This window comes from Tachysurus vachellii, chromosome 15 (genome assembly GCF_030014155.1).
Source record: "Tachysurus vachellii isolate PV-2020 chromosome 15, HZAU_Pvac_v1, whole genome shotgun sequence".
Classification (NCBI taxonomy): domain Eukaryota; kingdom Metazoa; phylum Chordata; class Actinopteri; order Siluriformes; family Bagridae; genus Tachysurus; species Tachysurus vachellii.
This window is the reverse complement of record NC_083474.1, coordinates 5,860,967-6,149,324: the sequence shown is the minus strand read 5'-3', so window position 1 is coordinate 6,149,324 and position 288,358 is coordinate 5,860,967. Positions and strand designations below refer to the sequence as shown.

The window sequence follows — 288,358 nt, the reverse complement described above, 5'->3', positions numbered from 1 at the left end:
TTGATGTTTGCACCAAGGGAAATCAAATCAGCAACTATCAGGGGGTGATTCTTCTGCACAGCTAAATGGAGAGAAGTCTACAAAGAGAGATATAATATAAGTTATATGATGAGGATAATGGCATATATCTATAATATGTAACTCTATCAGCTATAATATGAAAACCACTGGTCAGAGTGCCCATGTTGACTCATGTTCACTTCCAGAAGTAAGTACCATGGCTACCATGAGCATCAGTCAGGATATCAAGAACCAGGTTAAATGGAGACTGAGACAGTATTGAGACATCTGGCAGTCACAGACACAATGGTGAACTTGACTTTATGCCAGAATTTAGGCCAAAATCGTGTCATGCAACAGGACAGCGATACCAAGAACACCAGCAAATTAACATCTGAATGACTGAGGAAGGTGAAATTCAAGGTGTTGGAATGGAAAAATCCAGGCTTCAAACCCACTGTGGATCTTAAGTGAGCTGCACATAAACAAATGCCCTCAAACGTCAATAAACTGAAGCAAAAAAAGAAATCCTTCAGAAAACATTTACTGTACTTCAAGTTGGTATTAAAGGCACTTCTATGACTATAGGATATAGACACCTGTTTTCTGAAAGTTGGAAAAAAATTACTGATCTGTTATCAACTACTGTACGATTATTTGTTTGTTTATCGAAACTGCCGATAATAATTGGCCCTGATGAATAAAAACACAAGTGAAGGAGGGTGTGATTTCTTTTTCCAAGACTGTTTCAACCATGTTTCACAGCTCTGCATAGTATTAACTCTAAAGCAAAATTTACAGTTTATAATGTTTTTTCAGATTTCTATTTTATAGATAAATACATTAAGTGGCAGTATACATAGGCATCCTTATTCCCTCACTAGCTAACATACTGTAAACTAGCAAAGTAGTTAGCAAGCAGGAGATCGCTTGTTTCTTGCTGATGGGTATTTGCACACAAGAATAGACATCTGCATTTTATTCAGAAACATTTTCCTTTTGCCTGAACAGATAATTCTGTTTCCGTTTTTATTGTAACTCTATTTTTGAGGACAGACAAAAAGCATTTCATTGCATGTGGTAATAGTGTTGGTGAACTGTATATAACAAATAAAATTTGAATGTTATAGTTTTGGTCTATTTTAAGTTACATAAGCTATTTTAAAGTACTATTTAAGCTATTTTAAGTACATAGTTAATGAATTGAAACCATGATGGGACTGCCAAATGATCAAATGCTGAACGAAGGCTAAAAGTTTCAATATACAGTATCTCAGAGAAGTGAGTACACCCCTCACATTTTTGTAAATATTTTATAATACCTTTTTATGTAATAACACTGAAGAAATGACACTGTTCTACAATGTAAAATAGTGAGATTACAGCTTGTATAACAGTTTAAATTTGCTGTCCCCTCAAAATAGCTCAACACACAGCCACAAACCGCTTCCCCACAAAAGTGAGTACAGCCCTAAGTGTAAATGTCCAAATTGGGCCCAATTAGCCATTTTCTCCCCCCGGTGTCAAGGTCTCAGGTGTGAATGGGGAGCAGGGGTGTTAAATTTGGTGTTATCGCTCTCACTCTCTCATACTGGTCACTGGAAGAACAACATGGCACCTAATGGCAAAGAACTCACTGAGGATCTGAATAAAAGAATTGTTGCTCTTTGTTGCCCAAAGTGTCAATATTTTGTGTGGCCTTTATTATTTTCCAGCACTGCTTTAACCCTCTTGGGCATGGAGTTCACCAGAGCATCACAGGTTGGCACTGGAGTCCTTTTTCACATGACATGTGAATCATGACATGGAGTCATGAAATCACGGAGCTGGTGGATGTTAGAGACCCTGCACTCCACCTTCCGTTTGAGGATGCCCCACAGATACTTAATAGGGTTTAGGTCTGGAGACATGCTTATCGTTCCAACGTTATCATGTTGGAATACTGCCCTGCGGCCCAGTCTCTCAAACGGAGGGGATCATGCTCTGCTTCAGTATGTCACAGTACATGTTGGCATTCATAGTTCCCTCAGTGAACTGTAGCTCCGCAGTGTCAGCAGCACTTATACAGCCCCAGACCATGACACACTCACCCCCATTCTTGAATGTTTCAAGACACACTTGTCATTGTACTCCTCACCTTGACACCATCCAAACCAAATACGTTTATCTTGGTCTCATCAGACCTCAGGACAAGTTTCAGTAATCCATGTCCTTAGTCTGCTTGTCTTCAGCAAACTGTTTGCAGGCTTTCTTGTATCATCTTTAGAAGAGGCTTCCTTCTGGTACAACAGCCATGCAGAGCAATTTGATGCAGCGTGCGGTGTATGGTCTGAGCACTGACAGGCTGACCCCCCATCCCTTCAACCTCTGCAGCAATGCTGGCAGCATTCATATGTCTATTTCCCAAACACAACCTCTGGATATGACACTGACCACGTGCACTGAACTTGACACTGAACACGTGCATGGCAAGGCCAGTTCTTAGTGGAACCAGTCCTGTTAAACCGCTGTATGGTATTGACCACCGTGCTTATAGCCTACTTAGAGCAACAATTCTTTTATTCAGATCCTCAGTGAGTTCTTTGCCATTAGGTGCCATGTTGTTCTTCCAGTGACCAGTATGAGAGAGTGAGAGCGATAACACAAAATTTAACACCCCTGCTCCCCATTCACACCTGAGACCTTGACACCGGGGAGAGAAAATGGCTAATTGGGCCCAATTTGGACATTTACACTTAATAGTGTACTCCCTTTTGTGGCCAGTGGATAAGAAATTAATGGTTGTGTATTGAGTTATTTTGAGGGGACATCAAATTTACACTGTTATACAAGCTGTACACTCACTATTTTACATTGCAGCAAAATGTCATTTCTTCAGTGTTGTCACATGACACGATATAATAAAATATTTGCAAAAATGTGAGGAGTGTACTCACTTCTGTGAGATACTGTACCCCTAGTCCAAGGGGTGAAGTGAAAGACACTGGAATACAGAAGATATCAGACCATCAGTTATTGAATGTGGATTGTAGACCAAAATTACTATGAGAACTGTGAAAATGTGAAGAAGTTTGGACTTTTATAAGGAATGGTTGTTTGGAGACAATGTAAATAATTAATAATTGCAGCAACAATATGTTAGGAGAAAGGAATCCTATCATTTGTACACTTCAGTACAGCAGGACAGAGGAAGTTCTTAGAGGAAGAAGGGGCAAGATCAACATTTAGTATGGATTAATGTAATTGTGACTTAGGACATTATTGTCTAGTTAGGAAACAGTTGAGAAAAAGTGGGATAACAAAAGATCAAATATTGCCAAGTGTTTTAGATTAAGTGTTTGAGAGGAATAGGAAAAGAAATGTATCTCCATTTTAAACAAAAATTGAAATTGAAAATGGGTATGTCACTGGGACATTATGTAATCGGAGCAGTTGATATGAACTGGAATACAGAGATCCTAGTGTCTAGAGATATAACTGTCAAGGACAGGCTGCAATGCTCTGGCAGACAGCTGTCAGATATTTGTGGGGCACTCGTGCATCCAGACGAATACAAAATGTCAACTAAACTGGGTGCAGAATGCAGAGCGATCAAAGTAGCATAGAAGTACCATTCACTGATAATTATTGAAAAAATACAGTATGTGCATAAATGAAAGCCTTTAGAAATGAATGAACTGCACCAATGTTGTATAAATACAAAGTCGGTCAGTATTTCTCCATAACAACTTGAGAGACAGATAAACTCTTACTGAAAAGGTATACTTTAAGTTATTAAAGGTCTTCCTAAATGTTACTGGAATATAGAGTATAGTATACTATTTTCCTTCCACCTGGTTTCTGAATGTTGGCATAAAAATATATATATAAGATGAATCATTTGATCATCATTAGCAACCACTTAATCCTGGTCAGGGCTATGTGGGGAACAATGGGAACGATGTAGAACGCACCCTGGAAAGGACATCCATCTATGCCAGAGAACCGTGTACACACATTCACAACAATTTGCATGTACTGTACAGTAGGGTTAGCATGTTTTAGTCAGTTCACATACTTGCTTGTTTTTGGGGGCTGGGAAGTGGTAGCTCATAGGTGAAAATGTTGCCCTACTGATCCCATGAGCACCGGTTTACCACTACTGAGGCCTTGATCATGGCTATTAACCTTCAAATGCTCAGTTGTATAAACGAGATAAATGAAAGCTCTGGCTAGGGGTGTCTTCCAAATGCTGTAAATATAAATAGGAATAAAACCCCAGAGAAAACCAACAGAGACACTGAGAGATCACACAAAACTTTACACAGAGAGTAACCCAAGCTCAGTGTCAGCAGTGCTACCGATTGCATCACTGTGCTGCCTGCTAACATATAATCTAGCTACATTTTTGTTCCAAAAAACAGACAAGCTGATTAGCTTTCTAGCTGTTCTACATGTGGCAAGAATGTACTAACTAGTAAAAATAAACTGTGTTGTGCAGTTATATTTATGACTGCATTTAGTTTGGGATAGGGTACTATTTAAAACTACCATAATCATCAAAACCGTCTTTGCCCTTGTCCAAATTTGGTTGTTTAAAATGAATAAATGCATCTAATTAATAAATACAGTTGCAAAAGCCATATAAGTTTGTGTGTCGGTATATATGAGAGTCCTTACAGAGTGTGTATGAGTTTGTTGTGTGTCATAACATTACCCTTCCCTCTGCATCTTTGCTGTCCAGTTTGTTTAAAGCTGCCATCCGTCTGGCAACAACATACACAAGAGATTGTTTTCCCTCATCAACAGCTCGGTGGAGGAGTCTGTGTAGAAAAAGTATACACAACATTGAAAATATTATTCTGGTATTGCGTGATTCACTGAATGGCAATAATAGTCCATGAAAAATCAGTCATTCTGAATGAAATAAATGTTTGGCACTTTTTAAGTAGATGTGGAAATGTGATCTTTGTGCCGTGACTTGAGCTTTAGTCATTAGAACTCACTCTTTATATGTGCATGTGTACAGTGTACAACCAAGCATACTGTCACTGCAAATTTATGTAACGAAAGCTTAATATAAAGGAAGGATCAGTATGTATGGCTTGTTGTTATGCTTTAGGAGTGAGATTGTTCAGGGAACATAAACTGAAGTAAGTATGTGTTATCTTCTTGTTGTTACTCATCAGGATCTGGAAGTTGGTTACACATTAAAGAACAAGCAATAATATCTCTGTCGTTACTTTATATTTGCCGATGCGCCATTCAAAATCATTCTGAATTAAATGAAACAGACAAAGTACAAATCTGTCAAGTCAATTTTATATCAGTCTTGTAAGATTTCCTAGAATAAAAGCTGATAGCTGGCGAGCAGTTGTGTAAAATCCGATTCTGTAGCCCTTTTTTCTCTTTTAAATCCAATTGGAAAACACAATATTACTATTAAGGGTGGCAAACTTACATTCTTCCCTTCTCGTCATAAGTAAGAAGCTCGTGGCTGGAGATATTGCTTAATACATGTGCCTCTCTTTCCAATTCTGTCCAAAAGTGCATCTTGCTGTTCCACTGCTCCTGCTCTGAGTATGAATATGACAGACTTCCTCTTTTGTGTGGTGAACCCCACCAATCCATCTTGGTGCTGAAATAGATTTCTTGTGGGGACGGGACATGCACTTTCCTGTCACTTGGAAAGCAGGTCATTTCATGCTGCCTTCCGTGTATATAGTTATCTGACTCATCACCGCTAGTTTTGACCTTAGTGTCTGCAAAGAGAGCTGCAGCCTGGTTATATGCAGAGCCATAGATTTCCTCAGACTGCATAGAGGACTTTTTAGTGGCTGCATAACAAATGGTTGGAGTTGAAGGTGGTTCATCTAGATGTTTTTGCTGAGGTACGTTCTCAGACCAGAACTTGTTTCCCAGCTCTGGGGTGAAAGTAACCAGGTGGTTACTTGACTGTCTGGAAGTACTAGCCTTAAGGTCTTCTTCCAACACCTCCACAATAATGGCAAGCTCTTCCAAACTCTTTGTTTGCCAGTTTTTCTATAATACAGATATAAATCAAGCACTGTCTAGAGTAGGAGAACACCAATATTGTAAACAACACAATAATCACAGTTTGTGAAGAATTTACTTACCGGCCCATTTCTCCGACAACTACTTATATTTACTCGCTTTTTATCCCCTAAAAAAGAATTTTGACAATTAGAAACAAATTCTTCAGATGGAAAAATGTGTTAACTTATTATATAACTCTGAATTTATTCTGACCTTTTGATCCTTTGTTTTTCTTCTAGAGAGAAAATTGCAAAACAAGTACAGTAAAGTGAGCTGAATGTCATTCACGTTTATATGATGATGTAATAATTAAAGAGGTTATTAATACCTGCATTTCTTTGGGGTCCATTCCCTTGGCTATGCGAATATTTTTGAGCATATCTTTTACTGGCATTCTTACTCTGACACCCAGGTATGTCCGATCAGTTTTTGTTTTCGGAGCCTTTGTACCTGAAAGGATACACCTTAATAAGTAACAGTCTTATGAAGTCAATGGAAAACAGCAAGACCTTTTGTGAAGTTATATGACAGACCTTTTGTGATTAGAAGTTGGCTAATCAAATACAGAACATTTGTTCCGTTGTTAGAGTTAGATAGATATGTGAAAAATACGTACCTTGAACTAACACGTCATTCCATTCCCATTTTATAAACCCGGCAGTGACTGATGTATCCATAACCAAGCAAGCAAAAGTAAAGGCACTGTAGTAATTTATTCTAGACGACCCTGGCACACTGAGGAAAGCGTAAATTTCTACCCACCTTTTTGAGAAGACGAAGTTTGCTCTGTAATTTTAGTGGTGCTACACAGTTCCACATTTAGTGCTGTAAGTGCTGATATTGGTGAATTTGTTCTGTTCATGTTCAATGCAACTTCCCCGGGAAGTGGTGAATGGTTGAATACGCAGGCTCCATATTCTTTCTCCTTCTCCTCACAACCTAATGGTATCATTTTATATCCCGTCTTCTCCTCTCCACTTCTTACCATGTTTAGCTTTACAGTGTTCATAAAAGTTTTGTGTTCTTTGAGGCAGTGAAAATGTAAGAATATCCTTCATTAAGTAGTTGTTTAAATGTTTAAAGGCTTGCAAAAAAAAATCAGATGCAAAATATCGCAAAGGCCTCCTTACTCCATTGTTTGGAGTACTCCACTCTCTGCGTGTGTGTGTGTGTGTGTGTGTGTGTGTGTGTGAGAGAGAGAGAGAGAGAGAGAGAGAGAGAGTAAAACCACATTTTTATGAGAGGTTGGTACCTGCCTGAAATGGCTTGTGAAGGTGTGACTGAAATATAAAGCTAAAAGAATGTTGAACAGCCTGCAGGGTACAAAACCTGTCTTGTCATGACAATATACTAATAGAGAAAAAACATTTCAGAACAAACAGCTAAAAATAAAATTAAAAGTGTTTAATCAGTTCAGATTTTACGTGTCATCAAATTTAAAACTCACATTGTCTTGCTGCTAATTCACTTGGGCGGTTTGTGACATTTATTGGGGCAAACATTTTAAATAAATAAAAACAATACCAAAATTATGAACAATTGAAAATAACGAAGTAAAAGTATTTAATTTAAAGCCTGTAGAAAGAAGGAAACCTAATTCAAACTCAGAATCAAGAAACAGTATATTCATATGTGTATAAGTAAATCCAACAAAGTAGTGTTGTTTTTATTATTATTATTATTATTATTATTATTATTATTATTATTATTATTATTATTGAACAAAGCAGGCAGATCTTTTAAAGCTGGTAGAATACTAAATCATATGAATAGATGCATAATATGATTGTACTTTCTAATATCCAATTAAACATTTTATTATTATTTACTAATTAATATCAAGCAATTATTTATTTTTTGAATAAATTAGAATTAGTGCTGCCACCTCTCACAAAACAGTTAGTCAATAAAGTACGTTATCATAATATGTTAGTACTGTAACGTTAACCGTAGTACATGTATATGTTCTTGGCATAAAATATGCCATTGTCTTATTTTTATCATTTTTTTTAAAATTATTATTATTTCATGTCAGAGAAAAGCTAGGTGCCTGAAATGGTTAAAACAAGTCATATCATGACACCTGGTGGTGGATATGATTTACATGAAATGAAATACTTTTATGACCATTCCAGTAAAAAATGTAACACATATCACACATATTTATCACGCATATACGTATACATGTGATTGACTCCTTTTACAAAATAATAATTTTATTTTTTATTGAACTGTGCTCAAATAATTTTTGACTTTTTTCAATAAATCCTGTTATCCTTCTTCTGGAGATTTAAAAAAAATAAATAAATTATATATATATATATATATATATATATATATATATATATATATATATATATATATATATATATATATATATATGGACGTTTCATAGTTCTTTTTTACTGTGATCTAATTTCACATTAATTATAATAATTGTAGATGTCTAGAATAAATTAACACTTGATTATGATAATGAAATGTCTGATTATGATTTTTTTTTTAAACTATTTGTTTTTTTTATTGCTGTAAGAACTAAAATATATGTTAAGGTTATTTAGGCAAACATCCTAACGTATTCTATTGTGCTTAGTCTACACTAGTTATACAATATAATGATGTTTTATTGCTTAAGGCTTATTGATCCTGTGAATTCTATGAAGTAACATTTTAAACATGCAATTGGGTACAGCAGTATAAGCAGCATGTGTCCCAGCTTTGTGTAGAATGTAACTGCTTGTGTAACTGCTTTATCCTAATCAGGGTCAAGGACGATCCAGAGCATTAATGTTACACTACAAGCAAGGCAGTGAATTCATGCCCACTGGGATCCCAGTCCATACAAGGGTATCATTCACGCACCTATTCATGCAATTTTATTGTCTGTTTTTTTCCTGGGGTGATGGAACCAGAGATCCTTGGAGGGAAACCAACATGAAGAATAGGAAAAACATTTCAAATTCCATGTTCCAAATGCTAGCCACTGCCCATCATCCCAAATGTCTTTAAAGACCATGGTATAAAGTAAGCCATAGATCTTAAAAATATGACAGAAATAATTATATAATACATGTAAACACCCAACACCTATCATGTATAATGAATGTTGTTTTAATTATGGCAGAAAAAGTTTGGAAAAATTAAATCCTAATGGAGCAGAATTGACACTCTTTGAATTAACCTAATGTAACAGAATTGAATCCCTTATTGCAATTTGTTAGGGTTCACAACAGCATCATTCATCTCATAACTGATTGTTATTTTTTCATGATTAGTTACTGCTTTCAATAATACAATTTTCAGTAATTTTGTTTTGCAAAGCAACTTTCTGGCAGCAAACTAAACAAATGGGATCGTGGTAGTGATGTCAACATTAAGTCACCACTGAAGCTGCAAACCACATGTTTGCATGAATTCCTGGACATTTATTTGAGAGAAACATGTTCAGTAAATAAGGTTATCTATGCGTATAAACTGTAATAATTTCAATAGAAAAATCTACAAGCCCACTTCGATCAAATCCTCACAAGTTTTACAGTCCAGATAAATCTGCATGAAATTGCCTAATAGCAGATGGACTAAAAAAAAAGTCAAAGGCTCCCAGAGCAAGTCCTGGAATACCCCTCTATTTCAAAAATAGTTTAATGTTTTCTCTACAGTAGTCAAATCAGGTTTGTTAAATCAAGAGGAAAAACACTAAAATATGACAGGGGGTAATCTGAAGAGGTCAGAAATCTGTGAAATAATTTCATAATTAAATTTAATAATTTGTAACATGTTTCAAGTTACAAAATCTATCTAAAAATATGCAGAATACATTCATATGTATGTATGTAGGTAAAGTACAGAACATAACAGTAAATATTATAATATATTCAGTCACCGTATGTGAACAAGAGTGCAAAAGGTAGATAAATAACTGTTAAATAAATAAATAAGCTGTGTGTAGTTGTAGTGTCAGTCCTTTATAATCATATAAAATTTTGAATTAAAATGTATTGATTAAATGTAGTGATTTGAGTCGTGTGTAATAGGTACAGAATGATTAATACAGTATACTGTAAATACATATAGCACAGAGCCAGAACTTGTCCTTAGCAGCAGTGAAGTGGTAATGGTGCCCATAGAAATATTACAACATGACACAAGTGACAGAAACATGTGAAGAAATTGTCCATGAGTGTCAATGAGCTGTCAGTGAGGTGACCAGTGTGTGGGAGTAAGGGTGTGGGTGGTAGTGGAGGCATGAGTATACAAGCGTTAGAAGGAGTAATGACTGGATTGCAGTGTATTCAGGATCCTGATGGCCTACAGGAAGAAACTATTATTCAACCTGCTGGCTCTAGATTGAATGCTGTGGTAATGTTTACCTGATGGCCGTCTGGGAATCAGTCTGTTTGCTGGGTGATTTTGCAAGGATGGGCGTGTGAGGTCTGCAAATATTTTGTAAACCATGCTCAGATGTTGTGTTTGGAAGATATTAGTGAATAGATTTGCTTTAACTAATTTAGGAACTAAATTTGATAAACAGTATGGGCTATGGGCATTGCTTTTAATTATACGGTGTTGTTTAGTGTTAGCGGCGGCCTCCAGTGTTTAAAAATATATTTCAAGGCTTTGGAATCCAAGCGCAGAAAGCCTTTCTGTGTCACATAGATGTTACATTACAGTGGAGTTCTTCTCCTTGCATATCCCAGCTTCAAAAGAAGTTGTTGTCAGAGAAAAGAAGCTTGAAATGAAGTTTTGTTGCCCATGCTGACGTCTATCTTCTACCAAAAGCACCTACAGCAGGCGGATGGATATATGAACTAAACCATGGAGCAATGAGAAGGTGGCCAGGTGCATTTGTGGACCATTCTTTAACATCATATGGATGGCCAGGTGCCATGTCTGATGCTTTCCTGGAGAATAGGTGGCACCAGGATGCACATCAGGTCAGTGGAAACAGTGGAAAGCTCTAGGCAAAATTCTGCTGGGAAAGCTTGGGTCCCCGTATTTAAGTGAATGTTACTCTGACACATTATACCTACTTAAATATTGGTCCATCCCTTCATGACAACTGTTGAGGAATTGTTTGAGGAACATGACTAGGAGTTTTTTTTTACTTGGTTTTGACTTGACCTTTAAATTCCCCAAATCTCAACCTGATCGTGCATCTGCGGGATGTGCTGGACAAAAAAGTCTGATCCATGGAGGCCCCACATCCATCCCCACATCCAACTTACAGGACAACTGCTAGTGTCTTGGTGCAAGATTCCACCTGCACACCTTTAAAGTTCTTGTGAAGTCCATGCCTTGACAGGTCAGAGCTGTTTTTGAGGCACAAAGTGACCTACACAATATTAGGCAGGTGGATTTATGGCTGATAAATGTGTCTATGTATATGCCAGACATTCCACATCTATGACTAAGAATAAAGACAAGCAATCATTTTTTTGTAAATTTTACTGCCCTTTCATACCAAAAAAAAAGTGCTAGCTGAAGAATGATATCAGTTAGCTACATAGACTTCTAAACAACATATTTTGGAAATTAACACAATTAACAGTTGTTAACAGAATCTTCCTTTTGAACTCTTCCAATCATTATACAGAGAAGTCATGCATCCATGAATGACAAATAAAGATTGCACTGTACAATAAATGTTGATTATTAATTTTTTTTTAACCTCACCTGCCCATATTTCCTTTCACATCCAGAAATGCATCTCAGGGGAAAAAAAAGGGAGCTCAAAAATAAAGTGTTTAAAACCCATGGCCCACCAAGGGTTAATTTTATATCCTATTAAAACACACTAGAACTGAATCTTCCAGAGGGCCCCAGAGATGCTTCTCAGAGTGTATGAGTGCTGAATGGTGTGTTGGAGGCTTCAAAGGAGAATTTTATGCAGGCTGCACTGTCTGCCAAAAACAGTGGGAGCTGAACAAACAGCATGATATTACACTGCGATATTTCATCACTTGCTTCATTAAAATATTGAATTTCACTGAGAGCGATAAATAATATATACACTAATATTTAAATGCTGCATTTAAATAACATATTAGGGGAAGCCGGGATTTCCATGTAGTTGTAAAGCCACTGTCTGTGATTCCTGTAAAACAATCTACATTAGCATCAAAGGAAAGACTGATGTCAACAAGCTCCAAAGTCTTTCTTGATGATCTAACTGAAAGACCATCCAAAGTTACTGCAAATACAGAAAGCTTACTTCTAGCTGCCTGCGGTCGAAGTCAAAGTACTTTGGTATTGTCAGAAGCAAGTGGGATGAAGTTACATAATATGAAGTGTCTAAGGTCTTTAACACATTCCTCATGATTTAAGCTGGTGTTTGGCGTTTGGCTTTGAGGTGAGTGTGCTGTGTATAACACTATGTCATCGGCATTGTGCAGAAGGGAATGCCATGTTTAGAAATAATTGTACCCAGAGGTAGCATATATTGTGAAAAGAGCTGTGAGCCTGGAACAGAGACTTGTGGAATTCTTCTATTAATTTTAAAAATTAAAATTAAAATTAATTCCATCAAATTTTATTTATTTTTTTCAATAAACATTTGAATAAAAATTTCTTCTTCAACTTGCATTGGACCAGGCTAGCTCACACAATCTGTCTATAAATGAACCAATGACAAAACTTAAAAGAAATGACTAGATTCAGATGAGGATTGGTTTATTGATGGTCAAGCGAGACAGCAAAAAAAAACAGCCGGTACCAGCGGTACAAGTGGCATAATCAACCAAATTGCACCAAAGTCATACTGGACTTCAGTGTCCTTATATACATTTTATGCATGTTCCTTTTTTCAGCCTTTGTCAGATCAATTCTACAGCATGTCCCCTCATCTAGCCTATGCCCAATCACATTTCAGCACACATCGCACTCTTTGTGTCCGCTAATGTCCAAAAAGGGACATGTTTTCTCCCCTGGCTTTTGCCTTATATCATAGTTTCTCCACTTTGTGAAGCCCACAGCTTGTCTATAACTTTTACTTCATTTCAATCTAAAGCTTTATTTCACTCTGAAGCTAATTAAGCTTCATGAGTAGGCCTGATATATGTTTCTTGTATAAAATCTATTTTCTGGTCCTCTTCTTTAATATTCTTTGATGATAATGATATTCATGCATTTTCTTTATATTGTGTGCTTATCATACTATATCCAACTCTACCTCAGTGCACTGTGAGGCCTTACTTGTAAAAGAGGTGATGACGTCTTACATGCATCTTACCATAATAAATGTTTATTCCCATTTTTATTATTTTGTCTCGTGTATGCGCTCTATTTCTTTTGGCCAAATAATGACCCCATTAGTTCATGTCTGGTTTTGGGCATTTTCCACTGTCTGTGCACTGTCTGGGGTAGCTGCTTGTACTCCCTCAATATAATTCACTTTTCTGTTTCAGTCAGTCTGAAAGTAACATAGCTTTTGCTTTATAATGATTTTCTACTTCTTTAGTTTCTATTAATGTTTGTCTTTATTTATTTAAAATTTCCTAAATATTTCCTGGGCCAGAAAAAAGCAAGTGCCTAAAAGGTGGGAATTATTTAGACATGATTTATTTTGCAAATCCTGCAAAGGGTTTTAATATTGGTGTACAGGATGCTCTGTTAGTGTGGTTATTGGGTTCTTTGAGTAGGGGCAAGTCGTGGCCTAATGGTTAGAGAGTCTGACTCGTAATCCTAAGGTTGTGGGTTCGAGTCTCGGCCTAGCCATGACTGAGGTGCCCTTGAGCAAGGCACCGAACCCCCCAACTGCTCCCCGGGCTGCCCACTGCTCTGGGTGTGTGTTCACGGTGTGTGTGTTCACTGCTGTGTGTGTGCACTTTGGATGGGTTAAATGCAGAGAACAAATTCTGAGTATGGGTCACCGTACTTAGCCGTACGTTGCTTCACTTTCACTTCACTTTGGTCACCTTCTTAACCACGGCCTTGCTAACCCTGCTAGCTTACTGAGTTTGGCTGGATGGCTAACTCTATTAAGAATACTGGCACTTCAAGAATTTCATTTCACAATAATGGGGTTCACTGTGCTCCTGGGAATATTAGAGGTTTTTATTGAAGATTACTATGTTGCAGCACTATTTGATCTCTGAAGTCTAGGGAGAGTTCCGTGGTTACTTTTTTTTTTTAGCCTGACATCTACTGTGAATTGGATCAAAACTGAAGCAAAACATACCCCTAACATGAAATCTGGCTGTTGCTCTGTGACATTCCTCTATACTCTCAAATGACATCTTTCACCTTTCCTCAGTAGTAAAAGATATGTTTTCACCATAGATAACTACAAGAACTGGTCCTAATACTGTTAGAACCCCCTTCTACAACATTAAATTGAAATATCTAGAGTTAATAGATGTCAGGGTTGACAGATTCGGACTCAAATTCAGGATGCAGACGAGAGTTTAAATTAAATTGAATTTTTAATGAAAACAGGGAAGGATGCAGGGTGAATAGTAATGAGAGAGCAGTAAGCAGGCTTGGACACGGTTTGAGTCTGGAGACATGAAAGGTTGGGTGAATCCATAGGACTTTGGGGAGCTTATGTCAAACTGCTTGAGAATTTTAGATATGTAGAATTAAAAAACAAAGTGTTCTGAAGGTCACTTTCTGAAGGTGATCTTTAGGAGCAGGTCCCTTGTGGATAGCCATACTCTCTGCGTGACATGGTAAGGATGTGCTGGACAGCATTTACAGTTGGCCCAGTGGGTGTAACTTGATATATATATGAGTAGCACCAAGCGGGCTTTTCTTCAGACATGTCAACATTGCTTGACCAGGGCTAAGGTAAATGGGACCGAAGTCTCCAGCTTCTGAGTGGAGTAGCAGTGGCTGGTAACCATAGGAATCTTGGAAAAGGGTAGGGAATTGTGGGTGGACTCTAAACCGGGGTGGGCAAACTTTTTGACTCGCGGGCCACAATGGTTTCTAAAATTTGACAGAGGGGCCGGGCCAGAATAGGAGATTGGTGTGTTTGTGTGAACTAATATAAATTAAATGTAAAAACCTCAACCACTTACTCACTCATTTTCTACCGCTTATCCGAACTACCTCGGGTCACGGGGAGCCTGTGCCTATCTCAGGCATTATTGGGCATCAAGGCAGGATACACCCTCGACGGAGTGCCAACCCATCGCAGGGCACACGCACACACACACACACATACTCTCATTCACTCACGCAATCACACACTACGGACAATTTTCCAGAGATGCCAATCAACCTACCATGCATGTCTTTGGACCGGGGGAGGAAACCGGAGTACCCGGAGGAAACCCCTGAGGCACAGGGAGAACATGCAAACTCCACACACACAAGGCGGAGAGCGGGAATCGAACCCCCAACCCTGGAGGTGTGAGGCGAACGTGCTAACCACTAAGCCACCGTGCCCCCCTAACCTCAACCATGCATTCTTTTAAAAATTCACCTTTGGAGAAAGGCTTACTGGCCTTTGCTAATTTGAATGCCAGCAAAAAACTTGCCTTAGTACTTGACTCTTGAATCACAGTTTGTCTGTGAAAAAGGTTTTGCAGAGTCTGTAAATTAGCCGTCAATCTCTGAGCTGTAGCCCGTTCTTGTGGAGACTGTTTACTAGCGTAGTTAGCATGTTTTGTGGCAAAATGACAGCTGATGTTGTATTCTTTAAAAACTGCTACAGTTTCTTGGCATATCAGACATACAGCTGTTGATCGGACTTCAGTGAAAAAATATTTTGTTGTCCACTCTTTATTGAACACTCGGCACTCACTGTCTACTTTTCTTTTCTTCGGTCTGCTCATTTTTTACTGAGGGGCTGAAAGTGCAAGGCGACAAAATGAAGTAGAGAGTAACCATAATGCATCACAATCAAGGGTCAATGTCTTCGGGGTGTGCCATCTGCTGGGGAAAGATGGGAATTACAGCTAGGTAAAATGATTGTGGTGTCTTTATAATAAAATTTAATTTAATAATAACGTGGACGAGTTCGGCGGGCCGGATTAAAAAGCCCAACGGGCCATATATGACCCGTGGGCCGTAGTTCGCCCATGTCTGCTCTAAACACACCAAGTTGGATGACCAGGATGTTGGATCTTTGGTACACAGGATGTGGAGCCCTGTCTCCAGTTATGGGTTGAACTACTTGGTTCACCATTGGACTGTGTAGTGGAAACCAGACGGTAGGCTGATGGTTACCTCCAGGAGCTGGCAGAACTCCCTCTAAAAATGAGAGGTAAACTTGGGACCTTCGTCTGAGACAATGTTGTGAGGTAAGCCATGCAGGTGGAAAATGTGCCGAAGCATGAGCTGAGCTGTTTCCTTTATGGACGGTAGCTTGGGCAGGGGAATGATGTGGGCTACCTTAGAAAACCAGTTGACAATCAAGAGGATGGTGGTGGTGAAGATGATATCTGGCAAAATATTGAACCACAGTTGTGTAGGGACCAGAGGAGGGTGAAAGAGCCTGGCCAGAGGAGTCTTGTGGATTTTCTGCTAGACATAGGTGGGACAGGCTGCCACAAATTCTTGGATGTCCTTCCTGATGGAGGGCCACCAGAAGCACTGCTGGAGGACCAAAAATGTGCGGAGGTCACTGGGGTGACAGAAAAAGTGGGAGCTGTGTCACCATTGGAGGACTTGAGATCATAGATGGTTGGTTTTCTCTCTGGACATCTGTCAGGGACAGGTAGCCTGAAATTAGCTTGCTTTACATTCCTCTTGATCCAGGTGAAGTGCTCGGACCATCACAGAGTCTGGGAGGATGTGTTCAAATATGGGTTCCTCCTCTACTGGAGCATACTGCCAGAAGAGGTTTACTGTTTTTGGACCCAGGGCGATAGGACAAGGTAAAGTCTGTCCATACAAGGGAAGGTTGCTCAGCACCCTCAACCAGTGGCACCATTCCTCAAAAGCAAGCTTGATGGCCAGGAGTTCCGACTTCCCTATGGCATACTCCTGCTTGGCCAGGCTGAGACATTGGAAAAAGAATGCCCAGGGGTGTCGGTCAGTTTTCCTTGGGGGTTCTTTGGGACAGAAAGGCCCCCACACCGAGGTCAGAGGCATCCACCACCACCACAAGCTGGCAAAAAGGTTCTGCGCATGTCCAGCTTGGTGAGGACTTGAGTGTCAGGGAGTAACTGTTCTTGACGGTTATGGCATTCAGGCCTTAAAAGTTGATGCAAAGGAAGAGAGTTTGACTTTCTTATCCACAAAGAAGATTCTTGCCACAGCAAGAGAAAAGATGGGCAAATGATTCCAGTGGCCAGAGACTCTTGAATGTACAGTATGTGACCGTTCAGGACCCTTTCAGGTCTACTGAATAAAATGATGTCCGTACACCAATAGCAGCTAATATTTTCATGCACAAATTAGGAAACTAATCTGTAAATCTGTAATTTTTTTTGCTGATTTCACCTCATAGAGCACCAACCTTTGTCTGTATGTTTGTGTTTGGTTTTGGAAGGTTTCGTTCAAATTCTTCAGGGATGATGGAGCAGCATGGCTCTACATTCAGGGAAAAAAGACTCTTTGGTACTAATTAGTAGAGTTAAGATTTGTTTTGTGCGACTCAGCCTACCTTTTTTTTACCTAGCCCTACATACAGTTGACACAGATGGTCATTGTGTCCTGGCTGAATTTCCCCAGTTCTGTTGCATCAGCTCTGTAACAATAGCATTTATAAGAGACCAGCTTTGAGATGTGGATCAGATGATATAATTGCATGTATAACTGTTAGACATACAGACTACTAGAGCACACTACACGTCACATGCTCGACAACTCCAAAACATTACAAAAACAAAAGCTAGAAAGAGGCATACAGAAACAAAAACTTAAATAAATAAACCCTTGTGGGGGATAAGTGGGTCATGTGATATACTGGGGCTGATTTCAGCATAGTCATGATCATAGATCTCATATACTTTTAGATAGACTACAAAATGTTTTAGAGTTAATGTGATATAGCGATGAACAAAATTCAATTTGAAAATTTCTAATTTGAAAAACAAATAGAAATATTTTAGGAAAAATATTAAGGATCACAGAATTGCTGCTTCTGTAGGATTTCCTAGTTGTTGTTTTTTTGTTTTTTTTTACGAATGCTGAAGTCATGGTTCACAAAAAAGCTACAAAGCATATAGGAGATGGGTACAGATGAGTTTACAAAACATTAGATTCTCCGTAGAACACGATGAAGGCTTTGAAGTTCAAGATTGAGGATTCAAGACCAGCAAAGCTATGAACTTTTTATAAGAGCTGTTAAATCCAGTCTACAAACTAAAAAGAAGATGGCACTATCCAGACACTGCAAGTATGAATGCAAACTAAGTGGTCAGCCATGAAGAACAATAATCAGATAATTGTCTACTGTAAGTGCTCAGCTACAACGCAGAATGGGTTACGGATCTCACTGGCTGAAATAGGAGAACCTGTGCAGGCATCAACCATATCATCAGCTCTTCACAGATATGGTCTCTGTGGGACAGAGTCATCATAATGAAGTCAATTCTAAGAAAGGTGTGTCATGTTCGAAAATCTGGGAGCCTCTGAAGGAAGAATTTGTGGTTTGGTTAAACTAAAGCTGAGCCTCTTGGTCTACAGACAATGCATAAAATTTGGTGCAAACCCTATACAACCCAACACCCAAGTAACAAAATTCTCCTGAATATCTGGAAGGAGCATTGTGTTCTAAAGAAAAGAAAAGAATCCTATTGAAAAACCTAGGAATTTAAAGATTCTATAAGATTCAATGCTGTTATAAATCTGAAAATATTTGTATATGAAGTTTTTAGATCATAAATAAAATAATGCAAGTGATTTGACAGGTTTTATGGAGGATTCAGAAAACTCACCCACACTTGGGATCTGGCACATGCTCTAGATAGCTGACATAAGTAATGTCCATATGACTTGCTGTTTATACTCTTCATCTATGACTCTTTTAATTTTTAACCTGTTTCATATTACATTTTCAATGTATAGCAGGTTACTTTGAGTCTGTTAACAGCCGCTGACTTCAGGTGACTACCATATTTAAACAACTGATTCCTGCATTCTCTCATAAATGAGTTCATGAGCACATCCACCCTCAAATTTTAAAGATCTCTAACACACACATCATTTGCATGAAGTTAGATTCAATGAGAACGCTAGCCACTCCATTACCCCCACTAGTGGCAGATATTACATCTGCCAATCATATTCAGCCAGCTACCCCATGTTGTGTTGACATCTGTAGAGAATGCTCAGACTAATGAGCCACATAAGAGGCTTGCTAGTACTGCAGATTATCCTGAAGATAATTGGTCTGCAGCAGTGCTGAGGTTTGAACCCCAATCCTCCAAGCAACTTAACCACTTGAGCCACCACTGCCATTAAATTTGAAACATTTAGTTTACTATTATTTTAGTATTTATTTTATTATCTACATCAAAAAATCTTTCTATTTTAGTTATTTCTAAACTTTTATAACAAAATCCAGCCCCTAGTAGGTTGGGGTAAATACACATTCTTAACTTGCTGAGTGTTTAAATTCATATGAGCAATTTAGCACCATTGTGGCACAATTTAGCACAATAGTGACAATATTGTGAATTCAGAATCTTTTTTTCCTACCTACACAAAAATGCATTGCAGACAGAATCAAGCAAATGCATTGCGGTAAAAACTTTTTGATGCTCAGTGTATGCAGTATATTTATTTGTAGTTCTAACTTACATGATTCATAGAATGAGTCATACACAGAAAACAAAAATACTTACTGCCAAGTGTATAGGTCAGTATTGTCATACACACTAAACAATTCTTCTTGAAATTTCAAAATGTTTTATTATGGTCCTCATTTTACTCAATAGTTTTGTGTAAACACAGCTTTATAATTCATTAACAAACCTTTTACGGATTAAATAATAATTAATACTGCATGTCCAACTCTCTGCATCTCCCAACCAGACTCTACAATGCACTGATTCCATCTAATGCTAATGTTCACTTATAAGGGGTGTAAACAATGATTTCTCAAAATACGTTATTTGTAGGCTATCAAGCCATGAATCTTTAAAGTGTCCTACTCACACAAGTGTATTCTTGCCTGCTTAAACTGACAGACCTCTGAAAGGAAGCCTATGATAACACCCACAAAAGACAAGAGTTAAATATGCACTATTTACACAACATAAGCTTTGCATAGTTGATTGTGGACTTTAAGTGTGCTTCAAGCAACCCTGGACCTCAGTAATTAGTATTGGTTAACTAAGCATTAAAGTTTACGACTGAAGCCACTAGATGGCAGTAATATACTGTACGGTTCATGCAGTATCCTAATCTTCCATGTTGAAATGATTTTACATTAACAATTAATTAAGCCTTTTCCTTTTATAGTTGCATATAATTGAACTATTTTGTCGACTATGTACAAGGTTGAATCCCATTCTACCCTGATTGTTTGAGATGGTTATGATCCTTAACATCTGGATCTATGGTGACCTGCACTATAATACATTTCATCAGCTAAGCTGTTCACAAAATTTACTTTAGGATTCAAGACCCAAACAAAAGGTTCAGACTAAGAGCACGGATGCTTTCCAAGCCAAGTGTGCCACATCTGTGAAAATCCATAGCACTGGAGTAAAGTGTGGAGAAATCAAATAGAATGTAAAACAGTACTCTCCCCAATTACATTTGATTTCTTTTACAATCTCATCCAAATTTCCCCAAATTTAAGCAGACACAGAGACGGTTGAACAGGTTTGATGAACTCTGGTGGTGGTGACGGTGTGTGGGGGTGAGATTGGGTTGTTAAGGCATGGGCTGGGAAGAAGACATAAAGCAATTCTCATAAAGTAATTCTACAGTAGGGACACACCCTGTGTCGCTGCAAGTTTAAGATTATCCGTGACTTTCAAATGATTCGATCTCTGTTGTCGTACATTGATTGATACCTGGCTATTGTGAAAACAAACACAACCTGCATTGTGAACATACTCATGTACTTTTAAGAGGCCTGTGATTCATGTTTATAGGTGAGACATGTCTATGCTTGCAGCTTCCACACGGGTTACAACCTAGTCACAGTCCGAATATGGCTTTAAAGTTTTGTGAAGCATGAAGAGATTTCCAAAAAATTATGTACTGTAGTACACTTCTGTTGAAAAGAAAAGGTTTGCTTTTCTATGTATTTTTGCATGAATGAGTGCATGGAAACCTGAAAAACAATAATGATCGCTGTAAATCGGTGTCATAGGAGACAGGTGAAAACAGCTCTTGTGTAAGTTTGACCTGATCTACAAAATAGTTCACGAATCTTAGCACTAAGGACCAGTTGTACCTTGTAACTCATAATTTAAGAAGCATTAGAGGTACAAGGCCATGACCTGGGCCACTTGTTGTAGTAAAATACTTTTCTTACCCTTTCACCTACATTTGACCTACATAATCACGTGATACATTAGTTTCCTTACTGCTCTTCCCCTATGCATGACCTCATCAATCAGAGTCTATATGTGAGAGAAGGATTGGGAGGCTGTTAACTTGTGTACAGACCACAGTTACCATTCTTTTGACTGATGGTGTTAATGATATGTAGCCCGAACTGATCACAATCATCCAAAGTGGCTGCCTTTTCAAGCCCATCATGTAGAACAGAAGCTTACATCTGGAAGTTACCTATAGTGCAAAAGCGTGACAAGACAAGACAACATGTTAAGACAACATGGACAACAATAATGGAAAGCAACACTCTTAGAAAGAGAGTGAGAGCTCGGTTTTAGATATTATAGACATTAGAAATGGACTCGATTCTTTAGTATCCTTCACCAGATTAGAAACATCCTGGAGCTTACTACATAGTGACAGAACTCTCTAGAAAGCCCTTCATCTTTTAGCATGCCAGCAATAAAAATGAATTGCCCTGACATGGAGCATTCCTGACTGATTAAATGACGGCAGATTTAAAACCCAAAATCGCACGCAGGTTTGCCTGCTAAAGCAAAGCGTGTCTACACAGGCATAAGCGAGCACTGTCAGGTAAATACGTCAAAGCACACGAGGACATTACAGTACTTTAAGAGCAATGTATCATACTCACTGGTACTCAGATGGATATAAGTGATAGATTTTGTTACATATGTTTTACATAAATTACATATATTTTGGTAACATGTTTTGTACATTCAGATCGGTCCATAAGTATTTGAACAAAGACACCAGTTTTCTTATTTTGCCTCTGTAACACCAACACAATACATTTGAATTAAAGCAATCTCATTGTGGTTGCAGTGCAGACTTTCAGGTTTTCTTCACAATATTTATCAACAGTTTAGGAATTACAGCTTTTTTTTTTTACCTATTCTCTCTGTTTTCACAGACTCAAACGTAATTAGACAAAGTATCAATTAGAAATATAAGGATTATTTTTTAATACTTGTATCCAAATCCAATTTTGGATCCAATTGGCATCACCATATACAGAGTTTCCTTCCTTGAGGTGCATTTACTGCAGTCACTTCAGTTTTGTCTACAGAAAGTGAAAAATATGCTCACTTTAATGTTGAGGTCAAATGATTGTCTTGGACATTTAAAAACATTCCATTTCTTTTCTTTAAAGCTCTTGGGTTGCTTCGGGTCATGTGAAGTCCTATTATTTTTAATCCTATCTACTTTGTAGCCTTTGATTGAATCTGAGCAGAAGGTTTAGCTCTTTACACGTCAGAATTCACCCTGCTACATCTATCAGCAGTCAATGAAAATAATACTCCTCCCTCCTCCAGAGTTTTCTTGACTTGGTTAGATGCTGTGACCTTCACCTTCTTAGATCAATTCTGTTCTTATCCACTTTAGTTGTCTTCTCTGGTCTTCTAGACCTTTTGTTTTTGCTGAGCTCAGCAGTGCGTTTTTTTCTTAATAAAGAAAATGTTTTTTTGTTTTTTGTTTTTTGTTTTTTTTTTTAGATTAATGATGACTTCATTGACTCGCATAAACACCGATTTGAAGAGCAACAATCGAGTGCAAATTCAAAACTTGGACTCAACTTCAGATGTTTTATGTGTTTAATTTGTCAAGAAATAATAACAGGCTCATGAAACTGCATGTCAGTCAATTGTCCAATTTCTTTTGAGCTTGCGAAGATGAGAAACTATGTAAAAATGTCTGTAATTTCCAAACAGTTACAGCAATATTTTTTGCTAACTAACCCCTTGAATTAAAGCAACAGTTCAATCACATCTTGATTACTTCATTTCAAATCCATGGTGGTGGTGTACAGGGTCAAAATTACAAAATGTGTCCAAATATTAATGGATCTGTCTTTATATCTTAGCTTAAATGTAATTATTTTATGAATTCTTTATGAAAACAGTGCTTTTGCATACCAGAATGTTTTTGCAAAAACTCACACATTTCACTACAGTCTGACCCAGTTACATACACACAGTGCTTTATCTACCAAAAAAATCAGTAAAATGACACTCAAATTAAAGCAAATTGACATTTCTAAACACATTATAATGCTGACATGTATAAAACAGTTCAGCTGCATATTACTGATGCAATTTCTTGTTAGCGTATTTTATTAAATAAATAAACCTAGCATTGATTAATGCCTGTTAGCAAGTTTAGTGCTTTAATGCAGAAAAACTACAAAAGAATTGATGGTATGAAATGGCCAGCCAAAGCGTTAAGAGCTTCTAAACATAAATACTGGCTTTAAACACACACTTATAAACAAGTAAGTAATAAAAAGCCTGGATAAAGGATAGAGGAAGAAAAGAGTCTGCTCTTGTTGATGTATACAACAATGACAACATCATACTCAGTTTACATTCTGTCAGCTTTGTCAGCTTTGTTAAGTGCTCAGTGTTCAGTTCAGTGTGAAAAAAAAACAAGTTTTTTTTTGTTGAAATTCATATGAGAAGTGGGCATACTGTTTTGATGTGTTGTGTGTGTGTTGTTTTTTTGTGGTGAATGTTTATGGTTGTGGAGCTAATGTTACACTTCTCTTAATGTGTGCGTGTGTGTGTGTGCGTGTGTGTGTGTGTGTGTGTGTTGGGGGTGCTCATTTTAACAGCTGTTCTCTTTTGATGTGATTGATCTATTGTTGCTATTATATATCACCATTGTGTATAAAAGTGTTAGCCTTTTTAAAATTATAGGCTTGTATCGTTAAAAAAAAGTTGACCAGCTTCTTTTGTTTGGGACAAAGGTTCACAAGACACCTGAGTAGTAGAAGTACTGTACCTAGTCCAAACATTTGTGAAACATCACAAATCCAGTATTTGTGGATTTGTGTTGTAAGGCACATTTTTATGCAAGTTCTACAGTAGTGACAAAAGCTCCCATAAAAGTAGTTACTGTATGCATAAGAATGTGTGGCCTCATAAAACAAAAAATGTAAACCAAAAAATTGAAAAGTTAAAAGAGCAAAATTTAAATGTAGGTTTCAGTTGAGTTAGTCTAGTTTACTTAAAGCTATCTCTTTTTTACCAGTGATATCACATAGAAACTATACTTCAAAATACAGATACAAAACATTCTAAACATTTTCAGTGCCTGCTAAGTCACAAGAGGCTCTCTGTCTGCCAGGAAGACATAAATTGTCATGTTAAACAGTTCCATGGAAGAAAGCTGGTCCAAGCAGTGTGCCATTACAGAGTACACTGGAAGGGGCACATGCTTTAGTTCAAAGCTGTTGTTTAACCAAGATAAGCTTTAAAAAAATCCCTGGCACTGTGCCAACCGTTGTTGAGCTGCAGAAAGAGGAAGTCTGTCCAAAGAAATGTCCCCTCAGAATGCTGATCAAGTCGAGACAGATTAAGCAGTTCATTAATTTAACACTAAATCGGGGGATAGAATTATCACATACTGTTAAAATGTGTTGCTCAATAAGTTCATAAGTGTGCAGTGTACAGTACAGCTGTATAGCTATAGTGTATGCCAGCGCAAACTGTAGTTTAAACAGTGTAAAATGCAATTTCAGCAGTCTATTAGACAAACTAAGATACCAGTTGAAGGAGTGGTTTACTTTGAAAGGAAAGACCAAAAAGCTCTGCTGAGGTATACATTGAAATCTCTCAGGATGGCATTCATTTGCAGTCATCCATAATATGCGAATGCCACACCTTTGTCATGTTCATTTATTTTCTTTACAACATGTGCCTGAACTCTCTATTGATAAAAGAAAATCAGCAAACAAATCAAATATCCAGCAAGTATTAAATGAACATAAATACAACGATCACGTTTCTCTGTGGACAGAATATGTACAATGATTATCTTATCCTGGCTGGAAAAGATAATATAACTTTTTACTTTGGCCACATGGAGGACTCATGTCAGGACGGGGCATTTACTTTAGCATGCACAGGAAACTATATTGGAAAAATTAGAAATGTGGGTTTGGAGATTAAATAAAACATGTCCATGTTTCTAAAATATCAGTATGGTTCGAGGTGGTGTGTTAGATGTGTTAGTTTTGTAGTTTTGTAGTTATAAATATATAATGCTGGCTTTTTCTTTATTATCGTTGTTTTAAACTGTATGGTTCTTGTGCTTAGTCCAGCAGTATAGTAGAGGTCATATTATTTTGTCAGGTGTACTTCCATGCTCTGGGCTATTTTGCAGAATAATTTCAAGTGGATTGACATGAGTGAATAGATTGGTTTACAGCTCTAGGGCAATAGGTGTTAGTTTTCATCAAGTTAGAGAGGTAGGGCCAGAAATGGTGTTATTCCTTTCCTTTATATCCTTTGGTAAACTGATTGATACTGTATTGTGCTTATAATGCCAGAGCAATTACTTGAGAGGTTTGTTTGCCAAGCAGGTCAGGGCCTGTGCTATTGCTCAGAGATGTGGCAATACACACAATTTTTGCAGTTGCAGTTTAGCTGAACAGATACATTGCACGCACAATGCTTCTTTGTTAGACATGTAGTGAAATCTTTGTTAGCCATATCATAAATGAAATTCATATTTCTAAAAATGTATAATAAAATGAAATAAAACAGCAATATGCAGGCAAAAGCTATAAGCAGTAAACTTGTCACAGGCTCTCATCTGTATATGGACACTCAGCAGAGCCAAGTTTCGTATAAGGGAACTTGCCGCTGCTTGTAACAGTGCTGACTGCATGTTGATATGGGAAGTCCCAGTGCTTGTTTGTTCAAACGTAAATTTGTGTATGGGTGTGCCCTAGTGACAAGGACATGTACTCAGATATCTTGAATGGCAGACATTTTTTTTTTTTTTTTTTTTTATGAACTCTATAGATTACTGAAATCTCAATTCATGTATATTACAGTAGGTTTATTCAGAGGCTTGACTTTAAACAATATATACAGTACATTCTATTAAATGATTGTACACACATGCACATCTCTCTCTCTCTCTCTCTCTCTCTCTCTCTCTCTCTCTATCTATCTATCTATCTATCTCTATCTCTCTCTTTCACTCTTACTGTCTATATCTCCAATCACCCATATGTGAGCCTTCCCCAAACTGTTGTTACCACAGTTTCACAAGCATGCAATAGCTTGACATTTTTATGTGTGGTAGCTTCACTTTCCCTTCACTGTAACTAAGATCCCTGACCTCAACCCCAATGAAAGTCTTTAGGATGATCTGGAACACTGACTGCACACCTGACATCAGTGCCTGACCTCACAAATGCTTTTGAGTGATCACAAATCTCTACAGATAAGCTTCAAAATCTTGTGGAAAGTCTTCCTAGAAAAGTGGAGGTTATTATAACAAGAACATAGGGAATACATGTATCATAGATAGAGTTATTATTTCACATTGTGGTCTAAATGGGAACTGTAACATATGCTAATAGCAGCCCAGAGTTGTGCCTTGTGCTTGCTCTAAGAGAAAAGCCATGGACAGATAGTTAATGAAACAGATGTCCGATTGGACTAGACTAAAAATATGCCACCAAATCTTATTTTATAGCGAATTATTTTAATTAAAGCTAATGAATTTTCAAAGCACAGGGGCCACGGTGGTTTAGTGGTTAGCATGCTTGCATTACACAATTTGTGCCTCAGTCCAGTGTGCACAGAGTTTGCATATTCTACACATGCTTCATAGTTACTCTGGTTACTCCGGCTTCCTCCCCCACTCCAAAGACAGGCAATGTAGGCTGATTGGCACTTCTAAATTGTCTGTAGAGTGTGATTGTTCCCTGCGATGGGGTGGCACCCTGATCAGGATGCTCCAGGCTCTCCACAACCCTGTGTAGGATAAACGGTGAAGAAAATGATTGAATGAATTTCCACAAACCGTCAAAGTTGTAAGTGTATATTGCAAACATTGAGAGAGGAAAGCGGGATTATAGAATGGTGCATATCCATGTTTAATGAACTAGTTTAAAGTCTTTTCTGTGTTTTTTGTGATGTAATTGCAATTTTGCTAAAACCTGTAAACCCGTTTAAAGATATTATCCCAAAGACGGTTGAACACAGTGCATGGGAAAGCATGTCATTCATGCTGGATGAGATTGTTTGCTGTCAGATCACAACTGCCTGTTACCTAAAGCTGTCTAGGTAGCAGACTATAGCATGAGTCTAGTGTGATAACCTCTACACGCCAAGTGTAATCTTATTTGCGGGTATTTGAGGTAATGAATCTTGCCCTGGCCCTTAGATTGATGCTCACAATCCCCTGTTGCTATATTTTGAAACAGATCAATTTAATTATTACACAAGAAATCTATTGTAAAAATTGCACACATTAAACATATTTCCACCTGAACACATACATCTGTCATAAGAACTTCCATAATGTTTTAATAATATACTGTAGACGGAGGAAATCATTACTTCATATTCAAGCCCGGTTCAGAATTATACTTACCCAAAATATACCTTAAATAAAGTGCCAGCATCTTAATTTCTTTGTACTCACCTCGCATTTTCTAATGGCTTTCCTTCCACTGTTTCAACTGTTGGTCACTTACATGCGAGTGCTTGCGATGAGGTCCTCTCAGCTCTGCCCCCATGAGTTGTGCTTCAGATGAAGACGATCACAGAAGATAAGATGCTTTTATTTTCCTCTCCCGTCTGCTGATTGGTGGCCTGATAGACCATTTGACTATGTTAAATCAATTGAGCCTGCAAGCAAGAAACTTTATTGAGCTTGTAGTAAAAGAGACACTTGCCTGTGCATCATTTCTCCTTAGGGAGTATCATCAATCATAAAGAAAGAAATCATTTAAAAATGTCTTATAGTATCACAGAGGGTCAGAAGGCTAAATTTGATCTATCAGTGTTTGACCTGGGGGGCACGGTGGCTTAGTGGTTAGCACATTCGCCTCACACCTCCACCTCCGCCTTGTGTGTGTGGAGTTTGCATGTTCTCCCTGTGCCTCGGGGGTTTCCTCCCCCAGTCCAAAGACATGCATGGTAGGTTGATTGGCATCTCTGGAAAATTGTCCGTAGTGTGTGATTGCATGAGTGAATGAGAGTGTGTGTGTGCCCTGCGATGGGTTGGCACTCCGTCCAGGGTGTATCCTGCCTTGATGCCCAATGACGCCTGAGATAGGCACAGGCTCCCCGTGACCCGAGGTAGTTCGGATAAGCGGTAGAAAATGAGTGAGTGAGTGAGTTTGACCTCTGTACACACAATGTGTCCGTTAACTGATATTACAACAAAACATCACAGAAAAGTCTATAAAACTGCAGCCCTTTTCTGCAGTTTCTTTATGCAGGCGAATTAAAAATCGACATATCTGACATTTTCAATCAGATAAATAAATTCATTATTTTATCACTACAAGTCTGAAACAAAATGAGTCATGATACTGTTGGCTTTCAGTGGTGAGATGTTTTTTTTTTCTCTGTTGTGATAAACTTACACAGAATTTTATCTGTTGGGAGAAACTTACAGCTTCAAATTTCAGAATCTTTTGAACAAGCACTTCGGCAATTTCAGAGCAGAAATGGTTTTGATATCAACATTGATATCAACATGCTTATGATACAAACAATTAAAGCCCTGAGTGTCTACATTCATATGAGCAACTAACTGCCACTGTGGAGTGTGACATGACAGATATTCAGTCCTGAACACTAATCACCACAAAACAGACATGTTCTTTAAAGCAAAGTGTTTTTTTTGTTGTTGTTGTTGTTTTTTGTTCAAAACCCCTTTTAGTACAGTATTGTTTTGTGTCATATCCACTGAAGCCTATGGAAATTGCCTTTTTGCATTGGGCCACCACTGCACTTTGCATTATGCATCAACTGTTTAGTGCTGTGGTGTGTTTCATTTGAGTGCTGGGAGTAAAGTAAAGGACATTAACACCCTGATTAAACTACAGTAAGTGTTGGATTTCTTCTACATTTTCCATTGCATAGGATCACAGTTGGTGTCAATCAGACATAGTTTCTAGCCTATTGAAATGCTAATGGGGTTAAGAGTTAGGGTTAGGGTTAGGGTTGACTTTTTAAATAGAAGAAATGTGAGAAATCTGAAGTCTGCTACAAGTATAATTTATCCATTGCATTGCTAAAGCCATTCGCTTTTATTTTGTCCACGTATAGACTGTTGTTTGCTTGTTGCTGAATTAACAAGAGTAGAGCTTAGATAGGATGTGTTGAACATTCAAGAGTTCGGATGGTCAATGAAGCTCAAAATCGAGGCAGGTGCTTCCTTTTCAACACTGATACATTGACTTGCACAGAGGTTTCAGCTGGGTGCGAAACTTTCATAAACATCATTTAGGCACCAGATTTAAACAGCTTTATCTCCTTTAAATAAACAACATCTTGCACATAAAGTAATACAGTTTACCAGACTAAATTCAATTTCTGTGCAAAAAATTAAATATCCAGATTTTTTTTTTACAGCTTAGAGAAGTGGTGTGTAAATATACAGTATACAACATATTACATAACCAAATGTATGTGATTGTGAGCTGCTTTAAATCATATCCTAAATTCAAAATGATATAAAAAAAGATAATTATATAGGGTTCCCAATGTGCTCTGAATATTAAAACACTTTATTATAGCTTTAGCCCTTTTCCAAAGCAAGAAGTAGCATTTAAATTAAATGGGAACTCGTGATCTGCATTGTGGTGACATCACTGTCATCATTGAAACCTCGTTGCTGTTGCTTTTATAAAGCAGCTCTCTCAGGCGATCAGTTTGCATCCTGATGTGAATTAGTGTGTTAGTGGTCATCTAAATGATTGAAACCATATTAAATTAACGCATAGCAGATTAAGCACATGGGAAAATGTAAGTATGAATTTTTAAGTATACATTTAGATGTTTTTCCTTTAGAGAAACACTACATTTCATAGAGTATATTTCCAAAAAGTCTCGTTACACGTCATTATGTTTTGAATACATATAATTTAATTGAATGAAATAATGTTAATGAATTTTATACACATGTTCATTTTGCTACAACATTAAGACACGGACAGAAATCTTCCAGTTATAAAGCTGTTTCTGTGAATATTAATATCATGTGAAAACACTGTATAATCTCATGTTATTCTATAGACAAGCTACACTAATATAACACGGCCTTGCTTCTTTTATGGTCAGCGTTTTAGGGTTCATGTGAAAAATGTAAAATAATGTTCATGTGAAAGTTATACAATGATGCAAGCCAGGGCAAAAGAAAGATCATAGCAGAAGTCGTCTACTGTTAAAATGAGAATATGAATTTCTTGTGCTGTTGAATGTCATCTTACTGTTAAAAGGCTGTTTCTGCAGGCTATGTGATAGTCAGGACAGCTGATTATGGATATTAGCAAGTTTAAATTATTCCTTTCATTTTGAAGATAATTATGAAATCATAGTAACAAAATGAACATGCTAAGTATTAAATGTACAAAATAAATTAGCGAGGTAGAAGTCACTCTTTATTAGAAGTAGAAGTCAGTTTGGTAGAAGACAGTTTATTATTTGAAAAAAATCTCATACTAACAGGAAATGTAAAAATTATATATTAATAATTATGAAGGCCTGTCTTCATGTTGTGGGTTGAGGGTTGGTGGCTTAATCTTGATATGCAAAACATGATAATTACCGCCCTTCTGCCAAAAAAAGAAGGGTGCACAGCTGCAATGCTTCCTCTTTTTTTTTTGTCCCCGAAATCCTGTCACGTCTGTCATTTGCAGAATGACTCCTTGCTTTTATAAGGGTAATAAAGTGCAACTGTTAGTTCATGTTCAGTCTAATTAAAACAACATTTCCATAAATCTGAAATAGATAAAATACTAAGATACTCAGATTGTCCAGTATATTACAGAAGTCTGAATAGCAATAGCACAAGATGCAATGACATTTAATTCTAAACAGTTCCTTTTTTTTTTTTCTCCTGTCGTTTTATATGTATTAGTGTGTGGTGCAAGCTTACTCATATCCAGCTGCTAATAATTTGATGCTATATCATTTATTTCATAAATAAGGTACCATTTAAAACACTCCCTTTATGCTGCAGATAATGAGAAATGAATGGTTAGGTAACACGTTTATAAAGATTATACAATACAAACAAAACAATATGAGAAAAAGAATTATACTATGCACATGTTATTAGTTCCTGTAATAGTCATATCAATTAATAAAATAGAAAAACCTCTGTAAGTAGAAGTTGTCAGGTTTTTCAGGTTTTCAGGTCCTTGGAAACCTATTTCCTTAGCATATTAATTGATGTGTTGGGTTATAAAGTGTGAGATGACTCCATATACCAGGCTAGAGTGAAAAATAATTATTGACTGTGTGAAAGTTACTGAACTTGCGTATTTATAGGTTACACAATCGGAGAGAAGAAATACAGTAAATGTCTTTACATTTGCACTTTATTTGGAGTAATCCTGCACTTGCACATCGCTCTCTAGCTATACATCAGGACAGTGTTTCAGATCAGTTTAATAATGCACACGCTGGAATTGAAGGGTTTTAGCTGTTATTCCAGGCCTTCTACTGTATGTAAATCTTTTAGTACTGTAATTTAATTGAAAATGTTAATGATGATACAAACCAGAAGGATACAGTTCAGTACCTTAAACAATTTTTTCCGCTCCTCAATATTTCTACAAATGTCAGAACATATTTTCAGCTTAACAGCAAAATAAATAATTATATAAAACCGGGAAGTCCAAGAGACTGTTAAGAGGCCCATTATTCTTTCCACTCTGTTACTTTAACCACTGGATATTAGGAGCAAAGTTCACTTAATTATATGACACATTAGCTAAGTTAGCCTTAGTGTGTCTGTGTTGCCTTGCACACTCTGCATGTAGAAAAGGGGAAAAACATTTCTTTTATCTGTGGGTTAATATGAGGTTAGAAAATCAATTCCTTTATTTGATCAAATAAAAAGGATTGCTCAAGAAAGTAAATGTTGACCAATCGAGATTCTTTTAAAGGGCGGGTGAGTCCTTAGAGGATATAGTGTTGCACAAACAATGACTCATGAAGTGATTGCAGTTTAAGTCACTACCTGAGATGCATTTTGATTAAGAAACAATATTGATTATAAGATGATGTCTGTCAGTTAATGTGGTTGATAAGGTTTAGTGCTGTGCAGCCAGTCCTCCTGAAATACCAAGAGAAAACTTCTGCCCACTTACTTTACAATCCCTTTATATTCAATTCATGCTAGTATATCTGGACAAATGCACATTTTGGTTTCTAACATGTATGTATGTTGTGTGTTTGTTTATAGCACTGTCAGAGCAGGCTGCATCGAAACCATACCAGGGTGTGAGAGTCAAAGACCCTGTGAAAGAGCTGCTGCGCAGAAAGAGAGGAAATACAGCCAGAACAGTGCCCCCAACTGCAGTGAGAAAATAACCACACATACACACATACACACTCACACACACTCACACTCACACACACACACACAGATGACAACTCCCTATCACTAAAAATGCATACAAAAAGATATGTAAAATGACCTGTTCCAGATAATCTTCCAGATAAACTTTCTTCTTGCTAATATGAACAGGATATAATCTCTATATCCTGTTCATATTAGCAAGAAGAAAGTTTACTGTAGTGTCTGATTTCCTTTAAAGCTTAGAGAAGTAACATGGACAAAGGTTTCTTTTTATCCTAATTCAAGTCGTGCCCTGCTGAGAATGAGCTGGACATTAGCTTCGTTTGTTAATAGAAGGCACTCTCTAAAGGAGCCAAACTCCAGGGGGATTTTGTTCTTATATAATCCAGGTGTTTTTCCATGACAGTTTAACAATTCCCCCATCTTGCCAGAGGGCAGTAGACCTATGCAAATCAGCACACAACCTTGCCAAGGATCTTGTCTGCCAACTTCATTATTATACCTGGCAACTCATAAAAACATAAATATACACGAGCGTATCAGATACGTATAAAAAGAGTGTCGCTCATTGCCATTTCACACTAAATTTCTCCAACCCGCTCATCTATTCTTCTGCATGTTTTCTTTTTAACATTTTTTCCACATACTCCATCCTGTTTGCACACAATCCAGCTGTATTTCTTTGTACTTTAAATAATATTTCACTATAGACTTTTTATACCGTATATTAGATCATTTTATTTCACATACTTTAAGTCACATACATGCCACATTTTTTTTTATAAAATCTTGAACAGGTGGTGATTCCCAACAATACTTTGCCATCATATACACATGTTGGTGAGTAATATTAAAACAAGATAGTTTTGTTTACCACAGGGCTACAGATTTCTCACACCATATTTATTGTCTGAAGGGTCTTCTGGTTTCCTGGGAAGCAGCCAAAGTGCTCTGAATGACACGTCTGTAGATGTCGGAGCGCTGTGTCCTGGATGGGTTGCTCAGCCCAGCAGCACAGCTGCTTTTCAGCCCCTGGGTCACTGGGCTCCTTCTGAATATTTCCAACATGAGCAGAGCCTCTCCACCCTCCCCCCCCTTACAAGTGACATGTATGTCCAGCCTGTTTGTCCCAGTTATGCAGTGGTGGGTCCGTCCTCTGTTCTTACATTTGCCCACGCCCCTCTTTTCACCAACCTCGGGGTAAGCACTAACCTGACGATGAACTCTCCACTTGAAATGCTTGGCAAGTGTTAACTCAGTTCTTACCTCTACGTTCTCTGTCTCTTATCCTTATATCTGCTCCAGACCATAAGCTCCTCCAGTTCAGGCCTGCCCCAGATAGATGTCCAAGATGGCTCACTGGCATACATTCCATGGGCCCCACCCATGTCCCCCTGCCCACAAAATGTTGCTCCCCAGCCCCTGGCCATGCCTGTGCCTGTGTCTGAACCAGAACCTCAGCAAAAAGAGCCTGCTCCAACCTCAGATGGAACCCTTGCTCTGGAGAAACTTCTGGAAGAGGATGAAGATCAGAAAGAGCCCTATGCTTGCAGTCCTTCACTGTTTACACAAGACATTTAGAATCCCTTAAACCACTTTTATACCTTTGCACTTCTAGGTGCAAAGAATTGTTATCTGTGAGCTATGGAGTCTGCATTTAACCCATAAATAATATATTCATCTATATGATTCATACTGTATGTCTTTTTAATTGTTAAGAAAAATGCCTTTTCATTTACAGAAATGATTTTCTTTTTTACCTCGAGGTACAGGTTTTATCTTAAGTTTTGTTTTAGGCTGTTGGGGCTAAATAAAGACACAAACTTGTTTTGTAAATACAAAAAGCACTTAAAAGTTCAAGTCAGTTATATTTCTATGTTTCTATGTGTTTGAGTTCAAACAAATTTCATCTGAGAATCATTTTACTCTTCTTTTCTGCTTTGTTTTTCCTAAAGCTAAAGAAAAAGACTTTTGTTTGTTTTCCTACAAATATATCCTATCCTTTCATATCCTGTAAGAAGAGATATATTTTCTCCATAGGTTACATAAATTTTATAAATGCCCTGGGAGACCCTCAAGCTCTCTCGCTAGATGAGATGTTTGGGTCGGAAACAAACAATTTGCTGAAGAGACTTTTATCTCATCATCTTGACACAACCATTGTCCTTTACCTAGGGGTGCCAGTTTTACAGTGTGTTCCCACAACATTTTCTCTGGCCCTAGCTGTCATACCTGCACCTGCTCTTCAGCTGTCAGCTTAACCAAGCTTTCATTATAGATAGGATAAACATATACCCAAAGACAATAAAGAAATGTTTATTTCTGTCTTGAGTCTTGGAAAAGGAATTTCCTTTACAAAAATTTGTTTAAAAACACAAGAGATTAGGATTAAATGTACATCCCATGGGATAATGAATGTCAATTTCCAGGTCTGAATTTCCGAGATAATAGGACCTGATTACAAGTTGTCCTCTTTACAACAGAACATAATAACAACATGTCCTTTGAGGACAAACCAAACTATCAAATTGCTCTTGTATTTGGATCGTTTCTCCTGTATTACAGGATAACAGCATCATCATATTGAACCCCTACAACTTAAAACTACCATGTAATACTGCTAGAGCAATGGTGCGACTAACTTTGCTTTCTAACCTTTAGCTAATAAATATGATAACTTTTTAACTGCAGTAAGATTACTTCATGTTCAAAGTCTATGTTTATCAGCAACGCCATCAAAGCTCTTCTAAGTAAGTTGCAACTTATTAATCCACGTGTGTGTTGCACCAACATTCACAAAGTAACCAACAAAGACTTGTGGCGATTGTTTCATAAAACCTTTCATGTCTGTTATTGAAATCTTTATTCCTTTTGGGGGGAATTTCTTTAAGAACAATTCAAGCTTGTTAACCAGCATGACTTCCTTTCGTAGAATTGTTGACATTGGAAACGGGTGGTTGTAGGGATTTTTGAAAGTTAACCATAACTCTTTACTTCCTCCTCTACCTTCAAGACCTTCTTTGCTCTTTTTATTTCTATGAAACATGAGTAATTGCAATAGGTATTGTCACGCCAATAACATGTTGAAACTCCTGCTTTTGGTTCAGTGTAGATGAGAAAAAGTATTTCTTATGCATGATACTGCCAAGACCAAGATCTACACATGTAGCCAACAGGATCCAGGCAAGTCTGAGTCTGAAAGAGAGGAATTTAATTTGTCTGCCAAGGAAAGGTAATGCTGGAGGCATCCAGGATCTGAAGCTCTCACACAAGGGATGAGCCAAGGATTTCAAGCATTGTGTGAAATTCTTTAGAATTAAATGTTAGTTTACATGCACTGAAAGACCACGTTGTTTAAACCAACAGTTGAAAGGTTGTAATATCTAATCACCTTAAGATCAGAAACAATTTGGTCTAAGCCACTGTCCCTCAACAAAACTGGTACTGTTTTTTTGTGAAATAGTACTCACTAATCTTACTGATGTATCACTCGTGAAAGCCATAGGCTCATGTCAAATAAACTGTGTTCACAACTGAGTTCACAATCTGACAGTTTAATGAACAATGTCATATTCCATTATTTATTCTGTATCAACAGCACAAATTATTCCTGAGTAAGTGTGTATTGAGTGATTCACCATGCTTATGACTCTGAACTGAAAAGTGGGTGTGGTCGTGGTGGTGGGCTATAAGTATGACAATTTGGTTATGACTTAAGAGATCATGTATTTGATCCTCTGTGCATTACATCTTTGAGTGTGGTGCTCAACCCCAAGTCTGCCTGATTGTTCAATGTACATGCCTTTGGCCAAGTGTGTCAGATACATGCAAAACATTAACACCTCTCCCAGTGTAACCAGATCTTTTGGATTATCTGTGTTGAACAAGCTGCCTGTAGGTTTAAGTGTTAAATACCACAAATGACATGGCCACACTCTGTGTTTTATACGTCAGTGAATCAGCAAAAAAGAGGTTTGAGGAACTCAATTTGTCATCCACAACATTTAGGTTTCACAGGTAAAATCTTCCATCAGAAAACAGTTTAATATCTACTGTAAATCATGTGTGGAATGATAGAGCTTTTAAGGTGCTCGTTTACACCTAGAAGTGTGTCATAATAACATGTGCAAAGTGCTTTATAATCTGCAGTCCAAACCTTGCATGTTGCACATTGCACTTGTTGCAGGAGTGTCCATGATCTTTCTAAAAGTGTCACCAAGTCATCAAGGTTTATATGAGCAGGATGTTCTTCTCATTGACTCCAAGGAAAGCTTCAATGAATATTAATTGTGGGGTTGCAGCCCATATTTTTAAATATAACCTATTGCACATTTTAAGCGAGTCTGGCTATCTATCAGAACTGCCAGGGTTGTTTGCAGTTACATATACCTTATTAAGATAAAGTCTGGGATTGCTGTACCTGACTATAAGGAAATACAGTAGATCCAGCCAGTCTGGTTTAAAGAGACATAGGGGAAAACCCCCAAACTCTGAGCTAAAACCGACAGGACCTTACAACCTGTCAAATTGCCAGAGAATCTGATTTAAATATGAGTTTAAGGTCAACAGAAGTTCCTCTGTGTTCTGTGAAAAAAAACCCTGCAAACTGATATATTCAACATGTGTTTGCTGAGATAACTTGAGAATGATCTGTAACACATGAACTCAATTTTCTAGAGCTTTGCGAGTCGTCTTGTCAACCCTTTAAACATTGCTGAGGTCATAATCCATGAGATTTATATCTAAAAACTTGAATGATGCAGTAGCATCTTATTTTATCTTTATGTCTTAGTGTCTTCCTTTACTAACTTACTGCTTTGTCTCTTTTTTATAAAATGAATAAAAAGTTTATAGCAGAAATGTATTATATTGTGTTGTCATTGTTTTTGTAAGAAAAAAAATGTCTTAAAAGGAAAATCTCTCATTAAGGGCACAAATTTGCTGCTGGCTGATGAAGCATTATTTCAGGGCTGTTACTGAGATTTTTTGAGCATCCTAAATAACTAATGGAACTAGAATAATGATTTCCAGCTCTTTGTGGAGTAGAACTGTGTTTTGTTCTCAAGCATCACTATTGAATTTTTTTTTATCATTTTTCGCAATGAACTAATCAGCACAAGTCAACAAACAGTGGCTTTCAGGTAAGGGGGGAAAGTCCTTTCCCAAAGCACTGAAACAGGTTCAGGCCAATCCATACTGGATGAGAATGCAATAGCTGCAAGCAAAGAACAGCGTGCAGTGGCTTGCCCTGTCTTTGAACATGCAGGTTAACCTCTACCACATTTAGTGTGACATTCTGGGCAAATGTTGTTAAAAGATTCCTGCAAAAAAAAAAAATACACTAATTCCATTTTTGTTGAAAAATATTATCGTGCCTACTGTATCTAAAGCTTTTTATTTGTGTGCATTTTAATTTAATTTAATATAACTAATGTCTAAAAACCTGTGCAAGATAAATGTTTCCCTGCATTACTTCAGTAAGTTCTTTTTCGGTGTTATATAATGCTGATGGGATGTAAGTGCACCTGCTAGCTGTGACACATGGGAAGAGCTTAAAAAACTTTATTCACTCATACATTTTTTTTTTACATTGAAACTCAGTGTACAGTAGTTTGCTGAAACTCATGACAAATTGTTGTTGTTTATCATACTCACAGACATTAAATATGTCTCTAAATATGTTTACATCATATACTGTATTAGAATATATATTTACTATATTATAGAATGGATATGATGCCATGAATATGTATTTGAACTGAGTCAGTTTAATGAAGTAGACACTTTATTTAGGGCTTAATACCATGTTGGAGATTTTTGTGATAGAGAAACATTTCTGTAAGTTACTTTGAATAAAGGCCTATGCTGCAAACCCTACACAATTTCACGTGTAAACAAGTTGTTTTGAACCAGCAGATGACACTTAGAAATCTGGCCTGTTTATTTATAGCACATCAGGGTGTATTTGTGACCCTCATTGCTGAGACTTGCTTTTTCAAGTCAGACCACTAATTGTCTATGGAATTTAGGACTTTGTAAAGGTCACTTGTATACTTTGTCTTCAAGCTTAAATTAGCTTTGTTATTGACTCTTTGTTATTGACTCTGTTATTGATGGCTGAGCATAGTGTGGTACCTGTTGCCTTCATCTCCTTTACATGTTCTTCTGTTGTTGTTTTGGAGTTCAGTTGAATCTTTTAATATTTGTGCCTTTTTCCTGAACAATGCATTGTCTGTGTGGTCATAAAATGTTTAGATTTGCATACAGTTGTTTGTACAGATGCTCACGATGATTGCAAGTTGCTTCTACGGATTCATGGGATTGAGTAATAGGCCTTTGCTCTAAAGGTACAGTAAGTCCTTTTACAGCCACAAGTGTGTGCTCATTAATTCCTAATTACAGCAACTGACCAGATAGAAGCAACTAAAAGACAAAGCAATTACTGGAACCTTCCATAGTTTTTAATGAGACAGTATGTAAACCTTTGACCTACTATAATTATTATATAGTGAATTAAATTCTCATATCATTTATTAGTAAGATATTATAAAAAAATTCCTTTGATGTACAAACTAGATTGACTCTAATTGACTTGACTGTACCAAGTTAGAGTTCTTTGTGAACACACTTTAGTTCAGGTGAGTTTCAATATCATTAAGATAAAGTGCTTACAGTAGCATTATGAACCATTCAGGAAATATTCACCAACTACATGAGACAAAAGAGTTTGGCTCACTGCCTTTAATTTGATATAGCTGTGTAGTTATGGATGCAGGATGTAGTGAAAAGCCTAAGGGCTCTGTTTGTTGTTTCATTTCAGTTCTGCTGTTTCATTCCACCAGTAATATTTATAAGAGTATAACATTATCCTGGACACTTCTCCAGGTAAAGCATTTAAAGCTTCTTTATTCTTTTAGGTCTGTACATGTGGGCTGTCTACACTGAGCTGAAACTGGGAAAATTGTTGCTGAAACACTGCTTTTGTTCTGAATGCATGAATTGGGGAATCATCTTGTTGATTCGTTTTCTGGCAGATGCAATCGGGTTGTAGGCAAAAATATTTTGCCTAAATCATAACTTAATCAAAACTTAAGATTTATAATATAAATCTTTAAATGCATTAATAAAATGTTTGCATAAGACATTTTCAGATATTTTCAGATAAAACACCTAATTCAACATTTTGTTTGTTACTAAGTGAAATTGTTGAAACAATAGGCAAGTGCACACAATCTGTCATGTATCTGTTACAGCAGTATTAGCCTCTATTACCATAATTCATATAGGCAATTAACTTTGGCCATCTAAATCTACACAAATCACTGATGGTCGTGGTCATTTTGGGCAAGTGTGTGGTGTGTGTTAGCCCTCATCATCACCAATAAATAAATAAATACATAAATCGCACATAAATAAATAAATTGGCACAATGTTTTGCAAAATCATTCATGCAAAAATTTTACTTTGTATAAGTGAATTTTCATTCTCGTTGTTGAGTGTGGGACATTTTCTAGTGTTTCTTTCCCATTTCTTTCCCAAGGAACACTTCAGTATTGGTCTAGTATCCATATCTGCTGGTTTCTGTCTCAACAATAGCATACCATACACTTTTTGATTTCGGATTGGGATTCAAAGTTTTTTGTTTTTTTTAATTCACTTCTAACAATTGATTCTGATTGTTAATTTTGAACTGTGTCAGTAAAAAAATGATAAACAAATTATATAAAAATGTATAAATAAGAATATTAAGCAATGTGATTTTATATATATATATAGGCTGTCTGTTAATTAGTAAACATGATCCTTTCACTCTGGCACATCTTACTATAGATGCTATCTAACGGCAATGGCCCTAAGATAACGGCAAAGTCCCTAGAGGCTCCTGATCTTCTCTGCTGATGATGGGAGTATACAATAGAGGGTTTCTCCGTCACGTCTGCTCCTCATTTTTTCTTCATTGTTTCTTCACGTGATAAATCTTTGTAGCGTCACTTGTAAATAAAATCATTAAAAAGGGAACTGTGTGATTTCACGTGGCTATCTGCATAGAATTGCATATTTATTTAGGTTGTGTCCTGCTCTCCCCTATCTGTATATCATTTGTGATGGCAGAACACAACCTTAAATCATGTTACAGCTATGTTAACAGCTGGTCCACATTTCAAGATGCATGTGCCAAAAATGATTGTGGTCCAGATATCTCAATTTAGCATAACAAGGCATTTTTAGGTGCAACTGTGAGCTGCTATCAGCTATCAGATCTGTTTTTTAGACATATGGGGCCTCTATGTGATTGACAGAAACAGCAGAAGTGTGGATGGATGAGGATTTCAACCACTGATCCTTAAAAAGGGAATTTCCACTAAGGTGCAGCAGAATCGTGGCACGTGAAACACACCTACTTGTTTGTGAAACATTGGCTTTCACTGGAGTTAATATGTACACACTGTTCAGTGACCCATTCAGAGATTATGCTGAAACATACTGCATCACCAGGACGTGTGTACAGAGACAACTTCATATCAAACGAGAGAATAAATATTTTCTATTAAATCATGTCTTAAATAACAGTATTTTGAGAAGTAGGTTATTGCTGTTGATTATTGAAGTTGATTATTGCTGTGTGCAAAAGCTTACATGAAATCATAATCGAAATACAGAGTTTGTTTTCATTTGTTTTCATTTCACACTGACACTCTACACATTACAAATATTCTGGATATACTGACGTTTCAAGCAGTTTTTAGATCATATTCATTGATTCAGTCAGTTACTTCTATGTGATATATGGTCAATTTAGGAAGTACAGTATTACATTATTAGTCATATCAGTTCTTTCAAGTTGCACATTAAGCCAATTTTTTAAATGGCTGTTTATAGACGTAGAAAGTTTATAGAAAATAGCTTTCTTTTGGCTTCTTTGAAAGTTTCCGGCTTTCAAAGATTTTGGACTTCAACTAACATTAAAAAAAATTTATTAGAAATAATAATTATCCATGACCAAGTACATCTCTTGTTGGTTTCCAGCCTATTCTGTGTGAGATCGGTGAGAAAAAACATCATTACAAAATTACGAAAAATAGTATTTTATTGTAAAATAAAATGGAAAATAATAAAAATAATAATAATAAATGAACAATTTGTTCGTCCTTGATACTGACCAGCCTTTCAACAAAGGCTCCATGAAACTGATTTGAAAATAGCCTTTGAACCTCTACGTTACGGCAATACCAAGCATGACCAATTTTATGTTTTTTAGACGGTTTTTTAAAGATTTTTCATAAAAACAAAAAATAAAATATTGAAATGCTTTCTGGTGCTGTACAAACAATGCTTAAACAAAGTGCTCTTATAAGTAACACAGCTCTGAGCTTGAAGAATCTCTTCTACAGTATGCTTCTTCTCCCAGAGATTGGTAAAAACAGTCTGAGGCGGTGTAGTGAGGAGGCGTGTAGTCTGGGGCCACGGTGCCATCCTGCAGACTGGGCCAGTGTGACAGGCAAAAGCAGTGCTGCACGGTACAATGCTGATAGTGGTAGTTTTCAGAAGTAAAGCTGGAGCTCATGTCCATGCGTGTCGGGGAGTTGTAGCATGAGGAGGACGATGAGTGAGACTCAGGTGGAGTGTAGCTGTTATAATCGACCGGACTGGGAAGGCTGAATGAGTGTGTTGGTGAACTGGATTCCTGGAACAAAAAGAATTGTTTCAACGTTAGACGTTATCTAAACACACAGCAAGAAAAAAATTCCATAATGCTTTATGAACACATTGAATTTAGAGTGCTAAAATAACACCTGCAATATGGGATTAACAGTTCAGCCTACAGGTCTGAATTATCACCTGCCACGAGGGATTATCTAATTATTACACTATTCATTTTGTGCTCAGTGGTGCTGACTAAACACCCTTAGTATTGAATTAACCCTTACACTGTTTAAGTTAACTCTTTTTTTATACTGACATTTTAACGAAGTGCCTACACTATTTATTTATTCTGAATGAACTGTTCATGATGTATATACAACTTCAGTGTTTATTTACACCAGACAGTCACATGCAGAGTACTGGTTTAATTCCTACAGAATTCGTTTGACCTTTACAGTATTCACTGTGTGCAACTGGATTTACTGGCTATTTTCTATCAACACTAATCTTTTTTTATTATTATTTTTTTAGGTAGAGACAATTCTTAATGGCTCCAGTAAAGAAATTTGCCTGTGCTTTTTGTTGACTGTTGCACTTTTAAGTGGAGTTATTCCCATTTCCTGGTTTAAAAAGCACAGTAACTGAAATCAATTAGATTATCAAGTAAAGGCCCTAAAATATATATATATATATATATATATATATATATATATATATATATATATATATATATTAGTTTGTATTGATCTTTTTCTTATATATATTTTATATTTTATATTATTTTTTTTTTTATTTTTTTATTTTTTTATTTTTTATTTTTTTTTTAATCGAATCCATGCTGCCTTAAAAGAAACTTAAATCAAACATGACTTTGGTTAGCAGGTGTAGAAATAATACATACTAAGCTGTTAGTGTAATATTCCGTGCATGAAGGGAAGTATCCGTGTGGCCATTGCGCAGGACCAGTCGCACACCCCGCAGCGCTGGAGCTGAAGTTCTCTGCAGGAATCATGTTCATCAGCAGCTGATCATCAAACATGTCCTCCATGGCCATATGCACATTTTCTGCAAACTGTCGATGCTGGAAATAAGCATCCTGTGCTGAGTTCCCACAGAGAATATCGAGATGACCCGCTGGAAAAGATGGAGAGAAAAATACTACATAAGCACAACAGGGTATTTAAATTGGGCATGTAAAGACTTGAGATGATGTCACGAGAGGAACAGCCAACAGCTAAATCACATTTGAATGGAAGTTTATAAAAGGAGTCCTTACACATTTTAAGGAATCTTGCATACTGTATGGTGTCTTTTTCCACTTTTCTGCATGACGGTCGAATGGTTTCGTTTTGGAGTTAGTAAGTGGGAATAAGGTTTTGCTATTGATTTGTGGTCAACATCAATCTAAATAGATTTAGAAGGTTTGCTTTGAGTGATGTTGTACCATACTGCAGGCTGGTTCCTTAATGTCGCTTGTTTTTTAATCTATTCTGTGCAGCAGAAGACTTTCATCATTTCAAAAGACAAAAATTAAATTTTGTAAATTAATGCAAAGACATTAGTTAGAGACATTATATCTATTCGTTTCATTAATGATAAGTGGAACTGGCTTAATGGTTTCTATTTTGCCATCGGAATCTGGTGATTTTAATGATTAATGGACGCATTTGGCCAATTTTCCATTAAAGTTAATGGAAAGCAGCTAAAGTTTTTGTTGATGTTGTTGGTTTGTTTTCCCAACAGGGATGTTAGTTTGGAGGTACATAGGGTGCTTTATTGTTCTAATCAAAAAACTGCACTCAGGTTAGTCTGTGTTGTAGCAGAGGATATAATGATGAACATACCAGTCACTGGTGTAGAACAGACGTCGTGAGTCGTGACAGCTTGTGTTTTCTTTGGTTGTAGGTAGGTGGGACAGGGTGGAGAGAGAGAGAGAGAGAGAGAGAGAGAGAGATATTAGTACTCAGCATTTAATCTCTGTGGTTTTAACATGCTTTATGCCTATTCCAGTGTAAATATATACTAGCAATGTTTGCTCATTCATTGGACATTCACATAATGTACAAGAGCAGGTGTGGCCATGTCGAGCATTGTAACAGTTAGTTTCTGATTCATCCTGGCTACTGATTAAACACCAATCCCCTGACTCTGATTCGCATGACAAATCTTGTATGCGTCTACATGATTTGTGCTGTAAAGGAAATAAAAAAAAAAAAACACGTCTTACTCTCGATTCTGCTGCCTGAAGTGCCCTGCGCTTCTGCAGCAACTCCTTGACTGTGGTTTTCACCCGCACACCCTGGTACACTTTAGGTTTGTCTGGGGATAAAGAGAAAAACACAAAAGTAAAATCACTCCGTGTCCCGCATTCCATGAACACATATAACACATCTATTTATTTATTTATTTATTTATTTAATACTTTTATTAATTTATTTATTCATTAGTGTATTTATTAATTAATTACTTTTTTTTAAATGTTACATTTTTTTTCCAGTTACATTTTTTTTTATTTTTTGATACTATCCATTTTAAACTTTTTTTTTTTTTTTTTTTTTTTTTTTGTTAAAGTATCGACCTAACATTTGATTTACAGAGTTTATTTACCTAGTGCAGCAGTCATTCAGTAGTTCTTTGTAGCAGAGGCGCCAGGTAATTGTTTAAACGCTGCGCATTACAATAAGCGAACGTGCAAACATGCGGATATTTTGCCACAAATGTGATTTTGAGCTGATGTATTTTTTATGCATTTGATAAGACCTTTGATAAAAGTCTAAACTATAGTTTTGGGCAAAAAAAATAAAAGAAATGAAATAAAATAAAATCAGCATTTCTGAAACCAGCCAGCACCCTGCATGCGGTGACTAGTGGTGCAAAGGTGATACGGAGACATGTTAAGTGCAGGGAACAGCACCGCACCCCACCCAGGAAACACAACTAAATCCCGCATGTAATATGGAGTGGGAGAGAAATCTCAAGCGCCGTGCGTTAGAATCTTATCAAAACACTACGGTAAGTTGCCTACTCCATTTATGTGATTGATAAAAAATCTGGTGCAATCACCAGGTAGTGCGCAAACCTTAGTAAAGTCTGTGCGCCTTCTCTGTAAAACGAAGCTCTTTGTGCTCCGTCGCTACTTTGTGGCTAAACGGTGCGAGTTGTTGTAGACTGCATGCTATAGAAATGTAACATAACCCAAGAAACTCGTTTCATTCGCGTCTCGGTTGAATAGAATAAATGTGATAAATGTTTAATAAATGTGATAAATGGTTCCGACATGTAGGCTATATAGGAAAGAAAAAGAATTACGCGAACCGAGGATTAGGAAGAATAATATAAAAATAAAAAATAATAAAAAATAAAATAACTTTTATAACCACACAGCCGAGCTAAAAAAAAAAAAGAATTAATTCATGTTTTTTTAATTGGTCATGTAGCTGATATTCGGTCAGTGGGCGTCTTCTTAAAATCTTTAAAAATATGTCTAAATGTTACATGTACAAGTTGGAAAAAAGAGAGGCTAAGATTAAAAACAACGCCACGCCATGGCGGAGCTGATAGAGGCAGCAGAGGTGAAACTGGCACTGATGCTGATAAGATTGCGACAGGTTCGGCGCAAACTCACACTGACTCTCATATAACTATTCATATGACTTATACCGACACCTCAAATCGTTTTAGGAGTTGGAAAAATATTCAGATTAGTCTGTGCTGAGATAGCAGATGAAAAAAAAAACTGGCCGTAATTCAAAGAAAGGAAAAAAAAAACCCTTGGGCAAGATGCATATTTAACACACTAAATCAAATATCAAATTAAACGAGTAGCTTGTTACATCCAGTGGAAATCCAAAAAATGTGCCCATAATTCGAAATCCAGAAATATGAGATGTGCATAAAACGTCTAATAAAACATCCACATGAGCACGTGGTCTGCTTACTGTAAATGTAAAATAATAATAAATAAAAAAATAAGTGCATTAAAGTCATTCCTAACACAGCAACAAAATGCTTTTTTTTAACTTTAGGTTTATTTCTTTTTTTATTATTATTTATTTATTTTAAATTGCCATACTGCAGGTCAGAGAATGAATGAACTTGTTGCTCAGAGGCATGCTGTACCTTTGAATTAAATGATTTACTGTAAGCTCGATTTTTAATCCATCTTCTTTTTGCATGTTTTTTTTTTTTCCAGGTCCCAAAGGAAAAAGAATAAAATGAGAAGAAAGAAAGAAAGAAAGAAGAAGAAGATTGACTCACCAGACATTTTTGGCGTGAAGAGCAGCAGGACCCAGTGAAACACCCCAAAGCGCCTGTTCTTGGCTCTATTATATGGGCAAGAACGAAATATTGATAAAATTGCCACAAAGTCTCAATCTATCACCTTCACAACACTCTCACTATATACAATTATGCAGTAATATAGCCAGGGAAGCATTAGTTTGAGTTTTTCTCCCCTCATCCCTACTATTTAAAGTCCCAAGAACTCAATGATTTGACAATGATTTGATTGCGCGATACTTTCAATTTGAATATTCAAAGACTTCGCAAAAATACTTATATCTTAGCTATATTCGCCATCAGAGCGCATGTAAGAGTGTCCACTTTAATAGAATATTACATCATTTCACAATTTGACACAAAAATAAAAATATATTTTTGACATTTTATCACCCTTTTGATATTGATGCCAAGAGGCTGGCTGTGAAGCTCTCTTTGCACTTTACAGTGTCATTTAACGAGCAAATGTCACTTCAAACATCATACAACACTATACATATATCATACAGTGCAAAAGTATATTAAAAAAAAATAAGAAATTACATATTCTGTGGCTTGACTGTAGACCATTTTTACAGAAATGTAGACATGGTGGGCGTGGCATATAGTGGCAGCCATTTTGACCATCAGAGCATGGAGAGCTTGTGCTCTGGCATGAACTTAACACTTGTTAACACTTCTAGAATGAATATTATTGTAGTAGTGATCATATGTAACTTGAATTTTAGATGAATTCTGCCAAATCTGCAAGTATTTTGTAGAAGTTTTAGGATAGTAGGATATTTGTTGTAATGTTTATTCCATATAACAAATATTAAAAAAAAATTTAAATAAAATAAAAAATCAAATGCTGTTGCAATACAGATAATATTATATGATATTTTGTTACACTATTTACTATTTTTTATTACTATAGGATTTTGAAATTAAAGCAAAAGAACGTAAAAAATAACAATAATAATAAATGTCCATAGTTCATCCTAGTATTTTAGAATGATTTTTTTTTATTGTTCTGCAATGAAAAGTCTACTAGAGTCTAAAGCTTTCCATATGAACCCTAATATCATATATTAATATTATCCAATTAATGAACTTTTAATTAAGATTTTCAATATAGGACCAAACATTTCAAACTTAAATGTCTACAGAAATGTAAATAATTTAAACATGAACATTTACTATGTGTGTTTTTTTTTTCGTTTGTCGTTTTATTGTTTTATTTGATTCATATTTTGTAATTATTTGTCTTGGACCGTGATTTATCTTTAAGCAGCGCGGATGCCAGACATTTGCGTATCACACGTTTTATGTTTTGTGCACATGAACTGCACCTATATATATGTATGTATATCATTATTATTTTATATATGTATTTTATATATTAATTTTTTCTTGTGACATTTCACAGTAAACTTGTGTTTAAAAGTTGTCAGGCATTATGGGTGTTCACAGGTTACTACTACCTACCTAAATGTCTAATAATGCATTTGAGCATAAATAAATATCATTACAAAAACATTCAACCTTATATTTATTATTTAGTTTAGATGAAAGTGTTTTTTTGTCTGTGTATGAAAGCTTTTTCTGGTCGGAATGGGTTCTTCACTCCTGTCGCCACCACGTGGTTTGAAAAATGATGAGCAGGTCACGAACAGGACAAAGAACTCATTAAAGCATGAACGTGATTACAGAGTAGAGGCCTTTACTACTGAGCTAGTTATTATGTTTGTTATATTATTATTATTATTATTATTATTATTATTATTATTATTATTATTATTATTGAAAGATATTTAGAAGTTTCTTCATGAACTTATCCAAACTTATCCAATATATCAACATTATAGATTTAACCATTAGATCTAAAAAATATATTTAATTTTATGTGTGTGTGTGTGTGTGTGTGTGTGTGTGTGTAAGACGTGAGATCTGAGAGGTCTATCACTTATGCCAAATTCATGTCTACAAAGCCTAATGGCTCTTATCCAGCCACTTAAATGGAAAGAATTGTGTTGATATTTTGTGCAAATCCCTTAAGTGTCAGGATTTCTGAAAAATGTATTAACCACTGAGTCAATACAAAAAATTTGGCCATTCATTTTGTACAGAACAAATCAGGTATTCTATAAATTCAAATTTGCCGTATACGTAATTGCCAAATCTTAGTGTTTCTTGTTCCCTGTTGTCTCAAAACTTGGACACTCTACTGATTTGTTTATGTGCTTTGTTTAAAGCAAACTATTCCAGTCTTTTAATATAATCTATTAAACTAGCAAAGCAGCCTATAATGAGCCCTGCGTAAGAATTATAACAATGAGAATAACCAAAATGCCAAGAAAAGGTAATTAAGATAATAAAGGAAAGAGGTAACAAAAAAATGAAAGGCTTAATGAAAAAATACAATTTCAGTTTCACTTTATTCAACACATAGACATTCTTGTAATGGCATTACCACAAACTCCTGGATTAATCTCTTTTGGATGTAGACTGATATAAAATTACTTATATTTTTTAAGCATTACAAGTAACCAATATAATAAAACATAAAACATACAATAAACAGCACTTAATTTATTAGTGAATATATCAATATCATATTTATCCATATATCAGTGAATATACCTATATCATATTATATTAAATGCAATTTAAATAAGAAAAAAGAAAAGTGAATGCCCTGTGTCTCTCTCTATTCAGCGTAATCTTAGTCCTCTTAGACAACTTGTCCTCTTGCTTTCCATGTTTTTGTTTTGTTTTGTTTTAATACATATACTTTAATATCCAGTCGTGTATTAATGTGTGTTCACGTGTGAGCAATTTTATTTGTATTTGTTCCACTGAAAATTAGTTTTAGCTCCAGATGTTTTAAAAGTTTAAATGGACTGTCCTTTGTTCCTCCTATGTACTGTACACCAAGCATTGCCATGTTTGCAATTCAAATGCTCTGCATCAGAAAGTTCTCCTAATTTCACAGTGTGACCAGGCTCCAGTGGCATCTTCTTTGACCCATGGCAGCATATCATTCAGGGCAGATGGGGCATTGTCTGTGTCCTCCGTGGACAGGGCTGGGAGTTTGGCTACATGTTCACTGTATGTTGGGCATGGGAAGCTTGAAGGCAGCTGGAAGGATGAGTGATATGGCATATCATCCAACGTGTGGAGGGAGTAAAATTGTGACGAGCCCATGCTGGAGCTCCTGGAGGACGAGCGGTACTGGCTGGGGCTGGACGGCTCCACGGTTGCCGGAGCCAAAACGTTCCCACACAACCCCTCTGCAGGCTCTATCCCGGCCTGCTCCCAGGAATCCCTCTGCACACACAAACACAAACATGACTCAGATTCCTGGCTCTGTGTTAAGCTACAGACTGGAGGATGATGTTGATCTTATCAGAGATGAACACTGACAGTTTTGCCTGTGGTACAAGGCAAGATAACATATCTTTGTTTTAAGGAGGTTTACACAGGAAGTTGTTTTACACAGAATTAAAAGAGTGTGCATAAATAAGAAAATGGACTAGAAATTAGAAATATATCAACAGCATCATGATTTCTGGTCTTGGATAAACCAAATTTTGTTCCAAAGTATAGAAGATATATAGAGGAATGATAATTAAAAACAAACTTGACTTGACTTTACTAATGTTTAGTAAATGATCATTATATTTTTCTACTACAAAGTTGACACAAAATTAGTTTGTTATACAAATCTCTACCATGATCATTATTTTAAGATACATCGCTACAGCTTAGAGCAATACCAAAATCCACACCTCACTAATCACCTTACCAGCATAAAGTGAGAGGTGTCTCCAGGAAAAGGGGGAAGCCGTGCGGCCAAGGCGGAGGACGAGAAGAGAGAACTTCCTCCCCCAGTGTGAGCAGCACTGCGGTAGTCACTGAAAGTCTCTGGGTAGTAACTATCTATCAGGGATGAGTAAGTAGACATGGGTGTAGTGTCACAGGAGAAGGACTTTGCTGTCAGTGCTGAAGAATAGATGTCTGCTGAGAACTGCTTGCTCGAAGAGCAAAACTCAGCATCAGAAAAGATTGGTCTTCTCATGCTATAATATCCCGGCAGAGAATGGGAACCTAAACACAATGGGAATAAACTTGAGTCTTGCAGCTGTTTATTAGACTGTGATTTATTGTAATAACAGTTAGATCCAATCTAGATGAAATGTCTGTCGCAAGTTTGCAAAAACAGGGTGAAGAAGAAGAAGAAGAAGAAGAAGAAGAAGAAGAAGAAGAAGAAGAAGAAGATTTGAAAAATGATGGCGTCTATTTTATATTAAAAACCGAGAGAACAACTCGCTTGGTTCTGCTTTGCAAATGTTGTGGGTAGTGAGTGACTGTCCAAATTGTGCAGCCCTTATACAGTACTTGAGTATCACATACAGTATATCTCACATAGGACACAATCTGGGGGCAGTTTTGTTGTAATAATCGTTATTTTTTTTTTGAATAAAACAACCTTCACATTAGCCAAATGACAAATAGGCAGTATTTGTTTGGATGATGTAAAAAAAAAATTTGATTTAAGGTAAATGAACAGTTATGTTGCTTCCTTTATTAGTATGACAAACGAAAAGAGATTTATATTCAAATTATACAGTAAGCAGGTGTTTTTGTAAACTCACTTTATGCTTGAACTTGTAAACATTATAAACATTATCTGTGTAAGGAATCGCATGGACGACTGCTAGTGGCTTTCAGAAAAACATGGAAATATTTCTTTAATGATGAAAAAAGAACATTTTATTCTCACCTGCCATTTGGACGAGCGGGCTCTGAGAGGACACCCCCTAAAAACAGAGAAAGAGCTAAATCTTTTAGCTGGATAAGCATGGGTGGTTATGTATCTTTATGTAACATAAGGACCTATTTTTACAATTTATTTATATTTAGAATGAAATATTCCTGTAAATCTATATCACTAGAAAAATCCATGTAATCTTGAGGACTGGGGACTAAACGTAAATGCTGTAGTTATGAATACTCATCCGCTAATTATTTTCTGAGACATAGTCTTGTCTTATGGTTTAGGATAATGTTTGTGTGGTGCGTGATTTGTTTGGTTTTACACAATTTTCAATGCCTAGTCACTTCAGTTTAGAATAGAAGCCTTTTCTTTTTACCCAGTTATTGTTGTTGGTGTGCTTTGGGTGGAGCAGTCTGCTACATTTGAATAAGACTAAGTTTGAATGGTGGTTTTGATCGCTATTATCATTTTACATGTTGGTAAAGTGAAATAATTGAACTTGTCCATTAGTTGTTCTTCTCCTCGCTTGGCACACTTTCCTACAACATTGATCATTTTAGTCTGTAAATAACATAGTTTGTAATATTTGGATGCAATTTTAAAAATGAATTAGTTATTTCACTTTTGCTGGAATAACTCTATGAACAGGCAGACGTCTGATTGTGTAGGATATTTGTATATATATTGTCATATGACCATAAAGCATGTGATAAGAAAAAGAATAATAAAATAACAGAAAACATTTCCATTGAACGATGCTTAAAATCAACCTACTATACATCAGAATATGGGAAGCTCACTATTAAAGAGTTATATACTAAATGTCATACTGTATCTCTCAGCTTTCATTTATTCACACACTCTCTCTCTCTCTCTCTCTCTCTCTCTCACACACACACACACACACAGAGAGAGAGAGAGAGTTATATTAAATCTAAGTTATAAAATATACCTGTAAAAGTGGGTTGGGGTTAGGGCTTCAAACATATGAAGTCCAATTGGAAACCATGTCAAAATCTGGTGAAGTATCATGCAGACAAAACTGATACACTGGAGGTTCTCAATCATTTGCATATAACAAACATAAAAAAATCTATATGAACATAACCCTGGCTGGAGGGCAAGCAAATTTTGAGGCCTGGATTTGAATGTCATTTGCCCATCACAAGACTTCTCTGTGTTGCCTACTAGGCAGGGTATGAAAAAAGGGTTGTTTGTGAAGAGCCAAACCCTGTACCTAAAAGGAGCTTGAGGAATAAGTGATGAGCTGGAAGCAGAGAGTACGCTGGATATATAGACGTTAGGTGTAGTAATAATACATATCATCTTTCGGTGGTTTCATGATCTGTATTTTTTGTATGTTAGCATCTACAGTATACTGTACCTTCATAAAAGATTACAGTTTGGAGCTCATACCGAGACGAAAACAGTTTGTTGTAGGATTTTACATAGATTCCCACAGAAGAACAATTAAATGATAAGGAACCTATACATGTTCTAGGTCTGATCTTAATAACCACCAGTCTTTCTTGTAACTGGACTTTTACAAATGTTTAAAAATAGACCACTTTGCCCTGATGCACCTTCATTGTGTTAAATCTGAATATCTAGATAATAGCTTAACATAATGAACCTTAAATAATTAGTCTATAAAATAAGAGGAATGTTTGTCATCTTATGTTTTTTTCTCATATGTTCAGTTTTTTTTCTTTTGCACAAACCCTTTGTGTTTGGGCAAAAATCTTTGCACAAACACATACAAAAAAAACTTTAATGAGGTCCAACTGAGTAAAAAAAAAAATCCTGTGACCGTAAACCGCCCTGTGTTTATTTAGCTGAGGTTGTACCTCCCCCACATATCCGCCTCTGCCTTTACAATACAGTTCATACAATCTACTTTGATTGACAGGTGCTTGAGTTGTAAAGCAATAAAGCTTTATACAAAAACAGAAATTTTTGCGGACTATTGGACTATTGGACATATGCTGATATAATAGACACTGCAGTGTGTCAGTGAAGCTCAGATCAGTGTGACATTGTTCTAATCATGAACTGACTGCTGGTGAAAACCCCCCTACAACTATCAGTAAAGTAAAGTACAGATTTCACATGCAGAGAGAAGATACACTGTATGCATGAAATACAGTGTACTGTCGGTTTCATGGTTAGTTGCATGTCATACACACAACTTTTATACAAAGCATCGTATGCAGTATAACAGCTTTACGACTGAGCTGTTAGTATAATTGGATTCAGGTGCAAAGCTAAAGTAAAAATATGCATTTCACACCTAAGTCGGCCAAGCACCACTGAGAGCTCATTAGGTAATTTGAACCCAGTTAAACCTTTTAAAAGATCTCTGCACCTGCACATGCTGTGTCAGTCAACACCTGAGGCCATTCTGAGTTAAACAGATGTACAGAAAGTAGCTGTGTGTATCTACAGCTCAAAGTGCCAGCAATATTACAGGATTTGTGTGTTCTGTGTGTGAGGCAAGGGATCATACTGATGACATACTGTAGTCCTGCCATGGAGACCACAACATGCAGCAGTCTTAAGAAAACAACACTTGTAAAACGTTCATTCTCAATATACAATATGCACGCGTTCCAGTACACTGCCTTATACTAAAATATGTCATTATTACTAAAATATGTCATTTTGATTTACTGAACATACACTATATATATATGTATGGACCACAAAACATTGTAGCTCAAAGATCATACCCTATACATACACACACACACAAACACATATGCACACACATTTTGCAGCACAAACGTGCTAACAGCCAGTATGACATACTAGTGTGGTAAGAGACAAAATAATAGGGGAAAAAAAACATGACATGCAAATTCACCCTCCTAACAGAGCAGTGCTAACACACCAGAGAGCTAATGTGAGCTGACAAAGTAACCATTTAATTTGTATTATCATCATTTTATTATTATTATTATTATTAACCGGATCAGTATTCCCTGAGTTTTCTGTACTTGTGGCTCAGCTTCTGCTTTCATCTCTCATGGATATGCCAAAGATTTGCATTTCCCCAAAATATGTTATGTCCATGTTCTGCCTGAATCTTGTTAAGCAGAAACTCGTTAACTTATACCTCCTACATCCTGCTACTGTAATCACAAACCTACCATGTGATTATCTTAGGGCTCCTACTTAAAATACTCACACTCAATAACCTTTAACACACTTAGTATTGTTTGCCTTTATTCCTCTACAACTGTAAAGTGTAATGATTATTAATTCCTGTATATATTTTTTGGGTGTCACAAGGAAAGATGCCCTGTTGATACAAAGTTTTTTTTCTCTCAGTGAGTCACCTCTGGTTTGCACAGCAGTGATGTATATCTATATTTAGGTTGTTTGTAAAGCTGCTTTATGACAATACAGATTAAAATAAAAGCCCTATAAATATTTGCTGATGTTCTACTTCGAATATCCCAAAGACTGCAATTGTTTACACTCAAGTCTCCATCAGTGAACAGTTTATAACTTCATACTCAAGTCCCTGTTAAAACGCATGAAGTCATTAAAAAAGTCGTTAAAGTCATTATAGAAAAGAAATTATTTATATTCCCACTATCCAAGTGTCATATAGGGAGTTCTCATATGTTCTCAAGGGAGTTTATATATGTATATATATATATATATATATATATATATATATATATATATATATATATATATATATATACATATATAAACTCCCTTGAGAACACAAGAGGTCTCGATCCTATTCTATATGACACTTGGATAGTAGGAATATAAATAATATATATTTATATATATATATATATTTATATATATATATATATATATATATATATATATATATATATATATATATATATATATATATATATATATATATAGAGAGAGAGAGAGAGAGAGAGAGAGAGAGAGAGAGAGAGAAACACTTTGCTTTTCCAATCCTACATTTCAAACCAAAAAGAAACATTACATTTGCAAGTCAGTAAAGTAATATATTACATCATAGTCCACTGTTCAGACAAGAAAAACACTGCTGGCTTCAAGGATTTATCTGAAAAAACAAGCATGACAGTCAAAAGCCTCCACATGATCTGCAGCAGATTCTCCTAGATTTACAATAAAGCTTTACAAAGTGTACCTGAGACTACTGATGTGTTTTAAAAGGTAAGATTATCCTGTTCAGTTTAGTGCGGTTTAAAGAAGCTTTGTAATTAAGATATTTATATATACTAGAAATATTTATATATAATAGAAAAATAAATGAAAACATTTCATTTCATTATTTTTGAAGGCATCCTTACCGACTTTTGCATTGTACAGTTTATTTCAAAAGGTTCATAATAAAGTAATCTTTTTATTATACCACCAAAAAAAGTAATTACTCAATATAAAACCCATTACCCAAATGCCCAAATTTGTAGTTCGTAGTTATGAAAGGCTAAGGCTCATGCTCAGCATGGATTATACAATAAGAGATCCAGCTATTTAACTCTTCTTCTGTTGCTATTATACTCAAAGAGCAAGTGTGGCAAGTGCCTCCCTTTGCTGTGTGTCAAGTTTAGACCTGAAACATTGTTTACACCTGTAGACAGTCTGTCTCTTCTTTTTAATAAAAAGGCCACAAACTTCACAAAAGCCAGCTGAAACTCAAACAACTTTTATGTTGACTTGGATTTGCTCAAATTAATATTGTATATTTTCCCCCTTTTTTTTTTGGATGCATGATTTTATTTCTATGACCACATTGACACTTGGATATTTCCAGATATTTGCAGCTACATTTTTAATTATTAAATAACATAAAAAGACAAACATTTAAATTTAAGTGATATCTTAAATAAACAAATAAATAAACAAATAAATAAATAAATAAATAAATAAATAAATAAATAAATAAATAAATAAATAAATATATAAAAATTCTCTCTAGTATATTTTACAGTTGTTAAGTCATGATCCTCACCACAACCACAACTTACAGAAATGTACTAAAATACTTTGCATTAAGCGTTGCTGTTTATTTGTAAGGAAGAAATTTAAAGTATCGCATTTGTAAATAAAGAGAATTTTGCTGACATCTTTTTTTACAGGTCACATTTTGTGGCTTTAAACATTTAAAAAAAAAAAAAGAAAATCAGTGGAGAGATGTTTATTCATGCCTATGCATGATGCGTGTGCTGCCGTGCCATGCGTTGCTGTGTGCAAAGTAACCTGTTTTTTGTGTGCTTGTATTTCAGCTTTCTTTTCTTATACTGCGTGAATGAATCCAAAGTTAAGATGGCAATGCAAACAGAAGCGGCTCCACTGAGAAACAATAGTGAGGACTTATCCATGAAAAGCTGGCGTTGCTGCAGCAGCAAGAAGTCAAAAAGCCTTATTCTAGTCTGTCTGGGGCAACAATGGCAGACTTGTCTGTGGTCTGCAGGAAGAACAATATTACTGGGCAGGTGTGCGAGACTTTGACTTTGCATAGGCAGACCACAGACCAAAACGGCAGCTTAACTTGCTGTGGCATGGTGTTCGTGACCATTTTCATTGTTGGTTATTGTTGCTGCCTTCATTGTGAAAGCACATGTGATTGCCCTGTTCCTTTTAGGTACTTATTGCTTATGTTTTGGTATTTGCTGATGGGCTTTACATTACCACACGGGATGGAGAAAGGAGCCAGATTGAAAAAGGCATATACCTAGGACCAAAGACTCAAGAATCATTAAAATACAACGATAATCCCGTGGGCAAATAAAAGTGCAAAGCCATGCATAATGTTACCAGATAGCCATACCAACTGTTTTAACTGTCTGTTTGCATGCAATAAATAAAAAAGTGCATGGAAACGCTGTCACAGACTGAATTTCAGCTTTAGGCTAAATGGCCCAACATATTAGATGTTGAACTTACAGCAAAACGTGGGCCACTGGTTTGTCGTGATCTCTTTTCAGCCAGCAAATCCTTGACAGTATGCTTGACACGGACTCCCTGATACACTCGCTTGGAGTACTCTGTGAAAAGAAAATACATCACAATATCACAACACTAAATGCCTTGACACTGTAAAATAAATAAATTAACAATAAATTATGTGAAAAGATTCATTCTAAGAAACAAAATTCTAAATTAAGTATCAAAAAGAAATTAGGCATTTCATTTGATACCTTATCAGAAAATCAATACATAAATATTATTATTTGAATAAACTAGAAATGTTGCTCTTTAAAAAGTCGCAAATTAAAAATATGCCATTTTGTATTCTGTATATTTGAATAAAGAATGTTCAAAAAAAGAAAATTATATAAAATAATAATAATAATAATAATAATAATAATAATAATAATAATAATAATAATAATAATAATAGAATAAAATTATGCTCTGCTTCTTAAATGTATTTTCGGCAAAAAATGCTGACAAAGCACAAACTCATCTATCAGCAGTTCATGATATTCTGCCCAGAAAATAGTTTCTTTAGGTGATTCATGTTTGAACTATACACATACTTTTGCCTGAGATTTCACAGGTAACATTCCGATAATAAAATCTACTGTGTACTGTGCCTGTGGGAGTTTATCTGTCAGTCAGGAACTTTAGGCAAGTTTTGATCAGTGAGAAAACCAGGCCTATAGTAAATCTAGCACTACATAAGATCTGACTCACAGAAGAATCTGCTTTATGAGTCACAGATACTTGAAATGATGCATCTGAGTAACATTTAACGGTAAAAGACAAGTAGATCATCTGGTGGGATGAGTTATATATTCTCTTAGTTTGTATTATATGTCACTTGGAATAACATTCCTGGGTAGCAAATATCTGTCAACAGATGCCATATTTGCAATTTAAAATTGCTCTGAGATAGGAAATTGCATGCAAAAAGCATAGTAGTATTATGTAAAAGACCACAGATTTATGAATGAACTGCAGAGTCTATGATGTGTTTCAGTGGCTCCCCTGCCCCAAAGTGACAAACTGATTAATGTTAAGTTCTCTAGTAAGCTGAGCACTGTTTTCTGAGCTCTATTCTAGCTTTATATATACTGTATATCTTTATCAAATTTAAAAGACAAGGAGGTACAATTGACAGAATAATACTATACAGTACAAGAGATACACTTTTAGTACTATATATGGACCAAATGACAAAAATCCCTATAGACTGCATAGACTCAGCCATAGACTGCATTAACACACAATATCTTGACCTCCCAAGCTGAATTATTTCCTTTAGCTCATCGTCAAGTGATATTGTAAGTTAGCTTACCTGCTTCCATGTTGCAGATCAGGTTTGCTTGAGTTGAGACTAATTTTAAGGCCAAGTCACTATTCCAGCAAAATGGCAGTGTCTACTTCAAAACTTGAACAGAATTTGATCATTGTACCCAAGACATCAGATCTTAAGTCTAAATGTGACTTTTCCATCAAAGCTGAATGAGTAAGCAGCTTTTGAAATGACCATCAGCAATTTGTTTAAATGCAAATAAATGGTAGGACGTTTTTCCAATATTTGCATCCATGTTCTAGATTAAAGAGGAGAGGACACTGAAAGCATAGCAACATCACGGACGAATCCTACGTGGCTCCTTTTAGCCATACGTTGAGTATTTTGGGATTGTTTTAAGAATTGTACTGATTGAGACAGTGGATAGTAAGCAAACATATTCTATATTAGTCTGATTATACTAGAACAGAAAGTTTTGATCATTAAACAAATTATAAATACAAAAAAATGTACAAAACAAAATAGAACTTACATTTTTTTTTTTTTTTTGGGGGGTATTTGTAATGGCTAGTTTGGGTTGTTTAGATTAACCCAGTATGTTATAGGTTGGATTTGAAAGTCTATTTGTTCTCTTTGTAAATTAAAAAAAAAAAGTTTTTTTCTGGCTGTGAATTTGTTCAGCTTGTTTTTTTTAATGTAAGATAAAGTTTGAGTAAAATGAATAAAAACATTTTAAAAAGCCTTGGGAAGTTTTTTCAATAATATTCTACTGCATGTTGAGTGCAACAGAATGTTGGCTCGGATTTAATTGGTACATACTGTACGTCAGTTTAATGTACACATTAAACTTGGCATAATGAGAACCATTACATGACTTCATTCTTCATTCTAAAACTAATGAGGAAACAACATCAACTGTCTTGTTGCATTCATAAATCTGACCTGAAGTTGCCTTGAGCCAAAAAGGTAAGTTGAGTTTCCAAAAATGTTCAAAGTTGTTCCTGTTTTAACTTGTTATAGCTTTAGGTTAAATGTCAGTTAGCACCTTTCCTCCTCTCAGAGTAGCATCAACATATGATGGATTATTGCCAAATTTTTATGTATTTATTTAATCAGGTCTGTTCAGTAAGAGAATGAGAGCCTATAGGTTTTAGTTCACATGGCTGTGCTGCCCTCTTGCGGAGGACTGTAGAGTAACACTTTAAACGTCACTCTTTCTAAAGAGTTTCTTGTTTTAAAAAAAAATGTTAAACCATGATGACTCGGAAATCTGTTCTTTGAAGGTTTTGAAAGTATATAAAATACAACATTAACCGCATTGTAAACTTATTTGAGTAAATCTAGCACTTTGTATAATCATCTTAGTCTAATAAAGTGTATGTTGTGTGGATTTGGACATATAGAGGTTAAGTGACCACAGGGAAAGTAGCTAGTCTAGTCTCACTGGGGTTTGGAGATGGTTCTGTAAAAGACAAATGATGAATTACAGTATGATCTCCTCCCCTTGTCTCACTCGTCTTGTTATCAATAGAGAACAGCCAGTACACATTCCACTCCTCCTTTTAGAGTGGAAATATTCCTCTAGCTAAGTACTTGGAATCGTGTTACTGTACACTCTCACTCCCTTACTTTGCCTTGTACTCCTGACTACATCCAAAAAAGGGGCTCTTTCTGTAAAAATGTCACCAACTTGAAGACTGACGTCAATTCGAGACTCTCAGTGCTCCAAGAAAATCTAAGAGTGTACAGTATCTGAAAATCTGAGAAATACATTTGTAAATGTATAAAAGTAGTATTTAATAAACCTCTACTGATATTTCATACAGATGTTCTTTAATGTGTGTTACTGAGTCAGTTCACTTATATTACTCAGTTATAAATGTGTGAATTGGTCATTCATTCATTCATTTATTCATTCATTTTCTTCTTCGGTGACGCATTTTAACCAGGTCAGGGTCCCTGTGAAAGTTTACTCATGGAACACTGGGCACACAGCCTATTCACACTTACTCACTGCATTCTTACGCATCTACTAATCATGACTGTCATTACATCACTGAACTTGCTTGAGGGAATGTGGGATAAAGCGGATGTTAAATATGAAAGAGACTGATCCCTGCCTCTACTGAGTCAGACTGTTATATAGAACTTTACTCAGGGTTTTACAGTTAGAATATTTTCTGTACTCAGGTCAAAGTTGACCTTTTCCGCAAATCTACAGAAGGATCATGTTATACATGATTGTCATGACTGGTGTGAAGGTCTGTGGGGAAATTGTGGTGACAGAGAGAGAGAGAGAGAGAGAGAGAGAGAGAGAGAGAGAGAGAGAGAGAGAGAGAGAGAGAGAGAGAGAGAGAGAGAGAGAGAGAGAGAGAGGGATTTTTAAAATATATAAATAACAAAAACATTGTAATCATCTAAAATTCTATAAGATAAGCATATACACACACTATACACTAACTTAATTCCTGCTTACCTAGTGAGTTCTCCAGTGCCCTCAGATGCAATAAATTACTGCCACTGCAATTTCCCAGGCTTCAGCAGGGGAAAAGGTAAATGTCACTGTTCCTCACAGTAAATGTCATTATTTTCATTTTTCACTAAAGTACCTCAAACCACAGAATGTATTGAAAGAAATAATGGAACATTCAGTGCGTAAAGCGGAACTTTATAAATGTCAGGCCTAAGCATTTAAGTACAGTATAATTCAGGAGGCTCCAGGTTTAGCTGATAATTAACAGTGGCCCTGCTGTTTTAATAAGGCATGTTTCTCATTACTGCACCGTTCACAGGACACCAAGCAAAACATGTATCTCTGTAGTGGAGAATGGAACAGGAACAAAGATTATGTAACTAAGCCCAGCAGCACTAAATGAGAGATTTATACTGTATTCACACCAATAGAGAAAGCCTTTGTGTGTGAATTGAAGACAGAGATAGAATATTTCCTAGAAAATCGTTGCTGTCATGAATACTGATTCTTTAATGTGAACCATAAAAGAAGGTTATGTCTGTTGATTTGAAAGCATTTCTGTGTTGAAAACTAATTGCTGAAAATGTTAGATTTGAAGATTATATAAGTAATGTTGCAGATGCACCTCAATCAGGGCCAAATGTTTAGCCCACTGCAGGATGAACCACAGCTGTTCTCAGCTATGTGTCTCCTCAGAGGCATTCTGGTAAAGTTTCACATAGCCATATATATCGGTGTTACTTCGTTTTACAAAGTTCGGGGAGATGAATTGTGACAAAGCATAGAAAAAAAAAAACACAAGCATTTAGAAAGCAGGGCAATCTGTGGCAATAAAAATTCCACTGTCTCTATCAAGCATGTCTCATCCTTCTATTTTAACTAGCACTTTAATCCACGCCAGCTTTTACAGCTATCTAAGCTAGTGCTTTGGAATTATATTGTAAAAAATAGAATTCTTATGGATTTTCATTGGAGGTACATTAAAAGAAAAAAACGAAGCAGAGAATGCAACTTTTATTATTTAACTGTCATTATAATGACATACATGATGTAATATCTTGGGTGTCATTGTTGTGAAAAATAAATCCATGACACAATGATGCGATTATACACCAATGACAAACAGGAAACATAGAAGATAAACTCAATATAGACTCATGTGCAATAATTTATATCAAGAGATTTTAAACTACATTGATAATGGTGAGGAGTCACATCATAGTACACTACATTTTAACATATACTATATGGCCAAATGTTTGTGAATATGTGACCATCACATCCAAATGTGTTTGCTGAACATCCTACTTCAGCTGTTGCCCCTCTTTGCTGTTACAATAACCTCCACCCTCCACAATTCTGGGAAGGCTTTTCACTAGATATTGGAGTGTGATCTTTCAGCCAATAAAGCATTAGGCACTGATGTCAGGCACTGGGTTCAGTCTGCATTTCAGTTCATCGCAAAGGTGTTCAGTGGGATTCGAGGTCAGGGCTCTGTGAAGGACACTCAAGTTCTTCCACACCATTATTAACACACCATGTCTTCATGAAGCTCACTTTGTGAACAGGGGCTACAACATATAAAAGTCTTCTGAGACAATTGTCTGCTTTCAGCTTTGTGGCATCAGTTTAGGGAAAACCCGGATGTGGGGGTGATAGTCAGGTGTCCACATACCTTCGACCATTTAGTTTATGTCCACCCATATGTCATATATTAAAGCCAGAAAAACCCCAGACAGCACCAGAAGAAATAACCTTTTTATTTTGTTTCCATTTAAAACATATACACTAAAAATAATAATAACTCTATGGAGATTTTATGACATAATAAAATAGCATGGACCTTCACTGAAGGGATAATATATATTACTGTTTTTCGATATGTTTAATACATGTAATATACACAACTAGAATGCTCATATGAAGTTAACAACTTGTGACAATGCAGAAATGGTTGAACACTCCTTGGGTAATACAGCTTTTCAGAAAATGCATCATCACATACACAACTAAACAATTCTTAGTTTAAATTACTACAGAAAAAGATGGAAAAGCCATATAGACTCTGTCATATCAAAATACACTTCATCATCATTTCACTATTCTTAGAACAAATCACAATATTCCTACTAGCTCTGAACAAAAACTGTATTGCGAACACATTGTAAAACGTAATAAGAAATGAATTCAACTGTCATTAATTTGACAGATTGTTGGCGAGTTTGTTATATGACCTAAATGACAGTCAGACCTTAAACTTTTTTTTAAAAATTATGAATCCCAAGGAAAGAATGACCGAGTACTGATTTATTTGATCTGTAATGATTTGTAGCTGCATGGGAAACAACCAGTAAAGAGGACGCTGATTAAATATATTGAGGTAGATTTCTACTCGAAATAAAGCAATAGTGGTTTTAAATAAATGTTGGAAACAACACTTTGTTCCAACAGGCCAAAGCCGTGTCATTTGGACTGGTTTAGTTTTTCATCCTACAACTAAGCTTTTCCTGCTTTGCTTCAAAGCCTCGTTAAGGAGGTTAGTAGTTTTTTTTTTTTATTCTTCTGTCATTCTACTAGATCCCAGATGGCTGGAGTCCAGCACAGTTTGGTGCTTTACCAGCTTGTACAAACCTTCTAAACTTGGTATTAAACTAATGAGCTAGATTAATGAATTAATGTTGATATGAATCACCAAACCATGCTGGAATTGTGCCCTTCAGGACAGGTCTAAAGTTAAAGTTTGCTTAGGTGTTATTTAGCACTCCTGGTACATGCATTCTCCGTACACTGGGTTGGGTTGCTTGGAAGAATCACACTTTGCTTTGTCAACAACCTTCCCAGTGAAATCAATGCAGTCCACACTGCGATGGCGTTCCCCATGACCACATGTTTGAGAACATGATGACCATGGACCTATTTGCCACATTGGACATGGAAGATCTGCACAGGGCCTGATGTCAGCAGGTCTGAGGTCTTTGTCACAGTGATTAAAGTAAAAGCCAGCATTATCCTTGCACTCCACCGTTCTCCGAGACCATCCTGAACCACAGCTTTTGGAACACTCTGACCACTCTCCTACTACCCACTGTGGAACACCGAAAGGATGGACAGATGTCTTTCCCTCTTTTGGTTTACCAAAAGAGATGCCTTTTGGGATAAAGAATGTATATTTGACTTTTGCTGGGGTGGTCTCTCCAGAGGTGGACAGGAGCTGGATGGTGACGGCTTCCTTGAGTTGGCGAAAGCTCTGGATCCGTTCTAAGATGGACGCTGAGCCACTGTACTTGAGCACAGCCCCATTAGCAGGAATGTCTTGTTCGACAGTGGACACAGAGAAGTTGCCATTCAATATATACTCACCATTTTCTCTTTTAATAGCTAGATAGATTCCATCATGCTTTTTGCCCTTGAGGCTCCGCTGCTTGATGTCAATATTGGTGGCCCCTACTGGTATTGTTACAATATCACTGTACCCATGGCTGAAAATAGAAGAGCTTAAATTATTGATTTGCAATTGTTTATTATCACAGCACTGACTTTAAGGTTAAACATAAATGTTAGTGGTCTTACAGGATTTTATTATATGAGCCTGATATCTTCCTGCAGCTAAGGCCGTTCCCACCACACACACCACACTTGTCAAGCTTCTTATTGGAGCCAATCTGGAGGTCACAGCCAGCTTTAATGCACTGGCCTTGGACACAGATTGATGTGGAATCTGGACTGCATGCTGTTCCATCAATGACCTACAGTTAAGAAGTTAAGGCTTTGACCTTAAAACAATGATACTAGTAACTAATTTAAAAATAAGCATGAATCTCGGATATCTTTATCATCAAAATAAAGTAAAGGGCTGGGTTCGTACCTTGGCTTGAAACACTCTGAATTCACTGCTGCCTCTTGCTCTACAAAAGAGTTTGCATCGGTCCCGTGGTGATACACCAGCATATTTTGGTATCCATTGCTTGACATTTCCATGAATATCAAAGTGATTGGGATTGTTATATTTCCCACACTGTTCTTCACGGAAGCTCTTTCCTGTAATTAAAAACGAGAATCTATTTATACAAAACAGAACTATACAAGGCAGTGCTAGCTCACTCCATCAGCGTTTCCAAGTTTCCTACCAAAGTGAATTACATTATTCTCTTTAAAACAGCATTGTTACCTTATGAATAGTTTGCAAATTTGCTGAGCTTGACAGCATTACCAGCACTGGCACCATGTCAATGCAGAACATTTAACATTCATAGTGAACTACAGCTTAACATATTAAGTGCAGCATGTAACATACCATGGCTGCTTTCACAGGCCTGTGTATTGCAGGAGCGATACTGAACTCTTTGTCCCTCACAGTATTTCCCTTGATTTTGTGGAGCTGGCTGATCACACTCTCTATACGAGAACATTACTCCTCCATCACAGGAGCGAGAGCAAGATTTCCACTCTCCCCACTGTCCCCAGCCTCCATCCACCACCTCCTGCAGCCACACAAAGCCAATAACAACAACTCACAAAAACAATATCACATTGTGCGCAGCTATTTCAAATGTGGACATTATGCACCTCATGTTCTACAAAGTTCTTGTGATTAAACAAAGAATATTATTATGGTATTAGAATATTATTATTATTATTATTATTATTATTATTATTATTATTATTATTATTATTATTAATATTATTATTATTATTACTTACCTTTGGTTCTATTACCTCCTCAGACATAGTGCAAACACCATCCAAGCACTTCCGGTTGGAGGCGCAATCTGTGCCATCTGCCCAGGGCAAACTCCCATTTGTGGTGGTACACAGAGACTGACCTTCCTCCTGGCACCAAAGCTGACTGCACACATCCCCAGCAGAGGCATTTTGACAATGTGAGAAATTTTCTCCAAAGATCTGCTGGCATTGGTGGTCCAGGCTATAAATCAGACCGGGCAACTCCGTGGGCAAGGGCAAAATCTTCTCAGGGGCATCCAGTAAGCAGTCTCCTGTTAATAAGCAGTGAGTGAGGAAAAAGAGCACTGTAAATCTAGAGAGACGTGTATTGTGTAATAGTAGGAACGTCTGGCTCCCTTTGCTGACGTTTAGGGAGACCTGCAGGAATGCACATCTGGACGAGTGAGCTAAGAAGAGAAATCCAAATGAGAGCAAGAGCCACATGGGAGATGACTGCCAACCTCAAACGCTACAGTAAAGTAGGAGGGAAGCAAACAATTCATGAAATAAATGACATCAGTACTACAGAGACAGTTACTCAGTGGAAGAACTAATATGATTTCTTATTAGAGCTTAAATATTAGGGATTAGCTTTTAAATATAAATAGAATTCTCCAAGAGTGGTATGGTTTTGTCTAGGCTTCTATTCCATGTAACTGTATTATATATAGAGCAAAATATTTTTGTTGGAGATTCAACTTCCTGTTTCCATTATGTTCCCTCAGAGAAAAAGTGCAGTATTAGCTCCTGCAAAGTTCACATTCAGGCCTCTTATTGCTCTCCTTTTTCTAAGACAAAATAATGTTAATGTTAGATTTTGCTTCTATGCTAGACTAATAAATAAATAAATGATAACCAAATATATAATAGTTCAGCAGTACAGTTGATGATGGAAAAAAAGTTTGCTTTAATAGTTTTTAATATTCACTGCTTTTAAATTATTTGGTATATTGATGTTATTCCTGGTCCACAAACAGTTTACAAAGCATGCGTGGTATCTCAAACATATCAATCAAGAGATTGGTATAAAAGAATTTTGATAACATTAGATGTATCATGAAACATCGTAAAAGCCATCATTAACACTCTCACTCATTCATTTTCTACCGCTTATCCGAACTACCTCGGGTCACGGGGAGCCTGTGCCTATCTCAGGCGTCATCGGGCATCAAGGTAGGATACACCCTGGACGGAGTGCCAACCCATCACAGGGCACACACACACTCTCATTCACTCACACACTCACACACTACGGACAATTTTCCAGAGATGCCAATCAACCTACGATGCATGTCTTTGGACCGGGGGAGGAAACCGGAGTACCCGGAGGAAACCCCCGAGGCACGGGGAGAACATGCAAACTTCACACACACAAGGCGGAGGCGGGAATCGAACCCCCAACCCTGGAGGTGTGAGGCGAACGTGCTAACCACTAAGCCACCATGCCCCCGCCATCATTAACAAATAGTGAAAATTGAGCACCACTATGAAATCACCAAAAGGTATACTTTAGCTACAAGTACCGGCTGATTTCAGTGCACAACCTTCAGGTGTCTGCTATTGAGCTGAAGAGAAGAAGGAATTTTACTGTATCTTTATGCACAATTTTGACCCAAAGCATATATCCAAATCAACGAATAAATGGCTAAACCAAAAGATCATCATTTTTAAATGACAAAGCCAGAGGCCAGACCTGACTCCAACAAAAAACAAAAAATCTTTAGGGTGACTTAAAGGAGGTTCTTTACAATTTGATGGATCTAAAATGTTTTTGCAAAAAAAAAAAATAAAAAAAAAAAATAAAAAAAAAAAAGGCAAGATGTTCCCCAGTGATTTAGACTCTTACCCAAAAAGACTAATGTCAAGAAATCTAAAGGTTCTTTAAAAACAAATGAATTTAGGTGTATGCATACTTATGCAAGCAGGATATTGTCATTTTGAACTAAAAAGATTTTTGATGTTTTTCAAGTTGGATTTTAACACTGTAAATACACAGGATGGAAATAGTTTTGGTAATTTTTTTACATCACAAACACAAACCTGTAATTCTACCAGGGATTGTAGACATTTTATCATTGTATATACACACCGTGGCCATTGTCAAAGAACTCTGTGATGTAGAATGCACTGCAAGGGGACCAGGGAGACTTCTTTTTGAAGCTGGTATAAACTGGAGCCATAACATGGTGCTTGGGCAGATTTCCAAAATACCTCTCACAGTTCTTGGAATCATCATGAGGCATGCTCATCACATGGCCTACAAAGAAAAATGGATAATTAATGGATGCCATGACATGAAATGATTGATTAATGAACGCAATAACATTCAGTAGGGTTTTGCAGACGTATTTTTTTGAAAAGAGAAAAAAAAGTAGGTCTCTGTTAGAATGTTAGAAGACTTTAATATATACACACCTAATTCGTGAGCTATCGTGAAGGCCGCCTGTAGTCCATTGTCTTCAATAACAAAACAGCTCCTTTTAGGGTCACACATGGTCCCCACATCAGCTATGCCGAGTGTGTCACAACTCTGGTGGCCACAAATGTCCTTGAAGGAACAAAATGAACAGATTTATGTTTTGACTCTTCATAATGATGGGAAATAAACATGTTTTATTTTCCTAATATTGTGAAAAAACTAAATATTTCTGAGAGACAGCAACCTAATCAAGTGACAAAGTTTAACAGTGTGGTAACTAAACAGAGTCCTAATATCATGCCTGGAATCTTTTCCACCCCTTTTCCACCATAAGACCAAGCCACACATAAATTAAATCACAGCTGGACAGGACACAGCTTGTTAATCAAATTCACATGTCTACACCTTACAGAGGCCCAGCACAGTAGCAAGCATGCATCACTACTTAAAAAGCATAGTCTGGATTTAAAAGAGTTAGATCTAGATTTTTTTTCACCTCTCTGGTGATTAGCAGAGCAGTGTCATAATGCTCGGGATGTCTCTGGCTGGATGGGTTGAACTGCTGCTGCCAAGAACAGAAATTACGCAGTGCCAAGCCTCCGTTACTAGAGACAGACGGTCCAACCTCCTTGTTTTCCACTATCAGCAACTTCACTACCACCATGCTCAGAGAGTTTTTAATGCTGGGATGCTTGTAAATCTGAGCAGCCATGGACACCAAGTTTAAGACATAGTGCTGTTAAAAGAAAGAAAATAGACTTTGTATTAATCACGACTGCCAAGTTTGCTTAAAAAAAATTGCTTTTGATTCATGTGTCATATCATATGTATTTACAAGCATTTTACTTTTTGGGATTAAATACACATTTAATCAGATGAAGTAGTCTACAGTTTTAAATGCCAAAATAATCTTCCAGCCACATCATCTTTCAGCATGGAAAACACAGAAAAAAGCTTCTTTAAATTAAAAAACAAGGAAAAAAGGATCAATGCAAGAAACAGTAGGCTAATTTCAACAGACCTCTCAGATAGCTGGAAACTGCACAATACAAAGTTGGTTAGTGCCAGTGAATATTTTCTTTAAAAAACAAAGCCAATTGACCAATTCAGTGAGACTAACCCTGAATCTATGTTATGCTTTCCCTCTGTCCAGATGGCACATGCATTTACACTTTTGCATATAATCTGCAAAACTCACTTAGGACGATTTCTGCCCTTCTGGGATTATCATAATATTTTCTGGTGGAAAAAAAAGTCTGCATCTTAATAATTTCTCAACACGTACAGAACAAATACAAATCCTGACTTAGGTTTCATTACACACTTCACTTAGATCATATCAATAATATGTCAGTCATTAAAGTTTCTTTAAGCAGGAACATGTAAATGAAGAGCCTGTTTGTGGAGATAGTGGTGATTTTAGTGTTGGATTAGTTTGAACAGTTAGATCTCAGACTTTTACTGGTGTTGGTCTGGATTTCCATAAACACTATGAAGATTCTTATACATTCAGATAAATGCATACAAATGTGTTCAACATTTGTATGCATTTATCTGAATGTATAAGAAATTTCCTCTATCTCTGACCCCATCATTTTATTTGATCCACTGATGTCAGATGAAACCCAAGATAAGACATGCAATAGCGTAGCACGTGTGTAAAATGAGTTATGAAATGATCTCTGAAATGATGTATTCATGTCTCAGTCAACTCGCCTTTGTGTCTCCACCGTAGAAGTTCGACACTGAAGCGTCCGCCACCACCAGAGTCTCAATAAATCTCGGCACAGAGACAAAGCGTCTGCGTCTGGAAGACCCTGGGCTGATCCTGCTGGGTTTCCCTGAAACCGGGGAACTTCCAGCATCTATCTGAGCAAGTGCTTTGGTAATTTGTTGTCTTGTGATGACATGTGGCTGGTCGGTGGTGCTCTCGTTCATCCCAGTGACAAAGCGCTTGGGTTTGATCTGGTACTCATCTCCATCCCAAACCCACGATCCCACAATGCCGTGACAGAGACTTACAGACACCACTGAATCATCATCAAAGTTCACAGTTCCTGTAAAGAAACAGCGTCGCAGATCTGATCCAGCTGTTGCAGTTTTACTCTTGTTCACATCTGTTAGGTCGGAAACTGACACCTGTCTTTCTGGTACGGCTGCAGATATATCCTTCGCTCTGACATGATACACTGTCATTGAGGGGGATATAAAGCTGGTGTCTGGGTATAGATTCAGTGTAAAACTGCGTCCGAAAGCTGTGAATATAAAACTCTGATGATCTTCAGTACTTTTCGCTGCGCGTCTCCCGGTGCGTCCCGTTAAACGGACAGGCAGGATCTCCTCTGCTTCAAGCCCTTTGGAAGCAGTTCCACTGAACGCATAAGCAGCTAAAAATACAACAGAATACCACGGACACATTTTATCCAGTAGTCAAGAGATTTAGACGCACTTTGTGCTGCGCGTAATGGCTCGGTTTATCCTGCGGTTTATCCGCTGCGACTTGCCGCTGATTAAAAAAATTGCGCTTAGCCTTTGTCTAAAATGAACGAACTAATTATCCAGCTTGTGCTTTCATCGGCGAAGACTTATGGTATATTCCTGTTTTGTCCACATACCTTGACTATAGAGGACACAAGCCTATATAGAGTTAGTAAGGCTATGAGCGCTCTCTTTAGTCTGCGCCTTAGTGCACTCTGTGTCCACTAAACAGGCGCTCTTTATACTGTCCTACTCTGCTGAAGAAAAAAAGAAGAGGTATTAGGGGCTATTTTTAATCTCTGAAACTGTCTCTCCTCCCACTCACATTGCTGGTCCAGTATAAAATCTAAGGCTGTTCCTCTCGTCCCCCAGAAGAGCTGTTATGAGCTTGTTAGTTCTTCTTAAGTCAAGTCATTCTTAAACACCACAGCTTATATTATATTATATTCTATTCTATATAAATTTAAATCCTATTTAAATCTCTTTATCTTAACTTCTTATTGTGTCACCTGAAATAAAATGTATGCAGTTAATTTTCTACAAATAGCCGAATGAGACACCTACAGGTGTGGGTCACCAGTAGACTAGAAGACTGTGAAGCTGAAATGAGACAAATTTTGTAGAACAAACTTCCTTCAATCTTAGAAATGACTAAGTGATTTAGGAGCTGGAGACGTGTGTGGATGTAATGAGAGCTCACATGCACAAGGAGGCGGTATAGAGTTTTACAGCAATCAGTCCTTAGAGCTCAATGATGCGCTTTGGATGACTGTAAATTTGAGTCTAATTTACGCATATTATATATTTATGAATTAATTGATTAATTAATAAGGCTATTAGGCTGGTTAAAAGGATATTCAACTATTAAAGTACCATTAGAGTCCTAAAACGTCTTCAGAAAAACAACCAGTTTATTACAGTTGCTAATAAGGTTAAAGAGCCAGGCTACTGTTTGCTTATATTCAGTGAAGGAAACTTTGTGGGTTTTCGACTTCATGGTATGAAATCTTTAAATGATTATTATTTGTAGCTATAAACTTATAAGCTAGAAACAGTGTTGAGTTGTTAAGCTGTGTTCACACTATTAAAAAAAAGGTTAACAAATAATTCAAGGGTATTGGTTTTCTGTTGGCTTTGGTGTTAGATAAAGCTTTCTGTTTCTGTTGGGTTTCAGTGTCATTGTGGGACACAGCTTAAATGTATATTATTAAAATATATTTATAAGGCTAATCATTTTTTCAGGGGGGCACGGTGGCTTAGTGGTTAGCACGTTCGCCTCACACCTCCAGGGTTGGGGGTTCGATTCCCGCCTCCGCCTTGTGTGTGTGGAGTTTGCATGTTCTCCCCGTGCCTCGGGGGTTTCCTCCGGGTACTCCGGTTTCCTCCCCCGGTCCAAAGACATGCATGGTAGGCTCCCCGTGACCCGAGGTAGTTTGGATAAGCGGTAGAGAATGAATGAATAATTTTTTTCAACATTAAACCACATATAACAATCTGACTATACAAAAAGAAAAGTAATTTTATTATTATTATTATTATTATTATTATTATCATTATTATTACATAAGGGACCAGAGAAAACACCCTGTATATATAGAAAATGTTTAAATACATCAATTTTGAAGGCATATTTATTTAGAAATGTTTTCTTTGAGTTTGCAGGTTGTGTGACTGTGTAAGACCAGTATTATTATTGTATTGTATTGTATTATTATTGTTGTTGTTGTTGTTTGTTTGTTTGTTTACTTTTATTTTAATCATGTATTCTTATCAAGATAAACGATCAGACCTGGAACTAAGCATAAATCATATATTTTCCAAAGAAATGGTGACAAAAGGCCAACACCAGAGGGCGAAAATTAGCTTGTATGTGAATCCATGAGGTGGCATTTGGCGCACATTGGGGCATTTATCACTATATAAAAATATTAAAGCCTTCATTAATCAAAATACAAAATAAATAAAATAAAATTATCAATGTGTATTAGAACTGTAAAATTGGAAAATAAAAATAATTATTATTAATTAACGTTATGCCATGTTCAGTTGCTATACAGCAGCTAGTGTTACATAATTATAATATAGTCTACATAATCTCTGAAGAAATGCGCACTTTTTAATAGATTATATATATTTACACCTAGGATTTTGCACCATCAGTTAAGGCCACGCCCAAATGTCGCTCCAGCTTTAGAGTTATTCAAGCGCACTGAGCAAACAGCCAATCAGCTCTCAGCTCCTGAACCACTCTTACTTTAGCATGAATTGTTTACATATGACGCAAGAGATTAAACCTGACAGAGGACAGACTGTCTTCACAGCCATGGATTACAGGGGTCACTTAGTCACCAGCGCGCTGATATACTGTAGGAGAATTAAGACATGCAATTAAGTGCAAAACTAATTCGTGCATGGTATTTTGGAGGGCATCTCTGCACTAATTAACAATGTTTGTACAGTTGTTTTTTTATTGTTTAAACCTCCTGCTTATTAGCAATTTATACACGTGCATAGAAATCGATTATTTCGAACTTGTGCAACTTGGCAATGCACCCAAAACGGACAGCGACATAGTTTTTAAAATAAACGCTTTTAAACAGGACTTCCACCTAAACGTCGTGCCCGACTTTAGTTTTTTTGCACCTGACGGTGTATATGACAAACACACAGCACAAGTATCTTCTCTGCGCAGCTGCTTCTATTCTGGGGATGTGAACTCGGACCCTTCTTCCTCTGCGGCTCTCAGTGTGTGCGGAGGAGCGCGCGGTGCGTTTTATTATAACGGCATGGAATACTATTTCCAGGTTAGAGGGAATGAAACAGTTGATGGATTCCCCTCCACCGCTGGAAAGACGCACATCATACGACGCCGGACTCCTTATAACGTCACTGCGAGATGCGGAGTGACATCTGGAATGAACCGAGGCACAGCAGAATCCCTGCAAATGCGCCATCGCGTTAAGGCGCACACAGAAATAGCCACCAAGACTGCTGTGAAAAGCACAAACCGGGCCAAACGGTTCGTTTCTCTGCCCAGGTACGTGGAAGTGTTGATTGTAGCTGACGAGTCCATGGCCAAATTCCACGGGGATGACCTGAAACATTACCTTTTGACTCTCATGGCTGTTGCCGCCAAGCTGTACCGGCATCCGAGCATCATGAATCTCATCAACATTGTAGTGGTGGATATAATAGTGATTTATGAGGATGGGGATGGACCCAAGATCTCCAGCAATGCTGCTCTCACACTGCGCAACTTCTGCACCTGGCAGAGAAGGTTGAACAAGGCGAATGACAAACACCCTGAATACTGGGACACTGCTATTCTTTTCACAAAGCAGGTAAGGAAGAGGCTTGTGTCACTTAACATTATCTTAGTTTTTAATTGCACTTTAATATCATTACTGGTTATGCTTGTCAAAAATGCACACATGCGCACAATTAATTGGGCTGCAACCAAATATATGAAGACATTATAAATATACTATATGCCTAAAAGTTTGTGGGCAATTTGTTGACAATCACACATGAGAAGGCTTTAAACTAGATTTTGGAGTGTGTCTGTAGGAAATTGTGTTCATTCAGTCATGACATCATTAGTGAGATCCGAGAGTAAGGTTGAGGTCACAGCTTTTTGCAGGACACTCAAGTTCTTCCATACTAAATTGAACACATTATAATCTTTATTGAGCTTTGTGACATTGTGCACAGGGGTATTGTCATGCTGGAAAACATTTGGGCCTCTTCGTTCCAGTGAAAGACACTCTTGACAATTGTGTACCATGTGGAAACAGCTTGGGGAAGAACCTCATATGAAATGGATGGTCAGGTGTGCGCATATGTTCATCCGTACAGTGTATAACAAGTTAGTGTAGTAAGCTTGTCATACAAACATTTAGGGTCATGGTATACAAAAACAAATTGTCATTCATCCAATTCTGTTTATAGTAAGTCCATACAAAATGAGATGTCAGAGAATACATATGAATGCAGAAAATGTAGGCTGCATTGTGTGAGTTGTAGGCAGTACACATACAGTAAGGCATGTTATGTACAATAATCATGGGCTATAAGTAGGTTTACAAGACAAGCAGGGAATATGCAAATTGCTATAACATAGAGATAAATGTTGAACATTATAGAGGTTGAAATAAAGGATAAAATAAAATTTAAAGAACAAATTAAAAAAAACAAGGGGGCACGGTGGCTTAGTGGTTAGCATGTTCGCCTCACACCTCCAGGGTTGGGGGTTCGATTCCCGCCTCCGCCTTGTGTGTGTGGAGTTTGCATGTTCTCCCCGTGCCTCGGGGGTTTCCTCCGGGTACACCGGTTTCCTCCCCCGGTCCAAAGACATGCATGGTAGGTTGATTGGCATCTCTGAAAAATTGTCCGTAGTGTGTGATTGCGTGAGTGAATGAGAGTGTGTGTGTGCCCTGCGATGGGTTGGCACTCCGTCCAGGGTGTATCCTGCCTTGATGCCCGATGACGCCTGAGATAGGCACAGGCTCCCCGTGACCCGTGGTAGTTCGGATAAGAGGTAGAAAATGAGTGAGTGAGAGTAAAAAAAAACAGGACAATGCAGTGAAAAGAAAGAAAGAAAGAAAGAAAGAAAGAAAAAGAAAAAAAGAGGAATTCCCCTGCATTCCCCTACAGCGGTAGTAAAGTGGTTGAAGTACTTGAACAGTACTCATGTGCCACTTGTTACTGTTGAATAGTAAAAAGTAAGGCATTTAAGCTTAAGCTCTTGTGGAAGATTAAGCCTTTTATCCTAAAGAAAAAGCACCATAGTATTGCAGTGCACTGATTTGTGTGGTGTATGTAATATTCCCAACTGACTGGAAAAAATACTCTTGAACTTTTCATTACACGAATAAGAGTAAACCTATTTCAACTTCCTGCCAAGTGAGTGGTGTGTAAACTTTTAACAGTTGCTGGACAAAGGCCAAAGCTGTGAACATGTAAATCTCAATATGAAAACAGTAACATTATGAGAAAAAACATTTCTCAAAGTATGTTTTCCATTCAATTCTGTCAGACTGCCCATGATGCTTTTCACTACATAATGAAAAAAGCTTTCTCAGTAAAATCCTTAGTTAAGTTCCAATTCATTCACCATAACAATTCTTTATTCATGGAGGCAACAGCTGGCCATGCCATGATCATTCCTCTCTCAGTTATCATCTGTGTTTTGACTACTTATTTTCATAGACATTCTTGACCACCCCTGTTGGTCATTTAGAACTGCACTTCTCATTATTTGGCCAGACAGTAAAATTCACAGCCTAGTTTGCTGATCAGGACCAAGCAGACACCCCATGATGCACATTACATCGGTATTTCAGCTACAATGAAGATCTTACTTTCATCTGTACATTCGGCGGGACTACTAATCCTGCTTAAAATAACACTGACTTTGCAGTCTGTCTCGCATCAAATCTCTACTTCCTGATCATGGGCTTTTTAAAATTCCACCAGGACTTGTGTGGGGCGACCACCTGTGACACTCTGGGCATGGCTGATGTTGGAACCATGTGTGATCCCAAAAGAAGTTGTTCAGTTATTGAGGATGATGGTCTACCCTCAGCCTTTACCACAGCACATGAGTTAGGTAAGCTCAATGAGTTCTCTTCGATGTTTACCTGTTAAATACATGGTATCAAATTTTGTCTGCATACTTATTCAACATTAATTGTTGGACCTAGCTGTAGACTTTGACCTGAACTGTATGACAACAGTGATGAGAGCTGCTCAAAGATAAACATTCATTTCTGTACAGCTTCTAATGCATATGAAATGAATGCAAAAAATTCATCTAAGTGACTCTTTCTATGTCCAGGTCATGTCCTCAATATGCCACATGACAATGTGAAGGCCTGTGAGATGTTTGGGAAACAAAAGGACAACCACATGATGTCCCCGACCCTCATCCAGATTGATCGCAACAGTCCCTGGTCCAGCTGCAGTGCAGCCATTGTGACAAGCTTCCTGGATGCTGGCCATGGTAAGGCCACATAGGCTGCATGCATAGAATGTGTCTTTTTATCACAAGTTATCTGTGATACACACCACACTCTCTCTCATTAATGCAATGCCCTTAACTTATTTTAATTTGTACAAATAGCTCCCATGTATTTAATAGGGCAAGTGCTATATTCAACATAGTCCTGGTCTGGTTTCAAAAGGTGACTGTCTACTGGACAAGCCCCAGAAGCTGCTTGCGTTACCAGATGATCCTCCAGGAACTGCCTACAGCCTCGTCCGCCAATGTGAGTTGGCATTTGGTTCGGGGTCCAGACCCTGTCCATACATGCAAGCCTGCTCAAAGCTATGGTGCACAGGCAAAACCAGGGGGCAGCTGGTGTGCCAGACTCGCCACTTCCCCTGGGCTGATGGCACAAGCTGTGGCAACAACAGGATCTGCTACAGCGGTGCTTGTACTAATAAGAGTACCACCATGAAACCCACGGTGAGAGCATGGAAAAGTGCTAAAATTGCTCCATTTCATGCCTCTGTAAAAGCAAATTTGATTTGTTTGATAGTTTGTTGTTTTGCTCAAATCCCATGATATTTAGAAGGCAATTTAAGGGGAAATCAGATCCTAGACAATGAGATAATAAATTCCTACAGAAATACTAATATTCAGATGCGAGTTGCTTCTTTTTTTAGAAACCCTTCAGACCTCCAACTCTTTGCAGTGTCTAAACCCAGACTGACCTCCCTTTTTGTTTAAATTATTGTTTATTTGATGTTTGACTTTTTACTTTCTATTAATCTTAATTGGAGAGGAAATGTTTTGGATTATTTTTTCTTTTTCTTGGTTTTCTGGTCATATTAGGAATACTTGCAGCATTGTTATTCTTGTTCTGGTACTTTTTAAATTGTCAATGACACATTGTATTAAACATAAATGCTTTCTTTTAGTAAAAACAACATAAATTTGAAACGAAATACATCAGCTCATGTTTTGTTTCTCTGGACTGCATTCTGTACATGAAGGTTCTTTATGTTTTCTATCACAGGTAGACGGACAGTGGGCTAAATGGGAAGCATACGGATCTTGTTCTCGAACATGTGGAGGAGGAGTTCAGCTGGCAAAAAGGGAGTGCAGCAGCCCTGTTCCACAAAACGGGGGCAAATACTGCCAAGGCCTTCGTGTAAAATATCGCTCCTGCAATCTGGTGCCATGCAAATATTCAGGTAAGCAAGATGGATTGTTCTTTAGACCTCCTCCACAAGGATGTCTGTTTCATCTCTTCTGACATGCACAAGGATACTTGTAAGTTTAGATTTCTTTGTGGCAATGTAACCCTGGTTGTGTTTATAAAATATACTGATGTTGTACTGCACTTGGCAGGCAAAAGTTTTCGAGAGGAGCAATGCGAGTCCTTCAATAACTTCAGCCTCAACACCAGCAGACTTGGACCCTCTGTAATGTGGGTCCCTAAATACTCTGGAATTTCTCCAAAAGACAGATGCAAACTTATCTGCAGAGCCAGTGGCACAGGATACTTTTACGTACTGGCTCCAAAGGTGTGGACATTACTATCTCTGCATGCTCTGTCAAGAATTACACAATCTCAAGTATCAGAGGAAGTGGGCAACTCTTACAGTATGTTGATTGTAGAAGTTTATTTGTGTCAGATATGGATGTGTAAAGTGAGAGGCACCAGAGTCATTTATGTCAATGGCAAGCTGGGAAAGGAAAGAGTAGCTGTGCACAGAATTATATGCAGCTGTAGTGTTTCGGTCAGAACCAGCAGAAAATAAACAAATTACAGAGTGAACCTCTCAGACAGCGATACTCCCGTTGTGCTTCCCTGAGGCTGAGTAGCTTGTATGGTACTGTATGTTCAGCTATCTCCCTTCAGAAAGACCAGTTTTGTATAACTTATCACTGTTTAGTTCTGAGTGTTCTGTATTAGGCAGTCACTGTTAGTGTAAATACATTAGACATTAGGGTTGTTAAGCAGAGTGCAATGACGGAGTGTTTTTTCTGTGTGAGCAGGTCGTGGATGGAACGCTCTGCTCCCCAGATTCTTCAGCAGTCTGTGTTCAAGGGAAGTGCATCAAAGCCGGCTGTGATGGAAAGCTGAGCTCCAACGTAAAGTATGACAAGTGTGGAGTGTGTGGAGGGAATAACCAGAACTGCCAGAAATTCTCCGGAGTGTTTACCAAACCTTTGTACGTTGCATTTTAAGTGTTTCCATGTTCTAAACTATGTTTGTGTGTGACATTAGATGTCAAATATAACAGCTATTCTTGTTTTTAGACATGGATATAACATTGTGATCACGCTACCAGCCGGAGCTTCAAATATAGACATCAGGCAACGTGGCTACCGCGGTTTGGTCAACGACGACAACTACTTAGCAGTCAAGAACATTCACGGTCAGTATCTTCTCAACGGCAATTATGTGGTGTCTACTGTTGGGCGACACATCATTGTAAACGGCACTACACTACGCTACAGTGGAACCTCCACTGCTGTAGAGAAGCTGCAGGCAATGAGACCCCTCCGGCAGCCCTTGACAATAGAGGTGCTGTCTGTGGGGAAAATGACACCTCCACGTGTGCGCTATTCATATTACCTGAAAAAGATGATGGATAGGAAGATTCTAAAAAAGGGGGAGACGAAGCATGTACAGAACAGCATTCTGGTAGACACCAACAAGGTGCAGATAAAAAAGCTAGCCTACCAGAAACCATCCAGCAACTGGGTTACCAGTGACTGGGAAGAATGTTCTGTAAGCTGTGGAAATGGATTTCAGAAAAGACTTGTCCAGTGTCTAGACTCAAATGGGAAAGCAACTGAATATTGTGACAGCAGTCAAAGGCCTAGTTCTCAGAAGGTGTGTGGTGAACCTTGCCCCATGTGGAGTATCGGCGAGTGGTCTGCTTGCTCCAAAAGCTGTGGGAAAGGTTTCAAGAAAAGGGCTCTACAATGTGTCACTCAAACCGGGCTCCTCCTACCAAGAGACCACTGCTCAAGCAAAAGGAAGCCCCAAGAACTGGATTTCTGCAGAGTTCAAACTTGCTAGAGACTTGTAAAGACTTGCTAGAACTCTTTTAAGCATTGTGGACATGGTCCATAGCACTGGTTGGTTTTTTTTTTCAGTCTAAACAAACCTCTTGATTTATATTTGCTGTCACTTGGGTCTCTCATGGTTCCTCACCTGTGTACCATGCTTCAACAGGAGATAGTTACTGGTGAGACTACAGACATACATGTTTGATAAGGCTGAGGTAAAAAAAACAAAACGCTTGCATTTTTGTGATGATTTGAAGTCACGCATAACCTACCTCATAAAGACACTGACCCATAGTACAAGATTATTTGTTATATTATTATAACATTCATCTTTATAAGTAAAAAAAAATATGACAAATACTAAAATTCAGCAGACAATATTTAGAGAAACATACATTAATCAAATTTATACAACTGAGCAATCGAGGGCCTTACTCAAGGGCCCAGCAGCGGCAGCTTGGTGACCCTGAGATTTGAACTCACAACCTTTCACTTAGTAGGCCAAGAGCTTAATCACTGAGCTACAACTTCCTCACATTAACATAGTTCAACATTAATTGAAAGTATCTGTGTACTGGTTTTATTTTCTGCTGTATTTAAGGAGATCTATTGTGTCTAATTAGACAAGACTTAAACATCTATTGCTTGATATAATTGTAGTTAGGAAGAGTTTTTTCGAAAAATTCACATGAAGATTGGTTTTGTATTTTGTATCGTTTGCTGTAGTAAGAAGCACTTATATTTTGTTACCAGTTTCCTTTGTATACTGTGTATACATTATTTTAACTGTGCATAAATAAACACAAATTACTGTACATACTTCAACTTTTTTTAAACAATGCTTATCAAATATAAAATGGAGTTGCCAAGCAACAGAGAGCAGAAGGTTAGATCATTTTGACAAGCTGCAGTCACTAAGCTCTGTGATAGAGTTGGAAATGACTGGTGCTGCTTCTGCACACTGTAATTCTGCTGATACAACTGTTCTGTCTCTCGCAGGAAAAACAGTCGCAACCCACAACATGCCGAATAATCTTTTTGTGCTGTCAAGGAGAATAAGACCCACTCACGCATATCATATGTCTAACTGCACATGCAGCTAGATATATGTTTTAAACATGCTTACTTTGCAGATTTATACTTTTTAAAAAGAAATACCTCTGAATATTAGTTAAATATTAAAAGATTTTTTTTATATCAGGCAAGATCTATTATATAGGAATACCATATTAGTTGCAGCTGATATGGAAACAGATTTTTTATGTTGAAGTATGTATTTGTTTAAGGTAAGGTAGGAACAGCGAGCTGTTAAAGGACAAAAAAGATTAGGCTCTGTGCAAAGGGTTAATGTTACCACCCAAAGTTGATTATTTAACAGCATGAGTTTTAATCCGGGGGCACGGTGGCTTAGTGGTTAGCACGTTCGCCTCACACCTCCAGGGTTGGGGGTTCGATTCCCGCCTCCACCTTGTGTGTGGAGTTTGCATGTTCTCCCCGTGCCTCGGGGGTTTCCTCCAGGTCCTCCGGGTACTCTGGTTTCCTCCCCGGTCCAAAAACATGCATGGTAGGTTGATTGGCATCTCTGGAAAATTGTCCATAGTGTGTGATTGCGTGAGTGAATGAGAGTGTGTGTGCCCTGCGATGGGCTGGCACTCCGTCCAGGGTGTATCCTGCCTTGATGCCCGATGACGAGTGAGTGAGTGTTATTCCTGTCATACCAAAGCAATGTTAATTAATTTAAGAACAACACTATACTATTTGGCCAAAATTATGTGTAAACCTGACCATCACTCCTATATGAGGGTCTTCCCCAAACTGTTGCCACAAAGTTAGAAGCACATGATTGTGTAGAAGACGTCTGTCTATGCTGAGCAGTAAAATTTTCTTTCACTGGAATTAAGATGACCAAACCTGGTCCAGCGTGATAATGCTACTGTGCTATGAGGTTAGGATGAGGTTTTTCTTTTTCAGAGCTGGTGTGGAAGATCTCGAGTGTCCTCCACAGAGCCCTAACTTCAACCCCACTGAACATCTTTGTGTTGGAACTCTGAGTGCACCCCAGGCCTCCACACCCAACATCAGTGTCTGATCACACTACTTCTCCTGTAGATGAATGAATATAATATACCCACAGTCACAATACAATATCATCAACAATCACATCTGGGTGTGATAGTCAGGTGTCTACAAACATTTGGCTATTATATATATTTAATGTTTTTCACACTTTAATGTTTCAGAACATCACCAAATTTAAATATTAGTCAAAGATAACACAAGTAAACACAACATGAGGTTTTTAAATGGTTTTCATTATTAAGAGAAAACAAAATTCCAACCCACATGGCCCTGTGTGAAAAAGTGTTTGCCCCTAAACCTAATAACTGGTTGGCCCACCCTTAGCAGCAAGAACTGCAATTAAGCTTTTGCAATAACTTGCAATGAGTCTTTTACAGCGCTGTGGAGGAATTTTGGTCCACTCATCTTTGCAGAATTGTTGTAATTTAACCAATAGAGGGTTTTCGAGCATGAATCGCCTGTTTAAACTCATGCCACAGCATCTCAAAAGGATTCAGGTTAGGTCTTTGACTAGGCCACTCCAAAGTCTCTATTTCGTTTTTTCTTCAGCCATTCAACGGTGGACTTGCTGGAGTGTTTTGGAGACCCCAAGTTCGCGTCAGCTTGAGGTCACGAACAGATGGCCTCACATTGTCCTTCAGGATTTTTTGGACAGCAGAATTCATGGTTCCATTTATCACAGCAAGTCTTCCAGGTCCTGAAGCAGCAAAACAGCCTTAGGCCATCACACTACCACCACATTTTCTGGCAAATCTGAGGCAAGCCTTTATGTTCTTTTTGCTCAGCATCGATTTTCATCTTGGAACTCTGCCATGCAGGCCATTTTCCCCCAGGCTCTTTCTTATGGTGGAGGTCATGAACGCTGACCTTAACTGAGGCAAGTGAGGCCTGCAGTTCTTTGGATGTTGTTGTGGGGTTTTTTGTGACATCACGGACGAGTCGTTGCTGCACTCTTGGGGTAATTTTGGTCGGCTGGCCACTCCTGGAAAGGTTCGCCACTGTCACATGCTGTCGCCATTTATGGATAATGGCTCTCGCTGTGATTCGACTGGAGTCCCAAAGCTTTATAAATGACTTTATAACCCTTTCCAGACTGATAGATCTCAATTACTTTCTTTCTCATTTGTTCCTAAATTTCTTTAGACCTCTGCATGATGTGTAGCTATTGAGGATCTTTTGGTCTACTTCATTTTGTCAGTCAGGTCTTAATGAAGTGATTTCTTGATTGTGAACAGATGTGGCAATAATCAGGCCTGGGTGTAACTAGAGAAATTGAACTCAGGTGTGATAAACCACAGTTAAGTTATGTTTTAACAGGGGGGCAAACACTTTTTCACATATTGCCATGTGGGTTTGGATTTTGTTTTCCCTTAATAATAAAAACCTTCATTTAAAAACTGCATGTTGTGTTTACTTGTGTTATCTTTGACTAATATTTAAATTTGTTTAATGATCTGAAACATTAAAGTGTGACAAACGTGCAAAAAAATAAAACAAATCAGGAAGGGGGGCCAACACTTTTTCACACCACTGTATAATATCATTCCCTCACTTTCATTATTCAGTTATCCATTTTGAAGAGGGATAACGGTATAATTAACTGGACAGCTTATTTCTTTACGCTGGGGAATAAAAGAGAAAATGCACACCCTCAAAGCTTATAACCTGTGATGCCTTTTCATTTGATACAAAAGCCTGTGGAGGGCCAGCCACAATACATAAGAAGAAGCTTCCCCAGATTCAGTCTTTGTAAAGAAGATTTTTACATTTACATTTACATTTACAGCATTTGGCAGACGCCCTTATCCAGAGCGACGTACATAAGTGCTTAAATCTCATTGAACATTGAATACATTAATGCTGGATCACTAAGTTACATACTTAAGATACCATGAGTTTAAAACATTTGTTCAAAGTTACAATGAAAGTGTCAAAGGTTTTTTTTTTTTTTTTTTTTTTTTTTTTTTTTTTATAAATGCAAAAGATAATGAAAGAAGTGCTAGTTGAAGTGTTTCCTGAATAAGTAGGTCTTCAACCGCCGCTTGAAAATAGCCAGTGACTCAGCTGTCCGGACCTCTAGGGGAAGTTCGTTCCACCACCTTGGTGCCAGTACAGAGAAGCTTCTACAGAGAAGAAGATGACAACTCTCCTTTTCAAACAGCCTTCACATGACCTTTAACCCTGCTGGCTAAATATTTTCCGCGGCTTTGGGTCTTTTGTGCCCTTAAACTAGCAAATCCCACCATTTGGCATTGCAAACATCCATGAAAATCTTTATGATAAGCGTTTCAGAGAATAATGTCACCTGAAGGCCATAAAGTGACTTCAAGAGCAGACTGAAATTTGGTAATAAAAAGTTTTACCAAAGGAAAACTCTGTGAATTTCGCTGTTGGGGAAAATTCCATTGTCAAAAAACATATGAGATACATATATGTGTGGAGGTGTGAAAAACGATTAGTAGTATATTATAAAGAATGATCATTTTAGAAGGCTTCGTGTGATTTGTGTGTCTAGTTCAGTCTGAGAGAGAACGGTCAATTTTCAGCTTCTTCTTCTCCCGTTAATTCTTTGTTTGGACCACCCGTGAATTCAGAAGTCAAGCATGACAGAGACCTACTATTGTTTTAGTGATGAACAGAAGAAAGATTCCCTTTATCTTGTGTGGTGGCACCATGTGAGGTGCAGCTTTCTGAAAGGTCTTTCAAGAGCTCAGGTTTAAGTAATAGACAAGCTTGGTTAGAATGGGTTAGCTCTGTTAGAAGTATCTCACATAAGAACAAGGGCTAAAAACTCTTCAAGATTCATGGTCAAGGACGAGCAGGAGAACTTGTGTCGTGTTCAGAGACAGAAAATGTAGGCAACAATGTCACAGCCTGAAACACAGAACTGAAAGTCTTTCCACAAATATTCCAGAGGAAATCCTGTAAGTCTGGGGGATTTCAATAAAATTTGTGAAGTCTACATGAAGCAACTAGAATGAATGATTAGTAGTAAGTTATTTTTAATGCAGAAACATTAATAACTGGATAAGAATAATCTCATTTGAAGTGGTTATGGATTGGTTTGTTCCTTCATATATTTTACTAGCACTATAGACTATTTTGGGTGGAGAAACCGGAGTGTAAAGTAAATACAGTGACTCCAGAAAGTCTTATCCCTGTGCCTCAGTGATTATTTCTCTTTTAGCTGTTTAATAACAGCAAATTAAGTATATCAGCATGGGATCTCCTTTCTGCCCCATTTGAATTTACTTACTACAAAAAGAGGGTGTCCTCAGAATTATATGAAAATAAATAAATAAATAAATAAATAAAGTGCAGATGGACAATGACCCAAAGCATACTGCAAACGCAACCAAAGAGTTTTTTAAGGGAAAAAAGTGGAATGTTATGCAATGGCCATGTCAATCACCTGACCTGAATCTGTTTGAGCATGCATTTCACTTGCTGAAGACAAAACTGAAGGGAAAATGCCCCAAGAACAAGCAGGAACTGAAGACAGCTGCAGAAGAGGCCTGGCAGAGCATCACCAGGGATGAAACTCAGCGTCTGGTGATGTCTATGCGTTCCAGACTTCAGGCTGTAATTGACTGTAAAGGATTTGCAACCAAGTATTAAAAAAGTGAAAGTTTGATTTTGATTGTGGTGGTGTATAGTATAGAGCCAAAAATGCTAGAATTGTGTCGGTGTCCCAATATTTATGGACCTGACTATTTTCTCCCTTAATGCAGAGGTCTACCCGAGTGGAGCATGTTCTCCTCAACAACTTCCCTATATTTGGCTCCATCCATGTTGCCTTTGATACCACGAAATGTTCCAAAAAACTACAACACTACCCCTTTACCCTACCTGACATTCCTGCCAAGAACTTTTTATTTCAGAGACTTCATTTTGCTTATTTATTTACATCCAAATTGTGTAGTATGAAATTTCATGAAAATGTATATGAGAACCTAAAATTAATATATTGTTTAAATTCTTAATCAACAATGTTTTTAATTTAAACAAACACATATAGCAAATAAATCAACTTCTTATATCTGATATCTGATACTGACTTTCATTACTCTCTTTTTGTGTGAGAAGTTTCATAATGCTTTGCGATCAATAATACACAGTGTTATGGATTTATATACATGTGTCATATTATATCATGTCATATATATTCCTCTAAATTTCAGGACTCAGACACAGTCTCAGTGTTGAAGTCCAGGCTGAAAACATATTTGTTTAGTCTAGCTGTTAATGAATAGCTTTTCTTAGGTAAAGGAGCAGATCTGGAGGATTAATGGCCATAGAGTGTTTGGTGAACTGGGATGTCTGGATGCTGTTGCCTTATCACCCACGCAAGTCGTCCCTTACATCCCAGGAAGCCCTGATATCTGTGTCACCTTCTGGCTCTCCCTTTTATTTATGCTGTCATAGCTAGTCTTGCCGGATTCTCTGTCTGCACATTGCACATAATTTACATCACATGATTACAATCATAACCAACACATCCCCCCACCCCGTCCCAATCTCTCTTTCTCTGTCAAGCTACACATGCCTCTCCTGAGCTCCCAGTGTTCCGAGTTACTAGACTGATCGCCTCTTCTTCTGGACCTACTTTGTGAATCCTGACATTCTACTCCTAGTTGGAGTATCATCACCCAGTGGTCACCCTGCAGGGGATTGATCTGTATGGTCAGCCAGTGTCTCATGGGATTGTTGTGGATGAATCCGCCCAGAGACTGTCATGCCTTCTTTAAACCAGTGTTGTGTCAGTCAGCTGTATGGTCTGGTCTTTATCAAGCAATCATTTGAAGTCTTCAGCAGGAAGGAATTAGTACTGGGTCTATGGTGTCCTCAGGAGCTCTCAGATGCACTATTATAAACTGTTGTAGAAAGGACATTTATATTATTTACTGTCCAGTGTCACCCAAATGAGGATGGGGTTCCCTTCTGAGCCTGGAAACATTTTATTATGCATACTGTATAATTGCTTTATTTTACTTTACTTTTATTTAACTTTATTTCTGTAGAGCACTACATCAATTTAATACATTCTAATATGCTTAAATTTGATACTCAAAATACTAAAAGGTGCAATGCAGCAAAATGAAAATTAATCCCTTTTAGCTTCTAGGCTTTTGCTCATTTGTCCATGTAGAAAAGGACAACATGAGTTTAATCTTAATTTGCCACAGTTTTCACACTAGACTGATTAGTCTTTCCACCCCACTAAGCCTCTGCAAAGTAATGAAAGCAACACTGGTTTTCATTCTTCAACTGATAATGGAAATACTGTCCAGTAGAGCCTCACTGTGAAGTGCTGGAATACCCAGTCACTGAAGGGTCAATGCACAGTAACAGACATAGTGACCGACATGCATTCATTGCTTCTCGAAAGCTTGTGAAAATTAATATCAAATTAGCAACACATAGGGTAAAATAAAACTAGCAGCCCATTGAGTAAATATAATGGATAGCAAAAGCTGATGTTATTGTTCAAGCATCATCTGAGAGAGAAATACAGTATAACATCCACATCAAAATGAGGATCTTGGAGACTTTGTCCTGTCTGGAACCAACAACCACACAACAATCAGTCTGAATATCTTAAAAACATTCCTGGGATTTTGATGCACATAAACCAATCTGCTTTTTCATTCACATGCAGTCTTGTAATATACTCGGTTGAATGATTCTGTAATTAATCTTGTTAATCTTAATAATCATTTATCTATTGTTATTTTCACGGTGCATTTAAAACTATCACTCCTTTTCCTTCGTACTGGAATGAAACAGCTGCTCACAACTGATATGCAGGCAAAACCTTTTGCAGCTCATAATTCTGCTGGAGAGAGGAAGAGAGGCTCCTGTGCAGAAATTCCTTCTTATACATTCATGTCTGTGAAGTCAAACGTCACATAAATAGATTACAATCTGTCAGGTGTCTCCTGAAAGTACAGTATGCCCTGTGTCTACATTATGAATGTCATCATCACACTGTTTGAAAGAGTATGAGGTAATGCCTCTTAAAGGCCCCAGGCACTTCCTCTCACTCACTTCCTTCTATCTCTTTCATAACAGTTTAACTAATTCAGTGCAACGTTAACTCCGCTGATTTTATGTATTGCTTATATGGCAGGTCCTAAGAGAAGGGCCATAAGTGTATTGCTTGACTCCAAGGGTGCACTAAAAGCTGAGAGGCTTGAATAGTCCACACAAAAAGGACCTGTGTGGCATCTGTTCAAGATGGTCTCCAGTATAGAAACCTCAATCACGCCAGTGTATTTCACTATGTCTCACTGAGCTCATTCAACCCCCATTAAGAGCTGGATTGCAGACACAAGCCAGAAACGGTTAGACGGCGCAGTTTTGTTAGGATTTATTGTTCTGACGCTGGTCATAACTCTCAACTAATGTTCTGGCCTTTCCAGCTGTGTGGTTGTTTTAGTGAGCTGTGCTGGAAGTGTCAAATTTACAATAAACTATTATGCAAAACTTGATGGGCCGTGTCATGAGGAACATTATTACAAAAATCATTCATGTTTTCAGATGATGTGCATAGTGGAGGACTATACAGTACTTTGTTGAGCTGATTACTTTCAGCTATTGGACAATAAATCAAGCCCTGATCATGGTGTATTAATCAGGTCCCTTTACACTAAGCACACTGCCCCAGCCATGTACATTTGAGCTTGTGTTGCCCTATTATATTTTTTACGTTTAGCTTTAAATGGCTTTTGGCACCATTTCTTTTTGTCTCTGAAGCCCACTGGACTGTTGGATGTCGGGACAATGGATACTTATTTCATGAGAATTGACACAAATGCCATAGAGCAAGTCAGTGATTAGGAAGGAAAATACATCAGCCGTCAAAATACTATGTCTGTGTCATTGAAATATTACTCATACTGACAATGCAATACATAAAAACCTCAGAGAGATCCCCATTCAATCTTTTTTTTTTCTCTTTTTTTTCTCCCCTTATTTGTGTTATTAACATATTCTCCTACTTTAAACCATAATGGTTGTATTAATAGAGTGATCACACATTCTGTCTAGCAGTAGAATACTTCATAATAAAATGTGCAAAATTTATAAAGTGTCATGCAGTAATGTAACCTCTAAAATAAAATTAGTAATTACAGTCCTATTAGATTCAGCTGCTCAGATTTAAATATTCAGTCCATATGTTTTGGCTCAAAAACAAAATATTAGCCACTACAAGTAATTAAATTAAACAGGAAATAGGCAAACCGTGACATAACCTCATTGAAATTTCTTAATTAAATGAGAATTAAAACATGAAACGATGCTGAATTAAACATAAGTAGTCTTACAAGACTATTGGAAAAAAAATATTGGCATGTGCTCAGACCTCCATTGCTCACTCTCATAGAGATGTAGAAAACAGTCCAGCTCTAGAATTCTCTTGACTGCACTCCCCTGATATTCTTTCTCAAAAGCAGATGTAGTCTTTGGGAAAGACATCAACAGATTAAAGCAGCTGCTGCCAACAGCTACAAACTTGTTAGCAGAGGTCTTTTTGAAATGGAGCGGAAAACAGATATAAATGTAATTTACTGAACAGAATTCAAGTTCATTTTAAACACCAAAACATTTGTTCTAGTTCTTTAAAATATATGATTCATTTACATTCAGATATACAAAACTTATACTAGGAATTCTAAAATATAAATATAAATAAATGCTTATTTATTTAGGAAAAATCCCAAAAAATATTACTTAAATTGAGTTCTTTCCAGAATGTGTAGATAGCTGATTGAAAATGTTAGCTACTTTTGTCTCAAACCCTCTGGCAGTCTTAGCATTGAGCTTGCATGTGTACACATGGTTTAATTCCATTAAACTGGCCTTTGTATTTAGTTGGATATGACACTGTACACTGTGCCCTTCAGTACTAAAAAGGTTCCTTTGGTAACTTCTCTCCAAATTTGGCCTAAAATCCAAGTTTTGGTGGCCAACTGTGGTGTTTCACTACTAGTATAAGCTTTACACACACATTTTAAAACAATCAACTAGGAAATAAAAATGCAAATGGTGTCAAACTAAATTGGTAGTATTTCAATGAGCATGGAAGGAAAGCCTACTGAGCTACAGAAAATCTCTTAGTGCTGCTAGATCAGATCTCTCCACCCAAATTGAAGATAACAAAAATAATCCTAATTTTTTATTTTTATTTTTATTTAATACTGAATTAAAATTAACTAGGAGTAAAACCACTGTAGAAAAGCACACACCATCAATATGCAGCAGCAAAGAGCTCAGCAATTATTTCAACGGAAATATTGAGAATATCAGAAAATTCAGACTATTAATTTAAAAGCAAACAATTTGATATATAATCCTGTGAATAATAATATTACTGTTTCTTATTGATTGACATTTCGATTTGTTGGATGCTTAACTACACTTTATATTGGCTCTGTGTCTAAATCTTTTAAACTAGCGGTTATCAAACCCCTGATTAAAAAAACAACACCTGATCCCTATCTGCTGTCTAACTACAGTATAGGCCAATATCAAACCTCTACTTTATTGTTGTAGCACAGCAGTTATACCTACAAAGGAATAACATTCATGGAATGTATCAGTCAGGATTTAGGCCTCTGATCAGTGCTGGGATTAGAACAGCTTTTGACATGCTATATAACTTGATAGGCTATAAAATACTGTTGAAAACTTGAATTGAATTGAATTGAATTGGATATGGCCACACCGTACCTCACCATTGTCTGGCCACCATCATGAGTGCTGAATAAATTCCTCTCTAGCACTGCCATGTGCAGCAATGGTCATTAAATAAGCTTTAAACATAGCTAGGGATCTAACATTTGTTTAAATGTTCCTGCAGTAAAAAGCTCTGGCATGGGACACCACACTGGGTCTTGTACAAACAATTCTTGTGAACTAGGGGCTTGTATACTAGGGGTGCTTGCATTTTCTAGCATTTCCTGCACTGCTGGATCTATAGAATGTGTCTGAGCCTGAGTGGCCATGGAGGCTCCCTTTCAAGGGAGCCAGAACATTCCATTGCACTGGGACATTAAGTCCATTTGAACTCCGAGCTGAGGGACAGCAGAGGGTCCAGGGTGTTGCTGGCCATTTCAGAGCGACAAGCAGAACTCTGTGGCCTGAACTCTTCTGCAGTGTTTACAAAATGAATAGAACAGGAAAAAATGCATATAGCAGGCATTGACGTCAGATGTGGGCCAATGCATCCTGACCTAGGGCTATCCCATTCCCTCAGGGAAGAGCTTAGATGACAATGACAATATTGTGCATCTCCAGCAAATGATCTGCTTTCAGTGAGGATAGGATGTGACATCTTTGTGCAACAATTGACAACTCTGGAAGCTTCACAAAGAGATGCAGAGGGGAGTCCTTGCCTAACAAAGCACAATCATTCCTTGCCATATGTGTGAGTTGGTGGAGACTATTAATCTCATGACTTGCTATTTGAAGCACTGACTTATCTTTTCAACCACAATTTTGTGGCCTACCTCTATGCTGTGACACCCCAGAGGGCACATGATTGTCAAATGCATGAGAAATAAATGCCACGTATCTGAAGGCAATGACCCAAAAACAAAACTAACATGTAGCTAACTTGAGGCTAATACAAAGTTATCAGAAAGCTAAATAAGTGCAAATCTATGCATTTACCACAGCTCTAGCATGAAACTAGCACAAAATATAAATATAAAGATCTTTGTGCTCTATCCGATCTTTTTTTAATAGCAAAAGTGACCAAAAATGCTGGGTTGTGTTAACTCTCTAGTCATTATAGAATATCTTAGCAAAATGTTTATTACCTGCTCAACCAAACATATTTATTTAAATGTACCCTGTTTTATATATGTTTTAAATAAGCCTTTTACACTATGCTAGTTTATAAAGGTAAAGCCTTTGATGTCAACAGATTTTTCTTTAGCATTTAGATTTTTTCTTTTCTTTCAGCTTGAAAAATATCTAATCAGAGATTATTAAGTAAAGGTTTAAGTTCTCACTTAGTCTTCATGTTGAAGCCTGTGGCATTTATTAGGTCATTTGTAGTGATCAGAGCACTGCTTGGGATAAGTAAATTAGAGGAAAAAGCATAGCTTCAGGCTCAGGTAATCCTTAAAATGTCAAAAAGCACTGACAATCAGGATGAAAGATGGAGTCCAATGGCATTATTGAATTCCTCTGCACTCAGTAAACAGAAAGGCCCCTGAACTAAAGAGAAGAGAGGCCCAGCATTTTGGGAAAGAGGAAAAAGCTCGTTGACTTTGATTTTAAAAAGTCAGCATGAACACAGAGGAGTGAGCACACTTCAGTAAGTCTGAGTAAAGGAACTCAGTCAAGTTCAGATATTTGACTGAGGGAGAGACTGTGAACACAGCTGACATTTTGATGAATCTGTCAAGTCCATAATCCCCAATGTCTTGAGCAATATTTGCTAAAGTCCTGCCTTTTACTTTGTTGCTATGGAAATACATGATAATACACTCAAAACTGAATACTACAAATACATTTACAAAATCTTATGTTTGTTGGGATTCAGGTTTAAAATGTATTAGTGTTATTAGTATAACTGATTTGTAAGTTAAAATTAAGCAAGTTATTTTATAATCAACTAATTTTATCATCATATGACAAAAACAATATATATAGACAGCAACTTGAATCTTTGCAGATGCAGATGCAGTTCAATCAAACTGATGGTGGTCTCTTTTGTTACAAAAAACCTTTAATGCTATTTTCCATCAAAGCTTCTTTAATTGCAGACTTGTACACTTTTTACTGCCGCTCTCCAGTTTAATTCTGATGAAAAAGTTTCATTTGCATCATTTGACTGTCAGCACAAAAGGTTTATCTGATTAAATAGCGGTTGTTAAGTTTTATTGGAACTCTTCATCTTAAGCATCATTAAGAACCACCTTCTATGTGTTCTGTTAAGGGCGTTCACACTTTTTTCCTTTAACAGCAAGCACTCATTTGTCATTTTATGTATGTAATCCCTTTTAGAAACACTGCCAGTGCATTTGGGGTGATGGAGAAGCTTTCAAAACCTTGTAGAAAAGTCATAAATAGATTAATGAAAAAAACAAACAAAAATAAAACTGAAAAATAAAATAAAAAAAAAACAATTCACTGCCAATGTTCCAGTGTTTCATGATTTTCCAAAATTTGCGATGTAATTAAAAATACCAACTTATCTATTTACTGAATAAAATTAGATGTTGCCACTTTTTCAGATCAGCAATAGAACAATTTGAGGGGAAACTATGAAAGCATTCCCATTTACAATGCATCAGTAATATACAAGCCTCACAACCTCTGGCACTCATTTGAGCATACCAATCCAAACTAATCAAAATTACAGGCCAAATAATGGCTGTGCTCTTGACAACAAAATTGCACTAAAAAACAATATTATGATTTTGTAATAAAAAAATTATAATTTCTGCAAAAATCAACACCAGTGCAATGAATCAATCAAACATCCATTACATAAAATGTCATCGAAAGTGAATAGAAATATGAAAGTGTATGAGGTCTATTTTCATTTTGAGGTTTAGTGTATGTATCATTAATCCTTTATTTTAGAAAATAATGATGCATTTTATTTAAGACTAAGGTCCATTGAACTCCTACTTGACTTCTCCAAGGAGTGATTCTGCAGGATCCCTAAATGTTCTCTCAGAGCGCTGTCTTTAGAATTCGCTGCTCATAACTCACGATTTAATTTCAAGCTCAACATAATACTGTACTATCTATACAAGTTACTTTACGGATCCTCTAATGAAATTTAACCTTATAAAATATGAAACATTTAGACAAGCTGAAGCTGCAGTGTTTCTAAATGACATTTTCTGCTCTAATTAAAGGTCTGCTCGCTTACTGTTAGAAGCTAAACCTTCAAAGGTACCTGGCCATAAGCACTAATTTTCTAGTGTATTGTTGGGACAAACTACAATAATTTGGGCATCTGTAAAGTCATTTTCCCTCATGTTTACTTCATTCCAATTACAAGCAATATAAACAGCATATATGGTTAATATTTCCCCTTTACCTTTATTACATCACATTTTTTAATTAAAGTTCTACCCGTTTTTTGTTGTTTTTTAATAAAATGTAATAAAAAAAGAAAATCAAATTTAATCAAGTTATGAGTGGGAAATTTACAAGGACGCAAAGTTTTTCAAAACACTTGATGTTTATGAATATGGGTCCCACAGACCCGAACAACATACAAGGGTTAAATACACAAAAACTTATATTGGTCATTAGATATTATTAGATATTATAGTGAACCTATTATAAGGGTAGACTTCCTTGCAGAGTTATGGGTGCATAATGTGTATGATGTTGGGTGCATTACATCATACACAGAGTATGCAATGCCACCACAAGTCCATTAAAGAGAACAGTATAAATCCTGCCAGTTAGAACAGACCCATAATGAACATGTTTCACAAAATTGAAACAGACTGTATAGGTTATATAAGATAAATGTCATTTCCAAACTGGAGAAACAGCGCCAGGTGTCTGAAATTTGACTTATACAGACTAAGCACCAAAGCACTAAATAATAAGTGTGTGTGTCATGCTACCTCATTTGATAGATAAATGATTGCATGAACGAATGTAAGCGTTAGGTTTTAGTAAAAGGTAAACACACCTTTTTTTTTTTGATACTGAAACCGACCAAAGGCTTTCTCCGTATAGATAGAAACATAACATGAAGACAAGATGGTAATTCAGTAATTCCTTTCTCTGTACCAGATTAAAAAAAACGTAGAAACTGTAGAGAAAAAAATCCAATCACTATGTAGTGTTTTTATGTGGAAATAAATTCATAGAACTGCTGTGATAGACTCATCTTTAATCATAGTGCTTCAAGGCACAAAAATGTTATTAGAATTGTAGAACTGAAATCAAAGCTTGATATTAATATCAGCAATTTCCTGCTCTTAAGTTGAACTGATGACTGAAAAAATTCTCTCATATGCACATGAATTTATTGGTTTTATGCAGAAAGGATTTACCTAGTGCCGGCTGAACGTGGGTGGACAAATGCATGGGGAAAATGTCTTTCACATACTGTATGTGCAGAAATTTAGGCATGAAGATCCTGAAAATGTTTTGATTGTATCAGATGACAAGACTAAAGAAAAGCAGGAGGTCATCTATTTTATTTGGAACTGAAAATAAGGAAAATTGTCAGAGCCACATCCAAGTGGTCTGTGAAGGTTTTAGCATCATATACACTGTTGGTTTCACAACACTGGTGTTACTGCTCAGTATAGGAAAAGACCAAATTTACTTGATAACAATTACACAAAATTCACCATGTACTGCTTCAAAATCTCTTGAGCTGTGTATATATATATACCGTTAGAAACACAATGTCAGCAGTCACCATCCTTTAACTAATATATTGTGAGAATCACAGAAAGCAAGTGTTCAAGGAATGCAAAGTGAAAGGGGCAGTAATCTCTGCTTTAGAGGTAGGGACCCGTGCCTGAACAGGAATGAACTGTTTTCTTTAACTGGGCATGAAAGTCATGGTACCGTACTGTTTCTGACTCTAACTGAGAGATAGGGAAGCAGGAGTGAACCTTCTACTGGTTAAAGCTCCAAATATGTTGCTGTTACAGGTAATGATTAAGCTTTGTAAACATTTGTCTTAATGTTTAGCAACAGATTCACCCTGGTCAGGGCAATAATTGTGTGTACATTATGAGTGGACAGCATGGAGCCATTTACTCCCACTGTGGTTTTTTGAAGCCTTTTTTGATCATAATTGCAGTTGCCATCTTGAGAAAATTGGAGCCAGAGACTGTGCAGTAAATATGGCCGGGGGGACAGTGGGTCTGTTTCTCTCCCGCACATTTTGATGATGAGCATGAGCGTGCAAAGTGTAATGCTACATTGACACATGCAATGATTTTATGGCTGCAAGTTGCCAATTGCTATATTATGAAGTTAGCAGTAAATGTTTCTATTACTGGTTAGTAGTTGGTGGTGCAACTAGCATTCTTTACAACAACAAATCTGTTTTCTTGCTGCTAAAATGATAGCCTGGACTGAGAAGTGTGTGCTCTTTGCCACGGATCACTTACGCTCTACTGTCTTTACTCGCTCTGCTATTAACAATATAAAGCTGCTCCATATTTGCAAAAAAATTTAAAAAAAAACTTTTCTCACCTTTGTGTCCACATGTCCACATCAAGTTTCCAAATGTTGCTCATGTTCTGTTATCGAAAATAAATGATATCCACTTAACTTTTTGCTACAGTCTCTGTAATTGTGAATGTAGCACCTAAAGACAGAGTACAACTTAAGATGGCACAGAATTATGTATAAGTAGTTCATGTAAAGTACCAACTGACTATATAATAACTGCATAGATAAGATCCGATAAGATAATCCATTATTCTTTCCGGAACAGGGAAATTTCCTTTGTTACAGCAGCATCAGGAAAGCAGTGAAATGAACAGATAATATCAAAGCAAGGTGAATTGAAATGATAAATTACTGTAGTAAACAGCAGTAACTATTCACTCTTAGCACCTATTATGTAAACAGAAATCACTGTTCTTCGTTACTTTGCATCGGTTCCTCTTACACCAGCAGTAAATAACATATCAGAATGGAGACGTGCTCTGGTTCCACTTGTTCTGGTGAACTTTCCAAGACACTTTGAGTAGTATTTAATGTTGCTATAATGAGAAGTGTTGTCTCATACAAGCAACCTTAGAGTATTATGGAATTTAAGTAATCATTAGATGCCTTGGTTTATGCCATCACTGCATTCGCTTATGTTGGTTTGACATTTATAATTTAAGTGCAACAAGCTAGTTTAAATATCAAACCTAGCAACATGCCAGCTGAGGGTCTGTCTGAACAGTTTACAGCAAAACAAGACAGGTCTTTGCTACAGAAATGTTAAGAGCTTCAGGTGGGTTGGAAAGAGTGTGTGCACTCATGAATCTCGACTGTCATGTCCAAACCTCATCATCAATCACCTCCGTGACCACACCCTAGTATTTAGCACCGGATGACTCTTATAAAACATTTATTGTGAGGAAAAATAGTTTTCACAATTCCCAAAAATAATTTGTTGAAATTTATACTGCTGTTCAGAAGTTTGGAAACACTCAAACTATACAACAACCCAAGCAAACAAAAAAAATAAACATATACTTTTACTCATAAGTTGCAAATGGAATTGAAAATGTAGTTAAGATATGAATAAGACATGGTTAGAAATAATGATTTGACAAAATGAAATAACAATTTAAGGGGGGCACGGTGGCTTAGTGGTTAGCACGTTCGCCTCACACCTCCAAGGTTGGGGGTTCGATTCCTGCATCCGCCTTGTGTGTGTGGAGTTTGCATGTTCTCCCCGTGCCTCGGGGGTTTCCTCCGGGTACTCCGGTTTCCTCCCCCGGTCCAAAGACATGCATGGTAGGTTGATTGGCATCTCTGGAAAATTGTCCGTAGTGTGTGATTGTGTGAGTGAATGAGAGTGTGTGTGTGTGCCCTGTGATGGGTTGGCACTCCGTCCAGGGTGTATCCTGCCTTGATGCCCGATGATTCCTGAGATAGGCACAGGCTCCCCATGACCCGAGGTAGTTCGGATAAGCGGTAGAAAATGAATGAAATAACAATTTAGTGATTCAAACCTTGCTTTCATCAAACATTTTTCCAGTTGCAGCAATTACAGGCTTGCAGACCTTTGACATTTTTATTTTAGGATGCTACTGTTCCTAAAGCTCCTCCCACAATGTGGAGTTACATGATGGACACTTTTTTAACCATTTGGTCCACCTGCTCCAACAACTCAAAAGGGATGAGATCCATTTTATTGCAGAAAGAATTCCAGATGACTAATTGTTCCTTAAATAAGTTTAAATTGTAGCAGTGCTTTGTGTCACGTTGTAGGAGGAAACTGGCACCAGTGAAACTCGAAGTTTGGTCCATTTGCATCACACCAGGTACACTCACACTCACCCACACCGATGGGCAAATTAGTGCAGTCAATTGGCCTATCTGCATGTTTTAGGCCAGAGGTGTCCAAGCTTATCCACAAAGGGCCAGTGTGAGTGCAGGATTTCTTTCCAATCTAGCAGGAGCCACACCTGATTCCAGCTGTTTGATCTTGGTTTTCAACAGATTAAAGTGTGATTTCTTGAAATAAAATCCAGCACCCACACGGTTTTAGATGGTGGAAGGAAACCAGAGAACCCTAGAAAACCCACTCACATGCATAGAAAACATTTAAAACTGGTGAGGCAGTACCACAAGCTCAGGAGTAAACTTGGGACCCTGGAGATGGGTGTCCAGGCGGGTCTATAATGTAAGAAATAAAAAATGCGTAGTGTAAAAATAAGACGATGATGTTGAAGATCTTAATGAAGAACAAGAAGTTTATTCCAGCATAGCAGTGACAAAATACATGACGTACTTTGGGTTCATCGGAGTCAATAAGAACGCTGAGCAAATCCTGCTCAAACATTATATACAGTTTTCCCTTTTGGTAATTTAAATGAAGTTCCGCTTCGAATGTGTGTTGAGTGTAAGAATTAAATGTCTCCCAAATGGCTGGGCTACACCTTGTTGTCTAGCTGATTGTCTTTAAATGTTAATCATGGTCACGTACACCTTGTCTTGGTATTGTTACAATTGTTATCAACCAAGTGGTCACTTTAAATGGTAATTGCGGCCACGTAGACCTTTGGCTTGGTATTGTTATCAACCAAGTGGTCACTTTAAATGGTAATCGCAGTGTTCTGCTGCCGTTCCCTGCTGTCCTGCTGCCGTTCCCATATTTATAATTGAATCAAGTTTATACGTTTAGCGTCCTAAACGTATTACCTTATGATACTTATACCTTTTTAGGAATGAGCTCTTTTAGATGTGTACCTTTGAGTGGAATTTGGGTGCAATTTCTGTAATTTCTTACAATAAGAATCAGTCATGTGGATTAAGCTGACATGAGTTAAACTTGAATTTGCCTAAAAAGATGGGCTATGTGTATTAAAACAAGTGCTCCAAATTTTGATGGGATCAAATCTAACCCTGTCTAATTACTTTGTTTATGTCATTGTTGTCCTTCAGCTGCTACCTGTTCAGGGTCACCACAGCAAATAATTGATCTGCATATTTCGATTTGGCACAGGTGTTATGCCAGATGCCCTTTCTGATGCACCTACCATTTTATCCTGGCTTGGGACCAGCACTGATATTTAACCCCTCAGTGGTTGGGTTGGTTCCCAGCCCAGGACCCAAACCTGGGCCAAGTAAGCGAGAGCATGGGATCCTGCTTTTGGACCACCGGGGAATTATTTTGTCTATAAGTAAGCTTTTTAAAAAGAAAGAGATATTTGATAGAATATTTCAGTGATTAATTAACCAAAAAGGCGGCACGGTGGCTTAGTGGTTAGCACGTTCGCCTCACACCTCCAGTTTTGGGGGTTCAATTCCCTCCTCCGTCTTGTGTGTGTGGAGTTTGCATGTTCTCCCCGTGCCTCGGGGGTTTCCTCTGGGTACTCCAGTTTCCTCCCCCGGTCCAAAGACATGCATGGTAGGTTGATTGGCATCTCTGGAAAATTGTCCGTAGTGTGTGATTGCGTGAGTGAATGAGAGTGTGTGTGTGTGCCCTGTGATGGGTTGGCACTCTGTCCAGGGTGTATCCTGCCTTGATGCCCGATGACGCCTGAGATAGGCACAGGCTCCCTGTGACCCGAGGTAGTTCGGATAATCGGTAGAAAATGAGTGAGTGAGAGAGTGAGTGAGAATTAACAAAAAGAAAAGCTGAAACATTTGATGAAAGAATGATATTGTAGTCATCTATTTTAGTCAGCACCTAAATGACTATACATGACCCTTGCCTGGTCAGAACACTAAAATAAAGTCTTAGGCCAACTTCATAATATTTAAATCATACTGTTTATCTATCAATTTACAGATGCTCAAGAATATACAAACATACTCAGATGTTCACCAAGGCAGATTTACACAGCACATTCAATCCAGCCCAGGTTTAGGGAAGTCTGTTAGTAGTTCCATTGCTAATTTTGATTATCTGTTGAGGCTAAATGGCTTTTGAAATGTTTCTTTTTCACACCACTTATTTGTTAATGCGGTGCATTATGAGTTAATCCAGCTAATCACTTATGCGTACCCTAACAGCATCTCTTTCCATGGAAGAATGCATCAGTCATGTGAATGCTATTTAACTAATTCTGCTGTGAGTCACTTTGGCAACCATGTAATAATTGTTCACAGCCAGCACTTGGAATATATACACCAGATTAAATATCCCAGATGTCATCATGTCTCAACGTTATTCAAAAAAAGCAGTAAAAACAAAAGAGAGAGAGAGAGAGAGAGAGAGATACAGATTTTTGTGCGATAGAGCTTTTTCATTTTGACCATGATACATGGGTTTTTCTTTTTTATTTAGCGTGAAATTGAAATAACTGAATGATAGGAGAATTTGGACCATTGTCCAGGTATAAAATTATTTAACAAAAGATAACGATAGCTAAGTAATACATTATTGCAAATGGTTTGTTATCCTACCATCACCCTGCCATTCAGTGCAGAGCAGTGCTCTCTGAAATGACAACATACTAAAGAACCTATACTTTAGCTATCTGGCTAGTGTTATGTACAGTAAGTAGTTCATTTTATTATCTGTTATGAATTAGGCTAGTGACCACTACTGCAGCTGTCTGAGTGCAAGGGTTCGATCTGTTTAATATGTACCCCATGTTCCCATGTGGTCTTAATGTAATTCCCTATAACCCATGAAACCAAGAATGTACCACAACAAAACCCTTCGCTTCTTGCCAAGCCATTTGAGCAAATGTTGTGTGAAATCATACAGACTACAGTGATCAAACTTAACCATCACTGTAATTGAATTTGCCATGTTGAGCAAAGAAGACAAAAGGAAAAAAGACTTATACTCACGGTCAACGCTGATGCTTTGGAACACCTAATGACTACAGGATTTTTTGAGGATCATATTTTGAAATCATGAATTATCATGATACTTTATACTTTATACAGTACTTCATGGCTGGCTATTCCAGTTGGTTACAGCTTGGCCACAGATGGGTCTTTTCACAAGACAATGACCCCATACATCACACACTTATCCATGTAAATGGATTGTACTTGGATTGCAAATACATTGGAATGACTATCTGCGATTGCACTACTGAAGAAAACTAAGTTTTTCTTGCATTACTTTTGACTTTGCAGTTATTGGGTTTGTTCTTTGTTTGGATCGTCATGTCCTGATCACAAGAATCCAAATCTTCAGTAATGTCATCAACCAAGTTTGAAACTTTCCCATGTCACTGCCAGGTGTTATTATACCTTTATCCATACTACATACTGAAAATAGATAGATAGATAGATAGATAGATAGATAGATAGATAGATAGATAGATAGATAGATAGATAGATAGATAGATAGATAGAGACAGACAGACAGACAGACAGACAGACAGACAGACAGACAGACAGACAGACAGACACATTTTATCGAAGACCTGCACATTCAAATACATTTAAACCACACCTATAGGGATGCCAAACATTTATAGCTTGCCCTTTCTCTCTGAAAATGTTCATAATGGTTACTTTATATTTGAAGTGACTACAAATCTACTAGTTTCACACACCAAGCAAAACATGTCTGGCTCAAGTATGTTTTTGACAATCAGCTACTTTGTGTGCGGCAGCTCCTGTGTGTTGCAGCAGCTGTGCAAACCAGACACCCATCTACACCCAGCCAGCTCTGGTCTCTCCCATGATGTCATTAATGGGTGAAGTCAGTTCTGTCAGTGCACATCCAGTGTGAGCTGGGGTCTAGGAGTCCAGCATGTCCATCAGATCACAGGTGCAGCGAGCTGGTGATGGTAAAAGGAGCAGCTGCGCAAGCTTCCTCTTCAAGACCCAGGGCCCCTTGATAACATGTCCAAAAGTCTGCCTTAATCTCAACTAAGCTGACGTCAGACGGGGTAGCGCACGTTAGTTGCATATTTTCCCTTCGTGTGAGGAAGGCTTGTCCAAACTTTTTAGAAAGGACACCAGATTACACCACATCATAATATCCAATGGTCAGTCACCCAAATTTCTATATTATATGCTTCAATATAGTGAATTTAATATCGGTGGGATGACTGCAGTAGGGTATAACCTGATATAACCTAACAGCTGTGGTGACACAAGATGATATTCATAAATCTCTGCTTCTATTCATTCAGGACAAATGACATCGGCCAATTTAGTTAAGGACACTTTCATGAATTCACAAAAGGCTTTCAATGCTTAGTGGTTTAAGTATTGACACTTGGCTAATGCTTTAGGAATGTTCTGTGCCAGGTTTATGCTGATTTACACTGACTTTTTTTCAGTAGCCATGATTATAAAACAAATCTCTTATTATATTAAATTCCTATTCCAGTTACAAAAAACACACATTTGCTCTCAGTGAGAAATTATTCTAGTTTCCAACTTTTGAAATCACTTCATCTCACTGTTAATTTGCCACTTTTTGTCTGTAGTCATGTTTACTTACCTGTCAAAAGAAAAAAGTCTCAATTTAACCGTGTTCAAGTCTGCTGCCAAAATCAGATAACCCTGATGTAATTGAAAAAAAGAAAAGAAAAAAAAAAAGAAAATTTAATTAATTACAAGCTATGATTGATTTGTTTAATATTACAAGAAATATCACTTAGAAAATGTAAACTTCTCTGACAAGGTTCCAGGTTAAGCTAACACAGAATGACATTCTCATGTGCGGCTTCCTGCTGAGTGAGGCAACGAGGCTTCTTTCCCAGAGCGTTCCTAACTTTTTATTAATGATGCACATTATTCAGTCACGTTTTCCTTTGGTGCATTTTTGCATAGATGAGGTCAGAGGCAAAGCTCTCTGAGCGGATTTCTAACAGAACATTGCATAATCCAATCTGTGAGCCTGAAACTTAAGAAGACTTGAGGGAAGGAAAGCACCTCTGAGTCACTGTAACACCCAAACCTATAAGTCAGAGGGCGGTATTATTTTCAAGTTAACATTACTGACCATATGACGTTAGAACAGATTTTGTGGATGATTTAGAAGTTAAATTTAAAAGTAAATGCACCAAAAAATATCCACAATAAAAGTTTACAATTCTGAGGCAAAGTATTTTCATTTCAGTCTAATCTAAGCAACACCTTTAACGAGTTCCAGTGCTTTCAACATATGCAGCAATATGAAAACAATGTAATGTATATAGCAAGCTTGGGGCTCCTTTAGTTAAATGATCCTCACGTAATGAAAGCTCACTATAACCCATCTATTTCTCAAAGACCTTGACAAAATATAAAAGCATTTTCCCACCAAAGAGCAGAAAAGTCCCAGCAGGTGCAGCTGACAACAGTAACACGTCATTCTGAGCTGTTATTGCAAAAAAAAAAAAGAAGTTGTTCCCAAAAGAAGATGCCTTTTACTGGTATTTCTATAATCATTTGATTAAAAAAGGACCATTAATTGTGCTGGGCAATTATTTACCCAAGAACACTCATTAAAATAAAAAACAAAGAACAATAATGTATGAGAATAAGGCATGATGTTTACATAGTAGGATAAAATGAGATTAACACTGTGGCAAAGCTATCATAGGTTTAAATAAAAAAAAAACAACATAGAATCCAAAGGTAATGATGAAGTAAGGTGAGTCAGAGTGGTCTTTTAGAAGCTGAGAACAGTTTTCACTTACATTTAATCTCATTTTATACAACTGAGCAATTGAGGGTTAGGGGCCTTGTTTAGGCACCCTGCGGTGAACCTGGGAATCGAACTCCTATCCTTCTGGTCAGCAATCCAATATCCTAATCCCTAAGCTACCACATCCCCAAGCTTTGCAACTCCAGAGCATAGAATATGAGAACGGACATGTCAAACACATCAGCAAACTCGGGTTGTAAGACTTAATTCCAGGGGACATACAATTCTACATACACATGCTAAGATTTCACCACTCATTCGTTTTGGATAAGAAACTTGGAAAATTAACTCTTCCTTAAAATAATGTTCCAGATCTATCAAACCGGGAGTGTCTCGTCTGTGCTCAGCCCTCTTCAAATCATTCCAGACATTTTTGTTAGGATTTAGCCTCAGCCTGAGCCATTCCAAAACACTTGTCTTCTTCTGAAGCCATATCTTTGTTGTCCTGGAATTCTTTATCGATAGCTGCCTAACAGAGATTTTGTGCCAGAACAGATTAGGAGATATCAATGATTCTCTTTATCCTGACTTGAGCACCAGTCCCAGCTGAAGAGAATCAGCCCCATAGCATGATGCTGCCACCACCATGCTTCACCATGGGTATGGTGTTCTCTCCAGTGTTCATTTCGTTTTAGCACCAATATGTTCTTTACATAACCAATTTTGTTCAAAACATTCTACTTTGCTCTCAACAAAGCACAACAAAATTCTGGTAGGCTGAGATATAAAGTATTTCCCCAGAGAAGGGTCTTCCTTTTATCCAGAAAGGTGATTGATGCTAGAGATTGTAGTTGTAGCACACATGGAGTAAGAAGTACTTGCTAGATATTCCTGCAGCATCTTTAAAATCATTGTAAGGTAGCATCACAGTGATGTTGCATTATCTCCTCTTGTTAATCATGACTATATCACAAAGATCTATAAATCTTTGTAATATAATGCTTTGGAAAAAAATTTTAAATCCTTAATCTGATCCATACAAACATTCAAAAATGAGATTCTGTACATGCTTGTTAAGCTTTTTTGCAAACCACAGCCTTCATCAATTAGTTGAAACCAAGAAGTGGGATGTTTAACAATCACACTTCATCGCATCTGGTGTCACTCAGGACAGGATGAGTTCCCTATTGAGCCTGGTTCCCCTTATGCTTTCTTCTTTCTCATGTCATCACAGGGAGTTTTGACATGAATTATCTTGGATTAACCCTCCTGCAACGTCTGGGGTCAAATTGACATTGTCATCTTCGACATCTCTGAAAAACCCATCTCTAACCCTAACCCATCCTGTGGACATTTTGACTGGTCATGTCTGGGGTCAGTTTGATCTCAACCTCATTTTGTGAAAAAGGACAACTCTTTAAATATATATATATATATATATATATATATATATATATATATATATATATATATATATATATATATATATATATATAAAGAGTTGTCCTTTATATATATATATATATATATATATATATATATATATATATATATATATATAAATTAAAAAAACTTTGAACAGTGTTTTAGACTCATGGTATCTTACGTTTCTAACCTAGTGAACCACAGTTAATGTATTCAATGATAGAGACTTTGAACGCACATTTGTACAACATCGCTCTGGATAAGGAGGTCTGCCAAATGCTGTAAATGTAAATGTAGCCAATTCTGAGCTGTTTCTTCATTAGACAATTATATGAAGACCAATTTTTGGAACTTTTACTATATATAATAGAATAGAATAGAATAGAATAGAATAGAATAGAATATAGTGGGTTTAGCATGATATATAATGGTATATAATGAGTGCATGCATCAAGAATCAGTGTTAATAATAATAATAATAATAATAATAATAATAATAATAATAATAATAATAAAGTCTTGCAGATTATTTTAGGTTTGTAAATGATCTATTTATTTATTTAATTTACTTATTCATTTGAGCAACCTTTTATAGATTTGCCTCTCACCACAATGAGAGTTCTTAATTTTAATTTGCTGCAGAAACCACAATCTGCTGATCAGTCACAAAAATAAAATTAAAAAAAAATATATATATATATATATATATATATATATATATATATATATATATATATATATATATATATATATATATATATTTTTTTTTTTTTAACCTTAAAGATTAAATATTATTTTCCTAAATATATGGTAAATACATGTGCCTCAAGACATAATAAATATCAGGTGTTTTTCACACTGGGTATGTTTGCTGCAATTCAAATCCTAGTGTGATTGTTCCACAGCAGCTTTGGTCTGGTTTCAGAATCACTTGATTCTATTAAACCCAGTGAATTTGTGTTCATTTTAAATCATTACTAACATGCATGGAAAACACAACATGACACTTTTATTTGTGCTGTTATGTGCAGTAAGACACCTTAGCTCTTCTGCGTCCCCCTGCCACTCATAGTACATGTTACACTAATGATGTCATCATCGGCTAAAACACACACGCAGGTTACTTTACTATCTAAACAAGTGCAGACCCGAGTACGAGTTGAGTTCACATTCATGGAAATCACGGCACAGTTCCAGTGCAACGAAACTCACACCACCTCCTACACGGAGTGCACTTCGTGGTCCATATGACAGCTTTTACAATAATAAGTTATCAGGCGTTATAAGTGTCAGTGTCTTTGTTTCATACAGTACTGAACTGTCTGTGTGAAAGCTCTCTAAATTTATATAATACACTGAGAAGACAAAAAGATTAAATGAATGGTTGTTAATCGTGTAATATGGGATTTATTTATGTAGTCAAAGCAATTAATGAAATATACAAATAAACTATATACACAGAGAAAGCCATGTTTGTGCTAGTATTATTTAGATGGTCAGAAGCAAGAGTGTGAACAAACAAGGAACAAAAGCAAAACATTTTGAATTTGAGTAATTTATTATATATTCAAATATTTGACAAATTAATTTGGACAGAACAGAACAGGGCTGTGTGGTTATTTATATCCGCTGTAAAAAAAAAGTGCGAAGGCAAACTCCCATCCAGCAAAGTGGATGCGTTACTGTGTAAGTAAATATTATGTGTTTTTATGTAGGATGCTCTTTATAGTAATATACTGATCAGTAGATATTAGTGTTGAATTTTGCTAGCTTGGTTTGCACCAATGGGTCCCATTAGATAAGTGTCACTGTAAATCAATACAAAATTTTCTGTCTGATTGCCTTTGTCTTATAATGAAACATTTTGATCCTGACAGGATTGGTATCCTCTAGAAGAATTGAAACTGAAAGTTTTAATGAGTATAAAAATGGTGTAAATCATATGTTATGGATTCACAATCCCAAAAAAAGTTCTCAACTTACTAGGAAGATTTGTTAGACACTTTTCTACACAGCCACCACTATCATCATCATCATCATCATCGTCGTCATCATCGTCGTCATCATCGTCGTCATCATCGTCATCATGATAATCTTCATCAAAACACAGCTGAGGTAATATCCATCCATCCATCCATCCATCCTCTACACCGCTCATCTCAGGAGACACACAGGGCAGAAGGCAGGTTAAAAACATGGACAGGATGCCAGTATATCACAGCTGAGAGAATATCATTTAGGACAAAACATATGACTAACATTGCACACATGCACCAATTTGGATTTTCTCACACTAATATTATTTGAATATTAACTGATACCATATAATATGGATGATTTCATTAGAAATAAATTCATATTATAATGCATTATAATTTCAATTGGTGATTTTCCTGCTCAATATTTTTCTCTTTACATGTTTTCAGAATGAGTTGACAGAAAAAAGCGGTGTGTGTGTGTGAGAATTGGAAAAGGACAAAGCCTGTGAGAAGAAAGAAAGACAACAGCTGCAGCTCAGAGTGGGTTATTAATCAGGAATTTAATAAACACATACCAGATTCCTGAGAAACTCTGCACTCTTGCAGATGCTCCTGTCAATACCTGCGTCATGACCGATCAGATGTCCTGCAGAAGAATACAGTAGAGACAGTCAACAAAACTAAGCCAGTAACATTATGCGCACAAATTACAGACCTGGTTCTAACACTGTTTTGAAGTAAAAACCTTTAACTCTTGCAACAGTGGAATAAATCCATGTTCTATATTTTATTTGAAAATTGTTCACATACTGTACTCAGTATAATTCACCAAGGGAAATAAGTCTAAGTCAGTATTTTACATCAGTAAGCAGGGTTATTACAAGAGACTACACATCCTGTGGCTTTGTTTACAGTCGACAGTGTGAGCAGCCATGAGGATTTGAGGTCAGATGCAGTACTCAAGGCTCAAGAGACCTTTGTGTCTTTCCCCATTAGGAATTTGAAGTTGAGGGGGCATGGTATGACGTAGTCGGAGGTCAGAAATTTTATCCAGCTTGACATAGTCCTGGCTACAACATGTGCAGGAAAGTGTTCAAGCATTCGAAGCATTTCCATGTGCAGGAAAGTGTTCAAGCATTCGATGATGATCCTCAGCATTAAAAATAACTTGAAATTAATAGAAAGTATGAAAATAAATAAACAGATAAAAATTATTATTGTTTGCAAATTGGGGGGCACGGTGGCTTAGTGGTTAGCACGTTCGCCTCACACCTCTAGGGTTGGGGGTTCGATTCCCGCCTCCGCCTTTTGTGTGTGGAGTTTGCATGTTCTCCCCGTGCCTCGGGGGTTTCCTCCGGGTACTCCGGTTTCCTCCCCCGGTCCAAAGACATGCATGGTAGGTTGATTGGCATCTCTGGAAAATTGTCCGTAGTGTGTGATTGTGTGAGTGAATGAGAGTGTCTGTGTGCCCTGCAATGGGTTGGCACTCCGTCCAGGGTGTATCCTGTCTTGATGCCCGATGACGCCTGAGATAGGCACAGGCTCCCCGTGACCCGAGGTAGTTCGGATAAGCGGTAGAAAAGGAGTGAGAGTGAGTGAGTGTTTGCAAATTGAAATAGAATCTGATTGGTGTGTGCTGTTATAGGAACAGAATCAACTTTACATTGGTAAATCAGTTAATAAGTTAATAATGCTTTGTGATGGGCCACATCATACAAGCTAGCTAATTTTGTATAACACGCTCCATAAGTTGTTGTCTGCAAATGTTGATTTACATTTATGGCATGTGACAAATGCCCAGTGCTGTTGGCTTAGTCACCCAAATGAGGATGGGTTCCCTTCTGAGCCTGGTTCCTCTCAAGGTTTCTTCCTCATATCTTTCTTCCTCATGGGATAGGGATAGATATACTGTATAGGGTTCTAAATTTTAAATGAATATTTTTAAATTAATTTTACACTTTAAATGGATGTATTCATTTATTTCTTTTTCTTCTTATTATTATTTATATATATATATATATATATATATAATTTTTTTTCCTCTTCTGTTTCTACACTTCTGTAAAGCTGCTTTAGGACAATGTGAATTGTTAAAAGTGCTACACAAATAAATTGAACTTGAATTCAGTGGACCTGGGATTTAAACTCACAACCTTCCAATTGGTAGACCAACACCTTAACCACTAAGCTACCACTTCCTCCATGTGGGGTTTGAGTAAGATAAGCTACAGTTACAGCAAGCGTGACAGAACATAGACTAAATGTTGAATAATGGTGAGTGGATTGAACGTGATTACTCACATACACACAACTCATGAGCTCACTACTGACAGCCTGAGGAACACACCTACTCAGAGCAGTCACAGACACAAGCGTGTCCCAGCCTGTTTACACTGTGTGTAGGTGTGAAAGATAGAAGGAATAAGACAAGCGTTGAAGTCTTCACACTCTCATCATATATGTTCATTTAGCATAACATGTAAGCAGAAGGACAAATTTTATTTACAATTTTTTTTTACTATTAATTTTGTATACAAGAGATATCAACAGCAGCCAATAGCAAGCCACAAATCAGAGGTATTTATGCAGTCAATTTAGAATTTCATTCATTACTAGTAGTTACTGAATGGACATTTTTAAAAAAAGTGACAGTGACATACAGCTAAGTATGGTGACCCATACCCATACCCATGACCCATACCAAAGTGCACACACAGCAGTGAACACACACACCATGAACACACACCCGGAGACAGCGCCCGGGGAACATTTGGTGCCTTGCTCAAGGGCAACTCGAGACTTGAACCCACAATCTTAGGGTTAGGAGTAATCATTTCTCATTAAAATCAGTGCTGTGAAACCTGTTTTATGACATTCGCTAACAGATTTTAATGAAGATTAAGACAGAATAAGTAACTCTGCAGACCAGGACCAGGACCAGGACCACACACACACACACACACTCACACTCACACACACTCACACACACACTCACACACACACTACAAATTCCTTGCAAATTCAAAACTGTGACCAGGGCTCCCCCTTTAGATCACAGAAGTACATGAGCCCTAAACTTTTTTGATGGTCTGTGAGCAAGCAGGAACAGTCCAGCTCTCTTAGATTTTCTACCGCTTATCCGAACTACCTCGGGTCACGGGGAGCCTGTGCCTATCTCAGGCGTCATCGGGCATCAAGGCAGGATACACCCTGGACGGAGTGCCAACCCATCACAGGGCACACACACACACACACTCTTATTCACTCACGCAATCACACACTACGGACAATTTTCCAGAGATGCCAATCAACCTACCATGAATGTCTTTGGACCGGGGGAGGAAACCGGAGTACACGGAGGAAACCCCCAAGGCACGGGGAGAACATGCAAACTCCACACACACAAGGCGGAGGCGGGAATCGGACCCCCAACCCTGGAGGTGTGAGGCGAACGTGCTAACCACTAAGCCACCGTGACCCCCTTAGATTTTCAATTAGTTCTAAATCAGAAGATAAAACTTAATGATAAAATATCAGTTATATATCATCGTCATGAAGGTCAACTGAATTTCTGACCCGTTTTTCACACGCTTTGTGTATTTCTGTTAAAATTAGTAGCTTAGATCTGAGAATAAATCATAGAGACACAAAAAAGTAAGTCTTCAAAAGAAATAAATAATATAATAAATGGAAGCCTGCAGCCAGCTTTCTGGCGAGTAACCTTTTTTACGTATACTCATTCATCTTCAGTAAGCACCAGAGATGGGGGACTCGAGTCATATGACTTGATTCGAGTCAGTCTTAAGTCGCAAATTTGAGACTTGAGATTTGCTTGACAGATATTAAAAAAGACACGACTTTTACTTGACATTCATGACTTGAGTCTTGACTCGGACTTGAGTTAAATGATTCAGAGATGGGGGACTCGACTTGACTTGAGTCAGACTTAAGTCACAAATTTGAGACTCGACTTGACTTTGACTTGACATTCATGACTTGAGACTTACTTTTAACTTGCACATGTGTGACTTACCCACACCTCTGGTAAGCACTTCATCCTGGTCAGTATGGGATGTTTAAAAAATAAAAAAAGAGTGACCACCACTGGAGTGTCAATGTCCCCCATGATCCTATTACACAAGACAGACAACAGTGAAAGTAAAACAGCAAAACCTCTACTTAGTGCCAAAGTTGTTCCCTTTGGTATCTAGATAACATCATTAAGAACATGTTGTGTGTGCCACGAAAGGCCACGCTAATCTTCTGAATGGTGGGATGATAAAAGAAAAGGGAAACAATTTGAAAACTTCATCCTTGTGAGATCAATTAGCAATAATACAAACAGATAAAAAATTTTGTAGATAAGAAAAAGCAGATGATGAACTATTTATGAATATAATTTTTCTCAGCTGATAATAACCATGAACATATAATCCAATACCACATGCAACATTTAAGCCTTTTGGGTTAATCTGAATCCAAATTGGAACCAAAACTTAAACCTGATTATTGAATTATGATGTAATGGATATTAGTTGTTAGCACATGCATATGAAAGGAAGGAAAAGAATAAATATATGACCAAAGGCAAAACTCTGCTACTGATCAGTTTTCTGGAGATGTTCCTTAGAAGCATCAACGAGCTACAAACTATAAAATCTCACACACCACTACCGCCAAAAAAAAGCCTTCAGTCTCACGGTGATTTTAACAGCCTGTGGAGAGAAAGGAGGGCTTTTACCTGAGTAACCAGGACACATGCTCCAAATATGTGAGCTCCTGATAGTAGAGAACGAGTTTTAGCTCCATAGGGGCTCCAACTTACCTTAAGTCTCAATGGGTTACCTCAGCAACTCCTGATGGACAGTCTGTAAATGTGCAGATGCTCATGTGTGGCCCTTTCACCGGAAATTGTGTGTGCGAGTACTAATACTGTGGATCAGACTCCAGGCCTAGTCTTATACAGTACATAGACATTGCATACGCGGTCACTTTTAATCCTTATAGATAGCTAGCTAGCTGTAAATAGATACTCTTAAAAAAATAAATAAATAAAAAAATTCAACATTGCTTCATGGCAGCTCACTAAGATGCAGAACTAGAAAGAGTAAAAGCATTTCCATTTCATCAGAATGTTGGTTATAAAACCTGATACAGAAAGCTTTGTGCTTTTGTTCTTGAACCCATTTGCATGCGAACATGTCTCCAATGCTTTATTCATTCAGTATGGGTGTGTTAGGAAGATCACTGATCGTTTGAAATGTTATATATGGCCTCAATCAAAGCAGCTTGCTTCAAGCTTTCACTGATAACGATAATCAATCGTTAATTGTTATGGGGCTACGTGTTAATTTCCATTCCATGGCAAGAGGATATTTAAAGTAGTAATGTAAAGTTTCTGTTTATAACTATGACAATAAAACACCAATATTCAGTGTTAATGTTAGCATTAGTAAATGTGAATATGCAAACAAATGACGCAAAATTCGTAAAAGTATATTGAGATATCTTTGAGACAGATATCTTCACCATGGCATTGTCTTAAATCTCTGTTTGTTATACACAGTTCCAGCATCTTAAAACATCACCCTAATATGCATTAAACCATTAAAAAATAGATAAACTGTTGGATAAACAGATGAGCAGATATTTAGTCTATATTTACAAATTAGTATTTGGGTTCAAGCATCAATTGATTAAAAAAAAAAAAAAAACTTACATAAGTACCTGATTATTCTGGAGATATTATATTATTGCTCATAAGGGATAAATATGTCACATATTTAAACAGAAATTTTTATATTTCTGTAAAGCTGCTTTGCAAAAATGTTCATTGTAAATAGTGCTATACAAATTAAATTGAACTGACTCAAGCATGACTCCGGTTTCCTCCCCCGGTCCAAAGACATGCATGGTATGTTGATTGGCATCTCTGGAAAATTGTCCGTAGTGTGTGAGTGCGTGAGTGAATGAGTGTGTGTGTGTGTGTGTGTGTGTGTGCCCTGCAATGGGTTGGCACTCCATCCAGGGTGTATCCTGCCTTGATGCCCGATGATGCCTGAGATAGGCACAGGCTCCCCGTGACCCGGGGTAGTTCGAATAAGCGGTAGAAGATGAATGAATGAATGAATGAATGAATGATGACTCAAGCATGTTATTCAGTAACGACTATGAATTATTCAGTACTGTCTAAATTCTAGACTAACAGAAAAGAAATAGAGTTTGTGAATAGGAACACTTATTAAAGCCCCTTAAGCCACTTATTAAATTAATTATCAAAATAATTGTTCAAATGATATGATAAAAGCTTTCTGCTGAATAAGCTGTGTATATTACTGATGAATAACCATGGTAATATTAGTTATAGGACTTTACACATCGTTTTCTGCATATTTGGTCCTGTTGTGTCACATTACAGCAGTGCTATGGCCATACAAATGTTCAACAAATAATGTTAAATTGCTCAGAAAAATCTGTTGTTGTTTTTTTTATCCTGATTCTAATCAATTGATATTATGACCTAAAAATTAGTTCTATAGGTTCAGGTCCTGTTCCTCCGCCCCAAGAGGACCCACATCAGGCATAAATCAGTGCTCCAGGGTGGTGTGAAGTAGACACAAATTAGATTTCCACGAAACCTGACAATAATGCAGATTGTGTGTGTGATGCACATTAAAATGCTTACGGTCAAATTGCGGTCAGTTGTGTTGCATCCTGAGAAAATCATTCATAAAACTTCTCATTCACCATCATCTAAAACGTACATTAAAAAAAAAACATGTACACATGTTTATAAGGCTTCCACAAGTATCTATAATTATATCCACAGTGTTACTTGACATGGATCATTTACATTTAGAAGATATGCAGAAGATATTTATGCATAAATAGATTTCATATCAGTTTTTCTTGCATGTTTATTATTATTACAGCTTACAACATCATTTCTCCACTGATACAATTAGAAGCAGTGCAATAATTAAAGCATACACGATACATTTCACATAAGAGTAGGTAGCATTGTTTTCCTGGATCATGATAGTAAACAATTCACAAGAATCACATGGATCACTATACCGGGGCAGGAAGGGGAAGGGGGACGTAATGCAGAAGACGACATGATAAATGAAATCATTTCATGAAACATTATACCACTTTGGAAAGTTACACTTGTTGACCATTAATTAATGACTTTTTTCCATGGCTTCTAATCCATTCCTTTCAAACTCTTTATACTGCTTTACAGAAAAAACAGGTTTACGAACATATTAAGGCAGAAAAGACATTTCATTTACGTTTAAGACATCGGTCTAATATTCTTTGTGATTTTATCAAAGTGCACAAGAGTTAGGAAAATACTTCATTTAGTAAGTACATTAGTTCCAACATGTGGAAACTTAAAACATCCAACAATATTTAGAATAAGAATTTGGAATGGAAAGAAAACCCCTCGCCATTCTACATTATTCTGAGTTATATTCTAAATAACCCTTTCTTTAAGGCCAAACATAAAACAGGTAGTAAGTTCCCAAGTCCCACTCTGTGAACAGACAAGACTAAATTGTAAAAGCTCTCCTGAAGCATGTACAGTTTCAACACGACACTAAAACCCGTGCCAGCTCACATGGAAAAACCCTACAACCTAAATAAAGTGGACGAAGATTCAACAGGAAGTTGGAGGTTGGAATCTTAAGCAAATGAGAGACAAATGTGTCACAGTGCAGTGCCCATGGCAAGGAGCAAGAGAAAAAAAGCAACAAATAAACTTAAATTGACTTTAAAACATAGACTCTAAAGGAGGTCCGAGTTAAGTTTAATCTGTCCCGATGTTCTGAAGTTTAATACGAGTCCATCTGTAAAAGGTTTGCCCCAAGATTGAACCGGAAGAAGGTGGATAAGAGCTTGAGAAGAGAGCTCTCCACTAATTCAGATCTGGTCCAGGGGTGTTTTGGAGATCAGTCAAGGCCGGCTAAAATGCAAAACAGGTGGCCAGTAATCAAAGCTAGGCCAGATGCACATATTGTGTGCGAGACCCAGACACGTAAGGGCTAAATTAGAGTCAGACCAAAGCCCTGCATATATTCCATTTTGCCTCACTCACTTCCATGAATGACCAGGCTCATTCTTAGTAGGTGGCTGTTGAAACACATGTGCGTCAGGTTTCATAGAGTTCCTATGATGGTAGTTTCTCTGCGTTTTTTGAAAGGCTCTGGAGCAGCATCTTTTGAAAGTCGTCATCAGACAGCTCTGGGATTAGGAACTCCAATAGCACATCCCACACACAGTAAACCAGGTGCCTGTGGACAATGACGCATGGTGTCAGACGCACATCTGTGTACTTGTGACAAGACGTTTACCGTACAATCGATATATATCATACATTTAAGCTCAATAATATTGTCCTCCGTGACCCGAGGTAGTTCGGGATAAGCGGTAGAAAATGAATGAATGAATGAATATTTATGTGTTATTCAGAGATTTATCTAGTTGTTCTTGCACATTATTTCCTCTCCTGCACCATTACAAAGCATGAGGCATGCAAGAATACAGAACAAATGACACGCAGGTGCTAGGAGTATATGTTCTATATGACAGTTATTAAAGAGTTCATATGTTTTCATTTTATTTTGGTTTCTGTTGATAGCACAATAATCAAATATGTAAGAAAGTAGATGGACCTCCTGATAGTTTGAGCATTTAAAATGCTAAAAAGAAAATTCCTTTCAATTCAAGGAGAATGTGTCTCCAATTGGGCTAATTTTGTTTTAAATTTGTAAACTAAAAAAAAAAAAAAAACTTTTCAGTAAGTCTGTGCAAAAAGGAGTTGGAAAGTGTTCTCAAATCACTATATACATTATATGGTCAAAAGTATATGGACATCTCTGATCAAAAATATATGGTGATCACACACACACACACACACACACACACACACACACACACACACACACACACACACACACACACACACACAGTTAACAGGTGTATAAAGTCAAGTATACAGCTATGCAATCTCCATCCACAAAGACTGTCTGAAGATTACTGAAAAGCTCAGTAACATTAAAAAGGCTCTAGCATAGGATGTCACAAGTCAGTTTTTGACATTTCTGCTCTGCTAGATCTAACTGCAAGAGGTTTTAATATAAATTATTGTGAAATGGAAATGTCTAGGAGCAACGGTGACTCAGCGACAAAGCAGTAGGCTTAGCAAACTCACAAAATTGGGCATGTCAAATGCTGAAGCACATAGCGTGTAAAATCGCATATCCTCTGTTGCATCACTCACTCATTCTTGTGCTGTTATTGTTGCTTCCAACAGCCTCTGGAAGCAACATCAGCACAAGAACTGCACACTGGGACCTTCAGGAAATATGTTTCCAAGGCCGAACAGCTGCACACAATCCTAAGATCACTATGCGCAATGCCAAGCGTTAGCTGGAGTGATGTAAAGCACACCGCCACTGGTCTGTGGAGCAGTGGAAACATGTTCTCTGAAGTGATGAATCACACTTCACTATCTGGCAAATCTGAGTTTGATGGATGCCAGGTGAATACTACCTATGTATAATGCCAAAAGAAATGTTTGATGCAGAATGGAGAATAGTCTGGCTTTTTTTTTAGGGTTTGATCCAGGCCCATTCATTCCAGTGAAGGTTAATGTTATTGACACAGCGTACGAAGACATTTTAGACAACTGTATCCTTCTAACTTTGTAGCAACTGTTTGGAGAAGGCACTTTTCTTTCTAAATATGACAACACAAAGTGAGGTCCATAAAAACATGGTTTGACAAGTTTGGTGTGGTGGAACTCAAGTAGCCTGCACAGATCAGACTAGCCTGACCTAAACCACAACTGACAACCTGTGGATGAATCGGAAAGTCAGCTGGAAGCCAGGCCTTCTCGTCCAACCTCAGTGCATGACCTTACAGATGCTTTTGAATACATGGGTAAATTCCCACAGACACACTCCAACACTTGCAGAAATCTTTCCCAGAAGAATCAAGGGTGTTATATCTGTCCAACAAACTCATATAGTTCATGATCATGATGGGCAGGAGTAGGGATGTACCGATACCACTTTTTCTCTTCTGATCCGATTCCGATACCAGAGTTTGCCAGTATCGGCCGATACCGATCCGATATCTGTGTTCTTTTCTACCTTTAAAACTAAAGAATGTATACAACTCATTTAGTTATTAAGATTTATTTGTTTCTGGCAAAGAAATACAAAAATGCCCATATTACTGTCTGAAAAATGAAAACAGAAGAAACCTTAAAAAAAAAGTATTAATGCAGTAGCAAACAGTACTTTTAACAGTTAGTGGTATAACAATCTAAACCATATATACTGCAATTATTAAATGAAATTATTTTCTGAAGAAAAGGCAATATTTTAAAGTGAATCTTAAATTAGAACTTCTGAAACACAATACAAAATGTATTAAACAGTAAACCTTGCACCCAAATGAGCGACGAGTTTAACGCGCTGAGGTAAAAGGGCGCCTGCTAAACTTGTCTGTCTGTCGCAGGCGGTTGTGCAACATATTTCCTATAAAATTTATTATATTTATTTTCATTAATGTCATTTAATATATAAGTGTATTTTTCTTAGAAGTTCAAGCAATAGTTAGTTAACTGACATTATTCAACCACCACGGGCATGGGCGTCGGAAGTAAATAAAAAGTGGGTGTGTCCTGTCCCACCCACATATAATGGTTCTGACGCCCATGGATTTCAGGAAGCAGGAGCGTGGTCAATGCTGTAGGTAAAACGCGGAATGGATTCCACTGGCAGTGCTCTGAAAAGTGCGATACCCATGACCACGGGTATCGGATTTGGATCGGTCACGCACCACCGATACCCGATTCACTCAAAATGCTTGGATCGGCGTCGATACCGATCCAAAATATCGGATCGGTACATCCCTAGTCAGAAGTCCACATACTTTTGTTCTTATAGTGTAACACTTTTATTCCGGGCATTACTGAAGCATATAGTACCTATACATTATTCAATAAACCTGTGTGCTAAATAGCCATCTTGGCTCATGTTAAAGAAGAACATATAGTTTTAATTGTTGTGTAATATTTTGCCAGACTTGGCTACTGATATTCAAACCTGCAAGAACTTGTATTGCTGTGTTGAAAGCTTAGCTAATTAGCGAAGGGATTAAGATCGATTTGGCATGACAGTAGAACCTGGAGATATTTTCAAACAGCATGCATGTATTCATAGATGTTCTTTTTATTTTAATCATTATTTTGATACTGACCAGTAAAATGTTTAAATATATCTTTATCATAATTCATATCTTAAAAGGTAAAAATAGGAAACCGCAAATTATTAGAATTATAGTTTATAGACATTTTGACCAATTTGCAAATTAACATTTCATAGTACTGAGCGGATCTATTATATTATATTTGAACAATTTTTACTACTAAGTGTCCAAAGGTGGTAGATCAAATAAAAGCATGGCTTCAAAAGTTTCTTTTAATACATTACTAAACAGTGTCTTTCCTTTTCACTGGAGTGCACGTCTCAAAATCTATATTTTTGGTTTTCATCTAAAATTGTAAATAGATGTGCTTTTAAGTACCTAACTAGACAAATGTTAAACAGTTAACTCTACATGCTGACTCCTAGTGAGAAAGCTATTAAAGGTGCAGAAGTCATTTTTTGCAACTGCAAAGGAAGGTATGGTTTAGTAGGGATTTCTCCAAGGCATTACAATCGCAATATGTTGCGACATATTTTGCTATTTCTGTCTGTACTGAGCAACGTAAATTCCTTCGGCAGTAAAGCCTCTCTTAGGTTAAAATAAATGTTTTTTTTTTGTGAGAGTTTTGATATACTTTCAGTTGCATAATGACACTGAATGCAGTGCTTGTGTGTGCGCATGATGCACTATAACACAATGCAGTATTAATTTTGCCGACCTGTTTATGGTAGAATCTTGGAGAGAGTCGAGAACGACCTGCCAGGAATGCTTGTATTTCTCTGAGCCGAGTATATCTGAAACGAGATCTGTAAACATACAGGATAGCATAGTCACCCCCACACATACTGTACCACACATTAAGAAGAAAAGAGAATAAGAAAGCATTCAGGAAAAGCACTAAGGAAGGTAGACAGGTTTAATGACCAAGTTAGTACATATCAACAAATCAATTTTATGTACGGAGAGTAAGTGGAAAGGGATTCAACCTGGAAGCAAATTCATCAAACACTGCAAAGACTGCTGTTTGGTGTCATCTTTTTGCTGCTGGGTTCGCTGAGGGCGAGGACGAACAGGCAGATTTCCTCCAGGCCACACAGCATGCTGCAGCACCCGCAAATAAGTCACCCAGTACTGCATACATGTCAGATTAGCCACTCCAACCTCCAGCCACCTACACAGCACACACAGCAAAGCCAAAACTTTACATTAAAACAAAATATCCATTATTAAAAAATGGGGATAGCGCTTAAAGGTCAGCATCATAATGTGACTTTGGCATGGCTTTCACATTACAAATGCAGCAATGTAAAATGACAAAATCAGACATTTGAGAGGGAATATAGCATAGAATGCCAGGCAAAGTGCATGCAAAGGCCTGTGCTGTAAGTAATTGTCAAAAACTTTGTTTGCTTTTTTTTATAAGTATGAGTAAAGCCTTAAACATAGACTTCAGCCAGTGGGTAGCTGGGTTTCCAAATGTTTATTCCTGGATCCTAATTTCGGAAGTGGGAGTAAAGCTAAGTGGCAGTTTGTGAATATAGATGAAATCAGGTGGGTAAGTGGCCCCAAATCACAGAGGTTTGGCAAGCTGCAAAAGCAGATTTCAAAAATGTGTTTTCCTCTCTACCCAGTTGCACTAATCTCACAGAACACCACATTGAGCCTCAGCAAAAGCTCATGGTCCTCCTCATTATGGGTGTAATTGACTGGTCCAGTCCAGTGGTGCAGGTTCCCAAAGTTGTCGGGACAGTTTGGTTCTGTACCAACTTGTAGTGCACCCAATACACTGCATTGAAAAACTTGCTAAAACAACCAGATGTGGCAAACCTTTCTTTTCAATGCTGGATTTGACAAAGGAATACTGCCAGGTCCCTTTGACTCAAATATCTTGTAGGATAACACCAATTTAACACCCTTCCTTTTGCATTATTCAGAACCCCAGCCACATTCCAACAAGTCATTTACAGAATCCTAAATGGCTGCCTTGAGTGGGTTGGGACTCACAGCAACCCCACAGAAGTGAGCAACAAGTTGGGTGGAAGAAGAGGATCAAGGCTTCCGCTTGTAGCATTCAGCCATAAATAAATTACACAGCAGAAATTGCTGCCTGCCTTAGACATGTGACAAAAAGAGGCGAGACAGTTTCTGGAGCTGGCTATTATTGTAGGTCTGTGCCTTATTATTCCGATGTCACCAGCCTGCTGACTGATCTCAGAAAAAAGGGAGCACCAGATCTGGGCCTGTGCATGGAACCATGCCAGCAGACTTTTATTCAGATATAAGCTCCTCTCTGTGGCAGACCACTCCTAAGTTCTCCTGACTTCACTCTCCCCTTTGTTTTGCAGACTCACATGTCAGACATGGGGCTAGAGGCCATGGTGCCCTAGGTGGTGGAGGGGGAGAAGCTGTACATCAGCCACAAGTACTCGGTGTGGGAAAGCAAGTTCAGCACAAATAAGAATCAGTGTCAGGAGCATTAGTCAGTACCAGGCAAGACTGGTCCCAGGGCTGGGTCAGACAGTGGGGATATATGGAGGCGGGGCAATAGCTGAGAGCCAGTTTATGAATGAAGTTGATGAATGTAGTTAAAAAGGATAAACCTACATGAAAATCAGAGTGTTATCTATATGCTAAAAGGGAAGGAAAATTGATTAAGGCCAATAACATAATATTCGGTGTAAACAATACAACAATTTGAAGGTTCTGAAGAAGAAAGAAACCACTGGTGTAGTAAGAACCGGACATTGAACAGGACGAAAACAACAGTCGGTGACTAACATTGTGCAAGCTATGGAGAAACAATCACCAACAACCTCCACAGGGCAGGGGTGAAGATTATACAATCCACCAAGAGAAGAAATATGGAGGCCATACAGTACCAAAATATATAAACCACTCAACAGCAGTAGCAATCATAAGGCTAGATTGGTATTCACAAAGAAATACAGCTACAAAAAAAAGGATCTGCCCATGATTCAAAATAAAACTTGCATGGCATCTTCTGGAACAGACACACTAATCTTTATTGATGTTTCAGCTCATCATGAAGAATAAATTCAAAAGCCTACAAAAACATTCTGTCTGCCAATTTAATTGGGAGGAAGCTATTTATGCAACAAGACAATTATCCAAGACACTCAATACCAATACAACAAAGGACTTTATTATTGGAAAAAGTGGGAGTTTTTTTACTGGCGAAATTAATCACCTAATTAATCACTTAACCCAATTGAGCAATCCAATTTTAATTTATTGAAGAGGACACTAAAGGGAGAAACCCCGAAAAAAAACAACCCAAAGAACCGTGGTACAGGTCTTGAAAAGCATTAAAAAAAGGATGCAACAGATTGTTGATATCCTTAAGTCACTGTAGATTTTAGTAAACAAACATCCATCGTCTCATATTCATCTTCAAGAACCGGCCTAACGGTTATAACATTTTTGACAGGGGCTTTTTCTTTAGAAATACAGATTATTATCCACAAGTCTAAGGTTGTGTAGTAGTATAGTGACAAGTAAAGCAAAATATCTAGAGAGCTGGAATTGGAACTAATGCTGATCAACTGTAGCACATTTTATTCCACAAACTGCGTTAGTGTTTTCAAAAACTGCAGCCTATTTTGACTGAAACAATCACAGAAAAGGAACGCAGGACATTAGCAGAGAGGGCACTTCTCAACAGCAGTGGAAAATTGTGTTTAGTACTGTTTATAAATGAGCCGAAAAATGGCATTTCAAAGTTTAATTGCGGCCTTGATTCATTGTGACATTCCAAAAACACAAACATGTATATAAGGACATTCCATATGGACCACCTAATTGGTATTTGGATTTCAAATGGAAATAATGATACTGCTGGAGTAGTCAAGTAAATGTGCACTGGCAGGCGAATAGAGACGTAATTTGGAGCAGAGAGGCAGCAAATCATTATCTCAGCATTGCAGAAAGAGATAAGTGCTAAGAGGCGACATAAGAGCCCACAGACCTAAAAAATATTTCTCAATTACTATATTTCCGTTACTGTGTGCCACAATAAACATATACCAAGAGAGGCGGTGCTGTGTACAGTGTCTGTGAGGCAGAGCAAAGATTGTGCTTACTTATTTTATCCTTAAATTCTCTTCAACATCCTGCATTATTGTAAATAACATTAATGCGTCCTGGCATTTAATAAGACACCAGTAAAATCATTCGGAAACACAACCAGAAAATGTCTAAATAAAAGTGAAATTGCTATATTAACTTTTCATGTGATAAAGCTTACCATTTTCTATATAAAGCTATGCAATACAACTAATTTTGCGTCACAGAATTAATCTTGATACATTTTCAAGAGGACAATGATTAATGTGGTGCTCTGGCTCTTTGGAGGTATCTCTTGCAGGTGTTTTCTCAAACTAATTACTCCTTGTCTAAGTTCACAGAATAAATTTAATTATTCAGTCACGATGTTCTCACCAAATGGAACATGGAGATCAGTCTGCCTAGCCAAGTCCTAATTCATCTGGAATAATCAACCTCTGAAAAGGATCTGGATCATGAATGAGCCTTTAAATAAACCATGACATACTAGACTGTTGTAATACCCAGGGTAATGCTGAAATAAGCAAAGCATCTTTCCTAACTTCTGGTTTATCTCAAACACATTCATTTCCATCGGCGGAGAATCTGCATAAATTTTAGGGTAGCCTGGTCAAGGAAAGCATTGGTATGGATAGTCCCATTTTTTCCCACCCAAATATACTGTGACGTAAAAAATAAAGACAAACAAGTACCAATAATCTCGAATATGAACAGCTACATCTGAGTGCATATGTCTACAGATGGAACTATTCGTAAACCTAAGCAAAGATCTATTTAAAAAACAAACAAAGAAACAAACAAACAGGTAGATCAGCTGGGAATAATTTTTACAAACCAGGTTCAGTTTAAAAGAAGACACGAGACAAGAGAATGCATGGCATTTATATGTTTACAAACTGCCTTAAAATAGGAAACAGAATGGAATCGTTTAATTAGCAGATTTTCAAAAAAAAAAAATCAGGGTACATTACATAATTAAATTTTCTTCTCAAAACATATTCCTGCATGATGATGTCCTAGTACACGATGCTTGTCGAGGTTGAAGAACTCAAGTGGCCCAACCTCAAGCCCACTGTACACCTTTGGAAAGAACTGAAATGCTGACTGCACCCTAGGCCTCCTTGCCGGACATCCGTCACTCACACCAACCACACTCGAAAATCTCACTGCAAGTCTTTTCAAAGGTTACTGTTACAGCAATGGAGATGTTCAAAAAGCACAAATGGTTGTGATGTATCCACAAACCTTTGGCCATATAGTGTACAGTACACTGATCAGCAGGTGATGTGGAAAACATTGATTATCTCTTTCCAGTGGCTCCCGTCAATGGGTACGGTATATTAGGCAGCATTTTAACAGTCAGATCTCAAAGTCCATGTGTTGGAAGCAGGAAAAATGATCAAGCATAAAAATCTTAGAAACTTTGACAAGGGCCAAATTGCGATGGAAAGAAAACTGGGTCAGAGCATCTCCACACCAGCAGGTCTTATGGGTTGTTCTGGTATGCAGTAAATAGTACCTACACAAAGTGGTCCAAGGAAGGACAACAGGTGAACCAACAACCAGGATCATGGGCACCCAAAGTTCACCGATGTGCGTAGGAAGTGAAGGCAAGCATGATTGGTCCAATCCCACAGAAGAGCTATTATAGCACAAGTTGTTAAAAAAGTTCAAACTGGTTATGAGAGAAAGGTGTCGGAACACACAACACATCACAGCTTGCTGTGTTTGCAGACTTCATAGTTGCAGACTAATCAGATTGCCAATGCTGACCCGACAATGAGCATGTAAGCATTAGAACTGGACCGTGCAGAAATGGAAGAAAGTTGCCTGATCTGAGAAATCAAGTTTTCTTTTACATTATGTGGATGACCAGGTTGGGTGAGACAGCACGAGACTGCATTAAGACAGAAAAGGCAGTGTGGTTTGCTGGGCAATGGTCTGCTGGGAAACCTTGGGTCCTGGCACTAATGTAGATGTTATTTTGACATGGACCACCTACATAAACATGGCTGAAGTCCAAGTCCACCCCTTCATGGCATCAGTATTCCCTAATGGCAGTGGCCTCTTTCAGCAAGATAATGTGCCCTGACAAACTGCAAAGATAGTTCAGCATTTTAAGGACAGGCTCAGGTTCAAGAAAAGTTCAAGGTGCTGGCTTGGCCTACAAATTTCCAAGATCTCAATCTAATTGAGCTTTCTTGGGATGTGCTGGATGAACAAAACCGATCCATGGAGGCTCCACCTTGCAACTTACAGGATTTGCTGATAACGTCTTGGTGCCAGCGACCACAACGCACCTTCAGAGCTGTTTTGTCAGCACAAGGGTGAGCTACACAATATGATATGAATGTTATGGCTGATCTGTGTATAAAGCATATATATAGTTGACTGGCATAGCTGTGTTCTTGGTGTTTCTCTAGCAAATTCGTTGAAGTGCTTAAAAATACTCTACAGCTGCTTGATGATTGACCTTTGCCCTCGCATGCTGGTGATGCTATTGTGTTGGTGAGGGACTTAACAATAAACAGGCTACGAAAAACCATGGGGGTAAATAAAGTTTGAGATGCACACAACCCACATTTTCAATTCAGTTGCAATTTAGAACAAAACCTGATTATGAAGTACCTGGAAATGGTTTACTCTGCTTTGATTTGTCTGACAGAGCTATAATTAACTAAACTCTTCCTGCAGGTCCGTAAAGAATACGATGTCCTCCATCATTAGCATTATCAGATGGCGTCTTTATGACAGATGCAACTAATTAACTGTGTACTTTTTCATGAAAGTGCCTTTAGGGTCATGTGGAAGACTAACAAAGCCAAAAACCAAGGGTGGCAAAAAACTGGGAGAAAGAGACAGCAGGAATCTGAGTATAATTGCCCAGATCCTTTTGGTTCCTGACCAGGCCAAAGGAGGCTTTCAATCAGCAGGCTTTTCCCAAGCCCTGGCCTGGGTCTACGATAATTAAAGACTCAGTAGAGGCTAATACTTGGAGAAGAGGAATAATGACATGGCAGAGTTGAGATAGGTCCATTGTGGGTGGTAAATTTGCCTCAGCATGGGGTTGTCTTTAATATGTTAATATAAGACAGAGTAGAAGCTTTATGAATTCCCATGTAAAAGAGAATATTGCCATGGCTATTCAACAACTACCCCAGGAAACTCTACAGCAATCTGACCTATTATCATATTAAGAGAGCACATTAAACATCTAGGTTAAGGATCTACTTCAATAGATGTTGACTTTACTGTTACGGGTGGGGGGGGGGGAGTCATCGTCTCACAGAATGGCGGCACCTCAAGTGGTCACCTTATTCACAGACATTAAGTTATATTGCACATATTTGCCTCAAATTCCACATGATGGAGATCCATTTAAAAAATAAATAAAAACCTTTTAGACCTTAAGGTTAAAAAAAAACAACTAATCAGGGTGTTTATATGGAAACAGTGGATATAAGACAATCAATTATCTATGCAATTTGTCGGTCATTCCCAAAAACAACATGCAACCTCATTCTGAAATAGATATTAAAGCTTGTCAGAAGCATCTGAATATGTAAATCTAAAAAAATGTACATTATTTTGAGCAAAACTATCTTAGACTCGTAATCTTAAATACAGCCACCAACAGGCGGTATTGAGACGTTTTACTTTCTAAGGATAAAACTACAGAAGCGTTTTATTATACAGGCTTAAAAAGGCATATTGTGTAATAGATATAATTATTGAACGCAATATATTTAAAATATTTTTTCTTACGACACAAGCTTGAATAATAAAAACTCACATCCACTCTACTCTCTGTCTGCTGTGTTCCTGGTGGGGACCTGCTACTGTACGGTGTGTTGTAAAAAATATACTAAAACAATCTATCGACACAATAGAATAATTATCACACACTTACAGATCACACAAAACAGATGAATCTAAATATAGTAACAAAAATAATCATTGATCCGTATTTGTTAAAGTAGCAAAATTATCTAGGAATAAGGCCATTGACGACCACTGTCCAAATACCACTATGCACCACTAAATAACACACATGTAGTAGAAACATTTTCACCATTAAACAGACAACGATGCGGATTTATTTGGATAGTCCCACTTACATTACCCTAAAGATCTGCACTTCCCAAAAACCATTTATGGCCACAATTCACCCAGAAGAAGATCTGGTTCTTCTCAAGGTTTCTTCCCCACATCAGGACATCTGTCCTCGCCACTGTCAGTTGCACATTAGGGATGGCAATCTACATCCGGATGTCTGCAAATCTTTGTGACAATGTTTATTTTTAAAAACATTATATACATTATACATTATATACATATATATTTGTTTTATGGGTTGAATTTAAACAACCTCAATAATCGGCATACCATATAAGTAGGCATGTTGGAAATCCTCAATACTGACAGCTTTATTTTCCTTTTCATACTGATTTTATCTTTATTTTTTGAAGCAGGATATTTAATAGCCTGGATGTTATCTGAGTAATTTAATGTAATCTCAAGGTTGTTGATGGCTACAAATCTTCCTTTTGTGCGAGGCATTCCCTTACTGTCTGAGATTAATGAACATCTAACTTGTCTACTTCACAACAAAATAAGATAACACTTTATTGATCCCATGGGGAAGTTAAAGATACTAAAAGTGATTTGCTCTGCATCCAATATAACCTCTTGCCTTCAGCCGAGTTGGCAGCGTCAGTCCAGATGCAATGCTGCATTTAACATTTTCAATTTCTGTGTGTTTACGCTAGAAAGTCTAAAAAGATTCTGACTCCTCCATGTTTGTCTTTTGTTTTGAGTGATGCATAATCACCATGAAACTGTGTAGTCAATATTGTAGTTTATAGTAAGCTAATAATATTGCTGTATATTTAAAGCAAATACTTAGAAGATAAAAGCGGCTACTGCCACTTGCTGACTTCAGAGTTTAAGAGACTAGAACTTATGAGTTACTAGTGTAAGAATGAACATAGCTTAAGCCTACAGTATATAATCTGGCATAGTATTGCAAATAAAATTTATCCTCCATAAAGAGAGATGTTGTTGATTCTGTGTTTACCACAAAGTTGTTGAGAAACCTTTAAAGATTTCCATTGATTGGAGATTCACATTTGTTTTCGTAGATCTGTTGGATGCCTCTCATGTCCAACTGTTCATCAGTGTACCTCAGTTGTCGTGGATACATCATCTATCATAATAGAAAGCTGAATATACTGTATTTCTGAAATAAGCATCATTTCACTACACGCTTACTCCGATTCCAGTGATTGTTAAACTTAAATAGTTTCAACAATATAACATGCATTAGATTAGATTATAAGACTTAATCTAAAACTATACAAGCATATAAGACAAAACAACTCAGGAAATTCTTGAGCAAACAACCTCTTATTCCAAATAAAAACATATTATACAAACTGATGGATATACACGAGTACAAAATGCTCAAGATTTCACCAAATCTGTTCTTCAAATCTATTGCACATTGTAAAAATCAGTGTCATTGTCCTTGCCAAAAGAGTCTGGACCAGGTATTAAAACAGATGGTTATAATTACAGAAAACTCAATGGAAAGAAATGTAGTATTAAATGTCTGTGATTATAGTCAAGCCCATTAATATATAATTAATAAAAGATTTTCCAGTTATATCATCTTTTCAATAGTTAACAGTCTGCCAGTAGGCTGCCAGTATTTAGTCTAGTGGAAATCTCCATTCTCATTATAAAGTAGTTAAAACGTTATAATGATGGAGAATTCAAAGTAACAAATGACATCTAGAAGCCCTCGAATGTAAATATTTTAATGGCTTAAAATCAATGCTTTTCAGTGACATTTTCAGTGTCCGGATTTCTGCTAAAACTGCTGGAAACCTGTGGCCTAAAATGAAGAGGGATCTCTACATACATAAACCTAAAGGAGCTTGAAATGTTGTACATGGAGGACTGGGCCATGATCCCACTAAAGTGTTTTTTCAAATGTATTTCTTTTAAAAGATAAAAAGATTTAAAAGATTCATCTCTGTTGAAACAAGAGTTACAATAAGGGGTATATATTGATCAGCAATAACATTAAAACCACTATTAGGTGACATGAATAATGTTGATTAGCTCATTACACTGGAACCTGTCAAGGGGTAGGATATATTAGGCAGCATATGAACAGTCAGTTCTTGAAGTCGAGGTGTTGGAAAGCAGGAAAAATGTAAAAGCATAAGGTTCTGAGCAACCTTAACAAGGGCTAATCTGTGATAGCTTGATGAATGGGTCAGAGAATAAGAGAAGAGCTACTATAGCACAAATTGCTGAAGCAGTTAATACTGGTTCTGACAGGAGCAAGAACGCACACCATCCCAGCTTGAAGTATATGGGGGCTAAATAGCCACAGACGGGTTAGAGCGTCCAGACTGACTCCTGTCCACCACAGAATGTACCTACAATGAGCATGTGATGGAGCAATGAAAAAGGGTGGCCTGGTCTGAAGAATCATGTTGTGAAGCCAGCAAAGGTTGTGTGATGTTCTGAGCTATATTCTGCTGGGAAAACTGCTGTCCTAGTATTCATTTAGATGTTATTTAGACTGCAACAAGGTTTAGGTACATGCTATGTGTCAAAGTCAACCCCTTCATGGCAACAGTATTCCCTAATGACAGTGACCTATTTCAGCACACTAAACTGTTCAGGAATGGTCTGAGGAACATGACAAAGAGGTGTTGACAAATTCCACTCAATCTGATCAAGCGTCTGTGGGATGTGCTGGACAAACAAGTCAGAGAGATGGAGGCCCACCTTGCACGGAATACTAAGCAATACTGGTTTAAATGCTATGAAAGATCGGTGTAAACCTCTTTAATATTAACCAGTAACACTCTGAAAGCCAGATGCCAGAATAACAGTATGTCTCTAATTAAGCAAGCCCAAACATTTTAGACAATGAATCTCTCCTAAGCTGGTGTACTTATATAAATGCAAAAAAAAATATTGGAAAATAGTTTTTGGATGTCTAATTAGATGTTTTGCCAAAGACGTTTAGAGCATCTTTAATCCTCAAGGGCCCCTAGATGACAACACTGTCCATATGCCCTGTGTGATAAATGTAATAGCTTCTGGCAAGAATGAAGTTGTAGCTGTAAGAGCCAAGCGAGAAATCAATTACAGACAAAACTCAAACGCAGACGTTTCCAGCTTGTCACATTGTTGGCGCCCTATTGGACGGTTTTCATCTAATTAATTTTGTTAGAAATCAAAAGTGACTCTGGCATTGTCAAGGCAGCCCTAAAAAAGATTTAGAACAGCACTATTTCTGATATCAGCTCTATCCAAACATGCCAAATTGCTTTACTTGAGAGACTAATGCACAATCTGTCTGGAATGGGACACTCTATCAAGAGCAATGACAATATAACATACTTTCCACCTGTTCGGGTACAATTTAAAAGCAAAAAAAGCCTTCAATATCGTTACCTAATTCACATGGACTATGGTAGAAACTGTTCGACATGACAGGAGGAATCAGTGATCAAAGCTTTCCCTGCTGACAAATGCTGTTGTGGACCTTATAATGCAGAAGGAACTAACAAACTCTGGTGCCAATTAAAATTATTACATTTAATAACACAGAACTGTGATTAATTTTTTCTGACAGTAGTGTTGGCTTTAAAGCAAATCAGATTTATATTCTTATCCTTTCTGCAGTAAGAGCAAATTCACTGTTCTTTATATAGCAGATGGTCGCCATAACCTAATGGCTAATCCACACAGGATGCAATCGTGTGTAGGATCATATGCCAGGTCACTACATTCAATTCCATCAGAGACACATCATATTCAACCCCACAAGCAGTGCTGATTTGTGTATACACTCATTCTCACTCACTCATCTTCTACCGCTTATCCGAACTAACTCGGGTCACGGGGAGCCTGTGCCTATCTCAGCCGTCATCGGGCATCAAGGCAAGATACACCCTGGATGGAGTGCCACCCCATCACAGGGCACACACACACTCATTCACTCACGCAATCACACACTATGGACAATTTTCCAGAGATGCCAATCAACCTACCATGCATGTCTTTGGACCGGGGGAGGAAACCGGAGTACCCGGAGGAAACCCCCGAGGCACGGGGAGAACATGCAAACTCCACACACACAAGGCGGAGGCGGGAATCGAACCCCCAACCATGGAGTTGTGAGGTGAACGTGCTAACCACTAAGCCACCGTGTCACCATTTGTGTACACAGTATATTATTTTCACTAGTGTCTAAGTAAAGCATAAATTCCATAGAAAACCATGGAAATTTGCAAATTTCTGAATTATGCCAGTCTCACATACCCTGAGGTTGCACAGCAAAATGTTTATATGGTATATAATTTAGATCACTGATGGGAAAATGAACTAAACACAAATAATCTCAATAATGTCTGCAGATGAACACTGTGTAACCACATCGCTACATACAAATTAAAAAAAAAGAATCTGAAACAAACACCAGCGTTTTTTTGGTTGTAGGACATCGTAGTCAAAGTAGGTTATATTAGCGTCCTTTTGTTGACAGTTTGGTAGAAATGTATAAGTACATTTGTACCTATTTTGGCAGAGAAAGAAACTAAGAAGTTAATGAACAACAGATGAGTGAGGTGGATATGGGTATCACTGGGGGTTTCTAGCTCTCAAACTAACTTTATTTAATTAATTATTAATTATATAATATCTCTCAAAAAACAAAATCACTGCAAATGTAAATTCAGCTTAGTTGTGGAGTTGCAGAAAACAAGATGTTTTATAATCAAACAAATTTTGTTGATGCTCTTTCTCTAGTGTCCAGTGGGGATTCGGGGCAAGACAATAAATAATATTATAAATAATAATCGTTTTTGTGTATTTTTAAGTGCTGTTATTCAACAAAGTAAAACAGAAAGAAAATTAATACAAAAGAAAATGTCAACACACAAGATGATGATCGTAAAACGAATGCAAGTCAGTGCTTTGTAATGTCAGTAGATTTTCCACCACTGGCAAGTCTTCAGAACAAAAAACTGGTCATTTGGTACAGTAATGTGATAAGATGTATTTTTTTTCAGTCTTATGAACATATACCTGTTTTAAAGAACAGGAAAATAATAGCACATTTCAGAGGTGCTGTTATAAGAAAATAAAGTATGTGGATAAATTAAAATGATTCACGACCTGTCGTGTTTTATTCTTTACCCGACCTTACAATTCTTAAAATAAATAAATAAAATTCTAATAAAAGAATGAGGCCTTATGCTTCGAGACAGCCACTACTCATCAGAAAATATCTATGTAGAGCAGCCTTGTTTCTTTAATACTAAAAAAAGTGAAAAGTGAAAGTGTTTATTGAATGCTGAATCTTTTCCTTACAGACAGAACTTGTGCAGTAGCAGATTCAAAGGTCTGTTGCTAAAATACGGAACAAGCAGAATTGAGCGTTCACAGCATTCGCATTAAAAAATGAACCGCTCAGTTTGGTGGAAAGAAAAGCAAAGCCTAAATTCATCACATCACAGGCTTGCTGTGATTTTGTTTGAACAGAAAGCTTTGATCCTTTCAGTTGATCTCCTACATTTTATGCCTGGCTGTTAGAGAATGGCGAGAGGGTACATCAGATTTTCCACCCTGGTGGATATCATGTACTAATTAACTATAAATATGGCAATAAACTTGAGCAGGTGTTTTAAACATGGAGCTCAAATGGCTGGTACCGATGTAAATATAAAATAATTTGTACTAGTAACTTTATAATATTTGGAGACTCAATATAGACACTTCTGCCTTTTAAATGAAGCAGATTTCCTGAAGATAATACACGGACCTCCTGGAGCTTTGAGGTTCATTTGGCACCACATTTAGATGTTTAGGCTGGGATTTAGAAAGACATATTACAAATTAAACATATGCTTACATTAGCAGCTTTATAGAGATGATCGAAACACGTCTCTGTCTGTAACATTAGGGTTTCTTTATGGTACTGTGCTAAGTGGGGTGCGGCCGAGTGTCCAGCGTGGTTAGAAATGAGGTGATTCTCACCTGTGACTTATTACCTCCTTTATACTAGTTGCTGTAATCAGAGTGAAAGACAGAAAGCATGGCATGATGAAGCGTGCACCACACACCCACACACACGAAGCATAAAGTCTTTTGTTTGAATGTAAGGCAAATCAGAAAAGTATATCTATGCACACTCTCTTAAACATGATCAACTCAAATGGCTGGTACGATAATAATTTGTAATAATTATAATAAATCAATTGCATTTGGTTACTCAGTATGGGCAGATAAATGATTTAGATTTCTTTCAGCAACTAAAGACAATACATAGTCCGTCTAGAGATTCAGAGGTTCATTAAGCACCACTGTTAAGATGTTTATGCTAGGATTAACAAAGACGAGTGTAATTAGTCTTTTGGCTGTGTTTAAAGTGCGATGAAAATAACGCAAATACACCCCTACACACTGGGTTCTACAGAAACCAGCACACCATCACACTGAGGTTTAAAAACACACTTGCCTTGTACTAATTACCAAGAAGTAATGCTTTTTTTGTTTCTTTATTCCTATGACTAAAGGACTGAAGCTGCATTGAATATGTACTCAGTATGTGTTATCTACTGTACATACCGCTCAATGAGAGTCCCAAATAGCAATCTGATGCTCCTTTGGATATTTTCAGTGCACAACCAACTCCATTGGTCCTTCATCAGGAGACACAAGACATTCAGGGCCATGTCAGCAAGTTCAGTTTCCCCTGTCGGACAAACGATTCTTATTAGAGATATGTAAGATACAGGAAATGCATCATTAATAACACTTTTACAAAACTGAGATGTTTACTGTTCTGTTTCTGACTATTCAATTATATAATTGCAAAAGTACTGAAATGATGCCTACAATACATGAAATAAGCAATGTGTCAGAAGGATTAACATAATAGAATATAAAAAAAATATAAAGTTATATACAGAAAAACATTTATATTAAAAATCTATAGGAAATCACTGGAAGAGATCAGTATATGAAATCCAATCTTGCACCTGGCCAATGTTTCAGGCCAATATTAGTCTAACGGTAACACTTGGATTAGTGCATCCATAGTAAAGTGGACAGAAAGCTTAATTTTGAACATATATTTAAAATTATAATTCCTTTCAAATAAAAAATGTACAAAAATAAGGAAAAATAATAATATTAATAATTAATAATAATTATTATTATTAATAATAATTTTTATTATTACTATTATTTTTCTTCACATATTTTTAACCCATTCCAGAAGCAGAAGTGATGCACACGTGGATGTGCTGTCCTCTAGAGGTAAAAGAAAGATCTGTTATGTTTGCTCAAAGCTACTTAAAATTAATGTCACTAAATCTATGGTCCACACGTGGAACATGCAGAATTGTGGTGATTTCCACTTCATGCATAAAAGACAGTAATCCCTAGTAGGCCAGTCACGTATGACAGAGTTGACATTGGCATGGGACCAGAATGTTTGCACAGGGGCATCGCTATGGTTTTTAAACATCACTGTACTTATAGCTGGTGGCTGTAGGGATTTCTGTCACATAACGTCATCAGTGACCCCTGGCTGATGAGGACAGCCGAACAAGTGCTGATGGCGGTGTATCAGAGTCCCAGCTTGATGAGATGTACCCAGCAGGTACCCAGAAACACCCAACTGTACACCACAGTGGGCTCAAAAGAATTCACTGCTTAAAATATCCACTTTATCAGTGTAATGAACTGATACGGATAAAGTGGATATTTTAAGTAGTGAATTCTGAAGTCAGCAATTGAACATGATCAAATGGCCAATCAGTGCAATACTGATTCTATACCATATGGCAATGCAGGCATCTAAAAGTAATTTCTATTCTGAAGTATTTTGTTAATCCCAAACTGCAGATAAACTTATGTTTTGCGCTTCTTACTGTGATTTGGATCGACGTTATATAACTTTCTTTTTGAACATGTGCAGGGCTCCGTATCCCCCTTGGCAGAAAGGCAGACATCCCGCTCTCCGTCCGCATCTCTCAGCGGTGCTTTACTCACAAAACGCTCCCGCTCCAAGATGAAGCTCTCTAGACTGTTCATGGTGAGGCCATTGAACACCTGAAAAAGATTTTTATATGAAGAGGATCAGTTGTACAAACATGACAAGAATTATTATTACTAAATATTGCTATTGTTAAATTGTTAATGCTTCAGTTTTCAGGTTATCATCAGTGCAGCACGTAATTCACCATTCAGGATACTTTACAAAACAAATCAGACCTAGAGTGTGATGCACAAATGGCAATGAAAAAAAGCTGGTTTCACTTACAGTGCTGCCCTCACCAAAGCAGTAAAGCACTTTGGGTTTCATGTCAGACACATTAAGAGCAGGTGCAATTTTACTGGCAAATCGCATCCTTGACCTAAAAAAAAAACACAGAAACTGCTAAGTTTGAGCACCACAGATATTAAGATAAAACTGAATGCTACATAGTTTACAACTATCGCCTTGCTTGCCGAAAGGAATCCACATACTTGCTCTTCCTATCTGATGATAACCTCCCATCAATCTCCGCATCCATTTCATCTGTGGGGCTTTGTGGCTCTGAGCGAGGGAAGGCCGTCTTTAGAGTATCCACTATGGCGTTCACCACAATCTGCAATTTTCATGCAACGCACTGTGTCTAAGGCCATTTACTATTACCTAGATAGTGTGACTTATTAAAGGTGGGGTGCATGATGTTTGAAAGCCAATGTTGACATTTGAAATCACCTAAACAAACACGCCCCTAACCCATATGGGTGTCACCCCGTTTTGATAGCTCCGCCCCACACGTACACACGTAACCCAGGCAACTATTATGGCGGAACCTGCTGGGGCAGCTGGCAGAGGAGATATTTTTATCAATAAATGAACTCAATGAGTAATACTATGGTAACACAAATGTGTTTTTGTAGTACTGTGTGTTGTACCGTTAAAGGTTTAGCTCCGTTTCACGTGGAAGACGTTCAGTTCTCTCCAGCGCTGGAAAGCTGATCCTATATTAACAGGGTTCCTGCTTCTTGCCTTATCATAAGCCTTTTTTCGCTTTTCGTTTTTATCCGCCATATCAATGTTTCAATTGTTTTCGGCTAATGTCAGTCATGTGCACTGCATGTACACTCTCAGACATGTACACTCTCTCCACCGCATATTGACAAGACACGCCCCTTTCTGCTCATTGGCTGAACGTTTGTTTTGTTTGTCAGCGTTTTCTGAAGCATTTCTCAAACATCGTGCACCCCACCTTTAACGTCCCTTCAACAACAGTATGTATGCATTTATATAGTTAATTCCGATCCAATAAATTGATTGGATAAGCAGCCATTATATTTAGTTTAGCTTCCGGTTTCATTGGGATGTTTTGCAATGTGTAAATCTCAGCAGATCTGTGTTCAGCATGCAAAAATCTGATTCTAGCAACAGTCCCGCTGGAACTATCACCACAATAACATTATCGATATCATCAGCAGACATGGCAGAAAAGACATTTTTACATGAATCCAACTTCTGACTTAAAGTATGAAAACTTGTCAGGTGAAGATGGAAATAAAATAAATTTGGCCATATTGTCTTGAAAAAGTCAGTTCCTTTATATAAATTTCTTATTTATAAAACTGTTAAATGTATAATAATTTTATGATTGCACTAAATATCAGCATGGCAGAATCACACTTTGGCCGTAATTCAGTATAAATGCATTCTTGTTTGCAATTAAATAAGCAATTACTATTACAAAGTGTTTAGATTTGTAAATAAAATTTCTTAAAACGTACCTTGTCTATTCGTGAGACGATGAACGGCTTTTTCACAAAAGCGATCCTAGCGTCGGTGTTAAGGGCAAGAAACTCTTGCATTTCTTCACTGTTGGCTGTTTCAGGTATTGCACAAAGTTGCTAGCATCAAAAATGAAAAGTTTCCTTCAGCTAGCATGTAATCAGCTTGTCAAGCTCACGCTTAATAATTAAAATACAACTGTAAACTTAAAATAAGCTCACAGTGATAAGTAAAGGATCTATATTTCAGTGGTTGCACAACACATGTCAGTGATTTTCTTTGCTCAAACATGTCAAACTCACATTAAGCTTATGTTCATTACCAGGTTTTATAAGAATACCTATATTTATAAGCAAGAAATGATTTTTTTTATTTAAAAAAATAAACAAAAGTAAAAAAAAAAACTTCATTTTGAAAATGGATATGAAATGAAATAATATATAATTGATTTCATTTTAGGTTTTCAGTTTAAAATGTCACGTGTCAAAGCAGTTCAGATGTAATCAAAATTCAGATGCAAATTTAAACATGGCAATAATCAGTCATGTTGTCGTTTCATCCAATCAGATTCGAGAAAGCAATTCCAGTCAGTGATTAGTACTTTGACATATTTTCTCTATTTTACACTAGAATACAATATTATGTACAATAGAATCAGTGACCTCTCACCTTAAGGAATGTTTCCAGTAAACTTTTTCTGGCCTCCACTCTGTCACTGTCCATGTTTCCAAAAGGGAGGTCAGGAAAGATTTTCTTAGGTCCTTTAACATCTACAAGTAAAGCAATAGTTCACAAGTCAAAGTCCACAAAGGTATTTTTAATAAACTTCAAAAGCAGGGGTGGACAAATGAATTTTTCAACACACTGGGTCCCAGGTTTTGGTTGCCACAGAAACAGAACTGAAGTAGATTTGTAAAGTTCGTCGTGACAAACTTTGATGTTGGCTTTGACGAGGCAAGTATTCGCAAAGGCCGGTGCTTTTTGGAGGCGAATGAACATAAGGGTCAGTGTTTCTTTTGGAGGCAAGTGGACAGAAAGATAGGGTGACAAAACATTTGGAGGCAAGTGGAGACGAGCATGTGAGGTCATCCAGATACTCTTGAGAAAGTTCCACTCATTGTTCTGAGTGTTTTGATATGTCACATGTCCATGTTGTAAAAAGTTTTTTGATTTTGCATATTTTGCGGGCGGGGCTGCGGCACAACCGAAAGGCCAGTCGGTACACCAATTTAACAGTTTACTCAGAGTATCACCCTAAAGGAGCTGGCCGAGTTTGGTGTGGATAGTTCGAAAGCTTGCCCGAGTTATAAACCTCCTTTAAAAAGTGATAGATTTTTAATTAGATAACAAATTAGTATTAATACACATGATTATTTTTTATATATATATATAAATATATATATATATATATATATATATATATATATATATATATATATATATATATATATGTATAATAATCGTCGCTGTCGGGCAGAATCCTCGTATCTCCAAAACCGTTATTTTTCAGGAAATTAAAAAAACGCCGTACCTTATCTGCAGTGCACAGGGTTTAGTCCACGTTGCAGTGGATTGTCTTGCGCTAAATTCCTGTCCTCAGACGAGCACCAGAACTAGCAGGGGTCAAGATTTTTTTTTCTTTGAGCCCAGTGTTTTGAAGACATTTACCTCAGAAGACGTGTTGATTCGTTGCGACTCTTCTTGAGGAGAAATATGCCATGAAGCTCTCCCACGGAGTGAGGAAGAGGTGGACAGTTGAATTGTCCAATGGAGTTATGAGATTTGCGCTCAAGCTATTTTCAAGACTTTAGATTGGTTAATAACTTGTAAAAATAACAGACCCACGTGGGGACTGACCAATAGCATCGATATGTGAAAAAATATGAAATTGACCAAATTTGGACATACAAGGTTTCCGCCCGACAGTGACGATGTATATATATATATATATATATATATATATAATAAATATAAATATATAATCATAATCATATATACATATACATACGAGTATATGAATTCCTGTCAACTGTGTAGATTTTCTTGTTACCTTATAAACATTTTCATAAATCACATAATGCTGGAAACCTCTGCAAAAGTCACCAAGTAATTGGGAAACATTTTAGCAATGAGCTTTTTTTTCTGCAAAAACAGTTTTCGCTCCACATAAATAACTAATAGCTTGTGTCTAGGTACTGTCTGTATTTTCGCTCTGTGTGTTAAACTGTGTGGTGTGATTGTGTACACTGTTATAGCCGGAGAGTTATGTGATTTTTTTTCACATAATCTTTACCTGAATCTAAAATCTTCCATCATTTGTTTTTAAATTTCTTACTTGTTCTGTAAGGCAACGATGAATTAAAAAAAAAAAATGAATGGCCATGTAGTCTGCTTGTCCCCGGCACCCAGACTAGTAATTTTTCCACCTACGGAAACTGTAATCCCTGAGCATTAGAACTCACGTTTGATAATTTTGCGTAATTCAGGTTTCTCCTCTAACCGGGTCTGCAGGTTCAGGAACTCACTATAGCGTCGATTGACCATGTGGTAAGCCACTGGCTGCAACGTGCCTGGATTCTCAGTGTCTACAGCTGTTTCATACTGCAAAGTAATGGCAAAGAAAAGAAATTTACATCACATTAAAAAAAAAAATAAAATAAAATAATAAAAAAAATCAACCTCTCTCTCTGTAGCACTGTCACTATTTACTGCATTACAATGCCAAAACAATTTACTCAGGAATTAGTTTGTTTGTTTTTTGTGTATGTGATCAGAAGGTCAGGGTTCAAGCCCTAGCATTGTCAAGCTGCCACTGTTGAGCAACTGAGCAATGCACTTAACCCTCCCTGCTCCAGGGGCGCTGCATCACGGCTACCCCTGCGCTCTGACCCCAGCCTCCGCAGTTGGGATATGTGAAGAAATGAATTCCACTGTGCTGGAATATATATGTGGTGATAATAAAGGCTTCTATGAGCCACTTATTTCACGATAGATGTATATGTGTGTGGATAGACGGCTTTAGACTGAAAATGGAGCACATGTCGGATGTGTAGTTTTTAAACCACTCAAATATTAATTTGAAGTAAATGACTAAAATACCTTGAAGTGAGATATAAATGTTTTTATTTTTGCATTGCATGCAGCTCCAGCACGACATACACTATGCAACTAAAAGCATGTGGTCGCCTGACCATCAAGCATAATTGTATAGAAGGATTGCTGTAGCATAAAAAAATTTCAACTTACAACCTCTAAAATATACAATTACATTTACATTTATGGCATTTAGCAGACACCCTTATCCAGAGTGACTTACAACTGAGCAACTGAGGGTTAAGGGCCTTTGCTCAGGGGCCCAGCAGTGGCAGCTTGGTGGACCTGGGGTTCGAACCCATGACCTTCCGATCAGTAGCCCAACACCTTAACCACTGAGCTACCACATCCCCACAATTATTTTGCTTGTGGAAGAACTCGAGTGTCAAAACACCTCTGGTATGAACAGAAAGGACAATTTCACTCCAGGTCTCTTCAACTGACAATCAGCGACTGACCACTTGTGCTCTTGTAGCTGAATGAGCACAAGAGGAAATAACTCGATATTAATGCCTATGGCTTTGGAATGGGATGTTTTTTGGACACATGTCTTTTGGCAACTCTCAGGTGTCCACATACTTTTGGACATATAGTGTACTAGGCACAAACTGCAGTCAGTTCAATGTGGATGGGAGAAAATGTTTTCTTGGATATATTTACCTGAGACAGATACTGTTTTTTAGTAAACTAATCTAGTAGACAAATTTATTATAAGTTTTTTTTATGTTTAAGTATAAACAATTTCTACTAAAAATCAAAGCAAAATTTGTAATAAGTGAAGCAAATGGACACGCACCTTAACAGTGTAGAGTGTGTATGGATGAGAGCCTGTGCCTCTGTGTTCCTTAGCTGTGATGGTGCCGGTGATACGAAGGTTCTGAATAATGACAGGGCCTTCAGGACTACTGAGGGGTTCAAATGTGAATGGAGAGAGTGGGATGGATCTGGCTGAAGGTGAGGAGGCTTGTAGAGGTTCTGACAGAGTCAGCCCGGTGGTGTTCATCACCCCTGATTTCTCCATGCCAGACATTTCTGCTTTCATGTTACCCGTCTCAAGTTCTTGAAGAGCACAAAAGCTTGAAGACAGTTCATCTACCCCATCAGTGGTATCAGAGGATTGTTCTTGGATCTCTGAGACCACAACCTTTGGTGCATTAGAACAGAATTGGAACTCATCCTTGGGGTACATTATTCCATCTGCAAGAGAAGGATATTCTGTAACTGCCTCTGATGTTTCTTCTTCTGTGCCTATCAGGACCAGCGATTCCAGGGAACTCCTTTTGAAGTCATTTAGAGGAGACTCCAAATCGGAGTCGGTTTCTTGATAAAAGGGATTAGATTTCCCAAGTTGCAGATATTCCTTTGAAATGAAACCTGGGTGCTCTGAAGAAAACAACTGTATTGGTCCTTCATCTTCTTTGTTCTGTAAACAGTCGAGATCTGCAGAGTCAAGAACATCCAGATTTGTTAATTCAGGTGTTGGTGCATCAGTCGTACTGGGAGAGTCAGACTTGACCTTCAACGTTAAAGAAGATGGAACCTCAACATCCTGTGAATTCACTTCATTTAAAACCATTGTCGGAGGAGATGTCGTTTTCTCTGGCTCGATTGGTTTGGACCTCGTAAACACATTCACAATCAGCATGTTTAACCAGTCTGGATCAGACAGTTTTGCAATTAAAGGTAAAAGAACATTGCATGTTATAAGTTCACAGACTACAAATCTCCCTGTTCTGGTTTCAAGATGTGGTGGAGGAACAAGAACATGTAAAAGTGAATCCACAATTGCACGTGCATAATTCACTTCCATGGCAGAACTTTGAAGAGCTGGGTGAGGCACACAAAACATGCTGTATGCCTGCCATAGACTCTCATTAGCACTCACACTTTGGTCCTGGTCTTCTTTTCCATCCATGATTTCCTTAGCTTTTGTGTAGCACTGAAGATGGCATCCACAAAGATCCAATATCCTCAGCGTTAAAGCCTTTCGGTCCACTTTCTTTGCCCGAAGCTTGAGCTCCATTGCCATCGAGATCATAGCGTTGTGGATCTCATTCTCAAACTCACGCTCTGTAGAAATTGTGTTATACCATGAAGAGACAAAGTCCCGGATGATCTTACAAACCATGTTCTGGATCTCGTCATCTAGATGCATCTCGCTGTCTTCCGAAGCCGGCATTTCATCCAGTTTGATGAAACGCTCGAGGTGGATGACACTTTCAGACTCAAGGAGAGCCTGGGAGCCAAGCCACCCACCTATAACAACTAACAGGCTGGTGAACACACAGAGGAGCCAAACATTGATCAGTAAATGGAAAAGGACAACCCAAGCCATGAATATGCCAAATACAAGAAGTTTTCTTTGCACCATGAATTCGGACACAGCCATCATAGATGGACTGAGGTGCTCAGGCTGATCCATAGCAAAAGCAGACTCCTGTTAAACACATATATTAAAAACAATTACATATACAATACAGGTGGGAAACAGAACACACCATATGTGACAACAAAAAGGTCTGACTGATAAGATATTTCATCAAATTGCCTGAAAATGTTGCGAGTGTTCAAAGAAAGTGCTCATAGTTTACTGTCAAATACAAAAGCAAATACAACTGACACAATTACACAGCTAACTCTTATCTAGCTAACTAGCAAGCAAGCTAGCACAATGGCTACATCAAAATAAAAGTAAAACTACAACCGTGTCTGTCTAGTGTCACCGAAAGACCAACTAATTACAGTTATTCTTGAGTGGTTGTAGTTTTGTTTTTAATAATTATTAGGAAATAAACGTCTGAAAAAAATCGAATAAACTCAAATACACCTGCGGGTTTGTTTATCATCTGTCATTAGCCAGATCCGTTAGCTTGATAGCTAGATTTTAAGCTGCCACAATATACAAAAAAAAAAAAAAACAGGTTAAATAGAGAGATTAGGAAACATTACCTGGCTGGATAAATCCAGGCGCAACAATTTAGGAGATTAAATTAATGTTTTACGATCATGCTACATCACTGCCGATGTCAATATTTTGATTCGGTAGTGATGAGTGACTCACTCGTTCTGATTCGTTTTTTTCTGATTCGTTTTAAATGAATCAGAAGAATCGATTCGGAAAGACAAACGAATCAATGACAGATAAATATTTTGTATATAAATAACGTATAGATGGAAATCACAACTGAGAATAAATAAATCATCATTTTATCAAATGGAGATCGTTTCACTAGTCACTTGAGCTATAAATAATGAAGTAAACCTGATAGCTGAAATAAAATATAAAATATATAACTCTAAACTCACTATTGCTCTGATAAACGTTACACATTTAAGCAATGAGTTTTATTAATTAAAGATTTATAGTGTACATTTTATTGCGGGATGTGGTAGCCTAGTGTTTATGGTGCTGGATTACCAATCAGAAGGTCATGAGTTTGAATCCCACGTCCACCAGTTTGCCACTGCAGGCCCTTAACCCTCAAATGCATAACATGAGATAAAATTGTAAGTCGCTTTGGATGATAAGGGTGTCTGCTAAATGCTGGAAATGTAAAGGTAAATTTACAGTTAAAGGTTCCTGAACTAAAATCTGTAAGCGTTCCACCTGTCGTTCAAGATGTGTCTAAACATTTAACTTGTAACATCTCCGACATTAGACAGAGGACTTGCCCTTTCTAAATATCATGAACGAGCAATATTCATCTATCCATCTTCTGTAGCTTATCATACAAATATGGGATGTGTCATCTCAGTGGTTAAGGTGTTCGACTACTGATCGTAAAGTCATTGGTTCATTGGCCCTTAACCCTCAATTGCTCAGGTGTAAGATGTAAGTCACTCTGTCTGCTAAATGCTGTAAATGTATAAATAGCCAGGAGACACTGTGAACAAGGTTCCAACCCATCACAGTGATGTATATGATTTCAGGGCAATTTAGTTTTAAAAAAACAAACAAAAACAACAAAACAGTTTCAACTGAATATCGCCCTTTATGGACTGTTATTTATTTGTATGTTCTGGATCCACCTCAGTCCTGACATGGAAAAAGCTTTTAACTAAACGGGAGAGGGAGGGGGGGGGGGAGCGAGAGAGCGAGAGAGAGAGATTTTTTTTGGGTAAACAAAGTCAAGTCAAATCAAAAACTTTGCAAGGTCACAATGGTGAAGTATATTAAATGGCCGAAGGTACATGGATGTCTGACCATCACATCCAAATGTAGTTCTTCCCCTAACTGATATCACAAGGTTGATGTACAAAAGCACATTTGTATGCTGTAGCATTAAGCAGTCCTTTTACTGGAACTTCACAAACACACTTATGTATGTACTCACCACATACTGGAAAGAGAAGTTATTGGAGTTATTGTAGCTCCTTCCTGTTAGCACGTTTTCTTCTGGCATTTCTACTCAAGACGTTTTAAAATTCTAGATACTTGTGTGAATACGGCAGCAAATTACAACATTCAGAGGCTTGATGTGAACATTAATAGAAGCTCTTGATCTACGTGATTAAATGCAGTGTGATGCTGCAATGTGATTGGCTGAAAGGTTAACTGCACAAATGTGAAAGTTTAGCGGTATTCTTATTCAAGAGAATAGCATGTGTTGGTGTATGTGATTTGCTCAGTTGACACCATATAGAATAGTGTCTCCATGCAACGGTGAAGTCATTTCCTCAACAAAAAAAAACTATAAACTACCACAAATATACAATAATCATGTTTAACCATCTTTTTAGCACCAATTTCTTGAGTCACAAGAGATTTGAGGCCTATAAACATTAAAAAAAATAAAACACCGTTTATATTGTCATACAGTGTCTTGGTAAAAAAAAATGAATAATATTTTTGCATATTATTAAGGTTTTTTTTTTTTGCCTTTAGTCACATTTATAGAGTCTATGTGCAGTCTAAATGATTTGAACTGTGGAAAGAAAAATACAAATTTTGTTAATGTTCACATAAGAAAATGATATGGCACAATTTTTAAAACTCAAGGGGAAAAAATGAATCGTGTGATCCGTGAATATGGATCAGGATTTTTTTGGCCACGTGTAACACAAAAAAAAGGATTTAAAAGTCAAATGTCTTTGTTTTTTATTGAGGCTTTTGTGTAATGACCCATCATCTAAATATCACCGAGGGACGTACACGCAGTTTAAAGTAAAATAAGACTTTACGCCAGCTTATTATCCTCTGCTACCCTTGATGGAATCCCTACAAACTCATTTCAATAATTTTCATTCAGACAGAAAGTCATTCTGGCTCCCCGAACAATACTGTAAAAACACAAAGAAATCCGCATGGAAGCAATTCCTCAACAGCACTTGATCATCTTGCACGGAGCACCATGTCGCCTAGTCTGCACACTGAGCAAACTGTGCCAGACCTTTGATTATTGTTCATGTGTTTCATATTCCAAAAAACAAAACAAAACAAAAAAAAAAGTTCATCCAAGATTCACAATCCATCTGATGCGACACCGAGCATCTGAGAACAGTACGGGCTGAGGTTTTTGGGAAGTGAGGAACTGAAGCAGTTTCTCAAAACTTAGTGAAGCGCACATGCTCGTCAGATCAGTGAACGTCAGTCTAAGTTCTGTGATGGTAGGAAATTTTCCCCCTAGTATTCATATAAAAGAAGCTGAAAGAGCAAATTGTAGTAAATCTCTAGGTCGTAGGTTACATGTCATAGGTTCATGCGTAGATGCTCCGGCCGTTTTGCCATAACGGGGTACGCCTGCTGTTTGAACGCTCCCATGGCCGAGCCCGTGGGTTGTCTGATGGGTAGCGGAGCGGTGACTTCGGTGCTGGCCGAGATCTCCATTTGATCTGCGGTAGACACGTCCATAGCATGCTCCGAGGCGGTCTGAAGCGTGGAAGAGCCAGGCATGCTGGGACATCGAGGCCAACAGTCACCAGGAAACTTCACTGGACTGGAAGACAGGAAAACATCAGAATTATAAAACATAATATACACGACAGCACTGTTGGGTCCTCGTGTTTGATTGGTCAGAGCAGAGGGTCAGTAGCAGCAGCCGGCTTGTTTGATTTCTGCGACGATGGTCTTCAGGACAAATGACTGCGGTTCCTCTGTACCAACACACGCATTCATTTCACAAGAAAGGCTACAACATGAAACTAGAAAAGCCGTCGACGAAACATGACGCATTCGTTGAGAAAGTAAAAGTCGTAATCATTGGCAAACTGTGGGGTTAAATGAGGAGTAAAAAACACATCAGGACATGCTGTCACTGTAAAATACCACCCAGTGTTGAACGGTTTTCCTTTAGCAGCATGTCCAGTCCTGTTTCATTCCTTACATATTTCATGTGTAGGCACTTGCGCAGTCAAATATGAAAACTATTTCATGCTGCATGCAATCCTTATGAACAAATCCACAACTTTTGAAAACAAAATTTATAAAAGCATTAACGACAATTTTTGTCAATGTGAAATTACTCACCATGGATTAATAAACTCTTCCTGGGCTATGCTATCCATAATACAAGATGCATCAACAACGCACACATATTAAACTCTCATTACCTCACTGGCGTTCTTGGGCTCCCTAAAAAGCGCCGAGGTGATCGGATTTTTGGCTCAAATGAGAATTTCTCCTTCACGTTTTCCAACACAGATGGAGCTACATATGTAAAGCCCTAGGAAAATATCACATACAAACACTATAGGTTAAAAAAAAAATTAACATTTTAGTCAAAGTATAAGTGCATGAAGAAAGAATGCTGCCTTACCAGGAAGACCTGATTTGCACTTTCGCTAAGTGTGGAGTCATCGGGACTATCTACAGGAGTCTGGCTGGTGAACTTCGAATCAAATTGGCTCACATCATCAGCGGATTGCTAAGAAAGCAAAAGCAGAGTTCATCTAACTTTGCCAGCTGGCAAACAAACAGGTGCAGGAACACGAGCGTACAAGGACTCACCAGGAAAGGCTTGAAAGGCGGCTCGACGCTCCGTGCAAGAAGGTCTTCCCAGTTAATATGTCGGAAAAATGGATGAGTCTAAGAAAACCAAAAAGCAGAGGGCCTTTTTACACCTGGTCACTTCATGTGTTTTCTCTGATCCGATAGCTATCTGATTTGTTAAAACTGTTCCATTTACATTAGGCCACATAAATGCGTCTTGGCGAATCGGATATCGATCCGATCTTTCTACTCCCGCCCAAAATGCAAATATATTTTACCTCATTTCCGGGGAAATTATCTCCGGGTTTGATTATCTTTGCGTTAGCCTGCAAAGCAGGTTAATAAAAAAGGGACACTCATCTCCACCAGGCTATACCCGTCGATAAGCGCGTTGCCGTAGCTTTGTGGTATCTCGCTACCGGAAGCGGATATAACACAATCTCACACCTGCGAGTGACGTACTTCCGTTTGGGAGGAGTATAGCGATGACGTATGTGGCTTGAACAACCACATTCATTTACACCTGTCCAGTTTCATCTGAAATGCGTCCCCGACCACCTCCTGAAGGGGTTTACATGATCGGATTTATATCCGTCTCGAAAACGTTTCGGAGGGCATTTAGACCTGGTCTTTTTACGATTGGATAGCTATCTGATCACAGAAAACGCATGAAGTGACCAGGTGTAAAAAGCCCCAGAGATTCATTTTGCTGTTTGGTAGACAGGTGGGTTAAAGGCCTTGCTCAAATGCCTAACAGTGGCAACAGTAATGTTGCCGGTGGTGGGATTTAAACTTATATGATTCTGCTCAAAAGTTCGACATCTTAACCACTGAACTTTATTCAAGCTCATTGATAACACCAGCTTCATGTGCGATTTCAATGCAAATACAGATATTAATCAAGCAGTCACTAAAATTCACTCTATAACTCTATATATAAGATTCCTTAAATTAACTTGTGATAAAAATGATGTTATCCTGGATGCATCTTACTAACTAAATCTTCCAAAGATCATTTGTCCTGATCAAAAACATTGTCCTGTATACAGCAGACCAAAGAAAAATCTTTAACTATATTGACATTTTGGTGGTCTAGCACTGTTCAATAGATTCCCATGGCTCTGTCTGGTGTGGCCCCATACGGCACCTCGTGTACACGGATTCGTTTTGCAGTGTGTGCGTCACGACGCAAGTGTGTACTGACCTGCACCTCTGCAGCATCTCCGGGTCCAGCTCCGAGACGAGATGAGGCAGTTCTTTTAAGCAGCTGGACACATTAATTAAAAAAAAAAAGTCAACATATGAGGCACTCTAACAGGACAAGCTCCAGATGGAAAAAAAAAAAAAAAAACCTACTATAAATATCACCATAGTGGGTGGTGTCCTGGTGTCGTACCTTTTTAAGCAGGTCCCTGGCTTCTTGTGTGAGGTAGGGTGGGAGATTCAGTTTGCATTTAAGAATTTTGTCGATGGTTTTCTTCCGGTTTTCCCCAGTAAATGGAGGCTACGAATTTAATACAGTATTAGCTTCCACAAAAACAAAATATTTAACAAAGTATGTACTACAGGACCAACTGGCTAGCAACCGATCGTAGTGTATTCGCGGTTGGCCAACAGCAGCTTAGACCAAGCGGGATGCATTGTGTATAAGTTTGAGAAAACAGGATCCTAATGTGTCATACGCATAGAACTAAAGGCAGCATGTAGACATGATGTGCACCATGTTTTAGGCATCGATATAAATACTGTACTATTGCTACCAAGGAACCTAAATAAATGTTACCAGTAAATAATAAAAGAGAAAAAGAAAACTCGCTTTTCTTGTTTTTAATGACATTTTACTCGTGTTTCCTGACAACAGATAACTGAACTCTGTGTGTTTGATGAGCAAACTGTCTTTTGTTTAAAACTGATGAGAAATGTGCGGTATGGAAAACTGGATTTCACTTGAAATTCCGCGACACGTGAACTGGCTTTGCATCAACAGGTTAAAACAAGTTCACTTGGAGTGTTTTAGAGCACAATCCCTAAATCACTACACACCAAAAGAGACAGAAATTGCACTCACCGCCCCAGTTAACATGTCGTACATCAGGGCTCCCAGACTCCACCAGTCGACGGCACGATTGTGTCCGTTTCTCGTCAGGATCTCTGGAGCCCTAATATGGGGGGGGAATCAATAATGCTTCCTGTTATAATTCACAATAAGCTTGCGTGATATATCCAACAAATGTTATCGTCTCTACACAATATTAAACTTCCACAATACAGTTGCTTCAGGATTTTTTGTGATTGTCGCAGCCAAAAATGCTTGAATTTGCTGCTTGAATTTTTTTTTTCCCCAAAAATTTGTGATGTGACTTGCAGATTTTTGACTATGTTCTGTCTTGTATATATACTCATGTTCAACACAGGTGAAAGGTAGAGAGCTTTTCGCTGAATACTTGTAATGTCTTGGCTCAATTGTGCGGAAAATCTGCGTTCGTTTAAAAAACTGTGTAAGATCTACTAATCGGTGAGTTAATGAGCTACAAATTAATCTGGATTTGACCTGTTCAGGTGTTTTGGTCCTTTCGATATTAACAGATTGGCTTTCTGTCAAATTAAATAGAGAATTGATTGGGGGGAAAAATATAAAAACAAAAATTTTAAATTTAAAAAAAATTTTTTTGAGAAATTGAGAAAAAGCAAACAAATATATTGGAAATATTGATTTAAAGAATATATAAGGTTTAAAGACTGAACAACCCTACAACAAAGTGTCACATCTTGTGTAACACTTTATTGTAGGAAATGGGTCCTGGAAAAATCAATTGCTTATGACATTGTAATTGGAAAAATCCAATCCTGAACATAAATAAATAAATAAATCTTTTAACATTAACATGAAGCTTAATATGAGTAGCAGATAGAATTACTTTAATAGATATTAATAAATGAACAGATAATTAATTTGTAAACTCCATGATATACAGAAGAGCTTGTGATGTTTCTAACGGACCACAGATTTAAGCCAAGACGTGTGGTGTGGCATCACCACGACACGCGTTCGGCCAAAGCCCTCATTTCATTCACGTGCACTGAACAGGAGTACAGCCATCATAGGAAATCAGTTCATACACATGGAATTTAAATGTAGAATCCTGCGCTTGCAATTTCAATTCAATTCAATTTATTTGTATAGAGTTTTTAACAATTTCCCATTGTCTCAAAGCAGCTTTACAGAAGTATGGAAACAGAAGAGAGAGAAAAATAAATATATAAATATATAATAAGAAGAGGAAAAAATTTATAGATAAATTAAAAGATTAACTTAAAATATAAAATACTATATATATCTCTAGCCCTAATGAACAACCCGGTGGTGGTGGCCGCGGCGGCAAGGAAAAACTCCCTGCAAGGACACCAGACTCAGAAGGGAACCTCATCCTCATTTGGGTGACACTCTACAGTAAATAATATAAATGTAAATAATGTCCATGCTACAACAGTTTATAATAGTGCAGCCGAGAGCTCCTGAGGAACTAATGGGTCATCATAAACTCTGAGTTCAGCACAGACGTGATCTAAAACAGCACAAAAACTCGGCAGGCTATGTTGCTAATTTTGGAGGAGGAGCAGGGGTGGATTCTGGGGCTGGGGGGCAGCAGCAAAATTGTGTAATGAAATGACTTACATGTACTCGATTGTGCCACAGAACGTGTGTGTGACAGTCCCGTCATGAATGGATTCCTTACACAGTCCAAAGTCAGTCAATTTCACATGGCCTTCCGAGACAAAAAAAATAAACATAATTAATCTGCAACATAACAGATACCCTTGCAGCTCAATAGCATGCAGCAAATCTCCAATCCCTTTAAGAGGCAGGAACATTTTCATTACTGTAACAAGTGAAACGTGTCTAAAGTCAACTCAGTGTTTCCCAGCTTCGCATTTACAATCAACCTTCTTATAAAGTACGACAGCTAGAAGTTTTACCTTGGCTATTGAGCATGATGTTCTCAGGTTTGAGGTCTCTGTAGATGATGCCCTTTTGATGCAGGTGGCCGAGGGCCATGGAAATTTCTGCCAAGTAAAAGCTGCAAGTAAAAAGCCTCCAGGATCATTCTGGTGATTTTTATTTCATTTTGGCCAATCAAGAGAGCTCATCAGATCTTTCTATGTCTGAAAGTGAAAATCTTATATAATATAATAACAGCATACCATAATAAATGCTATTAGAATAATATAAGATTGCAAATTCATTGATTTTATCCGTCGCAGCTCTTCTTCCTAAGGTGTGGGTCCTAAAAACAGTCCAATTTGTTGAAAAGGTGATGATCTATAAACAAAAATGAGCTCAAGCTTTAAATCCTTACCAGGCAGTGTCTTCCATGAAAATGCCCTCCCTTTCTAGCTGCATGAAAAGTTCCCCACCTGTATAAAAAAAAAAAAAAAAAAAAAACAGATGCTGAAGTTAAGAATTGTATATCAAATACACAAAAAAGGACAGAAGTAAAAACGTCCGACGCTCCGAAAGTTAAAACGTCGGAATACATTTTCTGTGACTGTTATAGAGTTTTGCTTAAGTTGTTCAATGTAAATCCCTTGGGGCTGTGAACATAAACCTAGAGCTACCAAAACCTCTGCAAATCTAGTGGAAAGTTTTTATTCGATTTGGCCTTAAAATTTAGATATAAGAGTTGGGGGGGGTGTTTAGGAGGAGGAGGAGGAAGGTCGTTTCTAATTAGCAAGACGCAGAACAGACGTGAATGCTGAGGTCATAAGACGTTAAATCAAATAGTATCAAGAAACCAATTCTATTTTGGTATCAGTCAGACCCAAAATATCTGTAAAACCAGTATTACCAATACTTGCGTGATCATAAGGAATGTAAACACTCCGGCGCTGCCTAACAAGATTCCTGTGAATGTGAAGAACTTGTTCAGGAAGTAAAGTAACCTACGTGTGTGTTTTAGCCGAGGATGATGTCACATACGTGTACCGTGAGAGTCAGGGGAACGTTGTGGGGCACAGAAAAAGTGAGAAGCTTTATTGAGCATAACTACAAAATTCTACTACTAATAATAATAATTGAATGATGTACACAATGCTCGATTTTGTGTGGACATAAGATAAGCACAAATGCACCGGGGTTTCAAGTGAATCAACAGCCCAACACTATGGGGAGCCAAGAACAAACACCCTCGGGTTCAAAGCACAGCAAACATGTTTATTGTGGAAACCACCCAAGAACAAAGATGGAACTGGAGGTCACTGACCACTTAGGTACTCTAGGATGAGATAAAGCTTGCCGCCAGTCTGAAATGCATATATAAGGTCGACAATAAAAGGATGCTTCACTTCCTCCAGGATGTTGCGCTCAGCCTTGGTGTGGGCCGTGTCCTTTGCATTGCGGACGATCATGGCCTAGAAAGTCACAAGGAAAAAAAGAAAATAATAATATATCTATAACATATAATTCAAAATAAAAGCTGTCACGTTATGTCCATTAATAGTAATACAGCCTGATTAAACGTTTGAAAGCAAACCTTTTTCAAGACTTTCATGGCAAATATTTTTCCTGACCCAGCACCGGACACCTTCCGAACTTGGAATACCTGGAACAAAAATGTGCGTTTTATTGTGATTAAATTTAATACCATGATAAAAAGAACTGAATCAGTTCATTTTTTTAAAATTTTAACAGATAATCCTTGTTGATGTGTACCTTTCCGTAGCCACCTTTCCCCAAGACACGTAGCAGCTCGAAGCATTCGGGACGAATGCTCTCGGTGCCTTGATTCACACTGTCCTCAGAGATCTCAATCTTCTCGCAGTCGTCCATGTTACTGGCATGAGGTGGGGTGAAGGGATAGAAGACAGCATTTAGTTTATTATTTATTCATTTATTCTGGGACATTTCACAGTAGTGTGAAACTACTGACATAGGAACTCCTATCTGTGTAACCTGCAGTTTTAAACATCTTGTCATGACGTGTCCAGATAAAGAACTGAGCAAACAGAATGGAATGAATACTTTTATTTATTATAAATAAAATTTAGAATACTCACAATTCAAAGCCACTGCGTTGATCCATGAGGTCATTAATCTGCACCTTCAGGAATAACACAGTAAATGAACTTTGCTGGTCAACTATAAATAACGTCTGCATTCCACTGTGGTTGGTTAGAAAGACAAAAACTGACCTTTTATCTGTCTCATGCAGAGTGCCTACACTCACAAAAAGCCAATTTAAGGCTCTAAGATATATATACACAAGTTAGTACAAATAAAAGCTGTAAATCACCTACAAATCACCTGAAAATGTGACTGAACATTAATGCAAACTTCTGTAGCTCTGTTTATTATTCTCAGTTTTTACTTCAACAAAATTTTACTATAACAAAATTAATGAATTATGTTTGTGTGCCAGATTTCACTTACAGTTAAAAGAAAAAATACCTTACATTTAAAATTTAACAACATATTTTCTAAACTTTTGTATTCAACACTATACATCTTAGACCTGAATGTAAAAAGTAAGACATTGGAATATTTACTTTATTATTATTATGATTATTTTTATTATTATGATCATGATTATTATTACTATTAGTATAAATATGATTATTATTATTATTATGATTATTATTATTATTATTATTATTGGGGGCACGGTGGCTTAGTGGTTAGCACGTTCGCCTCACACCTCCAGGGTTGGGGGTTCGATTCCCGCCTCCGCCTTGTGTGTGTGGAGTTTGCATGTTCTCCCCGTGCCTTGGGGGTTTCCTCCGGGTACTCCGGTTTCCTCCCCCAAAGACATGCATGGTAGGTTGATTGGCATTTCTGGAAAAATTGTCCATAGTGTGTGATTGAGAGTGTGTGTGTGTGTGCCCTGCGATGGGTTGGCACTCTGTCCAGGGTGTATCCTGCCTTGATGCCCGATGACACCTGAGATAGGCACAGGCTCCCCGTGACCCGAGGTAGTTCGGATAAGCGGTAGAAAATTAATTATTATTATTATTATTATTATTATTATTATTATAAATATTATGATTATTATAATTATTATTATTATTATTGTTATTATTATTATAAATATTATGATTATTATAATTATTATTATTATTATTACTACTACTACTACTATTATTACTACTACTATTATAATAATTATTACTATTAAAATTGTTGCTATTATTATTATTATTTCAAGAACATTCTAATAAATGTAGGATTTCAGAACCAAACTTTTCATGTTTATATCATTTATGTTTGAGTTCATGCGTGTAAACAATGTATACACGAAAGGTTTCAAATAAATCAGCAAGTAAACAGTTCATTGCATCATTAAGCCAGTATCTGTGTCTGATTTACATGAAGTTTGTCTCAACCCTTGAATAAGTGACATTATGTGCAGAATAACGCAGCTATATTTATTCTTGTTTCTATATACAACTGTCCTTCCTTTAGATATACACTATATACAGCAGGAGAAGTGTGTACTGTGTAGTGTACATGTCCATAACGGGTCAAACATCATCAAACGGGCCGTTATACAGGTAGCAGTTAGCAGTTAGCATGCTAGCTAGCAGTCCACAACACGACACATAATTACTATGCACTTAAAATGTCTCTGACAAGACTGATGAAGGACACGAAACTATTTGGACGTCTGTAATTATGTATATTTAACATATAAACCGTCATTCTTTACAGCAATTAGGTTACTAGATGAGAATTTACGTTATACGTTAGCGCTTAGCACGTTAGCTTCTCAGCTGTTTCCGCCCAGGCTTTTGCGGTTCAGTGTCCACCCGTTTTCGGGAAATAATCCCGCCTCCTGCGCTGTGATTGGCTGATCAGATGAACATCACGGGTTTTCCCCGATGCAAGCTAAATGATTGGCTGATCGGAATGCAGGAGGCGGGATTAATTTTTTATACCACCGCAAAACGGATATTCAGTTGCACTGAGAAACACAGCTGAGGCCTAAAAAAGCCCTGATTCGGTGTTTAAGGGAAAGCAGGCCTACTTAGCATGTAAGCTAACCGCTTAGCTGGCAGGGCTGGAACAAGCATGTAAAGTATGAGGAGGAAAAGCCAGTTACCTCCTCGAGCTCGTCGTCGGAGACATTTTCCTCCGGTTGATCCAGATCGATATCGAAGACACCGGCCATGGTTTATTTCAGATCGTTTAATCCACTTCCAGCGTGAGTGTAGAGGTTGTGCTTCCCGCCTCATGGACGCGAACGCACCGTCGCCATGACCAGCTCAGGTTTGCGCATGTGCAGTACGGCGCATAAAGCACGCCTCCTCGTGGCGGAGTGGGAAACGCACGCGCCCTTTTAGGACCCTAATGATACTGTATCTCCAGTAAAAATAGAGTGCACACATTGTGTGTGTGTCTCTCTCTCTTACACACTCTCTCTCTCCCACACACCCTCTCTCCCTCTCTTACACACTCTCACACTCTCTTACACACACTCTCTCTCCCACACACTCTCTCTCCCTCTCTTACACATTCTCACTCTCTTTCTCTTACACACACTCACTCTCTCTCTCTTACACACACTCTCTCTCCCACACACCCTCTCTCCCTCTCTTACACACTCTCACACTCTCTCTCTCTCTCTCTCCCACACACTCTCTCTCCCATACACTCTCTCTCCCTCTCTTACACATTCTCACTCTCTTTCTCTTACACACACTCACTCTCTCTCTCTTACACACACTCTCTCTCCCACACACCCTCTCTCCCTCTCTTACACACTCTCACTCTCTCTCTCTCTCTTACACACACTCTCTCTCTCCCACACACTCTCTCTCCCTCTCTTACACATTCTCACTCTCTTTCTCTTACACACACTCACTCTCTCTCTCTTACACACACTCTCTCTCTCTTACACACACTCTCTCTTTTTACTCTGTGTTTTCTCTCTTTCACTCTCTCCTCTCTCTCTCTGTTTTCTCTCTGTGTGTGTGTTCTATCTCTCTTTCTCTATGTGTGTGTTGTATCTCTCTCACTCTCTCTCTGTCTGTGTATGTGTTTTCTCTCTCTTTCTCTGTGTGTGTGTTTTCACAGTCAGTCAGACAAAACATCATTAGGTCTGACAAAATGGTTAAGAGGACTCTAAAGTTATCGGTTAAATAAGAAAACTGTTTTTTATTTCAAATAACACAACATAAATTTGTTATCATATACTATCATATACGTTGTACACACATACATGTACTCACAGAAACAAAACAACCCAGGTCGGTGTGAGCAACTTTGTGCAGTGACTGCCAATGGAAGGGATATTTGGGTGCACATGATCCACAGCAAAGATCACACACTCTTCATCGTGACTATATGAGGACAGGATTCAGTACCTTTGAATGTATGCACCAGGGTTAGGGTGTATGTTTGCCCCAGTACTCTTCCTCCTTTGTGTCACAAAGCTTTTCAATGGCAAGTCGGAAAGCAGTAGTGGAATCGCTATAGATTTTCAGCTTGATGGAAACCTTTTTAATATCCAAAGGCTCCAGCAGTGCAGTATGCTTATGACTGTGTACAGCCAAGAAGACCTGCAAACCTGGCCTAAAGCAGATTGGTCTTGTCAGTCAACACTATAAAAACTGAGGTGACATGCCAGTGGCGCTCCAGCCCACCTACTATTCATGTTTTCACTGTAGAACACCACCCACTTACAATAGTTCTGTCCTTTCAGTACTTAGGCAGTATTCTATCTGAGGACTGTAACATTGACCATGAAGTCTGTACCCGGATATCCAAGTCTTTATGGACCTTTCTTAGTGCACTGGGGCTTAGTCATGTTGGAACAGGACGAGGCCATCCCCAAACTGTTCCCACAAGGTTGGGAGCATGAAATTGTTCAAAAACTGGAACTAAGGGGCCAAGCTCTACCCCTGAGAAACAACCCCACATCATAATCCTCCTTCCACCAAACCTTACACTTAGCAACATGCAATCAGGCAAGTACCTTTCTCCTGGCAACCACAATACCCAGACTCATCCATCAGTTTGCCAGACAGAGAGCCGTGATTTGTCACTCCAGTGAACATGTCTCCACTGGTCTACAGTCCAGTGGTGGCATGCTTTACACCACTGCATACGACACTTTGCATGGCTCTTGGTGATATAAGGCTTGGATGCAGCTGTTCGGCCATGGAAACCCATAACATGTAGCTCTCTACTATTCTTGAGCTAATCTGAAGGACACACAAAATCTGTAGCTATTGACTCTGCAGAAAGTTCTTCTTTGTACTGCGTGCCTCAGGATGCATTAACCCTGCTCTGTGATTTTACATGGCCTACTACTGTGTGGCTGAGTTACTGTTGTTCCCAATTGCTTTAATTTTGTAATAACAGTACTAACAGTTGACCATGGAATATTTAGTAGTGCAGAAATTTCACAAATGGACTTATTGCACAGGTGCCAACCTTTAACGTTACCAAGCTTGAAGTCACTAAGCTCCTAAGAGAGACTGATTATTTTACAAATGTTTGTACGTGCTTGATTTTTAGACCTGAACTTTTGGCAATATAGTGTATGTGTCTTCACTGGTAGGAATTTAAACGAATCCTATGCTCGCAATTTTGCACGTAAAATAAAGCAGTTTTAGCTGAAACAATTTTACAAAAAAATCCCGAGGGTACTGACTGTTGAAGAATCTTTATAAATAAAATCTCAATCAGCTGTTTGAAGACAGCAGAGAACTGCTGGACAGGACCAAGTTGGTTTATTAACAATAAACAACACTAAAGTCTCTTCTTGATGTGTTGGGCTTCTGTTCCCCACATTTACTTCAATAATAATAATAAATAAATATGTAATATATACTTATTGAGCACTTTATTGTAAATATATGTGTATTATAAAGATACACACACATTATATACATATATATATATATACAAGTGTATTGTATTGAGAAAATCATTCATTCATTTCATTCATTTTCTACCGCTTATCCGAACTGCCTCAGGTCATGGGGAGCCTGTGCCTATCTCAGGCGTCATTGGGCATCAAGGCAGGATACACCTTGGACGGAGTGCCAACCCATCACAGGGCACACACACACTCTCATTCACTCACACACTATGAACAATTTTCCAGAGATGCCAATCAACCTACCATGCATGTCTTTGGACCGAGGTAGGAAACTGGAGTACCCGGAGGAAACCCCCGAGGCACGGGGAGAACATGCAAACTCCACACACACAAGGCGGAGGCAGGAATCAAACCCCCAATGCTGGAGGTGTGAGGCAAACGTGCTAACCACTAAGCCACCGTGCCCCCTGAGAAACTCATATATATTTAAAAGAAATGTTTATCATATATATCAAAAAGTAATTAAAAGAATTGTGTGCAGTTGTTTTATCCTAAAATGGATTTGTTTTGTCAGGCTGCAGAAAATGGATGGATGGATGGATGGATGCTTGACTGACAAAAGAGACTGACCGGGACACTTTGCTGCACGGAGTGTAGCTTCCCCAGCAGATCAGTGTGGCAAAGCATTCACTGCCAAACCCAAGAGGGCTTCCAAGAGCACCCGTGGAACATGGACATGCTGTTATGGAGTTCCAGGAGCCTGAAAATTTTAAGGGTGAGGCAGTAATTCACCACCGCAAACATGCTAGAACTGAGACTGTGGTATCACATGCAGATGTAGCTGCACCTGGCACCAGCCTGATTCATGTGGCATGTGAATCTTCTTTCTGGCCTTTTGTCAAGCATGATCCTGTGTGGTTTAACTGGCCTGGTTTTTTTCAAATCAGCAGGGTCATCACCCATCAGCGCCAGAGATGTATATCTCTGGGTTATACATCCTTTCTGCCGGGTCATCACTCATCAGTGCCAGCAACTTCGTCTCAGGGTTCTTTATCATTTTGCGATCATTTTATCATAAGTGAAAAGCTCTATAATGATAGTATTTATATAATGATTATTGTAGGTATAATATAATAATTGCAATTAAATTAAATAGTAATAATATATATATATATATATATATATATATATATATATATATATATATATATATATATATATATATATATATAGTTATTATTAATGCTTGTCTTGTTAATAAGTTAAAACAAATTGTTTATGTTGAAATAAAGTGTATTAGTGAATAAAATGCGTTTGGATAAATAAGCATTGTGTGTTAATCTTTCACTTTTATTTAAGTCTACAAAGAATTGTTTTGCACTACTACCCCTCCACCTTTTTTCCTCTTTTTTCCTTTCTTTTCTTCCCCCCTCCAGGCAGTCCCTTTTGCCCTGGCTCGGCCACAGTGGTCTAAGGTGTAGGGCTACCAATCAGAAGGTTGTGAGTTCGATTCCCACTGCTGGGCCCCTGAGCAAGTCCCTTAACCCTCAATTGTTCAGTTGTATAAAAATGAGATAAAATGTAAGTCGTTCTGGATAAGGGTGTCTGCTAAATGCTGTAAATGTGTATGTACAGTATGTATGTAACACTATCCTTATCAACACCCCTTAACACTAGGTGGCGATAATTCACCATATCGTTATTTGTCAACCGCCAATAAAACCAGAAAGAAGAAGAATTTTGTTTTGACCATTTTACACGATTTTCTGGGAAAAGGGGAAATTCAAATGAATTCAGAATTATTTCAGTCCGTCACTTAGACAGCTAGCGTTTGCTAAGCTAACTAACCTACATAAGGGAAGTGTAGTTCCGGATCTTTTCATCGAGTCAGATCATTTGAATCAGCTTACCAATAAGAACCGAAACTTTCAGCTTCCAAATGACTCGTTGCCATTTTATTTGAACCCTGGCAGAATTTGCGCTAATTTGAATAGCGATAGAGGGCTTTCGAATCAATAATGACATAAAGGTCATGAGTCGATCAAGATAGAGCAGTTGTGATCAAGTGTGATCAAGATAGAGCAGTTACTACAGGAATGATGAGGGAATCGCGGATGAATCAATGAATCAAAAACTGAGATGTTTCCATGGTAACAGTCTGATTAAATGACACGGCGAGTACTAAATATATTGTTTGCATCTACCAAAAGAAAAGAAAAGAAAAAAAAACTATGAAAACGGCTCATGTATGTGACACTTTGCTCTTAATTTTCACATATAGGAATCGAATCAAAGAGTCGAACCATTCGCAACGACTCATCACTGGTTGCTAAGTTTGCTAATCAAGCCAAGTTTGACTAGCTGTAGCTAGTTTGCTTTGGTAAGTAGGAACATGTCGGTTGTGACGGTGCAGTTAGGGCAGTGCGGCAATCAGGTTGGACCTGAACTGTTTAGCACCGTGTATGAAGACTCAATTGGGGCTAATTCAAAAACATATAAACAGTGCAGTGATGAGAGATTCTTCAGGGAGAACTCACATGGAGGTAAGTCTCAGTAGTAACTGTTTGTGACAAGGTGTGATAGTGGTTAAGGTGTTGGAATACTGATCAGAAGGTCATGAGGTTGAATCCCAGGTCCACCAAGCTGCCACTGTTGGGCCCTTGATCAAGGCCCTTAACCCTCAATTGTATAAATTGTTTTGAAATCTCAAGATTCTCTACAATATCTTTGTGTTGTAGCTTTACAGTAACATGTTCCAGCATGACTGTAGATAAATAGATAGATAGAACTTTATTGTCATTTCATAGTACAGGTACACAGCAACGAAATGCAGTTTGGCATCAAGCAGAAGTGCAAAGAGTAGCAATTGTGCAAATAGACAAGTGCAGATAAATATGTAAACATATGTACTGCATATATATATGTGTACAGTGAATTCATTCATCATTCATTCATTCATCTTCTACCGCTTATCCGAACTACCTCGGGTCACGGGGAGCCAGTGTCACGGTATCTCAAGTGTCATCGGGCATCAAGGCAGGATACACCCTGGACGGAATGCCAACCCATCACAGGGCACACACACACTCTCATTCACTCACGCAATCACACACTACGGACAATTTTCCAGAGATGCCAATCAACCTACCATGCATGTCTTTGGACCGGGGGAAGGAAACCGGAGTACCCGGAGGAAACCCCCGAGGCACGGGGAGAACATGCAAACTCATTCAAGGCGGGAATCAAACCCCGACCCTGGAGGTGTGAGGCGAACGTGCTAACCACTAAGCCACCGTGCCCCCTGTACAGTGAATAAATATAAACTATTTTATATAAGATACACATAAATAAAATAGTGCAGATGTACGTAAAGCACAATATGTGTAGAGGATGAAGAGTATAAAACAAAAACATTATTTTTTTGTGTTCTAACGGTGTAGTGTAGAGTTCAGTAGTGTGATGGTGGATGGAAAAAAGTTGTCTCTGAACCTGCTGGTTCTGTTATGTATGTTCCTGTATCTCATTCTTGATGAAAGGAAGTTAAACAGTTTGTGACTGGGATGTGAAGAGTCCTTGATGATGATGTGAGCTCTGTGCGGACATCTGCTGTGGTGAATGTACACCAAACTAGCCCCATGAAGACATGCGCTGTGTCCTAATTTACCTACTTACACTATGCACTAAAAAGTGTGTACTCTTTGCAAAGAAAAAAGCACATACTATTGTGTCGTAAAACCATACGCAAATACTGGGTCACCCTTGGTGGTTTTCACACTGGGTATGTTTGCTGAGGTATGAATCTGAGAGTATTTGTTTCCAGCATCCATGCAACACCAGCCTGGTCTCAGACTCTCTATATTATCTTAAACCCTGGTGCATTTACGCTCATCATGTCTCATTACAAGCACACTCTTAGAAAACAATGTGATTCACCTTGAGGTTCTATTATATACAGTAAGGCTCTATACCTTTTTTTAAACTAATGATGTCATTGTCGGTGTTCTCCCCGTGCCCCGGGGGTTTCCTCCGGGTACTCCGGTTTCCTCCCCCGGTCCAAAGACATGCATGGTAGGTTGATTTGCATCTGGAAAAAATTGTCCGTAGTGTGTGATTGCGTGAGTGAATGAGAGTGTGTGTGTGCCCTGCGATGGGTTGGCACTCCGTCCAGGGTGTATCCTGCCTTGATGCCCGATGACGCCTGAGATAGGCACAGGCTCCCCGTGACCCGAGGTAGCTCGGATAAGCGGTAGAAAATGAATGAATGAATGAATGAATGTCATCATCAGCTTTAATTTTACTTTAAGTAAAAACGCAGGTTACTTTACTTCCTGTACAAGTGCAGACCCGAGTACGAGTTTTGTTCAGTTCCAGTGCAACAAACTCACATCACCTCCTACAGGGAGTCTGGGGTTCCGTACTTTGCTTCCTGACCACATGACAGTTTTCACATTATCTATTTATCATGTGAACCGTGATCTGATTCAGACTAATTAGTCATTGTGAAATCCCTAATAACCCGTGTAACGGAAGAGAACGACGTAGTTTAGTCTCACACACTGTCGCCATAAACAAACTTCTTTTCATCATTCATTGTTCCTTATAGAATTTGTACTATTGACCCTTTTTTCCTAATTTATTTACCCACATTTCATTTGCACCTCTCTAAAATGCAGCAGCTACAAAAATCGTCAAAGAGTTGTGGGAAAAACGATCTGAAATTGTGCACAAATCCATACGCCAAAAATCTAGCAGGAATAGCAGAACATCCATGTGCCTCTGAGTTACTCATTTCAGCCTACAATAAATTGGGACACACTAATTTTGATCTAGAAAATGCAAATTCTCAAAGCCATGCTCCAAAATAAGAGTGGTGGTAATTATATTATAACAGGAAAAGGAGACTAAACCCAGAAGGGGATCTTCGACAAGCATGTTGAGGTATTACGGTCAGGTGTCCACAAAGCTTTGAATATATAGTTAATGTGTATTTTGTGCTTCATGTTTAGAGCTGGTGGCACGTGCAGTTCTTATCGATATGGAGCCTAAAGTTATTACTCAAGCCATAGCAAAGGCGTCGGCCTCAGGAAAATGGAGATATGGGGAAAAATCCCACTTCTGTCAGAAACAAGGCTCTGGAAACAACTGGGCAAACGGGTAAAGATTACCACTTTTAATAGTCTGTGCTCTTTAGTCTTTTATAGTATATTCTTCTGTTTATGCTTTTCATTTTCTTCACGTGTCTTCGTTAGTGTACTTTTTTTTCGTACCAGCTATCAGTTTATCACTTCTGCCTTTGAGCCGGAGCGCAATGATGTCTGTATCTTTACTCTTCTGTAGTTACTGTGTTCACGGCCCACAGCATAAGGACGCAGTGGAAGATCTGGTGCGGCGGGAGGCAGAGCGCTGCGATCGCCTTGCAGGAATATTTGCCATGATGAGTGTGGCAGGCGGTACAGGTTCTGGAGTGGGCACCTACGTCACCCAGAGTCTGCGAGACACCTATCCGCATTCATTTATTCTTAATCACCTGACATGGCCCTATGGAACAGGAGAGGTAAACCTAGTCATATGATGCGTCCCAAATCACATACTTGTACATAGGGCTGGGCGATAAAACGATAACGATATGTATCGCGATAGTCACTTGATCGATATCAATAAAAAATGTGTTCAATAAAACGTTCGATATTTTTTATTTGTCGTCGGAAGAAAACAGAGGTTGCGAAGCATGTTTGGTTGCATTAACAAAGGCACTCGCTCTCTGGTAACCTAGAAATGTAGGGAGTGACACGCTAACAGCCAATAGTGTAACAGTATCATGTTTGGTTGCGCCATATCGTGGTCTCGTGCTGGTCTGCTGGATTCCTCTTCAGTAACCGACGACTGATAAGCAGAAAATGAACGCAGCAGTGAGGAAACTGTAAATAAAAGAGGAAGTCAGCTCGCCAGTATGGCAGTGTTTTGGATATTATAAGTCTGACCATAGTCAGACCAATGTCATCTGCAAATTATGCAGGACCGTCGTCCCCGCCAAGACTGGTAATACCACAAACTTGATTTATAACTTGATTCTATGTGTATATATATATGTACATATATATATATCTATGTGTATATATATATGTATATATATATATATATATATATATATATGTGTGTATGTATATATATATGTGTGTATATATGTGTGTATATATATGTGTGTATATATATAATATTTTATATATATATAAAATATTTAAATATAAATAAAAAATATCAATTAATAAAAATATAATTATCGATATCGACCGATATGAAACACTGATATTGTGATACAGTTTTCAGCCATATCGCCCAGCCCTACTTGTACACAATTCTAGTATAAATAGCGAGAGTAGTGTGTTTAAACCGAAAAGTCCAAGAAGAAGAAGTGCACTTCAAGTACCCAGGGGAAGCACTTATTCAACCGAAAAAACAAAGTGTGAAATGTTGGACACTTCATGCACTCAACTCTCACAGCTTTGTGTATGTAGTAGAAGAGGGGCGGGGCTACCAGGTGCTGATGCTGAATGAGAAACTATTTTCAGCACGGCGAAGATACTCCATCGGACACGACAAACGCTCGGGCGGCTTCGTGCTCGGGGCTTCGTCAGCAAACGTTTGAAGACTTCGGCAAGAAGAAATTAGTCCAAAATGACGCTGAACTATTAGTTCCACAGGAGCTCCTGGTTGCTTAATAACAATCGACTATAAACCGTTGTAGAAAGGACATTATTTACTTTTACATCATTTTCTGTCCACCCAAATGAGGATGAGGTTCCCTTCTGAGTCTGGCTTGCTCGTTAGGGATAGACGTTAGAGATAATAATAAGTCATTTAATTTAAAACTTTACAATTTTTATTGTTTCTATGCTTCTGTAAAGCTGCTTTGAGACAATGTCAATTGTTAAAAGCGTTATTCAAATCTGAATCGAATCAAATCTTACAATTCTTTTCATTTGGCCCACGGTGTGTATTTTATAGTGGCGTTTAAGACGACACTACGCTTCTAAAATTATACTAAAATCTCCCACTAGTCATTAGAGTACAGCACATAGTATAAGTAAACAGTGTGTAGTCTGTCATTTGGGACCCAGCTACAGTGTCCCGTACGATGGGCTTCAGCAACATGCTGTTAAATTGTCTCGTGTTCTCTTCTCTCTGCAGGTTATCGTGCAAAACTACAATTCGGTTCTCACTCTGTCTCGTCTGTACACGCTGTCCGACGCACTCGTGGTGCACGAGAATGACACGGTGCACAAAATCTGCAGCCAGCTGATGAACATCAAGCATATCGCCATGTCAGACCTTAACAAGGTGATCGCTCATCAACTGGGCAGCGTGCTGCAGCCTGCATACACCACAGACTCGCCTGCTCACTACAGCACAAACCCTATAGGTATTATTACAGCTTCACTGCTTGCTTTTCAGCATCACACACACGCAGGGAAACGGACACAGAGGTCGAGGTGTGTGCAGAACTGTTTTTAAAATTTGACCGATTTTTCTGCACTTGTGGTTATTTTATAGAGAGGGATTGGAGCCTTAGTCTACGGACGATGAATATGGGCCGTGTTTATTAACTTTATTCTTTTTAGCTGATTCCACCCACTAAAAAAAAAAAAAAAAAAAAACTCACCTGTACTACTTTTTGAGGTCCTGTGGGATCTTTTAGTTTTGTTGCACACCTCTACATCAAGGTCCACCGTACTGAGCGTCCAGAAGACTGTTGCTGTTTATTTAATAATCTGTTTATCTGTCTGAGACCACACAGTGAATACGAATGTGAAAACCTTTAAAAACAAGTTCATTACATTTTGATCTATCTTGCACACGATTATATCTCGGGTATTTGTCGTTCAAAATTTGACACCATTTTTATTTTTTCCCATCGGACAAAGCACGCTTTATCAAAATAATTCACACCTATACTAAGAACCTCTGTAAATCTTAAAAAAAAAAAAAAAAAAAAACAGTAAGCAGTGCTATCAGACCCTTTGGCCCGCATTGCAAATCAATATTACGTACGTAATTAAAAAACAAATTATTCTATTGATTTAATTATATATATATATACATTTAAATTTGTGTGTATATGTATGTGGTGTATATAATACATTAAAATATCAATTTAATATAGTTTAAAAAGTGTGATTTGTATTTAACATTACATTTTTATTAAAAATATTTATTCTGTTAAATTTCATACATAAAACGGGGCACAAAAGTCGCTAGTGACAAGATTCTAAACACAATTATTTCTTTTTCTTTCACTCCTAACATTTTACTCAATGTGTCATTTTGAAAAGAATATTTGAAAAGTCACAAAGTTAGTATTATATATTCCTTGCATTAGCAACGTAATACTTTTTTTTAAAATTCCTTTGTTTTGTTTTTTTATTCTGTTTAATACCGTATTTAATTTTTTTTCTCTTTGAAATTATAAAAAGTAGGTTTTCTTGTTATTATGCGCGGTATTGTTCAATTCAAAGGTGGAGCTTTTCTATAACACATTTAATATTTATTTTTGATATTTGGATTCAGAATCATTCGACTAATAGAAGCAAGTTAAATAAATAAAATTTTACTAAAGATTGATGGAAAATATATTCTTAGTTTAGTGTTTTCCAAAAGAAACAAGAGGATTTCGTAACTACAGTAAATTACAGTAATGTAGTTTGTTTAACAGACATGTACAGTATTGCTAACATTTATATAGGTTCAGTACATAGAGTCGATAAACAAGACATTTTGTACAGAAAGCCTGGGTCAGTTGTCCAAGCTGCTTTTTTTTTTACACCCTTTACACAGCTCATGAGAGTCAAGACACTCTACACATGAATGTCCTATTGTACGTCTTCCTGTTAATCTCTTGAAACGGACCGTGTTACGTACAGGGACAAAGGCAGCAAGCGAAAAGAACCAAATCAACATGTAACAAAAGAGAATCGAGGGATAAATCTGTAAGACAGACTGCAGCTCGTAGAGCACTTCAGTGTACCGTGTTGGGTAAATGATTCCTCTGGTTCGTCTGCTCGGTCCAGGTGAATTGCTGAGCTCACTGGTGTGTCATCCTGAACACAAACTGCTCAACGTGTTGAACATTCCTCACATGTCTCAGGCATCTCTTGCTTACAGTGCTTACACCTGGTCCGGACTGCTCAAGCATCTGAGACAAATGCTAATCGCCAATGCCAGAATGGAGGAAGGTGAAAAAACTAAAATTACACCCACACATGAGTACGTTCAGTGGCAAAGGCTTTCTAACCGTTAACATATAATTCTGCTGTCGTGTTCAGGTATCGATTGGAAAGTGTGTGTGCCGTCGAAGGGAGCCGAAAGCACAAGAAACGCACACACGGGTTTTAACAGATCGGTCTCTAATCTTCTCGTACTGCGCGGTAAAGACGTTCCTTCAGCCGACGTAGGTGAGTATATTGTCATTGGGTAACGTCGTGTATGCTGAACCATTGACATTGGTTTAACCACTGACGTCCATGACATTTCTGTATCCGTACAATCTGTTGCACCTTAGCGTATTTTATATATACATATATGTAGTGCTACTGTAAGTATGTCTAATAGTACACTATGTGTACCGACTAAATGTATGAGCATATTGCACATTTTCATCTGTACGTTTCTGAAATTTCTGGATTACACTCCCAAAAATTTCACTCACCAAAGCACATGTGCTGTGACGTGACACTAAAAGTGACTTGACTTGACATTACTGTGCTGTTCATTATGAGTTTAAGTGGTTTACAGGCTTGAACAAATGTGTTTGGATGAACAGGAGCATTTAAGGAGCCTGGACTCTACGTGCCCTGGCTTCCAGAAGATGGCACTTTCCATACGTGGCACTCACCTGTGCCCTTCAGTGGCTATGAGAAGTTGGCCACTTTACTCAGCAACAGCCAGTCACTTTTAAATCCTCTGGATAATATTGTTAAGAAAGCCTGGAACATGTTTGCCTCAAGGTACGAAAGTATCCAAACTACCAGCACATTTCGAGTTCGATACGACTCTGGCAGCAATTTTCCTTTATTCATAAATGTTTGTTTGTTCTTCTTTAACAGGGCCTATATTCATCAATATACCAAATTTGGAATTTCAGAAGACGATTTCCTCGAAAGCTTCACCATGTTGGAACAGATTATCTCCAGCTACACTCACATTTGAACCTAGCTCGTTATGTTAAATGGTATTTTTGTGTGGTGATTGAGATTTATATATATATATTTTTATTACTGCCTGTTAACTGTATAGTAAAAGACTCTGGATGTGTTTATCCTTGCTCTATTTTCTACAAGCTGTTTATAGCAATAAATGAACGTATGTTTTCAGCTCCTCGTCCAGACTCCTTTTTTTAAAAATGATCATTTCTATCTAACGTAACACCAGAACATTCACCACTATGACTCGGCATTCAGTGAATAAGACTTAAAGAATGTCTCTACTTGTCCAGGTTTGTCAGGTTCTTGTCTTTTTGTACCAATCCCTTAAGTACTCAATTAGTTTTTTTTCCCCCCCTTACAAGTAAAAATGCAAATCACCACTATGCAAAGACTGTGACTCATTTGTTTATTGCCTTCATCGATTCATACTACACCGGATCCAAAAGGAGTGAAGTTCAAACTGTAGCTACATGTAGAAACCTTGGCACTCTAAACACATCAAATCTGATATTGATCAGTTTAAAACAAGCTCTAAAACGGAAAGGTCTGATCCTGTTGCCAAGAAGAAATCTCACGGTGGAACGTCTTCAGTTTCCTCTTTAAGCTTTTTTTCTTTTTTTTGGCTCCTTTTCTTTGGAAATCCAGACTCAGCCCAACCGTCACGACAAGTTTGCGTGAACAGAAGTGGCTATTGCACAACCGAAGCTCTTTCATTTCCTCTGCGGTGATAAACCCAGTCTTTCAGTCAGCCTACAGACTGTTGTCGCCTTATGACTTAAGAGCCAACACCAGTCTGATAAGCTATCTGACACGACGGGACTGTGAGAACACGGTGCTCCTCGTACAGGGAACCTCGAACGGTGCATTATGCAAAACAGCTTGACTTCTCTACGAGCCTGCTGGCAAATTTAAACCTGTTTCACATCAGTCACTTATTCATTAACAGACTTCCTCTGCTGCACTTTCTCATCAGTGTAATGACTTACAGTCAACTGTTGAACAAATTATATAGCAGCTATGGAGAAGAATGTACAACAAAACAAAAACACTTCTTAAATCCTAGAACAAACACACACTAATCAGAAACATGGGTTTTATGATCTACACTTACCTCTCGAGCTCAGGCAAAGATCTTCAGGACTGCAGGCAGCATAGAAGATTTATAAACCATGAATAAATGCTAGAACATGATGAAATGTAAGCAAAGGATTCATTCATCGATTTTAATGTCTGATAGAATTAATCCAAGGTCTACGAAAGACCTACAAGTTTTAGCTTGACATAAAATTTATTAAGACAGAAAAGGAAAAAAAAAAAAATCGAGGCAGCTGATAAATTTATATGCATGGCACGTGAGGCCGATTTCAATCAAAATATTTACTAGATTTAAATAGCATCAGTTTCATCACATTATGGTAGAAAGTCTGTTCAGACTTCCACAGAAAAATGTTAAATCAAATCATTTACACAATGTGCAGGAAATTAAGAAACCACAGAGGTTTTTTTTTTTTTTTTGATATTGCTGTCCCTGTATAAGAAAAATGCATCACAAACCTCTCAACCCTGCCCATTCATACTGCTAAACATAAAGAAAATAAATTATTCTACATTATCAGAACTGTATTTAGTTCAATGGAAGCATGACCCTGCGATGTTGCATAAGGCTTTGCAACAAGTATTTACCATCCACTGTCTCTAATCATCTCCTGTATCTCTGTAGAGGTTAAAAAACAAACTTAAAAAAAAACAAAACAAAACATCTGAGTTTAATAGTTAGACGCTACAGACAAGTTGGAGGTGAAAGAGAACATAAAACAAATCAGTACACAGAATCACATGTTAGATTAGAGCCCATTCTGTCTTTCCCAGGTTAAATACTCCTAAGTTTCCAAAATGGGAGCCTGAGATGTTTTAATGTGAGTCTATCACTTGGTTTTCTCCTCCGAGTGTTTCCTCTGCTGCTGCCGCTTGGCATAGCTTTGTGCCATGGAATTTATGATGGACAAAATGAAATAGCAGACCATGACGAGCACCACTTTCTCAAAGACCCAGGAGAGCCAGCTCTCACCCTGCACACAAGAAGCAAGCAGACGTTACTAATGAGACTGTTGTACGAGGCAATAAATGAACTCTGAGCTCGGTTACACTCGGACTTCCTCTTATAGAGTCTCGGGTAAGGTACAGAAATGTAGAGTGTGCTGAAGAATTTCGATTGAAAAATTTAGTCTGTTTAAAGAAATTATTTCTGAGTACTAAAGCAGGTTTTCTCTTAAACGCTCCTTAAATATCGAACTGGAGGCAAAATTAAAAAAAAAAGGAAAAAAGAAAAAAAAAAAAAAAGAAGAGAGAAACACGTGCGCGCGCGTGTGTGTGTGTGTGTGTGTGTGTGTGTGGTTCTTACCGCAGGTGTGCCATCCCCGGCTGGGTGATGAAGCTTAGCTCTCTGAGATTCCAGATATTCCCGGAAAGGCTTCTGTAAGGAAACTCCAACCCCGGGTATGGCCCTGTAAATGCATCCAAACACACATTAGGCCAATTCTGACTTACCGATATTAACAGGATCCTGGCTGAGATCCACTAGACTGCTGTAGAAAGTCCACTAAACATCTAAAATGTTAGCTGTGCTCTCTGGGTGAGGTGGCACAGCACACTGAAGAGAGAGATCTCCCGACACTTGCTTATATTACCGAGGTTCCTGTTAGAACTGGTCTGGAGCTATTAATCAGGAAGTGAGTCGACATTGTGTCATCAGTGACATGTAGGAAGAACCGCCCAGGTTTGAAGGAGTGACGGTCAGTGACACGTATCTAATACACTACACACAGCTTGTACAATTATAAGTGAAAAAAAAGATCATAATGACTTAAAATGAAGTCTTAAATGTAATGTTGAAATTTTAGTGTATATTAAAAGACATAGTACTTTGTGGATTTGAGAGCTGGTGTGAGTCTCATCCATCATGCAACAACAGATTAAACTGAATTAAAAAAAAATAAATAAATAAAAGATTTTTTTTTCTCTTCTCTACACTGAGATATCTACTAGGTGATACACACAATTGTGAATGACCGAGTTACACAGGATGTCTCTGAAGGAAGTGAGAAGAAAAAAAAAAACACCACCCTAACGGACTATTCTAATTTTGACTCTTTTGTGGTTACTGATACAACCCACTTCTAGCTTTCTATCTTATTCTCCTCCGCAAACTGAAGCCGAGCCTCACAATCAGACTGTTTCACATTAACTCATCAGAGTAACTGGTCTATAGGAACATTGTAAGCTTTGCGAGTGATGATTCAGACTACAGCTCAAAACCAGAGAGAAATGAACGGCATGCAAAAAAAATAAAATAAAAAAAATACCTTCTACACAAAAGAATACCACAAAATGGTTCGAGTTTGGCGAACTCCCTTTTGCCAAGTTCTCATCTTGCTGTCCTGATAATTTGCTAAGTGTTGTCCTAATTATTAGAATGACTTTCCTCAGACAAATGAGCCAGTCTTTAATCATCATGAGAACCAAAACTCCCGTAGGGTAGAGATTAAACAAAATTGTGTTAAATCAACACATGATTCAACGGTGCTTTTTTTTTGTAACCATTTCCACATTGCGTACTTTATGTAGAGAAGCATTATGACAAATTATGGATTGCTGAAATCTCATAGAAAGTTATGGTGAACAAAGGGATTGAGTGAAAGAGCACTAAATATTCCACACACACCTTTTTGCGAGCTGGGTGTAATACTTTAGAAATGTGTCATTGTATTGCAAGTCGTTATTTTTTTAAGCTTATAAGTGTGTATCGTTCGCGCTGACGGACCTGAATGCTACCGACACGAGTCACGACCACGTGCACCGATGCCAGCTCTTTCTTCATGTGCTTCTACATGATCATGAGGCAAAATATATTTCCATATTAACCTAGAAAAAGTAAAATAATTGTAAAAATCTAATCTTTTTTTTGTACATGATCCTTCTTGTGTCTGGATTTGAACCTTACTTACAAATCTGTGATCTGAATTAAAGAGGGAGGTGGCACAAAGACAGAAAGAAAGACAGGCAGAAAGAAAAGAGACAGAAAGAAAGACAGAGAGAAAGACAAAGAAAGACAGAAAGAAAAGACAGAAAGACAGAAACCTAAAAAAAAGAGCTTGATTCTTTGTTACAATTTTTGTTGATTGAGTTCAGCTTTAATCAAATGATGAAAAAAAAAGAAAAAGAAAAAAAGAAAAAAAAAAAAAAAGAAAAAAAAAAAAAATCAGGTTCCAGGTTTATTTTTATTTTTACATTATTTCCAGATTGTCTATAATGACTTGCTCAGTATATATGTTTAATTATTTCAGTTATTACAAAACAAGCTCTTTTTTGTCACTCAGTGTTCTCTATGGCATCCTGTTGACTTATTCCTGCACTGAGGTTAAACTCAAGCACTGAAACAAAGCTGAGCAAATCATCCTGGTGTAGAAATGAGATGAGACAATGCAAAGAAAATAAGTGTAATAAGGCAACCAAACCTATAACAACTCAGGGTACACACTACACACACTACACACACGCACACACTACACACACCCACACACCCTGTGTTTATGAAAAAGGTACAAATGTAAAACTAGCACCTTAATAGTAGGACATTTCTCTTCTAAATGTAAAACAGATAATGGTGTTTCACTCAGTCTTCCTGGCCTTACTTCAACTTACAGAGGAATCTCACACACACATATACACATATATACACACACATATACATACACTATACACACCCACACACCCTGTGTTTATGAAAAGGTACAAATGTAAAACTAGCACCTTAAAAGTAGGACATTTCTGTTCTAAATGTAAAACATAATGGTTTTTCACTCAGTCTTCCTGGCCTTACTTCAACTTACAGAGGAATCTCACACACACACACACACACACACACATACATACACACACACATACATACACACACACACATATATACATACACACAAACACATACATACACACAAACACATACATACATACATACACACACATATACATACACACACACACACACACACATATACATACACACACACACACACATACATACATACATACATACATACATACATATACACACACCACTGTGTATAAACTGGTATTCATCATACTGCTGTATAACACACACACTCACACACACGTCCTAACCTTCTACATCAGGGCAGCTAAGACACATTATATATAGCGCTCATTTCAGGATGGCATAAAATGTGTCTTGTCTGATTATTGTGTCTTGTCTTATTTTGTTAGTAAAATATTTCGATCTCTTTTTGGAATATGTCAAAGCTTAATATCTCTACTATAATGTCTACAGCATTCTCAAAGAGAAAAGACTGAACAATCCCAACCCCAGCTGAAGTGCTGGACTAAGACATAATATAACAACTGTAGTTTTTTAAGAGCATTTCAAATGTTCTGTATGAAGGAGTGTACCAAGATCTAGAAGTTTCTCCATGCTTTTTAGACTTTACTGGAAGAGACTCACTGCCGTTTATTATTATTATTATTATTATTATTATTATTATTATTTATATATTGATTTCTGCTCATTCGTATGCTAATTCTGGAGAATGCTAGAACACAAAACTATTATACAATAAAAAAGAAAAGAACACATTTACACCTTTAGAAATGGTACCAAGCTGATATTCAGGATCAGAATTAGTCCAATATGAAAGAAAGAAAAAAAAAGATCAGAAGAAAATTAAAGAAAATAAAATTAAAGAAGCTTAAAAGTTCATCATGGAGAAATGAACTAAGGTCTAAAGGCTTCTTCATCCTCTTTAGACTCCATTGTAAGAGGCTCACTGCTGTTTTTTGTTTTTTTAATTATTTTTTAAATAAGTTTTCTATATTCTATTTCATCACCATTCTGCTGAAGACTGTATTAAACAAATACAATAATATTGTAGACATGTTACTATTTTAATGACATTCTTTAACATGGTTTAATCTTTGTTGTATTGTTAAGACCGATCCCTAACTTTGGGAACTCCAACATGATTCAAACTCATGGATTTCCATGATTTCACCATTTTTTCCAAGAGAACGATGAATGCGTTATTACTCACCCGATCAGGGAGACCATCTGCTCCACTATGTGCTTGCTGAACGTTATGATCACAAAGAGTTTCTATGGAAAGAGACGAGATGCACAGAGGATTTCAGACACAGTGAATCAAGAGCGTGAGTGATAAGATTCGGGTCAAACTAACATGACTGGGAAAGGAAATGCTTCAAGCTGTCTTTGTCTTCAGGAGATGCTGAAACATGCTCCCAGAAGGAGCAGTGAGATCATCGCCTGACACAAGCTTAGTGCTGCCATGATGACTCGCATGCACCTCCAGGGACGTCCATTTTCTCGTCCTATTCAAGACTCGACGTTACTCAGCACAAAACCTGCCATTCTGCTTCCAACAGTCAAACTTGAGTCATTAAATGGAAATTAGGAATAGTATCAGACCTCCTTTATGGTCAGTTGTGACCTCTGTGGTTATTAAAGCTTAAATGGACACCATTGTTCTAAAAAAAAAAAAAAAAAAAACAATGCGCTAACTACATGCAGAGTCGTATGTGTGATTTTGGAAATTAACCAAAACTTAAAAAAAGAACCAGAATAAAATATCTAAATAAACTCAGTTCACGTCAGTGTTCAGTGTACCTGAATGTGCATCTTGATAACTGCTTTTCCGATTAGTGTCGCTCCAAAGAAAGTCCAAAACGGGATCAGAAAATGGCCGCACGTAATCCCAGCCAGGTCAAACAAAGGATTTGGGATCTGAGGGAGGAAAAGTATTCAGATATCAAATATTCACGATCAGAACTGGGACAAAATGAGTGAATAATATAGTGACTCAGATATCAGAGATAAATAAACGGCGAGAATCATCCTGTAACAAACAGGAAAAAATGTAATTGGGTTTGATAAAGATTTCTTTAACATTTTTATATATATTATATTATATATATAAATATATAAATGAAATATAAATTTATATTATATATATTATATTTTGTTAAGATTTATTTGTTCTATATTTATACACCATCACATTGATTAAATTTGCAACATGAATTTTGTGTGGAAGCTCAAATTTGTGCAAATCATGTATCAAATGTATCAAAAAGATACATTTACATTATTATTATTATTTTAAACAATTTTAAAGCTTAATTTTTTTTTACTAAAGAAAAAAATAAATGTTGAAGGATGATATTCAAACTTTCAAAACAAATATTCAAAAAAGAGAAAAAAGTCTCTAACAAAAATGTTCAAAATGAAAGAATTCGTTGTACCTATTTATGAATGACTGAGTGGTGCAAGCAAATTATAGAATAAAAGGCAAAAATCTTTAATTTTTCATCGTCATTTACATCAACTGAAGGTACTTTATGATGCACAGCATTTACAGGCAAGGTCTTTAAACTTGAGCCAGTTTTAAATGATTTACAAACTCCACAATCTGCTGTTAAACCCTAAAGAATCAGTACAGTCTGTATTCTAAATTATGGATTAATACAAAAAAAGTCAAAAGCAAATTCATAATCAGTAAATTAAAGAAAATGAAAAAAGAGGGGAAATTCAGGAGCTAAACAATTTTACTTTTTCATTTCATCCATTTTAACACACACACTAAGGGAAATACACCAACTGCTGAGCTTTCATTCAAATACTGATCCTAACTAATGAACTATATTCAATTTCAGATGCATTAAATATGTATCTAGTCCATAATATTTATAAATCTCCAAGTGAAGATTTGTTTTTAAGTTAAATCATTATTAGTTAATAAACTAAAATAAAAACTAGTCTAAAGTAAAACATTTCTGCAGAACTAAATGTGCTTTATTAAAAGTCGATCACACCTGACGAGGGAGGAAATCTGTTCAAACTTTATATATAATACACAACCAGACAAAACAAAAATATGAGGGTTTCATTAAAAATAATTGAATTCAAATAATTTCCATCTTTTTATGTGTGAAATTAGATTTACAAAGTTCCAAATCAAATCAAATCATTTCTTCAACATTTTCCTACAATTTCTTTCTAATTATTTTTCAGTTCACTACACAATTAATAGTAAACATTATTCGATTCTTTTATACTTCTTGACTTGTTCCTTGATCAGGTTTTCAAATTTTCGGAATTTAATAAAAAAAAACTAAACTATGTTTTTAGTTTAAAACTAAACTATAATATTGAACTGTTGACTGGCAGCAGATTTAAATAAGAAGATGAATAAATAATAGTAAATTAAACAAACAGTTAAAATGTATGAATTCTAACCCAGTCATCTTCGCTCTTTAATATATTTAATTGTGGAAATAAAAAAATAAAAAAATCATTAATTCCTAGAATTAATAACTGGATTTCTTGGACATTTCTACTTGTAAACCAATAAAGTTCAACCATTCTGGTGCATCAAAATGCACCAGAATGGTTGTTGGATGTATTATCATTATTATTATTATTATTATTATTATACCACCACAACACACAGACACACATATATACACAAAATAAACCTTTTACTTTAGTGTAGATTTTTGACTTTTTTGAAAAGAAAACAATCCAGACCTCAGAATGTGCTGGATTTTAAAAATGTTGCTTTACCAATTATGAGGATTTGTACAGTGCTTTAATATAAAGTAAAAATCATTAATCATTCATTTATAAAGTAAAAATGTATTTATTAAAATGAATAAATCTATTTTTACTTTAAATTGCCAAAAATGTAATACACTATGTCCGATGTGTCAGATGACTGCAGTTTTATAAATCCCCTTTGACTATGACTGCAATTTTAAAAATCATCTTCTTCTTCTAATTATTATTATTATTATTATTATTATTATTATGTGAATCTAATATACAGACTAACAAAAACAGTTTTATTGAACAGATATTTTTTTAAAAATGTATTAAAATATCAATAAAAAAATAGTTTAAAAATTCGATAAATAACGATCTTTTCTTATAAATTAAGATCTACAGTTTTTTAAAGAAATTTCTGCATTATTTTGTTTTCTGCTGCTCTTTTAACTAATTACCACGGTGAGAAAAGCTGTTTTTACTCTTCAGATTAGGAGATTTGTCAACAGATTTGTGTCATAACAGTGATGAGTATTTACTTTGTAAACCTTCCTTAAACAGAACTCACACCTTCCTTAAATAGAACTCACTATCTTATCACACATTTTTTTTTCCCTGCGTTAAGTCTGACGTCACCGTAAGGCGTCACACTGCTGATGGTGCAGAAGGAAAGCGGCTGCATGGTGCATTGTGGGACTTCGAGTAAATCTCTGAATTGGGTCCGTACTGCTCGTGTGTGAACATACTAGCAGTTTGTTATTGTTTTTTTTTAACATAAAATCATATTTCTATAATATTTCAAATATATCTAAGAAAACATATCTAGCAATAAATATTAAAAAAAAAAAAAACCCAGAAATAAATTAAGCTTAGTACAAAATGTTCCATAGAAACACAATATAATCAGAGAAATCAGCTGTGCAAGGAGATACATTGCTTAAACAGCTGATAAAGTAAATTCATCCAGAACATCCTGTTTCTCTGGAAACTGTGTGTACATACAAAAAGCACACACAATCTGGCCAGTTTAATAGAAACACCTGCTCGATCATGCACTTCACAAGTTTCGACTACCTGAGCTTTTTCCTGTCTCGTTTTTGGTAAGCCGAGCTTTTCTACCTCACCGTAAACTCGGTTACTGGTTGACAAATGCCGAAAAAGCCACCAGCAGCACATCCGCCTCAAGGTTTGACATACATGTGCATTCTGAGATGCCCTTTTTGCTCACCACAGGTGTAAAGAGTGATTCTTTACATTTCCTGTAAGCTCAGATCAGTCTTATCAACCTCTCCTGATCTCGCTCATCAACAAGACGTTTCCGCCTGCACAATTGCTGCTCAATGGATGGGTTTTTTTGGTTGCGTCATTCTGTGTAAACTCTAGAGAATGTTGTGTGTAAAAAAAAAATCCCGAGAGACCAGCAGTTTCTGAATGAAGCACAATCCAACACTCTGACATTACATTAATCTTTACCCCATTTGATATGAACATTAACTGAAGCTCTTGTACGCAGGTTAACTGGCTAACCGTATGAACGTGCAACCAGTACAGGTGTTTCTAATAAAGCGGCCAGTTAGTATATACACATAAATATGTATACGCTCCCCTCAGAAAGTACTGGGACGGAAATTCCTTTTGGGTTCGAGACTGAATAATAAATATGGGCCGATATCAGAGTTTTATCTTTTATTGCCCTTTTTTTAGTATTATTTATATTTTTTATCTGATATCTATAGAGCTTTTAAAACTAGCAGGTGTCACACAACAGCATTACAACAATATATGGCTTTAATGAGCAATTTGGCCTTAATGAGCAAATCAGAAAAATTTCCCTGAGACAATATAAGGAAGAAACCTTGAGAGGAACCAAAAGGACAAAAGGAAACCCGCCCTGATCTGAGTGACACCGGAGATGAATAGAAATCATTTCTTTAGGACTAGATTTCATACCTAGATTTCTAAACCAATTTAGAATACAGGTCATTCAATTTTTACACAAGCAAACGTACAGGAACAGATAGACTTGTAAAATAAAAATGAAATAACACTAAATATATGGATGCATATATGCCCCTGCAATAACTGGATCAATCCGGACATCAACAATCTGTTGCGATCTTCTTCTGCGACGCTTTTCCAGACTCGTACCGCAGCCCTTTCAGTTGTTCGTTTCGGGGGGTTTCACTCTTTGGCGTTCTCTTCAGTGGATGAAATGCTGCTCAGTTGGGTTAAGACCTGGTGATTGATTTCTCCAGTTTCCAGAACCCTCCCATTTTTTCCACTGATGAAGTCCTTTGTTGTATTGGCAGAATGATTTGGATAATTTGTCTTGCAGCATGAAAAAACGTCCTCCCAGTCAGAGTGGATGCATTTCTCTATAAACTGTACACTTCTGAATTCATTCACTTTGCTGCTACCATTATGTCTTATCATCATCATCATCATCATCAATAATGATTAGCGAGTCTAAAGAAGGTTCCATTCAAACACAAGCCATGACACTAACCATGATCGTGAGCAGATCCTTTCTTCCTCCACACTTTGGCTTTTCCATCACCGATCGCTTGGGTAGAGGTTAATCTTGGTTCCAAACCATTTGTTGCTCAGCTCTTTATTTCTTTTGTGAATTTCACTCTGGCTTTTTGATTCTTGCCGTTGATGAATGGTTAACATCGTGTACTATGGCCTTCTGCTCTCAAAGTTTTGGATTGTGACTCCTTCTCCCTGTGAAGGTTGGTGTTGATGTCACTGGTGTTGATGTTTTGGGGGTTTTTCCCGCTGGGCTCTCACCGTTTCTCAATGTTTTCCTTGGCCAACATGTTTGATGTCTGGTATAACTGTGGTTTCTTTCTTTTTTTTCTTTTTTTTTTTACAAAAAAAAAGAAAGAAAAAAAGCACATTCCAAATTTTTTTTGTCTCTTTCTCTACTTCTGATGTCAAACCCAAATGTTTTTAGTGTACAGTGGAACTGACCTTCCAGTTCTGATCCTCTGATCACATAGATGTGAATGTAAGGTGTGTGTTTGTGTATTTACATGTTTGTATATATGAATAAAATATTCACAGAGCTTATAACAAGAAGAGAAAGCACTTACTGAGGCACAGGCCAGGATTCCCAAGAATCCAACTTTCTGGACCATGTTTTGTACAGCGAGTTTTGCTCTGGTTGCAAAGTCCTAAAAAGAGCAAAATACCATTTATATGTTGAAAAATATAAAATGTAAATTTATATTATATATATATATATATATATATATATATATATATATATATATATATATATATATATATATATATACACACACACACACACACATACACACGTGTATATATATATATGCATACACACATACACACACAGAAATCTAAATTTATTCAGGCAGAATGAAGCAAAATGCACAATGTTGAGCACTGAAATGGAAAAAAAAAAGCTGCTTTCAGACTACAGTGTGTTGAAACAGATGACTGAATGAAATTGTTTATTTTAGACTCTCCTAGCACACTGGTGAAAGAAGGGAGATTTTTTGCTGAAACAGCATTTGCTGAAAGGTGCCACACTGAATCCTGCTTTAAGCATTTAAGCAATTAAAACATTGCCGGTGAAAGGAATAGTCCACGTGAGGTCCACTCAGACACTAACGGCACATAATTAAAAGGAAGCTCTCATTATGAGTCACCCGCAGCTCAAAGGGTTTACTGGAAGTCAAGGGAGGGGTTTTCAAAGAAGTGGTCACATGACCAGGAGCAGTAAACCACAACACCGAGGTAGTCACCGAGATCTATCAGAAAGCTGACAGGATCCAATAACCTGATGTCTAAAGGGGGGATTAGCACCTTCATGTCCGGAGGAGAAAGAAAAAAAACTTTAGAAAAAAAGAAAAGTCCACAGGGTGCACTGGAATGCCTGAAGAAGTACTTAATTCCAAGGTGCAAGGAGGCCACAATGTTCCCGAGTTCACTGCTATTGCTAAATGCTTCATTGTACACTGCAGCATGATCAAAACACATCCTGTGACTCATACAGAGACTGATTTGATGATGCAAAAGGACGACTGATACAGTTAAAGCAGCTGCTTACTGCTTTGAGAAATTCAAAAATATCATTAACAGCAACAACAACAACATTAGCACACAAGCCAATGAGCACGTTTGCAACTGTGCAATGTGCATGTGTCATGATGAACGCAATCCTCACCTGCGCGCTCTCGGCTTGTTCCAGCATCTCTTCAAATTCCTCATAGTCCTCATCATCCGGTTCAGATCCAGACAGACGGGCCGCTCGGGCCATGAAGTATGGAGGAAGTTCTCCGATAGCTGTACCAGCTCCCTGCGTAATACGTACGTACGTGAATAAGTCAAACTTTTAATCAATGATTCATTCAAAATGAGTCTAAAAATGACTAATAAAAACAAAACCAAAAAAAAAAAAAAAAAAAGACTGATGTAAATTCTCTCATTCACTGTCTCTCATTCATAGGCCATATGGCAAAAATATCATTCCACAATATATGAAGACTTTTCTGTAGAAATATTACGGTTGGCTGCCAGAAAATTGTTGTGTTACATTTGAAAATAACTTTTATTTAACGTCTGCAAATACGGAAGGAAAAGGAAGCGAATATATTTAATTATTGATAAAATATACAATAATTTGAAGTCAAATCACTTCTTTCATGAATGTGAAAATAAAAAAAAAAATTTTATTACAAAAAAAAAGACAGAAAAGTGTATTATATAAATAATATAATTATTATATTGACCAGCTCTATTGTTTTAATCTGATGTTCCTCATCAAATAATATTCAAAGCTAATGCAAAATAAATAAATAATGTTTTCCACCCAAAATATGTCCAAATTCATTTTGAGTTACCAAGAAAAACATTTACTTTTTTTTAATTTTTTTTTTTTAATAAAAAGGTGTTCATGCTTTAATTTCATATTGTAACTGAAATTCCCTTTCCATGAGACAACCGTGTCCTGAATTCAGCTCCTGGTCTCCTGGGCGGCACCAGAACGTGAGAAAGCATCTCTCCTGCCCTGACCTCGTTTCCCAAGCTATCAGTCAAATACAGGATTGAGCTGAAGGTTTTATTATTTGTTTTATTTTAAGTCTCCACACAGCATGGCACCAAGCTATACCTCTGACCTCCTTTCACCCTTTCTTCTTCTTTTTCTCCATGACCTTCTGCAGAGGATCCAAATGCTTATAACAATTCAGTGGTTCTGAGGTTTAAAGATGACCAGTCCTTTTGTGTTGCAGATTATGGGCCATCATACCCGCCTTTATAATCGCATTCCCTCAATGGACAATTTTAAACCCAATTTAGGAATGTATTTATTTTCCCAGGAGTTTATTGCCTCGTCCGTTTATTTATTTATTTATTTATTTATTTATTTTTCATTTGCTGTTTTGTGTTTTAGTGCTTTTAAAATGAATTGATTCATTTTATTTGATGTGGTTTCTGTTGGATGTTATTTCACTGTAACACACTCCAACTTCTCCAGTCATGTGTGAAAGCTTTGATGAGTGTGGACTAAATGTAGAAGACGGAAGGTGATTAAACGTTTTCAAGTAGCACTCACCCACATGCAGGCTTCTAGCCGGACCTTAGACATGATGGTCCAGAGGGACACGCTGTCCTGGACCCCCTTCTCATCTGGACACACGATCTGAGTCGGGTATGGCGGCTCGGGGAAGTTCACAGAGCCGCACTCGTACGCAGCCAGTGTGACAGAGGCTATGTGTGGGCCCTGCATAGATAAGAATCATGACTGTAAGCCTTTTCCTGTTCTTTGCTCTTGTACAAAAAAATGTGCACATCAACCGAGATAAAAGCAATAGACTTTATTAAGATGTGAAGATAATAGGGGGGAGAAGTCTGAGGTACAAGTCTCCAGCACATTAATCAGACTAGAGCACCAATCATAACAACTGGCTTTTATGATGCATCACCAGCACTGTAACCTCTCTAAGAAGACAACACTTCCCATAGACATACTGTCTTTTATTAAACTCAGACTCACGCAATGTACTTGGCATGGCCATGGCACTCGCAGACATGGGAAGTAAAAGGTAATGCATTGCTCACAAAAGTATTTAACCAGTAGACTAAACAATCAACCAAGACAAAAAAATGCTATATTAAGTCTGTGATGTCCAGTAAAGAGTGTGTGTGTGTGTTTGTGTGTGTGTGTTTGGGGAATCTTGGTAGGGGAGCGTTTCATATACAAAGCCACCACGGTTCAAACGCATTGCAAACTCATGACACACTGGTCAGACTGATCCGACCCCACCGTGAGGAGACCACCCCCAGCTGGGGCCCCACTTACCATTTAATAAGCTCAAGACAACCATTTTAAAACATACAATTGACTGAAATCTTGGTTTCTGGATGAACTGTTTTGTACATGTTTATTTAATAGCCTAAATATTAGGAACCACTTCTACATTAACGGTTACTTTTACTTAGACTTATTTATGAGCTGAAAAGTTCAGACAGGCTCGAACGGACAAACAGTTTGCCGTTAGCAGTTAAGGGTCAAGGTTACTGACGTTTTACACGGCTAGAGAAGGGAACAGAAAGTGTTTTGAGGAACCGTGACCAACCATTAAGAAAATCCATTCTTCAGAAATGGAAGTGCATCAGACAAAGAAACTACTGAATAGTTGCAGAATCACTTGCATGTGAGGTGCAATAAAACATCCAAACCAAACAAAATGAGACCTCAAATTAAAAAGAAAAAGAGGGGAATAAAACTCCACATTTCACAGTGGACTAAACAGTAGCCTTGGTGTCTGGAACAAGTAGCTTTCGGATCCAGGATTTTTTTTTTTATTATTATTCTTAGCTTCCTGGAAGATTTAACAAACTTATAACTTTTATAAAAGCACCTCAATTCTGAAACTACGGAATACGTGACGTCCAAATCTCACACGCCAGCTGACGGATGAGCTGACTGATGGTAGAGTGTTGTACATGAGTGAGTGTGAACACACAGGTATAAGGGGAAACATCATCCTATTTCCTTTATTTCCTGATAAAGACGAATAGAGGAAATGACGTTCGGTGTAAAAGAGTCATATAACCTTCCTGCTCTCTTGCACATGAGCAATTTATTTATTTTATTTTATAAATATTTTTTAGTAATATCATTTAGATTGGATTCACCGACACAACTCTGACGTCTCAGCGATTATTTTTGGTCGAGGGCTCAAACATTTTTTGCGAGAAGAGGAACTCAATCGGTTTCCTTGGTCTGTAATAAAGGTCTCTTTTATCTTATTAATACAGACTACAAACTACATTCATGGCATCTGGCAGAAACCCTTATCCAGGATGATGTACAAAAGTGCTTTGAAGTCTCTATCAATAAATACAATAACACTGGTTCACTAGGTTTAAGATTGTGGGGTTTTTTGTGTGTTTTTTCTTTTAAACTAGTAGTGAAAAGTTTACATTACATTACAACTTTACATTAGCTACCAATTTTTTTGGTCAAGTCATTTCAGGCATGTGACCAGGCAGCAATCTGTACCTTTTATTTCTGAATTGTTTCACCTTTTTTTTTTTTTTTTTTTAAGTAATTCAATACATTTTATTGGTCAACAGTCAAAATTGACCCTATTTTCACGTTGTCCCATGATTTACCCAACATGCTCTCATATAAAGCAACTTCAATCATCTAACTACCAATTCATTTGGGGTGTTTTACAGTTCTGATATGTTCCCTCCTGACTTTGTATTCGCATTTCAGTTTACGCTTTTGAAATTTTCAAAGGCAGATCTGTAAAAGTCAGAACAAACCTTCTTGAATTTCCCCTACAGGGGATTAGTAAAAGGTCTTAATCTCCTCTCTTTTTACGTTCATTTGCGCAGTAGTAGTCAGTGGGTTAGTCACTATTAGATCTAATAAAGCAAGGCTGTCTGATCTTATCTAAAAGATTGAGTAACGGCTCAGGTTTTCTTTCACCTGTTTAATCAGTTAGTCATTTTTGATCAGGCGGCTTATCGGGGATTGGTTGGAATGACGAGCAATTTTTTTTTTTCCACTTCTCTTCCGGTTTCACTTGTCAGCTTGACACCTCCATATAAGAGGGTGTGGGTGCTATTAGAACAAAGCTAAAGAATTTCAGGAAAACTGGAGGAAATATGTGGCAGCGAACTTTGTTGGAACAGGATAAGCCACTCAGGCATGCTGTTGGTCCTCAGACACTCGCGCTTCAGATGCCTGCTAAAGCTGAGGAATGCGTGTGGTCAGCGCAGCTTCGGCTACGGAGTCAAGAGAGCCTCAGATCAAGTCACAGGTCGAAGATGATCTCACCATGGGGTGATGACGCAGACGAGTTGGAAGAGCCGGATCAGGTGACACCAAACACTTGGGAGAGTTAAAATAACTTTGCTTTCCCAGACATGAGGCATGAGGTCACTTTGCTCTGCTACATGAACAAGTGTTTGTGCTCAAATCCTAAAAACATGCACAGGCTATTACACACTCAGCAGAAATATTACAGATGCTTAATCTTCAGCTGTTCTTCTTTCTTTTTTTTTATTAGCCTGCTGCCTCATGTTTAAACAGCGACACGTTCATCCGGTAATGTGAGAGAGCAAACTTTTCCAGCTCCTAGTATTAAAGGCCCGCAGCACAAACCGATTTGGTCAAATTCAGAGGCAAGGAAAACACTGTGTTCTTGTCTGATGGGCTAGACTGAAAAACCACACCACACTAGCAGTTTCACATCCCTGTTTGTCAGAAAGCTCGAGTCATTACTGTGTCGGTGATGACTTCATCAGAGCTGACCAGAAGTCTGATGAGTCTGATTCAGTGCTGATGAGTACGTCATTCCATCATAAGGCACGACACACCGTGAGAAGCGCAGCCTGAGAAACTTGTACTGAAACAGTGCTATCGATCATTTCGTATCTAGCTGTTTAAAAAAAAGTGTGTATTCTAAATAAGATTCAAGAAAGGAAGGGAGGAAGAGAGACAGAGAGAGAGAGAGAAAGACAGAGCAGAGAGAGAGAGAGAAAGAGAAAGAAAGGTCAAATCTGACAATGAGGTTTCACTACATGCTGTTAAAAAAAAAAAAAAAAGCCACACTGACATGAGGCACTTTAGCTCTATTTTTGGACAAGCTGACAGTTGATATGGGGAACTTCCATATTTGCCTGTGACGCATCATTTAGTTAGTTAGGTCTCTGGCTGAAATTCATCAGAAAAATCCACACTTAGTTTTGTCAATATGCCTAAACCAAAAAAAAATATAATCTAAAACCAATTTTAACATTTTGATCATTTGGCATGTTTTTTATTTTTTAATTTCTGCTTATCTTACCAGGTAAAGAAGGAAAGTGTGAAGGCCTGTGCCGAGGCCTACTGACGACAAAATCCCCAAGCCTACCCAGTAGGAACACCAAAGGATCTGCTTCTCCAAATGCTGTACATACTGCAGGGTTAAAAACAGAAGAGGGGGGAAAAAAAAAAGAAGAAAAAAGATTATTTCAAAATCTCTCTTTCAACAAACAAGGTCAATGATGAGGAACAAAATGTACAGTACAAAGCTAGCAAAAAAAAAAGGTTGATTTTTAGAGTGAGGAAAGACTAAAAGCAAGCAGATCGAACTGTAGATTTGTGTACATAAATACATTGTGTGATGTGTAAGGAATTTGCTTTGATAAGAAAAAACAAAATAATTCAAAGATGATGTGGTGTGATCTGTTTCCACTGATGTTGACAAAGTATTTTCCTGTAACAGTATTTACAGGAGTCCTCAAGCCTTTTCTTCCTCTTTTGTTCTACCACCTATTTTGCATACATTTTCTCATTTATTAAAAATGACACTTATCATCTGGATGAATTTTAAATGTAATGTTTAGTTCACTGCTTCTCTCAGTCTCGGCTATCAGTCTTTCCCTCACCGGCCTCTCTGTCGATTTTTTTCTCCCTCTATTTAAAAGTTAATAAAGAAAAGCAGCTTGTCATATTAGCGAGAAACTGCAAACATTGGAGACTACTTCAAAAATAAATAAATAAAGAAAATAACACTAAATGTCTCCTGACAGAAAAGAAAAAAAAAAAAAAATCACCATGGAAACGCTTTCAAGTTTATTTGAGAAGTCCAACAAAACACAAAACAAACAAACAAAAAAACTGAAACAAGTTATTCCGAATTAATAACATAAATAAATAAATAATTCCTTTTTTTTTTTCTTTTTGCAAATTTTATACTGATTTACCGGAAACGGTACGTTTTTCTTGGTATTCGGTAACAAATTAAATTTAAAATTAAATTAAATAAAGAAATATAAAGCGGGAAAAAAAATTCCTATAAAAAAAAATTCCTAAAAATCCTGCACCAGAAGCAGAACTATACTTCCGTTGGCCATAGAAATGATACTATATTCTATAAACAATATATAAGCAGGAGAAAATTAAATAGGCTGAAAAAAATCCTTGAAATCAGCACAAATTCAAAGTGAAAAATAATTCAATTCAAAACAATATGCCTTTCAATTGTTTCAATTCCTGTTTAAAAGTTGCAAATAAACAAACAAACAAAAACAAACAAACAAACAAACAAATAAAACAATTAAAAATCTTAAAAACATTACTCTTAAGCTTAGAACGCTCCGGAATATCTCTCCTTCTATGCAATGCATGTTGGAGATAATGAAGTGTTTCACCTCAGTAATTAAGCATGAATATAGTTTATTTTTAACCACCACATTTGAGTGGGAATACGCGTCACCGGATGCGTATATAAAAAAGATGAAAAATAACCAAGAAATATTTTAACTTCACGCTTGTGTCATTCAACTTAAAAATACTTAATAACCCAGAAGCAAAGATTAAGCGCGTAGCCTACATGATTATGTAGATCATTTATTTATAAATAGTTTGAACAAGAAATAAATCCACCCCAAAAGAATCTCTCTCTCTCTCGCTCTCTCTCTCTCTCTTTCTTTCTCTCTGGAATATTTGTGTATATACACAATAGACACAAATATTTTGTGCATTATAGTTAAAATAAAATATAATACATAAAAAATAAATTATGTTAAAAAAAAAAGGGTGGATTCTATGGATTTTTTAAATTATTTAGAATGGCTTTTGGTTTATAATCATTGTCTTGGTTTTGCTATTTTATTGAAACTTATTTTTTGTTATTTATTTTATTTATTTATTATTGTTTTTTTAATGCTGTGAAGCACTTTGGTTCAACTTAGGTTGCTGTAAGGTATTAAATAAATACATAATGAGGGAAATCAAAAGAAAAAAAATCAATGAGGGATTGATTTAATTTTAAATTCCAACTTACTGGCAAAAAAAAAGAAAAAAGAAAAAGAATAAAGAAAAAAAAAACTTTCACCTTTTCCCCACAGATGTTTTACAGAGAATAACATTTTCTTCTTAATTAAACTTAAACATATTACATATAATTTCAACTGGAAGCAGTAATGTAAACCAGTATAGATGTTTTGAATGATATAGTTTTCAAAAGCACTTCAACCGAATGCTGTAAATATATTGATTTTAGGGCTGAGAGACGCACTGAGACTGTGCTGTGTCAAAAATCTCTACTTTTACTTTGGACACTTGAGTACAGATAAAAGCAGGTACTATAGTAACTTCAGCAGAAATGTAAACAGAAGATCTGCATGTCTTTAAATTTGTCTTTAATACAGGATTTTTGTACTTAGTCCACCTCTGATTGTTATTATAGTTGGTATGGTATGATTTGATTTAAAGCTGGAGCGACAGTCAGAGCTTGGGATAAGAAAGAAATATCACACGTACGATAACGTTTTCGTGATAAAAGTCATATATAAAGAAAGCAAAACTAAAAGTACAGGAGAATAAAAAGTGCACTTGTTTGATAAGGATATGAAAATCTCACCGTTTGATGAGATCCTTCTATTGAGTAGGCCACTGTGAAGACTGAAAAAAGCACTAGCACGAAAAACACTGAATATCTTCTGTACCAGAGCCTATGGACAGAGAGAGAGAAATAAAGTTTACACATAAACATAACTGTATATATGCCGTACATTTCTATTACATTTAATCCAGATGTATTCAAACGTCGCTGTCATTTCTGAACCGACAGAAACTCCACACATCCCATAAATCTCGTTGAAACACTCCAGGTGTAGAAATAATAAATATAAATAAATAAAACACACACACTTATATAAATATATATTAATAATAATAATTTAAATAAATACCTTTATAATAATAATATAAATAAATATATTTTTTATTATAATATAAATAAATAAATATTATTAAATTTAACCGGAAAATAAAATAGAATAAAAACAAAACCCCAGTCTTATATTTCAGGAGAGAAGGAGAATTTGTAAACCCAGTGAACAATAAGAAACATGCAATAAAGTTCAATAATCACTAAACACCTCTGATTCTTCTGACCATCGCAGAACACAAATCTAAAACAACCAGCGATTTAATTCACAGCTCAAGCAGAATGATGAACAATCCTATTTATAAAATGTTAAAAATTTGTCACTGGGGCTTATTAATTAAGAGTATAAAAAAATAAGACGAGGTAAAATGTAAAAATTAGAAATATTTCAGTGACATGCCTAATAAGTATATTTAACAGATATATATTATTAAATAATTTGGACAAATCGGACACACACTGATAGACTTTAGTATTTCTTAATTATTTTTTTTTAAACTCTATTTACAGAGGAATGACGGAAAAAAGAGCAGCACGTCTTTTAGCACAGCTTTCAGAAAGAGATCTTAAGAACACCTTCATATAACCATTGATCATTGCATATATCCCATATGACTCATATATGACTCATCTGCTGTTTTTATTCTCAGAGAAAAATGTCTGTAATTTTTACTTCACTGTTATAATGCTCCGGGTTGCCAGGTGTGATTTTTTTTGTTGCTATTTTTTCATCTCGCATAGTGTGAAAACCCTTTGAACAGTTTGGTGCACCCATTTAAATAAAAGCTATAGAGCTGTACTTCACCATCAAATTGTCTCCTGTTCTCGAATCTGATTGGGCAGAAGGAATCGACTATTTTATTTATAACAAAAAAGAAAGAAAGAAATAAAGCACAGCTTTATGTCAATGCGTTCAATCAAATATGGTACCGTTTCTCTGTTTCTATTAAAACTACCTGTATAAGGACTGGTATAGCCAAAGCATCACATAAACCCCATAAAGCCTAACAATAAACAATTTATATTAAAAAAAAATGTTAAAAAAAGGAAAAAAAAAACAAAAATACAGTTTAAAAAAATAAAAAAAAAGTACCTGATGTCTCTACCACAAACAAGGCTTGGTTTCCCCCATTATTGCTAATAATTATAAAATAATTTTTATGATTACATATTCGTATGTGTGTGAAATATCCTTAAAGTTTACTTCAGTCAGGAAGGAATACGTCGAAAAACTATTTCAGACATTTGACCTTGTTGTGACTTTGACCGTCTTTAAAGTGATTCAATATCAGTCAGTATCTCGATATCTCAGGAACGACTGGATAAACCAGTCATCGTAAACATCCTACAAACTTTTAACCAGTCGTCCTTTGAGTCATCGAGATACTGACGAGAATCTCAGCTGGACAAGAATTTCATGTGTCCATGTATAAAATCATTAACGTGGTGATGTTTTCTCTAAGAAGACTTAGGAGAGAGAGAGAAAAAAAAAAACGTTTCTGTGCCCTCCTGTGTCGGCGCCTTGTAACAGCGGAAAAACTGTTATCTTTTGTTCTTCTCCATGGGGAAGTCTAAGGGTGGAGGACGTTATGTTTCGTGGAAATCTTCATTGAGGAAGTGAAATGACATTTCATTTGCTGCAACAAAACGGCAGTTTCATTTACAAAATTGTATTTTGTGTAAACGAGGGAGTGAAATATACATTTGTGGAACATGCACAGTTCTGTCTTTCAAGCATGAGGTTCATGTTTAGCTACTTTTCCACTCCTCGCATCATTTTATATATATATATATATATATATATATATATATATATATATATATATATATATATATATATATATATATATATATATATATATATATACATCTCTGTGTGGTGTGTGTGTTAGTGGGGATCAGAGACCAGAGCCCGAATTCATGAAAATTTCTTAGTGTAAAGTTTCACCTAGTGACAAAAGTCTTAGAAAGTTCTTAGAAATGTGGGTGTTTCCCCTTAAAATTAAAGAGAAGTTCATGGTAAAGAGAAAAAGTTATTCACAAAGAATCTTAAACCCTTAAAAGAGCTCATAAGGTCAAAAAGTGTTAGGAGTGAAGAGGAGGATATTTAAGAGGCTTAAAGAGTTTCTTTATCAGAGGAGAAAATGGCTGAAAGGTGAAGAGGGAGAGGAAATGTGTTGTATACAATATTTAATAATGATAGAGAGTTAATACGATGATACAGATTAGATCATGTAGGGATTATTTTTGTGATCAGTTATATTAAAGATAACATCTCAGACACAGTGCAGAAATGACATTATATACACACACATTCTGCTGCTGTGGCATTTAGAGATACACTAACTGAAACTCTGAAAATAGAGGCAGAAATAATATAATTTGTCTCCATGACATTTCTGCTCTGTGTCAGAGATGTTTACATTTATTACATTAGTAACATACAGATGTTAGAGCATCTCTAATATGATCGGTCACGAATGTAATCTCTACACGATAAAGCCTTAAATATCTTACATTCTTAAATACCAGTAATAATAGATTACAATAGATTATAATAGATTTTAAAAGTGCTGGTTTTTTTTTTTTTTAAACAACCAATCAACCAATTAAGCCCAGCCTCCTCTCTACGATAAAATGTGTTATATTTTCCTTTCTCAGAGTTACTCAGATTGGTCCTGAATCATTCTGCAGTTAAAATTTATAGTTAGAAATAGACTTAGAATCTTCGTGAATACAGGCTCAGGAGTCTAAATATAAAAGTTGTTGATATACAGTCAGGTCCAAAAGTCTGGCACATTAAAATTCTGGATCCGTTTTTTTCCCCCATAAGTAAAGAGAATAATTTTGTTTATATAAACATTAATGATTATTAACAGACTGATGAACCTAAAAACAGAAAGTAAATTCTCAAGATCACGAATATCAAATAATTCAAGTGGAATATTGTGTGTGTGTGTGTGTGTATTTGGATAATATTGTATTATTCAACATTCCACATTATTTCTAGGTCCCTATTTATATATATATATATATAATTTTGTGATATTGACCAGCTTAACTGCTTTGTACAAAATATCCTCGTGTCTAATCTTTTCCAGGAGACGACATGCTGAGGAATTCCAGCTCAAGTGCACAGTCATTAAAACCAAAAAGGGGACAAACTAAATATTTAAGGAACTAAAATTAAGGGAAATATTATGATTATTTTTATGATTGTTATGATTATTTTTTTACTCAAATGGTAGTCAATAAAATAATAAGTTAATAACGCGTTTTGACAATCCTTCTGGAGAATCTGTTTGTGCAGATCATCCCTGACACACTTCATTATGTCTTTGTCTGAAAAGTCTTTGGCTATATAATAGGTCACTTTCTTTCTGGAAATATAAAAAATTGCCAGACTAATTAATGCAATGTAATTCAAAATATTTGGACACACACACACACACACACACACACACACACACACACACACACACACACACACACACACACTCACACACTCGCGTCAACCAATCAGAACTAAGCATTCTACAGACGTTCTAAAGTGTGTGTTTATTTTTCCAGTTAATGCACCAATGCAGTAGTTGTATTACTTCACCAAGTTAACTGAAACAGAAAATTACTTCACAACGGGAAAAAAGGCCCAATGATGAGACAGAAGAAGCGCCTACGACTGCCAAGAAAAAGAAAGCTACATTTAATAGATAGATATCGGGAATCATGCTTAAAATACGGGTTTATTCCTAAAGGTGATTTTGATGCACTCTCTGCATAATATGTAACGATAAGCGGTCAAATGATGCAAAGAAGCAAAAAAAGAAGGAATTTTTTTAAAGAAAAAAAGCCATGAACTTGAAGGACAATCAATTATTGAAACTCACAATATCTACCAGTGTTGTAATGTAACAGAGTACAAATACTTTTTAAATTTATGTCAACTTTCACTTTTACTCCACTACATTTCCTAGATAAAATGTATACTTTTACTCCACTACATTTCCACTAAGCATCAATCAAATCAGAAGAAATGTGTGCGACTGCAATAAGGGAGGTTTGGCGAATCACTGCTTCTAGATTGCATTATGCACGTCCGCACGCTCTACGGAGAAGCACAGGGACACGCAGCGTGCACGCGCAGTCAGAGCTGGAGGCGTTTATCTATAACATTAATCGGCTGAAAGCTGCAAATACGGCAACCAAAAGCGGTGAAATTTCACTATTCTTATTACCACAGTTGTAGCACAAACAAAATATTAATGCGAACAATCCATTCAATACTAAATAAAAAGAACATTTATTGATTTGGTCTTTGTCTTGTGAATATTTTTTTATTAATGACTGCATTCATTAGACACACTGTTTGTAGAGAATGCACACATACATGAACTGATCTGATTCAAGACTGGCATCATTACATCATGCATAAAATTTTGGTGTCCACTTTTGCCATTTAATAATACCATAACTTTTTGGCTTACTATGTGGTCATATAATATATAATATAAACCTCTTCTTGTTTTAAATTCTCACTGAGGGCTAAAACCCCCTAAAGATGAAATCCTAGAACCACCCCTGCTCTTATGCCGAAATCACTGAAATCAACGAAAATCACTGAAGTTTTACTTTTTACTTTTACTTCAAATACTTAAGTACATTAAATATCAAAAAATGACTTTTGATACTTAAGTACAGTAAATATCAGATACTTTAAGACTTTTACTTGAGTAATATTCTACCACCAAAGTCTTTTTCTAGTATGATACTTGTACTTTTACTCAAGTATTGCTTTCTAGTACTTTATACAACACTGATATCTACAAATGGCAGTGGACTAAGACCGTGGTGAAGGGTATTTTTATGCATTTTGTGTTTGTTATTATGCTCGTTGTATAATTTAATTTTAATCACCACTCCAGTCACTGAACCACGGAAGAGACTAATGATGTGCTGAAGTCATTCCAAACAGAAGCCTTTATACCTAATACTAATCTTTACTGCTTTAACACTCTAGTTGAAAGAAAAAAAAAAAATCTAATTTTCTAATTTTGATCACTGTCTCTCTCTCACACACACACACGTCTGTACACTTCTGCTTTCTGACTATTAACAGATTACAGTAGTCTTAGTTAAAAACAGACACATGTCCGAGAGTAAGAGTTAGAAAGCAAAAGCACCAAAAGTTTACAACTTTTACTTAAATATGGATTTGTATCAGCTGTTACCGATGCAGAGCCCTTTGTGTGCTGTAGGTCATCTACAGGCATTGTGTTTTCTCGCTTGCTCTGTGATAAGGGGGTGGGATCGGGGCAGGGTTTCAGACTGACATATCAAAGTTCACCTAATGTAAGGAGAGCTATAGTAAGTGAACACCACTGATCCCCATTCAGTCAGTTTAATAATTATCAACAACATAATGCTGCGTTTTTTTTTTTGTTTGTTTTTTTTTTGTGTGTTTTTTCTGGAATCATCAAAATATTCCATTAAAAACTAACTATGTAGTGTAGTAAATATGACGTGATCCTAAGAATTTGCATCACAATGATAAAATTTAATAATATTTATTAATCATTTTCTTGTGGGAGGAAAAAAAAATAAAACTTTTAAGTTATGGACCAGATAGGGAGAAATATAAAGGAAATTAAGGTTTATGCTTTAACCCTGCACATTCCCAAACATCATGAAAAATACAACAAGATCAAGGAGCTTACTTCCAGGTCCACTCCTTTAAAGTGATGAGTGTCTCTAAGAGAGAATACTGCAGCGTCTGGACAGGCTTTTTCCACAGCACCAGAGAGAGACGCTCTTCTCGTTCTTGCTGCCGTCGTTCTCTGACTGACATATCTGATACGAACACGAGAGATCACACGTCATCCAGTGCATTTCAACCAACAGCTAGGGTCAACATTACAACCACACGGAGCAGGGATTCTAAACCTGTGGTTTGTGGTGGCTTTGTGTGACATAGACATATATAGCATATACATACATATACACACACACACACACACACACACACACACACACACACACATACATATATATATATATATACACACATACATATATATATATATATATATATATATATATATATATATATATATATATATATATATATATATATATATATATATAAAAATAAAACAAAGATAGATATATATAGATAGGCAGACAGACAGACATATAGATAGACAGACAGATAGACAGACAGACAGACAGATTTTTTAAGGAAATTATTTAAAACAATGAATAGTGTAACACTATTGTCACATAATACATAAAGTGTCAGAGTTACTAAAAAACTCATGGTTCATGTGAAGAGACAGTTACAGTTAAATATAAATTACAGCGTTAGCTGGACGAATCATTCTTTGTTTCTAAAAGCGGCTTCATCTTTTAGAAGAGACACGTTGTCAGTAGAAGAAACACGAGAAACACAAGAATGGTTGTGTAAGTAAAGTACAGAGTGGAATATTTAAAGTTTGGATTTACATGCACAGACTGTAACAAAGACAAAGCCTTCCTCAAGTCTGTGATGTATGATGTTTGAAGCAGCTTTCCAAATAAAGTAGAAATCTTTATTTGTGGTTGCAAAGTTGCGTAGATTAAAACAGGCGCAAAAGCTAAAAATGAGAAAAAAGAAAGAAAGAACCTTCTTGAACAAGCAAAAGTCACTTTTTACGTTAGTCTGCTTTAGATCTCAGAGGGTAGCTAAGGCAAATCATTGAAGTTGAAGGGGTTCGACTGAACAAATGCTGAGAACAAGGAACACGTACACGTGCTGAAAGTGAAAGTGCAACAAAAATGCATATAGAAAGTGGATGTCACTTGGAAAATACCGGAAAAGATAAGCCGGTAAATCAGTATTGACATGAAAAACACACATATACACCCAAGGCTGTTTATCTACACATAGTGCTGGTATCTACAGTTGACGATTGACCGGTAAAACTGGAAATTTTCAGCATGGCAAGGTTGTCAATCTTCTTTGCCATTATACTGACCTTTAAAATTGCCATTGCGACTCTCTTTAGTTCCGAGTCGCCTTTGTGGAAACTCACAATCTTCTGCAGTTTCAGCCATGGCTCCGAACACCTGAGGAGAATTGAAACAAAACAGATTTTTTTTATTTTTCACTTCTTTGTTGAGTACGTGTTGACGTCGATCATCGTTTGAGTCAGTGATCCAACGGCTGAAAACTGTATCACGATATCAGTGTTTCATATCGGTCGATATTGGTAATTATTGATATTTTTTTATGACCCATTTAAAATAAGGACCAGGAGAAAAATATATAACATTTAAACATTTTTATTTTAAACTTAAGCTTCCTCTGATCATAATCCCCTCAGTTATTAAGACAGAAACGTCAACAACCAGGAAAACTCAACTAATTATAATGTAAACATAAGTCTAAAGTCACAATGAACACTTAACAATTATCTCTTAACATTTAAGGTGCAAAATGAAAGAAAATGTAAGAAATGCTTAATAAAGTGTAATAAAATAGTGCAAAGTGTTAAATATAAACATAGAGAAACCTGAGAATTTAGTGCAAGTTTAGTGCTAGGAAGTTCACTAGCTGTTCACCTTCTGGTGAATAAAGTGTTTTGTAAACATAAATAAAACTGAGGTAGACTGAGATACATCTGTAATATAAAAAACAGACCTGATACACTACAGTAATCTTGTTTGAAATATAAAACCTGCAGAAATATGAAAAAGTCTTTTATTTACAATTTTCGGCTTATTTTCTGCTTATCAGTCTCCGGTTACTGAAGAGGAATCCAGCAGACCAGCACGAGACCACGATATGGCGCAACCAAACATGATACTCTTACATGATTGGCTGTTAGAGTGTAACTCCCTATGTTGCTAGGTTACCAGAGAGCGAGTGCCTTTGTTAATGCAACCAAACATGCTTCGCAACCTCTGTTTTCTTCCAACGAAGAATAAAATGTCCGATCAAGAACTTAAAAGAACGGTAATAAAAATTACAATTTCTTTTTTTTTTCCCCGCAAAAAAAATTAAAAATAAATAAATGAAAAATATCGTACGTTTGTCGAACACGTGTCTATCGCGGTACATATCGTTATCGTTTTATCACCCAGCCCTAATCCCAGGAGAGATAAGGTTACAAAAGACAGCTGAGAAGAGCAAAGAGCAAAGTGCACTCACAAGTTTCCACATAAACACTCATAGTGAAATGGGTTTGTGTTTAACCAGGGTACTGATAAACACTACTTAAACACTTGATTGGGATTGATTTAAAAGCTCTACTGTTCCTCACTACATACTGTGTGTCAGGTTTGTATACTATCCTGCTCATTAATGTGCTTGTTGAGTCCTTGAGCTTCCACACTGTCCATCACAGCTGTATCATCACAGAGGCTTCCCATTAGCATACAAGCTAACCGGCTTCCTGTGCTAAATCGTCCAGCTTGCTCTCACACGTCAGGTCAATTAAAAGCTATCAGTAGTCTTAAATATCGTCTACACTAACACACGTCCACAACATTCACGTGTCGCAGTTAAAGCCACCCGTGTGACACGTCAGTTAGCTTCGACACAGCTAGCTAGTTAGCTAACTAGCTAACATGCTAACACTACTAACTGTATTGGTATTTATTACGTAACAGCTTTAAAAGACTAGAAATAAATAGCAGTCACGTAAAAACTAAAGGAGAATTAAAACCACTTATTTTAGAGTTTAATCTTTATCATAACAGTGTTAGAAATCCTACCTTTAGCTTCCACTTGCTTTAAACAGGGTATTCAGTCCTCCTGCCAGTGTGGATGAAAGACACAAACACCGGTAGCTCATTTCCTGGAAAAGTCCCAGGCATTTTATTTTATAACAAAATAAAAGTCCGTGAGGCTGGAATTTATTTTATATAATAATCTATGCACATGCAATTTATTTGTCTTAATATCCAGTTTAATTTATGTCGGTTTTAGATACCAAAAATATTATTTCATTTTCTTGAGTCCTACATTTGTATTATTTATTTATTTTCTTTATTTCCAAAGTGTGAGATCATTGCAAGTAATAATTTCAAGACAATAAGACCACATGGAGAATTGAGAGTTTAGATGATTTTTCAACTTTAATGTGAGCAAGTTTTACAATCAAAGCCACCGAAAAAACGTTCACAATCCTGTAAATTTATTAGCTGCTGGTTCCGTGGGCAGAGTACTGCACGCTACGGAACTTACAGGACGAGCGTGGTACCCAACTCGACACATCCGTTCTTCTGTACACTCCAAACAAGGCTAGAACATAAGCTAGAACATCACAACACCAGGCATACACAAACCTCAAATACAGGGAAGATGCATGGTGAGTAAACACACACAGAGGTCAGAAGAATAATCTTTTATCCCTTGCTCATTTTATGGAAATCACACAAGAGCACTGTATAGAACACAACAGGGGTTTGCCTGTTACACATGGAGTGAATGAAAGGAGGCCAATGCTGACACACTCGATGAGTACGGTTTCATGTTAAGGGATTAAAATTGCTTTCTATAATCATAGGTCTGTATGCACATAAAATTCCATACAGCTACATACCTGTGTAGAATATCTGATTATTACTTAGTGTTGCTAAATGGATGCATATGCTTCAAATATTTTTTTTTTTTTTACTTTTTTTCCAGAATATACAATAATGAAGTGCATTATACAGACAGTGTAAGCGTTCACATACAGCACATCAAAATTAGGAGATTCTACATTAGTTTTTTTTCCCTCTCATGATAGAGTGCAAATCAGATGCTTCACAACATGTGTTAATAAGGTTAATTGCTGTTCTCAAAATTTCACTTACATAAGTCACCAATTCCCCCACTTAAAAAAAAAAAATAATAATAATAATCAATATAAGGACACAAAATCTGTTATATAAGTAGGCTTGAATATGGAATGTAACATAAAAAGGAATTACTTTCTTTAATAACTCAAATAAAAAGGAAGTCCTTCAATGCATTTTTATAGAGAATCATTTAAAATGCACAAGTCTGATTTTGCAACACTTCTGTGAATAAAGCACAATGAGCAGGGGGAGGAACTGAAAGAAAAAAAAAGACGGACGATGAGAAACGCAGGCGGGGACGACTCTACATGCCGTAGCCAAAGCCGGGCTGCGCTGGCTGGCCGTAACCAGCGGGGGCGGTGTAGCCATAGCCGTAAGGCTGCTGAGGAGGAACAGGGACGCTTGGGCCTGCAGTGAGCATCAGCTGGGGTGTGCCTGTAACACAGGTTTAACACAATAATCTAAGTAACAAAAAAATATCTTGGGTTTAAATCTTTTCATATACTGTAGCTGAAACTTTTTGAGGTCGCAGTGTCAGTCAACCATGTGTGTTAAACTATATTTTGAATTTCTCTCTTAGGGGAATTTCGAACCCTAGACTCAAACGAGAACCCATCCTCATCTGAGGGAGACCGAAGGGTGTGATTGTAAATAAATAAAAACACACAGTAGTATCTAATTCACCCCAATACGCGAAAGCTCTAGGGGTCTGTTCAGCAACACAATACGTTTATACCTTGATGCCCAATTAACTAAGCTAAATAAAAATTGACATCTAATTTCCCCAAATAGAAAAGTATAATCAGATGGCATTCTTTAATATGGTGGAAACCGCTGCATGTTCGATGTTCTGAAGGTCTCTGGTGCTAAAGCATTATGAACACTCCCTCAGTAATAAAACACAAAGTAGTGTTGGTAAACAAAAGATGTTAAGTGAATCTTGCATGCGTCCTCACTTTCACATGTTCAGTTGACTGGTATTCTGGGATATTAAACAGGTTTTGTGCTGCACTACATTGTATCTTGCTCAGATTTAGATTAATCACTTTGCTTTCAATATTCTGGAAGGATTGTCTAGCACATGTAAAGCAAAACTAAACACACCTAGTAAAAGTACATCCTACAAATAAAACCACATCCTCAGTTTGCATGCAGAACATGTAGCAGGTGGTGAGAGGATGAAGGAAAGGAAAGGGGAAAATAAATAAATAAATTGTATATAGGAACCCTTTTGGAACTATTCTTCCACCCAGGTCAAATATATGAAGCAGTTAGATCATGTTCTATTTTATCAAATCTATAAATGGAAAAGTGTTAAAAGGGAGATGTTTTTCTGTTTAAAAAAAATATATATATTTTTTTTTTCTTTTTCTTTTCATTTTCATATTATTGTCTAAAAACATAAATGGCTTGCATTTACACCGTTCATTCAAAAGATTAATCGCTTGGGAATGGTGCCATGTGACTACCATGGGAATACTGAGCAACGAAAGAATAGAGGGAAGTCGTACCATAAACAATGGGTTGTGCCTCGGTGGCTTGCTCCTCCTCTTTCCTCAAAGACTCGGATGCATCCAGCTTATCAACCTGAGAAGTGGGGAGAGAGAGAGAGAGAGAGAGAAAGAGAGAGAGAATTGAGACATAGGCTGCCACCCTGTGGTAAGAACATGAAACACAACTGTCTGGCCTTCCTTGTCAATAAAGACAATGACTGATGGACGGGACCATTCATGGCAGATGCTCAAAGCCAAGCAAATGCTTTTAATGCAGAGTGCAAGAGCACAAACCAAGCTCCTTCCACAACAGTCTGGAACTGCTGGCGAGCATACTGAAGAATCAATCAATCGCTCTCACTCATTTCTGTGCTTGCCCAAACCATGACATGAAATGGTATAGAGGTTTGAGTTTACAAGGTGCAAAATGCAATACAAAACATCTGACTTTAGCTTGGTTTGATGGTCCCTCCAATCAGCCACTGAGCAATTCATTTAAATAAACTGTGCATATGTAGAAAACAGAACCCCGTCACCTAAACAGAGCTGGCTGATGATAGATAGGTGAGGTAAAGTGTATCTGACATTAACCCACATTTGGTGTAAGAACAGGGGCTCCAAAGACCTGTAATTATCATCAGTTGGAAGTTATATTAGGAAAAAATAAATAAGTAAATAAATAAATAAAAAAGGAAACTTACGACTCTTAAATAAATAATGAACGGTCATATCGTTGCATATAAAAAGTTACGTAGGAAACCCTTGACAGGAGACCTTGACAGTACAGCACAAGAAATCAAGGGTTGCCGCTGCTTAGGATGAGTGCATGCTTCATGATGGGTTCAGTTCTCTACATACAACTGGTGTTGACACTACGTTCGATGGGTATGTTGTTGAGCAGGCTTGAAAGAGATCAGCAAAGTCAGATTTTTCACTGAAGAAAAGAGGGAGGGATCATGCCAGAGAAGTAGCTGTTATTTGTTTAGTTACAAGAGTTGTGCATGAAATAGAGGCAAAGTAGAAGAGTGAAGGAGTGACAGGGTGAGATGGAGTCATACAGCCATTCACGGCTTCCAAACGCAGGCACAGCCAACAGCCATGTTCCCTAACGTCTCAGAAGGTGCTACTGATGATGTGAAACAACATGCGTGTAAAATCTCCACAGCATACGCTACTGAAGGACCACACTTTCTCGTTAATGAGGATTTGAGATTTCATAGTAATGCCTAAAAGGATCCTGAAAATGTGGTCACTTCTTCCAGGGTTTCCTCACACCTAAAATCACCTGCTTTGCAGTCTACACCCGGATTAGTGGAGGAATTTTAAGCAAAGCCGATTGGAGAGGGAACGAGATTTTACCTCGGTGTATAGAGACCGATACGCCACTGACGCATAGATAAATGGCGGCTGTATGAGGAGCCAATCGCAGACTGCAGTTCGGTGATGTTAATGATAGCTCTTCATCTACAGGTCAGAAAGCTTGCTTGCTACTGCAGCATCTGCTCGACATAGGGTCAGTACTCTAGAGGAAACTTGGAGGAAAGTCTAGTCAAGGTGTGTTTTAAAAGCAGCAGTGTGATATGGGAGGGGAGGGGAGCGGAAGAAAACTCATGCAGTTTCCCGAAGTTTCAGTCCTCCAAAACTACACAGGTTAAAAGGGAATAAGAGGCAGCCTTCACCTTTTCCTTAATTGCATCAACCTGAAAGGGAATTTAAGAGTAGCAGCTTAAGAAAATAAAGCAGATTCAACAGACCAGCATTGAAAATGCAAGAAGAGAACAATTGCAGAAAATCAGCAGCAGTGTCACCAGATATTTAGCAGGAGAAAAAAAAATAATCACGGAAAGTATGAAATAAAATGACGTTTCATACATAACTACACAAAATTCCTGAAATCTCACAGTGGACTTTTGTAGAAGTTCACTACAGCATACCTGATGTCAACTATGTTGCGGTGTTTAAACAGACCGTTTTAAATGTCGCTTTTTAAATGAAAGTAATCGAGCGTTTTTTAAAGTGTGTGCTAAAGAAGGTGTAATATGGCTCTGAAGAGTCAAAAGCCTCAAAACACACCAAAATGACAGTTTGGTTTTTAGGAAGTGAGGAGATGTTGTAATTGCAATGATAAATTAGTAAATGAAAGAAATGAAATCTATCGATCATGGTGTGCCATTTTTATGCCACATTAAAAACAGGTTTATACTACTGACCCCCAGCTTGAGTGCTTTTGGATCACATGCTCAGTGTACGTCCACACTACACATTGTGGTTATGTGACACTGAGCTGCAGATGTAGTGGCTCACCTTGCTGAGGTACTCCCTCATGACCTGGATGAAGTAGGGCATGGAGAAGTCCATGATGTTGTGCCTCCAGGCCGTCTCCAGCACCACGTCGGGCCGCAGGAGGTCATAGCAAGTGAAGAGACAGGCGGCGAAGCACTCCTTCTTCTCCTCCTGTAGGAACCACTGCAGCAGTTCCTCAGCCAGCTCTGTGTCCTTTGACTCTGATGCGTACTGCATGGCATCCTGCAAGGTACACACACACACATCGCTCAGGTAAGTTCACACTACACAACTCAGTCGTTCACGGGACATCCGGGCGTGATCCTTTTGTGATTCAACTTGTACAGCTAATAAAATCAACGCTGTATAAACAGTTCCTCCGTTTTGGTTTTCCTCCCAGAAGACAGAAGCCACAGCACTCTTGTTTTCTCCTGGCTTCAGGTTTACAAGGTTGATGCTAATCTACAGGCAACACAAGTACTGAGTAGACAGATAGCAAAATGACAACAGTGAGAAGCTCCCATTGTTAAAATCTCCTTTAACCAGCCTTTAAACGTCTAAGGAGATAAAACTCTAGCCTTATGACTTCTCTGCACTGCTGGGAAAAAGTTTTGATTGGATGCAAACCGCTTGAGTGCTTTGTATTAAATTCACTATGATCATACCTTGGCCAAAATATACATGTACGGGATTTGACAGACGCCCTTATACAGAGCGGTATAAAAAGAGCTTTGAATACATTAACGCTGGTTCACTAAGTTACAGACTTAAAACACCATCAATAAAACTTTGTCCAGGGTTTTTTTTTTTTTTAAATATATACAAAAAAAAAAACAGTTTAAGTGTTTCAGGAAGATGATGTATTTTTTTTCTTCTACTGGCAGCTCAGTATACACTGCTCACACTAGCCTATATATCTGCTGGAAAATGCTCTGGTGTCTAAACCAACACAAAACACTTGGTCTGAAAACTTCTCTCACACCTAAAACGATGATTTTGGCTGACAGGATTACATATCCCTCAAGTCTGAGGGCTTAAATAGAGTTAGCTCGGTCACCCAAAATATAAATAACTATGTAATGTAAACCTTGTAGAGTTTATCCTTCTTGCAGAGCTCCACACTTTGCTTCCAACGGTTGTTGCCTTTGAACAGGTAGGCAGCAATTCTCCTGAACTCAATGAGTTCATGCTTCTCCAGGCTCTGGGCCAGAGATATGTTATCGAAGTTGTCGTAGGCATCGATGGATGTGCGCAGAGCCTGTGTGACACGAGACCGACAAGAAAAACAAAAAGGTTTAAATTCTAACCCCTAGACGAACACAGTAATTACTGGTTATGTATAGAAAGCGCTCTAGACCTCCTACCTGGTAGTCCTCCTCTATTATGAAGAGATTATTTAGTGCTTCGTTAACCGATTTGTTGTTGTGGTTCTGTACAGATCGCAGGTATGGTTTAACCAGAGACAGCTGTTTAACCTGAAAGATTGGATAGGGTGAGCAAACAGGATGAGCAAAATAAAATAAAAAAAAAAAAAAAATCATCAGGACACATCTGTAAAAAACAAAAACAACTTCCAAATAAAAAAAAGCAACACAAAATACCTTAGAGAAGAAGTTAACAGCACGTGTGTGATCGAGTCTTGGGGACAGGACGATAAGCAAATCGTTCAGTAACAGAGGCTTGAATTCCAGATAGAACTGGATGGCTCTGTAATACAGCTCCACATTAGCCACCTAAAAATACAACAAACATGGGGAGAAAAAAAGAAAAAAAAAAAAAAAACCCAAAACAGATTATGAGAGTTGCTGTAAAAATGCATCTCAGGTATTAAATGTTTCCTGCATCCTCCATATAACAAATCAGGAGCAACCACAGTACCTTAGTAACAATGTCTTTGAACTGGCTCTCCTTCCAGGCATCGGCAGGGTGGTTCATCATGGTGATGATAGCATTATCGTATTCTTCATACTTGTCATAAAGGAAGACCAGCTCAGCCCACAGATGAGCCTGTTCTGCTGCCCTCAAGACCTAAATAGAGGGACAACAGCATTAATATGCGTTATGTGCGCTTCAAGCCTTTATGTAACACTGCATTTTGTTTAAGAGGATTTTTAAAAGTTTATTCTTTTTTTAAATTGTGTAGAAATGGACACACAAAGAGATGAAATGGATTTTTATTAAATAGTCTAAGCAACTTCACCTTGGGAATATTGACTCTGGACCAGAAGAGTTCCAGATGCTCCCTCATCTTCTGTGGTTTGAACTTGGAATAGAGGATGGCCAACTCGGTGAACATGCCCATGTGAGCGCGCTCCAGCCCCAGAGCCGCCTCCAACATGGTGATCAGCTCCTCAAAATATCCACGGTCCTGAAAGAGAAATCACAAACACTAATCAGCATTCCGGCTGAAAGGCAGATAAAGAAACTTTATTACTATTAACACCTCAGATATGAGAAGAGAGGATGATTAAACTTGGGTCACCTGGTAGTAGTTAATGAGCTCCTCAAGTTCATCGGCATGGACAACAATATGCAAGCCGCACATCTGAGCCAGACGGAATTCCTTCCCATCAACGCAGGCAAAACAGACCTGCCAAAAGAGAACATCTCAGTCAGTCAACTAAAAACAAAACAAAAAAGATGGCAAAAGCCTTCATTAAAATAAACCTCCTAAGCTCCTGCTGAGGAAAATAACCAGTTATTACCCACAAACACCGCAATCAGTTGAAAGCTGTTTGGGAGCGTGTGTGTGTGTGCGCCCGCACACGCTCTCACCTCTTTCCAGGTTCGTGTGCTGTTGGCCTTGCGTGCTCCGTCCACAGCAGCCTGGTACTCTCCCAGGTGGACCAAAGTGGAAGCCAGGCGGCCGAAGTTGGACACGTTGTTGTACAGCAGCTTAGCTGCCTCGTACATCTTCTCATCATAGCAACGATCACCAACCTAAAAAATCAGAAAGAGTATATTGTTAACTAAAGCATATTACATGCTCGCAGTCTTAACACGCAGTGTCTGAGAGTAAAAAGGCTCATACTTGTTGGATGTGGGCATTGTTCGGGCCATTGATAAACTCCTCCAGTTCAGCCAGGCGGTTGGTTTTAGCCAATGCAAAGATCAGCTCAGTCTCTACATATGACTCACGGGCCTTCTTGCGTGCCATCTGCAAGAACTTCACCAAATCCTCCCAGTTCCCTGTGAAAATCACATCTCGTGAACCACTATAACAAAACGTTTAGCCTACAAAAGGCTAAAAATTTAAACCGATGGATAAAAATTCTTATTAGAATTATTTTTCCCGTCCACTCGTTACAAATTCTCAGTCCGCATTTAAGGGTAGAACTTTTTTGTATGGCTATACTTACCACTTTGGGCTGCAGCATGTCCTACTTCCATGTATGCCGATGGGTCATCAGCCTTGATGTAGGAATCGATGGCTTCCTTTACCAGGCCTTTCTGCAGCTGAGCTTTAGCCAACTGGCTCCACACGGCAGGCTCATTGCAGCGTTCAGCGAATTCATATGCCCGGTCCAGGTTGCCAATGTGCTCAATAAGAACCTGCCACAGAAAATAATGGGAGTGTCAATCTAAGGCCCAAGTAGCTTTAACGCATTCAAGCAAAATCTGATCCCTTGTGACTGACCTGCACTGCAGATGTGTTGACATCAAACTTCCTGAAGATGGCAAAAGCCTCTTCAAAGAGCTCGTTGCTGATGGCAATGTTGGCTATGTCGGGGGCATCGTAGTTGTCCAGGCGGTTGATGTATTCCATCACGCGAGTGCGATCAGCTTTGATGGCCGTCAGGATCAGAAGGTTTTGCAGGTTCCTGAACAGAAAGACAGTAAATACTGGAACCAACAACAAAGTGACATCTAACAGGTATAACAAAACATCAGGTGGCCAACCTAACTAACCTGTGCTCACTGAAAACAGAGTTATCCAAGACAATCTTCTCAAGAAGCTCGATCAGTTCGTTAGGTAGGTCAGCAGTCATGAAGGCTTTCACTGTAACGGACACCTCTTCTGGGTCCTGGGTCTCCGAGAGTGCGGTCTGCACCACCTGTGAGGAAGAAGAGGACAATGAGACAAGGACTTAATACTGGATTTAAAAAAATCTTGATCTTCCACTTGTGTACCTGGTCTATCAGTGGCCTTCTATAGGGGTTGCTCTCCAGGAGAACACTGGCCCACAGCTCAGGGTCCTTACGACGCACCAAATACCGAGACAGACTCTTGAAGAGGGAGTTTTCATTGCACACCTGTGAATGGAACAAGACGTGGATTTTAACTTCGATAAAATTAAACTTACACCATATCAATGTATAAACGTAGTTCCAAGACACGATTAACAAACATGTTAGTCATTTAATAACAACTATGTAAGCAAGCTCCTGTCCTTACATTAATAAGCTCTTGGTCGCACTGTCCTCTCTCATAAGCCACACAAGCCAGATGGGGGTCCCTCTTTTCGCAGTACTTGCCCACCACACGGCTGTCATAGTATGGGTTCTCTCTGAGGAATCGCTCAGGGTTATTGTTGCTGTCGATGTAGATCTTAGCCAGGGCATTGTGGGTAGCAGGTTCTTCACATCCCTCATGAATACGAGCTTCCAGCCAGGGCAGCAGCAGCTTCAGCCTGACGTGAAAATATATGGTGCACGAGGTCAGATCACCTATTCATTAAACAGCAGAATCAAACATATAAAAAGACTGATATAGGAAGGACAAACCTGTTCCTCTTTTCCACCTCGGCCACCAGCTCGTCGGTGGAAAACTGTCCGCGGACCACCAGGATCAGGTTCTTAATGACATCCTCTGAGCAGTCTACGTCCAACAGTCCACCGATCACCACAGGTAAGCGGCTGGGGTTCACCTAATCAGAACGCAAATGGTTTTGTCTTCAAACCCACGGCACGTATGGATGCCCGAGCTACGACACTGGTAACCAGATAAGTCTTACCTTCTGCACGTAAATCTCAATGTATTTCTGCAGATTGTTGCGGTACAGATAAAGGACCAGGTCGTGGACAAAGTCGAAGCGGTCACACACAATGATGAGAGGCAGCTGATCGGTCAGTTTAGCTTCCTGCATAAGAAAGGAAAAAAAAAAAAATTAGATATCGGTACTTTTTTGGACAATAAAATTCGGTTGGCATTTTTCTCAATAAAATAAGAGGTTCTGGTTTCACACCTTAAGAAAATTCTTCACACGCTCCGCGTCATAGCAGTTGCTCTCTCTGCAGATTCTCTCCACCTCTTTGATCTGTCCAGTTTTACAGGCTGCCTGAATGTACTTGAAATGGACCTCTGGATCCTGACTGAAGTTCACAATGGAGCCAAGAAAGTAGAACAGCCCTGCAAAACCACACATTCGGTCATATTATCACCCGAAATATCTATTTTACCTGGGGTTTGTCTACTGTAATAAAATATATCAAAGTAATAGCTTACCTTCAAAGCTCTTAAAAGACTCAAAGAGCTCGGTGAGGGACTGAGTGGTAAGTTGCTCGTGGTATTTGGAGGCCACCTGGACGCAAATCTGCAGGTTCTGGCGGATGTTGGCCGAGAGCATGGCTCTCAGGCACTCCAGAGAATCCTCAACTGACAGCGAGCCAAAAAAGTTCACCAGCCACTGCAAACAAAACATGTTCCGTTTCTTAACTTACAAACAGCATGTATCTGAATGCGAACAAAATGTTCTCTCGAGCAAGGACAAAATAGCCATCAGTGGAGTGAGTCAGAACTGACATCATTGGCCTCCACTTAAGTACAAACAAAACAGTGGCTTGACTACTGTTTTTCAGAATTATGACTACAAATTTATGTTTTAAATTCAAGTGAAGGATTGTGTTTTCTGAAGGTGCTTTAACATATCGTCGCTGTCGGGCGGAAACCTCGTATGTCCAAATTTGGTCAATTTCATATTTTTTCACATAGATGCTATTGGTCAGTCCCCACGTGGGTCTGTTATTTTTACAAGTTATTAACCAATCTAAAGTCTTGAAAATAGCTTGAGCGCAAATCTCATAACTCCATTGGACACTTCAACTGTCCACCTCTTCTTCACTCCGCGGGAGAGCTTCGCGGCATATTTCTCCTCAAGAAGAGTTGCAACGAATCAACACGTCTTCTGAGGTAAATGTCTTCAAAACACTGGGCTCAAAGAAAAAAAAAAATCTTGACCCCCGCTAGTTCTGGTGCTCGTCTGAGGACAGGAATTTAGCGCAAGACAATCCACTGCAACGTGGACTAAACCCTGTGCACTGCAGATAAGGTACGGCGTTTTTTTTTTATTTCCTGAAAAGTAATGGTTTTGGAGATACGAGGATTCCGCCCGACAGCGACGATATGTTAGAATGTGGTAGCTTTTCCACACATAGCATGGTTTCATTCTGGCTGATCAGAACAGAAGTGGCACTCAGACAAATGCCTAATGTGAGTTGACCATGCATCGTTCCCGAATGCAGGAACTGAACCAAGAATGGCATGTAATTTGAAGTGTTGAGGGACACAAGCTGCTAAATTATACCACACGGCAGACTGGGCCACAAAATAAAAAAAAGCGCAGTGCTGTAGAGTTGCAAATACACAATATTCTTCAAGTCACAAATGTAATGAGAATTACATTTATCTAGTCATTTATCTATTTAATCTAGTCATTTATTGAGTGTCAAACCTGTTCTCCAGTCTCTCAACATTTTTTGTGTGATTAGCTTTTAATAATTAGCTTTCTGACTCAAAAAATACTTGCAGTCCTATAAAGCACTAAGCCAGATTGTTTTTTTTTATTTATGCGAAACCAAATAAATAAATACCAGAAGTATAAATTTCTCTCCGAATCATATTCTCCTTCTATACTTGCACACCCAGTCTAGTGACACCAGTTTACCTCCATCTCTCACATCACATTTACACTGACGAGTCCATTACGACGTGTGCTTAGTGTGCCTTGGGTTTATTGTGACTTAAATATCTGTTCCTTCAGATATAGTGCTCCCATACAACCTACCATTTTAAAAGAACCCTCAAATGTTCTGTTCCCTATAGCTTGTTTGCATCAGTGTAAAAAAAAAAATAATAAAAAAAAACAAAAAAAAAAAAGCACCTGGAGTCAAATTGTATGATTCGTGAGCCAATGACCCATTCCAGTAGATGTGTAGGATTTTCAGTAACTACCTCAGGATTGAGAAGGTGGGTGTGCACCACAGCACGTTTGATGTCATACAGGTCAGTGTAGTGTTCCAGGGCTCTCTGTAGCAATCCGGCTTTCTCACACAACTGGGCCACATGAGCTCGGTCGTAGTGGGTGAACATTTGGTTTCCCAAGATAGCGTCAGCCACCTGAAGACACGACCCAGATAAAGAAACTTAAGCACGCAAACATATCAGGCTGTACAAAGCTCTAGTAAAGTACAAGGAAATCCTGATCGTGTGTTTAGCGTAAACGAGAAACGGCCGACCTGTGGAGCATGCATCAAGTTCATCTCCAGCAGCCGTGTCTGCAGAGGGCCTTCGGTGGGCCGGTTGTTCTTCAGAGCATCCAGCAGGAAGGAAGTGCACTGCTGGATCAGGTTGTACTCCATGAACACATCCACAATCTGAGAAGAAAAACAAAACAATGCATTAGTTTATGAAATTCCTGCTCACAACAGCACTTGTGAAAAGCTGGAATTTTTTATTATTTTTTTTACTGTAACAGGGACCATTACAAAATATAAATATACTGTAGAAACAAAAGGGACACCTGGGTAATGTCAGCAAGAGGTTCTTCATCCTGCACCAGCATCTGGGAGAACTGCAGGCCTTGCTCTGGACTGATCCGCATCACGTTTCGAAGCAGAAAGATCCAGTCCGGAGTGTAACCGACCTGCAGAAGGGACAGAAGACCTGATTAAACACATTAAACTCTAACTTAAATTATTCTTTTGTGCAAACTACTGACACACCACTATGGAAATATGGAATTGTGTAATTGTCTAAAGAAAAGTTAAGCACATTAGAAAAAGCAGACAAAAGTATCGATACAACAGGGAAGGGGCACTTATACAAGCAGATCATTTAAATTATACCAGCAACAACTCACCTTCTTTGCATACAATACTATTTTCTGAAACTGTCCAGTCTCAGCAAAACACTGAATCACTTTGTTAGGGACATTTGCTCTCAGGTAGACACTGAGAGCGAGAGTCGGGTCCACAGATTTGACCAAATCACCCAGTTCTTCAGAGCACTCCAGCTAAAACAGGGGAAAAATTAAAAAAAAAAAAAAGAAAAGAATTAACCAGCTTATTCTTACAAATAATAAGAGTTAACATTAAAAGAAGTCAACCTTTAATGTTAGCCAATAATAAAGGAGACCGTAAGCCCTCTTACTTTATCTTCTTTTAGCCACTTCTCCAGCAGCTGCTTGCGACCCTGCTGCAGTACAGGCCTGCAAAGCTCCAGGGACTCGAACTTGTTGAGCTGGCCCTGATCCAGCAGGATGCCGAAGTACTGAAGCAGAGGAGAGGTCTGGCCTGGCTGGGCGGGAACGCTCTGGAAACGCCGAATGGTGTCTGGGGTTCGCAAAATTCCCTGAGGAACAACAAAAATGTAAAAACTCCAGACGGATAAAGACGGCAAAACAGGGAGATAGACATACAGAGGAGGAAAACAATCCAAAAGCCACAACGTGATACCTTTGGTGCATTGGCAGCTACTTTGGCAGCCTCAGAGTAGTTGCCCCCTGCGAACAAAGTGTTGAACTTGCGTGCAAAGAGCTCCTCAGCGCCAGCCAAGTTGTTGCGTACAGCCATGCGCAGTGCCAGATCAGGGTTCTGCAGGACGTTGGTGATGTAGGGGATGATGTTCTCCTCCTCCACACACACCGAAAGCACCTAAAGAAAAACCCAGGCAGGTGTTACATAATGGAGATGCCGTTAACCAACGAGCTGCTACTGGATACAGGCTGGATGTCCCAGAGAGAGATTTAGGGCACCTTCATTTGGCTTACATATTTAAGACCATATGCTCAAGCTTGATTCATGGTTCATTTGAGCAAACAAAATTCTCTGAATGACTGCTTAATGTTTATGTCACTACCACAATACGCTCCAAATTGCTTTACTGTCGCTATTAATGATTAGATTATAACGGTGTGGAGCAGCATGAACACTATTCACCAGTTCCAGTAAGCTGCTTACTTTCTTCCTCTCATATACTTAAGGCATTCTGTCTCTTCTACTTCCCTCAAAACAAAAACGTAGGCTAACAAAAGAGCCAAATTACACAATCTAGCGACCAGCCCTAGAATGACTAGGCTTCACACCCGAGTTCAAATGAAGAGAACATTAGACCAAAGATCACTTTTCACACTCAGCGTGCAGATATGTAACAGCTTCAGTCATGGGTGTGATCGTTCCCCCCCCCACCCCAGATATATTGGGTAATAGGCTAGCAATAATTCAGCACAAGATCACAAGATCAAATCCTGACAAATGGTACAGACAGACATCGGTGTCCGGGAACCAAGGTAGCAAACCAGACCGTGGTCGCTGGGTGGAAGAGACGGCACACTCGCACGTCTCGATCAATCACCTGTCGTGTGCTACACAAAATCAAGAAGACAGAGGAAGCACATGTTGGCCTTTACCTTCCCCAGCTGGTAGCTTTTATACAATAGGAAAAAGATGGCAGGTGGGTGGGAAATGGCAGGTGACCAAATAGAAAAGAGGAAGAAAGGGAGAGGGGGAAAAAAAGAAAAAAGATCGAATAAAATTACTAACTAGCTATAATTATTGGTAAAGGTTACTCGGAAAAAGTATCATCTAGATCAGCGGTGTCCAATCTTATCCAGAAAAGGGCCGGTGTGGGTGCAGGTTTTTACTCCAACCAAGCAGAAGCCACACCAGCGTCTACTAAAAGCCAAGAACAACTGATTAAACAGGTGGAGCAGGTGCAACTTCTGCTTGGTTGGAGTAAAAACCTGCACCCACACCAGCCCTTTTCTGGATAAGATTGGACACCGCTGATCTAGATGATACTTTTTCCGAGTAACCTTTACCAATAATTATAGCTAGTTAGTTAATTTTATTCGATCTTTTTTCTTTTTCCCCCTTTTCTTCGGTCACCTGCCATTTCCTTTTGACTAATATGCTTAACTTTTCGTTAGACAATTACACAATTCCATATTTCCGGATAAGATTGGACACTGCTGATCTAGAGTGTAATCAGTAACGTTTATTATATGAATTTTTTCCAACTATTTAGTGGTAATGAAATAGTATCAATATATTCTTTAATTAAAACATGTATATATCTATAAAATTCTCCTCCACTAATCACCATAACTGATATTTAGGTTAATTTAAATACGTCAGTTCTTGACCAACGTAGTAAAAGCATTGGATGCTCGTAAGTAAAGACATGGTCCGTAACCTGAGGTCAGGATTGAACGGGAGGCTCTGGAGTCTTCTATGACCTACAACCATTATATTATATAGCAGGTATCAGTGATGGCTTACACTGCCACAATGTTTTGGTGTCATGTGACCACAAATTTCCAATTGTACAGACACTTCAGGGGGAAAACTCAGTTAAGCGCTTACTTTGTGTAATTCTGCTCTCAGGAAAATGGCATCACATAGTAGACAAACAAACAACCAACCTGAAGAATCTACTATTTTTATTGTTTGCAAATCTCTGAGATCTACTTCATTCCTTCTCCGTGATCCTCAGAGTGCATGAAGGCAGTTTGGTCATGCGACCACTTTCTAGCAACGTTTGAGATTTTACCTTTATTATGACTTTGATTGGGCTTAATGTTTAACTCTTTAAGTAACTCCGTTAAATTACTTCAGGTCAATGTCTAGGAGTCTTTTTCTGCTGAATATTTGCTTTTGCCTTGGTGATGGAGGGAAGAGGACGGGGAGGGAGAGAGATTGTGTGCGCGTACAACCTCAAATTTAAATCCCAGGGGGAAAAAAAAAAAAAAAAAACCTGGTCAAATATGAGAGAGCTCACGTAGATGAAGATGTATTTTAAAACATACTTTGCTTTCACTGTAGAAATACTCGTAACTAGTAATAACATTTATTTTATATACACCGCTTATGTACACCGGTTCTTTTGGGAGAAAACCTCATTAGATGTCTCCATAGCTGAATCTGAATCAGTGTAATGTTTTATTTGTTCATTTCCCCTGCATTTTAATACCCTGTACAAATACCCTAACTTCAGCATCAGACAAAATGGCTACCATCACTGCCACTTTTTAATCCCCCCCCAATCAGAGTCCACTGACGAATTTTCTCAGTAGAACGACATCAAGAACGAGTGGTTGAATTGATTGTTAGCAGGATTTGTGTGGAATCAATCCTGAAAGCAGCAGATGAACTCATTAGGTTTTAAAATTCATCACATTCAAGGTCACAGTAAGGTCGAAAGATTTCTCTTACACACGTTCCTTGTTAAAGGCAACACACGTTGAAGGCATTTTCTAAAATACAGATTAGTAAAAAGAAAAATTAGATTTTATAAGAATCGTTCCTAAGATAATCTTTTTAGGATCCGGTAATGTTTTATGACGTTCAAAAAGAGAATGTACAAATTTGAATAAAATTCACAAATTCAAAATGGGTCAAAAATAAATGTAAAATAATAATAATAATAAATAAATAACCAAACACCAGGTGTAGCAGTGTACTGCAGGGAGAGCAGGCGAGCCAAACCTAAAGAGGATTAGAGCTCTCATCATCACACCCAAGCCTCTCAAGCACCGGCAGCCACGAGTGTAGTTCTTGATAATTTTGTGTTCAAAGGTCAGAGCACGGTGTCTTGTACACAGCCATATAACGGCTTCTCGTTGCTAGCGAGACGTGATGCTACTATATATAGGCTAAATAGGCTACTACAAATGTAGACTTAAGAAGGCAAAGCTACGGTGCAGTGCGGTCATCTTTCTTCTCGCTCACTGCATATTTCATGGCGCGGAAGCCTGCGCTAGAAAATTATTCATCACCTGGAAGCATCAGGTTACAGTAAACAGAGCATGAGTCTGTCTTCAGCCTGAGTCTACTGTTTACAGAGTGGAAACGAATTGTTCAGGTCTTCGGAGTCAGTCCATGGGAAACGATGACAAATCAAAAGCCTAACAGGATTAATTCGTGTGTTTTACTGCCAATCCTGAAAAAGACACACACAATACCTGTCCCTTTCTGTTGACACCAATGATGCCAGAAGTAGCCTCGTGGAGAGCGGTGACAAAGATGGTCTCCCCACTGATCCTGTTCATGTAGATGCAAGTGCCAGTTTCAAGGTCATACAGGTGAATGTAGCCATATTTGGTGATGAGAAAGACCACATCCTGCTTGGGGCTGATCTACAGGAGTGAAAACAAACCTTAATGACAGCCATAAGCAATATCTTGAAACACAAAAACACACACAACAACATTCACCTGTTTATTTAAAGGAGTCTTAAATTTTGCTTTATTTGGACATTGGTTACAACATATCTGTTCTTTCAACATAGTGCAACGACATCAGTCAGCAGCCGGTGCTAAAATCAGTACGACAAACAGTTTAGAATAGACGCTATACCTGCATAGCAACAGGGAAGTCGTTCTGGGCTTCCGGCGGAAAGAACACATCTACGGCTTTCTTCGGGAAAGGCTGATTGCCAGACGGAGGTGTTCCGACTTCGATAATGTGGAGCTGAATATTCAGTTTATTAAAAAAAATAATAATAAAAATTGTGAATATTACATTTTATGTAAGTAAACCACAGATCACTTCATAAATGTTATGTACTGGAAAGCCAGTCAATTTTTAGACCTTTCCTCCAGCTTGACCACGAACAGCAAAGCAAAACAGTGTGGACTCTTCAGCATTTCCTTCCATTTTGAACTGAGCAAAGCCCGCAGCGTGGCCCTCGATAGGCTGTGACACCTTCCTGTCCACAGAGTACAGCTGCATCGCTCCGACCACACGGTTTTGCTGCAAAGGAATGCATATGAAAACCGTTGTCACTCTAAAATTCACAAGGTTTACGTAATGCCAAGCACTGAGAGAGAGAGAGAGAGAAAAAAAATAAAAAATCCTGGATGTTATCAACCTCAAAAAGTAAACAGTGTATTTGACCTAATTATTTCCAGATTTCCTCACCACGCCCATATTTTAAACATACAGAAACGGCTAGGAAGGAGCCGAATACCTACCTGTGCGGAAATCCCAATCAGAAGGAGCCATTTCTGTTTGGCGTCGGTGCGGTAGTTGATAATCTGGCAGCCTGCTAAGCTGGAATGCCGGTCGAACACTTTAACAGGTTGCGAGTCGCCTTCCATACTCCAGTGGTAGACTGCGTTGTCTGTCACAAGTGCTACGGTGTTCAGGGAGATCCACTTCCAGAATGTCACATCCTCAGTCATGGTGTGTGCCTTCATCTTGCTCTTCATTTCGATGTTGAAAATCTGCAGGGTTTTCGCAGCTGAAATTCAGAAAACGAAGCGGACTTGAACATCGCGCCGGCGTTTATAAAGCTAGATATTTGTACTTAGTGTTAAACACACAACACAGACAAATGATGTGTGTGTTCAAATGACAGACATGGAAAAGTGCAGACGGCGTAATTTGGGACAAACAGCTGCAGTGCAAAGAAGACCAAGACCCAACACCGCAAAAAACATTCACACACAAACCTTTGCTCTGCATTTAGGCCAATTCTCTAAAGACCTACTGTTATGCTGTTGTATTATAGTTTTTACAGCTTATTACCAAATTCATCCAATTCAGAAAATTTGGTTCTACTTTGGTCATGACACTAGGCCTGAACAAAAAAAAAATAATATATGCGCATACGTATTAAATCGAACCAGACTGATAAAGACATTATCTCAATTGTATTTGCATTTAGGCTTCGATTTATGGCATAAAAAATAAAATCCATTTATCATGAACCTTGGCATCATCAAGAATTGAGTGCAAGCTGTTGCCTCTACAGCAGTTACTGAGTGTTTCTCAGGCAGAACAAAAGCTATGACTTCACCTTTCTGTTCTCACACTTAGCCTACACAAGCACCTCATTAACAGCTGAAAATATCCCTATTTGATTAAAGTATTGCAAGCACAATGGCAAAATCAGTACAAGACTGGAGTGACTGATGACAAAATCGAGACGTCATGATCAGTGACTGAGTAACGTGCAGCATTTCAGCACTTGAATACATTTGATTCGCAAAATCTCAGTCGGCGGTTCCCTACATCTAAACTGAGATTCTCGACATATTTATATTTCCAGTCCTGAAAAAGATTTCACATTGCTGTTTGTGAAACCTGCAATCCCACCCAATCATCAATGCATTAGCTAGTGGAAAAGCTCACACAGTTCACAAGAAAACCGCACAATTCAGTATAGATGAAATTGAACTCACCGTCTGCAAACATAAGAAAGCAGTAAGGAACAAAAGAAGAATAAAAACAAGCAAAAAACAGACAAAGCATTTATGACAGCAAGACATTTCCAATGAGTACTTTATGACTATTGTTAAACATCAAATTACTGCAAGTGGCAGGCAAGTGTCAAGGAGCAGACTTTATACAAAATAAAACAGGCATAGCAGTGAACATGAACATAAATGTGGGAAAAGTGTGAACATTAAATACAATATATGTGTATATATAAATAACTATGTACATATTTATCCGTTATGTAACCTGGAGACACAAAACATGATACACAAGAATGCTAAGCTAATAGTAACAAATTAGGCGACCAAAAATAATGACGCAGTCGCGTTATCGAGACACTTTTAAGATAAGCTGAACGCCTACAAATCTGGCAGGAGATGTGTCTTACCTTTGAGGGCAATCACTTTGCTGGCTGGGTTCATGATTGCGCTATCTGCCGAGATGGGCCTGCGGATGGGCGAATTGGGGTCGCTCATGTCGATGATGACCACCTGCGCCTGCTCGCCCACCTTTTCTCGCACGCAGATGAACTTGTCAGATTCCATAGTAAGCGTGCTGAAGCCAATATTAGCTGGGTTAATTCCCAGGTTCTGGAGCTGATGATGGAGGGGGAAGGGGGGGGGGTAGAGAGAGAGAGAGAGAGAGAGAGAGAGAGAGAGAGAGAGAGAGAGAGAAAAAAAGGCATTAAGATTGAGAGTCCACAGAGGCCAGAGGTGATCAGTGGCATGTACAGGAAATCCTGCGGACATTCAACACTCAGCAAAAATCTGTTTAGTTGCAAATTACCAAGAAATCAGGAATGAAATCCTGACGAAGTTCTCAGGAAGTGAAGGTTTGCTGAGTTATATATATATATATATATATATATATATATATATGCATGCAAAAAATCATGTTTTAAACTCAGCAAACCTTCACTTCCTGAGAACTTCGTGTATATATATATATATATATATATATATATATATATATATATATATATATATATATATATATATATATATATATGCATACACACACACACACACAATATATATATATATACACACATATATATACACACACATACACTTTTTTATTAAAATTTTTTTAATTCCTTTTTATTTTATAAGAACCAAACAAGAAGCTTCCTTCCTTGTACACAAACTATCACACACCTCGGTACACGTTCACCTGAGGTTTATTTAGTATAAAAGCACTAAAACATCACAGCCTTTTACAGCTCGTCACATTTCTAACTCGACATGAAGCGACAAACGATAACGAACAAATGTACAACACGCATAAAAATGAATCAAAAACAAGCACCATCGAGCGTAAAGGGCTTATTTTTTCCCCCTTGACAGCGGTGGTGCTCAGGACGCCTGGGCCGATGGCTTATATATTATACATATTTATATTTTTTCCCCAGGTTAGTTTCTGAGTCAATAATTTAGCTAGTCAGCTGATCCAGCGCTGCTTTTTTTTTTTTTTTAGCTCTGTTTAATCTAAATACAACAGTTTAAGATAATAAAACATATCGCACGTATAATCCAAACCGTTTTACGTCTTTATTCGTTTTATTTCTTCATTATTTTTCCACTCAATAACCGCAGGGATGAAGTTAAACCTATAGGAGGTCATTCATTCGGCTCGAGCCTTCAAGCTAGCATAGCGCCGCTAGCATAGCGTATGCTAACGGCTAACAAACTCAAATCGGCTCATTCGAAGTTTTAAAAACCGAATCGTGATTTTTTTTTAAATATACATTCGCTGTTATGATGTATAATCGTGTCTGGATCTTACCTGGAGGTGCTCCTGAAAGCGAATAGGCAGGATCTGAGCCATGGTTAGGTTTCTGCTCCACCGGCCAGATAGCTATGCTAAGCTAACTGCTAACTACGACCTCCTCCACGGACACCGCAATGAAATGCCACTGAATTTAAAACAGAAACAACGAGCCGAATAGAGAAGGGATAAAAACTCGAAAGTGATGAATGTTGTTTCGAGGTGTTATACGAACGGCGCCGGTTTTGTCCCGAAGATGACTGAATTTTTTCCTCCACTGCTTGAGACGGAAATCAGCGGCCCCAGAGCTGAAACCCGCAATGGCGGCGGAAACGCAGAAGAGCCTCAACACGGAAGCGTCAACACGACGAAGGACACAAAACGTCCAACCATTTTGTAGAGCCTCGAAAAGCAGCCGGTGTTTTTTTTTTTAACGATCCACGTGTTTAAAAACGACTCGTGACGTTTTTAAACACGACTTCTTTTAAACGTCGCGTATTTCATTAAATCGCTCGTTTATTTTTTTTTGCCACATCATTCAGCGGATTACGTGCACGTCACTTCCGGCGAAGCGAGTCGTACTAGCGCACTAAAGAGCGCGTGAGTGTCTGTTTTAGCCGTTAGTGCTGTTTAGTGCACAAGTACTGTTTAGTGCACAAGTACACGATCATGGGCGTAAACCCTGATTCAGATAAATTCTCAGGTACGATTAGGGATTTGAAATGAGATAATAAAACACTTTAATCTAGTGTCGTTTATATTGGTGCGGATTTGTTTTGTTTTTAATCAACATTCTACAATAAAACGTTTGGTTAAACAAGTCGAAGAGATTATAATCGTGATTAATTCGTCACTTGATCCTGACAGAGTGGGAGTGGGTTTAGGATCTTATCTTGGGAATATTATTGAGCTCAAGGCAAGAGAATTCACCCCGGGATGGGAACCACTCAGTTACAGGGGCACACACATATACATATATACACACATATACACACACACACACACACTTAAACATATACCTATACACATACACACACAATTAATGATTTAATGACTACAGACTTGTGGCTCTAACATCTGTGGTCATGAAATCATTTGAAAGACTGGTTTTGGCTTATCTAAAGGACATCACCGGACCCTTACTGAACCCTCTGCAGTTTGCCTACAGAGCGAACAGCTCTGTGAATGATGCAGTCAATATGGGACTGCATTATGTTCTGCAGCATCTGGACAGACCAGGGACTTATGTTTGTGGACTTCAGCTCTGCTTTCAACACCATCATCCCATCACTCCTCCAGCCCAAATTAACCCAGCTCTCTGTGCCCTCCTCAGTCTGTCAGTGGATCACCAGCTTTCTGACAGACAGGCAGCAGCTATTGCGACTTTGAAAACTCAAATCCAGCACTCGCACCATCAGCACTGGCGTCCTCCAGGGCTGTCCCCTCTCCCCACTGCTCTTCTCCCTGTACACAAATGACTGCACCTCTAATGACCCCTCGGTCAAGCTCCTGAAGTTTGCAGACGACACCACACTGATCGGCCTCATCCAGGAGGGTGACGAGTCTGCTTACAGACTGGAGATTAAAGGGCTGGCTGTCTGGTGCAGCCTTAACAACCTGGAGCTGTACACGCTCAAGACAGTGGAGATGATAGTGGACTTCAGGAAAAAACCCCTGCTCTCCCCCCACTTACCATCATGGACGGCATTGTCACAGCAGTGGAGTCATTCAGATTCCTGGGAACCACAATCTCCCAGGACCTGAAGTGGGACATTCACATAGACTCCATTGTGAAAAAGGCCTAGCAGAGGTTGTACTTCCTTCGCCAGCTGAGGAAGTTCAACCTGACACAGGATCTTCTGATACAATTCTACTCTGCCATCATTGAATCCATCCTCTGCACCTCAATTACTGTTTGGTTCAGTTCAGCCACCAAATCTGACCTCAGAAGACTACAGAGGGTAGTCCGGACTGCTGAGCGAATCATTGGCACAACTCTCCCCACTCTCCAAGATCTGTACTTCCCAGAGTCAGCAAAAGGGCAAAGTCAATCACTCTGGACCCCTCACATCCAGCACACTCACTCTTTGAACTGTTGCCATCTGGTCGACGCTACAGAGCCCTGAGCACCAGAACGACCAGACATAGGAACAGTTTCTTCCCTCAGGCAATCCATCTGATGAACACTTAACACACATGGAACACACAACACTCCATTGCACATTTCACACTTGCACATTTGTACTGTGTACACTTCAATTGCACATTTCATACTTGCACATCTGTACATACAAATTGCATATATTGTATACTTCAATTGCACATTTTTCACACTTGCACATTTGTACATACAAATTGCCTATATTTGTATATGTATATTTCAATTGCACATTTCAAACCTGTACATGTGTACATACAATTTGTCTATATAGTATATGTCATTCTGTTACACTGTGGAGCTTCTGTCACTAAAACAAATTCCTCGCATGTGAAAACATGCCTGGCAATAAATCTCTTTCTGATTCTGATTCTGATTAAACATTACCTATACACATATACACACACAAACATTTACCTATACACATACACACACATATATATACATATACACACACATATATACACATACATTTACACAAATACATGGGGAAGTCGTGGCTTAATGGTTAGAGAGTCTGACTCCTAACCCTAAGGTTGTGGGTTCGAGTCTCGGGCCGGCCACGACTGAGGTGCCCTTGAGCAAGGCACCGAAACTCCCCCAACTGCTCCCCGGGCGCCACAGTATAAATGGCTGCCCACTGCTCCGGGTGTGTATTCACAGTGTGTGTGTGTTCACTGCTGTGTGTGTTTGGATGGGTTAAACACAGAGAACAAATTCTGAGTATGGGTCACCATACTTCGCTGTAAGTCACGTCACTTTCACATACACACACACATATACACACACACTTTCTATGAGGAGGATAGCCACTAGGAAATCATGTGAAACTCTACAAAGACAGCAAACCTGAGTTCAGGATCTGATCAGGGATCCTGTCATTTTATTATATATTTCATTACATAATGTACAAGCACTATTTAAAACATGTACAGTTTCTAAAAAAAAACAACAATTATTTATTACACATTTTGAATATCACAGTGATCTTTTGGTGGTAGCTAAAAGAACATCAAAATTCTTTAATAAAAAAATCAGTTTTCACTTTTCAGGAATGTTTTGTCTGTAGTCGATTCTGTTTTCGTTGTAAATATCGAGCACGAGCCTCTGTGATTGAACTTTCATCGTTTCTCTTCTCAAGTTTTTTTGATGCATCTTCAATGGCCTCTGTTAAATGAAATCAAACATACAATCATAAAAGCAGGTAATGAAATCATGGATGCGACACAGGTCATGGTTTATGCACCAAAAACAAGGACATAACTGTATACTGCTTGACTTGCACTTATACATGGAACTCTAAGATTTAATATATACTATATGACCAAAACATTGTGGACACCTGACCATCACATCCGTGTTGCTACAATGTTGGAAGCCCAAAATTGTCTCGAACGTCCTTGAATGCTGTAGTATTACATTTCCCTTCAGTGAATCTAAGAGGCCTACATGTGTTCCAGCATGCCATTGCCCCTGTGCACAAAGTGAAGGCCATGATTGAGTTTCCCTTACAGAATCCGACTTGAACCCCAGTGAACACTTTTGGGATGAACTGGAACACTAACTGCACCCCAGATCTCCTCACCCAGCATCAGAGTCTGACCTAAATAGTGCTCTTGTGACTTAACTGTAAATTCCCCACAGCCACATTAGAAAATTTAACGGCAAGTCTTTCCAGAAGTGTGGAGGTTATTACAAAACAAATGGGTGTGATAGTCAGGTGTTCACAAACCTTTGTACATATAATGTATGTTTGTATATAACATACCCATTTGTTTTTTTGCTTCTCTTTTCTTTTCCCAACGTGCCATTTCTTCATCAGTTACTTCCTCCCGAGCGACGCTGCTCAGATCATAAACATCGATCTCATGCAGCTTTGGCAGCAGGTCTTTCACCCAGTCATACCGGATTGGGCATACAGTTCTCACATAAACCCGTGATGTCACCAAGACATCATGGAAAATAATCCAATCTAACTGTGCCTCCTGCCCAAAAAGCTGAAAAAGACATAAATGCAACCATTTATTCATCAATGACAATAATTAGTGCTTAAGAAGACAGTTTAGTGAAATTCCTTACAGATGATGACGGATGAATATGAACTGTAGAGCCATGTCCATCCATTGTACAGAAAGCCTTTCCAACGGATCTTCTTGCAACGTTAGGAAAATAACCTTGGCAGAGACACTGCCTCAGAAGTTCACTGTTGCTGCCTTTAAATGTTTCCTGCGGAAAATCTTTTTGCTAAAAGAAACAAATAAGGACAACACAATGAATATTGGGAGAAAATATGAACTTATCGCGATTCTCACATTCTTGAGTAGTTTAGGAGTTTGACTGGGACAGAAATGGATGCAATGCTTATACAGTACACAATTAAAGCAATCAAAAAGCAATAAAAATCTGCTTGGGGATGTGTGGGTGAGAATGGGGCTGAAAACATACTCATAAAAATCTTTCAAAGTGTTCGAAATAATTTCAGAGAAATCTGCCAAACATGGAGGACAAGGAAGCAGTGCTTAACAAATATGAAGGTAACCTTATGAGAGTTTGGGTCAGGAGTATTTCCAAATATCTTCTCCTGTACTTAGTCAATACAGATGGCAGAACTGCACATCCTTCCATATTAGGCCATCCTTGGTTTGCAGTAACAGTTATAATTAAAAAAAAAAAAAAAAAAAAAAAAAAGGTCAGTAGGTAGGTCTATATATATTTTTTTTTTTCAAGTTTCAATGTAAAAAAAAAAAAAAGTACAATTTTGGTGATGGTGATTACGTAGGTATGACTTTAAACAAATTAACATATCGTGACGTCACTGAGTGGGTCTTCAACCTGTGCCTTCGGGCGCATCATTGCAAACCTTATTTTGATGCTGGGCACAGTTTTTCCAGAACTTCTTGCCAAGTTAAAGCGGTGTCAAGCTGTTTTAATGAATTTTTTAGATGTATTATGGTGCCCGAACCCGTTAATATTATTTTATTGCTTTTGTATTAGTTGTTTGAAGAGTAAAATTAAAATGGTCGGAAAAAAATGTACAACCGGCGAGTCGGTCGGACTTAAAGCAAAAAAAAAAATTATAAAAAAATTGAGTCGGTCCTAATTTGACAGGGTCGGTCGGGTTACGGCAAACAAGAATATTTTTAAGGATGGCCTTATGTAGATTTTTATGTCTTGTAATTGTTTATCTACACCTAATAAATCAGTACCATGTCAGGTTGCTTTAATTATACCAAATACAGGAAGGTTAAAAGTGGAATTCATCTGTTGTAAGAAACGCAACACGGGACAATAAACAATGATGGGGTGGTGTGATATAGCCCAACACACAGCAGTGTAAGTGTACGCATATGAAAGAATATTTCTGAAATATTGCCATATCATAGTTTATCCACATTTCTATTCACATTTAATGTTGTGGATCCAAGTTTTTACAGCAACTATAAACGGTTCCCCCACCAGACTTTTCTTAGTAGCTTTCAATTTAGTAGCTTTCACCAGAGAAAACTGAAAAATACAAATCCTCCTGCTCTGAAGACTAGTAAAGTCTTGACACTGTTAACTCCTTCCACAAACATGAAATAAACATCTCCTCACAGAAACCATCACCATATGAACTCCACACATTCTTAAAGATTTTTATATGGAGAATCCACCATACAAATTCCTCCTCCACAAGTTGCTCCGCATTGTATTAAAGGATTACCTGTTTTAGACGGAGAAGGATTTCCCGGAGTTGAGTTTCGACACTAAAGGCTGACTTCAGGGCTCGCCAATGGATCCAATGATCTTTACTCCATGTAGATGGATTTTCACTGCAGATACAAGCCAATGGAGATGAATAATATGATACAACTTGCTAGCTGCAGTTAAAAACTGGATCAGAGTATACAATCCTACCTTGCTCTGCATTTCTCAAAGATGCACAGGAGCATGAGGAAGTCATTACAGCTACCTACACAAGCGGCTAGCTCTCTGTGCATGATCTCGGCTTCCTTCTGTTTTTCCGGAAGCCCTTAAACAGAATGTAATAAATAAAAGTATATGCACTGTGATAAGAAAGGTTGTAATCAGCGAGGAAAGAGTTCTGGTGCTGAAGTGGCTACCTGGTCGAATAAAGATGTTTTCCACTGACAGCATGGCTGCCACGGGTAGCATGATGTCCTCACAGCCAAGAGCAGCAGATTTGAGCAGTGCCCGCGTAAGCCCGGGAGGAAGGGGAAACTCTACCATCATCCTACCCAGACTTGTCACATTACCCTTCCTTTAGAAATCATAAGAAAGTGACACACAATTAAGCTGCTTTCATAGTCCGTACTTCTTACAGGTCCGGGCTCCCAATCATCTAAATTACTAGCCTAGTTTGTTTTTCTAGATTAGCTTTATATTCATCAGTAATAACAATTGAACAAAGAAGAATAAGGAGGTTTTCCTTCACTGGATCTTTGGAAGAAGAAAAACAAGAGACTGCTTCTGTGAATTGCATGTATATAGCCAAAGATAACCGAGATGTTAACCTAAAGTGTTTATTTTTTAGTTATGTTGCACCTTTGGCATAGTGACAATGAGAAATTTCCAGTTTGAGAAGTTATAAATCCCCTGATGTTTGCTGACGAACAAGACAAAATATTTTATATCTGCAATTTATCCTCCATGTTTGTTTTCCCGTCTTTCCCCAAGTTTCAAACTTGTTTGGTCGTGTGGTTAATAAAACAAAACAATTGACGCCACTCTGTAAAGTAAGTGTAAATCAGCTTTAATGTTTACCAAACCTAAAATTTCAGTAATCCTGAGCAGGGACATGATGCATTTACTGCGTATGTCTTACACATAATTATGTGATTACTTTAATGTTGAGTGCATAACAATAACTATAACAATAACTAACAATAACTTGTTCCTTCATGCATACCACCTACAGAGCATCGTTAAGAAACGTAACAACAAAACCAACCTGTCAATTGCATCAAACTGGTAAAGTTTCTTCAACGCATCCAAGATAAACCTCTCCTCAGGACGATCTAAGTAAGGAAACCTACACACACACACACACAGAGTTAAAGGTGTCTACACACAATTACAAGCTTCTTTAACACTAAAAGCCCAAAAGCAAGCAATACCTGATAACATCATGAACTCCAAGACACTTAAGTGTCAGGATGACAGAAGTGAGGCTAGTTCTCTGTATCTCTGGCACGGTATATTCAGGCATGCAATTCTCCCAAAATTCCTTATTGTAGATTCTGAAGCACATCCCTGGTGACGTTCTTCCAGCTCTGCCAGCTCGTTGCTGAGCCTCACTTCTGCAGTTACACCACCAAAATATTAAGAAATTCAGATAGAAAAAACACAACAGTAGAGCTCAACGTGCTTGTTTATAGCTTGAACTCCATATACAGCACTCATGTTCGTTCATTACTCACTTTGATATTGGCACCACATCAAGGATGTCCAGGCCAACTCGTGAGTTGTGATTCAACTGTTTCACGAATCCACTATCAACAATATACCTTAAAAAAAAAAATAAAATCAAAAGTTGGATAGGTTCCACAATCACATTCTAAGAACAATCCCAACTTTATTTTTAACAATCCCTCCCCATCTCGCACATATTCGATTTGCGAAGGCTTTGCGGAGATCTCCGTCTCACCCTGTGACAGAGTGATTCACCTGACTCCGTTAACTGTGAGCGATGTTGCTGCGATGTTGGTCGCCACCACACACTTCCTCACACCTGCAGGAGCAGGCTGAAATATCTGTCTTTGTTGATCTGCAGGAACAGAAACAACCAAGCACATGAGGAAATAGTTTTGCTGACTGTGGCCATGATTACGTACAGTCATTACATTACGAATATAGTTCCCCTATCACAAGCTATCACACTGATGCAACCTTTACACTTAAAATAACGTTTCATACAATACAAAAAGCAGAACTCTGGTCATAAAGAGATCTGATACGAAAAGCCTACATAGCTTTACATAACAAGATGGCTGCAATAATTCAGCAAGACGATTTATTACGTTTTATAAACCCCAACACAAATAGCTGTGCTTAAATAAATAGCTAGATACTTGTGTATGATGTAATAAAAATTTAAATTGTAAAAGAAATATGGTTTGTGTTAAATAAAAAAATAATAATAATAATAAAAATCTACAAAACCTAATGGAAATTCTTCTTGATACACTTCTGGTTTAATATAGTTATATATAGGGAGTAGTTTTTGCTTTAAGTCAAACAGTCACACATTTTAAAGTGAAACTAACAATTTTATTTCTGTCACAGATACATTAGAGCACAGTGAAAGTCTTTCTTCGCATATCCTAACTTTGTAGGTTGGGGTCAAAGCAAAGGGTCAGCCATGATACAGCACCACTGAAGCAGTGAAGGTTAAGGGCCTTGGTCAAGGGCCCAACAGTGGCAGATTGATGGCGCTGGGGCTTGAACCCTGATTCTCCGATCAACAATCCAGAGCCTTAACCGCGTGAGCCACCACAAGCCTACTATAATATTCGCCTCTGACCTTCTCCTCCAGTGGATGTGACTTTTAATCCTCAGTGTGTACGAAAGGTATACAGGGTAATGTGTGAACGGTGTGCCTCTCACAGAACAGCTGTGTAGTCTAGTATAACCATTCAACTTAAAACCTGTCAGTGGAGTAGATGTGAAAATATGCACACATCCACTCCAACACCTATTCAAACGTTTAAACTAGTCCTCCTATATTAAGTACAATTACATTTTGTTTGTATAGCACTTTTAACAATGAATATTGTCTCAAAGCAGCTTTACAGAAATATATAAATTTAGAATACACGTATATTAGATTTATATAATGACCAAGCGTGAAGCAACGGAGCCAAAGAAAATCTCTCAGAGAGGAGAAACCTTGAGAGGAACCAGACTGAAAAGTGAAGCCATTCTCATCTCAGTGACACCAAGTGTAAATTTAATTCAATTCATTCATTCATTCATTCATCTTCTACCGCTTATCCGAACTACCTCGGGTCACGGGGAGCCTGTGCCTATCTCAGGCGTCATCGGGCATCAAGGCAGGATACACCCTGGACGGAGTGCCAACCCATCACAGGGCACACACACACACACACACACACACACACACACACACACACACACACTCGCTCACGCAATCACACACTACGGACAATTTTCCAGAGATGCCAATCGACTTACCATGCATGTCTTTGGACCGGGGGAGGAAACCGGAGTACCCGGAGGAAACCCCCAAGGCACGGGGAGAACATGCAAACTCCACACATCAAACCCCGACCCTGGAGGTGTGAGGCGAACGTGCTAACCACTAAGCCACCGTGCCTCCCTTAATTCAATTCATTCATTCATTCATTCATCTTCTACCGCTTATCCGAACTACCTCGGGTCACGGGGAGCCTGTGCCTATCTCAGGCGTCATCGGGCATCAAGGCAGGATACACCCTGGACGGAGTGCCAACCCATCGCAGGGCACACACACACACACACACACACTCGCTCACGCAATCACACACTAGGGACAATTTTCCAGAGATGCCAATCAACCTACCATGCATGTCTTTGGACCGGGGGCGGAAACCGGAGTACCTGGAGGAAACCCCCGAGGCACGGGGAGAACATGCAAACTCCACACACACAAGGTGGAGGGGGGAATCGAACCCCGACCCTGGAGGTGTGAGGCGAACGTGCTAACCACTAAGCCACCGTGCCCCCTAATTCAATTCAATTCAACTCAATTCAATTCAATGTATTTGTATTTATTTGAGCTTTTAACAATTTCCCATTGTCTCAAAGCAGCTTTACAGAAGTATGGAAACAGAAAAAGAAATACATAATAATAATAATAATAATAATAATAATAATAATAATTATAAGAAGAAGAAGAAGAAGAAGAAGAAGAAGAAAGGATAACAATAAAAAATAAATATATAAAATTAAAGTTAAAAATTAATTTCAAAAAGATTAACTTAAAATTTTAAATACTATATACTGTATCTATCCCTAATGAGCAAAAGGAAAAACTCATCCTCATTTAAGTGACACTCTACAGTAGATAGTGTAAATGTAAATAATGTCATTTCTACAACAGTTTATAATAATGCAACCGAGAGCTCCTGAGTAACTAATGAGTCATCGTGAGTTCAGCACAGACCTTCCTTCCACAAATCATTTCCTTTCTATAGCTGTACACTACAGTATATAGTCAAGCGTGACTGTAATCCGGGAGCATCTGAGCAAATTCCACATATATATTTATTCAGTACTGCTCACTATCAGATCAGTGCAAAAATAAACATGTTGCATATGTTTTAACAACCACAAGAGATTGGAGATAAACAGAGTCAGACACTGTAGATACCTGTTGGCATGGATCCATATAAAGGCAGGATAAGAAGACCTTCGACTGTTCTATCGTTTACATCATAACGGTAGTCTATGGACTCGGCCTTGTCAAACAGCATGTCACAAGCTTTCTCGATCTCAGACTGACCTGAATTTAAAAGCAACAAATTAAAAAGACGAGCACAATACTGTATGAGGACATCCTAAAAATCTAGAACAATTTACTGTCAGCTAGAATAAAAATAACAGTATATAAAACATCCATATTTACCTGTCAGAAAGACAAGTATATCACCAGACGCTTCGTTGGTATGAACATCTAAAGCCACCTTCACTACCTTAACAAAAATAAATAAATAAATAAATGAATAAAGAGAATTACACCCTTCATTGGTTTCTCATCAGACACCGTGGTTTTAAAGCGTCCATGCAGCAACAACAACAAAAAAAGAATGAAAACCAGATTTCAGTGAAAACTCACTGTTTTCACATATGCAGAACCGTCTTTATCCTTTGGTCCAATCAAATTGCAGAACAGTTCTTTCACTGGGTAGGTTCTTCCCGGAATTGTGAATACGGGACAATCTCCCAAAAAGCCACTGAGCTTGTTCGTTTCCAGAGTCGCAGACATCACGACCACCTTCAGAGGAAGCTTGCGGCCATGGGCACCTCGAGACGGAGTCTTTTTTAGTAATCCAAGCAAAATATCCTGTGAGAAACAATGGTGTAAGGACTTCAAACAAAGGCATAATCTAGGGAGAGTTTTTAGTTTCAAGGGACGAAAAAAAGTACTTCAATTTTTTTCCCCAATTAATTTCTGAATAAGGTTCATATTATTGATTAGCACATTAGCACAGTTTGATTCCTGCCCCAATTAAAGACATGTGATGTAGGCTGACTGGCATCTCTAAAGTGTCCATAGTGTGTGTGTGTGTGTGTGTGTGTAAGATGTGTGTGTGTGTGTGCCCCATCCAGGATGTCCCCTAACTTGTGCCATACGTCCCCTGTGATAGACTCCAGGTTCCCACTGACCAGGCTACTTGCTACAGAAAATGAAAGGATGGATGAACACTTTATGAATGAATGAATGAATGAAAGATCATACCGTGTTGAGGCTCCTCTCATGAACCTCATCGAGGATCACAACACTGTACTGTGATAGGCTTGGGTCTGTAAGGATTTCCCTCAGCATACAGCCATCTGTCATGTACTTAATCAAAGTGTCCTAAGAACAAAAAGAAAACCAATCGTATCATACAAGCACACAAACTCACAGCTTTAAATAATACCTCGCATTTATGTTTACGCCCTTCAGTTTCTTACCTTTGTGGTGCAGTCGTCAAAGCGCACCTGATAACCAACCTGGTGCCCTAAACTGACCGCCATCTCCTGAGAGACTCTCTGAGCGACAGTGATGGCCGCCACTCGCCTCGGCTGTGTGACACCGATTTTCCCATCTTTACATAAACCTAAACACAACAAATGTATATAATGTATATAAATGTAAATATAAATGTATAGAAATGTAGTAGGTGGAGTTTATGATGCTTCATCCATTACAGATATCTTACCACAAATACAATACATATAAAATGATTCAAACACTGTTGGAAACTGTACATGTCTTAAAACCAAACCAGCTTGTACACGGAGTAGAAAAACTAAAATAAAATAAAATTCTAACTTTAAATCCACTATATGACCAAGACTTTGTGGACACCTGACCATCACACACTCCTGTTCTTTCTGAACATCCCATTTTCCCATTAAAGATTTTATCTCCTTAGCATTTCCCTACAATAGCATTCCAGTTCATCCCATAAGTTTCTTTTTAAGCTGCACATAAAGCTAGAAGTGCTTTAATGAGAACAGGTACTGATGTTGGGTGAAGAGACTTGGCTGCAGTCTGTGTTACAGTTCATCCCAAAGGTGTTCATTGGGTTTGAAATCATGCCTTTGTGAAGTACAGTCAGGTTCTTCCAGTCCAAGCTTGTGCTCACAATGCCAGATACACAGGGGTATTGTCAAGCTGGAACAGGTTTGGGCCCCTTAGTACCAGTGACAGAAAGCTGTAATGCTACAGCATACAAAGACATCCCACATAACTGGGTGGTTCCAATATTGTGGAACCAACGGCCTGAGGAAGAACTACATATCACTGTCACGGTCACACGTCAGCAAACTTTTGCCTATATAAAATAAATGGTCTTAATCAGATAGAACCTGGTCTATAAATGACAGATTTTGATCAGCTTTTCTTTCTTATAATATCTCACTGTCAATATCTCACTCTCCCTTTATGTACACAATGTCAATGATGTGACCGTACGAATATGCGACACGTCGCGTACACCAGATTTCTCAATTTTTTCAATTTCAATTCAATTCAATTTATTTGTATAGAGCTTTTAACAATTTCCCATTTTCTCAAAACAATGCCTATCTATCCCTAATGAGCAAGCCGGAAACGACAGCGGCAAGGAAAAACTCCCTGAGAGGACACCAGGCTCAGAAGGGAACCTCATCCTCATTTGGGTGACACTCTACAGTAAATAATATAAATGTAAATAATGTCCTTGCTACAACAGTTTATAATAGTGCAACCGAGAGCTCCTGAGGAACTAATGGGTCATCGTAAAATCTGAGTTCATCACAGTACTGATTGCTTGATAAAGACCAGACCATACAGCTGACTGACACAACATTGGTTTAAAGAAGGCATGACAATCTCCGGGTGTCTTCATACACAACAATCCCAAGAGACACCGGCTGACCATGCAATTTTTGCATCCTGCTTGTATTTAAGAAATGGTCAGATTTCATGACATTATTGTAAGAAGTCTTGCTGTGATCAGTCACAGAAACAGCAAAATAAAAATCCATAGAACCCCTCATTAATGACATGTTTACATTTCTATTTATTCAGCGCTATGTGAGGTTATGTAATGAGGTCATACATGTAAATGTAGGTTAATGTAAATGGAAATATAGAACTATTCTAATTTATAAACACTTTCATGAAATATCTGGTTTGTAAAATTAATAGCATGGAATTAATGACAGTGTTAATGACAATATTAGTGACGGTGTTAATGAAAATGGTGTTAATGACAGTGTTAATGACAATATTAATGACAATGTTAACGACAATACTAAGGACAGTGTTAATGACGATATTAATGAGTGTTAATGACAGTGTTAATGACAATATTAATGAGTGTGAACGACGATACTAATGAGTGTTAATGACAATATTAATGACAGTGTTAATGAAAATGGTGTTAATGACAGTGTTTATGACAATATTAATGACAACGTTAACGACAATACTAATGACAGTGTTAAGGACAGTATTAATGAGTGTTAATGACAATATTAATAAGTGTTAACCACGATACCAATGAGTGTTAATGACAATATTAACGAGTGTTAATGACAGTGTTTATGACAATATTAATGACAATGTTAACGACAATACTAATGACAGTGTTAAGGACAGTATTAATGAGTGTTAATGACAATATTAATGACAGTGTTAATGACAATATTAATAAGTGTTAACCACGATACTAATGGGTGTTAATGACAATATTAACGAGTGTTAATGACAGTGTTTATGACAATATTAATGACACTGTTAACGACAATACTAATGACAGTGTTAAGGACAGTATTAATGAGTGTTAATGACAATATTAATAAGTGTTAATGACAATATTAATAAGTGTTAACCACGATACCAATGAGTGTTAATGACAATATTAACGAGTGTTAATGACAGTGTTTATGACAATATTAATGACACTGTTAACGACAACACTAATGACAGTGTTAAGGACAGTATTAATGAGTGTTAATGGCAATATTAATAAGTGTTAATGACAATATTAATAAGTGTTAACCACGATGCTAATGAGTGTTAATGACAATATTAACGAGTGTTAATGACAGTGTTAATGACAATAACAATGTCATGCTACTTTTTTAATGATCATTTCTAAAAATGCCAACAAACTAAAAATACTAGTAGAGATGTATGTTGTTGTTAACAGACGTCACTCTTCTACTTTATGTACTTGATTGTGTTGCAGCTCACCAGCCTGATACAGGAACTGTGGCAACTGGGTGGTTTTCCCGCTTCCGGTCTCACCAGTTACAACCAGGAACTGGTTTTCCTTTACAGCCTCTATTAGTTCGTATCTGTGTTGATAAATGGGAAGTTGTTTGGACTCCATGTCTCCTGTGCAGCTTGACTCTCCCGGCTTCGGCATACTGTAGCTTACATAACCACGTGTTTATGGTGTGTTTATTTGGGAAACAACAGAAAATGAACGGTTACGTGCGACACTGCCATCTACTGGATTGGAGGTGTTGAACAAAACAAATGGAAAAAAGAAGGACGTATAATGGTCAAGTTAAGTTAAAGACAGGGTCTCCGATGTTTGAGAAACGCTTCAGAAAACTGAGTCGGGCCAAATACTAAACAAAAATCAAAACAAACGTGTAGCCAATGAGCAGAAAGGGGCGTGTCTTGTCAATATGGGCGGAGAGAGTGTTCAGTGCGCATGTGTGACATTAGCAGAAAGCGGTTTTAACATTGACATGGAGGATAAAAACAAAGAAAGAAAGCAAAGAAAGACTTAAATACTGGGTTAAGTGAAAGAATCTAATTTTTTTTAAATTATTTATTTAACTTTTTTTTTTTTTTTTTTTAAATTAATTAGTTTATTTATTTTTCTTTCTCTCCTCCCTTTGTCCTTTGATGTCATTCTACTGCCCACACTCCAGTCTAGTAGGTATCGGTAATGCACCTTTAAGCTGAGTTGCCAACCGCCATAAAACTCAAAAGAAGAAGAAGAAGAAAGACTTACGATAAGGCAAGAAGTAGGACGTGTTAATACAGGATCAGCTTTCCAGCGCTGGAGAGAACTGAAGGAGCAGGAAGTTGGCCACATATTCACAGATTGAAGTTTCCCGAGTCAATAACTCCTGAGCTAAACGCTGTTACTACACAAATAACACCTCTTTTCTATCGTAGTAATGTAGAGACGCAGCTACAACTGTGTTTTGTGTAGTAACAGTGTTTAGCTCAGGAGTTATTGACTCGGGGAAATTCAACTTTACTTAAGACGCCGAGGCGCTTTTTTCCTTCTCGATAGGTGAGTAACGTTGGTTTTGCTTTGTTACACAGAACTAATATATGCCTTTGTCCTTTACATGATTATGCTTGTGTGTCATTTTTGCTTGTTTGTTTATCTGCAATCGTATTGTTCTTCCCTTCAGCTATGATAAAGACACATTTCTTTCCATTAGTTGCCTGGGTTACGTATGTATGTGTGGGCGGAGCTATCAATACAGGGGTGGGACCCATTTGGGTTAGGGGCGTGTTTGGTGATTTCAAATGTCAACATTGGCTTTCAAACAATGGAGACCCCACCTTTAAGTTACATCAAATCAAGTCAAGAAGCTTTTATTGTCGTTTCAACCATATATAGGTGTTACAGTACACAGTGAAATGAGACAACGTTTCTCCAGGATCATAGTGTGCTACATAAAACAAAGACTGAGCTAAGGTCACTAAAGGTCACTAAAAACTAATTGTTTTTTCTGTCACTAAAACAAATTCCTCGCATGTGAAAACATGCCTGGCAATAAAGCTCTTTCTGATTCTGATTCTGAAGGTCTTAGTAAATTAGTCCTAGCCACATAAAGTGCATCTGTGCAACCTGGTGTAAACAGTGAAGGACAAAAGACAGAAAGACAGTGCAGGACAAAAGACAGTGTAGAACAAATGACAGAAAGACAGTGCAGGACAAAAGACAAGACAGAAAGACAGTGCAGGACAAAAGACAAGACAGAAAGACAGTGCAGGACAAAAGACAAGACAGAAAGGCAGTGCAGGACAAAAGACAGAAAGGCAGTGCAGGACAAAAGACAGAAAGGCAGTGCAGGACAAAAGACAGAAAAACAGTGCAGGAATACAAAAAAAATACAAGACAATACACAAAAGACAATACACAAAAGACAATAAACAGAAACAGCCCCAACCAGTGTAAATACTCTATGTTCAGACAATATTGCGTGTGCAGAAATACTGGAATGAACACATTAGTATTATAGCAGCAGTTACATGAAGTATTGTAAAGGATTGTTCAAAACAGCAATCAACTGAAATGTGAGACAGCATGTGCAAAGAACAAAAAACATTGTGCAAAACAGCACGTAAACAGTTTGATGGATGTAAGCAGCATGTAAACAGGTTGATGGATATATATTGGTGGATATATGCATGTGTGTGTTGTGCTCAGTACGTTTCAGTTATTAAGGAGTATAATGGCTTGTGGGAAGAAACTGTTACACAGTCTGGTCGTGAGGGGCCGAATGCTTCGGTAACTTTTTCCAGACGGCAGTACATTTACATTACCGCATTTAGCAGACGCCCTTATCCAGAGCGACTTTTTTTTTTTTTTTTTTTTATCTCATTTTTATACAACTGAGCAATTGAGGGTTAAGGGCCTTGCTCAGGGGCCCAGCAGTGGCAGCTTGGTGGACGTAGGAATCGAACTCACAACCTTCCGATTGGTAGCCCAACACCTTAACCACTAGGCTACCACATCCGTACAGTAGGGTGAAGAGTGTGTGTGAGGGGTGTATGAGGGGTGTGTGAGGTCATCCACAATGCTGCTGGCTTTGTGTATGCAGCATGTAGTGTAAATGTCTATGATAGAGGGAAGAGAGACTCCAATAATCTTCTCAGCTGTCCTCACTACGGTGGCATATTTGTTTGATAAAGATACTGTGGGTCATATAGAGTAAGCTAGAGTTGAAGGATATGTTTTTAATTTGTATTCAATTTAAGTATATAATGTATACCTGCTATATATGCTGCTACTACCCCATACTCAGTCAGTCAAGCTGGTTCTGATAAGAGCCCCATCATTTTATGTAAACTTATTTCTTCTCTGTAAGTCCAATTATTATAAAAAGCCTTGAATATTGAACTCAGGTTATAAATAAAACTTAAAGTAATCCATCAGTGTCTAAACCACTGGTGAGTTCAAACTTCACTGAGGCAGCAGGTAAACTTTTATTTTTTACATTTAACCATTTTGAAATGTCTTACAGTGTAATAATGAAACTGATACTGACTCAAAATCGCAAAGACCGATTTGAAACATGTAGCCGATTAAAAATACAGTTTTGTTTCATTTGTTATGAATAACTGAATGGAACTGTACTGAGCACAACCCACACACACACACACACACACACATCAACTGTATGGACTGCACAGACCTACAGCAAATACACACATTATACATCCATCAAACAGTTTACATGCTGTTTTTGCTCTTTGCACATGCTGTCTCACGTTTCAGTTGATTGCTGTTTTGCACAACTTTTAGTTCCCATTTATTAAGTCTGTCATTCATCAACTGTGCACAAGTATTCAAACTAGTTTGACACATTCCACATTAGCTACACGGCACTGATGAAGTCACAGGGCGGAAAACAGAGACCCTCCTCGAACGACTCCTGTGCTGCCATACGACTGATTAGAAAACTGCAAGAATGTGCGTTTGTAAATAAAGTGAATGGTGATATACAGTATATGTGAGATGTATAACTTTATATGTTATAGCAGCTATAATAGCTATAAATATATCTGTTTTACTTTTCCTCTAAAGTTTAATAAGGAAAACAATAAATACAGCTTGTTACTTAGAATCCGCAAAGCAAAACTTTCCCATTCTGTTCAGCTCCACAGCATCTTCCTCACACCAAAGAAACAAATAACTGATGTTCTAACTCATTCAGTTAAAGCCGAGGTCCAGTTTTTCCTTTACATTTTCAGCCGTTGTGCTGACGTTAGAACATCCTGTCAGTTCAGAATGCACAGTCAGCCTTAATGGTGGCACAGAAACTTCCTGATGTTCTTAAAAGTCTCGCAACAAGGTCGGGTCAAACAAGCATCATGTGTCTTATCTAATGCCTGCACAAGCTTAAACGGAAAAGGGAATGAAAAAGTAAGTGCATTCTTAGTCACACCCATTTTTACTATAAATTACATAACATACCTATAAGCTATAAAATGATAAAAACAGGTCAAGACTTTTCTCAAAACAATGAAATAAATCATCTAGATGATGTATTCCATTTTAGCTCATCATGTGGGTCAAATCCTAATGAAGCAGCTGGAACGATCAAAGCTCTAATGTCTACAGGTGTGCTGCTGCTAGTGTTTATATAAGATATAAGATAAGATTCAGTCAGAGGGGGGAAAATGAAGTTTGAGTAATCAGATCTAGAACTCAGAGTTAGAAATGTATGTTAGAAAACATAACTATATTAGCTTGAAATAATTATATTACTTGAAATATCTCTGAAGTACAATGTGCGGCCATCTGTTCGTGACCTCAAACTACATTTACCTTTACATTAACGGCATTTAGCATACACCCTTATCCAGAGTGACTTGCAACTGAGGGTTAATGGCCTTGCTCAGGGGCCCAGCAGTGGCAGCTTGGTGGACCTGGGGTTCGAACCCATGACCTTCCGATCAGTAGCCCAACACCTTAACCACTGAGGACAATGATCCGAAATACACCAGCAAGTCCTCCTCTGAATAGCTGATGAAAAACAAAATGAAGACTTTGGAGTGGCCTAGTCAAAGTCCTGACCTGAATCCTATTGAGACGATGTTGACAATTCTGCAAAGATGAGCGGACCAAACTTCCTCCACAGCGCTGTAACAGACTCATTGCAAACGCTTGATTGCAGTTCTTGCTGCTAAGGGCGGTCCAACCAGTTATTAGGGTTAGGGGTTTGGATTTTATTTTCCCTTAATAATAAAAACCTTCATTTAAAAACTGCATGTTGTGTTTACTTGTGTTATCTTTGACTAATATCTAAATTTGTTTCATGATCTGAAACATTAAAGTGTGACAAACATGCAAAAAAATGATCAGGAAGGGGACCAACATTTTTTCACATCACAGTATATACAAAACTCTATCAATATTTTTTATCCTAACATTTCTTTCTGTGGCTAGTAGAGACTGAACACAAGAATATGGACTATAACACACGCTGAATGAAAAAGGTAAAAGGTTTTTGACTTTATAAAGCTGCAGCAGACACTTCATATAATGCTAATTGTATTGCTGCTACAGATATATCTATTGCTGCAAGGCAACTGAATAATTTATTTTACAGCGTGTACATGTAAAACTACAGTGCTCTGTTTTTATTGTCCTGTTGTGTCTTTGAATTTATAGTCATTATGGTCCTGGAGGAACCTCACATCGTTACAGTGTACACAAGCTATATTGTATAAAGGAATGACATGCAAACTTTGTCTAGTTTAAAGGAAAATTGTCAATAAGCCAAAGGTAAATGAAGGTGTCGTCTCTTTTGGGTGAGTAACTATGGTAACTATGTTAACGGAAACTTGACTGAAACATGCTGGGACGTTCCTACTGTATGTGCTCTTGACGAAAAGCAACTCACTATCTACACATTGCAGGTTGCATCATTGTCATAAGAAGTAGGTTAGATAACAATTCGCCTGTGTTAACTAAGAGGTTGTAGAAGACATTCAGCCCACCGTTTTCTGAACGTGACAGCTGCTGTATGTTACACAGGAGATAACAAAGGCTGGTGTATCCATTATAACAAAGCACCACCCGGTCATTGTACTAGCATCATGGTACTGACCATGTGTGTTAAAAAATGCGTATTTAGCTAAATACACAACTTTTTGAAGTCATTATTGTTTCTAATAATCTCAGACCCAACTCATACCTTGGACATGAATATACGTTGGCATCGGCTGACTGAAATCTTTGGAAATAATAGCGAACGTGGTTTTTAGCCGTACATACGATACTATATTGCATTCAGTTTGTTAATAAAAACACTAGACTTCACATACAAGACTTCACATTGGTAGCACAGTTACCAATAAACCCCTTATTACAGGTCTGCTAGATAAATATATTTTTAATAATGTAAACTTATAACCTAGGTTGGTTAGTTAGTCTTTAGTCCTCTAAGAAGGATTTCAAAAAGATCAATGGTCTCTTTTTGAGAGCAACACAAAACCCCATTGCGTGGAATTAACGCAAACCATTTCACACCTACAGAGAAATAAGCTTCCCTCGTTCCCTCATCACGTCGCGTGTACCCATGCCTGTATACATGAGTGCAGCCTCAGAAACTATTGAGCAGTCCATTCTCTTTAGAAAGTCTATATTCATGAAATCAGTCCTAATTTTCTCATATTTTCTACTTATAATTACAAGGATATCTTCTTGGTGCAATGTCTTCTATACTGATCTTTAATTTACAATATATAAATATTATATGTGTACAAAAAGAAAATAATGTTTATATATATATATATATATATATATATATATATATATATATATATATATATTTGGGAAAAGATTTTTTGTTTTTAATTTGTTGGGAAAACTATTCCTTACCTGAATATTTTATTTACACAACATGAACTTTTTTAATTTCTACTTTTTTAAATACTAAATTTTAATTAATTAAAATCTGTTATTAGATGATGATACATCACATTATGATTGTAATGTAAATTTTAAATTGCTCTTTCTGTTTGCTTTGGTATTATAAGTGTGCTAAGAATCCGCCCGCACACACACACACACACACACACACACACACAGTCAGTGGTGTGGATGATCATGAAGGTGAACCTAAAGCTATGTCTCTGAGGCCCTCTAGTGGTTGAATGCAGTACAATATTTAATCCCTCCCCTTGAATGGAGGCTAAATCAAAATGACCTTCTAAGCCACATTTACACATCTAAGACCTGATATCTAGTCAAATTGTTTACTTATGTTAACTGTGTTTACAGGAGTTATTTGATAAGAAATGAAAGGGCATGACTGATGTGGTGATATTTTTGTGGTGATGAGTCTTTTTTATGGTTAGCCAGTAGCTTCCACAAAATAAGAAGGGCATAAAAGACCCCTTCCCTATTCAGCTACGTAACTTATTGCGCAAGGTGAAAATAAGCAGAAAATTCTTCCTCAAATTTTAGTTATATTTCGGTTAAATATTACCTCAAATATAAGTATTATTAGGTTAGTGTAAATTTTGACTCCAGCTGTTAGCTTGGCTGACCTGAGCATGTAATTTCTAGCCCAACCTGTCAATCACATAATAAACCATGGCATTGGCAATGTATATATATATCCTTATGAATATATATACTAAAAAAAATACACTATGGAAAAATATTGTGTGAGCTCCCAAAAGGTTTGGCTCCTTTTTCACTAAGTAGCATAGAGAAAGATTATACTGCAGCCATCCACAGAGGGCCTCAGGCAGTTCAGCTTCATGTTTAAACTGAGTTATATACAGTATAGACAATCATTGCACTGTATAAAATCTGTTAATGTTAGCTTATAGTATTACTCTATGCTCATCGGGGTAAGCTCAATTACCTTAAAGTATAGAATGTTATTTAATTTTTAGTTGAATGAACTTGCTAAAGTTTTTCTTTCACCTAGCATTCATCGTCTTTGTGTAATATAACTAGATATGATGCACCAGTTCTAGATCAATGCACTAGTTCTACATCACCATTGCTGCAAGTCTTGTTAGATATATCTCTGTCAGCTTCAGCTTAAAATGACAAACCAGAGACAGAAAGACTACCCCCAGTTGAGGGAGAGCAACTAAGCTGGACAGCGTCAATGGCAATGACCTATACCAATGGACAAATGTCAAGTGTTTGTGTTGAAAGGCCTCAAGATACACTAGTTAAATATCAGACACAAAAACAGACTGCAAGCACCACATGGGCAGGAAATGACAATAATGATATAAAATAGAGGCTAGAACTACCATGCAATGAACTACCATGCAGTGGTACCATACAATACCAGTAGCATATGAGTAGAGTGATTCAGAGTGGAAATAAAATATTATCACAGTTAGCAACCATCTCAGTGATCCTGTTTGTTCCAAGGATGAACATGCTTGTAAAGCCAGTTGAACTGTCAAAAAAAAAAAAAAAAATTAGATGAGTGCAGCTTTGGAAATCTCTGGTATGACAAAACCCACAGAAAAGAGCAGATGCTGCTAGGCTAGCATGATTTCAGAGTACCTTAAAGAAGGGAGTGTTAGCAGAGTAATGGTCATGAGGCAGCAAGATGCCTCGACAAAAGGAAACAAGATTAGGGATTATATAATTATCATAATACAGTTGTGTATAAGTCACTAAGACCACCATCCAGCCTGAAACTGTTCTGCTGCCTGCATGTTATCATCCTGGTTCAGCTTAGAGTTGTGAAAAGAAAAAAGGTGCATGGATAAAGCATTTTGAGCAGTAGAAATTTCCAGTGTGGGTTTCAAAGAGGGCTGGAGAACAAGCTATTTGCATGTATAGGGTAGGGTGCAGGGGCTTTGCTAGAGAGTCCTATGAGAGACCATTCTGCAGTTGGTATCGCAGTAGAGAGGAAAATGTGGGCAACACGTTACACCTCTACAACCTATAGCAGTAGAAAAAGCCTAAAGATTTTCTCTGTAGATCTATGAAAATGTGCTGGTAGGGCACAAGCTGTGGCTAAGAGCCTTGTCTGCGTCCCCTGGTGAAGACGATGAAAGACCCAAAACACCCACGGATCCCAGGTTACATGATTGATGATGTGCCCCAGCTAGCATCAGTAAGTGTTTTACTGTTGAAACCAGTGTGGGAAAGTGAACCTGTGACTCTCTCATGCAAACCGTAAGTTCTTTTGTAGAACTGCACTATGTATATTTGGATACACCTGCTATGCCTCAACACTGACCACTTTAACAGTCTTCAATGCTAACACCACCATGCCCCCCCCCCCCCACACACACACACAAACACACACATACACACACACTCACTTAAGTAGTTCAGTACTGTAGGTCAGCCACAAAGTTTAATATATTGAATTGTGTAGTTTTGCATCAATTGTATTATCTTTGTATGGTGTAGCATTAAAATCCCATAGTATATGTGTTTATGTTTAGCCAATGTGCTCCAAAGAAAAGAGTATAAAAAAATCTGCTAAGACAACATAAGGAGACTAATATTAGTTTTATTGCTAATGGTTTCTAGGTGGTTAACATTACAGCTATGCATTTAGTTAATATTTTTAAGGCAGTTAAAGGCAGGACACAAGTTTTTTCATTAACTTTGATGTGTTTTTATTAACATAAATTCATTGTGTTGACAAACCACAGGTAATCTTTAATATGTAATGAAAACAGGCATAAGTTAAAACTAAGCAAAGCTCAGAAATACAAAAATTATAATAAATATATATATGTATATATATCAGGGTTTTTCCACTGTCTCTTGGTATTTTCTGTTGCAGCTTCTTGCCATCTTCCCACTAGCCTGAGTCTGTGTAACCATGATGAATTTCAAAATGTCAAAATCTAATCTAATGGAATTTGCTATTGTGTTATTCTACTGAATAAAATTCTATGCACTGAAATCCTTTTAATTTTTGATCATTTGATTAACATCGACTCTATAACAAACATGCATGCTGAATGCCAAACGCCACATAGGTCTAATTACAAGCCTCAGAAAAAAAAATTACAGATTTTCAGCATATAATTATCAGAATGGAAACAGAGCTTAGGACCAATTTATATGATATTATATTATATTATACTCGCATATTATATTATACTATATTCACAAATCTAGTGGAACAATAATTAACAGAATATTATAGTACAGTTATTTTAACAGGCATATTGCACAGTGAATTGGAAGATGTCTATATATTGTGTGTTGGAGTTTGGTCATATAATGGATTTTTGAATTGATATTCAGCTGGAGAAAAATGAGAAAGGAGAAACATTTACAAACATTTCTAGTCATTGTCCAGTCAATCTGTGATAATTGTGATATTTACAAAAATACACCTTTTAATAATAATAATAATAATAATATAGAACCATATAGAATATAGAACTAGCTATTTTCATATATATATATATATATATATATATATATATATATATATATATATATATATATATAGTTCTATATTATATATATATATATATATATATATATATATATATATATATATATATATATATATATATATATATATATACACACACACAATAATGTACACAATAATGTATTAGAACCATTGTATTCATTTTAACATGGTACTACTGAGCCTGGTGGCTGTACAAAAATCGTGCAAAAACACCCTACTGTGGTCTAACAGAATATGTAGTGTCAGTAGTGTCAGTGTACCTTTGTCTTTTTTTCTTTTCTCAACATGTGCAGACTTTTGTATCTCTGAAGAATTGGCTAGACCAAAAAAGAACAAGATGGTTTTCTTGTTCATGCACAGTGGATATAAAATGTCTACACAATCCTCTTAGAAATTGCAGGTTTCTGCATATATTATATGCATATAAGAATATTAAAACAATATAAGCCAAGATAAGGACATAGTCGGACATTTTTCCACCTTAATTGTGACATCAATCAACAAAATTGAACTGAAATACAAATACCAAGGTAGATTTCTAATAAAAAACAGCTTATCACCCAAAGAAACATTCTGGTGGAAACTGACAAGATTAATCTTGGTTTCATTTTTTTTTTTTTTTTTACAATTGTTTAAAATGTATCGTTACCAGGAAATATCATCAAATGCTTAAGTATAATATAAAAAGAATATAAATGTTACCTACCATAGTATAGTCTTTGGGAAACTGACTGCTGATTTGTCATTTTTCTGAATGCTGCTGATGATAATGAGGTTCAGTCATTAGCATGAAAATGGATGATGAATATGATGAAAGCAAAAATGTATTACCTTTCGGGGGGAATTCTGACTTTTGTTTCAGACCATGTTTATCGTTTTCTTAAAAACAGAGAAGGTTCATAGTGAATGACAATACTTAGTATTTGGTCAAAATCAGAGAGACCACTGGATGACCAGTATTTCTGTGAAAATATTACATTTTATTAAATGGGTAAAAAAAATATCCATGGGGGAAAATTCATACCATAGATATCACGGTGACCTGGAAAAAAGATCAAAAATTTTAAATAGAAATAAACCACTTAAATCCAGTCCAATAAACTGGAAAAAATACTTAAAACCACTTATCACCAGTAATTAAGTATGTATTATTACCTAATTTTAAATCTCAGTATTGTTTAATCTTCTTAGCAGTTAATGCGCATAGTTCTCAACTAATTAATTGATTTTCAGTTGTCACTGTGTTTAATAGTTAAAATAACTATTTTTAGACAAACAAATAGTTAAATCAATATTTAGGGGTTACGAAGTCTTTGTATGTTGATTGCTTGTCTTTTATGTTCATGATTTAGCTGCTTCATACCTCACGATTTGAGAAGCAATGCAGAGCAAAGCCGAACAAAGATATTTTTTAGTAACTTGCTAATCAGCTAGATATGTTAGTTAGCTTGCTCCATCGTATAACAGCCTAAATTATTCCCAGCGGTGCTTTTATTTAAGCATACAAATGTTAAAATGTAATTATCACACTGCAGGTTTTTGACATAATAATACAAACGTTGTCTTGAATGTCATATGTGACCATTTCTACTGTAATGCAATGTTTGTGATAAGACGTTCCATTACCTGGCGTATCTCTCTCCAAATGGTGTTCAGTTGGGTTCTCACTGTGAATATCTTCAAACTGTTCCTTAGAATTTCTTCCCTCAATGTTTACATAATCATCCTGTTCTTCACTCACTGTGTCTTCATATTGGCCATCATGCTCTTCTCCCATTGTGTTTTCATAATCCGCCTCGTGTGTATCACTCTGTAGGTCTTCATACTCACCATCACACTCATCAACCCTGGCGTTCTCAACACTCTGTGTTTGTTCTGTTCTTTGCTCTTATATAATATAATCACCAAAGAGGTCATTATGTCAAAGGTCATCAACTTGTTTTCATAAAGAATTTAGAGACGGTTGGATGACAATAAATTGTTCTCACCTTTGGGACTTGTGTTGATATAATAGGAACCAGATGATCTTTTTGAACGCTTTCCTGCTAACACAGAGAAAACATTGCTATAATTTTCTTTTTCAGGTAAATTATAGTAAATTATATTGTACCATACTTTGTGTTTCTCTACAATTGTGATCTTCTAATGGAAGGTACACAGTAAAACATTTACTGTAAAAATATAGCATAATTTATTCACAGCAGAATTGCCAGTCAAGTGCTTTAATTTTCTAGTAATTGTTATAGTAAGGTATTAGTTACAATAGCATAATACTGTAATATTGTTAAGGATAATCGCATTTTAAACATTACCCTATTTTTTCAACATTAAAATAAATGGTTTACATGTAAAAAAAAAAAAAAGGTTACAGTATGAAATAAAGCATTACATTTACATTAAATCCTCTATGAATAAATAAATCCTGATACTGGTTCACTACGACATGGTCTAAGAATATCATTAGTCTAAAAACTTTTCTTATAGTATTTTAAGTGTTCATTAAAGTACTTCAGAAAGACTTAAGACTTTCGTAGTAATTTGAAGACAACTGATGACTCATCTGTTCGGACATCTAGGGGAAGTCCATTTTATCACCTAGTTGTCGGAACAGAAAATAGTCTTCATGTTTGCCTTCCCTTGGTTGATGCATACATTTTTTTGTGTTCTTGCCGAAGCCAAAAATATTAGCTATCCCACTATGCATTGTGTTTTCATGTATTTTAATGAAAACCAATTCACTTCTTTAATTGTCCAATAATTTTTTACAGTACAAACAAACAAAACCAAGTATTCTGCTGTAAAATAAACACTGTAAATTTATAGTGTACAAAACATAAACCCCAGTGACAAGTATACTTTAATAGAATCATAAGAAATGTGAATATGCTCACCTCTGAGTTTATAGACAAGACTAAATACGATCACAAGCAGAATAAATATTCCAACTCCAGCAGCAATGTAGTACCAGGAGAAATTCGAACCTGCAACCAAATAATGGCCATAATTTCAGCATTGGGAAAGTAAATCCAATAGACCATTGATATATCTGCAATATACAGCATGAGGCAGTTGTTTAATTAGAATTTAAAGGCTGGTATAAATGGGATATTGATATATATGCATATATACATATTGTGAGGGTAATGAAAGTGAATGAGGTGAGTTATTTATTCTATTATACTTTTGTATATGGCCAAAAAATAATCAACAAATCATGAAAGGGCAAAATGGACAAATAAATCACAAATGCAGCTGTCTTTAAGTTTGTCTGTATAATAGATTGCCACATCATTCTATTTATACAATCACTGAGACACGTGGCTCAAATAAAATAGTTTCTTTGATGAAAACATTTTCTTAATGATCTCACTTTCAGGAATCGCTGTATTCTCGTCAGGGTCACGAAGGATCCAGTGCCTATCTTGGAAACTATTACTATAATGCATTATCTGTATCTATGTGTATGTAGTTCTATTCTAGGTAGCTGGTTTTCTACAACACATTTATTTTAGGTACACAACATTTAATTTGAAAGACTTTTCACCATCCCAAGTGTTACCTTCTGACAAGAGCTTTACTTCAACTCTCTGGCATTCCTGGCTCAGTTGACAGCAGTACATGCCCAGGTCAGAGGCCTGGAGCTGATGAACGAGGATGGAGAAGTTTCCTCTATAGAAAAGGTAGGGGAATACTATTATTTTTCCATCCCTAGGATCATCAAAGTTGATGGTTCCATTAGGTCCGATGCTCAGGAGGCTGGAATTATGGCTCCATTTTGCTTCCTTGGTTTCTTTACTGTCCAAAAAGGTGCATGGGAACAACACCTGCGAGCCCAGCTGAATATTTAGAGTAATATTCCTACATGACTGTAAGCAGTTTGATCCTGAAAGACAATGGAGAGCAACATGATGTTCATCAAAAATTCGATTCAGTACATGCTTGTCACATACAACCATTTACAAGTTAACAGTCATATAATGACACGTGTAAAATGCAATTTTATTTAAACAGTCGTTTTCGTTAAAAATTTGATTATCTTTAATGTATCACTAAGATAAAAGTAGAATTTTCCACTCACCACTTGGCACAAGTGCACTGAAAATCATTAAACACTGAAGAAAGTATTTCACACGCATGTCCTATACCCACACAACTTTACAATGAAATGTAAGAGGTACAGAAATACATAACTGTCCTCTGTCATTTCCTGAAACACACCCACCTTTAAAATATATGTGGACGCATATATATATGTATGTGGACGTTTATCACATTTCTGTTTGAATTATGCTTGTTATACTTCTAACAAAATTTGTATTTAAATATTTTTTTAACAAAGAGATTCACTGTGTTTGCTGCTGTTGGCAGATTATGAGAGGCTGAGCTCACGTACTCAGAGGCAATATTACACCTAGCTTGTAGAAACAAAACCACATCCTGTCATGCAGAAAGGTCGATTCAATCTATACCTATATCCAAAACAGCAAGCAAATAGTTTTCTCATAGGATTAAACACTGTTTCTAACAATTTAAAGATGCATCCATTTTATTTGATTACCTGCTTCTGTATCACAGAATTAGTTTTCAAAATTTATACTATAATTAATAATTTAATTATAATTTATCATATAATACTTATTTATTTGGTTATTAAACATTACATGGTGACAGTAATGGAGAACTGTTTTTCAAAAGTTAACTGTTCTGCCTAAAACTCTAATCTGATGAATGAAACCACAACATTTAGATTATAAAATGACCAAGATATCTGTTAAATCACACCCTGCGTTCATGTCAACTTTGTAGCAAAGAAGTACCAAAAACCCCACAACCACATGGTCCATTTTGAAAGTTGCCAACCACTATTTGCTTTAAATGCCATGTAACCTTTTACTTGTTACTTCTTATGCAACAATAAATTTTTTTTTAATTTGTACTAGTTAATAATAAGCATATATTATCTTTTGTGTATTGACTTGCTCCTCTGCCCCTATTATAAACCACTGACTATATAAAGTACAAGAAGGAAACTATCTAAAAACTCTGTTTCTCTAAAAGAGTGTGCAGCAGTTTTTTATAACAACAGTGCTTAGGAAGAAAGCACTGTTTTTTGTCCTTTTTTTTCTCCTTCCTTTAGCTTGTTAGAATACTAGACTTCTGGGTCACAGTGTTCACAAACATATAATGAGGTACATGCTACCATCCAACATGAAGTATTGTCATTTCCTGAAGCTGTTGCTTCTGCCATTGTTATTTTATAACTGTGTATGACCTGTTTATGTGTTTTTGGATTTCTCACTTTTGGATTTTGCCCTTGTCTGTTTTGTTTGCCACACTGACTGCTTCTATGGTTTTTGATTTCTTTACCTGTTTGTTTTGATGCTGATTTTAGTTACCTCTTTGGACTGTTTCATTTTCTGCCTCATTAAAGCTCATTGTTACTCCCTATATGGGTTCCGCCGCTTCCTCATTACAGGAAACTTTACCATTAGCAAATCCAGCTGATATGGCTCAACTCCATTCCCTGATGGCCCACCAAGAAAACAACTCTTGGCCTACCAAGAGCAACTTACAGCTCTCCAGAACACAGACGCTTCAAGCACTAGACAATCCCCACTGTACCCAGAGCTTAACCAATTCCCATGGCCCTACCTGATAAGTTTGATGGCTCGGCCAATTGTTCCAAGGGTTTACTTCGGGAGTGTGAGATATTATTCAACCACCAACCAGCCTACCAGGATGACACTGCCAAATGTGCCTTTTTAATGACCCTGCTTACCAGGAGAGCTCTGGATTGGGTGGATGCTGTCTGGGACGAAGATGTTCAGGTGTGCTCTTCATATGGCCATTTCTCCCAGTTGATCTGGGAAGTTTTTGAATACCCCATTGGAGGGTCTTCCAGGTTTACAGATCTTCCATCTTCACCACAATACTGACTCCACAGCAGATTATGTTGTAAAGTTCCACACGTTGGCCGCCCAGAGTAAATGGAATGACCCTGCGTTGAAGGCCATATTCTGGGAGAGCCTGAGTCCCAAGCTTCAAGCAGAACATGCCTACTGGGATGAGAACAAACACCCTAGTCCAGTACATTACACCAGGCATTTGTCTGGACAATCTGATCTGCAATCAGTCTCCACGATCACAGGCACTACTAGACCAATTCACTCTGGAGCTGCCTGAATCCATCCAAATTGGCCAACGCTACCTATGTGTTTCTTTGTACAATATGGTACCATGTGTCAGCCATAATAGATTCCGGGTCAGGCATCAACATCATCGCCACCTGGACGAGGAACAACAATTCCCCTACCACATGCACCGTCCCCCTAAGAATTACGATGGTGCACAACCAATCCATTGGAGGCGGACTCATCACGCACCAGACCATACCCATCACCCTTCAGATTGGATTTTTTCACACCGGGGAAACAATTCAGTTCCTCCCCAACCAACCAATTCTTCATAGGATTCTCCTGGCTCCAGGGCCATAACTACAGATATTGTGGCCATGCAAGGAATCCACTAGCTGGTCCTCTCACTGAATCAGCCAGTGCCTAAAGCACACCCTCAAACTTCCAGGCTGATGAAGGAGCCTCAGATGGCTGATGAGGAGGTAGCTTAAGTCAGAAATTTGTTGTAATTGCATTCACAGAAATACTGACAATAACTCATTGGATGTTACTAGCAAAACTACGACACATTTATGACACATTTTACAGAAAAATTATACATTATCTGAAGGTGAAAACCATTACTAATGAGAGAAACATAAAAAACACCAAGCCTTTCAGAATAATGTTCTGTGGATTATACTGGATATGTTCTGAATATACGTATATGTATATACTGAATGTTCTGTGGAAGAACATTTTTGGAAGATGCAACCTTAGCAAGGCTCAAAATAAAATGTTATGGTTGATACAAGAGTTGCATATCCCTTTTTCCTTCAATAATGAAATGAAACTTCAAAAACTGCATTTTTTATTTCACTTTTTTTTGAGGATCTGAAACCATTTAGTGTGACATATACTGTAGAAAAGATAAAGAGGAAATCAGGCAAATATTTTTTTTAATGCACAGTTAACTTTTACTTACAATTACTTGGTGGCCTCAGCAAGATGTTTTCAGTTGTGCTGTTCATAACAGGTATGTGAATTATAGGCTTCTTATTGATTTCATTAAGAGGTATAAAAAAAAACCCACAGGAAAGTATGCTTGAAAAATCTGAAAAAAAATCAGATAATTGTTGGACTTCTTAATTTTTTTTAAATCACAGGCATATACACAGCAGTGTGATTCAACCTATTCTCAAAGCCTGTGAAGAAATTTGCAAATGACGACCTGCCGAGTGTTTGTTCCTTCTCCTACCTCCGGAGATGTCTTCAATTGCACAGACAAAAGATGTGCTGAAATATATGTTAATGGTAAAGTTATTTTTATTTTTATTTAATTGTGTTGTCAGATGGGGGGCACGGTGGCTTAGTGGTTAGTACGTTCGCCTCACACCTCCAGGGTCGGGGTTCGATTCCCGCCTCCGCCTTTTGTGTGTGGAGTTTGCATGTTCTCCCCGTGCCTCGGGGGTTTCCTCCGGGTACTCCGGTTTCCTCCCCCGGTCCAAAGACATGCATGGTAGGCTGATTGGCATCTCTGGAAAATTGTCCCTAGTGTGTGTGTGTGTGTGTGTGTGTGTGTGCCCTGCGATGGGTTGGCACTTGCCCAATGACGCCTGAGATAGGCACAGGCTCCCCGTGACCCGAGGTAGTTCGGATAAGCGGTAGAAAATGAGTGAATGAATGAATGAATGTTGTCAGATGTGTATGTATTTAAAATAAAGATCAGACCTGCTATACATGTTACAATAATTAACTGTAATTAATACTGTATGTTTATGTTGGCTTTAAATAGCAATTATAGTAAGATGACATTAACCTTTTGCGTCTGCAACAATTTTATTATAATAAACAGTATAATCTTATAGTATTATATAAACAGTATGCTAATATATAATTTACAGCAGTAACAAAAGGTCTGAGACCAACTTTGTCTGTAGTATCCAGTTGGAGTGAAGATAAGGAGCAGCTTTTGGTATATTTTCATTACATTTTCAATGACATACAAATTCAATGACTTAAAAACTCTTCCATGATGATGCTTTGATGTATTTTTTTTAGCAACTACAGGTTTGCTAAAAAATATATCTATTTTTTTTTCTTTTTTTTTTTTTCTTTTTATTTTTATCTTGCTTTCCTTGACAACCTATTTCTCTAAATACATCAAACATATTGACTTCTCTTTTAGGCAGTGAGCGTGAAAGACAGACAACATGGCGAGAACTTTGGCAGGTTGAAAACAAGCCATTCAACCACTGCAACTATTGCAGAATGGAGCTCCACAAACTGCTTTCAAACTCCCCACATTCTGTCACACTACATTGTTTCTACAGTCCCTCTACTGGCTTCCTTTAGCTGCTGCATCCAGTTTAATTAATATACTTATGTTTGGCTTCAAATTCACTTATTACCTGCAACTTTGTACCATGTCCCATCCAAGCTTCTAGAGCTACTGTATATAGTTGTACCCACCATCTCTCAGGGTACTAGGAATCCTTTTGTCAGCCAAATGCCATAATTGTAAATGTAATTTAAAATGCTCTGGTGAATATTTTTTACCATTTATCACAGCCATCTGCAGTCACTCATGACCATTTAAGACTGGCATATCAGGTGACAATAACCACCCCAGGTTCACAGTAGATACAGAAAAGACTTTTAATGTAATCTAACATAAGAACAAGAATCTAATTCTCTAGTTTATAACAATTGTTTTGTATAAAATGTTACAAAAGAAATTTGAATTATTTTTTTCTATATGATGATTAAAACATGCATTTAACTGCAAAAAAATATTAACGCACATCTGACAGACACTGAAAATTCATTCTTTCATTCAGTCATTTATTCATTAATCAGTTATTTATTTGAGTAACACAGGTTTCACCTACATCCTTGCTATTTATTTATACCGTTGGCATTTTTTTTTAAACAATATTTGAAAGTCAAATGAATCTTCAAAGCTCATGAATCTGAAATAAAACGTTTCTTATCTCAAATCTTAGGTTTGTAACCAAGTTCGGACAATTAACTCGGCAGCTGAGAATTTCAACAGAAACTGTACCCTCGTATCTGATCATCAGGAAAAGAGTAAAGTCTATCCCAATAAGTTGAGTATGTGTCTGCACTAAAACATGCATACGAAAATCTCTCATTATGAGACTTCTCAATGATCCTCAGTTAATACCAATACACCATATTAGTTTTACAGCTAATGGAACAAAAAAAACATGAACAGCAACAACAACAATAACAAATACCAAGGAACTCAAACAGGTTTTCAAGGTAAAAGTATCTGGAGATGTTTTTAAAAATTCCATTAAAAATGAAATAATGAATCACTTACATATATTTTTGTAATTTTATTTTTAAAAATATATTTGTTGATATTTTAAGACATTTAAAAACTGTCACTGCTGATTCTTATTAGACCACTCGAGGAAGAGAAGAGCTCTTCAAAGTGATTCCAGCACTGATACAAATGAAGAAGATCAAGGTATTTTTATTTTTGTCAATCAATGAACAAACTTGATATATCACAGACAATATACTAAATGTTAGATTCTCATATAGGTAAGATTTTTGAAATCATCTGCTTTTGATGCAGGCACAGAGATCGCTGTTGTGCTGGACGGCTCTGGTAGCATTAAGCCAAAGGATTTTGAAAGGGCCAAAGACTTTATTTATTACGTTGATGAAAAATGTTTGGAGAACATGTTTCAATGTAAGTACAGCATCAACTAGACCAAGCACAGAAATTATAAATTAAAATGTATGGTGATGTAACTGTGCTATATGAACACCAGTCACTAGTGGGAGGAGTTTCAACACCTGTATATATCAAATCTGTGCATATGTGTACATAGACTGAGGCTTAGGGGACCTTGGCATTATCAGTTGTTCACAGAACATGGTCACTCCATTTCACCCTTCTAACTACGGTGGGGTTTCACCAAGCTGTTAAATGTATAACAGAGGATTTACAGTACAAGGTCTTCAGTAGGATCTTCAGTAGGATCTTCAGTAAGATATGATTGCTTACCCCAATGGGAGGGACCAACAGATTTTGGTGAACCTGTAAAAAGTACATGACTCTACCCAGGTAGCAGCAGCACAGTTCTCCCAGAGTAGCAGCTGACAGTCGTCCTGCCTATAAGCGTAATTGACATCACAAAACGAGCTAGTCTTTGTTTAGACAGGAAAACCTAGTGTCACCCCACTCACATAATGGCTGCTCATATAAGGAGTAAGACACATACTGTGACAGCATATGCTGCCCAATATGCTAAGCATCAGCATTACTGTGCATTATATAAATAGAACATTTTATCCAATAAATACGTCTATGGATTATCAACACAAAGAAATTAAACATAGCAGATACCTTCATACCTTCCGAAACCAGAAGGCCCAGACATTTCTCACACATGCAAGTACCTCTAATCTGCCTTGTAGGTGAATAAAGATAACACAAGGTTAGCACAAGGCTACTTTGAAGCTGTCACTTGTGTTAAAGGACAGGTTGACCAGTAACTCTGACTATAGTCACAAACTGATACAAAGATTTCGGAAACTTTTCAACATGTGTAAGAGCTGAGAAGTAGAAAGAAGCCAGCAGCCATTGATAACTGATATTTTCTAATAGGTTACCATGTAACTTTGTGTCAAAGCTATTATCATTTGTTTTTCTGCACATTAAATGAGAAGTATTGAAATGACAAGGTTTACACTGAAGGAAATCGAATGTGAGATCAATAGATGAGGCAGTAGAACAGAATTTCAGCTATATGGGCTTTTTTAAAATGCCTGTGACTGACATTTACATTTACAGCATTTGGCAAACGCCATTATCCAGAGCAACAAAAGTGCTTTTAAATGTCTACCAATGATTAGATTAACACTGGGTTAGATTCCCGCCTCCGCTTTGTGTGTGTGGAGTTTGCATGTTCTCCCCGTGCCTCGGGGGTTTCCTCCGGGTACTCCGGTTTCCTCCCCGGGTCCAAAGACATGCATGGTAGGTTGATTGGCATCTCTGGAATATTATCCGTAGTGTGTGATTGCGTGAGTGAATGATGGGTTGGCACTCCGTCCAGGGTGTATCCTGCCTTGATGCCCAATGACGCCTGAGATAGGCACAGGCTCCTCGTGACCTGAGGTAGTTCGGATAAGCGGTAGAAAATGAATGAATGAATGAATGAATGAATGAATGTAGGTTTAAGCAAAAACTATGTGGTTTAATTTTCAGCCCAAAGCCTTGATCAAAATGCCTTTAATAAAATAAATAATATATTAAATTCAGTATGTGTATAAATAAATATATTAAAAGCAGAATTCTTTTCTCTTCAGTGCAAGTTTGCAGTGGTGCAGTTTGGGAGTGACATAAGGACAGAACTCTATCTGAAAGAGAATAATGACCATCGCAGTGCCTTGGATAAGGTGAAGAACATACAACAGATTACTGAACTCACCAAGACTGCTTCAGCCCTCTACCATGTTCTGTAAGTTCACAATCATTTCTTATAATTTCTGCTCAAAGTGAATTAATTGTTAGTAATTTAAAAATGTATATACTGTAGCATATTTTACTAGAAAAACTTTATCTGCTCCTGTGTCATGTACTACCTGCAGCACAGACGTTTTTGTTCCTGAAAGTGGATCAAAAGAAAATGCAAAAAAAAATTATTATTTTACTGTCTGATGGACAAATATCAGGAGATACAAGAAACCTCACAGAAGTTTTGAACATGCCACAGATGGAAGGGGTTGTTCGCTATGCTATAGGAGTAAGTGTAAATAATTTTACATTTCATAACTCTAGTGACTAAAATAAATAGTAGTTTACACAGACAGGTAAAGTTTATTATTATTATTATTATTATTATTATTATTATTATTATTATTATTATTATCATCATCATCATCATTGTTATAATTATTATTATTGTTAAGATGTTTTATTTATTTTTATAGGTGGGGCCAAATGTTTTGAATTATGCACATGCAATAAAAGAGATGACAGAAATATCTGGCAATGAAGATCGATTTTTCGGTCTTTGTAATTACGCTGCTTTGGAAACCCTTCTCTCTTCTTTGGAAAAAAGCATCATTAGGATTGATGGTAAACCGCAATATTTGCATATATAAACGTGCAAATGTGCTGTATGCTTTCTGTAGGATAATATCACTTGTGTTTGTTAAAATTTCACCAGTACAGTATATGACAATATTCAGATAACTTTGTCAGGATGTATATCATTTTCCAGGATGGAGGTATTAAAGCAAGCTGTGACTGATTTTTTTTTATTTTTTATTTTTTATTTTTATTTTAATTACAATTATATATAAAAACTCAGTCTGCCTGTGAACAAAATGGATACAGTATGTCAGGTGACTGATGCATGTGGTGTATGGTGTACATCTCTTCCTTAGACTGCAGTGCAGATATATAGATAATATTGTGAAATCCTTTTGCTGCTTGTGTTTGTACAGATGCAGGGATAGAGATCGCTTTTGTGCTGGACGGCTCTGGTAGCATTGAAAAGGAGGATTTTACAAGGGCCAAAGACTTCATCAGTAACATGATGAAAAATGTTTGGGCAACATGTTTCAGTGTACGTAAAGGATCAAACTTCGTGGAAATATTCATGCTATATGATATCCATACACCCCAATATCATAATTATTGACATACTAATAAAGAAACGCATGAATCTTTTAAAAAAATTAATGAAAAAAGTTTTATTTATTTTAATATTTATTGAACATGCTACTTTATTAATATATATCTGTGATTTTCACCTATATAAAGTACCTATAAAGTATATTTTACAAAATTTTATATTAAGTGATTATGTAATGTTTTTGTATTGTTGTTTCAGACCTTTCAGACTTTTTTTTTCCAAATTGCCCCAAAAAAAAATCACTTTTCCAGAAAATATTTACTGAGAAAGGTTTGAATGATGTTAAAGCAAGAAACTATTAAGTAATGGAACTCATTAAAATGATCAATGATGTTGCCTGAAAGTTTCCCAGTAGTCTCCCAATGTCTCTAATACATTTAAAACTCTATATTAAACCTTATATTGTGAATATACTGTACATTTTAATAGTTAAATATATATTCTAGTGTACATGGACAGTAACTAAATTCTCTCCTCAGTGCAAGTTTGCAGTGGTGCAGTTTGGGAGTGACATAAGGACAGAACTCTATCTGAAAGAGAATAATGACCATCGCAGTGCCTTGGATAAGGTGAAGAACATAAAACAGATTAATGCACTCACCAAGACTGCTTCAGCCCTTTACCATGTTCTGTAAGTTCACAATCATTTCTTATCATGAGTTTGCACAAAGTGAATTAATTGTTAGTAATATAATAATGTATATAGTATATTTTACTGGAAAAACTTTATCTGCTCCTGTGTCATGTACTACCTGTAGCACAGACGTTTTTGTTCCTGAAAGTGGATCAAAAGAAAATGCAAAAAAATTTATTATTTTACTGTCTGATGGACAAATGTCAGGAGAAACAAGAAACCTCACAGAAGTTTTGAACATGCCACAGATGGAAGGGGTTGTTCGCTATGCTATAGGAGTAAGTGTACACTTTTACACTATTTCACAACATTCTCCCAGCATTCTGTAGTGTATGCTGTAACTGTAAGTTTCCATGTAAATGTTAAGTATAAAGGTAACATGAAATGTAATTGTTAAATATAAATTAAAAATGTTAAATATAGATTTGAATGCTAAAACATGTACATTTTAAATGTAAATATTAAATGTTGATGTTTTGTTCATATGCTAATTTCCTCTGCCACCTCAATGTGTGGAATACAGTTTTACATCCTACCTTTTTTTAACACAAACGTTTTGAGGATATAATGGAATTTTGAGGGTGTATTTCAAGTCCCCGATGGTATTTTCTGGCCTCCCAAGCCATGATCCTGCCAGGCCTCGTCTGGCTTCCCACTTCCGGACTTTTACACAGACGGACATTTACATTAGCTCCTGACAACCTGCTTCTTGCTGCTTTGTCCCATGCCAGCATCCTGGCCCAACAGAAAGAAAAAGTCAACTTGATATACAATGCCTACCTCGGGACCTTCTATATTGTACCTAGATGGGTTTTGTTTACTTTTACATGTGTTTTCGTTCATGTTTTTTCATTTCCCCTGCATTGTCATGGGTAGTCTCCCTCATATTTTTGGATTCTGTGATCAGTTTTCTTTAAATTATCTTCTATATTTGAACCACTGTTTGTGTCTTCTGCTCTTTGTATCATCTGTTTTACAGATTTTTTTTGTACCCTCACTTGTGTTTTTGCTGATCTTCCAAACTCTGAAAGCCTGTTTACTTTTTTTTTTTTTAGATTTTGGATTTGTCTACCTGTATCTTTACATAAAATGTTTCTATGTGCTGTCTGTGACAGTTTATGGTAAATTATGCTAAAGAACAGGTTTCTTAATTTTTACAATGACATGCTACAAGAGGTACAAGAGTCCTTGCTAATACAATAATGTTCTGTTCTCAGTTGGGGTCAGAGGTTCTGAATAATGCAAACGCCTTAAAAGAGATGATAGAGATAGCTGGTAGCAAAGAGAAATTCTTCGAGGTTTCTAGTTATACTGCCTTAAAAGACATACTCTCTTCTTTGCAAAGAACTCTGCTCAGAACTGCAGGTAAGCCAGAATATTTGTACATTTTTTTGAGATATGGGAAATAAAAATGAAATAATAAATCTCTAAAATCATGAAATTTATATTTGCAAACCAGCAAAACCTAAAGTTTCAGTAAATTTGTTTAATATGATCCCATCCCATATGACTGTTTATTTTTAAGCAATTGTAGAATTCCATTGAATAAATAACATAATCTACAATCTAGTAGAAAAAATCTGAATTCTCCACTCTGAAATAGCAAATATTTAATTTAGATTTTTTTATATATTGAACTTGTTCCTAAACAAGATATTTTACTTTAAAATGTGTTGTAAACATGTAATTATTAAGATGCAGTAGAACATACAATATACGTTTCTCTGTAACTACATATACAGATCTTGCATCTTAGACTTAACTAGTCTGCTAGTTAATATTCAGTTTTTGTTTACAATGGAAAATTAAATGTATTAAGCCAAAAGCATGCAGCAAACTAATGTATTTCTTTATTGAACAGGAATAAGAATAGAGCCAATCTGCGATTCCTAAGAGTTTTTAAAGGTCTGATGATCACCGAGCTGGAATTTTGGTTCTATCTAGCTTCTTGGTTATGTTACTTTTCCAAAGGGTGCATGGGAGCAACACTTCTGTATCCAGATTGATGATGAGAGTAAATGATATTACATATCTTTAAAATGATTGATCCTGAACAACAATAGTGAGCAACAGGACAAAATTATTCTCAGCAATCCAATGAAACATGTAAATTTTTTTACTTTATCAATCACTGCATTAATCATGCAATTTGATTTATCACCAAATTACTCTATAAATCACATTTATTGTAAGGAAATTATTGAGGAGGAAATTATGATAAACTAAACTCCAAAATAACAAAACACTATTCTCAAAAATAATTTGTGGAAATAGAACTTAAAATTGAATTGAAAAAGTTTAGCTCAGTCTCATTCACTAAAATGGGAATGACTACTGTATATGACTTGCTTTTATATATCGGAGGACAGGAATAGACCACTGTGCAGGTGACTTCACTCATTTTTATGAATTATTTTTAATCAGTTATTTTGTTATGGCTAAATAATAAGCTACCTGATTATACGTTTTGTATACTTTGTATTTGAATATCTAATGATGTAACAGCACTTGAGATGATTTTACTGCATGACAATAAACTATAGTTTGATTCTGCTCTGGTTATATACAGTAGGTTTCATTTTATAATGTGACTTAATAACAGCAAATTCAATTTGACCACGTTTTTTGATGAAAGAATGCAATTACACCCAAAGGATTATAAACATTAAAATATACATTGTTTTAAATACGAAAAGCCAATTTTACAAGCATTGCCTAATAGACAAAGGTACTTTCACTTCAATTTACTATCTGTAAATACCTATCACTTAACATGTAAAGTCTAAAATTAAAATCTTGGATCCCATTGTCAGTTAAATACAGAAACAAGAGAAGGATGATGCTTTATTACAAATCTGGTGAACAATTCACAACACAATTCAAGAATCTGTGTCAAAACCGATAATAAATTTCAGCAGTCAAGTCCGGAGAGGAAAATAACAACAAAACAAGGTTAGAACCAGAAATACAACACTAGACATAAACAGCTTGGACTTGCACTAAAAAACAATTAAAGGTGAAATGTCTGAAAACGAATTGTCCAAGTTTAGTGACACCTAGGAGCCCTCTGATAGCAATGTCATCATTGTATTTGGCGGGTGTTAGTTTCTTGGTGAAATAGGCAGATGGATTGAGCCTGGGCTTCTCCCAGAACCACTAAGAGATTTTTGCTCTAATGCCTGTTTACAATGCGTCCACTTTCACATTGAAATGTGTTTAAGGATCAGCTGAATTGAATGCTTCTTTGAGCCTCTGGAAGACTCGTTCAGCTGACAGGGTCCACTGCAACCATTTACTTCCTTTTTTAAGCAAGGCTGTAGGTGGGGAAGCTATGATGCTGAACTCATGGATGAAACAATAAATGCTTTCTTAACACATGGTGCTGACATTAATTGTTTTATGGGCTGGGTTAAATGCATGACAGAGCTGCAATCAGTGGGTCTTCTATCCAGGACTTTAGACTGTGTTACAGCAGTTTTAGGGCAAACTGAATCCTTTCTACCATTGTGCAGTTGATAAATTTCACAGCGAACCCAGAGTCAGTTAGCGCTGTAACAAAATCTGCATTCCCCTGACTGCACAATCTGAACAAGCAGCACAGAATTTGGGTAAGAAAGAAATTGAGGGGGATTTAATGTGTTAAGACCATAGGGGTTGCTTCATTCACTAGGGGACTCCTTTGTTACCCCTATATCAAGCATAGCCATAACAAACTCAAACAATGTACCTAATCCAGGGCTGTCAAGTGTCACGCATTGAGAGTGACAGTCACGTATTTTGGTCTTTTGTCACGCTCTCCCGCCACACATCATATTTCTCACGCAGAAAAACATTTTGACTATTTCTCATATATTTAATAAGCTGCAGCGCCCAAAAGGTATCAGTCGACCCTGACACTTATCAGCCAATCAAAAAAAAGAGGCTACACAATAGCCAATCAGAAAATAGCACTATCTGGGTAAGATTTAATGCAACAACCAATAAAAAAAAATTAGCGAGGGTATTTTCAATGGTCGGGTTGTAAAAAAACCTCAACACGAAACAGTTTGTCTCTGGACAGGACATTGTCCTCAATCATGACCCTAAAAATGTCTGGGCTTGAGCCGAACTGTTTTAAATAGGAGCAACATTACAAATAATAAAGGAGTCCAAAAAGGCAACAAACACTTACAATAAACAACACCAGTCATAATATCTCTCTGTCTCTCTCTCACACACACACACAAATTAATAAATGAAAATTGAACAAATACTTTGTATTTGGTTAAATTGCGGTCCCCCATTAATGTTTTTTTTTTGGGGTGGGGGTCTGGTGTCACGCTTGCCTCATATGCCAACAGATCATGAATTATGCATGAAATGAAAGATGTGCCCTGGTAAATCAGTAAGTGGACAGTAAGTAATCAGATAATTTGGAACAGTGCCTCTGCAACAGTTTGTGAACTGATGCTGCATAGAGTGAAGAATTACAATCCCTCATGTACTGTACCATGTTTTAATACTTGACAAAATGAATACAAATTTTTAAAAAGGGGACCTCAATCAAAATGGTGCTGGCAGATTCACCAGTTAACATCCATGACTTTTTATAGGAGTTACTGTATTTGTTGAATTATATCATTTTCATAAATAAAAGGACATTTTTATTTTGTATTTTTGGAATGCATTTCCGGGTCATGGTGCTTCATTGGGTTCAAGTGTATAAGTATCTCACTCCATTTCCTGTTTGGTAGTGTGTACAGTATGGGAAGAGGGGGGAAGTAAGCGGGAAAGCTTACTTTCTGTTGACCGTAACCTTTTATTGGTGTATTTTAATGTGGCTTTCACATAGACTTTAACATAATCAGTCAACAAGTGTGTCTTCAGTGTTTTGCATCATCATATGCTTTTTTGTTTATGAGTTTGTGGTTTTTGTCAGTCTGTACAACATGAATGTCGTCACGTCAATAAATGTGATCAAGGAACAAGTGGAACGCGTCAGCAATGTTTCTTCCTGCTACTTCGCCCTTCAGCGCTTATTGGTTGCCATCAATCATTAATCATTAAACATGCCATATAAAATTATATACCCTTCATAAATCCCATAAAATGCATTTATCATAAGAATTCTTCGTTCATTTACACATGAATGGTTGGGGTTAAAAATTGTAATGTAGCCAGCAACAGAGAGCCTCAGAGAGATTCTGGCTACACTTTTGAATCCCTATTACAACGTACACCCATATAAACTCACCTGCCTCAGCAACATGTTTGTCCTCATTCCGTTTATTACAGGTATGTTATTTTTAGCTAAATCTGTGAGATTTATGTAAGCATCTTAATTATTGGAGTAAATGTAAATTATAGAGATGCTTTAAACAGGTCCTAAAAAAGTTATTCCTGTTAGTGTGTTGTACTATAAGGCTTGCATCCTTGTATATTTTATGAATATATTATGTAAATCACAGGGATATGTACAGCAGTGGAATTCAACATATTGTACACATGGGTCCATTTAACTGGAAAAGAGTAAAATCTGTTCTGAAAAATAGGGTAGGTTTCTGCACTACGTCATATAAGAAATTCTGCCATCAAGAGCTCAGTGGGTCTCGCGTGTTGCCATTACACCAATAGTTTTACAGATACTGAACAAAATGGCAAGATCAATGACAAAAACAACAACAATTATCAAGGTAAATATTTTAGTATATATATTTATTCAGTCTATGTATTTTTGCATTTATTTATTTATTTGTTTATATGTTTGTTTGTTTGTTTATTTATTTATTTATTTATTCAATTTTTAAACTTAAATGGAAAACAACAAAATGCTATAATCAAAGAGTTTAAGAATCATGTTCATTTTCAAAATATTTTGGAATGTAAATAAAAAAACACAATTCTATAAATTTTTAAGCATAGGCTTATAGGCTATGTTTGTATGTTGCACCCTGGAAGTGATACAAATAATTTTAGTTATTACACCTAGATCAAGGGATCATAGCTTTGCTTGAGCCATATTCTGACATCCTTGAAGATATGTTGAAAAGACATATACATGAGTATAGATAGATACTGTAGATAGATAGATAGATAGATAGATAGATAGATAGATAGATAGATAGATAGATAGATAGATAGATAGATAGATAGATGTCAGTCCTTATTGTGCATAAAAAATGGTAAAAAATAAACTTATACTAATATACTATTGAGATCTCATGCAGGGACAAAAAACATCTAAAACATGCCCAAGCAACGATCAAAGCTCCCAGCTTTCTGAGAACAAAGCGGGTGCAAGGCAGCTCCTCCCAATTTTTCAAGAGCGCCTGGAAGAAGTCGCTGTCACCTGGAAAGATAAACCTTTCACAGGCAAAATGCCCATTCAAGGGGTATCTGTTCTTGACTTGGAGGGAATGGAAAAGGAGGGCCTTCTCCACAAACCCCCCATGCAGCTGTTAGTAGCCGTGCACTAACCCAACATTGTTCATTGACATATTCCAATGTAATAAGACCAAATGCGCTAATAAGGCAGTTGCTCACTCAGTCAGAGCCCTGAAGACTTTCTCAATGCTGATTGCATACAATGTTTGAACAACAATGTTTCCTTTCACACATGCCTCAGGCAATTGGGGCTGATGGCCCCGGCCTTAATAGTCGTTCCCCTAGACAGGCTATTTATGAGGTGCCACAGCAGATCTATTTGTAATGCAGGGCAATGTGCAGTGCCCTCTCTTTGTCTCCATCAGAATGCAGATCAGAATGCAGCTCTAGGGATAGATGTGCTGGTGCATGTATGGTCGCGCACTCTCCTTTATGGGTTTCCACCGATAGCGTTACTATCACCAGTTCTTGTCAAAGTGAGGATGGAGGAATTGAGACTGATACTAATTATACTGACTCATACTGATCATACAGACTCATACTGATCATACATATGCTACAAGAAGAGCCATGTACAGTGGCCAAGAAGTGCAAAACAAATTAACAAATCCGAAAACACATTAACAAATCTGAAAACAAATGAAAAAATCTGAAAACAAATGAACAAATCCGAAAACAAATGAACAAATCCGAATATACATTAACAAATCTGAAAACAAATGAACAAATCTGAAAACAAATGAACAAATCCGAATATACATTAACAAATCTGAAAACAAATGAACAAATCTGAAAACAAATGAACAAATCCGAAAACAAATGAACAAATCCGAATACACATTAACAAATCTGAAAACAAATTAACAAATCCGAAATGGTGGAATGATTCTCTTCCCCACCATTTGCTTCACCATATCAGCAAAGGTTGAATTCCGTATGACCAGTGTGTGTTCTGCATACTTAAGTTAGGAAATCCCATAGTGAGACACCAAAACGTATGCTTGAAAAAGAACTATAGGTTACTTGCGTAACCCTGGTTCTCTGATAGCATTAAGTGAGGTGTCTCATAAGATCACTCTCCTTGCTGTGTGAAGTGAGGAAGAGGTGTGCTTGTTTTGAGTGACATAATAATGCTGTGTGATTCCTCTTATACTGAAACAAGCATCATGTCTGAAGCCAATAGGGACTAGCATAATGTGATAGGGCTTCTGATAATGATTATGAAACTGAGCTAGTGTTAGCTTCCTTGGACTGAACTTCAACTTCCAACATCAAAACCAGCTAACTTAGACATGCAAATCGGCAACATATGGGCTCACTTTAACTATTGGAAACTATTCATTGTCATGTTAGAGACCATCAATCACCATGCCCTTTTTATTTATCACCAAATAATTCCTATGAAACATGATTATTGTAAGAATAGTCGTGGCTTAGAATGATGTTTGCGGCAATGCTTTATGACAGGTATGCAATTTGTAGCCTGTGATTTGTACATACATCATACAAAAAGCTTATTTGTGTGTGAGGGGTACACATTATAGACATGAATACTTAAATCAGTGTGACAAGTATCATACTTCTCTTAGTATTGTGTACTATGAGGCTTCCATCATTCTATATGTTATAAATATTTAATGTAAATCAGAGGCATATACAACTGGGAAAAAACAAAAAAACTCTATTTTGGAGAATCATTTGTCAAACTCAGTACTGTATCTATTTAATATTGGAATGGGTTTGTGTAAGACTGCACTGCAGCTAGCCACAAGAAGGTCTCAGAGACATTTTGGCTTGACCTTTGACTTCCTTTTATAACATTTTCTCATACTTACAGCTCAATTCAGATTGCTGCTTTCCTATTTATATTAGAAAACTTGCCTGTCCACAGTTATAACAAACGAAATCGAAATATGAAATATTAATGTATATCTTAATGTAAAAGCCATAATTTTATTATAATGAATAGTGTGAAGATCTAAACTTTCAATATTTTGCTTCATTTTTGAAAGTTTTTTTATAGGTTTTTAAGGGGTTTCATCATGGATACATGGATGCAAAGATGTTTTGGTAAGCATGCATATTTGGAGTGTGACAAGTCCTTGTGGCCCAGAGTGAGTCAGAACACAAAAAACACTGATGCTGGTGATACAGAAGTATAAGCCATCAAGGTGGCTGTGTAATAGTTATGATAGTAATGATAGTTGAGGTACAAGATAGTGGAGACGAGTGTGAAAGGAGATAAATCTGGATGGAGCAAGCTGGCTGGGGGGCCCTGGGGTGTCTTATTCTGAGCCACAAACTCCCGGATGTTCTTCTTTAAATTAAGCCACCAGAAGCACTGCTGGAGGATTGACAAGGTGTGGGAAGAGCCAGGGTGACAGAACAGGTGAGAGCTGTGGTACCATTGGAGGACTTTGGAGCGTAGACGGTCCGGAATGAACAGCCTTCCCTCTTTCTTTCTTTCTTTCTTTCTTTCTTTCTTTATTTAAAAGAGTACAATGTACATTAATTAACATTACAATAATGTAAATGTGCCCGAGGTAGCTCAAGAGTGCTAATTTTCATCGGCAGTCCTCCTGCCAGATGTGCAAAAGGCAACCTTAAAAATAATCACAATTATAAAATCACAAAATAAAATTACATACAACACATTATAATTGCCAAATACAATTCATGTAAAATATAAATATAGAAATACACACAGCAAGAATTAGTGCCCACAAGTTTAGCTCTCTACAAACCATTTTTTTGCATTCTTTTTGAATGAAAGAATTGAAAGCCTGACCAAAAGATGTTTTTCTCCGAGGGACAATGCAGTCTTCCCTCACTGCTCCTCTGGTTACCCTAACGTCACTTGATCTAAACTGTACAAAGTCACATAATGGGGGAGGTGCTAAACCACGTCTGATTTTATAAATTAAACAGATATTGTTCGATTTAATGAAATTATCCCAGGTAAGTAACTGATATTTACTCAGAATACTACAGTGGTGCTAGTGGTATGGTTTTTTGTCCAGTGTTTTTAAAGCTTGCTTATATAGAGTTTCTAATGGTTTTAATGTTGTGGAATGCGTATTGGACCAGCTTATTAAACAATATGTTATGTGGGATAGAAACATAGAAAAGAAATATAATTTATCAGCTTTTGTTGAAAGGAAGTCTCTCAATTCAATTCAATTCAATTCAAGTTTATTTGTATAGCGCTTTTTACAATGGACATAGCACAAAGCAGCTTTACAGAACATAAACATAAAACAAAAGATAAACATAAGGAGAAGTATAAAGAATTAATATAATAAAAATTCAAGATATATACAGTTCACAGTGTGTATGTACTGTATGTATGTATGTGTGTATGTGTATTTGTCCCCAATGAGCAAGTCTGAGGGCTCAGGCAACAGTGGCAAGGAAAAACTCCCTTAGATTGGTAAAGGAAGAAACCTTGAGAGGAACCAGACTCAAGGGGAACCCATCCTCATATGGGTGACACTAGATGGTGTGGTTACAAATATACAAGTATCACAGAGTCCAACTGGAGCCGGTAGATCTGTAGATGTCTCAGGGTTCTCACAGAGTCAGCCTTGTCTCAGTGGAGGTCCAGAAATTTCAACGCACGGAAGACGATCTTAGCATGGGTGTCTCAGCATGGGTAGAAAAAGAGAAGAGAAGAGCAGTGCATAGGTCTCTAAGTCTCTAATGAATCTAAAGTTTACTAGACTAAATTTGATTCTATTACTAACTTTTTTAATATGAGTTTTGAAATTGAGGTTTGAATCTATATATATAATCCTAAATATTTGAATTCTGTGTCAACCTGTATTCTATCTTCAGATGTTAAAATTTCGGGTTTTGTAATTATATTATTTTTTGAGAAGAACATGGAAACTGTTTTAGATATGTTCAGTTGCAGACAGGATTGCTCAAGCCACATTAAGATCAATGACATGACCTCTGTTAGTTTTGAGACAACTTCCTCTGTAGATTTTCCATAAGCCAAGATAACTGTGTCATCAGCATACATCAAAGTGTCACAGTTCTTACACAAAGATGGTAAGTCGTTAATATATATACTGAAAAGAATTGATCCCTGTGGAACACCAATTGATAATGGTGAGGGTGTAGAATTATATTGGTCAATTCTTACACTTTGTGAGTGAGATAAAAGATATGAATTAATGAGGCTAAGGAATTTGGAATAAAAATTAAATGCTTTGCGAAAATCCAAAAAAATTGCTCCCACTATCCTTCCTTTGTCCATATTTGATTTAACCTTTCCAAAAAATAACATGTTGCTGTCTCTGTAGAATGATTAGCCCGAAAGCAAAACTGCATTGAATGTAACGGAAGTGTTCTCTTTCATCATCTCGTGTTCAAGATCCACCTATGGGAAGGGCATCTGTTCCTGACCTCTACAGAAGCATCCAATTGCACCAAGTCTGGCTTGACAGACAGGAGCGTGTGCCAAAGGCAGGTAAGGTAACGCCCCTTACCTGAGTGCATAATGCACCTGCACGCGCTACCTTTCCTCAGTTAACATTCGCTTCTCACGACTTCTGCTCCTACCTCACAGCTCCCTGGTTTTTTGGACTGCACTTGCTGTCTTTAGGAGGACATATCGGCTGATCAGCCTCTGCCGGACGTGCTCGTCCTCAGCCAGCTTAGCTTCGCGAGCCACCCACGCTCGCGCCCCCCTTTTTTTCTGTGGGCTGCCCGCCTGCCTTTTTGTCTTTTTTTCTTTTTCCATGGTGCTTTCTAAAGCGGCGCTGGTTACTCCGGTGGACAGCCTATCGCGAGACTGCCCGGCCACGTGCGGCGCGCTCATCGCCGCGAGGGATTCCCATCCCTTCTGCGTTGTCTGCATGGGGCTCAAGCATGCGCAAGAAGCTCTTGACCTCCCGGAGAACTGTAGCCATTATCTAGTGCTCCCAAAAAGGCTCCTGCGTCGCAGGCTCAAAACGGCCGCTGCCCAGTGCTTCGATTTCGGGCTGTCCAACTCGGAGGGGGAAAAAGACGACGCCGCTGCGCACCCGGGGGCCTCCAGTGGTGCGACTTCCTCTGACTGGGCCGACATGTGTCCTTCCCAGTTTGAGGATTTGCTACCGGCCGACGACCGTTTCCCCGACGGACCGGCAGGTTCCGGGGACGAGGTCGAGGCGGGCCTTCTCGATGGCTCGGATGACGAGGAAGCCATCCCGCCTTCCGCGGTCCCTCAGGCTCCCTCCGCCCCGCCTCAATCGGTACAGCTGGAGCTTTGTGAGCGCGCTGCCGCGCGGCTCAACTTCGAATGGCTGGCTCTCCTGAAGGCTTCGGATCAGGAGAGAGATGTATATGACGGCAAGCTTCTGGGGCCTCCTGCCGGCCCGAGGAAGCAGCTTCTGCCCGTCCTCCCTGCGTGTGCTAAACACATGAGACATTGCTGGGGTGATCTGCTTGACCTGAAACACGGTCTCGCGGGGCTTGAGGTGAAGGATATGGGCATGGGCGACCCCCCGTGATCGAGCCTTCCATCGCCAGACACCTTAACCCATCTCAGGGCAGGCTGCTCGCCCCACCCAAGCCTGTCCTCCCGGGCAAGATGGATCGCTTCTCCGCGTCGATTCATCAGGCTTCATATAAAGCCTCAGCTCTTTATATCCGAGCTCTCAATGTCTCCTCGCTGTTGTCCGTGTATCAGGCTGAACTCCTGCTTGATTTGGGTCAACAACTGGAGAGTGGGTCGCCATTGCCCGATCTCTGGAAGGAGGTTGTCACGGTCAATGACCTCGTTCTCCGCAATGCCCGCCAAGCTGTCCAGGCGAGCGGGCGCTCTATGGTTTTGTCGGTGGTCGGGGAACACGCGCTGTGGCTTAATGTGAGAAGCGTCGCATCGCGGGAGCGCTGGTTGAGCCGGGCCAAGCTCTTTTCGGCCCGGCCGTTACGCTGATGCAACAGCGCTGCGACGATAAGAAGAAGGAGGATGAGGCTTTCAAGTCTTCCTAGGCCTCCATCTGGGCGGCCACCTAACGCTCCTGCTGCGGGACGCCAGTCCCACTACACGGGCAGGACCAACAAACCCCATGGGAAACCACAGGCTCAGCAGCTTATGGCTTCGGCTATCCATGTCTTGCCTCTGGGTCTTCTGACAATGAGGGCTTTCATAAAGTGTATTTTGTCCCTTCGTCTCAGCCCGTTGCGTGATCTTTGCCGCTATGTCACAGTGACACGCATGTGCATGGCCGCGCTGCGCCACTGGAGAGCTGCAGAGTTTTACGGGCATGGGACCCCTCTCGGGGCGATCATGCTGCGGAAAGTGGTAACGACAGATGCCTCTTTGACAGGGTGGGGAGCCACTCAAGAGGGCAGGTCAGTGAACGGTGTGTGGCCGGACTCACTGCATTCAGCCCATTATAAATTCAGCTCCTCACTGTGTTGAAGGCTCTAAAGCATTTCTTGCCCCGCCTGCGGGGACATCATGTGCTGGTGTGTTGCGACAATACGACAGCTGTAGCACATATCAGCCACCAAGGCTTCACGCTCTGGCTCACAAGCTGTTGGTGTGGAGCGCACGGCATTTCCTGCCGTTACGGGCGACTCACGTCCCGGGCTTTTTGAACAGGGGTGCAGACCTTTTGTCGAGGGGGAACCCGCTCCTGGCGGCTCCACCCTCAGATAGTGAGGCTGCTTTGGGAGAGGTTTGGCCAGGCTGCCGTCGATCTATTCGCCTCGCGTGAAAACGCCCACTGTCCTATGTTCTTCTCGCTTTGGGACGAGGAAGCCCCCCTCGGCGTGGACGCTCTGGCTCATCCGTGGCCCAGCGCGCTACTCTACGCTTTCCCTCCGCTCTGCCTGATATCTCTGACTCTGGCCAGGGTCGCTGTACAGGGTTTGTCTCTGATCCTCATAGCTCCCAGGTGGCCCAAGGCACCTTGGCTAGCGGAGATAATACCTCTGCTATATGCGGAGCCTTGGCCCCTCCCGTTGCACACGGACCTCCTGGCCCAAGCGAACGGGGAAATCTTTCATCCTCACCCAGACAGGGTGGCTCTCTGTGCCTGACCCATGAGAGGGCGAATTTAAGCACTATGGGGCTTCCCCCGCATGTTATTGCCACTATTCAGAATGCCAGGGCCTCTTCCACACGTTCGCTCTATGATTGCAAATGGCGTGTGTTTGAGGAGTGGTGTGAGGAGCGCCAGCTCGTTTCGTATCTGTGCTCCGTCGCTGATATTCTGGGTTTTTTGCAGGACCTTATCGATCATGGCAGAACCTTTTCGACGATTAAGGTGTACTTGGCGGCTATCGCTGCATGTCACGCCGGTTTCGGCGACACTACGGGGGGACAGCACCCCCTTGTCCGTAGATTTATGAAGGGCGCGCACCGTGCCTTGCCGGTCACCAGAAGTGTGGTCCCGGATTTGGATCTCTCCATGGTGCTGGAGGTGCTGGCCCAACAGCCTTTTGAGCCCCTGGGGGATATCTCCCTCAAACTGCTGTCCTTCAAGACAGCTCTGCTCCTGGCTTTAGCTTCCACCAAACGTTTCAGTGATTTGCATGCGCTCTAGGTTCATTCCTCGTGCACCAAATTCTCGCTCTGTGGAGATAAGGTTTTGCTTAGGCCTAACCCGTTGTTGTGAAAAATCCTTGAACCTTAGGAGAATACACATTACATTATAATATTATTATAATTATTATTATTACATATATATATATTATTATTATTATTATAAGACGTGGTGTAATGATTAATTGAAGATAATATATATATATATGAGATATATATATATATAAGAACCACATTGGAGTCAGAGGGAATGGTTATAGGTTTATTGGTTATTATAAACATTCTCAGTAATCGGAGGGTGAAGTAGGGGAATAGTCTGGGGATCCAGGGCCATAATCAGAGGGAGAAGAAGGAATGTAATCTGGGGTTCCAGGGCCGGAATCAGAGGGAGGAGATGCCAAGGCAGGACTGAGAGGACGGATATAGGCATGAGGCACTGGAGGAGGAGGAGAAGCGGGAGTCCCGAGCTCAGGGTTGCAAAGCTCAACATGAGGACAGCCATCAGTTTGGGTTCTCTGATCCACGAGGTTAGGCAGAGGGGTTTGAGTCGAGGATGTGCTAGTAAGAGGCCCTCTCACAATATGGAACAGCAGATGAGGATGCTCGGGGAGGTCAGGAGAACAGAGCTGTTCCAGACACGTAACGAGCTCATGGGTGATATGAAGTAGCTGGAAGCGGCGATAGCTTTCCATGACATCAGCGGCCATTGGCCTTGGGTAGGGAGACGGACGAGGATGGTGGGGTGTGGACCTGATAGGGCGACTAGCTGGCTGATGCGAGGGATCTGAAGGGGAGATAAGAGGAGTTAGAGGAGATAGAGGAACGGGAGCTTGAGATAAGTGTAAACAAGCCCAGCCTGACCAAGGACAGGCTGAGATCATAGCATGAGATCATAGTATGAGATCATATCAAAATTCAAGCAGTTAACAGATTAGAGGAGTCAGCAAAGAACTCCATTGTTTTTGTACACAAGTAACATTATAGTAGCAATAGCTTAATAATAATGACAACAGTATAGCAGTAAGAGTTTAGCAGGAGTTTAGCAATAGTGACAATATAAGATGACAAATAGATAAGAGCTTTCTTGTATGAGAAATAATTTAGATAAGAGTTTTCTTTTAACATAATAACTTTTGACATAAATCAGACTCATAGAGTGACTTATAATTATTAAAAATCATGTATAGTAGAAAATAGCAAAGGAGAAACTTACCCATTGTAGTTGAATGAAGGATTAAATCTTCCGGACGTCTGGCACGGAAAAAACTGAGAGGCAAATGTAACTTTGACCAGGGAGTGAAGCTCTTTTTTGAGCACACTTTTTAATAACAAAAATTGTTGTTTAGGCATAATTGTTATGGCGAATGAAGAAGACCCAGGGTCACAGGCCTGGGCTCCCAGGCCTGGGTCCCGGGGAACTAAGGGGAGGAAAATCCATAAATGGGCATATGGGCAAAAGGTGAAGGAAAAACAAGGGGACTGCAAGGAACAGGACGTTACAAAAACATATGAGATGATTCCGGTAAATAAGATGACATAATGAAAAGGTGATATGAAAACCGGTCTGTGAGGGGGGGGACCGATAAGGAGGCGCGTGGAAACGTATATATAGAGGAGAATTTTTGGGGCCAAATGGGTATGCGTAAAAAATCCTGTAACTCTGCAGGTCCGTCCGGAGGGTTTTTGTTTTTTGCATGCCGATGCTCTTCATGAAGATGCTTTTTCTTTTTGGGTTTTTTGGGATTTCTTTTGTTACTTTCAAATTGGCAATTTCTCTTAGAGAATTGTTGGCTGAGTGACCACAATAAAAGAAGTTTGCTCATTCTCATCCAGGTCTGAGGAGTTTTCCCATTGTTTTAATTCGTATTAATGGTAGTGCTATCAGTAAATTAAGTTTTAGTAACAATTATATAGTATAAAAGCATTATAAAGTATATCAGTATAATTCACCCTGATATGTGCCGACTTGGAGACGGGCTCTAAGTTCCCACACCGTCCTTCATGCCTAAGTGCTTTCCAACGTTCTCTGTTGGTGTGATTGAGCTCTCCGCTTTTCACCCTCCTCCCTTTTCTTCTGCGAAGGATCAGAGGTTGAATGCTTTGTGCCCTGTGCGTGCCCAAAGGGCGTATATGGACAGGACTAACTCTTTTCGGAGGAGCGACCAGCTCTTCGTCTCTTGGGCCTCGCCGAACACGGGGAAACCCATCTCTAAGCAACGCCTCTCTCACTGGCTTGTGGGAGCCATCTCTTTATCTTATGAATCTGGGGCGTGCAGCCCCCAGGTGGCCTCAGAGCTCACTCCACTAGAGGCTTGGCTGCTTCTTGGGCTCTGTTTGGGGGAGTGCCCCTGCAGGACATTTGTGCTGCTGCGAGCTGGTCCTCTCCGCACACCTTTGTCAGGCACTACCTCACTACTTAATCGAGATTTGATTCAGTCATCATGTGGATAATTTGTTCGCTTTTTGATTTTAAGCTTCAGATATTTAAATGTCCTCCAAAGAGACCTTTTGGTTTGACTTTTTGATCCCAGATTATACGTGCGTTGTTTACAGTGTGAACAACCTTCCACTTCCGGTTCATGCATATTGCTTTATTGACTGTATAGAGAGTTTGTGGATGTTAGCGGTGCTCACCACGCCGGCTCCGTGACGACCTTCCCCAGCTACATCCGTGGGAGCTGCTCCCGTCTTCGCAGGATGTCCACCCGGCAAACCACAGCGAAGTCCCGGACCATGCAGAACCAAGCGCCACACAGAAGCACCACCAGGGCTGACAAAGGCAGCTGCTGTCGCACTCTCCGCGGCCGCTAACCGCTGCCCCCCCCGGCGAATCACGCTGAAGCTCCAGCCCACCATCCGCGCAGGAGCCAACACCACCAATCCATCCCAGCCCGACACAGGAATCCACGCGAGCCAGCACCGGATTCCCGTAGACACCGCCCGGGGGCATCGCCGCCAAAAACACACCAGAGCCACAGGTAGTCGCATCAGGAAGGTTTGCTCTGTCTGTTGTTTGGCCAGTTGGACCAGTTGGACCAGGGCACTGGTGGATGTTGCCCGACAAAAGTAGGCAAAGGCATATTATCATGGCATTGTTTGTTGATTTCTTACAAGATGTTTGCATTTTCTTCTTTGATGGTAGCGATTTGAAGCTGCAAGTGTAACAGCCAAGGTGTACTCTCCATACCCAAAAACGCCATTGATCTTGTTTGTTTGCACATGCTCATGCTAATACGCCTCCTTGTCGAACCAGTCGTCTAAGATGTCATTACAAGTTGCGCCCTTATTATGAAAGTTTTCAACCGGCAATATAGACTTTACAAAAAGTGTATAAAGTAGCAGAGCGACCAGCACACCTGTGTTGCCTACTGCCATCTTCTTCTTCCCCTCTGGACAGCCCTCTGGAACTGGAAGACTTGAGGAGGCCTGCTGGACCCTCCTTTCTATATCAAGGCGAAGGGCTCGGACCATGACGGAGGAAGGAAGTACATGTTCCACAACAGGTTCTCCCTCCTCCTCCATGGTGAATTGCCGAGATAGAGCATCCGGCTTGGCATTCTTGGATCCCAGGCGATAAGACAGGGTGAAATTAAAATGTCCAAAGAAAAGGCCCCAATGGGCTTGCCTGGAATTCAGAGGCTTTGCCGAGCAAAGATATTCAAGATTCCAGTGGTCCGTCCACACTAGAAAAGGCTGCCCAGCATCCTCCAACCAGTGCTGCCATTCCTCCAGGGCCAACTTGACGGCCAAGAGTTCCTGTTCGCCTATAGGATATTTCCATTCAGCCTGGCCGGATTCATATTTCCATTCAGCTGGGCTGGACATAACCAAGGCCTGAAAGACCGCCCGTGCATTGGTCGGTCCAAACGGCATGACCAGATATTCATAGTGACCAGAAGGGGTATTGAAAGTATGGATGGATGTTCTCTCTCTCTGGTCCGGTCAGGTGGTAAAGACGGCCACTATAGGGAGTAGTTTCAGGCAGGAGGTCAATGGCGGAGTCGTAGGGCCGATGAGGAGGAAGGATGGAGGCTCTGGTCTTGCTGAAGACAAATCCCAGGTCATAGTAGTCCAGAGGCACAGAACTAAGGTCTGGTGGAGGTTCCTCAGCGACTGGATGCTGAGTCTGGGGTTCTGAGTCGAGGAATGTGGCAGTGGGTTCCCCAGTCCAAGATATGGCCGCTAGTCCAGTCCAGATTGTGTTTCTGAAGCCAGGGAAATCCCAGCATAATGGGTGAAGGAATTACCAGGAATGTTATCCACTCGTGGTGATGTTCGGCGACCGTCAGGTGTACAGGTTGGGTATGATGTGAGACCATATGTAAGATGTGGCCATCCAGCACCCAGACTTGGAGAACAGACAGCAAGGGCTTTCTCGATGCCCAGCTGGTTGGCCAAATCCTCCGGAGTCAATGAAGGCTGCCAGGCCATGGTCTTGATGATTAACAGAGATGCAAATCTTGATAAGTGGTTTGGAGGGAGGTGGAGATTGTGGGCTCGCCGCTGGCCCTTCCTTCAACGACGAGCCCTGCCTTTTGCTGGACACTAAGCAGCCATGTGACCAGCCTCCCCGCAATAGAGGCAAAGTCACTGGGAATGCCATCTCTCCTTTTCTGTGTGCGAAAGGTGTCTCAGGCCGATTTCCATGGCCTGAACTGGACCAAAACCTCCAGAAACTGTCCCTTGTAATGAAGAACTCGATGGGAAGCGTGGAGTGGGAGGACGGGTGCTGAGGTGCCAGTGTGATCAGATCATCCAGTTCAGGAGGTAGTTTACGAGCAGCAAGCTCATCCTTGACCTCAGCTGACAAACCCCTGTAGAAGGCATCATATAAAGCAATGGGGCCCCATTCACTATCTGCTGCAGCCGTCCAAAAGTCCACTGCATATTCAGCTACGGAGTGATTGCCCTGAGATGTCTGGAAGAGTGACTGTGCGGCATCATGTTGGGGAGTGGTGGAGTCGAAAATCTTGCAGAGAGTTGACTGGCGTTCCTACTCGCCGGTTGCCCACCATCTGGCCTTGCCAGTCAGCAGCACGATAACATAAGCCAACTTGGAGCGATCTGATGGGAAAACAGAGGGCTGTAACTTGAATATGGCTGCACACTGCATAAGGAACGGCCAGCACATTCCTGGTTCTCCGGAGAAACGCTCAGGGTGAGGCATATGTGGCTCCCTGGCTGGAGACGATACGGCGGGGGCTGAAAGAGGCTCGAGAGTCACGGGTGCAGAGGTGACTGGTTCATTGGTGGCCTTCGAAAGGTCAGTTATCTGCTTATCATGGGCCACGATGGTCTGGGCCAGGTTCTCTAGGAAGGACGTCAGGTCTGGTGCATTTGCTGAGTCCATATCTGGCCAGATGGTACTGTCAGGTTGGGCCGGAAGGAAGTTCTCAAATGCAGGACGCCGATGTATATAAAAGTCTTTAATGAGCTTGACACAATAATCAGGCAAGGCAAGCAAACGCTCAGCATAAAGACCAGTCTGTAATCCAGTACAGAGGCAGGCAAAGAATACAGGGCAGGCAAAAGACAGAGTAAAAAACAGTCCAAAAATCCAGTACACAGGCAGGCAGGGTAATACAGGGCAGGCAAAAACACAGAGTGAGAAACAGTCCAATAATCTGGTACACAGAAAGGCAGGGTAATACACGGCAGGCAAAAACACAGAAACCAGAAACAAACAGTCAAACCAGGCAGGGCAGACCAGGAACAAGGCTGGATGAATCACACTGCACAGGGCAAGCTGAGAAGACCTGGCAAGGAACAATGTAAAAGCAGTGTCCTTATATAGTGCCTAACACCTAAAATGGCCGCCGTCGACCTGGAAGTAGTGTAGCAAACCAGGAAGTGTGGACAGAGTGCTGGCACATTAATTGTTAAAAGTTTGTCAAAATGGCAGTCTCTGTGTAATGTGCAACTTTAAAGTTAGATTGGTTGGGATCTTGAAGGTTGTACTGTGAGAGTTAACAGACAGTTAATTATAAACAATCTGTTCAAGGGGATTGTTCGCTATGTTATAGGAGTAAGTAAATATTTTTACAATATTTCATAGCTCTAGTAATATAAATAAAAGAATGATGTGGCCTCAATTAGAAGCAAAGTTATTGTTACCACCCCAGTATTTAATATTTTCCAATAACATCATGTCCCAAAGTATTTTTGTAAACTCATACATATTTTTGTATATACTCTGTTCAAATCAGATCAACTAAACCAAAGGTGCTGCCATGCAAATTGATTTATTTCAGCGTATATTTATCATGCTATCATGTCTAAAGCTGTTGAAGTATCTTGAATAAAGGTTTTCGCCTCTTTATAAGAAATGTGTTTACTGTGTCTTTTAATGTGCTATGCTATTTTCATTATGCTATTTAAATTATGGCAGTGAGTAGCTTTAAATGTTTACATGTTTACATGTTTACTGAAAGTGAAAGTGACATGACATACGGCTAAGTATGGTGACTCAGAATTCATTCTCTGCATTTAACCCAAAGTGCGCACACACACAGCAGTGAACACACACACACACCGTGAACACACACCCGGAGCAGTGGGCAGCCATTTATTCTGCGGTGCCCAGGGAGCAGTTGGGGGGTTTGGTGCCTTGCTCAAGGGCACCTCAGTCGTGGCTGGCCCGAGACTTGAACCCACAACCTTAGGGTTAGGAGTTAAACTCTCTAACGATTAAGCCACAACTTCATGACTAATTATTATCTTTGCTAATAAAAATAATCTTTAAAATAATGTTTATTCTCAGCTTGGCACACAGGTTACAAATGAACCACAAGCAATACAGGAGATGACAGAGATTTTTAAAGGTTTCCAAATTTGCGGGCTTGAAAACCATGCTGCAGACTGGAAACAAGCATAACTGGAATTGAAGGTAACCAGAATATTTCTAAATAAATACAAATAAATTGTATATATACCATTACTTCCATTTTTTGCACATGATCAGTAAATTATATAAACTTATGTTAACATTTCAGTATATTATGTCAGACACTGCATGTTTTTGGTCACATGCTTTTAGGCTAAAAGTATTAGATTAGATTCAACTTTATTGTCATTACACATGTACAAGTACAAGGCAATGAAATGCAGTTTGGCATCTAACCAGAAGTGCCATAAATGCAAGATGTACAGAATTTACAATATGAGTACAGTATTTACAGTATGAACAGTATCAACATTATAATATACAGATGAATATGCTATGGATATACAGGTATGGATATACAAGATATACAGTTTGTGTGCTATAGACATGAAATATACACAGTGTTATATATTATATATTTTAGTGACAAATATACAGGTGCTATTGACTTAATCTAGAGAGATGGGTTGTCCTGAAGCTAAAGCTGAAGCTGATGTGAAGTTGATGTGAGACTTCCTCCTGAAGTCCATGATGAGCTCCTTTGCTTTGCTGGTGTTAAGGAGCAGGTTGTTGTCGGCACACTATGCGGCCAGATGCTGTACCTCTTCCCTGTATGCTGTCTCATTTTTGTTGGTGATGAGGCCAAACACTGTGGTGTTGTCAGCAAACTTGATTATGGAATTAGATGCATGCAAAGGCCTGCAGTTTTGAGTGAAGAGGGAATAGAGGAATGGGCTCATCACACAGCCCTGTGGTACAACTGTGTTAAGGGTGATGAAAGTCCATAATCCATTGACAGAGGGAGGTGTTGATGCCTCGATCCACAAGCTTGGTTATTAGCTTGGAAGGGTTGACGGTATTAAATGCTGAAATAATTATGAAACAAGCATTGATTTTCCTTTTCAAAATTATGAAGATATATTATTATATAATCCTAATGGGTATGCCTATTTATACCCTGGTATTCCACTATTTGTGAAGGTTTATGTATGTGACTTACTTGCCTCTGTTTTCTACTGTCCATGTTATATGGTTTCCCATTTCTGTGGTTACTTACTTTCTGGTTTTAACTCTGGTTCTTTAATCTGATGTTATCTGGTGTGTCTGGTGTGTCTCAAGCTGCAATGTCCCATTTCTGACCATCATTGCTTTCTAGAATGTTTTATTTCCATATTTCCATATAGCTAATGTTTGTAAAATCTCTCTGCTGCTTATCTGAAGATGCAGGGACAGAGATAGCTTTTGTGGTGGACGGATCCTCTAGCATCATGAAGGAGGATTTTACAATGGCCCAAGATTTCATTTATAATATTATGAAAAATGTTTAATGTAAGTAAGGCATTAATTGAAAAAAATATATTTACAGTTTAATTTGAAACAATGTGGTTTAAACTTCATCCATAAGCCTTAAACTGCTTTAGTATAAATAATATAAATGATTATCTATTAAATGTAGTGTTTATTTCAGTGTAGTTTATCTGTACAGTATTTAAATTTTCACATTCTCTTCTCAATGCAAGTATGCAGTAGTTCAGTTTGCGACAGACATACGGACAGAACTTTCTCTGAACAAAAATAATGACCTTCTCAGAGCTTTGGATAAGGTGAAGAACATAGAAAATATTTCTGGGGACACAAAGACTTCTTCAGCCCTCTTTTATAGTCTGTATGTGTATGGAACTGAAATCCAAAAATGTAATTTCCTGTGTTCAAATATATATCATCTGAGTCTATAAAGGTTTACAGCGCATCTTACTACAAAGTCTTTATTTGCTTCTGTGCCCTGTACTACCTGCAGCACAGACATTTTTGTTCCTCAATGGATCACGAGAGAATACCAAAAAAAATATTATCCTACTGTCTGATGGACAAATGTCAGGAAATACAAGAAACCTCAGCGTTGTTTTGAACATGCCACAGATGAAGGGGTTTGTTTGCTATGCTATAGGAGTAAGTGTATACTTTTAACTTTCATAGCTTTAGTGACAAAAATACAAAGAACTGTTAACATGCCACATTTTCATTATAGAATATTATTTAGTAAATTAGTAGGTTTACAGATGTATCTAAGAATCATGAAAATGGTTTAAGTAATAAATTTTTTAAACCATTAAATTATTAAAGTATTAAACCATAGTTTTAATAAATAAATAAATAAATAAATAAATAAATAAATCCCGTAAAATTCCGTAAGGATGCAGTTATAAAATCCATTGTTTTTTGTTCAAGTGTTCCATTTTTAGCAAAAATTTTCATTTGCTTTTTTCTTTTGCTGATCTTGTTTATATAAGATCAGTGCCAGTGCCAGTGCCTTCCATCACAGCATCACAACATGGCCAAAATAAACTCCATTTCTCATCAGCCACATTCATTTCCATGTTAAAGGTCAAGAAAAATCTAATCACACACACACACAAATAATCTGGCCTTACATTTAATGATGAAATCTCATTCCATAAACTCTCTCCTGATGACACAGAGTCTGGCCTGGTTTATTGCCAGTGGTTTGCTTTGCATTGATGTTTTATTCTCAGGTTGGGCTGGAGATTCTGCATAATCCTTAGGCAGTACAAGAGCTTACAGAGAGAGCTGGTAGTGAAGGCAGATTTTTCCAGATTTCTAATTATGGCAGCTTGAAAAAAAACATTTTCACGTTTATGGAAAGAAGTATACTTGGAGTTGAAGGTAAACCACAGAATTTGTACAAATCTATTGTAAGACTGCTGCTGTATAATTAGGGACCGGTAATAGGGGCATAGGTATTCTTTATTGATTGTATGTTTTCTTCTTCTTCATCTTATTCTTTTATTTCCTATTGCAGTGTATGGCAGCCCATTGATTTTTTTTTTCTTGAAATTTGCTACCTTCCCAGAAGTTTTATCTGTGCATCTCTCATGCCCTCTAGTGACACCAATAGGGTAAATTAGACATTACAGTAATAAAGTTGCAACACAATGAAATTAAATACAAATGTAATTTTCTCTGATTCTTTGGATCAATCCCAGTTCAGTGGACTCCATGATGTTAATATCCTCCCATTTTTTAACAAACAGCTTTACTCTCCTTCTCCTACTTTTTTCCATCCTCCCCAAATTTGAATCTTATTTATGAGACAATGCTAAAAAAATATTTCTTTCTTTGATATTTGATGTATGGGGTGGTTTGTCCATAGCATGTGAAATAATTTGAAGGTATGGAATTTTCTTTTACATATTTCAATTTAAGTCAATGTATCCAAAGGCAAAGAACTATAGAAGTATTAGTTATTTAGTTGTATTAGTACAACTTATACTTATTTAGATGTATTAGTTATTTATCAGGCTTTTATTAAAATGTAAAAGATTTAAATATAACTCTGTAGAGAAAAACAGGATGAACACTTTGAAAGCACATTATGATCACATAATACTTTTCTGGTTTTCTCTTACAAAAGTTTAGATTCTCATTTAGGAAATATTTCTGATGCTTGTGTTCATCAGAATTATCTGAAGATGCAAGGACGGAAATTGATTTTGTGCTGGACGTCTCTAATAACATTGAAAAAGGAAGATTTTAAAAAAGTGCCAAATACTTTATTCATAACATCATGAATAATGTTTGGACAATATGTTTTATGGTAAGTAAGGCATGTAGTGAAACAAAAAATGACAAAATTGTGTGTGTGTGTGTGTGTGTGTGTGTGTGTATACAACAATAACCTGGCTGCATAAATGTGCATACACCTTGACTAATACTTTGTTAAAGCACATTTTGCTTGTAATACAGCACTTAGTCTGTTTTGAGTAAGAGTCTACCAACTTAACAAATCTTGATTTGTCAGTTTTATTCTATTCTTCTTTGCGATAGGGATAAAAGAAATCTTCTGTACATAGCCCTCTTCAGATCATTTCACAGGATTTTGACAGGATTTAGATATGGGCTCAGACTGGGCCAAAACATTGATCCTCTTCTTTTGGAGCCATTTATTTGTTGACTTGGAGATGGACGTTTTGTCATTATAATGCTGAAAATCCTCAGCTGACTAACAGAGGGCTGTAGATTTGGTTCCAAAATAAAAAAGAAGTTGCCAGAGACAAACATGATAGTTTCTGGATGTCTGTTTTTTGGAGGTCAAAATCAGCCTTTATTTAAAATCCAGTGGTTGTGCTCAACACTACTTTCTAAAAAAGGAATCTAATTCTAACAATTACACTTATTTTAAGAAAGAGATGGATGAAATCCCACTGAAGAAGAGCAAAGATATTTATATAATCATACTGTGTCCTGTAGGTCAATCCAAAACGTTGTTTATTATGCCATATCAAAGTGCAAGCCTATACTCTCAGTGAATCTAATACAAGAGCATTTGTAGGTAACAGATATATTTCTATGAAATGATTGTCATGAAGAGAAACAGGCTTGACATCTTAGTAGTAATTCATTAGATCGACCTAACAAAAGTGTGCAGGAAGACTGTTACTTGAGGTTACTGCACTGCAGGTGCACTCTGAAACTGGTTCAAACTGTTTTTTCTACACCAAGAATCATTTTTGAAGCTAGAACCTCAAGGATGTGATAAATGGAAAACATATCATATATTGGGGCACTCCAAACTGAATGGATGATAGAAAAGAACATTGTGTAGTATTAATCAGGTAAATAATAAGGTAATAAGGTAAACTATAAGTAAAATTGCCACCTCTCTGGTGGTATAAGTGATGACCAGAAGAAATAAAGGGTTTTAATGATCTCACATTCTGGATACTATCTGTAATAGACCCAAGGATCCCTCCAAATAAACTTAACAGTGCTGCCAGTGCCAGCTGTAGTGCACACCTCCTTCTAGCTGCTCAACAACCCTAATCTCTGCATCCTACTGATTGTGGTAGAGCACCAGAGTCTGATGCTGCATGTACATGTACCTGTGTCTAGGTTGAGACTCTGGCACAAAATGTAGGATACCCTTCCATTCATGGACTGGTTCAGGAGATCCGGGACATTGCAGGAGTACAGTGTCAGCTCTGTTCCCATGGTGATGGATGAGTGTGAAAGCTTTGGACATGAAGGGGCACTGGGGTGGTGGTGCATCTACGTCCTTTTCTGTTTTTCCGTTTCTTTGCTTTTCTTCTCATGTGTACAATATTTAAAAATGACAATTAAAATATCAACAATAACAATCTGAATTCCATCCAGAATAAAGAAAGAAAGAACCGAATCCCAACAGTAGGGTATTTTAGTGAAAATTTCAAGATCTGGGTCAGTACCAGATACTGTACATCATTAAAGAAAACATGAATTCTAAGTTATAGTAATAGATTTTTGAACAGAATGGCATGTCATCTGGTAAGAAGTTAATACTGGGCTAAACAAGGTTCTTTCAACATGACAATGATCCAAGGAATTCAAGCAATACTATCAAAGAATGGCTTAAGAAGGAAGGTTTTTTTTTTTGGAATGGGTACACAATAGTCCTGATCTTATAGATCCCAATATCAGAAATGGATAAGTGAGTATAGGAGACATTTACTCCAGGTTATTGTTGCTAAGGTACCAAGAGATATTGACTGAAATTGTTCAGATATTATTGCACACATGAAAATGTACTGTATATTTTTTTTTTGTTTGGGTCCATTAATTGTATCCAATAATAAATTGAGTTTAGCTGAAAATGTCATATAAACCTTTTATGCTAAAATAATGACCATATCTTCAGGGTTCACAAACCTTCAAGCAGTACTGTATAATAGTGTATACAGTATGTTGAATAGTATGAATGTATATAATGTATATACATGCTGTATATGTACAAGTCTCTTCTTAGTGCTAGATTGCAGTAGTGCAGTATGGAAGACGCATTAGGACAGAACTCTGTCTCAAAGAAAATGACAACCTTCTCAGAGCCTTGCATAAGGTGAAGTGCATAAAACAGATTTATAGGATTGCAAAGATTGCTTCAGCACTCTACTGTGTTCTGTACGTTCTCAAAACCAAAAAACTTACTTTTAATGAATGGCATCTGAGTCTAGTTTACAGCACGTCATACTACAAAGTCCTTGTAGCATGTTTGTCCTTGTATCACCTGCAGCACAGATGTTTTTGTTCCTCCATGTGGCTCAAGAAAGAACAACAAAAAAAATTATTCTACTGTCTGATGGACAGATCCTGGTTGTTCCAAGAAATCTCAGAGAGGTTTTGAACATGCCACAGATGCAGGGGATTATTCGCTGTGCCATAGGAGTAAGTGTACACTTACAATTTCATAGCTCTAGTGAAAAGCATAGAAAAGAAACTATTAATATGCTTGTAACACGTTTCATTTAATGCCATTCGGTTGCCACATACAGTCTTTTTACACTGAATTTCATATGTCTTATGTAAGAATGTAACTAATTAATGTTTTGGATACGTAGAATTGCCAAAAAGCAAATTTAGTAAGATGTACACAATACCAAAGATAGAAAATTTAGTCTGCAGATTAAAATAAAATTAAAAAAAAATAATTTCATATTCAGGGGGGCGCGGTGGCTTAGTGGTTAGCACGTTCGCCTCACACCTCCAGAGTCGGGGTTCGATTCCCGCCTCCACCTTGTGTGAATTGTCCGTAGTGTGCAATTGCGTGAGTGAATGAGAGTGTGTGTGTGTGTGTGCCCTGCGATGGGTTGGCACTCCGTCCAGGGTGTATCCTGCCTTGATGCCCAATGACGCCTGAGCTAGGCACAGGCTCCCCGTGACCCGAGGTAGTTCGGACAAGCGATAGAAGATGAATGAATATTCAGGGGGGCATGGTGGCTTAGTGGTTAGCACGTTCGCCTCACACCTCCAGGGTTGGAGGTTCGATTCCCGCCTCCGCCTTGTGTGTGTGGAGTTTGCATGTTCTCCCTGTGCCTCGGGGGTTTCCTCCAGGTACTCCGGTTTCCTCCCCCGGTCCAAAGACATGCATGGTAGGTTGATTGGCATCTATGGAAAATTGTCCGTAGTGTGTGAGTGCGTGAGTGAATCAGAGTGTGTGTGTGTGCCCTGCGATGGGTTGGCACTCTGTCCAGGGTGTATCCTGCCTTGATGCCCGATGACGTCTGAGATAGGTACAGGCTCCCCGTGACCCGAGGTAGTTCGGATAAGCGGTAGAAGATGAATGAATGAATGAATGAATTTCATATTCACAATTGGACTTAATGTAAACATTGTGTTATATTTGCTAAATGATTTTCATTTCCCTGATCATGTGTTTGATATTTCTGTTTTCCCAACAGTTATAAAAGGATCAAACAAATATGGTTGATTATTATTTTGATATCCTTTTACATTTAATCATGTGGAACATATATTTCCTTTCGCCACTTACACAGATATAAACAGTTGTTGCTTTATTTTCACTGGAAATTAATAAGACAAAAAAATTACTTGTCAGGTTACAGAGAAACCATAAAGTACTATGGCCTCTTTCTTGCAGATCTTTTTTAAACAACCTTGTTTTTTTATTTATAGCCAGTAGCACTGTTGGGTCTATATTAATGATAACATTATTATATTTTAACCCTTATAATAATAATAATCCTGATCAATCAAAAATCTGTAACAAATCAATCAACTGTGGTACAAATTCACTTTAATTCAGTTAATATTTATAATGTTATCTTGTCTAAAGGCCTTAAAGACAAAGAGAGTAATTACTGCTTTTGGCCTGTTTATTATTAAAATTAGAAAACTGTGTTTTTACTACGCTTAATATTCCAAACTGTTTTAAAATATCAAACTGCTGCTATAACATAAGTGTAAGGATATATGTTTACTTGAACAGTCATTGTTTATAACCCTCTAGTTTTGCAAAATGTACTTTATAATATACAGTATGCACACTGGTTGGCGCTATTTTGTATATTGTCTTGTAGTGTTTTGTTTTCTCTGACTGTTTTCTCTTTTGTCTTGCACTGTTTGCACTAGGTTACACACGATGCACTTTATCTGGCTAGTACAACTTATTATAAATCCTTAGCTCTGTGTTGTTCTATGTAACACCATGATCCTGGAGAAACATTGTTTTATTTCACTATCTACTACATCAGCTACATATGGTTGAAATGACAATATGGTTGACTTCACTTATCATTTTCTGAAAGAATAATTGTCTTTGCTAATACAGTGATGTTTTATTCTCAGGTAGGGATGAAGGTTCTGAATAAACCACAGGCAATAAAAGAAATGATAGAAATAGCTGGTAGTGAAGACAGATTTTTTGCGTCTTTTTTTGGAAATAAGCATCACTGGAAAAGAAGGTAAAAAAACAATATTTGTAAATGAATGTAAATCAGTTTGAAATTGTCTACAGTATAACATCACTTTGGTTTGCTAATTACTGTTGAACTCTGTTTGTCAGGATGTATTTCAGATCACAGGTAAGGTATTAAAACAGTATTTGCTGTAAGGAAACTTTTTTTTTGTTTTAAATTGCAGATATTCTAAAATTTTTAAAAGGCAAATTTGCCCAAAGCAAATATAAACTTATTATAGTGCCCAAATTATAATCTTACATTTACAGCATTTGGCAGATGCCTTTATCCAGAGCGACGTACAAAAGTGTTTTTAAGTCAAGTTTTTAAGTTTTAAGTCAAGGCTGCCAACTCTCACGCATTCAGCGTGAGACTCACGCAATTGACCCAAATCTCACGCTCTCACGCCACACCCCCATATTCTCACGCCACACCCCCATATTCTCACGCAGCAGTGAGGTAAAAAAAATCGCGCCTCATGATTTCGCAAGGCAACGGGCAGAGAAACCAGACAGACAGTGTAGTGAGTTTTTTGTGACAATTGTGAGGGAAATACACAATTTATTCCCATAAACTGTGTAGTCAGCCGTTCTCCCTCCCATCTGCACCGTGTGAATTGTGAACACGGGCAGGTCAGTGAGTTACAGGGCGCTCCGTGTCTCCGTCCAGTTTAGACTAGTAACTAAGAGGCCTATGTGTTATACAGTTTATATAGAATTAAGTTAGCATTAGCAGAGTTGTTTGTTTTGCAGCACTGAGCAGTTATTTTACATAACTTTATCATAAAAAACAGTACAAACAAGGCTGCCAACTCATGCATTCAGTTTAAATTAAATGTAATGCAAATCTCCCAAGAAATCCTGTACAGATACCAAATACTTTGACAATCAATATATACTTATTACACTTCTGCTAATGCAAGGATTTTGTGTTTGTATTTTTTTCCACATCAAGCCACGCACCTCCATAAGCCCCACCCCCCAAAATCTCACTCTAAGCTGAACTCAAAAGTTGGCAGCCCTGTTTAAGTCATTGAATACATTAACTCTGGTTCATTAAGTTACAGACTTAAGATACCATGAGCCTAAAACACTGTTCAAATTTATTTATTTATTTTTATTTATTAAATACACACACACACAACAAACAGGGGGGAAAGTGCTAGTTCAAGTATTTTCAAATAACTTTACCAAGAGAGTGAGTATACAGGGAGAAAAGAAGAGGACCATGTACTGAGCCCTGTGGGACACCAGTGGAGAGTCTGCATGGAGAAGATGTAACTCACCTCCATGTTACCTGATATGAGCAACCTTCCATGTAGGAAGGAGCGTGGACTAGAGAGTCTTGTGGTTGACTTGCTGAAAGGTCGAAGAGGATGAGGACAAATGAGAGCTTGGCTGATCTAGCAACATGTAGTTTCTCTGAGACATCCAAAAGGGCTGTCTCTGTCAATGCGCTGCTTTAAAGCCAGACTGGTTGGGATCGTGGAGGTTGTTCAGTGAGAGATAGACAGACAGTTGTGACGGTAATTGGCCTTAAAAGGTCGAGTTCGGGCACCAGGGGTAGAAACCACCACAATTATTAATTTAATAGTTAGAGACACTACACAGAAATGACGTCACTAATTTCACTACATGTATCCAGTAAAACCAGGAACCACAAGAGTTATTCAAAGTTTTCTATTCCAGTTTTATTCCAATCAGATTACAGTATAGGTATTTCAGTACATCATATTATTCAACTCAAGAAAAAGGAAGAGAAAGTGAGCAGAAAATAAATAAAAACTACTAATTTCAAGCCCAGATACATTACCTTACACTGAATGAGTGACAAGTCAACAAATAATTTCAAATAATTAAATACAAAAAAATCTTCTGCAGAAACAATACAAGAAATCTTCTGCAGAAACAAAAATGAAGGAAACAGCAAAGCATAAGAGCAAATGGCATAGGAAAAAGAAAGAAAATCTGCATCCAAAGTTCAACAAAAGAAAAAAAAAACAAGTTTATTTACTGTGTCACTCATAGACTACTGAGCCTGAAACATAACTCATAACACAACCTAATCTGGCAACTCGAGCGCCAAAAATAAACAAAATAAATCTCCCTACACAGAAAACCCTCTTCAAAACATACTAATGGCACAATTAATGATGCCCTAAATTAGCATCCTTGACCACAACCTACGCCAGATCGGAAAAAACAAAGCTCTCTCTCTCACGCTCCAATTGCATACATCGCGGCAAATCGCTCTCATCACGACTTCCACTACTTTACGAACTCACTGCGGGAACCATATTCCTCAAAATACGGATCGTAAGCATTAAAAAGCAGAAAAAAACCGTTGCATTAAATGTAGCATTACCCCATTAATGCAACGCGGCAACAAAGGCATTACTCATAAGCCGTCCACTAGCGGGCATGACCGGAAATAACCTGCACCTGACAACAACGGCTAGCGAGCACATGAGAGAGGAGAGAGTGAAAGGTGCAATCGCACTTCCTTAAATACTTCCGACCTGGTTCCCCGGATATAACCCAACAGCGCCTCCCCAGTATTGGAAAAAAAAAAAAAAAACACAGACGACTGTCACATTCTTCCCCCCGTGGAGAAAAATCCCCTAATATTCTACAATACTATATGCTCCTCAACAGGAAAATGTCAATACATGAAGCCCTGCAACAACAACAGCCTAAAACACTAGTTCCTGCATTCAACATTCAGATTCAGTCATTTGTAAATCAATCGCAATATACCTTGCACTATGGAGTACTAATTAATCCCGGACATAATTCCATCAATATTAAAACCCTAGAAAATCCTCATCATCTGACTCCTTAGTAAAAATTTTCAAGACTTTCTCCCTTTCCTTACAATCCAACTCTGTAGCGGTAGGAAAGGCAGGCTTCAAATTGCACACATGGACTGTACGCAAGTCCTCTCCATTGTCCTCACGCACAACCCGATAATTTACTGGGCCTAATTTTTCAACGACTCGATAAGGCCCAATCCATTTTGATGCAAACTTAGCTGCAAATTGTTGAGAGACCTTGGAAAGGGGATGTGCTTTCATCCAAACCCTATCCTTCTTGGAGTAAGTCACATTCCTATGACCAGTATCATAAAATCGTTTCTGTTTCTCCTTAGCTCTAGACAAGTTCTTTTTTACCATCTCCTGCAAATCTTTAAGAACCCTGAGACTGGTCTGGTGTGGTTCTAGAACACGCTCAAAAGGTCCTTTCAACCTTCCTTGCAAGACTAATTCTGCTGGAGAGTATCCAGTACTCTCCTGAACAGCAGAATTGATAGCATACCTCAACTCTGGCAAATAATGATCCCAATGATTATGCTCACCCAACACGTACGATGATATCATCCCCTTAACTGTCCTATTCACACGTTCTGTGAAGTTGGTTTAGGAGTGGTATGCTGTTGTCAATTTTTTCACCACACTCCACCTGCTACACAGTTCC

The 288,358-nt window shown here is 37.8% G+C and overlaps 15 protein-coding genes, 1 long non-coding RNA gene and 1 pseudogene across 25 annotated transcripts in view; 6 read left to right on the top strand and 11 right to left on the bottom strand.

Annotated features, from left to right (window-relative positions):
* The window catches only part of zgc:113279 (uncharacterized protein LOC553749 homolog), a 12,825-nt gene extending 5,609 nt beyond the window's left edge, over positions 1 to 7,216 (bottom strand). The window contains exons 1-7 of the mRNA XM_060888655.1: positions 6,799 to 7,216; positions 6,365 to 6,486; positions 6,250 to 6,271; positions 6,117 to 6,163; positions 5,441 to 6,021; positions 4,697 to 4,802; positions 1 to 77 (exon numbers count right to left, since the gene is read on the bottom strand). The exon at positions 1 to 77 is cut by the window's left edge and continues 70 nt beyond it. Coding sequence (XP_060744638.1) covers positions 1 to 77; positions 4,697 to 4,802; positions 5,441 to 6,021; positions 6,117 to 6,163; positions 6,250 to 6,271; positions 6,365 to 6,486; positions 6,799 to 7,045 — 1,202 coding nt within the window. The 5' untranslated portion in view covers positions 7,046 to 7,216. The remainder of the gene's footprint in view (positions 78 to 4,696; positions 4,803 to 5,440; positions 6,022 to 6,116; positions 6,164 to 6,249; positions 6,272 to 6,364; positions 6,487 to 6,798) is intronic.
* Positions 7,217 to 30,104: 22,888 nt separating this feature from the next.
* On the top strand, positions 30,105 to 35,136 carry LOC132858390 (POU domain class 2-associating factor 1). Of its 2 annotated transcripts, XM_060888707.1 has the most exons (5): positions 30,105 to 30,242; positions 32,689 to 32,804; positions 33,603 to 33,645; positions 33,722 to 34,005; positions 34,111 to 35,136. In XM_060888707.1, the coding sequence occupies exons 1-5, from the start codon at positions 30,233 to 30,235 to the stop codon at positions 34,384 to 34,386; spliced, it is 729 nt and encodes a 242-aa protein (XP_060744690.1). In that variant the 5' UTR covers positions 30,105 to 30,232; the 3' UTR covers positions 34,387 to 35,136. The 2 variants fall into 2 exon arrangements, with proteins under 2 accessions (XP_060744690.1, XP_060744691.1); XM_060888708.1 differs by lacking the exon at positions 33,603 to 33,645 and having other exon boundaries at positions 33,685 to 34,005.
* Positions 35,137 to 41,875: 6,739 nt separating this feature from the next.
* linc.pou2af1 (lnc RNA pou2af1) lies at positions 41,876 to 46,848 on the bottom strand. Of its 3 annotated transcripts, none has more exons than XM_060888497.1 (5): positions 46,708 to 46,848; positions 44,678 to 44,769; positions 44,295 to 44,343; positions 43,352 to 43,584; positions 41,876 to 42,490 (listed from the first exon to the last, which is right to left on the bottom strand). In XM_060888497.1, the coding sequence occupies exons 1-5, from the start codon at positions 46,712 to 46,714 to the stop codon at positions 42,155 to 42,157; spliced, it is 717 nt and encodes a 238-aa protein (XP_060744480.1). In that variant the 5' UTR covers positions 46,715 to 46,848; the 3' UTR covers positions 41,876 to 42,154. The 3 variants fall into 3 exon arrangements, with proteins under 3 accessions (XP_060744480.1, XP_060744479.1, XP_060744481.1); XM_060888496.1 differs by lacking the exon at positions 46,708 to 46,848 and adding an exon at positions 45,058 to 45,088; XM_060888498.1 differs by lacking the exons at positions 44,295 to 44,343; positions 44,678 to 44,769; positions 46,708 to 46,848 and adding an exon at positions 43,727 to 43,862.
* On the top strand, positions 43,794 to 48,244 carry LOC132858251 (uncharacterized). Of its 2 annotated transcripts, XR_009649622.1 has the most exons (3): positions 43,794 to 43,808; positions 45,294 to 45,462; positions 46,643 to 48,244. It is a non-coding gene; the product is annotated as an uncharacterized LOC132858251 (long non-coding RNA). The 2 variants fall into 2 exon arrangements; XR_009649621.1 differs by lacking the exon at positions 43,794 to 43,808 and having other exon boundaries at positions 44,664 to 45,462.
* A 1,093-nt stretch (positions 48,245 to 49,337) lies between these two features.
* si:ch211-213d14.1 (POU class 2 homeobox associating-factor 2) lies at positions 49,338 to 58,901 on the bottom strand. The gene is made up of 5 exons (XM_060888377.1): positions 58,752 to 58,901; positions 57,395 to 57,495; positions 51,494 to 51,530; positions 50,516 to 50,817; positions 49,338 to 50,037 (listed from the first exon to the last, which is right to left on the bottom strand). The coding sequence occupies exons 1-5, from the start codon at positions 58,759 to 58,761 to the stop codon at positions 49,678 to 49,680; spliced, it is 810 nt and encodes a 269-aa protein (XP_060744360.1). The 5' UTR covers positions 58,762 to 58,901; the 3' UTR covers positions 49,338 to 49,677.
* Positions 58,902 to 62,350: 3,449 nt separating this feature from the next.
* LOC132858026 (A disintegrin and metalloproteinase with thrombospondin motifs 8) lies at positions 62,351 to 70,997 on the bottom strand. The gene is made up of 9 exons (XM_060888189.1): positions 70,040 to 70,997; positions 68,820 to 69,059; positions 68,320 to 68,452; positions 67,994 to 68,161; positions 65,884 to 66,176; positions 65,477 to 65,663; positions 65,048 to 65,220; positions 64,753 to 64,928; positions 62,351 to 64,661 (listed from the first exon to the last, which is right to left on the bottom strand). Exons 1-9 carry the CDS (start codon positions 70,739 to 70,741, stop codon positions 63,938 to 63,940), a joined length of 2,796 nt encoding a protein of 931 aa, XP_060744172.1. The 5' UTR covers positions 70,742 to 70,997; the 3' UTR covers positions 62,351 to 63,937.
* A 2,153-nt stretch (positions 70,998 to 73,150) lies between these two features.
* Positions 73,151 to 80,496, top strand: LOC132858027 (A disintegrin and metalloproteinase with thrombospondin motifs 15). Its single transcript, XM_060888190.1, has 8 exons — positions 73,151 to 74,142; positions 76,277 to 76,409; positions 76,638 to 76,802; positions 76,984 to 77,267; positions 77,821 to 77,998; positions 78,156 to 78,331; positions 78,807 to 78,982; positions 79,071 to 80,496. The coding sequence occupies exons 1-8, from the start codon at positions 73,249 to 73,251 to the stop codon at positions 79,837 to 79,839; spliced, it is 2,775 nt and encodes a 924-aa protein (XP_060744173.1). The 5' UTR covers positions 73,151 to 73,248; the 3' UTR covers positions 79,840 to 80,496.
* A 33,411-nt stretch (positions 80,497 to 113,907) lies between these two features.
* Positions 113,908 to 142,386, bottom strand: snx19b (sorting nexin 19b). The gene is made up of 12 exons (XM_060888436.1): positions 142,237 to 142,386; positions 140,084 to 141,724; positions 138,657 to 138,795; positions 136,864 to 136,964; positions 136,194 to 136,313; positions 134,913 to 135,034; positions 134,707 to 134,800; positions 134,315 to 134,495; positions 133,005 to 133,131; positions 119,252 to 119,436; positions 118,984 to 119,071; positions 113,908 to 115,339 (listed from the first exon to the last, which is right to left on the bottom strand). Exons 2-12 carry the CDS (start codon positions 141,707 to 141,709, stop codon positions 115,216 to 115,218), a joined length of 2,907 nt encoding a protein of 968 aa, XP_060744419.1. The 5' UTR covers positions 141,710 to 141,724; positions 142,237 to 142,386; the 3' UTR covers positions 113,908 to 115,215.
* A 1,982-nt stretch (positions 142,387 to 144,368) lies between these two features.
* Positions 144,369 to 154,504, bottom strand: rps6kb1b (ribosomal protein S6 kinase b, polypeptide 1b). Its single transcript, XM_060888437.1, has 15 exons — positions 154,309 to 154,504; positions 152,270 to 152,313; positions 151,926 to 152,046; positions 151,747 to 151,815; positions 151,477 to 151,624; positions 150,574 to 150,631; positions 150,194 to 150,294; positions 149,892 to 149,982; positions 148,284 to 148,374; positions 147,612 to 147,719; positions 147,420 to 147,482; positions 146,234 to 146,311; positions 146,043 to 146,150; positions 145,837 to 145,949; positions 144,369 to 145,223 (listed from the first exon to the last, which is right to left on the bottom strand). Exons 1-15 carry the CDS (start codon positions 154,375 to 154,377, stop codon positions 144,977 to 144,979), a joined length of 1,509 nt encoding a protein of 502 aa, XP_060744420.1. The 5' UTR covers positions 154,378 to 154,504; the 3' UTR covers positions 144,369 to 144,976.
* A 4,275-nt stretch (positions 154,505 to 158,779) lies between these two features.
* tubd1 (tubulin, delta 1) lies at positions 158,780 to 167,402 on the top strand. Its single transcript, XM_060887719.1, has 9 exons — positions 158,780 to 159,209; positions 159,317 to 159,578; positions 162,042 to 162,189; positions 162,373 to 162,589; positions 164,224 to 164,455; positions 166,101 to 166,265; positions 166,356 to 166,484; positions 166,853 to 167,036; positions 167,136 to 167,402. The coding sequence occupies exons 2-9, from the start codon at positions 159,428 to 159,430 to the stop codon at positions 167,236 to 167,238; spliced, it is 1,329 nt and encodes a 442-aa protein (XP_060743702.1). The 5' UTR covers positions 158,780 to 159,209; positions 159,317 to 159,427; the 3' UTR covers positions 167,239 to 167,402.
* Positions 167,403 to 167,623: 221 nt separating this feature from the next.
* vmp1 (vacuole membrane protein 1) lies at positions 167,624 to 196,909 on the bottom strand. 2 transcript variants are annotated; one of them, XM_060887720.1, is made up of 12 exons: positions 196,818 to 196,909; positions 195,077 to 195,167; positions 193,781 to 193,913; positions 187,758 to 187,848; positions 185,196 to 185,306; positions 181,445 to 181,612; positions 180,056 to 180,187; positions 178,956 to 179,036; positions 173,926 to 174,042; positions 173,336 to 173,397; positions 169,636 to 169,738; positions 167,624 to 169,303 (listed from the first exon to the last, which is right to left on the bottom strand). In XM_060887720.1, exons 2-12 carry the CDS (start codon positions 195,153 to 195,155, stop codon positions 169,160 to 169,162), a joined length of 1,221 nt encoding a protein of 406 aa, XP_060743703.1. In that variant the 5' UTR covers positions 195,156 to 195,167; positions 196,818 to 196,909; the 3' UTR covers positions 167,624 to 169,159. The 2 variants fall into 2 exon arrangements, with proteins under 2 accessions (XP_060743703.1, XP_060743704.1); XM_060887721.1 differs by lacking the exon at positions 196,818 to 196,909 and adding an exon at positions 195,810 to 195,839.
* A 252-nt stretch (positions 196,910 to 197,161) lies between these two features.
* Positions 197,162 to 218,415, bottom strand: cltcb (clathrin, heavy chain b (Hc)). Its single transcript, XM_060888370.1, has 32 exons — positions 217,889 to 218,415; positions 216,492 to 216,699; positions 214,855 to 215,123; positions 214,472 to 214,633; positions 214,238 to 214,351; positions 213,844 to 214,017; positions 210,338 to 210,535; positions 210,033 to 210,233; positions 209,743 to 209,895; positions 209,404 to 209,526; positions 209,120 to 209,257; positions 208,836 to 209,000; positions 207,111 to 207,291; positions 206,851 to 207,014; positions 206,620 to 206,745; positions 206,390 to 206,532; positions 206,061 to 206,295; positions 205,796 to 205,918; positions 205,574 to 205,719; positions 205,302 to 205,485; positions 205,024 to 205,216; positions 204,696 to 204,853; positions 204,440 to 204,604; positions 204,147 to 204,254; positions 203,865 to 204,032; positions 203,543 to 203,692; positions 203,266 to 203,397; positions 203,029 to 203,139; positions 202,752 to 202,922; positions 201,686 to 201,907; positions 199,400 to 199,475; positions 197,162 to 198,323 (listed from the first exon to the last, which is right to left on the bottom strand). Exons 1-32 carry the CDS (start codon positions 217,928 to 217,930, stop codon positions 198,193 to 198,195), a joined length of 5,034 nt encoding a protein of 1,677 aa, XP_060744353.1. The 5' UTR covers positions 217,931 to 218,415; the 3' UTR covers positions 197,162 to 198,192.
* Positions 218,416 to 220,856: 2,441 nt separating this feature from the next.
* On the bottom strand, positions 220,857 to 232,702 carry dhx40 (DEAH (Asp-Glu-Ala-His) box polypeptide 40). Its single transcript, XM_060888598.1, has 16 exons — positions 232,480 to 232,702; positions 229,707 to 229,852; positions 229,489 to 229,608; positions 228,865 to 229,092; positions 228,655 to 228,721; positions 228,400 to 228,531; positions 225,696 to 225,795; positions 225,449 to 225,535; positions 225,146 to 225,328; positions 224,980 to 225,060; positions 224,132 to 224,289; positions 223,926 to 224,040; positions 223,732 to 223,840; positions 222,108 to 222,272; positions 221,797 to 222,025; positions 220,857 to 221,195 (listed from the first exon to the last, which is right to left on the bottom strand). Exons 1-16 carry the CDS (start codon positions 232,652 to 232,654, stop codon positions 221,077 to 221,079), a joined length of 2,214 nt encoding a protein of 737 aa, XP_060744581.1. The 5' UTR covers positions 232,655 to 232,702; the 3' UTR covers positions 220,857 to 221,076.
* An 8,902-nt stretch (positions 232,703 to 241,604) lies between these two features.
* On the bottom strand, positions 241,605 to 246,775 carry LOC132858462 (uncharacterized). 5 transcript variants are annotated; one of them, XM_060888821.1, is made up of 10 exons: positions 246,502 to 246,775; positions 245,983 to 246,306; positions 245,315 to 245,404; positions 244,412 to 244,468; positions 244,050 to 244,310; positions 243,448 to 243,465; positions 243,255 to 243,302; positions 243,130 to 243,183; positions 242,684 to 242,740; positions 241,605 to 242,245 (listed from the first exon to the last, which is right to left on the bottom strand). In XM_060888821.1, the coding sequence occupies exons 1-10, from the start codon at positions 246,557 to 246,559 to the stop codon at positions 242,190 to 242,192; spliced, it is 1,023 nt and encodes a 340-aa protein (XP_060744804.1). In that variant the 5' UTR covers positions 246,560 to 246,775; the 3' UTR covers positions 241,605 to 242,189. The 5 variants fall into 5 exon arrangements, with proteins under 5 accessions (XP_060744804.1, XP_060744807.1, XP_060744805.1 ...); XM_060888824.1 differs by having other exon boundaries at positions 243,130 to 243,180; XM_060888822.1 differs by having other exon boundaries at positions 244,412 to 244,465.
* Positions 246,776 to 249,438: 2,663 nt separating this feature from the next.
* Positions 249,439 to 258,403, top strand: itgae.1 (integrin, alpha E, tandem duplicate 1). The gene is made up of 14 exons (XM_060888777.1): positions 249,439 to 249,572; positions 249,703 to 249,850; positions 251,542 to 251,650; positions 251,740 to 251,821; positions 251,967 to 252,032; positions 252,144 to 252,260; positions 253,883 to 254,034; positions 254,165 to 254,319; positions 254,507 to 254,654; positions 255,026 to 255,147; positions 255,696 to 255,847; positions 255,975 to 256,128; positions 257,068 to 257,215; positions 257,712 to 258,403. Exons 7-14 carry the CDS (start codon positions 254,028 to 254,030, stop codon positions 257,741 to 257,743), a joined length of 918 nt encoding a protein of 305 aa, XP_060744760.1. The 5' UTR covers positions 249,439 to 249,572; positions 249,703 to 249,850; positions 251,542 to 251,650; positions 251,740 to 251,821; positions 251,967 to 252,032; positions 252,144 to 252,260; positions 253,883 to 254,027; the 3' UTR covers positions 257,744 to 258,403.
* Positions 258,404 to 268,172: 9,769 nt separating this feature from the next.
* Positions 268,173 to 269,829, top strand: LOC132858513 (uncharacterized; annotated as a pseudogene).
* Positions 269,830 to 270,040: 211 nt separating this feature from the next.
* LOC132858512 (DNA-directed RNA polymerase II subunit RPB1-like) lies at positions 270,041 to 271,469 on the bottom strand. Its single transcript, XM_060888892.1, has 2 exons — positions 270,970 to 271,469; positions 270,041 to 270,540 (listed from the first exon to the last, which is right to left on the bottom strand). The coding sequence occupies exons 1-2, from the start codon at positions 270,971 to 270,973 to the stop codon at positions 270,041 to 270,043; spliced, it is 504 nt and encodes a 167-aa protein (XP_060744875.1). The 5' UTR covers positions 270,974 to 271,469.
* Between the last annotated feature and the right edge of the window lie 16,889 nt (positions 271,470 to 288,358).

Bases quoted from the DNA above. Each gene is read 5' to 3' on its own strand.
- LOC132858390 (XM_060888707.1), top strand. The intron at 32,805-33,602 runs GTGAGAAAATAA...AATCTTGAACAG, and splicing joins GAACAGTGCCCCCAACTGCA to GTGGTGATTCCCAACAATAC. The intron at 34,006-34,110 runs GTAAGCACTAAC...TATCTGCTCCAG, and splicing joins CTCTTTTCACCAACCTCGGG to ACCATAAGCTCCTCCAGTTC.
- linc.pou2af1 (XM_060888496.1), bottom strand. The intron at 44,344-44,677 runs GTAAGACGTGTT...CTACAACCAAAG, and splicing joins TTCAGGCAGCAGAATCGAGA to AAAACACAAGCTGTCACGAC. The intron at 42,491-43,351 runs GTATGTATTATT...TTTTTGTTCCAG, and splicing joins AATATTACACTAACAGCTTA to GAATCCAGTTCACCAACACA.
- si:ch211-213d14.1 (XM_060888377.1), bottom strand. The intron at 51,531-57,394 runs GTAAGTTCAACA...CTCTGTTTTTAG, and splicing joins CCAGTGGCCCACGTTTTGCT to GGGGTGTCCTCTCAGAGCCC. The intron at 50,038-50,515 runs GTAAGGTGATTA...TTGTGTGTGCAG, and splicing joins ACACCTCTCACTTTATGCTG to AGGGATTCCTGGGAGCAGGC.
- LOC132858026 (XM_060888189.1), bottom strand. From the start codon at position 70,741: ATGTGTCCGTGGTATTCTGTTGTATTTTTAGCTGCTTATGCGTTCAGT. The intron at 65,664-65,883 runs GTAAGTAATAAT...GTGTGGCTGCAG, and splicing joins AGGAGGTAATAGAACCAAAG to GAGGTGGTGGATGGAGGCTG. The intron at 65,221-65,476 runs GTATGTTACATG...TTTTAATTACAG, and splicing joins GGCCTGTGAAAGCAGCCATG to GAAAGAGCTTCCGTGAAGAA.
- LOC132858027 (XM_060888190.1), top strand. From the start codon at position 73,249: ATGTTTGTACAGTTGTTTTTTTATTGTTTAAACCTCCTGCTTATTAGC. The intron at 76,803-76,983 runs GTAAGGCCACAT...TGGTTTCAAAAG, and splicing joins CTTCCTGGATGCTGGCCATG to GTGACTGTCTACTGGACAAG. The intron at 78,983-79,070 runs GTACGTTGCATT...TCTTGTTTTTAG, and splicing joins GGAGTGTTTACCAAACCTTT to ACATGGATATAACATTGTGA.
- snx19b (XM_060888436.1), bottom strand. From the start codon at position 141,709: ATGGATCAGCCTGAGCACCTCAGTCCATCTATGATGGCTGTGTCCGAA. The intron at 138,796-140,083 runs GTGCGTGTCCAT...ATTACTTTGCAG, and splicing joins ACACACTCTACACTGTTAAG to TATGAAACAGCTGTAGACAC. The intron at 136,314-136,863 runs GTGAGAGGTCAC...TTTTGATGCTAG, and splicing joins TACTGGAAACATTCCTTAAG to CAACTTTGTGCAATACCTGA.
- rps6kb1b (XM_060888437.1), bottom strand. From the start codon at position 154,377: ATGGCCGGTGTCTTCGATATCGATCTGGATCAACCGGAGGAAAATGTC. The intron at 151,625-151,746 runs GTTTGCTTTCAA...GTGACTTTCTAG, and splicing joins CCATGAAAGTCTTGAAAAAG to GCCATGATCGTCCGCAATGC. The intron at 147,483-147,611 runs GTACGACACCAG...TAATGTGTCCAG, and splicing joins CCAGGGACCTGCTTAAAAAG to CTGCTTAAAAGAACTGCCTC.
- tubd1 (XM_060887719.1), top strand. From the start codon at position 159,428: ATGTCGGTTGTGACGGTGCAGTTAGGGCAGTGCGGCAATCAGGTTGGA. The intron at 162,190-162,372 runs GTAAAGATTACC...ACTCTTCTGTAG, and splicing joins GGAAACAACTGGGCAAACGG to TTACTGTGTTCACGGCCCAC. The intron at 166,266-166,355 runs GTGAAAAAACTA...TGTCGTGTTCAG, and splicing joins CAATGCCAGAATGGAGGAAG to GTATCGATTGGAAAGTGTGT.
- vmp1 (XM_060887720.1), bottom strand. From the start codon at position 195,155: ATGGCTGAAACTGCAGAAGATTGTGAGTTTCCACAAAGGCGACTCGGA. The intron at 193,914-195,076 runs GTCAGTATAATG...TGTTCGTATCAG, and splicing joins TCGCAATGGCAATTTTAAAG to ATATGTCAGTCAGAGAACGA. The intron at 179,037-180,055 runs GTGAGGATTGCG...TGCTCTTTTTAG, and splicing joins AACAAGCCGAGAGCGCGCAG to GACTTTGCAACCAGAGCAAA.
- cltcb (XM_060888370.1), bottom strand. From the start codon at position 217,930: ATGGCTCAGATCCTGCCTATTCGCTTTCAGGAGCACCTCCAG. The intron at 205,217-205,301 runs GTCAGTCACAAG...TTTCTGTGGCAG, and splicing joins TCAACACATCTGCAGTGCAG to GTTCTTATTGAGCACATTGG. The intron at 204,605-204,695 runs GTATGAGCCTTT...CTGATTTTTTAG, and splicing joins ACAATGCCCACATCCAACAA to GTTGGTGATCGTTGCTATGA.
- dhx40 (XM_060888598.1), bottom strand. From the start codon at position 232,654: ATGCCGAAGCCGGGAGAGTCAAGCTGCACAGGAGACATGGAGTCCAAA. The intron at 225,329-225,448 runs GTGAGTAATGAA...GTGTAACTGCAG, and splicing joins GATGTGGTGCCAATATCAAA to AAGTGAGGCTCAGCAACGAG. The intron at 225,061-225,145 runs GTATTGCTTGCT...GTGTGTGTGTAG, and splicing joins GGAGTTCATGATGTTATCAG to GTTTCCTTACTTAGATCGTC.
- LOC132858462 (XM_060888821.1), bottom strand. From the start codon at position 246,559: ATGCGTGTGAAATACTTTCTTCAGTGTTTAATGATTTTCAGTGCACTT. The intron at 243,184-243,254 runs GTAATACATTTT...CATTATCATCAG, and splicing joins GTCAGAATTCCCCCCGAAAG to CAGCATTCAGAAAAATGACA. The intron at 242,246-242,683 runs GTACACTGACAC...ATTTTTCTCCAG, and splicing joins GAAAAGAAAAAAAGACAAAG to CTGAATATCAATTCAAAAAT.
- itgae.1 (XM_060888777.1), top strand. The intron at 255,148-255,695 runs GTACGTAAAGGA...TTCTCTCCTCAG, and splicing joins TTTGGGCAACATGTTTCAGT to TGCAAGTTTGCAGTGGTGCA. The intron at 256,129-257,067 runs GTAAGTGTACAC...TTCTGTTCTCAG, and splicing joins TTGTTCGCTATGCTATAGGA to TTGGGGTCAGAGGTTCTGAA.